The following is a 243,940-nucleotide window of genomic DNA, read 5'->3' on the forward strand; positions in this document are numbered from 1 at the left end:
ACTCACTCTATATTTTTATTTTATCTAAACCTATTATTATGTAGACATTAACAAAGGAATGTTAAAAAAGCAAATAAGTGGATGACCTAATTTCAATCAGTGGGGTCTTTTACATATACTCATAGGATTCGGGACAGTAAATTGCTCTCGAAACACATTTCTGTCCAATTCTGTCCTCTTAATGGAGAGCTTCAGTCAGCGAGGAAATTCAGTGAGAAGGAAATGACTGGCTGATAAATGAACCAAAATCTCTAAGGATTATGGATCATTATCCAAGGAACTCTGGAGAACAGGCCTTTCAAAATAAGGGAACAGTTGTTTAGTGCTCCTTACATACCCTCCAACATTTCTCTGATGAAAATAGGGGTGTCCCATTCCATAATGATAATTTTACTATTTATACCCCACACATCTTACTGGGTTGCCCCAGCCACTCTGGGCTGCTTCCAACATATATAAAAACATAATAAAACATTAAACATTTTTTAAAACAACCTTCCCCATATAGGATCGACTTCAGATGGCTCGGGGGTTGGATAACGCCACACCCTCCAACATTTCTCCAGTGAAAACAGAGACAACCTACCATACTTTCCATCATTTCTCTGATGAAAATAGGGGTGTCCTAAGGAAAAGCGGGACATTCCAGGATCAAATCAGAAACCAGGGTGACTTCTCTAAATCAGGGACATCCCTGGAAAATAGAGACACTTTGAGGGTCTGTCCTTATAACTTTTTTTTATTGCGAGTCTACTTAATCTCAACTGCACGGTCTTTCCAGAAGTGCTCTTAAATTTCATTAACTTGAAAGCAAGCATCAAAGTTCAGTAAGTCACTGCTAGTTGATCTCATCAGCACTTATGTGGTGTTAATTTCGAGTGTTAATATGCACATAGGGACCTGCTGATTTGGCCACGTAGGCCCCCATCTACACTGTACATTTAAAGCAATATTGTACTACTTTAAACATTCATGGCTTCCCCAGAGCATCCTAGGAACTAGTTTGTTGAGGGTGCTGAGATTTGTTAGGAGACTCCTCCCCTACTCCCAAGATCTAAAACAGGGGTCCTCAAACTTTTTCAGCAGGGGGCCGGTCCACTGTCCCTCAGACCTTGTGGGGGGCCAGAATATATTTTTGAAGAAAAAATAATGAACAAATTCCTGTGTCCCACAAATAACCCAGAGATGCATTTTAAATAAAAGGACACATTCTACTCATGCAAAAACACACTGATTCCCGGACCACCCACGGGCCGGATTGAGAAGGCAATTGGGCCGCATCCAGCCCCCTGGCCTTAGTTTGCCTACCCATGATCTAAAACGTCCAGTGTTATTCTGACTGCAGCTTCTCATACACTCATTTGGGTACTGCTGTTTGCAGTGCTGGAACTGTCCTGGGAAAAATAAACATGGAACAAATACGTAGTTACTATTCTTCTGTAACTAGCCAAGCTAGCTTTAGATAAAAAGGTAAAGGTACCCCTGCCCGTACGGGCCAGTCTTGACAGACTCTAGGGTTGTGCGCCCATCTCACTCAAGAGGCCGGGGGCCAGCGCTGTCCGAAGACACTTCCGGGTCACGTGGCCAGCGTGACATTGCTGCTCTGGCGAGCCAGAGCCGCACACGGAAACGCCGTTTACCTTCCTGCTAGTAAGCGGTCCCTATTTATCTACTTGCACCCAGGGGTGCTTTCGAACTGCTAGGTTGGCAGGCGCTGGGACCGAACAACGGGAGCGCACCCCGCCGCGGGGATTCGAACCGCCGACCTTTCGATCGGCAAGCCCTAGGCGCTGAGACTTTAACCCACAGCGCCACCCGCGTCCCATACCACAGTGAAATTGCTATTCTGTGGCCTATAGCATTTTGGACTGAGCTTTGCTAAATATTTGTTGCAGCTCTGATGGATGGTCATCTGTCGTGGATGCTTTATTTGAGATTATTGCATTTGCAGGGGTTAGACTAGATGTCCCTTGGGACCCCTTCCAGCTCTACAGTTCTATGACTCTGTGATCCAGAGCACATATGCAACACCTCTAGAGACCAAGGATGGGCAAATATGTGCATTTGGGTTTCTCTCGGTTTCTCAATTTTCCAGCCTTAAATTCAGTTCTCCACATTGAAAGGACCTATATTTCATTATTGCGCTTACAAAGTGGATGGCACAGTGAGTCACATGAAGATGCTTCTCATTAGTGTTGATTGAAGAGCAACTTAACAAGTCAAATGCAAGAGCTCTAGAGGAAAATAAACAGAAGCTTTACCCTACAATGCCAACCATTGTGCATTGTAGGTCATATAACCTTGCTGTTCGTGGTAAGACCAGTACCACAGGTAACACGACACTTTTGCAGCTTCATGTTGAGGCAGGAGATGAAATATTAAAACATTTAGAAACCGGGGAGTGCAATGCTAAGCACACATCTGCAAGAATGCAGAATGAGCTAATACAGTTGCATGGCCAGATTTTGAGGGGAAATGTTATGAAGGCTAATGCTTCCATAATATTCTCAGTTTTAGCAGATGCAACAGCAGATATCTCTGACACAGAACAATTGTCTCTAGGTGGAAGATTTCTGGAAGAAAGTGATGGGAAGGCCTCTGTACATGAGGGATTCCTTGGGTTCGTTTCAGTCTCAGACCAAATGGCCTACACAATCTCATCTGCTTGCTCTGATTCTGATTTAGATCTCAGTAAGTTAGAATACAGGTTGTTCCATCATGGCAGGAAAAGAAGGTAGCAATCAAGCACAAATAAGGGCAATTTCTCTTCAGGTAGCCTTTGTTCACTGTCCATCCCACTGCTAATCTCACTGTAAATGATCTGTAAGTGATGTGTATAATACAGCTGACACAATTAAAGCTATCATAAAAATTTTCCATGACAGCATCTGAAGCTAGTGAAGACGCTAGGCGCAGAGGAAACCTAACTCCCAAATAAGGCTGGCACACACCTGGAAGGTGATATATATTAAAGGTGGGATGTGCTGAACTTTGGAGCCGCCCAGAGTGGCTGGGGAAACTCAGTCAGATGGGCGGGGTAATAATTAATAATAATAATAATAATAATAATAATAATAATAATAATAATTAATAATATTCAGGTGCATAGCAAAGGCTTTCTTATTCCAGCGGGCATTTTCAAATGCTGTTGGGGTCCCTCTTCACTTTTATTATGAATTTTTGTTGTTTTATTCTGTGTGTGTGTTTTAATGTACACTGCTCAAAAATGCCAAACAGTCGAGCAGCATAAATGGCGCTTCCTTTTCCTAGAATCCAGCAACATTTCAGGAAAGATTTTTGCGGTCCTCTGAGGGAAGAAGACAGGCCGCTGCTGGCTCACTGGAGTGTCGGCTTATGCCAAGTCAAGTTGGTCATGCAGAACTGCTGAGTCCCAAATTGCTCTCTGACGGCTCTGCTGAGCTCCTGTCAGGCCGACTGGCGCTTCAGAGAATGACAGGCTCCAAAGATGTGGCCGGAGCAAAATGGAAGAACCGAAGTGACATTTCCCGATACAGAAGTGAAATGTGTGCGCGTGTGTGTTTATATGTGTGTATTTACAAATGTAGCCAGGCACGCGTACAAGATCTCTGCTCTGAGGTAAAGGCGGAATGTTCTAGAAAACAGAACTGTCCAAGTTGGTGGCCGTCACGAGGAACACAGAAATCTGCCATCCCTCTAGCTCAGTAGTGCCTGCGTTAAGTCGCCAACATTTCAGGCATGGGATATTCCCTGCCATCTCTGGAGATGCCAGAGGATTGAACCTGGTACATCGTGTAGGCCAGCCTTTCTCAACCTGTGGGTCCCCAGATGCTGAACTACAACTCCCATCACCCCTAGCTAGCAAGGCCAGAGCTCAGGGATGATGGGAGTTGCAGTCCAACAACATTTGGGGACCCACAGGTTGAGAACCGCTGCTGTAGGCCATGGGTAGGCAAACTAAGGCCCGGGGGCCGGATCCGGCCCAATCGCCTTCTAAATCCGGCCCGTGGACGGTCCAGGAATTAGCATGTTTTTACATGAGTAGAATGTGTCCTTTTATTTAAAATGCATCTCTGGGTTATTTGTGGGGCCTGCCTGGTGTTTTTACATGAGTAGAATGTGTGCTTTTATTTAAAATGCATCTCTGGGTTATTTGTGGGGCATAGGAATTCATTCATTCCCCCCCCCCCCAAAAAAAAATACAGCCCGGCCCTTCGCAAGGTCTGAGGGACAGCCCCCTGCTGAAAAAGTTTGCTGACCCCTGCAGTGTAATAAATAATCAATAAACACAAAAGACATAACTGGCTGTACGTTTGAAAAAATAATATATACTATTCATTGTATTGAATTCAATACAATGATTTCAATGAATGTATTGAATTCAATACAATGAATAGTATATATTATTTTTTCAAACGTACAGCCAGTTACGTCTTTTGTGTTTACTGAATATGTTTCATGTAACCAGAGGTCTGTTATTGTTTTGGCCCCTGCAGTGTAGGCAAAGAAGATGCTCTCTCGCTGAGCTGCAGCCCTTTCCTATTGTAGATGTGCTACACACTACTTGTGGTGAGTACTACGGCTGTCATCTTTTTGTTCTGGGTGTCAGAGAGTGGGCTGCTTAAGAAGATGTAATAATACAAAAGAAAATGCGGAGGGAATAATACCCCCTCCACACACCCTTTTCGGTTAGACAGCAATCATTAGCAATTTCCCAGTCATGGCAACATGCTTCTTTCTCTTGACAGTGTACTAGCGCTGGTTTTCCACATGATACAATATTCCTGTAGTCGTTTTGTGGGAGAGGCTAGGCTAGGGAAACTTATGCAACTGGGGGCACAGTTAGCTTTTTATAAAATGCATTTTCCTCTCTCTCTCTGCTTATCTTTTTATTCCTTGCCTATTAACACTGCAGCAGCACATTAGCATTTGTCTGTATGAACTCCTTTAATACCTTTATTTGTTTTTTTATGTGCTTTTCATAGAATCGTAGAGTTGGAAGGGTCCCCTAGGGTCATCTAGTCCAACCCCTGAAATGCAGGAATCTTTTGCCCAATGTGGTGCATGAACCCATAACTCAGGGATTTAAGAGTCTGACTGAGCAACTCCAGCTTATATACTGATGGTTTGTGTTGTATTTTAATGATTTTATTTACTGTTTTTACGTTGTGGATCCTTTGGTTTAAAAGAAAAATTAAGTAGTTTATGAATATTTTCAGCAAATTAGCAATTTTTAAAGTGTTATTTTTAACACAAACTTAAATATCATTTAAAGAATAAGAATAAGAATAATTTATTACATTTGTATAGCACCCTTCATCCATAGATCTCAGGGCAGCTCACAACATAAAAATGCAATATAAAAAAGACAAAATACATGATATAAATGAACTAAAGAAAACCAATTATCCCTCCTCCCACATAAAATAAATACAACAGTGCTATTCGGCCTGTGTGTGTTAATACAGACTGATTTTTTTTAGTAACTACATATTTCTTCATTTCTTTTAAATTTTTTCCTTTTTGTCAAACCCCTGTTGAAAAAGCACAGCAAAGTCCAGCTCCCACATTTCCAGTTTGACCAGTTCGGTGGGAGGAAACGCTCCCTTTTCCAGATTCTCTTAGGGGAGGGCAGTGGGGAAGATTTGATAGTGCAAAGAACAAGATGCAGAGGGGTCCTATCCTCCCCATTTGATTTCATTTGCTATCAAGGCTTTCCATGAACTACAAATGCTCAGCACTTTGCATGTTGCAAGAAAAAAGCAAATTTGCTGGCAGGCTCAAGCTCCTAGGAAGAGGTGCGTATTGGGCAGATGTGAGCCAAAGGTTTGTAGTAGCAACCGGAACAAATCTATTTATTGCGCGAGTGTAGGTTGCCAGGCACAGCCCTGCTGGATGATAAGGCTAATGAGAAATAAAGTGGGGTTTTTATTTTACTTTCTTTCACAATGCTGTGCAAACAATTGCACAGATGGAATGGCATTTGAGGAGAGAGCGAGAGAGCCGGAGCTTTTGTCTTAAAGCATGTCAGGATTCTTCCCTTGTGTACATTGCAAGTGTGTCAATATTTGCAACCCGAGGCATGGTGTATGCGGTATTTGTTGCATTCGTTCCAGACCAGCCGTCACTCGCCTGAAACTTCACACCCTGACCTGTACTCTGCAAATGTCTTTCGCAACACTTGCTGCTCTGCATTGCCTGGACAAGAGTAGAGGCCCCCAAAGGCATCCTTGAGTTGAGAAAGGTCAAGCTACATCATACCCAACACTTCCTATTGCTGGCACTAGTATTTTCACCCACTTTGCTTGCAAGCTGCAGACCCAACCCATTGCCACCTGCCATCATTTGGAAAGTGACAACAATTAATGGCTTTCCAAGGGGACGTGGGTGGCGCTGTGGGTTAAACCACAGAGACTAGGACTTGCTGATCAGAAGGTTGGCGGTTCGAATCCCCGCGATGGGGTGAGCGCCCGTTGCTCGGTCCCTGCTCCTGCCAACCTAGCAGCTCGAAAGCACGTCAAAGTGCAAGTAGATAAATAGGTACCGCTCCGGCGTGAAGGTAAACGTCATTTCCGTGCGCTGCTCTGGTTTCACCAGAAGCGGCTTAGTCATGCTGGCCACATGACCCAGAAGCTGTACGCCGGCTCCCTCGGCCAATAAAGCGAGATGAGCGCCGCAACCCCAGAGTCGGCCACGACGGGACCTAATGGTCAGGGGTCCCTTTACCTTTTTATACATACTGTATATACATACATATACCACTATTCATATGAAAATATCGGAGCAGTTTACAACAATGGTATATGAAAACATACCCCACCCCAAAAAAACCATATTAAAAGTTAACGCCAGAAATCAACCAACTATTGTGGAAAGGTGCATTCTTAATTGCCTGCATAAGTCTAACGGACTGGGGAAGTTTTCCAGAGACATTTAAAAGTTGGAACAGAAGACATCTGCTGAATCTCAGTTGGCAGATGACACTCTTGACCTGATGCCTTTGTCCCAGGCCCCTTGAAATACATCACCTAGAGATTTTATTTCATTATAAACACCACTGCTACTATTGCTACTACAACTATCCAGGTTAAAAAAAGCTTGGACTTGAAAGCATGGATGTGTGGCTGATGTAATGGCGATAGAATCACAGAATTGTAGAGATGAAAGTGACCACAAGGATCATCTAGCCCAACCCCCACAACGCAGGAATCTTTTGCCCAACGTGGGGCTCAAACCCACAACCCTGAGATTAAGAGTCTCATGTTCTGCCGACCGAGCTATCCTCATTAGTTTGGCCTGGCTAGGGTTGATGGGAGTTGAAGCCTGATAACATCTGGAGGTCCAGAGGTTTCTCCACCCGTGTTCTAAGTCATTAGTTGGTTTCCCTTATAATGAGCTGAAGATGGGAAAGGACTGTGATTTCTGTTAAGGTTTTTTAAAGGTTTTGGGATAAGTTGACTATGACTGTTATTTATTGTCTTTGCGAGATCCAGCAATGCTATTTTGTGTGTATGTACAGCATGTGTAAACATGCCTGAGCGATGACAGAGGTCTCTTGGGAACCAGCTGGCTAAAAAAAGAGAGAGGAAAAAGTTGCACATTCTTCACAAAACTTGGGCGGGGCTGGGAGTGGAGAAAAGCACACATGGACTTTCAGGGATGCTTTGATATAAGAACAGGGGGCAGTTAGATCAGGACTGGCAAAACGTTTACAGATGGAGGATCACAGTGATAATCTTTGGGCTGCAGGAGCATGTCAGTGGTGTATGGGGCCAGAGGCAAACGAATGAGTGGTATGATTCTTACTTCCAAATACTAGGCGACATTCCAGGAAGGAAAAAGTCTGAGGTTTCTACACATACTGCCTCCCCCATTCAGGAAAGTAAGAGGCATTATGGAGAGACCCATGCTACATGTTTAAAGCACATGGTTTGCCCCAAGGAATCCCAAGTTTCTTAAAGGTGCTGGGATTTGTAGCTGTGTGAGGGATAAACTACAGTGCCCAGAATTATTTGGGGTGGGGGAGCAATGTGCTCTAACTGATCTGTAAACATGCAGTGTGGATGGCAATTCAAGGATACATTCCAACTATGCAAAGGGTGTGGAGTGTGGTCAGTAATGGATCTGTGACCTGGGTGGAGGAGGTGAGCTTGGGTAGATTCCCTAGGGCTGGATAGAGAGATCTGGAGGGCTGCATTTGGCTCAGTTGTACTCAAACCTCTGAGTACCGCAAGAAGGGAGTGATACTGAAAGGAGAGGGGGTGTGAAGGAGCTGTTTTTCACAAAGGCAGAAGTTTGAGGAAACGAGGAGTGGAGAAACACTGAGAGGAAAATGGTGGGCTTTTTTAAACAACAGTGGCTTGAGGAAAGCAGGGATGGAGAGTAATGGGGAGAGTCCCAAGGGCCAGGCACAGAGTTTTGGAGGGGCTGTACTTGGCAACTCCCCAACTCTGCTTTTATGTAAGCAGTGGGTAGCTTTTTTCCAACTCAGCCACCAACCCTTCCCCACGCCATCCCTTTTCCTCTGTCCCCTGCCAAGGCCTCAATGGGTAGCAACCACAACACCCAGCCAAATTCTGGTCTTCCCTCTCTCTCCTTCCCTCCCTCTCCTATCCCTCTGGGATGATTCTGGAAGGTCCATGAAGCACCTTTCAGCACAGCATCCAACTGGCTCCTTGCCTTGCCTTCAAGATGGTCCTTGGACGTGTCTTGATTAGTTTTGAAACTGTCCTTCACACTATCCTGGATTCTTCCCCTAGCCAGAAATGCAATTTTCTGTCTATCACAGCTCTCAGCTTTGGAAATTACGCAGGGTCTGCCTCAGCCAGCAATGCCGCAAATTAAGTTACTGTCTTGCCCATCATAATGCATTAACATAATGCCTCCCTATCTGTCTCTGATCCTGAGTCCTTTTCTCCCTCATTATCAATAGCTGGCAAGATGCATTGCGCAGAATGTCTAACAGGTTATGTAAGGACAGCGAGGGAAGCTCTCTGCAGGCCATCAACTTTAATTGCTTTGAAAATCTGTATGTGTATAGATCCACCTGTGCCTTTAATTCTGTCAGTCAATCATAACAACAGCATGCCCATCACTCAAGACTGACACGTTTGGAATTCAAGCCATCGTCTTCTAGCAACAGATTTGACCAAAGGGTCATCGTGAATTACATCCTAGCCAAAAAACAACATCAAAACAAATGCACAGAGGTCCCAACACCCTAACCTTAGAAGAGTCTGGATTAGGGGTTGCCCTTAGTACGCACCTGACACCTTAGAGCTGGGATGGGGGGGGGGGCAGACAATCTACATTGTCTCTTTGCCTGATATCGTGGGGTTCTTAGTGCCCTCTAGTTCCCTGGATCTACCCACTGGGAATTTCCCCCCTCTTCTGCTTTGTGTGTGTTTAAGTATGTGACTAGGGATGAACGCATCTGTTAGTTTTGGTATGTCTGCTTCTCATTTTATCCAGTTCTAATTTCTGTTCTTTACATTTCTACAACAGTTTGATGTATATAACTAGATATCTATATCTATATCTAATGTTATAGGAAACTTTAGTGTGAATTTATTCTATTACAGTGGTACCTCGGGTTAAGAACTTAATTCATTCTGGAGGTCCGTTCTTAACCTGAAACTGTTCTTAACCTGAGGTACCACTTTAGCTAATGGGGCCTCCTGCTGCCGCCACACCGCCGCTTCCAGATTTCTGTTCTCATCCTGAAGCAAAGTTCTTAACCTGGGGTTCTATTTCTGGGTTAGCGGAGTCTGTAACTTGAAGCATATGTAACCTGAAGCGTATGTAACCCGAGGTACCACTGTACGCACATTTTGTATGCAACATTGCCTAACATAACCATTAACACGAAGCATTTTTGTATATTATTTCCCCCAAATATGCTTATTTTTGTACACATGACTTGGCCAGAGGAGCTGAATGACAAACTCTGAGAAAGTGCAAGCTTTGAAGGAGAGCTGCATTTCAGTATGCACATTGTTTTGGGAAGTGTGAGCTGTACATTGTTTGGGGAAGTGTCAACAAGCAAAATGAACCAATTGCCTCCCTGCCCTCACCTTATGTGTGAGACAAAGAAGGACTGGCGTGGTGCCCATTGTGCAAAAAGAGCTATACATTCACCTTGCAAACTACACCCATTTAGGACTTTGGTTGGGCCCATTTTGGTCTCTGGCTCCATCCATCAACTGCAACCCTGGATGACTTTTAACAGAATCATAGAATCGTAGAGTTGGAAAGGACCCTGAGGCTCACCTAGTCCAGGGGTCAGCAAACTTTTTCAGCAGGGGGCCGGTCCACTGTCCCTCAGTCCTTGTGGGGGGCCGGACTATATTTTGAAAAAAAATAATGAACGAATTCCTATGCCCCACAAATAACCCAGAGATGCATTTTAAATAAAAGCACACATTCTACTCATGTAAAAACATGCTGGTTCCTGGACCGTCCACAGGATGGGTTGAGGTGGTGATTGGGCCAGATCCAGCCCCTGGGCCTTACTTTGCCTACCCATGAATCCTAGTCCAACCCCCTGCAATGCAGGAATATGCAGCTGTCCTATATGGGGTTCGAACCTGGAGCTTTGGTGCTATCAGCACCACACTCTAACCAACTGAGCTATCCACTGACCCTTTGTAGGGAAAAAGTTCCCGAGCCCCCATTTTAGTAGGCCACATTTCCTGTGTTTGCAGCAGTCTCCATTCATTTCAATCCACTTCAGTTGAAATGAATGGGAGTTCCCCAAATGAGCAGGAATTCTGTGCATGCCTGGGACGCCTCTGTGTATCTGCACCCACAATATGCAGGCAGCAGTTCCTCCCTCCTCCTAATAGTGTCGAGATGCAGGCTCATCTCAGAGGATCAGAGATACGCCCCTTCCTGCGTATCACTTCTTCAATGCTCTGCTGTTTTGTTTTCCACCAAGCATGAAGAGTTGGCTTCTCTCCTTCTTCATTCTTAATGTTCTGAAATAACAGTCAATCTGGAAATTTTCTCTCTCCCCCCCCCCACCCGCCCCTTGTGGATATTATGACAAGACTTGCTGTAGCAAACAGCTCTATTTCTGGAGCGTCAAAACACTCAGGTGATAAGAAACAATGCTAAAAGATGATGTGCTGTGTGTTAACAATGATACATGATGCCTAGTAAGAATGGGGGGGGGGGGAATGTATCTTGCAGTATACACAAAGTTGAGTAAGACACCATTATACGCATCAGGGAAAGTAAAGTAGGAAATGCAAGAGAAGTAATTCAGGAAGTAGGTCATTGGCAAATCAGTACCCAGGTATCTTCAGGTCCACTATTGGACCACGAAAAGGATGCATCTCCTTAACCTCTGAAGAGGCTCGTGTAGCACAGGGCTCATGTAACTTTCTCTCACCTGCCAATTGAAAAGAGTACAGGTGGCGCTGTGGGTTAAACCACAAAGCCTAGGACTTGCCGATCAGAAGGTCGGCGGTTCAAATCCCCACAATGGGGCTCCCGTTGCTCAGTCCCTGCTCCTGTCAACCTAGCAGTTCAAAAGTATGTCAAAGTCAAGTAGATAAATAGGTACCGCTCTGGTGGGAAGGTAAACGGCATTTCCGTGCGCTGCTCTGGTTCGCCAGAAGCGGCTTAGTCATGCTGGCCACATGACCCGGAAACTGTACGCCGGCTCCCTCGGCTAATAAAGCGAGATGAGCGCCGCAACCCTAGAGTCGGTCACGACTGGACCTAATGGTCAGGGGTCCTTTACCTTTGCCTTTTACAAACTCTTTTGGCTCTGTAAGCAGGGCTGGCCCACCCATGAGGAAAGGTGTGGCAAGTGCCTCAGGTGGCAGGAACTACTGGGGCAGCAGATCCCAATGTAGCTCATTAGTCCCTCCTTGTTCCTGACATAGATATTCAGTCACCCCTTCTCCTCTGGTGGGAAGAGAGGAGCCATTTTGTTGTTCGCCTCAGGTGCCAAAATGTCTTGGGCTGGCCCTGGCTGTAGAATAGGATAAACTTCCTTCTGCTTTTAGGTGTTCTTCAGTTTCCTAGGAAAGACATCATCCAGATACAAAGGCTCAGGAACTGGATTTATTTGTAGTGTGGAACACTCTGAAAGAGTTATGGAAGCCAGAACAGCAAGTGTACACTCTGTAACATTCTGTTGCAGATTGCTGGATATTAAATTAAATTATTATATAAGGTACAACTTATGCCCAGAGGGCTCTTACTACTAGACAATCCCATTAGAACAGCTTCAGCACATTCTGATTCCTAGGTCCCACTAGGAGGCGAATGACTCTCCTATAACATTAGCCGTTTGCACAATTTTTGCATTTATGTTATTACACTGATGAATATATAGATGGTGAAAGATTTGGACATTGATTTTGAATCAATATGTAGAACTGAGCCAGTGTGAAATATGTAAAGAAAAAGAACCCTTGCGGTGTCCTGTGGCTATTGTGATGGGCACTTATTTTACTTTATTATTTAGCAAGATTTATATACCGCCTAACAACCACCACAACAAAAAACTAAGTTATTCACATGCATGTTTCCTGTTCAGCTCTGAATCTCAAAGGGTGGCCTTGAGAGAGCACTAACTCTTGCTACCGCTTGTTCCTCAAAAGCAGCTGCACAGATTCTCGACTCTCCAGGCAATCAGCTCTTACCTTTCAGCAGTTGGAATGTTTGCAAGCATCCCATGACATCGCATCAGCTTATCAGCGGCATGAGGTGGGGGCAGGGGGCTCACAGGTGACAGCACCTTATAAATCCTATTGGGTGAAAGGGAATCTTAGAGTCATCCTTCATGCCCTGGCTCAATGGCCTTATTCCTGCCATTGTGGGGGGCCTTGATAGCTCAATGGGAGGAATGACTTTCCATGAACTCGGCAACCCCGAGTAGACCTTTCTATTAAAGGCGGCGCGGTGCTGAATGTGGAAAAGGCGATTTCCGCAATATATACCTCTAATTAATTTTCCTATCCCTCCAGCACCCATTACGCTGCAAGCTGCCTAGAATAACAGCTGCCACCCGTGCCATGTAACTGAGAAGGGCCTGTGACACTATTGTATCTGGTTTCTTATCACTTACCGAGCGGATCCGAGTATCCACTGCACAGGCGTATCCATCAAATATGGATGAGGCGGTAGAATGACTGTTTACACACTGAAAATCTATTTCGGTTACACTGAAAACACACACGAGGCGAGGGGGCTGGTTCAGGCAGGTGGCGGATGCAGAAGAATGGAAAGGGCTTTTTTTCATTGTCTTGCTGAGGTGATGCAAGAGTTTGGTTGCTGTTCACGGCAGCGGCTGGCTTTTCGTCCCCACTTGGGGTGAACATCGGGGCCAACGGTGAGACCCCAATGTTTCAGACCCCAATGATGTCGCCAGCCCACTGGTTTTACACACAATGTGTCAGGGTGGGCATCAGGTAGAGGTCAGCGATAACTCACAAGGTGTCAGTGGACTCACTCAGGCCTAGTGGGCACAGCGACTCTTCCCAGCAGGTCTTGCCCCAACGAGGCAGTTGTGAGGAGTGAAGGCCGTGTGATCTTAGGCAGAACAACAGCCAGAGTCATGACATGTGCAAGCTGGAAGCTGGGAGACACAGAGACCTGTCTTGCTCTGTGCTGGAAGCCTAAAAGGGGAAGTTTAAGAGGATGTTTAATGCTGTGAGCTTCTTCATCCTATGCTCAAGTTGTGTATATGTATGGAAGCTAATAATAATAATAATAATAATAATAATAATAATAATAATAATAATAACAACAACAACAACAACAATAATCATAATAAATTTTTTTTATACCCTGCCCTTCCCGGTTCAGAAAACCGGGCTCAGGGCGGCTAACAACAAATTTTAAACACTTAATTGATGCAACAAAAAGCAGCTTAAAATACAGTATAAAACGTGAATAACAATAAATTCAGATTTCAAAAATCAATTTAGGGGGGAAATCCATCCAATAAACATTAGATGATCACCAGGGCTAGCTGGCTAAATTAGTCCTATTTGGGCCAGCGAGGAGACCAGGGGAGAATTAGCTGTGGGATCCCAGAGCGGGTAATCTTCATAAAAAGGGGAAGGGGAGGGAAGGAAGGAAGGAAGCGGAATAAAAGATCAGGCTAAGTTCAAATTGAAGGCCAGGCGGAATAGCTCTGTCTTACAGGCCCTGCAGAAGGAAGATAAATGCTGCAGGGCCCTGGTCTCATGGGACAGAGCATTCCACCAGGTCGGAACCATCACTGAAAGGGCCCTGGCCCTGGTAGAGGATAATCTGACTTCCTTAGGGCCCGGGACCTCTAAACTGTGATTATTCATGGACCTTAAGGTCCTTTGCGGGTCATACCAGGAGAGGCAGTCCCATAAATACGAGGGCCCTAAGCCACAAAGGGCTTTAAAGGTCAAAACCAGCACCTTAAACCTGACCAGAAACTCCACCGGGAGCCAGTATGAAAGTATTGTTTTATTTTATTACGATCAGTGCTGTTGTTCTAGAAAAAGAGGTGCTGAAACTCACCATGAACACCTTCCTTGTTCTCTTAGAATGGCAATGGTGCGCACCTGAGAGGTGCCAGAACTGAGATTTGGTGAGTTCTGGCTGGGGGGAAAAACCCTGCTTTGGCCTCCAGTTATATGGGAATGAGGTCTGACAGAATAGGAGGGCGAGTGAAATTTGCTGCTGACCAGTGCCAATTTTCACTGAGGTCAATCAATGGTTTTGGCAAATGAATGTCAGTTCGAGAATTGTGTGCAGTTACCTAGAAGGTGCAACCGATCCAGTTACATTATTTACAAAAGACACGTTTGAAAAGTCAGGAACAACCCAAACTTCTTATTTCCCATCAAAATCTGCTTTCAATCTTCTTTGCCCGCAAGTGTATTTCTGCTTTGAAGTAATCAGTAGATATTATTTCACTACACACACTAGATAAGAGAATTAATACACGATTTGCTGATTCTTCCTGAATACTAATAATGCAATTAGCAAGAGGGAATACCTTCTATCAATGAGATCATCCATATGCATTTTGATAAATATGAAAGAGAGAGATATTTTAATCTGGTCTGCTCTGTGTAACGGACTTCTCTCCTATGATAGCCACTTTTGTTTTCTTCCTTGTTGCCACATACAAAAGAAATGTTAGTGTTAGTTTATGTTTCAGTTTATGCCAGGGGTCAGCAAGCTTTTTCAGCAGGGGGCCGATCCGCTGTTCCTCAGACCTTCTGGGGGGCCGGACTATATTTTGGAAAAAAATAATGAACGAATAAATAAAAAGACACATTCTACTCATGTAAATACATGCTGATTCCTGGATCTGGCCCCTGGCCTTAATTTGCCTACCCATGGTTTATGCGATCATTTTTGCCTCCATTATCTACTTTGTCAGTTCAGTACTTAATTGAAAACCTTAATAAACAATTCTAAAAAATAAAAAAGAAAGAAAGAAAAGGAAGCAGCTGTTTAGAAGCTACTCATGGGGTATAGTCCTGGATCAACACGAGTCACATCCAGGCTGTGTAAACATTTTTGCTCATGGCTGGAGGTTACAGGAAGTTAAGGTTTCTCAGGACCAATTCAAAAGGGTTTGAACTGCTGAAATGTACAGTAAAAGAACAACAGCAGCAACCCCGCAAAATATATCTCCCCAATCCATCGGGGAATGCAAAAGGCATGATCTGAGTTCAAAGTCCCAGTCCAACCACAGAAAAACACTCCAAGAGGGTGTGATGCAGGGCAGGTGAGACTTGTGACCTGGGGTGTGGTGTGAGGAGAGTCCTGAGGGCCAGATGGAGAATTTGAGGGCTGCCTTTGGCCCCCATGGCTCAGGTTCTCCACTCTGCTCTAAAAGGTGAATCATGCCTTGTGGTAAAGTTGTGGTGTTCTTTTCTCCTTTTGGAAAAAAAACACAACTCCATCTCTTTTTCTTGGAGGTTATCCTTGGAGCAAGTTATTATCCTTTCACACGGATAATGAATTCCTAGCGGTCTGGTTTGAGCAGGTTTCTGCTCTGGAAACCGAAGCTTGTAATCTAAGGCAGTGTTTATGTTGTCAGCCCAGGACAAGGGATTTGCAGCCTTGGATCCTCTTCGGAGGCAACATTCATTTGCTAATTACCTCAGCCAGACAATGACTTGTAGGCTGATCAGCCAGCTACCTCTGACCCACAATGGCCAGACTGCCCTTAACCCCTTGAACTCACATTTCCCCTGAAATAAATACACGTCATTGTGAAGGCAGCTGCAGTTTCGCCTCTCATATGACGATGGAGTGCAGGCAGGGATGGGAACAGGACAAATTACTAAGCGCTTCCAAGTGCTTCTAAGGATGGCAGCACTCGTACTCCTCAAAGCGGCAAACTGCTCTTGCGCAGGGTTTCCATAGCATTCTGAAACGGAAAGGTTGTTTCAGCTGGTTGTTGTATTACATTATCATTTTATTTTGCTGTATATCTCTTTGCAAACTGCTTTGAGAAGAAAAAAGAGGTTTGTTTGAACTGCAGGAAAAAGTCGCAGGCCGTTCTGTGCAAATGTGAACACGTCTCCTGAAAGGTAAATGTAAAGGGACCCCTGACAGTTAAGTCCAGTCGCGTACGACTCTGGGGTTGCGGCGCTCATCTCGCTTTATTGGCCGAGGGAGCCGGCGTACAGCTTCCGGGTCATGTGGCCAGCATGACTAAACCGCTTCTGGTGAACCAGAGCAGCACACGGAAACACTGTTTACCTTCCCACTGGAGTGGTACCTATTTATCTACTTGCACTTTGACGTGCTTTTGAACTGCTAGGTGGACAGGAGCTGGGATCGAGCAACGGGAGCTCACCCCGTTGTGGGGATTCAAACCGCCAACCTTCTGATCTGCAAGCCCTAGGCTCTGTGGGTTATACCACAGCGCTACCTGCGTCCTATAGCCACCTGCATCTCCTTAGCATCCTGTAATTCTTTTGTCTTTTTGTCTGAGGCAGATCTTTCAAAACACACACCTTTGCTGGAAATGAGGGCTTGGGGTCTTAAAAAAACAACACCCTTCCTTTCTGGCACTGGAGGAGACACAGAAATCCTTGGCTTTTTCACGTCCTGGAGGGGCAGACAAGGGTGCTACCCACCCTAGCTTTTAAAACAACATTGATCCACTGCCTCAGGTGATGACGGAGCAGTAAACTTTGACCTTGTGGGTCTTGTCTACATAAGGAAGGTCTGCAGAATGTGTTTGAATTCAGGAGGTCCCACGTTCAATCCCCAGCATCTCCAGGTAGGCCTGAACTATACTCACCTGAAACCCTGGAAAACAGCTGCTCATCAGTGTTTAGCATTGAGCTGGAATGACTGGTGGTCTGAGCTGCACCAAGCAGCTTCCTATGATCTCCCACAATGCCTCTGTTTCAGTAATGGTGCACCCAGTGGCTTTGGGGAGGGGTGGGGTGGCGCAGATGGCAGTCCCCACCAGCTGAAAATCCATCTCTTCTTTTGTGGGCCTTGGAACCAGGTAGCCATTTTTGGTTCAGGGCTAGTTCTCACCATCTCTAACCTGGATTAGGATAATCCCTTTGGACTAACACAGATTAGGATAATCCCTGAGGGAGAGTTTGTACAATCACTCCCTGTGAATTGTAGTCTGCTTTAGCTCTGCTTAGGTCATGTAGTTTATTTCTATTTAGCACATCCTGTCAAACTCTCACCACTTTCCCATCAGGTCAGGGCCAGGGGGAATTAGATGATGTGACTTGAATTGGCAAATTGGGCTGATCCAATTTCAGCATTGAGTCATGGACACTGTGAGACAGCACCTCTCTCAAACCACCTTGAAGATTCACGATTCCATTGCACATGAATTGCTGGACATGTGTTAAATTGTCTTTTGCAACCAGGAGTTCACTGGAGGCTTTTCTCAGGATTGGATTCCCGAAAGCTTGTGATATTTGCAGCAATCATGAATTGCAAAGAACAACAAGCAGCAGGAAATGACTGCACACAACACAACACATCTTTCTCCATGGAATTTGTTTATTCATCTAGTGAGAGTCATTTGAGTGCATGTTTAGATGGCATTGATGGATCCAAACTACAAGAAAGAAGATTCCACCTAAACATTAAGAAGAACTTCCTGACAGTAAGAGCTGTTTGACAGTGGAATTTGCTGCCAAGGAGTGTGGTGGAGTCTCCTTCTTTGGAGGTCTTTAAGCAGAGGCTTGACAACCATATGTCAGGAGTGCTCTGATGGTGTTTCCTGCTTGGCAGGGGGTTGGACTCGATGACCCTTGTGGTCTCTTCCAACTCTATGATTCTATGATTCTATCTGGAAGAAAGGCAGCTGGTGCTGTGGAGCAGGGCCATATAGAATCCTAGAATTGTACAGCTGGAAGGTTGTTTAGACCAATCCTCCTCAATGCAGGAATATGGCCAGGTCATGTAAACTACAGTCTGACAAACATGAAGAGAAGAGGAAGCCCTTCCTTTCATGGTGCTGTTGATGGGGAAAGGCTTCCCATTTTAGTGTATCAGGAAAATTGCTATTAAAGCGAGAGGAGCAAAGCCATGAACAAGGCCGCAGTCCTAAACATTACTGAAACTACCACCCCCTCTATTCCCAATGTTCAGAGGTGGGGGCCATTGTTTGTATCAGGAATGAGAAACCTACGGAGGCTTGGCTGATCTTGTCCCACCAGCGTGGTAGGGAGGGGTCCATTTCTCCCTCCGAGGCCATTTCCCCCACCAAACCACACCTATATGTCAATTGGTGACATTCCCGGGGTTCAATCCTGCTGGGTGCTGCTTCTCCATAATGTTCCCTCTGGGGAAAAACACCAGCGAAGCAGACCCCTCCTCTCACCCTGCAGGTCAACTTTGACAGGCGGCGGGACTGCCCACTTGTCAGGCGAACGCCATTGTGACATCAGGTGATTGACAAGTGGGTGGCCCCGCCCAGCTGTCAAAGTTGGCTGGCGGGGTGGTAGGAGATAAAATATTTGGTCCAGCAGGCCATCTCTGGCTTATGTAGTGAAAACACCAGCATCCATCCATGCACAAGGAGGAGGTATCAGTCAGGTTGGGAAAACTCCAGGATTTGCAGAAGTACTTTCCCCTTTTCTGAGTAAAGCAACCCAGAAGTCTTATGCCAAGAGTGAACTGGCAAGGTTCCCTCACCCACACAAACCCTGAGTCTACATACTAGTTAGTTTTACAGCTCATGCAATTTTTCTTGCTTAGGGGTGGTGTAAAGATGACAGCATGATGCAGACTTGGGAAAGGCCTTGTATTGCTCATCAGCAATGTCACAGACACTATCCAATAGGTGCCAACAATATGCGCAGAACTGCATTATGTTAGGCTTGCAAAACCCACCAAGCTGATTCAGCCAAGGAAACTGTGACCTGCCAGGCGTGTGACATACACTCCCCAATCTGCCATCAAATGTTCCATTTTTGCAACCTGAAGAAAGAACAGGAAAGTATACTAGCGCCCTCTGCACTGCCATGCATTCTGGATGGCCCGTGTTTTTGGGTGAAGGGAAGTTCAAGGCAGTACTGCAAACTGCAGCAGCCCCAGCAGCCAGAAAAATAATCGCATTTCCCCACCAACAATAATATATCTTGCAATCTGCATGTTGGGAAAATGCATTATCCCTGAAATAGAGCCACTTCCCTGGGTAAAGGTTTCTGAATTCTAGGTTAACAAAAGGAGCCACGTATATATATATATTTATTGCACTGTAAACAAATTGCTTATTTGATTTGTGTGCTGTTGGAACTACCTCCACAGAACGCATGTGCATGGAAGAAATTCTACGCCATCACAGTTCCCTGGGGATGACCGTGAATGGCACGACGGGGCTGCTGGATTCGAGGTCCAGAGCTGTCAGGAAGCACTCGACAGCTGCTTCGTTTTTCCCCTGAGCATGAAGCACTTCTCCAAGGCTGTTCCAGGCTTTGTGGCTGGTGCTCTGTACCTGGACTGCGTCCTGCAGAACCTTCTGAGCCAAGTTTCTCCGCCCGAGCCTGTTCAGCACCAGCCCCTGTCAAGGAAAAGCAACCCGGTGTTAGCGCATAATAAAACCAAGCCGTTCAGTAGTGTGTCCGGCAAGGGAACCAGACAGGAAAATAGGAAGTTGCCTTCTGCAGAGTCATCATGCTCATCCTCCAACAGCATCCTGCTCCAACCATCCAGATGTTTTGGACCATCACACACACACACGCACACACACACACACACACACACACACACACACACTCTGGCCATTTATTGGACATGCTTTCTGGGGCTGTTGGGAGTTGCAGGATAAAACATTTGGAGAGCACCAGGTTGGGGACGTCTGATCCAATCCATCACACCTTACATCCTGATGGCAGGCCTGCTTCTTCAAACACAGTGGCAGGGCAGGATGTGCCACTTTAAAAAGGTGGTGCCATTTTAAACTATACCCCGTATTTTTATTATCTAGTACTCCAGGGTGGGTACCTTTTTTCCAGTTGCAGCTGGTAACAGCAGTATGGGATGTAGTGCAGCCATAATGTTTCGGTGTAATAAAGCACAAGAAAATGTAAATTTGTATAACTTTTTAGGTAAATAGATGGCAACAGGAGGACATATATGATACCTATGCTCAGTTTATCATTTATTTAGAAACTCCCTGCTATGTTTTTCTTCTCCCCACACTGAGAGCCAGTGTGGTGTAGTGGTTAAGAGCGGTGGACTTGGAATCTGGTGAACTGGGTTTGCTTCCCCACTCCTCCACATGCAGCTGCTGGGTAACCTTGGGCCAGTCACACTTCTTTGAAGTCTCTCAGCCCCACTCGACTCACAGAGTGTTTGTTGTGGGGGAGGAAGGGAAAGGAGAATGTTAGCGCTTTGAGACTCCTTCGGGCAGTGATAAAGCGGGATATCAAATCCAAACTCTTCTTCTTCTTCTCCCCCCGCCCCCCCGTCTGTCCCCTCCTCCTTTTTGAATCCAGGACTTAGTGAAACCAGCCTGACCTTCCTACCGACTGAAACTAGGAAAGAAACCACTGCTTGGAATAGTGGTGTGGCACTGGGGGACAAAATCCTTTCCCAGGGGGATAATGGCTGTGTACATACCGTACATTTAAAGTGCTCCCTCCCAAAAAATGCGACCAGGGAGCTATAGTTTATCCCTCACAGAACTACAATTGCCAGGAACCTCAAACTACAGTTCCCAGGTTTCGTGTGTGTGTGTGATCCTGCTCCCCCACAGCATTTTAAGGGGGGTGGGAGATAACAGAAAGGGGTATAAAGGCATGCAGTTTGGAAATGGAAAGGTTGTACAGATAAGAGCTGAAATGGCTAGATCAATTTAGGAAAAAGCTAGACCACAGCTGGACAGAATAGCTGCGCAAGAAGTCATCTACACCTGGGGAAATCATCCAGCTGTTCCATTGTGTGTGTGTTCTTATAAAATAAACCACTGGGTTTTCTGAGCTCACAACCTACCCACCTCAATGATGAATGGAAGAAAAAAACATGGGGTGTTTTGTTCATGGCGTTGTTCAGATGCCCTGTTATTCCACAGTAAATGCCCATTGTGGAAGCAGCCCAGGATATAAAAATGCTGATAGCTTCCTGGGTCTCAGGATTGGGCTGAAGGATTACAGTCTCAAGAACTCTTTTTTCCCCATTTTTTTTACAGCTCCGTATTTTTGACTCCCTAAAGCTGGTATGACATATAGCACTGAACACTTTGTTTCCCTGAAGAACCCACCCCTTGAGAGATGCTGAGCTCTGGCAGAATTTTACATATCCCCACAGAGTCTGGCAAGCGGTAAACAATGCCTTCATGTTGTTGCCATGTAAGAGTCCAGCTGGGATCTGCCCACGATGCAGAATGGAAAGGGGGTTGGGGAGAGAAAGAAGGATATTCATATATCCTCCCGCGAAAGGGCAATTTACATTTTTAGCTGGGCATATATTTTTTTGGTAGGTTTCCTAATGAAAGTTCAGTTTCTCGGTTTCCATAGAAACCCCTCTTGTTGAGGTGCATGAATAATTTTTATGAAATCAGCAGAGATCTAGGGAAGATTAGCAATTAGTACCCTGTTTTTATTTTTATTTTATTCTAAAGCAAATAATTAACAGCATCACCTCCTCGTTATTCTGAGCAAGGTGGAATGGCTTTTCTGTTTCATTTCTCTACATGAGTTTTATTTATTTCCCTTAGACCAAAATATAATCTTCTGGGAGGTAAAGCCTCAGGATGTCAATTATGAGTCCTGTGAATTCCTCAGGGGCTCTTAACTCCTGTTTGCATCCAGTCACGTCCCAAGTTGGAAAAGAATGTGACTATAAGGAAGAGGGCTGAAGGATCTGACTAAGGGTCAACTTGGTCCAACAACCTCTTTCCCACAGCAGCCGATCAGATGCTTCTGGAAGCTCACAAGCAGGCAGAAAGGAAATTGTCCTTCACCATTACTGCCCACCAGCCACCAGAATCTGGTGACACAATGCCTCTAAACTGGGAGCATCCATTAAGCCAGCAAGGAGGATAACTGTTGATAGACTTATTATCCATGAATGTGTCTAACCATCTTTTAAAGCAATTTAAGCCAGCAGGTCCCATCGTCACATTTTGGTTCCCTAAGTGAATTCTGCGTTGTGCGAAGAAGCCCTTTCCTTTTTTGTCTGTCCTGAATCACCAGCCTGCTGCTTGGTTTTGCAGGATGATCCGGTGTTTTGAGAGGGGAAGTAAAAGGCTTCCGCTATCCCGTTCCACCATGCATAATTTCAAAAACGCTGCTCGTGTCCTTTCTTCCATTACTCCCTACAACCTCTCTATTGGGCCGTCAGTCAAAACTCTCCCCATGCGACCTCCCTCATGACCCTTTTACTTGAGTGTTCTTGCCTGGCTGAAATGTGTCTTTGGAGATAAAGCTTCATGCTTACCTACATGGAAGATAAAACCATGGAAGTGTAGAGTGGGAAGGGACCCAAGGGTCATCTAGCCCAACCCTCTACAATGAATGAATGGCAGCTGAAGCATCCATGACCCATGCCCACCCAACCTCTACTTAAAAAATCTCCAAGGAAGGAGCATCCACCACCTTCCAAGGCAATGTCGAACAGCTCTTATGATCAGAAAGTTATTCTTGATGTTTAGCTGGGATCTTGTAACTTGAATCAATTTATCCAATTAAACCTACTGGAGAACCTGGCCTCTAGCAGCTGAAATATGAAATGATGCCCTGTCTGCGTTGGGCAAGGTTGTCTGTACTACTTTCTGATTACTTTCATTTTTATATTTTTTAGGTGTGAGAGTGCAAACACACACACACACACACACACACACAACACCAGCGAATTGACATGCAAGGATGAGGAATTCTAAAAGATGAAAAAACAGAATAAAAGCAGGCCCATCGGAGTTATAAGAACATGGAGAACATTGAATTTCCAAGGAGAACTGAAACATGAATGCTGTCAGAAGAGAGGCTACACCAGGTATAGGCAAACTCGGCCCTCTAGATGTTTTGGGACTACAACTCCCATCATCCCTGACCACTGGTCCTGTTAGCTAGGGATGGTGGGAGTTGTAGTCCCAAAACACCTGGAGGGCCGAGTTTGCCTATGCCTGGGCTACACAATGGGTCTTCATGTTACATAGGAACTATCCAAGATTCATACATAGGAACATAGAGTTGGAAGGGACCCTGAGGATCATCTAGTCCAACCCCCTGCAATGCAGGAATATACAGCTGTCCCATAAGGGGATCAAACCTGCAACCTTGGTGTTATCAGCACCATGCTCTAACCAACTAAGCTATCCAAGATTCATATGCCATGTAAAATGAGAAAGAGTGATGTCCATGCCCCTAGATTTTTAGAAACGTAAGGAGCTGTATTATACTGGCCATTGTGCCCAAATCTCAGAGTGGGCTGTGTGAAGAACACCAGTTGGCCATTTAGGGCCCCTTTTAGCTATCAAGGAATGCAAAACAAGGCATAAAAGAGAAATGCAGTAGCTCAGCTGTAGAGCACCTGCTTTGCATGCAGAAGGGCCGTGGTTCACTCCCTGGCATCTCCAGTTAGGGCTGGGATAGACCCCTGCTTGAAGACTTGGAGAGCTGCTGCCAGCCAGTGCAGACATTACTGAGCTAATGGACCAGTCGGCTGACTCAGTAGAAGGCAGTTTCCTTCCCATGTTCTTAACAAAGAGGAAAGGAGCGAAAGAAAGCCACCCTGCTCTTTCTGACATGATTTCGTAGGCAGAAGGAATAAAGCGGAAAAAACACTCAGATCTCCCCCCCCCCCGGGGGAGGAGCCCCCCTGACAATCAAAGGAAGCCTCCCATCCAGGGCACAAAGGCAGCCCACCGCTCCCCCCTCCCTCCGACTCCTGCTCTCTTTCATTTTGCCAAATGTTAACAGAACCCACTGCTAATGCCTTTGAAGCTTAACGATGATAAAACATTTATTGGCATAAAAGGCAGGCCCCTAGGCAGCCTTTCAGAAAAAGCCCAGCCTCTGATCCCTTCCCAGGGAGCCTCAGACAAACAGGAGAAGAGAAACGGGGAATTGGAGGCAGAGAGGAGAAAGAGAGGCCTTTTTATTTCTTCCAGTCCTGCTGAACATCCTCAGAGCTTAACAGTGGGCTGCGTGGAATGCTCTGCAAACAGTCCTGCTTTCTCCGAGACCTAAATGGAAGCGGAGCAGCGAGCGAAGGAACAGAAAGGTGTGCCTCGTCCACGCATTTAAAACAGACGCGGCACAATGCTCTGCTTGTCTCCCAGAGCCAGCCTGCAGCTCTGAGGGCCACCGGCTCTCAGGCGCAGAGGATGTTGCCACAGGGGCAGCTTTGCCAAGGAAGGCAGCGGGGCCTTTGTCAAGCACAAATAAGAATGCTTCCTGCTCCCTCCCAAGCCAAAGGGGTTTGTGTGTGTGTGTGTGTGTGTGTGTGTGTTTTAAGGCATGCTCAGGCTGTCCTCATGCTTATTCGGTGAGGCCAGCAGGATTCCACAAGGCTTCTTAGTTCTGGGACAGATGAGACTAAACATACTCCCGGCTGGCAGGCTGGCATGATGGGAGCATTGTTACGCCGTTTGCATTTACTTTCTGTATGCAGCGCCTGCCCCTTTCAATTCACTGATTACCCAAATAACATTTCTTTCTTCCTCCAGCCTGTTCTTTGCGCTACAGGACAGGCTTTGTATGTGTGTGCATACTAGGTGGAAACACTGTTTTGAGAGATGGCTTTATCCACCTGCCCCTTTTCTCCAAAGCACTTGACTTTCTTTTTGTCTTTTTCCACCTCCACCCCCATCGATCTGCCCGGACGCTGAGGTCGAGCGCTGAGGGCCTTCTGGCGGTTCCCTCATTGTGAGAAGCAAAGCTACAGGGAACCAGGTAGAGGGCCTTCTCGGTAGTGGCGCCTGCCCTGTGGAATGCCCTCCCATCAGATGTCAAAGAGATAAACAACTACCTGACATTTAGAAGACATTCAGGGAAGTTTTTAATGTGTGACATTTGAATGTATTTTTAATCTTTGTTGGAAGCCACCCAGAGTGGCTGGAGAAACCCAGCCAGATGGGTGGGGTACTACTACTACTACTAATAATAATAATTGGTGGGGAGGGGAGGTTGGGGTTGTGGGGTCCACTGATTCTACAAACTGCGGGGCAGGGGGAGAGGGGCATTGTTGCTGCCATCCATCTGTCTCAAGAGACAATGGAGTGCGCCTTCAGGGGTGAAGTCAAACCGCTGCATTGGCAGCACCAAAGTCACCTCTTCTGGGGTGCAACCCTGGGCAGTGTGTATGGAGGTCCTGGGCTGCCTGGACAACAAGACCTCCTTCTCGGCCTCGCTGATGTGGTCCAAAGGAAAGCAGAGCAATATGTTTGGCACCAGCTTGGCTGCAGGAGTTGCTGGAAGGAGGAGTTCAAGGAGCCATCCAACCGCCTTAGGGTGAGGACCAAAGGTGGACAAACTACCCCAGAAGGAGCACAACGTTTTCTCCACCCGATGTAATACCCCTCTTCTAACACCCCTGACAAGGGGGGAAGGGGAGCTTGTTGCAGCAGGAGGGGGAGACACCCATCCCTCTTCACTAGCCGGACTCATCTCTGCCTCTTGGCCTCCCTCCTCTTCTGCTTCAGCTTCTGCCTCTGATTCTGGGCTACTCTCTGTCATGGTCTCTCCCAGCTCACTAAGTCCTGTTACCTGTTCAGCTTCTGACCCTTCCTCCTCCCAGTCTTCTCCCTCTGACCACTCATTGTCGTCTTACTACCACTCCCTGAGCTCTGAGCCTTCTTCCCTTGGGGGTTCCCCAGCTGGTTCCTCCCACCATTCCTCTGCGTCCAACCAGTCCATGGCAGAAGGGCTGTACCACATGCTATTTTGGCACACCTGGATCGGATGCTTGCACAACAGGCTTCCACATCTCTGTTCTCAGCTCCACAGCTTCATAATAAGACAACTCCTCGTCCATGCTGATGTTTCATCAGCCAGCCGCATCTACACGGCACACAAACCTGCACATTTAATAAATCCCACAATAATCCTTGGTTTCAAACTCCACAGTGATGATGTGCCCTTTCTCTCCCTCTTGTCTCTCCATCTCCCTTTCCCTTTAAGAGCTCTCCCAATTCTTTGTCCTCCTCAGAGAAGCCTGTTCTGGCATCAGCTGAAAAGGGCATTCTAATGCGGGCTGAGCCAGCCCAGGGCAATTCAAGTACAGAAGGAAAAGCTGAATTAATGATTTAAAAAAAGAGATCACCCATGACAGGAGGAAAAAGAGACACAATGCATAATGTAGGGCTCATCCAGCACATACCTAGGTAAATCTGGGATGCAGAGCTGGGAATCTCCGCAGATAAAGCAAACTAGGCTATAGGACAGGCTTGGTGGGGTGGTGATGAATGGGTCCCCCCAGGTCTGTTTATGTGGCCCTGCAATTCTCCCTCGGCCAGGCCTCCCTCCTCAGGTTACACTACTCACTAGATGGACCCAGTTTGTTTTTAATCAAAGAGTCATTTAGTTTTGTTGTTGTTTAGTCGTTTAGTCGTGTCCGACTCTTCGTGACCCCATGGACCAGAGCACGCCAGGCACTTCTGTCTTCCACTGCCTCCCGCAGTTTAGTCAAACTCATGCTGGTAGCTTCGAGAACACTGTCCAACCATCTCCTCCTCTGTCCTCCCCTTCTCCTTGTGCCCTCCATCTTTCCCAACATCAGGGTCTTTTCCAGGGAGTCTCCTCTTCTCATGAGGTGGCCAAAGTATTGGAGCCTCAGCTTCACAATCTGTCCTTCCAGTGAGCACTCAGGGCTGATTTCCTTCAGAATGGATAGGTTTGATCTTCTTGCAGTCCATGGGACTCTCAAGAGTCTCCTGTCATTTAGTTTAGCCCCCTGCAATGCAGGGATCTCAGCTTCAAGCATCCATGACAGATGACCATCCAACTTCTGCTCAAAAACCTCCATTAAGTAGAGTCCCCCATTTCCTGAGGAAATCTGCCCCACTGCCAAACAGAAAGTTGGCAGAAAGTTCTTCCTGGTGTTTAACTTGGAATCGCCTTTCTTGTAACTTGACTCCATTGGTTTGAGCCCTACCCTCCAGAGCAGGAGAAAACAGGCTTGCTCCATCTTCCATGTGAAAGCCCTTGAGATATTTGAAGTTGGCTACCATATCTCTTCTCAGTCACCTCTTTCCCAGGCTAAACATACCCAGCTCCTTCAACCGTTCCTCATAAGGCTTGGCTTCTAGACCCTTGATCACCCTTGTTGCCTTCCTCTGCACAGGTTCCAGCTTGTCAATACCCTTCTTAAATTGTGGTGCTCAGAACTGGCCACAGTATTCCAGGTGGGGTCTGAGCAAGTCAGAACAGAGTGGTAATATTAATAATGGTACTATTTGTTAACAGGGCCTAGAACTATCCTATACTCTCCCTTCATAAAAAAGGGAGGGCACCAGGACCTGCCCTCTATCTTCTGCAGTCAAGACAGCTGCAAATAATTCCTATCACTTCTCCACAATCTTCCTGTTCTCCATTAGGAGAAACAGTGCAATTCTATATGACTGAATGAGAATGATACAGCCACGTGGATGGGACTCATCATACAAGTATTTCCCAATCAATGCATGACATTGCCACTGATCATGTGGCTGAACATGGGGAGAGGGACCTTAGCTTAGCGCTGAAGCACATGCGCTGCCCACAGAAGGTCCCAGGTGCAATCCTTGGTATCTCCAGCTAAAAAAGCTTAGGCAGCAGATGGTGCCATAGATCTCTCTCTAAGATCCCGGAGATCTGTTCCCAGTCTGAGCAGGCAATACTGGCCTAGATTGGCAAACAGCCTGATATGGTATAAGGCAACTTCCACTATACACCCAGCACATGTAGCATCCAGCCCGCAGTCCGTAGAGAATTGTCTCTTGCACCAACGAAGATGCACAGAAAGGCCTGGAGGAGGGGTGGGAAACCTTTTTCCGTCGAGGGCCACATTTCCCCAAGGGTAATCTGTTGAGGGCCACATACCAGTGGTGGGTGGAGCCAAAACCCAAAGTGGTCGGGGTTGAAACCCAAAGTGGGCACTTCTCTCCTTCTCCTGGGCAACCCCTTTTCTTTATTTCCCCCAAGAAGATCAAACCTCTCCATTCTGAAGGAAATCCAGCCCTGAGTGCTCACTGGAAGGACAGATCGTGAAGCTGAGACTCCAATACTTTGGCCACCTCACGAGAAGAGAAGACTCCCTGGAAAAGACCCTGATGTTGGGAAAGATGGAGGGCACAAGGAGAAGGGGACGACAAAGGACGAGATGGTTGGATAGTGTTCTCGAAGGTACCAGCATGAGTTTGACCAAACTGCGAGAGGCAGTGGAAGACAGGAGCGCCTGGCGTGCTCTGGTCCATGGGGTCACGAAGAGTCGGACATGACTAAACAACAACTTTCTCTCTCTTTCTGCCACCCCCTTCTACCCCTGGTTTCCCCTGCATAAAATTGGTTTGAAGGCCACAGGTTGCCCATGTTGGATGTTATTCTCTCTCTCTGTGTGTGAGAGAGAATCATTTGTTTGAGAAACAAGAGAAGAACGGAGGAGAAGTTTCAAGAAGCAGCTGGAGGCTGAGGTTCTTTTGTCTATGCAAGGACATTTTCCGTGGGAACTGTTCTTTGGACATGGGTCTTCAACCCTGAAGGAAGGAGCTGTGTTGAGATATAACTCTGCTATGTATGGATACTGGCACACACGCACAGCAAAAGGGATGCCAGACCCAATCCTTCTAAATAATCCATCAGAGGTTGAGGGATTGATCCAAGAGCCCATTCCTAGCCAAGGGACTGGATTTGATACTGTGGGGCATGTGTTCATTTTGCTCGAGAGTTTTCTGCTCTCTGCAACCTCATTTCTTTCGCCTATTATTAATGACATCATCCATATAATTTACAGCCAGTCAGCTCCTTCACACAGGCCGCCCTGCTGTAGCAGCTACTAGAAAATGCAGAAAGATGTAACCAAGAATGCATCAACCTTTGGGGGCCCTGGCTCTGCCGTGTCTCCTGTCCTTTGGGGAGCACTTCTTTATCTTTCCTTAACCTGAAATGATTCATAAATCATAACCCTTTATGCATCAAGAGCCATTCCTGAATTATATATAGCTCTGTATTTTCTATTACATGCCGAAAAGAGAAAGGATGAGAGAGGGCGTGTGTGTCAAGTCAAAGCGGAGATAAAGAATTAAAAACTTCCTATAAATATTGCATGCTCCTTGATGGGATGGAGGCCCCGCTACCTACAACATTATGATATTAGAGAGCTGTAACGTATTTCACTGTAAAGTTCACTGATGTGCATTAATCCTAGTAGCTCCTGAGCTCACCTCTACAAAATTGCAAGTGGTTAATGTCATAGCACATGCATGCTCATCGCTTGGAATCACAGAATTCTAGAGCTGGAAGGGACTCCAAGAGTCGTCTAGTCCAATGCCCTGCAATGCAGTTATCTCTAATAATAATAATAATAATAATAATAATAATAATAATAATAATAATAATTTATTTATACCCCGCCCATCTGGCTGGGTTTCCCCAGCCACTCTGGGTGGCTTCCAACAGAATATTAAAATACAAAAACCTATTAAACATTAAAAGCTTCCCTGAACAGGGCTGCCTTCAGATGTCTTCTAAAAGTGTGGTAGTTGTTGTTCTCTTTGACATTTGGTGGGAGGGCATTCCACAGGGCAGGTGCCACTACCAAGAAGGCCCCATGCCTGGTTCCCTGTAACTTGGCTTCTCGCAGCGAGGGAACTGCCAGAAGACCCTCAGCGCTGGATCTCAGTGTCCGGGTATCTATAGCTAGATTTTAGCTGTTGATCCTACTGAATAAGTGAATGGAGGAAAAGTACGACCTTGCCACATGCACACATTTCCTAAAGTCTGCCTAAATAACAACGGTCTTGACATCTGACCCATTATTATAATTTTACTGTGTGCAGCCAGGATACACCATTCTGCTGCTGGATCCAAATGACCTGGTTGCCCTGGAGCAAGAGGAGTTTTTCCCCTGACCCCAGTTTTAATTCCCTTGCATTTGGATTCTGTTCAAAGCCTGTCTGAAAGGTCACTGCTCCCTAAGGACTTGGATTTTATTTAAAATAAAAATAAAAATATTTTGAGATATTAGAAACACAGGAACATTCTTGGGATTCTTGTCCAGCCCTGTGAGCTAACTGAACAGAAGCCTGGTGGAGCCAGTGGGGAACTGAATGAAGCACCCAAACAATATTCTTGCAATTCCCATTTAGGACTGCCAGGGTACTGTCTACGGTGATGTGCATTTGCCTTGGATGCAGCAGGCAGTCGGGCCACTGCTCATTCCACTCCATTCCACCTGTAGTGGTTTCTAGGGGTTGCTCGTGCGTAAGTTGCCGCCACTCCTGGCTAGGTTAGCTGGTTGGACCCTTTCTGTCTGGACAGCCTCAAGTTCCGTGGCTGCCTCAGTCGCTGGCAGAATCCGTCAGTGGGCGTTTCTTGAACCTCTTCCACATAAAAGCTGTTTGACGCCCAGTCTTCTCCTACTCTCCCTGCATGGAAGTCTTCTGCGCAGGGAGGGTGTGGGCAGCGGAGTACCCGTACTCTCTCCACTGGTCTCCGGCGAGGAGTCCTGGAGCCACCTCTCTGATTCCCCCATCTGCCCCCCTTCTCCACTGGTGTTACGCTGATTTCCTTCCCCAGCGGATGGGCTACCTCTCTCCCTACTGGGTCCCTCTCCGGCATCCCTCTGGAGCCTTCTCTCTGCCTCCAGCTCCGATGGCAGTTCCCTGACACCACCCTATTATTTGTGCTGCCCCCTCTGCACCCCCAGCCCTGCTTCTAACCACACACAAGACAAAGGGACAGGTACCGTAGATGCTCGGTCTCTGCAGTGTAATAGAGAATTTCAGAGCAAATGTGCATTTTGAGTTCCAGTCTCAGTGGGAATGCAGAGAATGCCCTTCAGAAAGCAGAAGCTTCTCTCCAGCCCCTCGCTGCCCTGGACACTTCCAGTTAAACATGTTCCCTGAGTTGCCACCTGTTATGTACTGAGTTGAATAGGATCCAAAAGGCAGCAGTATGATTGGTCCTAGAACAATAAGATTCAGAATGCAGCAGTCTGATTGGTCCTAGAACAATAGGGTCCAGAATGCAGCAGTCTGATTGGTCCACAGGAGCCACCCAATCCAGCTCCAGGTGGAAGTGAATCCGCAACCAGATTGGCCTACAGGTGAATCCCGGAATTAGCCAATCACGTGGGGCCCATTGTGTAAATAATGTATATAAAGCAGACATTCTGGGGGAACTTCCATTCCTCCTCACCGCTATGAGCTGAATAAAGAGCCTGAAATCCACTCTCAACTCTGACTATATTTCACCACCCATTCCCGTTCCATGATTCATGTTAAATGAAGATAAACCAGACCGCAAATTTCAGCATGGGGTTTGCATAATAAGCAGAGGGGATAAAAGCACAAGAGCATTTACAGTCATGTTGAATCAGGGTGCTTTGGTGGGGCCTGTGTGTTAGTAGCTAAATACTGGTGGGTTTTGCAGTAAATTTAGTGTATGGCACACAGCTTTTCTTTTTATTCAAAGTTGCCTGCCAGCTCTCGAAGGGCGAGAAGGATCGGTTTGCCAATGGGCACAGAATGTCCATTTAAGTTTTAGGAACCAAAAAGGGGAGACTTGAGCAAAGCAAGAGCGATCGGTGTTCTCTGATTCTGTATCCTGACTCTTCCCCCTTCCCTGGCCTCTCTCGGTGGCCCCCCCCCGGGATTTTTGCTCTTACATATGCCATGTGCCTGCAGCACAATAGCATGAAGCAGGTGAACCGCCGAGAATTCGGCTAGGAAGCATCATCAGATGGCGCAGTGGCTCAAGGGAGAAATTTCATTGCTTAGAATGGCCTGATGAACATGCTGCGGCCATATGCTGTGGCCTATGGGGTCATGTGCAAATGAGTGAGGAAAGCATCCATGAAGACCTAGGCAGCCATGTGCCTATCCCTCCTCAAGTTTTACAATGAGAAGCACTGCAGGAAGAAGAAAAATGTCAATACTGAGATTGGGACTAATATCACACAACCCCTGATCCCTGAAACACACTGAAACTCCCCTCTTATTTTCTCTGTTCTGAAGGCACTCAGCAGCTATAGTTTGCTGTTAGAAGGAGTGGTTCCTATAAAATTCAGGTACAGTATGCGACTTCTTTGGGAAAGGCCCAGACACTACAGAACTGGATACAAGTCACCCACAGAGAGGTAGATTTATGCCGTGACCATAGTTCCAAGCAGTGGCGTAGCGTGGGTTGTCAGCACCTGGGGCAAGGCAAGTAATTTGCGCCCCCTAACCCCCAGATGTTGCGCCCGGTGCGGCCGGCCCCCCCTGCACCCCCCACGCTACGCCACTGGTTCCAAGATGGAACAAACTCAGATGTATCAAACTGTCTTGTCAACAACAACTGTATAACCTGTATTTTCATAGCGGAAAAGGTCTGCTATGCATTTGCATTTAATTCTGTGCATAGGCTCAAGATTTGTTACACCTTAAATTAATCGTTCAGTTGTATTTACAATCTGGGAAGTATAAATATGGGGTGGAATGCAGAGAATAAATGCCCAACCTCAAGTTCTCCTGTTTCTAGTTTCTTCAGTGAGGGGTCTTAAAAATATGTTTGTAGGCATGAGGAATTCAAATCTGCTATTATTTTTGTGATTGGACAACCGTTAGCTTGGTAAGTCTATGATTGATGAAGGAGAACATATACTGCTTTTGGAAAAATGAAAGAATTTTAATTTTACCTTCTGAATATGTCAGGTAATGCCATAACAACAACCACTGCTACAACTGCAAGTACTTGGCAATAATTTGTAATGATTTTTATGCAATTTTGCACATGTTTTACTTACCAAGCAAAACTAAATTACAGTGGTTACCTCAGGTTAAGTACTTAATTCGTTCCAGAGGTCCGTACTTAACCTGAAACTGTTCTTAACCTGAAGCACCACTTTAGCTAATGGGGCCTCCTGCTGCCGCCGGAGCACGATTTCTGTTCTCATCCTGAAGCACTATTTCTGGGTTAGCGGAGTCTGTAACCTGAAGTGTATGTAACCTGAAACGTAACCTGAGGTACCACTGTATATCTTTTGAATTCCCAAGTCATGTTACAACTTTTTAGCTCCCCTAATTTTTGGAATTTGGAAGTTGAAAATTCAACACACCCGAATCACCTGTGGCATAATCTGCTTGGCTAGCATTTGAAACAGGGATTTCATTCGCTGTGCAGTGGTAGGATGAGCTGGGTTTTAAATGTTTGCTTCTTGAATCAGCTAAGGGGTCAGAGCAGTTCTCTTGACCTCTCTCTTTATTTGAGCATCCTTGGGGGTGAGAAAGTTGCAGAGAAATGCCACGGAGGGATCATGCCTCTGGACACAAGTGAGTTCAACTACTGTAGTTTCTAATGTTATTGTTGGTGCAGTCTTGGGTGGCAGCGGGGGTGGGGGTGGGCACAGTTTAAATGAAATCAGGAAGAAAGTGTCAGTCAGAAAAGACACGGCTAGTACGATGAGGAAGCTGGAGTGCCAGAAAAATTTGGAAATAGCCCTAAATTATTTTAGCTCTCCAGTCCCTTTTGCACCTTATAAAAATGATTTTGACGTTACAACTAAAACTTCAATTCTATATACATAATTAGATATTTAGACAGGGATATATAGATGGATAGATATAGAGATATATACTGTATGTATTAAAAGAACAAAGGCACTTTTAGAAAATGCAATGGAAGAATAGATTCCTGCCAGAATTCAGACAGATAGATAGAAATGTTTCATGATCAGGATAAAATGAACCAAAGCCAATTAGTAAAGACAGACACTTCATCCTGCATTCAGATGCGGTGAGCCTGTCATTGTGCCTATTTCTGCAGGCACAACACCTCAAGCATACGGAAACTAATTTGCAGAACTGCTCTGCCATTGCTCCTGGGATTCCTTTGTTGTTTGCAGCTAGGATGTTGCCCAGCCATAAGCTTTGCTGTATTAATAGCCCGCTGAGAGTGAAGAGCAGATCTGGCTGCCAGTCTCACAAAGCAGCGCGTGCCTTGCCTCAATCCGGCGATGATACGTGCCCCTTGCCCAGCCCCTTCACACACAAAAAAACCCCCTCACCATGGTGAGAGGATCTTCCTCTCTTTCTGCAGCCATGGGCGGTTCCCAACCACCACCAATAATTATGCAAGGGAAGGAGACCAATCACTGAACAACAGGATCCACAGCCCAGATCTTTTGTAGGGACATTGCAAGGTCTGAAGCCTGTTCCGTTAGCATGACTTTTCATACAGCACTTTGGGAATTATACTCCTGTGGAAGTACTGACCACTTTTAGTTAAATGACTTCACAGTGCAATAGATTCAGGCAACTGTTGAATCTTGAGCAGCCTTGAAGCTGGCTTGAATCTCCTCTCCAGTATATTTTAAGCAGTACTTCAGAAAAATAAAATGAAATCAAATCAGAGTTTTTCTAAGAATCCACTCCACTAGCTGGATTCCGAAGCAGATTATGTGGCCTGATCAGTCATACAGATTTCCGGAGTGGCTCAGAAACACTGTTATTCTACATTCAATTTGTTACTCATTTCCCATCAAAACTGTTGTCAAGGAATTCCCAGCAAGGAACTTCTCTTTCTCTCTTTCTCTGTCAGTCTACATCTGATGATCCCCGGGGGAGACTGTAAGCCTTTGCTATTTAATGAGGCCTTTGATTAATTCGTTTAGTTACCTTCGCTACCACAGAGGCAGGGAAGCTGTCAGGCACATGGCACCGAGCACACCGCATTGATCTATGCATCAGGACATCTCAATCAGCTGCGCCTTTAATGGGAACAAGGCAGCTACGGCTTAATTCCATTGCGTGTCGAAGTCCCCAGGGCCACCCCAATAACTCACACAACACACAGAATTTTTTAAAGATTTTTGGCATAATTTTGGGCACAACTTTATTGAAATACAAATTTGTGAGTGGTTGCTTAGGCATTGGTTGCGACTATCTGCCCCCACCATGGGGGACAGACTGACATTTCGCACGATGCGAAAGTCAGAGTAGGGGAATACACTTGGGGGTAGCGACGGAGCAGGGAACCTGCCCTCACCCCAAATGCAACCAGGAGCTCATTGCTATGGCCCGAGCCCCCTTGACAGAGTGGGCAAGCAATAGTTAGCCCCCAATTCCTTTAATGGAATCCCTTGCAGCAGCAGCAGCATTAGAGGGGCAGGCACTCAACCTACCAAGGGCAGGCACTCAACCACTTCCCCTCAACTAACCAAACCATAAACCAATGCCTAACCGCAACCTTACAAGTTGTGACGATTTGCTACGCAGTAGGCAAAAACCAAATGGCCCCAGCCAATCAGCCAGATGGACAAAATTCCTACTGGGCCCCTTCCCCAAGAGCAGATGACCCCATGACAGGCATAGCAAGGTCAAAGCAGACAACCCTAATTCTAGGGAGGGGGGGACGGGCAATCCAATGCACGGGCGAAAAGAGGAAGCCCTAGCCTCATGCAAGGAGTTTTAGCATTTCTGGCTGTCAATCAACAAATGGCAACATTAACTTCTTCCCAACAACAAGGGAAGCCCCAATCGCATCAGTGGCCAACGAACAATTTGCCCGCCCCCCAACTTTGGAGTGTCCTGGCGGCCCCCACCGCAACACGTGCTCTCCATGAAGGAGAACACACTTTGCTGAACATTTGCAGGAGGGTTGATGCTAGCCTTCTAGCGAAGTGCAGCCGGGCCTTGAACTGCCACTGAGATGAGCGCACTTTCAGTTGACATAAGAAGAAAATAAGCACTGTGGAATGCAACCAATGACTTTTGCATTCTTGAGTAGCGGTAAGAAATGTCGCTACTTCTCAGTTGCTGAGCTGCTGTGCAGGGGAACCACTGCAGCACAGAGGAGAAGCGAAGTACAGTGGTACCTCTAGTTACGAACTTAATTTGTTCCGGAGGTCTGTTCTTAACCTGAAACCGTTTTTAACCTGAGGTACCACTTTAGCTAATGGGGCCTCCCGTTGCCGCTGCACCACTGGCCCACAATTTCTGTTTTCATTCTGAGGTAAAGTTCTTAACCCGAGGTACTACTTCCGGGTTACCGGAGTCTGTAACCCAAAGTGTTTGTAACCTGAGGTACCACTGTACGTTGAAGCACGGTGTGAGAGGTTCAACTTGTAATAATAAATGGTAGGATTTTGGTTATTTGGGGGTACTGAAGGGAAGATTGGAGGCCAGTGGAAAAGTACAGGCTAAGCTTTCTTTCCAAGCCAGCGGCTCACCTGGGATAGAGGCAATAACATGACAAAAGGCTGCCCTGCTGTGGGGGACAAAACCCTCTTGAAAGGACCTTGCTGTAAGATCTGGACTCCCTCCATGCAGACTGAAGGTGTACATAGGTGAATACACCATATTTCTTAAAGCTACAACAGTCTCCACCCTGTCTCAATTCTCCGAAGAAGCACAGACCCGGGGGGGAGCTCATGGAACCCCCTGCCATATTACTGCGGCTCAACAGAGAGTGGGGGGTGGCATACAACTTATTTTTCAGTATTATCCATCAAATACACATCCTCCAATATATCTCAGGCTAACTCCCTTTATCCTCACAAAAACAATATAAAATTGGTTAGGGAGAGGGAGAGGGAGACCAGCTGAAGGTCAGCTTCTAGGTTCAAATCCTTACTCCATTGTTGTTGTTGTTGTTTCTAAACCATGCTTCATTTGAAGATCACAGGGTAGTTTACAATATAAAAACACAAAAATGCATACCATAGTAACAACCAAAAACAACACCCTGCCACACACACAGCTTAAAAGGCCACAGATCGTTTAACTAGCCTAAATAATTTTTATTATTATTTGCAAGTAAGAGCCACTGTTGTCATAGTGCTTGGGGACATGAGCTTGACAGCTGTGTTGTGGCTCTTTCCCCCTGAAGCCATTTTCCTGAGAGGCACAGAGGGGTGGAGCCTACTGGTTTAGCGGTATGGGCAATATGTGTGAGTTTCCTCAAGGACCAATATTTTATCTTATCAGCCAGGCCTGAAAAGGGCGAACGTTTTTCAGCGGGTTTAATTTAAGTACGCCTTGCAGCTCATAGACATGGTTCTTTGAGGCTAGCGTTCTGTTTCCGTAAACAGATTTGGAAAAGCAGGATTAAAAGGAAAGGAAGCACGGAACTCAAAAAACAAATCACGGCAATCTGCCCCATGGCACCCAAAGATGCAGACACCTTCCAATTGCTTGTGACAGTTGCCACCAAACACTTCCATCATCTTTGATTCTAGGGAGGCAATGAAGACCAAAGCTTCCTCTCAAAACTAAAAGCAGGAATGCTCTCTGCTGCAACTGTTTCATGAGAAGCCTTTCCAAAATATTTGGCAGGGCGTGTGATATAGACACACGGTCTCAGAGTGCATGTTTTCCCCTGAGCGGGCAGCTCCCAAACCACACACACAGACCATAAGTTAATACCCTCTCAACAGTACAATGGTAAAATGCCATCAACAGGTCCTTTGAGAGATTATTTTTCTGGAGGATTCTCAGAAAATATAACCTCTGCTGTGCTCTCTTCATCAGGTCTGGGGCGCATTTTCCAATACCTTCAGTTTTAATGAAATAACTTACTTCCTAAAATTAACATATTGCTTCTTCAACCCGAGGTCTTCAGGGAAACAAACAATACACAGCCAGCTTGAGAATTTGGTGGGGTAGGAGAAGTCATTATTATTATTATTATTATTATTATTATTATTATTATTATTATTATCATCATTAAAAGCCTTCTCTGGGTCTATCAAGCGCTTCACAATTTATCTCCTATTCAGAGATCTGCACACTTATTTTAAAGGACAATTAAAAAAAAAATTCCTTTGTGTACAGCTACAGTCATCTGCACCACCCACAGGAGCTGTTATTTTGAATGCCCAGAGTTCCTTTCAGAAGGTACGTCATACATATAGGATTTTTCACTCCAGTACATTCTTTATGAATGAACCCCGGCTGCATCCCTGGCAGAGGGAGGAAGCTTATTTTTCTCAGAAGAAAGGTAAACAGCGAAGCACCTTTCCTGACACGTGCTCTCTCCCCCCAGCCCCCCAGCCACTGAACGGGCTCCTGCAAAAATGAGCTGTCGCTTCTGTGGAGCTATTGTTATACTGCCTAGTTCCTCTGCATAAATGAGGTCAGTGGCTCCAAGTCACAAGGCGGACCATACCTCTAAGGAATAAAAGATGCACAGGCCTTAGTTGTAATGACATGGGGATTCAAGCACTGATGTGCGCTGGGAGCATCTGCAGAAGCTGGGGCATGTTGTGAACGCATCTCAGGTGTTTCCTCTCTCTCTCTCTCTCTCTCTCTCTCTCTCTCTCTCTCTCTGCATTAATTCATGGGCTAAATAATTCCCTTCCTGACGACTTTCCTCCTGTTATGCGCAGTCAAATACTGATTCATTTCCAGGGGAGCTGGGGGGCAGGAATACACCCCACTGTGGTTCCTTTATGACATGGGTCAGCATACTTTTTCAGTAAGGGGCCGGTTTACTGTCCCTCAGACCTGGGGGGGGGGAGGGGCGGACTATATTTTGAAGAAAAAATAATGATCAAATTCCTGTGCGCCACAAATAACCCAGAGGTACACTTTAAATAAAAGGACACATTCTACTCATGTAAAAACACCAGGCAGGCCCCACAAATAACCCAGAGATGCATTTTAAATAAGAGCACACATTCTACTCATGTAAAAATACGCTGATTCCTGGATTGTCTGCAGGCCGGATTTAGAAGGCGATTGGGCCGGATCCGACCCCCGGGCCTTAGTTTGCCTACCCATGCTTTATGATTTATCCTTTAAGGCCGAGTTGGCCAACTTCCATGGGGTCCATCTATTCCACAGACAGTAGATTCCCTCACAGATGGCCAGGCTATAATAAGGTTGGCATCACCTAACAGCAGGGGCTTCGCATTGATGGAGCACATGGATTCAGATGGCAAGATGTCGTCGGTTTGAGCGGCAGAGGAACAAATGTGTTTCTTTGAAGCTCCTCTCAAGGAGCAGAGCAGCGGTGGTCTTTCGCCTTCCCGGAATGCGCGCGAGACAGCAAGACAAGACAGTTCATATACGAAATGCACTGGTACCTTTTGAGGTGCAACACCTCGCCGTTGACAGCTGTAATAGCCCTGCTATGCCAATCCATTACATATATGCTTATAATGAACCCAAAGAGCAGTGGCACTTTGCTGGTGGTGTCATGGTGCTGCACCAGATATTGTGGCACAGCAATGGATAAACAAAGTCATAGAATCTTAAGAGTTGGAAGGGACCCCAAGGGCCATCTTGTCTGATCCCCTGCAATGCAGAAATCTCAGCAAAGCATTGTGTTGACAACCACAACACAAACTGCAAACCAAGGCAAGAAGTTTCCACTCAGCTTTAGCCCCCGCCCCCCAATCTCTTTCTCACTTGGTTCTCCCAAATATTTTATTTCATTTATCTTGTATTCTCAAGGGTAAACTGATAATTGGATCTTCTTGTAACATAATGTATACACAGGAAAGGCATATTCCCCACTCCCAGACAAATTCATTGTCCTGTGCTGGCTGCCTATAGGAGTGTTCCACATTCTTGGGTCCCCATATGCTGTTGGACTACAACTCCCATTACCCTTGGCCATTGGCTAAGCTGACTGAGGATGATGGGAACTGCGGTCCAACTGTACCTGGAGACCTAAGTTTGAAGAACACTAGGCTGCTAGCTAGGTTGAATGGCCTCTTTTGAACTTCATATCCCCATCTGTGTTGTGATTCATAAGTGAAATAGCTCCTACTCTCCTCCTTTTGTGGTTTTGTCACAAAGAGAACAACAGGCAGCATTGTGGTTCACCACAGGCTGGCCAATAAAACCAGCCAACATTTTATATCCCTGGCCAAAATTCTGGCCAGAATACAATTCAGTGAAATTGCCTGGAACAGGCAACATAATTCTGAGGGAATGTCATGTTGAATATTGCTGGCATATCTGGCATAGTGAATGATATTCTGAAATTAGCTGGTGGTTTAAATCATGTGGAAAGGTAATGATTCAGAACCATTTGGCAATATGGGAACAGGTTGAATCATCAAACTGTGGGGTTACAAGATCAGCTGCTGCTACAAGATCACCATTCATTGGATTTCCAAAGGAATCCAATCAAGGCAGGCCCTATCATTAGGCAAAGTGAGGCAGCTGCCTCAGGCTGTGAAGAAGCAGATTCAGCTGCTGGTGAACAGAGCTTTGGCTGCTATGTGTCCTACCCTATGCCCCCAAATTAAGCCTGCTGCGCTCAGGGTCTGTGAAGAACGCTGACTTCTCAAAGGTGTTGAAGTAAGATTATATTGTCAGCCCACTGAACTTATGTACACAGGGGCGTGTGTGGCAATATTGTCCCTTGCCTCAGGCGGCAAAATGTCTTGGGCTGGCTCTGAATCCAGTTTATTACACGCAGCCATGGTTGTGATGTATTAATTTCCTGCATTAAGATGTCACCTTTCTACTAAGGCAGCCAAGGAGGTTTCTAATTTTTTTACAGTACTAAAACAAACTTTACATAATATAGAGCAGAATACTTTCAGGCCAAACTGATGGTCCCTTCAGGAGCTGATAGCATGAGCTCCCTGGCCTGGACTTCTTACTTTCTGCCTTTCCTCAGAGCACACAGGTCGTAAGACAAGGGTAGGCAACCTAAGGCCTGGGGGCCAGATGCGGCCCAATCGCCTTCTCAATCTGGCCCGTGGACAGTCTGGGAATCAGCGTGTTTTTACATGAGTAGAATGTGTCCTTTTATTTAAAATGCATCTCTGGGTTATTTGTGAGGCATAGGAATTCGTTCACCCCCCCCCCCAATATAGCCTGGCCCCCCACAAGGTCTGAGAGACGGTGGACCAGCCCACAGCTGAAAAAGATTGCTGACCTCTGTCTTAAGATGTCCCGGGGGATGAGGGAAGTGGTCTATTCAACACTTCTCTCAGGCAGATTGAAAACTGCAAATATCATGCAACGGCTTGATAATGGGAGAAGCCCATTGCTTTGCATGTTATATGGGGGTGAGGAAACAAACAGTGCAAGAGGCTTGTGTCTCTGTCCAATGTGTGTGAAGCAGCCTTTAACAACAGGGCCTGCTACCAATCTGCCCTTTTGTTGATGCACAACCAACTTCTCTGCAGTGGCATCTATTTGTTTGAAGAGAAATAAAGAGGTTCTTGGCAACCATATGCTGCTCCGATGTTCCCGAGACTGTGCAGATGCCCACACCAGAAATCACGCCTAATTCCATCAGGCCGCAGAGCAAAGGGAGAGAAGGAAAAAAGGACTAGTCCATCACCTCTGCTGAGAGGCTGGCTGCTTTTGGCCCTCGCTCAGGTGTAACCTAACAGCAGCCATTTCATCAGGCTTCCTGAACTGTCTCGATGCTAGTCATTTGCTATAATAATTCTTTAGCCTTAAGACCTGGTGGCTGAGCATGCTTTTTTCCTCCTCCCTCCCCATCTCTTTTTCCTTGTGTGACATGCCTTCTAGATTATAGGACTGAGGGCAGGGACTGTTTTAGGACTGATTTCTGCAAGCTGCTCTTTGAGCTTTGGGGGGATGGAAATGCTGGGAGTTGTTACAGTGGGCTCTTAAGTACTTTCATAATTCTAGCCCCCTCCACCTGTGACCCCAACTCGTTCTTCTGATTTTGCAGGCATCCTAATTCCCTTTCTTAGAAATCGAGTGGAGCCCTTACTACATGAGCCTACTCTGTGCAGGTGGGGGGGGTGGCATTTCAGCTCCTCTCCCTTAGACATTTTTCCACCAGGCAAATTGGCAGATTATCATAAGGGAGGCCAGCTGGGAGAAAAGTAAGTATGCATTTGAGTGATTGTGTGTGGAGGGGACAGAAAGGCAGGGTGGGTTCAGCCCCTTCTATCCATTTTAAATTTCACCACTACACAAACACTGTACATATGATTGGGGGTCGACTCTTATTTAAAGATATTCATCCACTGCCAACCCATGTGGTTTGAGTTTCAGGCATCGTGTTTCCTAGAATGTTAGGCAATTTTCCTGGTGATGGGGAAATTGGTACTGTCCATTTAACATTAAGAGGTAGCAAAGTTCGACGCCAACATCAAGTGAAGACAATCTGAAACCTTGCTCTTTCCAAGGCACTGGGGTGGAGGGACAAACAGCTAATCCTCTCCCCACCCACTGGCTTCTTGTGCCCTATTACCTAGGGTAACACAGCACTCCTGCAAGCACCTGAAAATTCACATCTGTTTATGCTTTCCCCTTCCTTCCACAGCACTGCAGAGACAACTGATCAGTATGATGGATGTCTGGAAAGGAGGGTGGACACTGCAGCTGGGCTCGCGCCAATTACTTTTGGGGGAAATATTCTGACAAAAGGAGAAGAATTTCATAAGGATCTCTTTTCAGTAACAGGCCAGACCCACTTTAGTTCCTTCTGCTTCACAGGTTAACCAATACAGTGGTACCTCGGGTTAAGTACTTAATTCGTTCCGGCGGTCTGTACTTAACCTGAAACTGTTCTTAACCTGAAGCACCACTTTAGCTAATGCCGCGCTGCCGGACCGCACGATTTCTGTTCTCATCCTGAAGCAAAGTTCTTAACCTGAAGCACTATTTCTGGGTTAGCGGAGTCTGTAACCTGAAGCGTATGTAACCTGAAGCGTATGTAACCCAAGGTACCACTGTAATAATGATTTGTTACCTCATCTCTCTCTCTCTCTCTCTCTCTCTCTCTCTCACACACACACACACACACACACACACAAACACGAATGCATGCACACACAGGGAAAACGCACAAACACACACTTTGGAGTCTCAGAGCAAAGAGGTGCAATTTTTGCTCCACCAGGCTGAATGCAGCCCACCTGCCACATCATATGTTTGGGTGGGTTCTAGGCAGCTGGAGTTGAAGGCAGGTGGCAAAATGAGGTTTGCCAAGTCCCTGATGGGCCACCATACATGGCAGGCAGCTTAGGGGATCTGGAGACCTGGCTTTGGAATGTATCATTTTAGTTGTGGTTCCTGCATTGCAGAGGGTTGGATTGGGTGACCCTCTGGCTCCCAGCTCTACAATTCTGCTTTTGAATCCCATCATAACCTTCAAAATAAATGATTCAGCACCGCCGGCAACACCCAGAATCATCAGGCAACTGCTGGGGTCCAAGAATACAGAGCCTCTGTATACATCACCTAGGAGTTGCTCTCTCTTCTCTCATAGAGTCATCTGAACTCTTATATTGCTGACTGCATATTTTTATGTTAGGTTAGTGGCATGATTGCACATTTCACATGGCTGCTTCCCTTTACTGCTCTGAAAATGCATGTAATGGAGGGAGGTGTTGGGGAAATATTGGGTATTCGGCTTGAAACCCCAATATTTCCCCAACAGAGACACATTATAATGATCTTTGACACAGCTCATGCCACATCTCATGGTACTGGCATGTGGAATAATTATGTCTGACATCTCTCTCACAGGTCTTCTTCTACACAGTGCCAGCACTGTTGGCAATGCTCAGGTAATCATCTCTCTAAGGTAGGTATCAGACCTTCCAGGTGTTGCTAGACTACAACTCCCATCACCCCTAACTATCAGCCAGGCTGGCTGGGTCTGATGGGAGATGGTACCCAACAGCATTGGGTTGGCATCATACTGATTTCCCCTGCTTGAAGGTTAAATAAGGCAGAATGATTCGCTGAAAATATATGCTTTCCTGAATTGGAACCTGTTTGTTAAAATAGCTTAGAGAAACATCTTCATGCCGCAGGATGGTTCTGGTGAGGGATTCTACAGCATAAAGGAACATGCCCTCCTATATTTTCATTAATTACATGAAGTTTTCCGGTCTCATGGACTGAGCTGGACAGCCTAGACGTGCCCTTTCTCCAACACTGTAAATCAATGAGCCAGAAATGGCTGCCAAGGTTTGAGACTAGTGACACCAGGCAAGGTTTATGCAAATGTTGAACCTGCCCTGCTGTTTGCAGAATAACTGCAGAACTCTTCCAAAGCACTTGGGAAAGAAATGTTGTTGTCTGAAACTCTCCCAGAAAACATTTTTTTTCTGAATCTCTTTCAGAAAAACCCACAGATATGATCAGATGGGGAATCCGAGTGATTCATCATGAGACAAGGGTGAAAACAAAACGTTAGGAGTAAGCTGTGGTTTTCAAAACCCCCAATAAATAAATTGAATTCCAACTTAAGAACATAATAGCCGTGGAAATCATTGCTCAAGGGTATTATTAAATAACAGCATTTTGCAAGGGATTCGTTTTGACAGAAAAGATCCATTTGTGTACTATTGCCGATCAAAACATTAATTATCTTTAAAGGCGAACCTTATTGCAAAATATGTGCTGATTATAATTTTTAACCCGGAGGTGAGAAGCCTTTGGCTCCTTAGATTCCATTGGACTCCAACTCTCATCAGCCCCGGTCTACATGGCCAGATGTGAGAGGACAATAACATCTAGAAGGCTGCGGGTTCTTCATCCCTGTCTCTTTTCACACATTGTAACTCGCACCATGTGAAAGGCTGGGGGCTGGATGACTCCCAAGCCGGAATTAAGATTGCCAGAAGAAATATCAACAACCTCAGATATGCAGATGACACAACCTTGATGGCAGAAAGTGAGGAGGAATTAAAGAACCTTTTAAGGAGGGTGAAAGAGGAGAGTGTAAAATATGGTCTGAAGCTCAACATAAAAAAACGAAGATCATGGCCACTGGTCCCATCACCTCCTGGCAAATAGAAGGGGAAGAAATGGAGGCAGTGAGAGATTTTACTTTCTTGGGCTCCATGATCATTGCAGATGGGTGACAGCAGTCATGAAATTAAAAGACGCCTGCTTCTTGGAAGAAAAGCAATGACAACCCTAGACAGCATCTTAAAAAGCAGAGACATCACCTTGCCAACAAAGGTCTGTATAGTTAAAGCTATGGTTTTCCCAGTAGTGATGTATGGAAGTGAGAGCTGGACCATAAAGAAGGCTGATCGACAAAGAATTGATGCTTTTGAATTATGGTGCTGGAGGAGACTCTTGATTGTCCCATGAACTGCAAGAAGATCAAACCTATCCGTTCTGAAGGAAATCAGCCCTGAGTGCTCACTGGAAGGACAGATCCTGAAGCTGAGACTCCAATACTTTGGCCACCTCATGAGAAGAGAAGACTCCCTGGGAAAGACCCTGATGTTGGGAAAGATGGAGGGCACAAGGAGAAGGGGACGACAGAGGACGAGATCGTTGGATAGTGTTCTCAAAGCCACCAGCATGAGTTTGACCAAACTGCGGGAGGCAGTGGAAGACAGGAGTGCCTGGCGTGCTCTGGTCCATGGGGTCACGAAGAGTCGGACACGACTAAATGACTAAACAACAACACACATGGCTGGGGTTTGTTTAAACAACCCAGACACATAGATGGGGCTGATTCTGTGGAAGAAATACCTACAGCTGTTTCCTACTGATGAGGCCGAATCATTTAAAAGTTCTTTCGGAAGGACAGGAGCTGTTCACGGAGACCCATTCTTATGCAGCTAAGGAAAAGGCTTTCTGAAAGAACAGCTAGCTATATGAATGCTGCTCTTAAAAGAAACCACAAATTTAAAAAACCTGACAAGAGTGCCTGGCATGCTCTGGTCCATGGGGTCACGAAGAGTCAAACACGGCTAAACAACAACAACAACTCGCACCAGAATTGTGGATGTTTGTGTGCAGAATTCACCAACCTGGTCTCTTCAGCTGTTTTGCACAACAGCTGCCTGGGGTATACAGAAGTTGTAGTCCAAAACAGCTGGCAGGCACCAGGTTGTGGGCAGGTTGTTCAAGTAATTGGTGCTTCCACTTTTTGCTTGCTGGTGCGTCATCAAAACAGAACTGGAACACCAGGAACTCTACATATGGGATGTGCAGCCACATTTAAGGAGAGCAGAAAGGGCAGTTTCAGGTTCCCCATGACTTGGGCATTTCAGAGTAGATGTAATTACTCCTCGAGTGCATTCGTATTTCTGAGAATTACAAGGTATAAAATAAGTAACCATAACAAATCTTATTAAAATATGCTTATTGCTTTAGCAATTTAATCCTCCATATTATTCAGCAACAAGGCTTTCAAGCTGGCTGCCAATCTTGCTCTCCTCAGTAAAACAGCTTGCCTCCTAACCTGAAATAATAATAATAATAATAATAATAATAATAATAATAATAATAATAATATGGTTGCAATCCAACAGCTGGGTTGCAGGGGCCTTAGGAGGCTGGTTAAGGGGTGTTAGAAAAATGTAAGCGCTATTGCACCAGCTGAAACAGATGTCTGTGAGTGGGTTGAGATACATCCTGTTGGACAAACCCTCAGTAAACCCACAGAAAGCTTCATAAGCATAGAGGAAGCTGAATGTTGGGAGATTTGTGGCAGTCCAACATAACTATGCACAACTGCTAGTTAGTGCATGAAGGGGCTAAGGGCCACAGAGCTGTATTGCTAGATAAGACTCAGCTAACTCACCCCCCCCCCATCCTCTGGAGAGAAAGTGAAGCCTTTCTACTCTCTTCCTCTCTGCATCATGCATGCAATGAGAAGGACATGTCTATGATTCCAAGCACAAACTGCATGCCTGAAGCTACTTTACTGTACTTTCTACTCAAGGCTATTTTGCCTGTGTTATCCTTGCTGCTGCATGGAACAATGCATAACTGAGACCTTGAATCTGTAAGTAAAGCATTTCAAACTTACTTTAACAGTGTGCGTGTGGTCTGCTAATTGCAAGAGTGGTAGAAAGAGGTCAGCTGCTGTGTGCAGCTGAACGGGATAAAAAGGTCCAATAACCTATATTCCTGGGGATTTACTGTGGTGCTTATTTTTGTGAGTTTAATCCTCTGCTATTGGGGCTCTCTGTGTGCACACCCTCCATGTTGAATCCAGGAACCCAGTCGTTCCTCTTTTTTTTTTTTGTTCACCCACATACACGGGTCCACAGGGATTCATATATTTAATTCGCAGCTAGATTCTGGACAGACAAAACAAAGCACTTCTTCACACAGGGCAGAATTAAATTGGAATTCGCTCCTGCAAGAGACAGTCACGGCCACCAGTTTGAATGGTTTTAGGTAGAGGATTAGACAAATTCATGGAGGATTAGGCTACTGATAGCTACTAGCCACGATGGCTGTCTATATTCTACCTCTACTGTCAGAGGCTGAATGCCCCTGAATCATAGCTGTCAATGTTTCCCATTTTTTAAGGGAAATTCCCTTACTCCGAATAGGATTCCTCGCAAGAAAAGGGAAAAGTTGACAGGTATGCCCTGAATTCCAGTTGCTGGGAATCACATATGGGGGAGAATGCTGTTGCACTCAGGTCCTGTTTTGGGGCTTCCCAGAGGCATCTGGAAAGGCCACGGCAGGAAGAGGATGTTGGACTAGATGGGCCTTTGGTCTAATCCAGCAGGATAGCTCTTATGTTCTCTTATGCCCTGCCAGCATCGCTAGATGGCAATGCATGGTGATTCCAGGGGTGGCAGTAGAATGGAACCTTATGATCCAAATCTCTATTCTTCCAACATGCGTACAAAATTGGCCGGAAACTATGGAAGCCTTGGGGCAAAGTCCAGCTGAATAGAGGACATCTGTAGGCCTTCCATCACGGTCACACTGAGAGGATGATTGCTCTACATGACTTTTTTTTATTCCACCTTTCCTCCAAGAATCTCCACATGGCATGCATCCATTTCTGTCCTCGCTTCCTTTCCCATTTGTTCCCAGCAACAACCTTGAGAGGTAGGCTAGTCCAAGAAAGAACAACTAGCCTGATATTATTCAGCAAGCTTTGGGGACGAAGGCAGGTTCAAATCTGGGTCTGTCCTGTCCACAACATTAACTCTCAGGGCACTTTTGAGAAGAGTTCCCTGTCTGGGCGAGATCCCCGGCAGCAAGTCATAAGCACATCTGCTTCCTTCCTGCCTTTTGTAACATGCAAAGGAGTTCACAGCATTTGAGGGAAAGCTGTGGTTTTAAAGGAACAAATTGAGATTTGCCCTGAAGTGATTATCCATAGCGCTGGAAAAGAATGCAACTCTCAATAGACACAGGCTCCCTCTGGACTGCGGATTGCTCCTATGACCTTTTGTCTTAGTGGTGCATGAAAAGAGTACAGAATGGAGACTTGCACTCTTCTGCTTCAAGGTAAACGAGCATTTAATTAGCGTTGGCATGATATTCTGTGCCATGGCTTTCTGTGTCATTCTCCAGGCCAGCGTGAAGCAAGCCTTCAAGGAAACAGATGTTAGGAGGTTTTTTAAAATGAAGGGATCCTTGCTTTGATTGTTGGACGTCTCTGAAAACAAAGATCTGTGCACAGGGACATGGGATGAAACCAGGTGCCAGTGTGGTGTAGTGGTTAAGAGCAGTAGATTAGTAATCTGGGGAACCGGGTTCGCGTCTCTGCTCCTCCACATGCAGCTGCTGGGTGACCTTGGGCCAGTCACACTTCTTTGAAGTCTCTCAGCCCCACTCACCTCACAGAGTGTTTGTTGTGGGGGAGGAAGGGAAAGGAGAATGTTAGCCGCTTTGAGACACCTTCGGGTAGTGATAAAGCGGGATATCAAATCCAAACTCTTCTTCTTCTAAACTGGAGCACTGCTTCCTGGCTCCACTCTAGTGCAGCTTCCTCCTGTCCTGAAAGACTTTTAAAGGGGATCATCTGCAGTCTTATTTATTCATTATGAACTTTCCACACGCAGGGGGAGCTTGGTGTCAGTATTTCTGAACAGCTGATTCCCCTCACAAGGTAGGTTGTACCTCTGTGTCAGAGGAACCATGTGTCAGGCTTCACATGGGATAGTTTTGGAAAATGGCCATCGAGTCTTTCCACACAATGTGTGGAATGGTTTAGTCCTACCCCTTATGACGGTGACATCACAAAGCGCAATGTGATGACATTATAATTTGGTTTTTGTTATTCTATGTGTAATGGGAGAGAGCTTGACGAGGGTGGGTGACGTGTGGTAGGCATTTGGGTAACATACTGTTCTACCCTGCATGCTTGAGTCAGCAAAGAGTACGAAAGGTTGAGCAAGTATAGTTTTATGGGGAAAGGGAAATTGTCGTGGAAAGGAATTAACCAAGCAGGGAAGAATTTTGGGGGACCCTCCGTTTTCATTACTGCTAGGCATAATGTCTTTAATAATAGTGTTTTCGTGGTCAAAGCACTTCACTCACCTGGAGTGCTAACTTGGCTGTGGGTGCCTGGGGCCATGAGTGCCATGTGGTGTCCATGGCTCTGGCACCGAAATTTGTGGGTGCCTGGACCCTTCATGGGGAATTTTGTGGGTGCTCGGGCACCCAGGGAGTTGGGACTTATGCCACACACAATCCTTACAACATCCCTATAGAGAAGGCTAGACGTTAGTATTTTAGGAGGATGGGATCTAGGAGTCTCGCCAAGGCCTACAGAGCGAGATCTCATGGGGGAAACGAGTGAGGATTTCCCAGCCCACAGTTCACACTCTAAGCACCGACTCTGACTAGCCTGACTCCCCTCTGACATTGTTACACCTACCCAGGACCAGAAGAGATTTTACGATGTCTACTCCATTTTGGGAATTAGCAAGAAACAGCTGAGACAAATGGATAATGGCTGCCTACATGAGTCTTGAGAAAAGCCATGGATTGCAGTCAAGGCTTCAATTGTTTGATCACACTGATTATCCCATTAGTTGATTTAGACCTCTTGTTAAGCATTTGAACTACAACTCGATTGGCCTTGACTGACGGCACAGATGTCTTCCTGTAGCTATTTTCCTGGAGGATGAAGACTTTCTCCTATTGTCGAGCATTGCCATTGGAAACTGGAGAGATTTGCGTCCTGAACCAAATAACTGCGAACTTTGGCAACACCTCTGTTTCTGGACTACCTCCTCCAGGCTCCACCCCGCTGTAGAGAAGAGAACTCCTCAAAAGGACAACGCTCTTGCCTGAAGACAGGCATTCCTCCTTTGTTCCAGTCTCCTTCCAGGTGCACTCGCTAAACCACTAGTCTGGTGATGAGCAGAGGGAGGCGACTGGCTCCTCAGGCTCAAGAAACCATGCAAATGAAGGTTTGGGTTCTGATCCTATTAAGTCTTAGTGGCCTGGGAGATTCCTCTGGAGATTCCAGTCTATCAACTTCAGGTGCAATGGCCTGGCTATCTGGCACCCCTGCAACCTCTGTCCAGATCATGGCTAGATTCAGGGCTCATGATGACAACAAACAACCCTTCGACTCTGAAGAGCAGCTGCCAGCCACAGCAAACAATGCTGTGTTGGAAGGGCCGAAGGTGTGACTCAGCACCAAGCAGCTTCCTGCATTTCCTAACCCCCTGTGCTCAAACCCATCTTCTTCAGGAGGTCCTCCTGAGCTTCCAGAGAAGTTTTGGTGGGTGGGTGGTAGTGAAGGTGGCTGCAAGAAGGTGAAAGAGAAAATGTTCCTCTCCGTTAATTCCTTAAACAACCTGTCAAAATCCACTATAGCAAGAAAACTAGCCCTTCTTTGGAACACAGGGAGTGGTTTCCAGCACTGTATGTTCCCTGTAGCACCGTGTTTTCAGGGACTTGATCATTAATAAGTTAATTCATGATTGAATAATAATAGGTTGTGTCCGCAGAGCAGGCAAGCTGGAAGTGTGCTTCATTGCCCATGAGGCAGGCCAGGTTCATTCAACGGCCAATGTGATGTTTCCACCCATTACCAGTGGGAAAAGAAGAAAGACACAAATGGGGAGCTGGTTTTTGGATCCTGACGATCTTATTTTCAAATTAGGTGAGTTGCTGCAATGGCTATGTTCGCCTTCCACTGCTAGAGACAGTATGCCTCTGGATACTGTTTTGCTTGGTACGGCAAGGGGGGAGGTAGCTGGTGCTTTCAGGTCCTGTTTACAGGCTTCCCATGGACACCTGGTTGTCCACTGTGAGAACACGATGCTGTACTAGATAGGCCTTCAGCCTAATGCAGCAGGGATCTTATGTTCTTACACCTGTGGGTGGCTAAACAGGGAAAAGCACAGATCCACATGGATCCTCAGGATTCTTGCATTGGGTCACCCCAAATTCACCATCAGATCACATAGCATGTCCATGGCTACAGCCTGCACCAAAAAAACCACACATCCACTGTTTTGTGGGGCCGCAAAGGAGCAAAAACGTAGTTACAAAGCACAGATCCACATGGATTCTCAGGATTTTTGAATTGGGCTACCCCAAACTCACCGTCAAATCACATGTCTGTGGCCACAGCATGAACCACAAAAATCATACATCCACTGTTTTGTTCAGAATATTTTTTTCCTTGTTTTCCTCCTCTAAAAAATAGATGCGTCTTATGGTCAGGTGTGTCTTATGGAGTGAAAAATACGGTAACCCTTTTGGAAAAGGAACGTACTAATGAGAAGAGGACCCCTAGTATGCAGAAAAAGAATTTTTTTTGGGGGGGACTGGCCTCTTTTCAACCTCCCTCCACTCACGGAGGCCAAGAGATGTGCTGTGCTGTGCATTGCCTGCATGATGACAGTGAACCAAGGAAAGGGACTTTTCGGTGGTGGTACCCCGACTTTGGAATACGCATTTCTGAGATGCCTACCTAGCATCCAGTTTGATGAGTTTTATGTGCCATGTTAAAAAGAAATTGCTTGCTCAGGTTTCAAACACTTAACTTGATTTATGCTGCTCTTTTTCACCCTTGTCTCATTGACTGCTTTTTGTGTTTGTTTTCTTCTTGTTGTTGTTTTAACTGTAGCAAGCCACTCTTAATTTTTCTCTCTCTCCCCCCCAAAAAAACTATAGAGCCTTTTCTTTTAAAAGTAATAAATAAATAACTTTGGCAACAGAGAGAGTAGTGCGCAGGCAAAATAGCTTCAGTTTAGCAAAATCTCCCAGGATGGGTAAAAAGGTAAAGGTGTGTGTGTGTGTGTGTGTGTGTGTGTGTGTGTGTAAACAGAGAGAGACAGAGAGAGAAGCTGTCTCTCTGCTTTGGCCCTGAGGCCAGTGAAGAAGAAGAGCAGAATTTGGATTTGATATCCCGCTTTATCACTACCTGAAGGAGTCTCAAAGCGGCTAACATTCTCCTTTCCCTTCCTCCCCCACAACAAACACTCTGTGAGGTGAGTGGGGCTGAGAGACTTCAGAAAAGTGTGACTAGCCCAAGGTCACCCAGCAGCTGCATGTGGAGGAGCGGAGACGCGAACCCGGTTCATCAGATTACGAGTTTACTGCTCTTAACCACTATACCACACTGGCTCAGAGGGGTTGAGCCCTCTGAACTCAGGGGATCCATGTTTGTTTCCTGGCTTGAGCAGTCAGGAAGCAGAAGGTGGTAGGCCTCTCCTTGGACCCAAGGCAGTCCATCATGGATCTGAGTGAGGGGAGACCTGACACCAACCCTCTGCTCATGCTGGGTGCTTCCTGGTTGGCACAGTGGAGTTGTATTGCCACCTTTCAGCCCTTTCTCTGCCCACCCTCTTTGCATGTCTGAGCAAAACACTTCTCCCAAAAAGGGAAGCATGTTTTGCTCATGTAGCATGTATACTTTGGCCACGCCCATGTTTACGGCTTGGCCATGCCACATTGCCACGTGGCTCCCACAGTACTGACATAGGGTCATTGTGGCCCTCAGCTGGAAGAAAGTTAGGCACCTCTGTTTTTAAGTGGCCGCTAGCTTTCGGTTAGAGGGACGCGGGTGGCGCTGTGGGTTAAACCGCAGAGCCTAGGACTTGCCGATCAGAAGGTCGGCGGTTTGAATCCCCACGACAGGGTGAGCTCCCATTGCTCGGTCCCTGCTCCTGCCAACCTAGCAGTTCGAAAGCACGTCAAAGTGCAAGTAGATAAATAGGTACCACTCTGGTGGGAAGGTAAACGGCGTTTCCGTGCGCTGCTCTGGTTCACCAGAAGCGGTTTAGTCATGCTGGCCACATGACCCGGAAGCTGTACACCGGCTCCCTCTGCCAATAAAGCGAGATGAGCGCCGCAACCCCAGAGTTGGTCACGACTGGACCTAACGGGCAGAGGTCCCTTTACCTTTACTTAGCTTTCGGTTCAAATGATCCCAAATTATGGTGGTGGTGGTGGGTATCAATTCCCTCCCCCCAAAGTGCGAACACGCTGTGGGTTATCTTCATGTGACCCCACTTGTTTATCATTAAACACAACTGAAAAGAATCCCAAATGTGCTTATGACTTCTCTGCTATTGCCCAGAGGAATAATTAAGCCGACGGGCTTGTTTATCGCCAGATTTGAGCCCTCTCCTAAAAACCAGCCACACTGTTTCCAAGCTAGATTTTTCTGAAGAAAGGTCTGACAGCCTGAGGGGAGATGGATGAGTTCTGCAACTAATTAGTGCTTGATGCACCAGGGACAAAGAGCCCAGCTCGCACAGGGAGTTTGCTTTGGAAGCAGATTGGATTGGTCAGGTGGCACCTAACGTTCCAAATCTGACAAGAGAGATCCGGTGACCGTGTAGAGATCATTATTTCTATTTCTCTCCAAGAAGGGCAGGGAGGACAACTTGTTTAACAAGCAAGAAAAACAACAACAACAACAACTCCTTGGTAGAAACAATGGATCCAAAGCAATAAAATTATGTGCTGGAGTGGAAGAATAGGAGATAGAGGATTCTATTTGCTAATGCTAGAAGTCAAGGTCACCCCATGAAACTGATTTGCAGTACATTTAGGACAAAGAACTGCAAGTTCTTCTCCACCCAAGACATCATGGAATTTGCTGCCACAGAATGTGGTGGCGGCCAAGACGCTTACATTGGATTTTAGCAGGGGATCAGGGAAATTCATGGAGGCCAAGTATATCAGCAGCAATTAGCCAGGATAATTCAATGGCACCTCTTTGTTCAAAGGAAGTACACCCTTTAGTATTGGTTGCTAGGAGACAAACAGGAAGGAAGAATGCTTGCCTTTGTGCCCTGCATTTGGGCTTCTGGCTGCTTTTAGTTGGAAACAGGATTCTAGGCTAGGTGGAGCTTTGGTCTGTGACAACAGGGTTCTTTTTACCTTCTTAACATAGTAGTGGTAGTAATGATCATAGTCAATTTCAATACAGTTTCCAATTCTAAAAAAAAATAGTTATAGCATTGTGGGCTCAAGCCACAATTGAAGGAAATACTACATCTACAAGAATTATAGCTGATGAACCACCAGGATACAGAGCTAAAAGCTTAACCTTAAAGATAACAACCCACAATTCTGCAAAAAATAAAAAATCCAGTTTCTCAGTCTGAGAATCTTCCCTGTTTCATTGCTCTGCTCCATGCAAAGTCTGAGCCACTACCTTGTTTTGAAACAATTTCAATCCAGCATCAATTTTAAAAGCTATCATTTGTACATTAAAACATGAATATGGCTCCAAATGTTCTAGGGACTGAAAGCTTTATGAGATTTCTGAGAATATGAGTCCTTAAAATGATTTCCTCTATTTAAATTCATGGCACTGGTCATCTGCTTGCTCATCACATGACCATCAGAGTTTCTGACGTTTCTTTCCAAAGACCATAACCTTGGTCTTTGAGTAGTTAATCTTTACAATAGTCACAAAGCCTAGATAATTGCCTTTTTAGACATACACAAGTAATAGATAGAAAAACTATAAGATATAAAAACAGAGGTAGAAAAATATTACAGGGATAAATTGAAGAGGGAGAGCATTCCAGGCCAGACATACTTGGCCTGATATTGTTAAGAAAAAGTTTGCATAGTGGAATAAGTTGTGTTTTGAATCTATTCAAAACTTGAATCGATTACTTTCTTTTCATGAGTATGACATTACAGCTGCTCTGGGAGTTTGAGTGTTGGCAGCAACCCTCCTAGGTGCGCACAGTCCATTTCTTCCAAAGCCCAAGGGCTGACTTTAAAAAGTTGAGGCCGCACCCCTGGGAGTCATTTTGGACTCTCAGCTGTCCATGGAGGTGCAGGTCAATTCTGTGTCCAGGGCAGCTGTTTACCAGCTCCATCTGGTACGCAGGCTGAGACCCTATCTGCCTGCAGACTGTCTCACCAGAGTGGTGCATGCTCTGGTTATCTCCCGCTTGGACTATGGCAATGTGCTCCATGTGGGGCTACCTTTGAAGGTGACCTGGAAAATACAACTAATCCAGAATGCGGCAGCTAGTAGTGATGTATGGAAGTGAGAGCTGGGCCACAAAGAAGGCTGATTGCCGAAGAATTGATGCTTTTGCATTATGGTGCTGGAGGAGACTCTAGAGAGTCCCATGGACTGCAAGAAGATCAAACCTTTCCGTTCTTAAGGAAATCAGCCCTGAGTGCTCACTGGAAGGACAGATCGTGAAGCTGAGGCTCCAATACTTTGGCCATCTCATGAGAAGAGAAGACCGCCTGGAAAAGACCCTAATGTTGGGAAAGATGGAGGGCACAAGGAGAAGGGGACAACAGAGGATGAGATGGTTGGATAGTGTTCTGGAAGCTACCAGCATGAGTTTGACCAAACTGCGGGAGGCAGGGGAAGACAGAAGTGTCTGGCGTGCTCTGGTCCATGGGGTCACGAAGAGTCGGACATGACTAAATGACTAAACAACAACACACATGGCCGGGGTTTGTTTAAACAACCAGACACATAGATGGGGCTGATTCTGTGGAAGAAATACGTACAGCTGTTCCCTACTGATGCGGCTAAATCACGGAGACACATTCCTATGCAGCTAAGGAAAAGGCTTTCTGAAAGAACAGCTAAGCTATATGAATGCTGTTCTTAAAAGAAACTACAAATTTAAAAAGCCTGCCATCCGGAAGCTCAGTGTCAGGATCTCCCGGGAGTAGAACCAGTAACCATCTGATTCATAGACTAGTACCTAACATGGTGAACTACCGGGGCTCCACAATGAATGGTTTCCTAGGGGCTTAAGTGTCCCTAGGTTCTGGAATTCTCTGCCTGCCCAGGCCAGCCATTGGCTCCCCTTGACCTGGAAGAACAATAAAAGCTTCCAGGTCAGGTTGGAACTTTGCCAAGGCAACAACAGACCTCCCTGTGCCCTCCCTTGGTGCCCAATTACATCCCAGCCATTACATGCAAATTTGGCCCCAGGAAAAGCTGTTCGGTGACCTGTATATATTGAGCGGGCATCTATTTTTGATTTTGACATCCAATGCCCTTTGAAAATGTGTTGGGGGAGGAGGGTATTATTAGGTTGTTCTTGTTTTTATTATTAATATGTACTGTATTTTGCCTATTTATATTGTGATTTTATGTTGTGACCCACCCTGAGACCCATGGGTATAGGGAGGTATATACACTTAATAAATAATAACAATAATTTTTGGGTATTCCATTGCTGTACGCGGGACTAGGCTCATCCCTTGGCTATTGGGAAGCCTCTTCAGGATTTTAAGTGTTCATGTATTGTGCTCACAATTCATTGATGTTTTTAGGGAGAGAGCATGCCTGCTGACACCTGGATCCCAAGCCTGCAGGGCTTTAAGGTAGGCACAAGACTTTGAACCGGGCCTGGAAGCAGACTGGGTACCACTGAAACTGCCTCAAAAGAAAAGAGGAATCATATGCCTCTTGCTGTGTTTCTACATGAATTGGATCTCAGGGCATCACCTGGCAGAAAGCAAGCAAGTCCAGAGCTATGACTTGTGCAGAGAGACTCGAGGGGCTGCCTCCTCTAAGCACATGCCATGCTGCCATACCTCTGAACTCCAGAATAAGGGAGTGCTCCAATGAAACCCAATGAAGAGGTCCATGGAAGTGCAGGTTAATTCTGCATTCAAGGCAGCTGTCCACCAGCTCCATCTGGTACACCGGCTGAAACCCTACCTGCCTGTACACTGTCTCGCCAGAGTGATACGTGCTCTGGTTATCCCCTACTTGGACTACTGCAATGCGCTCTACATGGGGCTATCTTTGAAGGTGACTCAGAAAATACAACTAATCCAGAATGAGGCAGCTAGACTGGTGACTAGGAGCAGCCGCCAAAACCATGTAACACTAGTCCAAAAAGATCTACACTGGTTCTCAGTATGTTTCCGAGAACAATTCAAAGTGCTTGTGCTGATCTTTAAAGCCCTAAACAGCCTTAGTCCTGTATACCTGAAGGAGTGTTTCCCTCGTCATTTAGCCCCAGATACTGAGGTCCAGCTCCAAGGGCCTTCTGTTGGTTCCCTCATTGGAAGAAGAGAAACTATAGGGAACCAGGCAGAGGGCATTCTTGGTAGTGGCGCCTGCTCTGTGGAACACCCACCTGCCAGGTGTCAAGGAAATAAGCAACTATTTGACTTTTATAAGACATCTGAAGGCAGCCCTGTTCAAGGAAGTTTTTTATGTTTGACAGACTATTGTATTTTAATATTTTGTTGGAAGCCGCCCAGAGTGGCTGGGGAGGCCCAGGCAGATGGGTGGGGTATAAATAATATATTATTATTATTATTATTATTATTATTATTATTATTATGTTCCCAGCGTCAAACATTTAGGGCAGCGTCAAACATTCAGCAACAGATACAGGAAGGGTGTTTGCTGTTGGTAACCATCTCACCTGGATCTCACCCTTCACAACACACTCCATTTGCACAGAGCATCTGTTGCAGTTGTGATAAGGATGCTGAGAATTCCAAATAAACATCGAATCACAGTTCAAGGACCCTTACTATAACTATTGCATTCCATTACCATAACTATTGTACTGTGTCTCCCCAGATCCCATTCCTCCACCCTGACGATGCCAGTAGGACACCCTCACTATATGACAAGAACACAAAGCTGCATGCTCACCAAGCAGTTCATGATTTCCACTCCGTTTGGGTTCACAGTCAGTGCCTCATCATACAGTTGCTTAGCCTCCTCCAAGCTGCTGTTCATCTCCGCCAGCCTCCCCCGCATGTACAGCACACTGTGAGATGTGGGGAAGAGACTGGCTGCCTCCTGGATACAGAAGCTTGCTTCTTTGAGGTGCTGCTGCTCCATGAAGAGTTCGGCTACAAAACAAAAACGAAACAAGGCAAAGCGGTGCATTTAAATAGGTGTCCCCTGGAATCCTCCTGGAGAGCTGAAACATTGACAATGCTGATTAAGGACAAGACATTAGCCTCGTGAGCAATGACCCCGCTTATGACGTGTCGATTTTGAAAATGTGTGCTTCCTGGCATTTGTGTATTTTACGGACTCATGAACCATAGGTTGCTCACCGGCCACACAATCAGTCTCCTGGGTTGGTTCATAAATGAGAAGAAAACTGGATATTTAAGAAGCATGTAATAAACCTGCTGGATTTGCTGCTTCTGGGTTTTTTTGTGTTTTTTTTTTTTTTTTTGCAGCTTTGTTGTGGTTTGGTGCAGCCCTTAGTTTATCTGCCCCCCCCCCATTAAGTGAGTATTAAAGGGAATCTCTTTTTCTTTTTCTTTTGTTCTCAGGCATGGGTCTTCCCCCAGTCACCTGGGAAATAACAGTAATTTCTTAAGTGCCTCAAAGAAAACAAAGCACCGTTAAAATGTAGAATTAGCACCAACAACATCCCGCCTGCAGATTTACAGCTTAAACAAACCGATATGTGAGGAAAAAGAAGGGAGTGGGTAACAGAAGAAGGTGGAAAAAGACAGGCAGTGCCTAAGAGCATAAGAAAAGCAGGTACCGGAGAAGACCAAAGACCAGGCATCCCCAAACTTTGGGACTACAACTCCCATCATCCCTAGCTACCAGGACCAGTGGTCAGGGATGATGGGAATTGTAGTCCCAAAACATCTGGGGGGCCGAGTTTGTTTATGCCTGCCTACTGTCTCCTATGGTGCAGATAGTACACAGTCATTGTGTAAAATACAGCAAATAAGAGGGAGAACCCTGTTTCATTGGAGATGGACTTAGGTGTCTAGGCCTGAAAAGCAAACGCTTTGCCACTGAGCTATAAGCCTTGCTCTAATGGTCGGGTTGAAGAAGCTACAGAACCTATTTTGCGAATGGAATGCAGCGTCAAGGTGAAAGCAAGTTCTCATGCACGTTGCTACAGAGCAAGGAAGTGCACAATTATCACAAAGTTTGAAAGAAGCAGGCTTTGCAAAATGGGTGGTATGCGCTATTAATACCGGGAACTTTTCACAGGCTCATAGTCCTGACAATTCAGTAAAATGGATCACTGTCAAATCTGGAGGCAGGCAGTTAAGCTGCCATCCCCAACAAGGAAATATCTGTAACATCAACACACTTGTGCACAAACACTTCCAAGGCACATCGGCTGAATTCTGACTGACATGCTTTGAAGCTTATTTTACATTCTGAGGTGGTGAAGAGCTTTTGGTTCCTTCTCCCCCTGAATTGTTTCCATTCAGTATGGCTATTATGGGAACCTTGTGATTTTAAGTAAACTAGTGTCTGAAGTTGCTTGCTTTCCTTTTCCCTCCTAGTCGGTTTAACCTTTTGTGCCATGCCTTTTAGACTGTAAGCCTGAGGTGGAGGGACTGCCTTGCCTTGTTTGTTATCAACCTCATATAAGCCATTCTGGGAGCCCTTTTATAGCTGAAGAACAGCTTTAAAATGCTTTAGATTAATAAACTTTCCCTGCACTTTGCTGAAAAAAGTTTTGTTTAGCTGGGTATCGAGAAAACCAGCACACCAGAGACGACAGTTATAAGTTATTTTAAAAGCATTAACAGAGTCTATTATTCATGACTATTTTAACTCACGTGCACACAGAACAGAGGGAGATCCATTTGAAAAAAGGAAAAAATGGATTAATAAAAATGAGGTCGTTCGACTGTTTACTTTGCTCAACAAGAAGTAATTGTTCTGTTACTTTTTCACAATGAGAAATATTGAACGAGAATACTAATGCAACCCACTGACATTATCAATCGATTTTTGTTAATGTAAACACTAAGATTTATTATGCCCTACGTGCAAATGTTATTAAGTCTTCACAAAACCTTCAGAAAAAATATGTTTTGTTTTTATTGAACCATCTCACTAAAATTGAAATATTTGACACTGAAAGAAATGCAGTAATTCTTGTTTATGGCTATGTGGAAACACATTTTTTTGAACAAAAATAATCATGATTATTCCATTGCCTGGCAGATCTACTTTTAGGTAGCGGATAGAATGCTAATGCATGAATTGGACACCATTTGTATTGCCGCTGTATTAGTAGCTAGAGACAGGACAAAAAAAGTATTTTACATTCTTAAGAATGCGATATGATACACATTTGTCTGGGAGTAAGTCCTATTGAACTCAGTGTGGCTGACTTTTGAGCAGGGCTGAACGGGATTGTGCTGAAGTGTTGCCTTAAACTAGGGGGAAAGTGCAGGCCTTTGACGAATTTCTTCATGTGCGGGGCAGCAAATTAAGAGGACACCCTTTTTCTCAGGCTATTCTGCACCTGTGATGTTTCTGCAATATGAAATGAAAGAAAGAAATTATTTAAATAAACAATGAGATAGATGGCTTTTCCTTCCATGTTCACCAGTAAGAAGAGCCAGGGCATGGGGACCTAAGGTTGCTTATTTTACAGTGGTGCCTCGCAAGACGAAACTAGACAAATTTCAGAGGTGCTTCACAGGACGATTTCCTATGGGCCGCAAGCGAGGGGGTTTTTCCCTTTTTCTAATTAGCGCTATTAGCGGTTTAGCGGCTATTAGCGGCTATTAAAGGCTTAAGGGATTAGCGGATTAGCTGCTAAAAGGCTATTAGCAGCTTAGCGCCTTAGAAAAAGGGGTTGGGGAGCGAAAAACCCCCTCAAGAATCGCAAGACATTTTCGTCTTGCGAAGCAAGCCCATAGAGAAATTCGTCCTGTGAAGCACCTCTGAAAACAGAAAACCCTTTTGTCTAGCGGGTTTTCCGTCTTGCGAGGCATTCGTCTTGCGAGGCACCACTGTAATTTGAAGGCTTATACCCCACCTCTCAATCAAATGGTTCCCAAGACAGTTTATAAGCAACTGAGAAGAACACCAACCCATACCCCAAACCCCCAAAGCCACCTCACCCCAAACCCCTTAGTTATTTGACGGATGGGTGGGAACATGAGTTTACTGACTTCTGACTCTAGTCCAAGGGCAACTGGTACTTGAAGTCTACTTTTTATGGCAGGGATGGGGAAGCAAACTCCGGGCAGCTGCTCCTTCTCTGGCCAGAGGATGGGGCTAGGCTGGTCTTCCCTTTGTCATGATGTTGTTCTGGGCAGGCAGGGGTTGAGGTCCCCAGTGGTCCTTGGTCGCCTAGCCAACGGCTATTGGCAGGCACCAGAGCTTGCTTTCAGTTCAACGGTCTTAAAGGACCCCTGACCATTAGGTCCAGTCGTGGCTGACTCTGGGGTTGGGGCGCCCATCTCACTTTATTGGCCGAGGGAGCCGGCGTACAGCTTCCAGGTCATGTGGCCAGCATGACTAAGCCGCTTCTGGTGAACCAGAGCAGCACACGGAAACACCATTTTCCTTCCCACCAGAGTGGTACCTATTTATCTACTTGCACTTTGACATGCTTTCGAACTGCTAGGTTGGCAGGAGCAGGGACCGAGCAATGGGAACTCACCAATGGGGATTCGAACCACTGACCTTCTGATCGGCAAGTCCTTGGCTCTGTGGTTTAACCCATAGCGCCACCCGCGTCCCTTATTTAGCGGTCTTAGGGAACAGGCAAAAGCTAAGAATCACCAGCCAGGGACCAGAGGCTCATAAAAGTCTGAAGTGCCAATAAGAATTACCATTCAGGTGACATCTCAGCCTAAACAAAAGATGCCTCTGGTTCTTTTTGGTGAATTCACTTATTGGGAGCCCACGGCTTATGTAAGTGGGCCCAGGATATTTTTGTTGGCTCTAAGGTGAGGTAACTTAGGTCTGAAGCTGAATGTGGCCCTCCAATCCTCTCTCTCTGGCCCTCAAAACTCTCCTCAGGCTGCACTGGCTCTTCTTTGCGCCCCAAGTGTTTTCGTCTGGCTGGAATGTGTTCCTTAACTTTTGATAACGCCTCTTGCTTCTCTGGGTAGAGCATAAAGAGAGATGTGGGCTTGAGAAAAAGCACCCAAAAGGGCACTGGGAAGTAACATTCGCACTTTCTCTGTTGCCTTTAGGGCAACTGGCCAGGCTTGAAATCCTCATTGCCCCCCCCCCTTTGCAAGCAACGCCACTGTTACCTTATTTTCAGCTCTAGCCCTCTGACTCTTTTCAGCTGTGCAATTCGTGAGCCAATCAGCCTCCCAAATGTTATTAAGTACTGTCAAAGAACACCAGGAGTCTTCGCATGGGGTGCACATCACAACAACCATTAGCGGCAGAATCTTTTTTTTTATTAAAGCCCTAAATCTTGGTGTACTTGCTCATGCTTGCCATGCTCTGAAAGGACGTAACATTACTTCTAGGTACAAGAAAACAACAGGCTGTGCTTCTTGTGGAATGAAGTAAGAGAGGAAACCCAAAACTATTTTGAGTAAACAATGTTACGTTTGCTAGTAATGCTAGGAAGTAACAGAAGGCTGATCCATACAGCTTTTGAAGGAGCGTCTCCACCCCCATCGTTCTACCCAGACACTGAGGTCCAGTGCCGAGGGCCTTCTTGTGGTTCCCTCACTGCGAGAAGCCAAGTTACAGGGAACCAGGCAGAGGGCCTTCTCGGTAGTGGCGCCCGCCCTGTGGAACACCCTCCCACCAGATGTCAAAGAGAACAACAACTACCAGACTTTTAGAAGACATCTGAAGGCAGCCCTGTTTAGGGAAGCTTTTAATGTTTGATGCATTACTATATTTTGATATTTTGTTGGAAGCTGCCCAGAGTGGCTGGGGAAGCCCAGCCAGATGGGCGAGGTATAAATAAATTATTATTATTTGCAATGCAGAAAAGAGACCACATGTTTTCACTTGGCGTCAACCATTTTGGAAGTATGGGAGTCATCAGCTGCAAGCTGGGCTTTTACTTGTCTTGGCTAGCAACATTCAGGTCCATTGCTGGCTGGGGTAGTTGGTGCTTTGCTTGGTGAACGCACAATGCCTGGTTATCTCAAATCTAATGCTTATTAAAATAACAATAATAATCAGGTATGTTTGAGTAGACCCACTGAAATGAACAGATCTTGTTTCCCCCTTCTCTGGAAGGTAGGACTCGAGCCAATGGGTTCAAGTCACAAGAAAGGAGATTCCGACTTAGAGCTCAGCAAACACCCACAGGATGGAATATTTAAGACTCCAAAGGAACCTCATCCCTTCCAAGGCCAAAATAAAGCATGGCCACAGCTCTGGACCAAAACATTCCTCTTGCCTCTTTTCAACAGGGGTGGAGAAAACCTCAGGCCCAGTAATCAAAAGTGACCCTCTGTGCATTTGTATCTGTCCCTTGGCCACCCCCCGTCACCAGTCCTGCTTTCTATCCTCGTTGAGTGCTTTAGCCAGACAAGGATCTGTCCTTGAATTGCAATCTTGCTTCTTGCTCACTGCAAATGGTGTGTGTGTATGAGTAGAGACCTGATTTTTGTGTGGATGGAATGTCGCTGTGGCGATCACACAGGGTCCCCGGACGTTTAACGGTCTTTTGATCCCTGTGCTACCACTGTGCTCACCTCCCCGCTGCCACCAAGCCATTACTCTCAGGTAAAACACTTAGTCCAGACAGTTGTTAAAATTGAACCAAATAAACAAGTTTATTTTATAAGCATTAACAAGTTTATGGTTTCTCAGATAATATTCCTGGCAGTTTCTTAACTTTAGTTTCTTTACTTTACCTTCCTAATACCTTCTGAAGAAGAAGAAGAAGAAGAAGAAGAAGAAGAAGAAGAGTTTGGATTTGATATCCCACCTTTCACTCCCTTTAAGGAGTCTCAAAGCGGCTAACATTCTCCTTTCCCTTCCTCCCCCACCACAAACACTCTGTGAGGTGAGTGGGGCTGAGAGACTTCAGAGAAGTGTGACTGGCCCAAGGTCACCCAGCAGCTGCATGTGGAGGAGCATGGAAGCGAACCTGGTTCACCAGATTACGAGACTACCGCTCTTAACCACTACACCACACCACAATGATTATCTCAACTGTTTGACTGACCCCTCTTAACAAATTCTCTCACTCTCTCACATCAGACTAGCCCAACCCACAGACCTATCCTCTCTGTCCTTTCTATAACTCCAGACTGACTTCTCAACCACCCTAACTCTAACTCTAACTCCTCCCCTTGGGTTCCCATTGGTTAGTCATTTTACAACTAGTTAACCCTTTCCTTATGAACCCAGTATGATGTCACACACCTAGGAGGGCAAACGCCACAGTCGCCTACTGTACAAAGCTAAGAGTCACATGCAGACACTTGGTGCGAGGGGTCAGTGCATCTGGTTGCGCACCAGAAGGTTGCTGGTTCGAACCCAACCAGGGATGGCTGTGGGCAGGATTCCTGCATTGCAGGAGGGCTTCTAGATGACCCTCAGGGTCCCTTCTGGTTGGTGGTAAAGCCTAGCTGCCTTCCAAGCATTTCCAACTCTGCAATTCTACAATACTATGCATTGCCCCACCCACTTTGGACTTTGGCTCCACCCACTGCACTGGCATGTGGCTCTGGAAGGTTGGGCGTGAGGGAATGTTGCCCTTGGCTGAAAAGGTTTCCCATCCCCTGCTTTCCAGAAACATGTTTAAACACCTGGAGAAGAAGAAGAAGAAGAAGAAGAAGAAGAAGAAGAAGAAGAAGAAGAGTAGAGTAGTAGTTTGGATTTGATATCCCACTTTATCTCTACCTGAAGGAGTCTCAAAGCGGCTAACATTCTCCTTTCCCTTCCTCCCCCACAACAAACACTCTGTGAGGTGAGTGGGGCTGAGAGACTTCAGAGAAGTGTGACTGGCCCAAGGTCACCCAGCAGCTGCATGTGGAGGAGCAGAGACGCGAACCCGGTTCCCCAGATTACGAGGCTACCACTCTTAACCACTACACCACACTGGCTGAGCATGAAACCCTGAGCATGAAAACCAGTGGGCTTAATTCACATGCATAAATGCTAGGCGCACACGCACTGAAGTATCTTGCAGAGTTGGGAGCTAAATGAGGATAGCAGGAGGAATATTGCATAAGGCATTACCATATTCGTCAATCTGTTAGCAACTAACAATATAATTCCACTTGCAAAAAAGAAAAAAAAATGATTGAGGGGAGGATGGGAAAAAGGGGGATGGAGAAAGAGCTAAGCAGCCCTTTCCAGCCTTTCGACTGCTATGAATTCGTGGGGGCCTTTCAAGCCTCTTCAGATGCAAATATTTAAAGACCAAAAAAATCAAAGTCAGAAGTATACCAAGAATGACAAGGCAGCAAGGCTAATTGAAGGCCCAGCCCATGTACTTGCTAGGGGAATGATAATCCTTAAAGGATGGCATGGAAGGCTTAATTTGCACAACGCTGATTTTGTGTGTGTGGAAAAGTAGATCTGCAACTTGGCTACTTTGAATTAAGAACAAAACAAGAGACAGAATCTTTCTGACAGAAGGAGAGGGAAAGGGGCAGCTGGGTTAGAGAGCTGAACAGAGGAAGGATGAACGTCTAGCCAACAAGGAAGAAAAATGGTATGACAAAGGGAGATTGTTTTGGCTTGCAATAAACCTGTGCTTCCAAGAAATTTAATTGTATGCTCCTATTAGTCATTCATTCTGCTTACTGCTGAACCAGAAGCACTTCTAATCTATGGAACTAATTTACAGAGCACTCAGCAGAAATCAGATTGGAAGAACGACGAACTGTTTGAATCAGGCTTGTAAATCTCTGCTGGTCGGATGACCTGGGATGAGAAAATGCCACCTCCAGGCCAACCATACAAGGAGACTGCATACATGATATATATTGGAAGGAGGGTTTGATTTCTTTTTCTTCCACGTGTCAGAAATATCATCAGTAGTTATGTGTGGGAAAGCAAGATTCATTGCAAAAAATTATTAGCTAGCTATCTATTTATTTTGTGGGGGCTTAATGCTGTTTTGAAGAAGGTGCCATACCCTATTAGGCCCCCACAGTCCTCCCGGATGGTAACACCTTAGATAATGATCTCAATCCAAGACAATTTGCCCTATAAGTCTCATGACCTCTTTCTGAGGAGAAGGAAGAGGAGGAGGAGGAGATGATCTCCATAGATCTCCTGGAGAAGCACTACGAGAATTGCAAAATCCCAAGCTTGGCAACATAGAAAGAGCCCTTTCCAAGTGACAAGAACATTCCTGGGTTCAGAAGTAGGTATCCTTAAAGCAGCCTCCCCCATCCGGGTGACCTCCATATATTTGGACTCCAACTCACACCAGCCGCAGCCAGCTTGGCCAATGGCCAGGGATGGTGGGAGTTGGAGTCCAACAACATCTGGAGGGTACCAGATTGGGGGAATAAAAGGTGTGATTGCTGCTTCACCTCCATTTCCTGAGAACAGTAGCAAATGCTCCATAGATTGCCTGCCCTCTGCAGAACACATGCAAACCTACTGCTTGACTTTTATTACTTCTGACAGCCTTTTGTTGCTGGACAAAGCATGTCAACTTGCCACTGATGCACAATAAAAAGGAGCACAGCTTAATGCTGGCTCATGTAAAATGCCAACTGCTCTGTACCTCTGGACGCTTTCCAAAGTTGATGTCAAGAATCATTCTCCCCAGCACTGCATAGGCAGAAGCAATTCTGATTTTTGTCTGGTTTTTTTAAAAAGTGGATTTCTGCAGAATGAACCACCTGAGACCCAAGGCCTCCAGTCCTTTAGTAGCCACTGCAGGTGGGGGGGGGGAGGAGGGATAGAGTTGATGTTGCTGAATTTATCCTGTTCCATTGGTACTTGAGTCTTGTGTGGGAAGCAGGTAGAATCTGGCAAAATAAAGGCTCATCAAGGTAGACAAAGCCAAACTGCAATAGCCAAGGCCAGATCAAGTAGGCAAAGTCCAGGCAAGGTAGGCAAAGTGAAGTCACACCAAAGCAGGGGACGTCCAGTCCGAAGCTTGCTTACATAGATGACAGACAAAAATAGGACTCTGGATAGCTCCAAGCAAGCTGGCTGAAGCTCTTTCCTTTTAAGGTAGCTATAAGAAGATGTTGTTCCAGTAGAAACGAAAGCCAACAGAGGCCTTATGGAGGCTGGCAAAAATGGCTGGTGGGGTAAGCTCTGCCTCCCTGGAAGAGCAGGCCAGGCTGTAGAGCTCCTCGCCTAATGTTGAAGTCCTGAACTTCTGTGAGTTTGGAGAGATGGGAGGTACTGAAGGACACTCATCCTCTTAGTCAAAGGATGGAGGCAGGGCCATGTCCTCTAACCAGGAAGTTCTCAAACAGGAGACCTCTGGTTTTCCTTTTCAGGAAACAGCCTGAGACTCATCATCATCAGAGACCCCCACAAGCCAGTGTAAAGTCTCAGAAATTCATGGCAAAGTTATGCAGAAAATGTACTTTTCTTCTCCCAGCTAGGTTGTGAAAGCAAGATTCAAACTTGCCAATGTTGAACCTTCGGAGATTCAAGGGCCTTCCGACACCCAGGAATGATTGGAAGCACTTCCTTCTCTCTAAGATGCTAAGTTTGCTTCTATTTTGTGTGTCCCCTTGCAGTTTGCATACAGATGTCTTTATTGGGTCTTTTCCTAGACACTTCCTCCCTCGACTTCAGTGCTTGAATTAGGAGGGGGCAGGGAAGGTAGGTGAGGACTAAATGGATTCCACAGTTCTCACCATTCATTCTTCCCAGTTTTTGCCACACTGTGTCCTTTCATAGACTTCTAAAATCAGATCCTTAGGAAGCCATATCAGCAAATGAGCAGACTAGGCATCATTTGCCCCCACCCCTGTAACCCAAGCTCTGAACACAGGCAGCTATGGATAGGTAGCCTAATTAAACAAGACAGTGCAAAGTTACAAAACAGACTGCCCTACTCAGGTGAATTAGCAGAGAGACATGGTGGAGTGGCCAAATTATGGAGGCCAAATTATGGTCCCTGTGGCCTTCTAAGACAACAGCTAAGGAGGTGACCCTAAAACATATTTCTCCCCCCGTTGTAATCTAAGATTTTAAGAAAAGCCCTGCCATATCAGACATAAGACCTATCTAATCTGGGATCCTATGGCCAGAATATTATAGGAAGAACCCAAGCAGGGCTTGAGTGCTGTTGTTTCACAGAAGCTGGCAGCATTCAGAGGCATGCTGCCTTTAACCCCGGAGGAAGAATTTAGCCATCATGACTAGAAGCTACAATAGCCATATCCTCCATGAATTTAGCTACCCCCATTGTAAACCATCTAAGGTGGCATCTGTAATCCCTGCGAACTGAAGAAGAAGAAGAAGAGTTTGGATTTGATATCCCGCTTTATCACTACCTGAAGGAGTCTCAAAGCGGCCAACATTCTCCTTTCCCTTCCTCCCCCACAACAAACACTCTGTGAGGTGAGTGGGGCTGAGAGACCTCAAAGAAGTGTGACTGGCCCAAGGTCACCCAGCAGCTGCAGGTGGAGGAGCGGGGAATCGAACCCAGTTCACCAGATTACGAGTCCACTGCTCTTAACCACTACACCACGCTGGCTCCCACCCGCAGCTCTAGAAGAAAGAAGGCTTATGTGATGCAGAAAGCCATCTGCTGTGTTTGTGCTCAGAGTTGGGTTACTGGCACCACGTTGGGCTCCTTGGTCATGGCAAAGCCATTTCATAGGGAAGGGAGCTGTAACTGTGAGCAAAGGTGATTGACTGGTTGTAGAGCAGCATGTCTGTCTGGAAGTGGGAAGGAGGCCCAGCAGCGACTGACCCACACGCTGACTGGTATTCCCTAGAGAAGCAGCAGAGCCTGCCAGTGCAGTTGTGGGAGACAAACATTCCAGCCCCTGACCTTGTAAAGTTCGCTGGCTGTTGATACAACCCCACCTTTCCTCCTAATCTGAAATCTAGCTTCCCACTAACCTGTCCATCACAAATAAAATAAATAAATACATTTAAAATGCTCCTACTGTACACACAACATGGGAGAACAGAAGTTTTTCGTCAGCTCGCTGTGCTATGACTACCCTCCATTCCAACTGATGGTGTATTCATGCCAATATTTCTTTAAGGGGAAATATCTAATTTTCTCCCAGGGGATCGGAAATGGTTTGCTCAGTTTTGCTGGAGAATTTGAAGGGAGAATGCAGAGGTATTTCAGTCCTCCCTTTGCCTCGGCGCTGTGAAAGACGGCGAAATGGTCTACCTGGCAAGGTCTGCAAGGCTCCACACGGAGGGCATTCGGCCAACCCAGGGATCGAATTACTGGAGCAAAGTCTTCTGCGAGTGGCCATATTTGGTAAAGCATGGGCTTAGCTCAGAGAGAACCAGCAGTGGAAGCGGACTGGGGCATTGCAGTCAAGTGAAAAGGCTTAAAATAATACAGTATTACAAGCAGAAGGAATAGGGGTCAGCTTAGGAAACGAGGCTTGTGGGCTGGGAAAAGAAAGTTTTGATATGCAAAGAGTTGCAGCAGCTCGCAACCAATGGGGAAAATAGTGCCAAATATTTCACGCTCCCCAAAGGTCCCTGTTTACTAGGAATGACCCTTGTTTTCTGGTACTTATCCCTGTAAATTGTCCCAATTCTGCCCTTTTGCATTGAGACTATTAGGTTGTAATGCCGGTGGGGAGGGACTGTGCGTTTTTCTTAATTTTTGTACAGTACCTAAAAAACAGAGGTGCTTTATAATAACTAATAACAGAATGGGGTGAACACCAGAATAGAAAGCATTCATAGAGTTGGAATGGAATGAACCAGAGTTGGAAAAGGTCTTAAGCTTAATCCATTCAGTGCAGGAAGTTCAAAGGTAAGATTACTTTCAAGAGATGGCAGCTTAGTCCCTGTTTGAAGATGTGAGGGAGAGCCCACTGTCCCACGGCTAGGCAATTGGTTTCATCCTTGAATTGGTCTTACTGTTAAGAAGCCTTTTAAATGGGATATGTGTGGAGGGGTATTATTTTTGCATGTTACTATGTTATGTACTTTTGTGTTTTTATATTGTAAACTGCCCTGTGATCCTCAGATGAAGGGTGGTATAGAAATCAATAATAATAATAATAGTAAAGGTAAAGGGACCCCTGACCATTAGGTCCAGCTGTGACTGACTCTGGGGTTGCGGCGCTCATCTCGCTTTATTGGCCGAGGGAGCCGGCGTACAGCTTCCGGGTCATGTGGCCAGTATGACTAAGCTGCTTCTGGTGAACCAGAGCAGCGCACGGAAACGCCGTTTACCTTCCCGCTGGAGCGGTACCTATTTATCTACTTGCACTTTGATGTGCTTTCGAACTGCTAGGTTGGCAAGAGCAGGGACCGAGCAACGGGAGCTCACCCCGTCGCGGGGATTTGAACTGCCGGCCTTCTGATCGGCAAGTCCTAGGTTCTGTGGCTTAACCCACAGCGCCACCCACATCCCGAAGAAGAAGAAGAAGAAGAAGAAGAAGAAGAACCATTTTTTTGCCATAAAGGACTGTCACCACCTAAAAACAAACCTGATACATGGAACCAGAGGGTTTTTTTCAGCTGGAACTCACCGGAACTCAGTTCCGGGACCTCTCAGGTGGGCGCCATTGCAATTATAAGAGAACAAGGGAGGTGTTCATGGTGAGTTTTGGCACCTCTTTATCTAGAAAAACAGCACTGTATGGAGCCGTCTTAAAAAGAATAAGCAGACTTACCAGCCTGCAACCAAATCTGTTCCAGAGTTGTCCACAGCTGCATAGGCCCTTGCTTCAAGGCTGTGCTGTGCATGGTGACTTCAGACATGGCCTGCTCCAGCCGCGAGGCTGCAATGGAAGACGCTCGCTGGGAGCCTGAAAACAAACAAATAAATACACTCACAAAACATTGATCTAGTTATCCAGTCAAAATATTGTTCTTGGAGGTGGGGGAGTGAGCTCCTTTCTCCATTCCTGATATAAACCAAGGGTGAAAATATGTATATTAGGCAGCTTTCCAGAAGAGTCCAGAGCTGTGTTTGTCTTAAAGCAGGCATAGCCAAACTTCACCCTCCAGATGTTTTGGGACTACAACTCCCATCATCCATAGCTAATGGGACCAGTGGTCAGGGATGATGGGAATTGTAGTCCCAAAAACATCTGGAGGGCCAGGTTTGGCCATGCCTGCCTTAGAGAAATTAAATCTGTGAACCAGAAGTTGGATTCTGCCGTTTGTATATATGATTTAAAACTTCTGTACATTTGCACAACACTCGGCATATTTTCTCCACTTTGTTCAGCTATTTTTTTCATATTTTATTTTGGCTTTGCTTGTTGTGAGGGAAAACATGGCACAATGCTCCCGAGCAGCCACAAATGTTATATAGCAGCTGAACAAGCTTTCGAGATTTCAAGATGGCATTGACCACACCTTTTCAAGCACAGCTTCACAACTCTGAGAACCGGAAACTAACTAGTTCAGCAGATTAGCATGCTGAATTCCTGGCATTTCCAGTAAAATGCCTGTTAATTTCCAGAGAAATGGGTAAGGGAGCATGGCTGGGAAAGAAAACAAGGCTGAGACCCAGGATGCTTACCAACCGTCAGAGGAGACAGTAGTAAGCTAGGACGAACAATGGTCAGCAACTCAGTCCAAAACTCATATATTTTTCAGAAGCTAGGTTGTGTGCCCGGTGCTGAAATGCTGTGTTCTGATGCAACTTCAGCATGCAAAGTAAATGGTATAAAATGATATAGAGAACTGGACCTTGTATTTGTTTGTGTGTGTTTTAAGGAAAAAATTATTATAACTGGACAGAACTTTAGATCTCACTGAGGGGCTACCGCTCACACAGATAACATTATGTTCTGCAGGCAGCCAAGAAAAGCTAACTCCACACAGTGATCAGAAAATAGATTTTATTTAAACATGTTTCCCACCATATACACAGGCAAAACTGTGGTGTCTTTTAGATGCTCCTACATGGCTGGGGTTTGTTTAAACAACCCAGACACATAGAGGGGGCTGATTCTATGGAAGAAATATCTACAGCTGGTCCCTACTGATGGGGCTGAATCATTTAAAAGTTCTTTTGGAAGGACAGGAGCTGTTCACGGAGACACATTCCTATGCAGCTAAGGAAAAGGCTTTCTGAAAGAACAGCTAAGCTATATGAATGCTGCTCTTAAAAGAAACTGCAAATTTAAAAAGCCTGCCATCCGGAAGCTCAGTGTCAGGATCTCCCGGGAGAAGAACCAGTAACCATCTGATTCATAGACTAGTACCTAACATGGTGAGCTACCAGGGCTCCACAATGAATGGTTTCCTAGGGGCTTAAGTGTCCCTAGGTTCTGGAATGTCTCTGCCTGCCCAGGCCAGCCATTGGCTCCCCTTGACCTGGAAGAACAATAAAAGCTTCCAGGTCAGGTTGGAACTTTGCCAAGGCAACAACAGACCTCCCTGTGCCTTCCCTTGGTGCCCAATTACATCCCAGCCATTACATGCAAATTTGGCCCCAGGAAAAGCTGATCTGTGTCCTGTATATATTAAGCGGGCATCTATTTTTGATTGACATCCAATGCCCTTATAAAATGTGTTGGGGAGTTGGGGATTATTAATTTGTTCTTGTTTTTATTTTTAATATGTATTTTGTCTTTTTATATTGGGATTTTATGTTGTGATCCACCCTGAGACCCATGGGTATAGGGAGGTATATACACTTAATAAATAATAACAATAATTTTTGGGTATTCCATTGCTGTACGCGGGACTAGGCTCATCCCTTGGCTATTGGGAAGCCTCTTCAGGATTTTAAGTGTTCATGTATTGTGCTCACAATTCATTGATGTTTTTAGGGAGAGAGCATGCCTGCTGACACCTGGATCCCAAGCCTGCAGGGCTTTAAGGTAGACACAAGCCTCGGTTGTGTATACCTGAAGGAGCGTCTCCATCCTCATCATTTAGCCCCAGATACTGAGGTCCAGCTCCAAGGGCCTTCTGGCAGTTCCCTCACTGCAAGAAGCGAAACTACAGGGAACCAGGCAGAGGGAGTTCTTGCTAGTGGCGCCTGATCTGTGGAACGCCCACCTGTCAGGTGTCAAGGAAATAAGCAACTATTTGACTTTTATAAGACATCTGAAGGCAGCCCTGTTCAAGGAAGTTTTTAATGGTTGATGTTTTATTGCGTTTTTAGTATTTTGTTGGGAGCCGCCCAGAGTGGCTGGGGCAACCAATCAGATAGGTAGCATATAAATATATATATAATAGTTGTTGTTGTTGTTGTTGTTGTTGTCATCACCCACCCCCAACAGAGTCAGATTGGAAATTCACCATGATGAGCATTGAAACCTATGTAGAGATGCAACAGGCAACCTCCTCTGTGGGCGGTTGCTTTGCTTGCTCACAGAAATCTTTGATTACCGTATTTTTTGCTCTATAAGACTCACTTTTTCCCTCCTAAAAAGTAACGGGAAATGTATCTGCATCTTATGGAGCGAATGCAGGCTGCGCAGCTATCCCAGAAGCTAGAACAGCAAGAGGGATCGCTGCTTTCACTGCGCAGCGATCCCTCTTGCTGTTCTGGCTTCTGGGATTCAGAATATTTTTTTCCTTGTTTTCCTCCTCCAAAAACTAGGTGCATCTTATGGTCTGGTGCGTCTTATAGAGCGAAAAATACGTTATTTAGTGAATGTATCCCTCACGTCACACTTATGGGAATAAACAGCCAACTGCCAGGAAGCCTCTTCACAAATCCTGGATAGGAAGTCTACCTTCATGCGAATATCTGCGCTGGGTTCAGGCTGCCAAACATTTTCTGCTTTGTTTCTCTTACCAGAATCGGTGTCGTGGGCATCAGGGAGAGTGAGATACATGCTGTTGTGTTTCTTGATTGGCGGCGCCTCTGCCAGGCTGCTTTCCTTCTCCAGATCGCTGCAAGGGAATGACAACGGCCACAAGGTGACGGATGGTTGTTTATGGGAAGCGCAGGAAGAACAGGCCTACCAAGTGAGCATCATATCTCATCCAATTGCCACCAGCTCTGAAAGCTGAAAACATCTGTGCGTATGTGATAGCAGCTGTCAGAATGCACCGTGTTCGGGGGGGGGGAGGAATTTCTGTCGAAGAGATGGGAATTGGTTGAGTCACACAAGCAACGCCCCTGCGAGGCATTCTGACAGAGCAAACTAGCAAGGCGATGTGGAGACGCTGCCACTGGTGATGGATGCAGCTCTGAGGAATTTGGCACATTTCAGTCAAGCATAGTTTAGCCCCTCCGGAAATCTGGCTTGCCTCTCCTTTTCCTCATTGTGTAAGAGTGGAGATCTCGTTTCCACCCACAGTCGGTCGGAAATCAAATTCTGTTTACCTGGCTCTAAATAATAATAATAATAATAATAATAATAATAATAATAATAATAAATAATGATAATATCTGGGGCACGGCTTATCTAACATAATTAACCTATTTTTGAAGAAGTTGTTTTAGGCAACACGTTGATAGGTTTAGAGAGAAATTAGCCACATTTATCTATTTCCGGAACAGTAATTTTCATGACGGCGTGCATCCATGTTTTTTCCCTTCGATGTTGCAGCTATCTTTTATATCTTGTTAATAACTTTTTTTCTGTGGCTTACATATTCTCATTTTGAGGACTGTTGTTGTTTTTATCACCCTCTTATTTCTGTAACACTATTCATAGGATAAAGAATTATCTTTTTTTTTAATAAAAAGAGACATCATTATTTATTTATTTATTTATTTATTTATTTCCCTCTTTTCTATGATCTTTCTGTTCCAAACAGCTTTCTGAAATAGATAAATGTGTTTTTGAGGCTGCCCATCATAGCGATAGATTGCCTCGCTTGAAATTTCCGTCTTCTCCATGAAGAAGAAGAAGAAGAAAAGGAAATTAATTTAAATGGGGAGGGAGAGAGGAACATACTGCCATCAAAGAAATGTCGAAATTGTTTCCCCCCCTTTTTTTTAAAGAAAAGGAAATCACCAAGAATTTGAAATCATCAACTGAAACAGTAACACACACACACACACACACACACACACACACACACAAAAACACACACACACGTGTCTATTTCAGGCTGCAATCCTGACCCCACTTACCTGTCGGCTTTTGGAAAGAGGCAAGATGGCTCCATCGACATGTCAGAGCCCTGGAACCTCCTTCACAAAGCCTTCTGGAAGTTTCTGCTCAGCTTAGGGAAGGAGGTGTGATGCTCATGTGCACAACGTCAGAATGTCACACACATGACATCGCCCCCCCCCCCACGCCTCTTGCAAGCTCGCGCCTCTGGCCCTAACTGTTCCCCTATAAAAAATATTTCACCGCGTGCCGGCCACCCCTGGGTGGGCTCAAACCACCAACCTTCTGGTTAACAGCCAGATGCATTATGCCTCTAAAGAGACAACAGAAAGAGAATCATATCTGCTTCCTACTGGAGAATATTCCAGAGCGCAGGAGCCTCCAACGGAAAAGGCCTTGATTTGTGTGGTCAACTGAACCTAAGCTTCTGTGAGGAACTTAAGTGTTGGTCAGAGGTTCAGAAGGGTTTTAAAGATCAAGACCAGCATCTTGAACTAGGCCTGGACATTTATTTGCCAGATTTATACCACACTTTTCCTCCAAGGAGCTCAAATGGTGTACGTGGTTCTTCTCCTCCCTATTTTATCCGTGTGACAACCCTGTGAGGTAGGATAGGCTGAGAGACAGTGGATGGCCCAAGGTCACCCAGTGGGGATTTGAACCATGGTCCATAGCTGCCAACTTTCAGATTTGAAAATAAGGGATCAGCAGCCTCACCTGTCCCGGGGACAGTCTACGGGATACCTAACAATCCGGGATAGCTGCGGGAAGCAGCGGGAAACGGCGCTGGAATAAGGGAATTTCCCGCAAAAAAAGGGAAGGTTGACAGCTATGCCCTGGTCTCCCAGGGCCTAGTTCAACCTGGCTTGTCTAGTAGTTGGCAGCCAGATAAGTGGCATGTATGAGAATGCCGGCTCAAACCTGTCAACAGCACGGGGGGCAGCCTTTTGCACTAATTGAAGTTTCTGCAGCATCTTCAAGGGCAGTTATGAACTTAAGAGTTCGTAACTGTAACCTGATCTGCAAATCACCAGGCAAGAACTAACGGCAGGGGCCAAGTGTCAATTTGCACAAGGATCAGAGAACTCGCTGCCTATGCGCAAGTTGGGCTGTGGAAACACTTTCAGGTGGTGTAAATATAGGACTGGAAATTCAAATTACAGCAGCAATCATGTTTTGCTTCATTTCTTAAAGAAAAATTCTGCATAGCAATAAATGACCACATAGAACACAGCTGAAGAGAAGCAGTTAGCAGTTGCTGCCTGGGCACCAAGGAAAACCTGTGGCGGAGCTGGTCTCTAGGCAGACTTGCAAGAAGTCCTAGCATCACTACCTGGCTACAGCTTACCTGGGGTATCATAGAACTATAGAGCTGAAAGGGATCAAAGGGGTCATCTAGTCCAACTCACTGCAATGCAGGAATCTTTCACCCAACATGAGGACTGAACCCATGACACTGAGATTAAGAGGATCATAATGCACCAACAGGGGTGGCTTCTTTTCCAGGGCCAATTTATATGGGTTTGTGTGATGGTGGTGGTAAGCAATCTGGCCCAGTTGGGAATGACTTCAGATTAGCTCTAATCCAGCCTTTCTCAACCTGTGGGTCCCCAGATGTTGTTGAGCTACAACTCCCATCACCCCTAGCTAGCAAGGCCAGAGCTCAGGGATGATGGGAGTTGTAGTCCAACAACATCTGGGGACCCACAGGTTGAGAACCGCTGCATAATAGTCTAATCTGTTATTTTGCCTGATTTGAAATCCAGCAACAGGTACAGTGTAGCCCTGGACAACAACTGTGGACAACAATTTGTGGGCTGAGCTGTAATACTGTGTGTGTGTGTGTGTGTGTGTGAGAGAGAGAGAGAGAGAGAGAGAGAGAGATGATGATGATGGAAGGACAGCCCCGCTTCCCAGTGGTGGGGCTGGTGATCCTGTTCAGATCTAGGATTCCATACTTGCCAGTCTACAAACAAGACATGGCTGCAACAACGGTTATTATTTAGGAGGCTCTGGTTCTTATAAACCCGACTGGTTACATGACCCTGCCTCCTCCTTTCCAAGTGGTATAAAGTAACACCAGTTCATGCACTTGCTGCCAGATGCTTAATAGTTTCTACAAATTTCAGGTCTCTTAGTCAGGCACATATATATAGAGTAATGCTGGACCCACTTACATGCTTGTAAGTCCTACTGCCCTCCATAGGATTTGCAAACATTTAAGTGCGTGCAGAATTGCAACCTCATGTGCTTAACTCTTGCCGCTGTTGTTCTTTATATCCTTTCTCATTTTTTGAGGAACGTGAAACACCAAAGACGAACTTCAAAAATCTAGAAGCATTGCTCTCCCGCAGGTAGCCTTGCAAATAAAAATTACTAGCCTACCGTAAAGTTTATTAGCCTGCTTGCCCACACATAGCTATGTTAATCATGCGAGGCCTTAAAAGGGTGGGCGCTGTAAGGATCCTCGCTGCAGGATAACAGTTGGAGTCAAGATCAACTCCAGGTTCTTAAGGTTCTCCAGGACAAGATCCACCCACTCTGTGACCTGCTTTGCATGTCATGATAAGCCAAACCATGGTTTAGTGCAAATGAGCAAATACGTGAGCTTTGGCGAAAAGATCACGACTGCTTTGCTCGTCCTCTGGCCCTGCTGTTGTTATGCTGCAGTCAGCTACGTTTGGCTTAGTGTTACATCCGAACTTATGGTTTATCTCCAGGTGAGCGGCATCCTATAGCCAAGGTTAGTTCCATGGTTTGACTGGGAGAGGTAAACCACGAACCCAGGTTCAGACATGATAGTAAGTCAAACCCTGGTTTAGCTTACAGCAGCATGGCAGTAGGAGGACTGGAAGAGGAGCAAAGCACCATCTTTTCTTCGGGAGCACGCACATTGGCTTGTTCATGCTTCAACATATCATTACAAAGACAGTTAATGCCTAGTTCTCTCTAAAGTGGGAAGCCTGGGTTATGGCTGTGCCACTTCAGACGGCAGGTGAGGGGGTTACATGATGTAATTGTCACGGCTAAAAATTGGCCGCTGTTTCTTTAATGCTTAAAAAGCTGGGTCAGCATGAGTCAGCGGCCTGACCGGGTTGTATATATACAGTGAGAAATGTTAGTTTGTTGTTGGCTTGGTTGGTTGGTTAGTGAAAGCTGGTAGTGTTGATTTGTGTACAGCTGGTCAGTCGCTTTTGCAGAAAGACTTTTAAGAATAAAAGCAGAAAGTTTGCAAGGATACTATTCTCATGGACTCTTTTATGCCGACAAGGGTCCAAGGACCAGGCTGAGGCGACAAAGGGAGGTCAGAACCTTTTTTCTTTCTTTTACAAACACTGACAGTCATGGTCCTCCACACAGTTAGTGCCCACAGAAAACCATCATATCAAGGAGAAGAGTGCAACCTAACCTTTCCAACATTATTGATTTTTTTTTAAAAAAATCATTCAACCATACATAAAGTGTTTTCTTCTAAGACAAACATATGCACAGGTCTTGTAGGTAGTCATCCACATGGCATCAAAATAAACTTGGAAAAACTTTTATGTTACAGGTTAAGCTCACACCCAGAGGGTATACTTCAATCTAAAAGCGATAAGATAATTTATCCACAGTAGTACAGATGAGGAGAGAGAGATCAAAAAGCAAGTCCAATTAGAGGCAAACTCTTACCTGAGCTGTGAAACATTATGAAGCATCTGCCACTGGTGCAACATTTGCCTACAGGTCACTAAAGCTTCTTCTGGGCCCTTGTGGACCAATTCCAGTTTCACTTTGGTGAAGAGCAAACTGCAAGAAGGGCAGGGAGAAAGGGAAGAAAATTATGGTTTCATTTTGCAGGCACGTCTTTTATCAAGGGAAGCATTTCCACTTATGAGCGGATGAAGCTTAGGGACTTGCTACCATGCCAGGTTTAGCAACGAATCTCCAGGTTTTCTGTTAGATCATATATGCTAATAGTGAACTCGGGTGAACGTTGCCAGGATTGTAGCCAAAATGGACCCACTGAGAAGCAAGAGGGATGGATCAGAACAAGGCAGGAGGGGAACTGTAACGCTCTGGGACAGTGACGGCCAAACTTGGCCCTCCAGCTGTTTTGGGACTACAATTCCCATCATCCCTGACCACTGGTCCTGTTAGCTAGGGATGATGGGAGATGTAGTCCCAAAACAGCTGGAGGGCCAAGTTGTTGGGATACTGCCAGGGAGACAAAGTCCATCGTGACTCCACGTCGTCTTCGGACGTCCATCGATCTCCCGCAGGCAAGAAGTATCAGCAATTAGCGACACGAGCTCCAGAAATAGCTTGCCACATTGCAGAGCCGATGCACGCTCTATCAGCAGATAATGCACAGCGAAAGATGCACTCAGGAGAGCATTATTTACAAGTTTATTTCTGCGTTGATCAGAACAAAGAAAAACATGACTGCCTGCTTCAGTGTTCCGGCACAGAGAGAGAAACGAAAACAAAGACACAACAGAAACATCCTGTGAAACAGGAAATATGCAGGCTGTGACACAAACATCCTGCTCCCTTTTAAGGTGGAACAGAAATATCCTAACACAAGTTTGGCCATCACTGCTCTAGGAGATACTAAATGTCTGAGAGGGATGGCAACAAAAAGCTGTTAGTGGTGGAATGGAATAGGACAAGGCATGGTCTACTAGGAGAACTCCCGCTGTAACATTATGTTGCTGGTCCTACTTGCTTTCTAGGTAATTCCACTGTCACCAAACCCTCTAATTTCTCTCTCTCTCTCTCTCTCTCTCTCTCTTTCTCTTTCTCTTTGCACTTTAGTACTGCAAACAAAACAGCTCCTCCAAATGGGTAGAAGAGTGTGAAGTTATACAGTGGACGCTCGGGTTGCGAACGTGATCCGTGCGGGATGCACGTTTGCAACCCGCAGCAGCGCGTCTGCGCACGCGCAGGTTGCAATTTGGCACTGCTGCGCATGCGCGGCTGCCGAAACCCGGAAGTAACCCGTTCCGGTACTTCCGTGTTTTGGCGGTCCGTAACCTGAAAAAAAGCAACCTGAAGCATCTGTAACCCAAGGTACGGCTGTACTTGAATGAAAAAGCCTCCAAGATTATCAGGAGCAAGTTTAAAGACAAAGTATTGGTGCAAACCAGACCCCTTGCTCCCTTAGGTTTGCCACCCATTCTTTAATTCAAAGAACAGTAATACAACATTTTAATATATTTTTTAAAAGCTACTCATTGAAATAAGCAATGGGCTGCAATCCAAAACCCATCAGGGACGGTGGTCCCAGCATCACTCCATTGGTGAAGACCACCAGCTGAATATGTGGCCAGATGGAACAGCTGCCGGCAGAATCCCTTCCAGCATCAGCCCGCAGAGAGCCCTGGAACACTCTGCCCCTGAAGTAGAGAACTTAAAAAGAATGTTTATCTCAGCTCCTCAAAGGTTAGTGGAATGTCACTATCATTGCTCAAAGATGCCAGAGTTTCCAGATGACTGTTTACTTTGCAAGCTGCAAATGAGGTTGCAGTTCAACCTGCCAAGCAGGAATGCCAAATGCACTACTCGGAAACAGATACACACATCCCTTCACCAGGCACACAGGATGAGTTGTGATTTGGAAAGTTCACACATAATATATCCGTATATGTATACGGTCAATTCCCACGTCTTTTTTGCCAGGTTTTTTCAAAGTAGAACCCTGGCATGGGTAACTTATTCAGTGCATTACAGTCCTCTTTAGGCATTATGAAAAGGGGACTGTAAACGCATGAGGAAGTGTGCTAGTCTCAACCCTCTCCATCATTGTTTCCATCGCCTTGCAACACATGGAAGGTGACTTTCCGCAGGAGGCAGCCTTCCTCATAATCTGTGCCACAATCCTATCAACATTACCATTCACTATCCTTTACAAAGTTCCATATAATATACACACACACACATATATTATTTATATATATATATATATATATATGCTTTCGTAGATTTTCACGGGTACAGGAATGCAGGTTTTGGTGTCCTCGGGTGTCTTCCCGTGTAAAAGTTAGACACCCCAACTTTTACACGGGAAGACACCCGAGGACACCAAAACCTGCATATATATATATATATATATATATATATATATATATATATATATATAATGTCATACATCAATTTACATAAACAATACATTACAATTCAAACAATACATACAATAAATACAATACATACTTTACCTGCACACATACCCAACATAGATACCCCATAAGTGTTGACTTCTAACTCCTCTTATTGTGTTATTTTACAATTTTAATAGTTTAAACAGATTTCATTTTGTTATTCTGATTTCCCATTTTTCCATGCTAGTTTTGCTTTACATTTCCTCTATTTTCTAGATTCATTCTATATCTGTCAGGAGATTTACCTTATCTATATATTTCTCGAGATATTCCTTAAAACTTAGCCATTCCTTATTAACTTTCTGAGTAGTGTTTCCTCTTATTCTCCCTGTTAACTTTGCACAGTGTATTCAATCATTTTTGCTAACCCGTCTGTTTTGGTGGGGATGTAGTTACTTTTCTAATTCTTGGCTATTAGAATCCTTGCCACTGTGGTTGCATACATAAATAACAGTCTAAAAGTTGGACTGGTCATGTTGTGCAGATGCCTTATGATTGCCTTCCAAAGCAACTACTCTATTCTGAACTTAAAAATGGAAAGTGTAATGCCAGTGGTCAACAAAAGAGGCAAATCTAAAAAAAATGTAGTATAAACACTGACAACTGGGAAACACTGGCCTGTGAGCGTTCCAGTTGGAGAACAGCCTTTACCAAAGGTGTCATGGGCTTTGAAGACACACAAACTCAGGACACAAGGGAGAAACGTGCTAAGAGGAAGGCACGCTTGGCAAATCCACACCGTGATCAACTCCCACCCAGAAACCAATGCCCCCACTGTGGAAGGACATGTGGATCCAGAATTGGCCTCCACAGTCACTTATGGACTCATTGTTAAAACCGTGTTTATGGAAGACAATCTTGGCTACGAGTGATCGCCAAAGAAGAAGATCCCTTGCCTCTTCCACTAGCACAATGCAACATCAACACAAAGCTTTAACAAGAGCGTTGCATTTTAAGTCAAGCAGCTGTTCTAGTTGCTGCGTTCCATATCCCTTTCGCTGTCCACAGTTGCAGCGGTTATAGCAAGAACTAGAGTTGAGCACTAAGCGCCACTGAAAAGGAAGACGACAGAGCTGTGCTTAAAATGTCATGCATTTGAAACATAGACAGCCCTGTCAGATTGCATTTGCTTACCTGAAAGATTGCTTCTTCCCACCCATGGCCTCCCATGACAGCACCATTCCATAGGAATAATGAAATTGTCACTCAGCAGTGGAAGATGGGTTGAATTTTAGAGACTGAACATTTGCGAGAAATGGATCTCTCCACCTAGCGACAAGGACTGTCACTGATCGTTCAGACATGCATGTACAATGTCGACACACGTTTTAATTTGGTTTTCAGATTATCGTCAATTCTAATTAGCTGGTGGATATTTTAAATAGTTGTTTTAACTGCTGTTTTTGGCAGATAATTTTATTTACCCTTTTTGCAAACCGCTTTGAGGTTGGATTACAATCAAGTGGCACATGCAATCTTGTGAAATGCAGAAATCATCTCTGAGCACCTTTACAAGGCTAGACATGCATGGACTCCCAAGGCATTTATTGATCAGAAAATACATTTTATTTAATAATGGTTCATTTCAAAGTTCACAAGTGACTCCATACACATATTTAAAATTAAGAGCTGCCATTTGATTGGAGTTTGCATTATCTGAGGGTTTTGAATGTCCCCTACCCTGCGTCCCACAAGTCCACTCTGTAGTACCGTGTGAATAATTCGGGTTGCCCTGAAGGAGATCTCAGTGTTATTTTATAGATATGGATTTGCAGAGCATATATTATAGAGAAGTGAAGCTGGAAGGTAGAATAATATTTCTCTGTTAGAGATTTCCCCAGTACCGCTCCAGGTTTCCTCTGTGCATTGCCTTGTATTTGTGTGAATAATAATACCCTCCCTCTGTGCCCGTCCTTCTGCTTCTTCCTTATCTGGCTTTATGCCACTAAAGAGAACTTCTGGGCAAAACGTTAACTCTGTCAACTGGCATGACTCAGTCTTAACGGCCGGTTTAATTTCCACATGACCTTTTAACTATGAGTGGTACCATTAAAGTGTTGAGGTGGATTTATCAAAGCTAAACACACACATGTATATTTAATAACTGTATATATATTATTGGTTTCATGGAGGGAAATAATTTGGAGGGATGGGGGTTGAGCGTCCATAAAGTATTGGTAGTTCTCGTGTCCATAAAAGTGCTGGTCGGGGAATATATTTTCTTGTTTGTTTTCTAGCATAAGGTAGTCACTATTAGGGCTGCCAAATGTCCAGGAATTGCTCAGAAAAATGGCGCCTGAGTGGATTTTTCCTGAATCGGCAAAATGTCTGAGAAAACCCAGACATATGGCAGCCCTAATAGTAAGTGCTATTGGGCTATTTTTACAAAATAAGAATAAAGAAAGCTGAACAGTTTCTGACCACAAAGAAAGAAAGAAAAAAGGTCAACACGTCCATCCGGATTTTCACTTTGGGGAATATGGCTACCCTACTTACTATGTTGTATTGTTTTCTAGATCAGCCTGGGAGCAACAAGTAACATTTAGGCTAGAAAAACTTAAAATGAATCCCTGGCTTCTTCTTTTTTACTGGCTCATTATTCAGTATAAAGACGAAAATGGTATTTGAGAGGATACTGGGCAAGATGATGGGAATGTGATGAGCATGTCACGAACATAAATGGCAGCCTTCCCTAACAATATGCTCTCCAAGTGTTTTGGATTCCAATTCAGCTGCAGTGAATATAGGTAATGGTCAGGGATGGTGGGAGATTGTAGCCCGAAATATCTAGAAGGGACCAGGTTGGAGGAGGCTGGTATGTGGTTTTATGAGTGAAAAAAGTCACGGAACCAAGAAATTACACAAAACAAAAGAATTGCCGTGAAAATCCCTGAAACAAGAAGTTATTGACTGTAGAATTAAATTAAATAACAAAAATAAAAAAATAAGGAAAAATTAACCTAGAATTAAACAAAGACTTAACGAGGTGCCGGCTACAAAACTTGTTTCACTGAACTAATCAGTTTCCTCAGAAGGAAATAAAGAAATTCTAAACCTTAAATGATTTTAAACAAACTCAAGAGCAGGGCTGAAAGGCTTTTTTGTTTTTTGTTAGTTAATTTAATTCTCTTAACTTGTTTCAGGGATTTTCATGGCAATTCTTTTGTTTTGGGTATCTGGTTATGAGCTGGTGTATGATCGAAAGACCCTGATGTTGGGAAAGACACAAGGAGAAGGGGACGACAGAGGACAAGATGGTTGGACAGTGTTCTCGAAGCTACGAACATGAGTTTGAACAAACTGCGGGAGGCAGTGGAAGACAGGAGTGCCTGGCGTGCTCTGGTCCATGGGGTCACGAAGAGTCGGACACGACTAAAGGACTAAACAACAACAAATGATTGAAAGGATGGAGAAGGACAGGGGAGGTCTGGATTCCAATCACCATCCAATCACAAAGTTCACTGAGTGATGCTGAGTCTCATTTTACCTCAGCATAGTCCACTTTGAAGGGCTGTTATGAGGACAAAATGGGTCATAGTCACCCTGTATACTGCCTAAGACCCAAGAGTAGAGGAAATAAAAACGCAGTAGGTACATTTAGCATAGATGAGTCTTAAGTGCTGAATGTGAATAGATGATTTTCCCCCTCACACTGCTGGCAACAGAACCGCTCCCTAAAATCCCATTATTTTATGCAAAAGGTATTCTAGTACCCTCTCATTATCTTCGCTAGCGCTTGCTTTTTATTAACCGTACTTTTGATTCCAATTGTTCCTTCAGTGTAGACGTTCCTCCTGCTGCCACTGTCTTCCCATCTGGGCCCAGAGTATTTGCATACCTTGAAATCCCATTAGACCATTTCAAAAGCTCATACATTTCTGCCCCTTGCTCTGGGCTGCATTCAGTTCCTTCTTTGTTTAAAATGACAGGGAACACAAAGTATTTATGTTCACAGTAAATCAAAACTACCTCTTTCGTTCTTCGTATTGCTTTGGTACAATGGGGGGTGGGGGGAGCAAATCAGTGGCCTTCTTCAGATTCCAGGAAGTATAATGCTTCTTTTGCAAAAGAGACAGAAGATATGAACTGCTTCACGTTCCCATGGAAGGTATCAAGAAAGCAGTATTTCCCTATTTCCCCCAAAAGACCCAATTCCCCATAGACCAAAGGCAGAGATCACAACTGTCTCCTGCTCCCTAGAATGCAGCTCTTTATACTAAAGGTAAAGGTAAAGGACCCCTGGACGGTTAAGTCCAGTCAAAGGCGACTATGGGGTTGCGGCACTCATCTCGCTTTCAGGCCAAGGGAGCTGGCGTTTGTCCACAGACAGCTTTCTGGGTCATGTGGCCAGTAGGCCTAAACCGCTTCTGGAGCAACAGAACACCGTGATGGAAACCAGAGCGCACGGAAACGCTGTTTACCTTCCCGCCGCAGTGGTATCTATTTATCTACTTGCACTGGCGTGCTTTTGAACTGCTAGGTTGGCAGGAGCTGGGACAGGGCAACAGGAGCTCACCCTGTCACGTGGATTCGGACTGCTGACATTCTGATAAGCAAGCCCAAGAGGCTCAGTGTGTTAGACCAGTGTTCCCCAACCTTGGGCCTCCAGCTGTTTTTGGACTACAATTCCCATCATCCTTGACCACTGGTCTTGCTAGCGACGGATGATGGGAGTTGTAGTCCAAAAACAGCTGAAGGCCCAAGGTTGGGGAACACTGGTTTAGACCACAGCGCCATCTGAGCATCAGACAATGTTCCCAAAATTTCTCATATTCATGAGAGTGGAGATGTGGGTGATTGGGAAGAACCACTCATGTAGCTCTCCCTTATGGAGGGCAAAAGTAGAAATGACGAAACTGTTGGGAAAGTGTCTTTTCACTCATTCGCCCCATTCACACATAGAACCATAGAGTTGGAAGGGACCCCAAGTGTCCAACCCCTTGCAATGCAGGAATCTCAACTAAAACATTCGCGACAGATGGCCCCCCAATCTCTGCTTTAAAACCTCCAAGGCAAAGAGTCCACGACCTCCCGAGGGAGATTGTTTCATGGTCAAACAGCTCTTACTGCCAGAAAGTTCTTCCTGATGTTTAGTTGGAATCTCCTTTTGTGCAACCATTGGTTTGAATCCTACCCTCCGGAGCAGGAGGAAACAAGCTTGCTCCCTTTCCCATGTGACAGCCCTTCAGATATTTGAAGATGGCCATCATATCACCTCTCAGTCTCCTCTTTTCCAGGCTAAAGAAACCTGGAAGCTGATGGCCGTGTTGTCTGACCATTGGCCATGGTGGTTGGGGCTGATGGGAGTTGCAATCCAACATCTGGTGGACACCAACAGTGGAAGGCTGGCCTGGACCAACTGCCTACAAGGAGGTATGGCGCTGGAGGAGCAGCTTTTCTCAGTCCAAAGTATGAGAAGCTAGACCTGTGGAAATTTCCTCCTTCCTAATGATTAAGGCTACAGAGGTCCTGTCTTGTCTTGCATAGGTAGAAACACAAAAGAGCTCTCTCCCTATTACACAAGACAAACTCAAGGGGGTGTGTGTGTAATTTAGCTCCATAGGTTGACTTTTGTTTTTCCCAGCTCATTCAGTAGTTTGTTGATTACCACAAGAGTCTTCTGCTATAGGAGTGTACCTCACGTGCTTTTCTGTAATTCATTTCACATGTTTTTCATCTATTACTGTGAGTATTGCTATTTTTTTCAATAGCACCTTCTACCTGTTATATTGTTTATGGGTCCCGTTGATTTTGCGGGGAGTTTTCCTACTGAATAGGATGGTCCTATGTAAATACCTCCTGAAACATATTCTCAATAAATATAGCTAAAAGTCACTTTGATGGGTTTCCTCAACCCTAACCGTGCATTAAAAGTAATGTTTACTCTCAAGTTTGAACACAGGTTTCTTTGAGGGCAACGGGTGAAGCTGAAACTGATTTTCAGCTTAATTAGAGTTTTCTGGAAGCTTCTCGTAGCCTTTTCAGACCCTCTTTAAACCTATACGTTAGACAGGATGTGACATAAACAAACCTGCTCTTTTCACCTTGCTTCCTGAAATAAGCCTGACTTTATAATGCCACACAAGAAACTGTTCATGTCAAGTTATGGCCCCGCCAAGGGAACAAGGGCAACTTTGTGGAGCTTTAGCCTGTGGCAACATGCAGCAAAATCGTTCGCTGAGAAAACGTGGAGCCTGGTTGTTTTCCTTTCCTTCCTTGATTATAAAGGCAGCCTGCCAGGAGCTTGAATGGAAACCTGAATCTGGTCTATCAAAAAGACCAGGTATGAAGCGTGATGCTCTTAGGGGAAGGCGTGGAATGGATTAATTGGGCAACTCCTGGCTGCACTAAACTCATCTCTCTCCCAATAAATGTCACCAACCCAGGTGACCAAAGCAGTCAGTGCTGTGACCAGGCCTGAAGCTGGACTGGAATACAGTGAAGCTAAGTATTTTAATCAATTGATTTAGATTTTTATCCTGCTCTTTATCCAGTGATCTCAGGGTAGTTCACAATATATTCTTTTTTTTAAATGAAGGCTAAGTATCGAATGCTACACTGTCGTGCTGCAGTCTGACACACAGTTTCACTTTTGTAAACACAAAAGGGAAGGAGACCTCAAAGGTGCAAAGAATACCATTTCTTCCCCAAAGAGTTTAGAGTATTAAAACTCAGAACAGTCTTACACAGTATCTCAAATTAAACTTGTTCTGAGACAGTATGGGGAATAGTTCCGGCTTCTCCTCAAAAGTACAGAGTCTGACTCAAGCCCTCAGACTTTTAACACTCAAAATGCATCAGGCAACTACTTGTCTTTCATGCCCCTTTGAGATTTTCTCCCCTTGTATTCCTGCATCCGATGATTCCCTTTCTTCCCGGCCTTACACATTGCCACAAATACTCCAGGGTCACAAGTCAAGTGTGGATGACAGACCTGCATCCTTAACAACTCAGGTACACACGCATGCATGCCCATCTGCCGTGTCTTTTTTATTCCAGAGCATCTCACAAAATGGAATCAGGAAGAAATATCCTTGCTACCAGGATATGAATGGATGCTTGGAAGAAAAATAATCACAGCCTCCAAGGAGAGAAAATAGAAAGAACGGTGGGGACAAACGCTTTAAAAAAAATAAAAATGGGTAGAAAATAAAAATGATAGGGGATGAATCATCTATAGGTGCCCAGAACACTGATGCAACTACCGTCCTTACAGCAAAATATCACATTTGGTGCAGGGAGGAGAAAACTCATAGGCTCTGTAACGGTTCCCTATCACTGGAATATTTCCTTCTGGGTAGCGTCAGTGACTGAGAGCCAAATTTTGATCTGCCACCAGAGCTTGAGATTATTAATCACCCAGTTCACTTGATTAATGTTTGCAGCTCCGCTGGTGCCCTTTGATGTCTCTTCTGGCCCTACCATTTGAAATTAACAATTATCCCCTTTGTCAGGCCGCGTACGAAGGAAGGAGTTATAGTTTCTTACAGCTGCTATCTTATGACTCATATGTATCTCGGCAGCAAAACCATGTCACAGATAAATGCGACATCATGTTCTGGGAGCCGCGGAAATCAGATAATGTATATAGGAGAATGCTGGAGGAGTAAAGATGGTATTAGTTCAGGACCAATGTCACCTCATATCTGTACACACACAGAGAGAGACAAATAAAGGAGGCTGACTGGAATCTTCAGGCACATGGCAAAAGCAGAGTTGAAGTGTGCTCAAATGATAAGCCACAGAATATTTATAGTATATCTGCATAAATTATGCAGGGAGAAGAAATACTAACTAGTAAACAATCCTTGCAGAGTAGCAATAGAGAATTCTCCTGCCTCTCTCCCCTCCTATCTTTTAGTAATAAAGAATTCTTAATAGTCAGCCAGGTATAAAGGTAAAGGGACCCCTGACCATTAGGTCCAGTCGTGGCCGACTCTGGGGTTGCGGCACTCATCTCGCTTTATTGGCCGAGGGAGCTGGAGTACAGCTTCCGGGTCATGTGGCCAGCATGACTAAGCTGCTTCTGGCGAACCAGAGCAGCGCACAGAAACACCGTTTACCTTCCCGCCAGAGTGGTACCTATTTATCTACTTGCACTTTGACATGCTTTCGAACTGCTAGGCTGGCAGGAGCAGGGACCGAGCAACGGGAGCTCACACCGTCATGGGGATTCGAACCGCCGACCTTCTGATCGGCAAATCCTAGGCTCTGTGGTTTAACCCACAGCGCCACCCGTGTTCAGTAATAAAGCATTCTTAATAGTCAGCCAGGTATAGTTATGTATAATTCTCCCATTGACCATATGATGTCACTTTAAGCAGTAATGGTTTCCCCTAAAGAATCCCGGGAACTGCCGTTTGTTGAGGTTGCTGAGAGTTGTTAGGAGACTCCTACTGCTCTCACAGAGCTACAATTCCCAGAGTTCCCTGGGAAGAGGGGACTGATAGTTAATGTCAGTGTTTTCCAAACTTGGGTCTCCAGTTGTTTTTGTTTTTTGGACTACAACTCCCATTATCCTTAGCTAGCAAGACCTGTGGTCAGGGATGATGGGGATTGTAGTCCAAAAGCAGCTGGAGACCCAAGTCTGGGAAACATTTCACTATGTGAATTGTAGCTCTGGAAGGGGTATAAGGGCATCCTAAGAACTCGCAGCATTCTTAACAAACTACAACTCCCAGGATTCTTTGGGTGAAGCAACAATTGTTAATGTGGTATGACAATGCTTTTTCAGTGCATAGTGAAGATGTGACCCAGTTGGCTTGATATGCTCTCTCCCCTTTCCCACTAGAAAAGTATATATTTTTAACCAAAAACCAAAAACCCAAGATATACCTTTGCCAAGCACAAAGAGGAAGATCAGCTTAACAAGTTCACGTCTACCTTTTAAAATACACAATGTGCTGCGTTCAGATCACGTGAATGACTCAAAGTCACCTCATGGTTACTATTTTTGGACTTTTCTTATTATGACAAGGGCATCATCTATGCACTAATATCTATTTGAAAGCCAAATCTTCACTCTCCATGCTCAAGAGAGAGTTAGCAGCAGATTCTGCAAAGTGCTCGCTTCGGCAGCACATATACTAAAAAAAAGCAGCAGATTCTGCAAAATCTCAAAGTCTGCAGGTATTTGGGGGCGGGGTGGGAAGTGAACCCGCAGGGTGTGTGAGCAAACCAGCCCATGATAATTTAATAGCATGTAATGTTGGGTTAAAGCCTCAGCGCCTAGGGCTTGCCGATCGAAAGGTCGGCAGTTCAAATCCCCGCGGCGGGGTGTGCTCCCGCTGTTCGGTCCCAGCGCCTGCCAACCTAGCAGTTCGAAAGCACCCCTGGGTGCAAGTAGATAAATAGGGACCGCTTACTAGCGGGAAGGTAAACGGCGTTTCCGTGTGCGGCGATGTCACTCTGGCCACGTGACCCGGAAGTGTCTTCAGACAGCGCTGGCCCTTGGCCTCTTTGAGTGAGATGGGCGCACAACCCTAGAGTCTGTCAAGACTGGCCCGTACGGGCAGGGTTACCTTTACCTTTACCTTAATGTTGGCCGAGTGGGTGAAAGACTATATTGATTTCTTCACCATGACTGGAAGGTTCTGGAGATCCAAGGCTATACCTGAAGGAGCATCTCCACCCCCATTGTTCAGTCCTGACACTGAGGTCTAGCTCCAAGGGTCTTCTGGTGGTTCCCTCACTGCGAGAAGTCAGGTTACAGGGAACCAGGCAGAGGGCCTTCTTGCAGCGGTGGAGAAAGCCGCTTGAGTGCCTGGGGTGGCACACCGGAGGTGAGGGGATCCGCCCATAGGGGTGGGGTGCACCGTGGGGCCTCCGGAGTCTGCCTGCCTCCTTCCACTCAGCTGCCCTACAGCTGGAGGGGAGGTATTGGGCAGACAGTTTGGGCAGCGCGGAGCCTGTGCATGCCCAAGCCACCATGTCTCTCCCAGGAGAGATGTGTGGCTTGGGCACACTACAGCCTCTGCTGTGAATGCCGCCTGGCATTTTGTCACCCCCATCAGTGGTGACACCCGGGGCAGCCCCATCCACCACACCCCTCTTCCTCCGCCCCTGCCTTCTCGGCAGCGGAACACCCTCCCATCAGTTGTCAAAGAAATAAACAACTAGTCATACCTCGGGTTACAGACGCTTCAGGTTATGTTTTTTTTCGGGTTATGGACCCGCCAAAACCCGGAAGTACCGGAACGGGTTACTTCTGGGTTTCGGCGGTTGCGCATGCGCAGAAGCGCCAAATTGCAATTCGTGCGCGTGCAGACACGCCGCTGCGGGTTGTGAACGCTGCAGGTTGCAAACGTGCATCCCACACGGATCACGTTCACAACCCGAGTGTCCACTGTATCTCACTTTTAGAAGACATCTGAAGTTTTTAGGGAAGTTTTTAGTGTCTGGTGTTTTATTGTATTTTTAACATTCTGTTGAGAGCTGCCCAGAGTGGCTGGGGAAACCCAGCCAGATGGTCAGGGTATAAATAAATTATTATTATTATTATTATTATTATTATTATTATTATTAGGCTATGGGAGCTAGCAGTAAATGGGAAGTTCTCCAACAGCAAAAAGGGTGTTGTTGTTTTAATATACCACTGATTTGAGTCAAACGAAAAGCATGGGTGCTAATTCTTTCAATAATACTTCATTCCCACTGAAGATGGGAAATGACCATCCAGCCGCTGCTTAAAAACCTCTGAGGAAGGAGAGTTCACAGCCTCCTGAGGGAGACCGTTCCACTGTTAAACAGCTCTTAGAGAGTTCTTCCTGATGTTTGTTCGGAATCTCCTTTCTTGTAACTTGATCCCATTGGCTCAAGTCTTGCCCTCCAGAGCAAGAGAAAAAAAGTTTGCTCCAAATAATAATAATAATAATAATAAAAACTACAAGGCAGTCGGGACATATTCCAACCAATCAGAACCCACTTCTGTTGTTCAAATATCTGCTCAGTGCAGCCTTTGATCTGTCAGTCATGCTCTGTCTACCTTGCTTCATAGGGTTAGGAGCACAGAAAGCTGGTCTATGCAGCTTGGCTGTCTACACTGAATGGCAGTGACTCCCAAGGGTGTCAACCAGGATTTATTCCGGCCCCTACCTGGCGATGTTGGGAAATGAACCTGTGACCTTCTGCACACAGGCCTGATGTTCCACCACTGAGCTGTGGCCCTTCCGCTCGAAGGGTTTGCCACTGAGAGGGTGCAATGAAATACGATTGCATCATCTCCCTCGAGAGGATTAGGAAAGAGATCTAAAACAGACGAACAGAGAAAAGAAGCAAGCTTCCCTGAAGAATGGGTGGTGGCGGGGAGTTTAGCACCAAGCCTTTCCCAGATACTAAATGGCTCTGCAGCTCTTTGTTGCCTTTGAGCATACAGGCGTCCAATGCGCAGCTGCCTTGTTGCAAAAGGGAATTTTGTTCTGACTGTCTCCAGAGCCCCTGCAGCAGATCTGCAAGGTGTCTGAGGTCACCGCCTGCAGCTCTAAATCTGAGCCAAGAAGGGAGATGGAATTAGGCTGGCCTGCGCTCCTCCGCACAACAGCTTCTGCTGATGTGACACCCTTGCCACCCTCGTCGTTATTCTATTTCCTATGTGCCATTAGTCACGTAGGGAGAGCACTCGGCCGATAATAGTGACTTGGAGCAGGCCACGCCAAAAGGCATTTCAAGCCCTTGTTTGTCAGCCATATTTTCCGCATTCCCAAGTAAGGGAAAGAGCAGACATGGCTGAAACCCTCTTGTTTGTGTTGGAGAAGGTAACCCTTTCTTTCAGAATTTAATTAATCAATGCAGCAATTGCCAGAGAGCTAAAAATGAAATCTTAGCAAGTCTACAGAGCTCTTCGCTGGCCTTATGGCATACCTAAGATGGATTCCCAACAGATGCAAAGAGATATTTCTCCCTCTTTCGGTTGCACAGAGGGAGCTACCTTGCATTGAGTGTAACTGTTGATCTGTCTACCCCTAGCGTGGAGAAAGATAGCTCCTTTAACCAAATGTGGCCCTAGAAGACTCTTATCTGGCCCCAAGGATTCTTCCCACCTGACATAATACATTCCAATTGCTACAATAGGCACAAAAATATTAAGTGGTCCTCCAAGAAATTTCCATGTGGGCAGGGTGGGAGAGTGGAGCTCAGGAGTCACTGCTATAAACAATCACTCAGAGCCTCATCATCAGTGCCGGATTTACGTATAAGCTAAGCAAGGTATAGCTTAGGGCCCCACTCTCTTGGCCCCCCCCCAAAAAAAAATTTAAAGGGGAAAAACCCTGGATGTACATTTTGAAAATATAAGATAAAAAACAAATAAAATAAAACCTACATACAAGCAACAGCGTTTTTCAGTTCAACAATTACTTTGATAAAATGCATATTTTGTTACGTGCAAATGGCTTTAGATACCTATTAGGTCCATAAACTAGCATATAGCATATATTCAACACAAAAAACAGCAACAATTTGTTGTTGACAGCTAGACAATATAAAGGGCCCCATTACCTTCAGTAGCTTAGGAGGGCCTCATCAAACCTAAATCCGGCCCTGCTCATCACATACTACATTTTCATAGTACACCTCTAAAATCATGAGGTGTTCGTTTGGAATTAAATATATTTCTCATATGATACAGTTGCATCTGCTAGGAAGCAGGAATTGGAAGGGGAAAACATGTGATTGCTTAAGATGTAACTTTTGCAAGCAGCCCTCAAGATGCTTCTACTCCTCTCTTCATCTCCCCGTAACAAGGGGCATAATAATATTGGTCTATCCCTGCTTGTAAGGATTATTTTAGATAATGTATATGAAGTCCTCTGATCACCCACGCACAAACAAATGCTAAGTGCTGCTACTGAATGCCAGAACAAAGCACTGCAGCAGCAAGAAGATTTGCTAGAAATCAGCTTGCAAAATTCAGTGGCATATATTCAAGCTGTAACATGAAGGCGACTGATAAGGATGAAGACTCCAGACACTGAAGCTATTCTCCTTGTTGGAAATATCTCTTCATTAGTCGGAAACTTTGTTTTGTTGCTATAGCTACTTTCATTGCAAGTGGCCTTGACTAAGGCGAGAGGTATTTGTTATTTATATATATATATAATTGTATGCAGTCTCAGCTGCAAAGAGCTGCACTTCAAGAACGGAGAGCTGTGCCTTCGGAGATGATTCATATGTACCTTACGTTTCCCATAAAAAGGGGGCGCAGAAGATGGGGTAAGCTTTTCATGCTGAATGCACTGCACCTCTCGACATTCCAAAAATATAAACAGGGAAACATTGTGTACTTATAGCATGGGTTGGAAAGCTTTTGCAGTCTGAAGGCCATATTGCATTGTAGACAGAGGCCGCACGGTGGACAGAGCCAGAGGAAAAGTTGGTGGAGTAACAAGTGTTGACTCTTACTTTTGTACAGTAGACTACATTCCAGCCATGCAAGTCATAGGTTTCCATACATTCACATTTCTACATCCTCCCCCAGGGATGTGAAGCTATGCTGGGGAGAGTCCCAGAGGGAGAGAACTGAAGGACCATATTTCCCTTCCAAACCTTTTATTTATAACAACATCATTTTTGCATCAACGCTACCTGTTCCAAATAGGTTCGGCACAACATAGTGCCTTAGCATTCATGCAGGTATGTTTGTGTTTTTATCTGCATATGCACCCGTTCACAATCATGATGCTTCTGCACAGAGGCTGAATCTCTGAGACAGAAAGCTGGAGCAAAGAATGTCAACTCTAGAAGAAGAAGAAGAAGAAGAAGAAGAAGAAGAGCTTGGATTTGATATCCCGCTTGATCACTACCCGAAGGAGTCTCAAAGCGGCTAACATTCTCCTTTCTCTTCCTCCCCCACAGCAAACACTCTGTGAGGTGAGTGGGGCTGAGAGACTTCAGAGAAGTGTGACTGGCCCAAGGTCACCCAGCAGCTGCATGTGGAGGAGCAGGGAAGCGAACCCGGTTCCCCAGATTACAAGTCCACCACTCTTAACCACTACACCACGCTGGCTCTTTCACCCAGGTGTGCAAACTCTCCAGGCGATTACTTCATTCATAGCACAATCCTATTCAAGCTGGCCTTACGGTGCTTTGTATAGTGGTTTCAAGTGTTGCATTATTTATTTATTTTTTTAAAAAATCTTATATTTTAGATAATGGAACAATACTGACCAACATTTTGTGATGCAAAACCAGGATGTGTGTCCCGGGCGAGTCGCGTGACCCACGTTTTGCTCTCACCCAGAAAAAAAAACAAAAACGATTTTGGGGGGCGCAAGAACACGCAAGGCCATGACACCCAAAATAGCTGCTGAGATGTGATGCAAAACAGGGATGTCCTACTTTTTCTGGGGCACTTGGAAGGTAGGTATTATATTATGATGTAACTATTCTAGTAGGGATGCGGGTGGCGCTGTGGCCTCTTGGGCTTGCCAATCAGAAGGTTGGCGGTTCAGATCCCCATGACGTGGTGAGCTCCTGTTGCTCTGTCCCAGCTCCTGCCAACCTAGCAGTTCGAAAGCACGTCAAAGTGCAAGTAGATAAATAGGTACCACTCCGGTGGGAAGGTAAATGGCGTTTCCGTGCGCTCTGATTTCCGTCACAGTGTTCTGTTGCGCCAGAAGCGGTTTAGTCATACTGGCCACATGACCCAGAAAGCTGTCTGACAGAAAGCTGTCCTCGGCCTGAAAGTGAGATGACCGCCATAACCCCATAGTCGCCTTTAACTGGACACAACCGTCCAGGGGTCCTTTACCTTCTTTTTAATTATTCTAGCATTACATTACTAGAAAAGGTCATAGCTTGGTGGTAGAGCATCTGCATTGCATGCAGAAGGTCCCTGGTTCCAACCCCAATGGCATCCCCTGGTAGGGCTGGGAATGTCCCCAGTCTGAAACCCTAGAAAGCTGCTGCCAGTCAGTGCGGACAGTATTGACCTAGATGAACCCTTGGGCTGTCTCAATATAAGGCTGTTTTGTATGTCTCTATGGTTCCCGCTTTTGAATTATGGTGCTGGAGGAGACTCTTGAGAGTCCCATGGACTGCAAGAAGATCAAACCTATCCATTCTTAAGGAAATCAGCCCTGAGTGCTCACTGGAAGGACAGATCCTGAAGCTGAGGCTCCAATACTTTGGCCACCTCATGAGAAGAGAAGACTCCCTGGAAAAGACCCTGATGTTAGGAAAGATGGAGGGCACAAGGAGAAGGGGACAACAGAGGACGAGATGGTTGGATAGTGTTCTCGAAGCTACAAACATGAGTCTGACCAAACTGCGGAAGGCAGTGGAAGACAGGAGTGCCTGGCATGCTCTGGTCCGTAGGGTCACGAAGAGTCGGGCACGAATAAACGACTAAACAACAACAACAACATGGTTCCCACTGCTCTGTGTTTTTGCTGTCTTGTGCAAAATGCCCTGCGAATTGTTTGAATATGTCAAATGAGGCTTCCTCCCTACTCAGTGTGTTCAGGATTGCAGTTTAAGTGCGTTCATGTGTCAAGCGGGTCGTGCATTTTAAGACAAAGCCTCCCAAACAGATGCGATGCTAAAAGTAAAACAAATCGTCAGAATGCAGGAAAAAGCAAATCACTGGTCCCCAGTAGCAACATCATTTAAAATACTGTCATTTGCCAAACTTATATCAGGGTAAATGAGAGCAGATCCTTTATATTCTTCCAAAAACCTAGGTGGGATAAATGACCGTATGCCCTTTCATACATCCACTTATTTATGTATTCTCTCCAATGTCTCGATGCTCCAAAGGAAGAACCATCAAGTGGAAAAAGCTTTGTAAACCATAATAAAGTAATGCAGGTGTTAACAGCTGACTCGGGACAAAGTGTTTCAGCTGGGATGCTGCCAGGGACTAGCGAGTTCTTTAATTCACCGCTGTAATGAAGCTATCGACCTCAGTGCCATATATCCAAACCTTACAACGGCAAAAGCCCATCAGAGGTTGAAAGGCTATTTTTTATGTTCACGTAGCTTTGGCTACTTTCGAACGTTTTCAAAAGTTCTGCCGAGCGATTAATGGGATTTATTGTTCTTTGGATAACATCCTTGCAAGAGCTGGCGTGGTGTAATGGGGAGAGAGGTTGTTCAGATTGTTGCTGAGCCATGCAGCTCACTCCCAGGATATGATTCGGAGGTACATGCATGCCTGGATGTTGGTTAGAGTGTGTGGCTGAGAACACCAAAGTTGCAGGTTTGATCCCCGTATGGGACAACTGCATATTCCTGCATTGCAGGGGGGCTGGACAAGATGAACTTCAGAGTCCCATCTCTACAATTCTATGATCCTATCTAGGATTCTATGACGTCACTGCCGCTGCAAGCTAGGCAGGTCTGAATCTGGTCAGTGCCTTGATGGGTGGCTACATGGCGGGTGGGGAAGAAAGCTGGAATACAAATGGAAGGGTGGGGGGAAATATTGAACCAGCCACTGTCTCTTGATTTAAACTTGCCACACAGAAGAAGAAGAAGAAGAGTTTGGATTTGATATCCCGCCTTTCACTCCCCTTCAGGAGTCTCAAAGCTGCTAACAATCTCCTTTTCCCTTCCTCCCCCACAACAAACACCCTGTGAGGTGAGTGGGGCTGAGAGACTTCAGAGAAGTGTGACTGGCCCAAGGTCACCCAGCAGCTGCATGTGGAGGAGCGGAGACGCGAACCCGGTTCCCCAGATTACGAGACTACCGCTCTTAACCACTACACCACACTGGCTCTCTCAGTGTTGTAACAAGGATTTAAGACCATAGGAAACAAATTGTGTCAAAATTAAACGGAGTGCAAAGAGATAGTGGGATTCTGGGAAAATATCTATAACGAACTGAAAAAGATGTTTAGATTTTCATTTGGGGGGAAAAACCCCAGAATCCTTTCTCCTAGGTATCATTTCAGAGGAAAGAAAAAGAACGGCCAGACCAATATTTATGTATGCAACTACGGCAGCAAGGTTATCGATTGCCAAAAATTGGAAAAGCAACAGCGTCCCAACTAAAACAGACTGGTTATCTAAAATGATGGAATACTTCCATATTGCCCAACTAACAGGGAAGATAAGAGGAGACATGGTACAAAAAGTGAATAAGGAATGGGCTATCTTTAAGGACTACATCAAAATTTATGTGGAAAAAGTAGAATTTCTGACAGCTATTGAGTGAGTGTAGCGACGCGGGTGGCGCTGTGGGTAAAAGCCTCAGTGTCTAGGGCTTGCCGATTGAAAGGTCAGCGGTTCGTATCCCCGCGGCGGGGTGCGCTCCCATTGTTCGGTCCCAGCGCCTGCCAACCTAGCAGTTCGAAAGCACTCTCGGGTGCAAGTAGATAAATAGGGACCGCTTACTAGCGGGAAGGTAAACGGCGTCTCCGTGTGCGGCTCTGGCTCGCCAGAGCAGTGATGTCACACTGGCCACGTGACCCGGAAGTGTCTCCGGACAGCGCTGGCCCTCGGCCTCTTTGAGTGAGATGGGCGCACAACCCTAGAGTCTGTCAAGACTGGCCTGTATGGGCAGGGGTACCTTTACCTTTACCTATTGAGTGAATCCAGAAAACGATTAGAGTGAAAGGAGAGTAAAGTCAAGATAGAAGAAGAGATTAAAGAAATAATGAAATGCGTTTAAGCTAGTTGGGAAAATAAGGTAGCGTAACAAGAACGGCTGGAAGTCAAGTCACTTGGTGGGTGTCCATATGGGGTAGGTGTGTAGGTATGTTAATATGTACAGTATAATTAGGTATTATATAGAATAATGTAGGTATGTTTTATGTTATGAAAATAAGGTAGTGTGTTGTGTACGTGTATTGTGTAAATGCATATGTATGTGCTTTATATGTTAATAAAATTTAAATTTTTTAAAAAAGAAATAATTAAACGTTAGTGGGTTTTTTTGTGAAGAACAGGCAAATAATTATGTTGATTTGAGGGTAAGATTTAGGAGAACCAATTATGATTGATATCTAAGAACAAGTATCCAAGCAAGTGGTAGGTCCTCTGCACGGAGAAGGCGGAGAAACGTGATTGGGTGACAGAGAGAAGGTGGAACTTCTCGACACCTGCTTTGCCCCTGACTTCTCCCAAAAGAAAAGCAGTGTCCAGCCAGGTGATAACAGAATAAACGATGCAAGGAGAGAGCTGCAGCCTAAGATAGGAAAACAGGTGGTATCTAGCTACTATAAAAGAATTCAAATCTCCAGAGTTGGAAGGGACCCCGAGGGCCATCTAGTCCAACCCCCTGCAATGCAGGAATCTGAAGTATCCATGGCAGATGGCCATCCAACCTCTGCTCAAAAACCTCCAAGGAAGGAGAGCCCACCACCTTCTGAGGGAGTCTGTTCCACTGTTGAACAGCTTTCACTGGTGGTGAACAATCTATGCTCACAAGAGTCTCTCTCAATAGCCACTTATTGTAACGGCCTTCCGAGACATTTTGAAAGCAGAGTATGCAATTTTAGCTGTTGTGTTTTGGGGTGTGCGGAGTCAAGACTAGCAATTTCTGGCACAAGGGGGTTAATTCTGACAGGGTATTGAGGAGATGAATGCACCTGGTTTCGCCAGGTCCACTTCTGAGGTCAAGGTGTCTTCAACTTCTGCTAGCTATTGCATGCATTTAGAAGTTGCCTTTCCATTAAGCCATGTAAGCTGACGGTGCGGCTTATCATATCTTTCCTGCTGCTTCTATCTAACCAATATTTACTGATTTTGAAAAACTATTCTGCTTACTCCGGCTGCTGTTCTTATCCATTTTACTTGTGTGTTTTTGTACTGGTTTGACTGGATTACTTTTATTGTAGGCTGCTACGGATGATATCCACAGGCACCATATACATTTCATTAACAAATCAAACAAGTTATCTCAATTAATTGTCAGCATTCACTGGTGTGCACCTGAAACACGTGTGTGAATTTATGCTCGCCAGCATTCACATACGAACACTGACGTTCAATGAATCTCCCCTGCAAAGCATAATTGTTTGGGACATTTATTTATATTACTAATTCAGCCACGGAAACACATATATCTAAGGGTTTGTTTTGTTTTTTCAAGGCAAGACTCCATGAGCCACATTATTAAGAAATTAAATCTTTAAAGTGTATGGATATGTGGTTAGGTAGGAGGAGGAAAATGTGCTATTCTGTAATATTTGAGAAGCAGCAGGTGCTTGTGTAATTAAAGGAAGGGTTGTAATGCACACTCGCATGGGAGATAGGCTCAGGTTGCCCAAGGCATAAGTGGTGCAGAGTCCAGTTCACTGACATCACCCTCTATAAAGGGGCAAGGGGAGCCAATGGCCAGTAGGATTCTCCTTTGGAAATTAACCTGGGGCTATAAAGCAACACCCATCTAAATCTTGTCTTCCGTGTCAACCTGACTAAGCCAAGACTGGTTATCAGGGTCTATCTATCTATCTATCTATCTGTCGGTGCATAAGTCTCCTCCCTCCTAGTTTTCATACAGTAACAGGGTCTTGTGAAATGCGCAGTGTGATCATAAGCTACCATGTTACTGAAATAACTAGAAAATTATCCTCCTGTTGAAAAGGTTACCCAGCTCTCCACAAGCAGCTGCTAATGTCTCTACTCTGTTCATCGTGCTGGATAAATCTTACTATTACTACTATTACTACTGTAACTATTATTACTATTTATACCCCACCCATCTGGTTGGGTTTCCCCAGCCACTCTGGGCGCCTACCAACAGAATATTAAAAACACGACAAAACATCGAACCGTTAAAACTTCCCTAAATAGGGCTACCTTTAGATGTCTTCTAAAAGTCAGATAGTTGTTTATATCTTTGACATCTGATGGGAGGGCGTTCCACAGGGCGGGCGCCACTACCAAGAAGGCCCTCTGCCTGGTTCCCTGGAATCTCACTTCTTGCAGTGAGGGAACCGCCAGAAGGCCCTCGGCGCTGGACCTCAGTGTCTGGGCTGAACGATGGGGGTGGAGACGCTCCTTCAGGTATAATGGGCCGAGGCCGTTTAGGGCTTAAAGGTCAGCACCAGCACTTCAAATTGTGTTCAGAAATGTACTAAGAGCCAATGTAGGTCTTTCAAGACCAGTGTTATATGGTCCCGGCAGCCGCTCTGTAAAAGCCAGAAGAGCTTTCGTTCTTGCTCAATACGCACTTAAACCCAATTGTCCAAAATAGGTTATCAGCAGTCAAAACTGCACTGCACATGCCTCAAGATGACATGTGTTTATATGCCTACGCGCTAGATGCCAAAATGTGTCAGCTCATCACTCTGATATTTAACTTCTAAGGGATCCTGGGAAAGGAGTTAAATGCAGAAGAACTTTAAACACTGTAATAAGGAATTCCCCAAAAGGTAAAATGAAGATGGTGCTTTGACAGGGATCTACCAACTCACCTAGTCAAGATGGCTTAAATTTTACCTTGGGGGTCAGTGGCAGGGTGCGTCTGAATAACAGCTCGTGAAGACCAAGAGCAGGAGAGGGTTATTGCACCCATGCCCCACTTGTGGGCTTACCAGGGGCATCTGCTTACCACTATGGGCAACACAATTTGCTCTTTGGTCTGATTGAGCAAGACTCTGCTTAGGGACAGGAACCATAAACTCGGGGCTGTCCTTGGTAAATATTTGGAGGATATACCAATGCTATGACTATCAGTATACCAATCTATCTCTTTCCGGACACAAATACACTCTGAAGGCTTCACTGCGGGTGCACGTAACATTGCTGACCTTAAAACACAGTAGGCACACTGAGTCCAGATTGTGAAGAGTGATGGGTCACAGACCTTCTTTGGAAATGCAACTCAGATTCACCATTACCACGAAATGTTCCATTTATGAATGAGAAATTCTCTTGTTCAACATCTGTACCCATCCATGCCACTGCCACTCAGGTGTAGGCAGTGCAGGATTTATGTATAAGCTAAGCAAGCTATAGCTTAGGGCCCCACTCTCTTGGGGGGCCCCAAAAAAATTAAAGGAAAAAACCACAGGATGTACATTTCCAAAATATAAGATAAAAAACAATTACTTTGATAAAATACATATTTTGTTATGTGCAAATGGCTTTAGATATCTGTTAGGTCCATAAATTACCATATAGCATATATTCAACACAAAAAACAGTGACAATTTGTTGCTGACAAAGGACAGCTGGACATATAAAGGGCCCCATTACCTTCAGTAGCTGAGGGCCTCATCAAACCTAAATCCGGACCTGGGTGTAGGCCCCATGATCCCCCCTCTCCCAAGTCGCAAACTGTGTTTTCGGTTGCAGTTCTCCTTAAATTGGCAGCTGAGACACAACCCAGGCCAAGTGAAGGAAAACTTTGAAACCTATTTCCCGACCTGTTTAAATACTGCTCCACAATCACCACATCAAACCTGCTTATCTTGTTGTGATAAATCATTCTGTGCCAATTTTGAGCTATTGTTTCCCTTCACGGCAGCCTGAGCAATAGGAGATTTAAATCTGGTTTGTAGCAAAGGCAAGGCTCAGTTTCAGGAAGTACGCATTTTTGTTTCGTAGCCAGAGACCTTGCAGCCTCTCTCCCCTGAATTTTCCTGTGCTGGTTTCTGGACCGCTGACTTTTCATTATTATGCACTATGCACATTTTAATTGGCTGCACTTTTGCAAAGCATTCACCCTTGATTTCTTCACACGGGCTCCTCAATCTCCCCGGCGTGACCACCGCTTTCAGGGGCTGAGCAAACATGCGATAAGAGGCGCTTTAACAACCCGTGTTCTCCTTCTTGGAGAGCACGTCTTGCGGTGGGGTCTAACAGGACACCCCCTCTTGGTTGCTGGGCGGGATTGTTTAAATGTCCAGGATTGTGATCGGCTATTCTGGGTTGTTGGGCAAATTATGATGTTGCCAATTTGTGGGATGGCTTGAGGGTTTTTATATACTTAGCACGCAGCATTTAACGTTTCCTTTTGCTGCGTGCATCGGATCACCTGCCCACCCTCCCTAAGTTAGGGCTTGTGTGTCTGACCTTGCTATGCCTGTCATGGGGTCGTCTGCTTTTAGGGCAGGGGCCTGGTAGGAATTTTGTCCATTTGGCTGATTGGCTGGTGCCATTTGGTTTTTGCCTACTGCATAGCAAATTGTCCTTGTCTTAAAAAGCAGAGACTTCACCTTGTCAACAAAGGTCCATATAGTTAAAGCTATGGTTTTCCCAGTAGTGATGTATGGAAGTGAAAGCTGGACTATAAAGAAGGCTGATTGCCGAAGAATTGATGTTTTTGAATTCTGGTGCTGGAGGAGACCCTTGAGAGTCCCATGGACTGAAAGAAGATCAAAACCTCTCCATTCTTAAGGAAATCAGCCCTGAGTGCTCACTGGAAGGACAGATCCTGAAGCTGAGACTCCAATACTTTGGCCACCTCATGAGAAGAGAAGACTCCCTGGAAAAGACCCTGATGTTGGGAAAGATGGAGGGCACAAGGAGAAGGGGACGACAGAGGATGAGATGGTTGGACAGTGTTCTTGAAGCTACCAGCATGAGTTTGACCATACTATGGGAGACAGTGGAAGACAAGAGTGCCCGGTGTGCTCTGGTCCATGGGGTCATGAAGAGTCGGACACGACTAAACAACAACAAATAGCAAATTGTCACAACTTGTAAGGTTGCAGTTAGACATTGGTTAAAACTGGTTGGTGGAGGGGTAAGGACTGGCTGTGCCTGCCCTTCCAATGCTGCTGCAGCAGGGGGATTCCATTAAAGGAATCCAGGGGCTCGCCATGCTTTTGTCCAAATCCCTAGTAAGGGGCATGGGCCACGCAAGCCTCTGGGAGCATGCGGGGAGAGGTGAGGTTCTGGCGCCCAGCTCCATCCTCTCCCCAAATGTTTTCCCTTACTGACTTTAGCAGGGTCGTGGAAGTCAGTTCTGTCCCTGGGTGGAGACAGATAGTCGTAACCAATGCCTAAGCAACCACTCACATTATGTATTTTAATAAAGTTGTGGCCAAAATTATGCCAAAAACCTTAAACAAAAATTCTGTGTGAATTGTGATTTATTTAGGGGGTGGCTTGGGGACCTCGACATGCAAATAGCTTTGAGAGGCGAAGTTCAGAACAGAGAATCACTATGGAAGAGGAGTGCTTGACCTTCTCATCACCCACACTTCCTCTGTTTTATTACCTGCTACCCTTGTATTCTGCATTGAACTGCCCTGTGCTCCACCGCACTGCACTTCTGTGCTTTCATTGCAAGCTCCCAGGAAAGAGTTTACTCTCCAAGGCACCATGTCAATGTTTTAGATATGCAGTAAACAGATATGCACCAAACACGTATGAACAGATATGTGGAGCCCAAGGAGTTGCCTAATACAGAATCAGCTCAGAAAAGCAGAGCACCTGGAAATTTAGCAGTTAGCTCTCTCCAAAATCTAACACAAAGGCTCTTCCTAGCTCTGCTATTTGAGGTCCTTTTACTGGAGTTGCTGAAGACAGAGTCTTGGATCCTGCAAGAAAAGTCCTGCTGGCTCAGACTGAAGCTTAGCATTCTGTTCCCACAGGGGCCAACCAGATACCTATGGGAAGTCTCAAAGGAGGACTAAGGGCAACGGCACCCTCCCCACTCATGTCCCCCAGCAACGGGCATCCAGAAAAATACTGCTGTAGAGCATGAAACTCTTAATCTCAAGGTCACGGGTTTGAGTCCCACGTTGGGCAAAAGATTCCAGGGGGTTGGATTAGATCAGGGATAGTCAACCTTTTTATACCTACCGCCCACTAATGCATCTTTCTTGATGGTAAAATTTCCTTACTGCCCACCAGTGCTCAATGGAAGGAGGATTCAGCTTGTGCCGTAGAACCCCCTACCGCCCACCTAGAATCCTGAAACACCCACTAGTGGGCTGTAGGGATCAGGTTGACAACCCCTGGTCTAGACGGTACTCCAGTTCAAGTGTTCTAGTGAATGAGAGAGAGAAATGTCTCTGTATCAACTCTAAGCACACAGTGCACAAGCATGTACACTTCTGTAATCTCTGCCCTTTCTCGACTTTCTTTTTCCAAAAGTCCCAAATGCTCCAGCCTTTCCCCGCCATACAAACAAAATATGCCCTACACCCAAACTTGTATCTTTGCCCAGATGTCCAAACTTATATATATTCTTAGTGCCAACAAAAGATGCATTCCCCTAGATGTACAAGTACTTTTGACCAGGGTTTCCCAAACTTGTGTCTCCAGCTGGTTTTGGACTACAAAGCCCATCATCCCTGACTTCTGGTCCTGCTAGCTAGGGATGATGGGAGTTGTAGTCCAACAACAGCTGGAGACCAATTTTGGGAAATCCCTGCTTTAGACTCCTTAATACTGTAAGACATTGCATACGTTCTCTTAGCATTGCTTACTTAAAACAGTCTGGATATTCTGCCAGGGCCATGTTGATGACATCCAGCGCATGTTGGTGGTGCTTTTGAGCTGAAAAAAGGAGGGCCAGCAAATGAAGGGAATTCATATCATCCTTGCACAGTTTCAGAGCTTCCTGGAGCTGTTCTATCGCATCACAAATCTGGAAAATAAAAAAAGGATTTCTCTCATTTAATCCTGCTTTCAGTTCATTTGTTTTGGTCCTTGAGCATAACAAAAGCAGAACACACAGACAAAAGACGCACTAGAGGCAATATTAATGAAACTCATCAGCATGAAATAAAACCAAGTCAATTGCAAGGCTAGAGTATAAAAGACATCTTACAGATGCATGTTACAAAAGAGCATGCCAACAATCCAGCTCATAATTAAATAATTCTCAGCCATCCATGTCCAGGCTATAATCTAGAATGCATGAAGGATAGAAAGGCAGCTGCTACCTTGGCCAAATTTAAAAGTGCTGGTAATGGCTTTTAAGCTCAAAATCAGAGCTAGGAAGCTGTATCTCTCCAGATGTTGCTGGACTCCAGCTCCCATCATTATTGACTGTTGGTGTTGGCTGGGGCTGGTGGGAGTTAAGAGCTCAACATCTGGGAGCCACACATCTGCCAGTCAATTGATGACTTTTAACCATATGAACCTGTTCAGCCAAAGAATACCTCTATCTCTCTCCCCACCCTCTCCTTTCTCCTAACTGCAAGATGTCTATGACAAAAGTGTCTCTCCCCAAATGTAAACGAACTGTGGAAAAAAAACCATGAATTGGAAATGGAGACTAAAGATGTACCTTCCCCTGTCTATCTGTTTGCTTTGTAACACAAAAAAACTTAATAAAAACTAATTAAAACAAACAAGAACAACACACCATATGAATTTGTTCAGGCCATAAGATTGGCTTTGAAGGTTTATAAATCTATCACCTGTCAGATACATGGGCACTGATGATGACAGCGCCTTTTTGGTAGTGGCCTCATGTTTTTGGAACTGCATCCCAAGGGATCCATCAGTACAGGATTTTAAGCAGGTGCTGAAACCCCTTCTCTTTCAGGCCACATTTCATTGAGACGGTGGATCGAATTATGAACAGCTGCCTTTAAATTGCTTCCATGAATTTCATACTGCCATTTTCCAAAAGGGTTTAAACTGCTGACTGGATCATAATGTGCCTTTTGAAGTTTTTCCTGTATGCGTGTGCTTTCTATACAAGTCACACAGTGTGAGGGCTTTGCCCTAGAGGAGGCAGCCAGAATGTCTTTAGAATTAAGTTTCCAGAGAGTGGAAGCCTTGACATCGGTAATGAATACAAAAGCCACTTTCAAGTCTATGTGGCCTGACATTTTATCTTTATGCCTCCTTACAGAAATTCTCCAAGGAAATCTTCCCCATTTGTTATTGATAGCAGATCTTGAGTCACCTTTAAGATGATCCTCTGGAAAGGGCACAAGGGTCTTTATGAGCTCAAAAGAGCATCTCAGCAGTAGAGCTATTTAGGTTTGAAAAACTTGTGGCTACAGATTGGACATTAATGGGTTCTGTTTCATTTTCCTACACAGAAGAGCTCTTCACATAGGAAAAGGTTAATGAGCAAAATGGCCCTTTAAAGTGAAAGAACAGAAATACCAAATGCAGCAAGGCACTTGTAGGCTGCACTGTCCAGGATTTTTCCTGCCCTCAAGAGGGCTATAGACTCTCTTAGAACTAAGGCCAATGGGGAAGCTGCATAGCTCAGTGGTAGAGCATCTGATTTGCATGCAGAAGGTCCCAGGTTCAAGCCCCAGCTTCTCCAGCATCCTGGCACATTAGACAGCGGCTGCCAGTACAGTGGACACTCGGGTTGCGAACGTGATCCGTGCGGGAAGCATGTTCACAACCCGCAGCATCCGCAACCCGCAGCTCCGCGTCTGCACACGCGCAGGTTGCGATTCGGTGATTCTGCGCATGCGCAAAGCGCGATTTAGCGATCTGTCGGAAAGTTGCTGCTCCAAAGATCTCAGAAGCCCACTGTGGTAATTTGCCTTGGGGCTTTGAGTGTGGCTGCTCCTGTTCTGTGGAACTGTTCCTGTTGAGATAACACAGGCACACACTATCTGCGCTTCCTGGAAACAACTGATTTTTATTTTTTTAAATTCTGACAGGCTTTACCAACTGGATAAACGAGTCTTTGCGACGAGGGTCTATTTTGTACTGTTTTAGTTTCGTTTTAAATCAGTAGTTTCCAAACTTTTGGGGGGCCACTGCTGCCCCCTTGGTTCCATAAACTTATCCCCAATGCCACTTACCCTATAAAAAGCATTTTTCAGATAGCGGTTTCCATGACCCACTAAGGAAGAATGGCATTCGAGGCAGTAATAATTATATTGCACATTTATTCAAAAGTCAATTAGAACCATGTAGTTGAATTAACTGCACAAAATGGATGAACTTGATCAAGGGATACCATCTTTTTATTGACACCCCCAGAAACCCCTGCCACCCCCTCACCTCTTGATGCCCCCCAAGATAATCCCACTGCCCCCTAAGGGGTAGTACCACCCATTGTTGGAACCTCTGTTTTAAATGTATCCAGCTGGTTGTTATTGTTTTACTAACTGTGGGTTGGTGGGGGGGTTTTGGGTTTGTTTTTTTTTGCTGTTTTATTGTAATTAATGAATTGATGATAATAACAGTAAAGAAGACAAAGAATATCAGCATCCCCCACACTGGCCTCATTTCACTTTTAATTGAGCACCAGCGGACAAACAAACACACGAGGAATCAAAAGAGCTTCACGTCAACAGACCCCAGCTTTCCGTTGGATTACTGGAAGTGCTAAAGAGAAGCATCTGAAAATAGACAAAGGGAGGTTTTTTGAGGTGCATTTCCAAAACAATAAAAATTAATCCGGTTGCTAGAGAAATGGACTCTGGGCTGCCAGACTGGGTTTCAACACAAGATTGCTTCTAAAGGCACAGGTGAACGGCTAGTAATGCAGCTTGTACCACCCTCATTTTCATCCCCCTATGTTATGTACTGAAGTTCTCACCCTGGGCCAGCAGGGGGATACTCTAGATAGTTTTCACTCAGGTCCACATATGCTAATAAGGGATTGAAAGTGACATTCAGTGATTGGATAGTTACATAAAATGGTTACTGTTGCGTTCTAGTGGAGCTCTATATAAGCAGGCTGGCTGAACCCTTCAGTCCAGTTCTGTCCTGGCCTGTGCATAAACAAGAGCTGTTTGAAGAATCGCTGTGTCGTCTGATATGTTCACCCACAACTTAACACCCTACATCATGGGTAGGCAAACTAAGGCCCGGGGGCCGGATCCTGCCCAATCGCCTTCTAAATCCGGCCCGTGGACAGTCCGGGAATCAGCGTGTTTTTACATGAGTAGAATGTGTCCTTTTATTTAAAATGCATCTCTGGGTTATTTGTGGGGCATAGGAATTTGTTCATTCCTCCCCCCCAAAAAAATATAGTCCGGCCCTCGACAAGGTCTGAGCGACAGTGGATTGGCCCCCTGCTGAAAAAGTTTGCTGACCCCTGCCCTACACTATGGAGACGCAATAGTGGGAAGTGCTGTTCCTGATGGATTTCTCCCATTTATGCAGCCATTAAAGGGATAAATGTAATGCCAGGAAAAGGGTGGCAGATCAAATCCCCACTAAACTCTCAGCCTCAGTTCCTTCTCTGTGAAATGGGGCTGGCACTGCCTTGCTGTGCAGGGCCTGGCGAAGGCTGCCAGGTTTGCAAAAGAGGCTGGATGCACTCGCCATGCAAATAACCAAGAGCTGCATGCAGAGTGCAATTTTGCAAGAACAGTCGCCTGACCAATATCCTTGGGAGCTTTAAGCCGCCGCATAAGCTGCGTGGGCGTAGAGGTGCTCCTGTTAATATTTATTGCTGCTTGTGCAAACTCCCTGAGATAAAAACCTTCGGCTCATTGCTTCAATATTTCAAGGCCTTTAGAAAAGCTGGCAAAGGAAACGTAGCAGTTTCTTTTGGCAGGGCACCTATCGGCCCCAGATATTGCCAAGTTTGTGGGGGCGGGGGGAGGCAGGGATGAGATGATGGAGCTCAGCAAGGCTAGCGGTGGGCAGTGGCGTAGCGTGGGGTTGCAGGGGGGGCCGGCCGCACCGGGCGCAACATCTGGGGGATAGGGTTAGGGGGTGCAAATCCACGGGTTAGGGGGCGCAAATTACTTGCCTTGCCCCGGGTGCTGACAACCCATGCTACGCCACTGGCGGTGGGGGAGCAGAAGCAGATCTATGAAAGGGAGCAACAAGAAGCAAAGTCCTTTTGCCACTAAACCAGGGAGTAATCCAGAACCAGAAGTTCTTCTAGAGGTGAGAACTGTTCGAGGAGTTTCGTTTGCTGCACTCCCCCACCCTTCCTTGCCTAGAACCTGGTGGGGGAATCGCTGCCTGATAACTCTTGGAACCCACAGCAGACCAGAGTCCCAACACCTCCATTTCTAGAAGGCTTAATGCATGGGTAGGCAAACTAAGGCCCAGGGGCCGGATCCGGCCCAATTGCCTTCTAAGTCCGGCCCGTGGAATCAGTGTGTTTTTACATGAGTAGAATGTGTCCTTTTATTTAAAATGCATCTCTGGGTTATTTGTGGGGCCTGCCTGGTGTTTTTACATGAGTAGAATGTGTGCTTTTATTTAAAATGCATCTCTGGGTTATTTGTGGGGCATAGGAATTCGTTCATTTCTTCAAAATATAGTCGGCCCCCCACAAGGTCTGAGGGACAGTGGACCAGCCCCCTGCTGAAAATGTTTGCTGACCCCTGGCTTAATGTGTGATAAACTTGCCACTCTTAGCAAGGCTCAGTGAATTGCTGGCTGTGGACTCACACAGCTTGCCCAGGAAATCAAAGTTGGCCTGATGAATCCAGGTGACCAACCACAACACTTTGGCATGTTGGAACTTAGAATTGTAGAGTTGGAAGTGACCACGAGGATCATCTAGTCCACCCCCTGCAATGCACGACTCTTTCGCCCAATGTGGGGCTCACAACCCTGACATTAAGAATCTCATGCTCCAAGGACTGAGCTATCCCTCTTTGGTGGTGGTTGTTCTGAACGTCTCTAGAGAGGCCTGGAAAACCTAACCACAGAAACATCATGCGACAAAAATGTCACCTTTCCCCCCAAATCCAGGTGGTGAATGCAGCCAGAGCACTGCCAGCTACTGGGTTAGGAAGTAAATAAGGCACAATTTGTGGGGTGCATATGGAGACAGATATATATATTATTATTATTTATTAAATTTGTATTGAGTTACTATGATAGGGGGCTTGTTCACATATGTTGCTTAGTCTCTCTTTACCCGAAGTTTGATCACTCTAGACCAGCCTATACATGATATAAAATGTGTCTTTGCATTTATATGTGTATATTGGATTTTTTAAAAAAAATATAGCAGCTGTTTTATGTTTTGTGGGCCAGTCTGGATCAGGACCATGGGATGGAGGGAGATGGGTTTAACCCTGTCTCCCTAGTGTTGCTTGCCCAAAAAAAGGTGTCCCCCATAAAAGCAGTTAATTACCCTAGGTGGGAAGCTGCTACTGATGATTTTCATTAGGGTGTGTGTGTCTGTCTGTGTGTGTGTGTGTGTGTGTGTGTGTGTGTGTAAGGTTAACACATACATCATGGTCCTAATCTAGATTGGGGAACCTGTGACCGCTATTTAAAAGCAGAGGGAGGAATTCAACATCACACTCTTTTGATCATTAAATCAGCGCAAGGACTTTAGCTTTCCAGACTCAGAAGTTTTCCTTCTACTCCCCCAATGTGCTGTTCCTGGGGTTTGCCTGGTCACCCCACCAAAAAAAAGAAGATTGTGGGTGCATGGAGGAGAAGGAGAAGGGATGAAAGCCAGGCTTCTGCTGAAGGGACTCGTTCGCATTTGTCAGGGGTTCAGGAGCAGAGGCACAGGAGAGTGAGGAAATAGAGAGCGAGGGGGAGGAGTCCGAAGGAAATGTCAGCGATGACAACGGTCCGAGGTCTCTGAGTCTTTCCAGTGAATCGGAAGATTCACAGAAAGAGGCCCCCATGGTCAGGGCAAGGGGGGTGCCGAGGGGGACACCCCAGAAAGAAGGGGCCAGGGGGGACTCAGAGAGCAGCAGTTGGAAATCCAGACCAGCGTCCACACCAGAGTGCAGTAGAGGGGAGGAGTCCCAGGCATCGGGATCAGGCAGCGCGCTGCCAGCGGGAGGACATGAGGCAGGAGTGGCCACGCCTCCATCGGAGAGCGAGGAAACGGTCGAGAGGAAGGTGGAAGGCTGCGCGCGCGCGCCAAGTTCAAATGTACAGGAGGGTGCAGCAGTTGGCAGCCCGGATAGGGAGCCAGGTCCTAAAGCCCGCCGAAGAGAGAGGGAGGAGTCAGGGGGGTCCACGTCTGCGTCGGAAGAATCCAGGAAGGAAGGGACCCCAGGGGGTAGCAGGACCCAGAGGAGAAAGGAGAGACGGAAGAGGTGGAGTAAGGCTAGAGTCTTAAACTGGTGTACAGGGGGCGGGGATTCAGATGGAGCTTCGCCGGTCTAGACCCTAGACGTAGAGCTGGGGCGCTGAGGCTTGGAAATGGAAACTATACTTCAATAAAGACTTTGATACATTACTACCGGCTAGCGTTGGTCCTCTGTGAGCTGGGACCAGGAGCCAGCTCTGACAGCATTATTAGACTCAATGTATAAATATGAAGATGCATTTAACAGAGCATGTCATTCGGCCCTCACAGATGAATGGACGCACTCACGGTTTGAGAAGTCACTGTGTGACGTGACAGCTCTATATGTGGCGGCTCATTCACACACACAATTTTCACTTGATGCCACAGCATGTGTGATCCAGCAGCAGAAGGCTGCTGTACAACAAGAAAATCCCTTGGGTGCAGAGGGAGGGAGGGGAGAATCATCTTTAATGGAATATATAGATCTAGAGTGTTGCTTTACTGCAGAGTTTGCTTTGATAATACCGTACATCTGCAGAACAAATGCAGCTGAACAGCATCTTCCCCCACCCCTTGCTATTCCTGTGCACAGAAATATGAACACTGAAAAGCCATTTCACAGTGGTTTTCCTACACTGGTTTGGTTGAGTTCATCAATATAGTTCTCCAACGTTGCCAATTTAAAAGAAATTGTGCCTGCCTTTTCCTCTGTGTGCGCTAAATGAGGATCCATGATTAGGAAATGCTGGCTTCCACATTACTAGTAATATCCAAAGGCAACATGATGACCAAGTCCAACAATGCGATGTCAATGGCACTGTGGGTTAAACCACAGAGCCTAGGACTTGCCGATCAGAAGGTCGGCGGTTCGAATCCCCGTGACGGGGTGAGCTCCCGTTGCTCGGTCCCTGCTCCTGCCAACCTAGCAGTTCAAAAGCACGTCAAAGTGCAAGTAAATAAATAGGTACCGCTCCTGCGGGAAGGTAAACGGCGTCTGCGTGCACTGCTCTGGTTCGCCAGAAGCGGCTTAGTCATGCTGGCCACATGACCCGGAAGCTGTACGCCGGCTCCTTCGGCCAATAAAGCGAGATGAGCGCCGCAACCCCAGAGTCGGCCACGACTGGACCTAATGGTCAGGGGCCCCTTTACCTTGCAGAACATTGAACAACATGAAATATATGAAATATGCACTCTACCAAACCAAATAAACAGAAATCTTCTAAATCTCTGAAAGTCACAAAATATGCACTCTAAATGGGTTCCCTTGAAAACATAGAACCAAATAAACATATTCCATATTACTACACATGGCTTGCTGAACTCTGGGTTAGACTACTGCAATGTGTTGTAAGCAGGGCTGCTCTTGAAGGCTAATCGGAGAGTAAAGTTGCTGCAAAATACAATGGAAAAGGTATTGACTCATATCTGCCATACAGACCTGTCCGTAGGTGCTTTTGTTTGCTCCCAACTGGTTTCCAAGCACAATCAAAAGTGTTGCACTTGCTCCCATATGAATCTGCCCAATTCTCCCCAGACCACACCTCCTTCCTAGACCAGGTTCCTCAAGGACTCAGCTCTGTGCTCTCCTCATCTGCTTTGGCAGACCCTCCAAGTGTCCCTATTTTTCAGGGAGAGTCTCGGATTTACAGAAGCTGTCCTGGTTTCTGATTTGATCCCAGAATGTCCCTACTTTCATGGGACAAATGTTGGGAGAGAAAGGAATAGGGTGTCTCTATTTTCATCAGAGAAATGCCGGAGGTCTTGTTTGATAACGCCTTTTCCTTGGAAAGAGGAAGATGCTTGCAGGAACCTCTACTTCTTGCAAGGCTGAAATGTAGCCCATTTCCCCACCACCACCATCACAGGCATGAGGCCCCAGAAGTTTGTCTACAAACTAATACGACCCTCAGATTGAAAAAGCAAAAGTTGCTGGCTAATGTCCTGAGTCTACCTGCTGTTTATTTTGATCTAAGAAATTGTGAAGTCAGGATGAACGAGAATCTTCTGAACTGCCTTACTGAGCAACAATGGCCAATGAGAAGCAAGAGCACAACAAGATGACTCAACGGACTCTGGACTCACAAGCCCAAAGCAAGGAATGGACTGAGCACTTGGCCCCGGTCTCATTCCATTCATTTTGGAACGCTGCCCTTATGTCAGTAGCCACCAAATTGGCTGACGAAAGCCTCGGCCGTGGCACTTGCCAGTTCATACAATCTGCCAGATGAATTAGTAAGTATCATTTAGGCTTCAGTTAATCAGAAAGAGAATACATTAAATAGTTTAAATTATTAAGGATATTAAAAATGCATTACGAAAATGTTTATCATGAGCTATGCTGGCAAAAGCAGAATCGGATATTTCAGAGGCCTAAAAATAAATATGTCTCGGGTGTCAGCAACACACTCCAAGCGTGCTTTAAAGATTTATACCGTGTTAAATGGAGGAAAACAAGGCAGCCTCAGAAGAGGCAGGATGGCACTAATCATGAGTGAATATTGTTTGCAGGGTCTTAGGTTGAACTACACTTAAGGCCTTCATGCCTCTCTGACCGATATGTAATTTCCTCGCTCTTTTGTTTGTGTTTGCAAAGACAGGCGGTAGCTCACGCACAAACAGGCACAATGCCTATATCCTATACTCAGAAGAGAGCTTTGAGCAGAAATGAGGCATTTTTGGCATGCCTCTGGAGGCTAGCATTCACCAGCCTGATGATTTGCTGATGCTTTGGACTACAAGTCCCATCATGCAATTCAAAACATCTAGAGGGGACCAGGCTTGTGAAGGCTATACAGTGGTGCCTCGCAAGACGAAAAGAATCCATTCCGCGAGTCTCTTCGTCTTGCGGTTTTTTTTCGTCTTGCGAAGCAAGCCCATTAGCGGATTAGTGCTATTAGCGGTTTAGCGGCTATTAGCGGCTATTAAAGGCATAAGGGATTAGCGGATTAGCTGCTAAAAGGCTATTAGCAGCTTAGCGCCTTAGAAAAAGGGGGTGGGGAGCGAAAAAACCCCTCAAGAATCGCAAGACATTTTCGTCTTGCGAAGCAAGCCCATAGAGAAATTCGTCCTGCGAAGCACCTCTGAAAACGGAAAACCCTTTCGTCTAGCGGGTTTTCCGTCTTGCGAGGCATTCGTCTTGCGGGGCACCACTGTAGTTGAACTGGCACAATACTTAACCTCAGTGATGAAAGGACAGGGGGAAATTCAAAATTTAGCTAAACCGAGTACTTTCTTTGAAAAGCATGGCTCCGCATTATGAAAACTATGTTGACTTTAAAACAAATCCATAACACAGATCTTGGAACCGTTTTGAGGGTTTTAGTCCTCAGGCCCCAAAACCTGCAATAATATTTAACTTGGTTCCCTAGAATTATTATTACCGTTACTATTACTATTATTTATATTTGTATACCACGCTTCATCCGTAGATCTCAAGGCAGTACACAATATAAAATTGCAATTTAAGAAACACAAAATACATAATAAAAATAAGAACAGAAACAAACTTTTTAAAGTGTTTTTAAGTCTTCCATTAATAGCAGAGTAAATTAAATTGTAATCTGCATCCCTCAAAAGATGGCAAAATATGTTATAAGGGTTCCCTTAAAACTACTGAAGCACCTTTGGCTTCCTAACAAGCAAGTCAATTTGGAAAGAACATACTGAAGGTAGAAAGTTTGGAAAGCACTATGGTAAGGGAAAGGCCTCTTTGAACTGCAACTACAGATATATGACAGAGCATCCCAAGAGTCCTTTCTGCTGCTTGTACCTACCTGTCTGACAAGAGCCAGCTGCAATGAGACGTAGAGGATGATTTGGTGGTCTTCAGGTGCCAATTGACGTGCTCTGTAAAACACAAACACAGAGAGCATGGCAATGGTTCATTTTATATGTGTTCCTATGCATTGCGCTTCTGGAAGCCTGGATATTTAAGGAACATGCCTAGAAAGCAGTGAAAGCGAGTAACAGTTTCAGGTTTAGCAGAATAAGAGATCAGCTTTGTGCGAAGATATTATTTATTGGGTGTCATTGCTCAGGGATTCCGAGAAACGCCTCCCAAAACCAGTGCTGTAGCAGAATATTGGCATTTAGGGAGGAAGAAAAGGATGCTAACACACATATTGCATGTGAAAGGTCCCAGGTTCAATTCTTGCCATCCCCCAAAGGGTCAGACAGCATAGTGTGAAAGGCATTGCTTGGACAGCAACACTGATCAGAACAGACAATGCTTGCTTTGACAGAGCAACAGTCTAACCTCAGTTTAAGGCACTCTCCCTATGTACATAGCCTCAGCACTGATGCCTGCTTCGTAGCACCTTCAGCTCTCTCAAACCACCCTGTCTCTAGCAAATATACAGTGGTACCTCGAGTTACAAACGCCTCAGGTTACAAACGCTTCAGGTTACAAACTCTGCGAACCTGGAAGAGTTACCTCGAGTTGAGAACTTTGCCTCAGGATGAGAACGGAAATCATGTGCTGGCAGCGCAACAGCAGCAAGAGGCCCCATTAGCAAAAGCACAGTTTCAGGTTAAGGACGGACCTCTGGAACGAATTAAGTTCCTAACTAGAGGTACCACTGTGATCATAAAAATACTGTACCTCTTCAAACTTTAGGAGTACAGCGGCACTTCGGATTTAAGACGCTTCAGGTTACATACGCTTCATGTTACAGACTCCGCTAGCCCAGAAATAGTACCTCGGGTTAAGAACTTTCCTTCAGGATGAGAACAGAAATCACACTGCGGCAGCGGGAGGCCCCATTAGCTAAAGTGGTACCTCAGGTTAAGAACAGTTTCAGGTTAAGAACGGACCTCCGGAATGAATCAAGTACTTAACCCGAGGTACCACTGTAGTTTTCTTAATGCTAGCAGGCTATTCTGCATCTGGTCAACAAGGATGTAGTTAAACTCTCCCGACAACACCCCCTGTTGGCTACAGGTGGGCATCTGTGATGTCCGATTAGCAATCTTGCCCGCGTCCAAGCCGGAGTTAAGATATCAAGGAAACAAGCCACAGCCGGTGGGGAAAGGTCAAAGGGCTAAAAATAAAGATGGTTTAAGAGTAATATAGGACAGCAATTACATCTAAATAGCACAGTAAGGGAGATGTTACATCTGAGTCTAGGAATGCCTGCCACGTAAAGCTAAATCCCCCACTGAGAGGGAGCTCTGTGCAAAGATGCCTTCTTACACTTCTGGTTAGTACACAGGGAATCAGCGAGCAGCAGGAGGACCTTTTCAGTTGTCTCTCGAGGCAGAAATATGCTTTTGCTGACATGCATTTATTCCCTCGTTAGCACTTAAAACGGGACGCGGGTGGCGCTGTGGGTTAAACCACAGAGCCTAGGACTTGCCGATCAGAAGATCGGTGGTTTGGCCACTGTCTGAAAATCATCCCTGGCCTCTTCCAGTGGCCTTGGGTGAGATAACGGTGCATAAAGCAAAGGGAGCATTAAGCTTATTGCCCATTAGCTCAACGTGTTGGGCAATGAAACCCATGCTCCTATATGTCCCACGAGCAGAAGGATCCATGCAATAGATGTTTTTTGTTGTATTGTGAAATTGCTTTGAGATTATTCATAGCATGTGATCCATAAATGAAACCAATAAAAATATGCTATGTGGAAGGAAGGCATACGGTACTACAAAACCAAAAGAAAAAAGAAAAAAAAGAAGATTGACGGGGTGAGCTCCCGTTGCTCAGTCCCTGCTCCTGCCAACCTAGCACTTCGAAAGCACGTCAAAGTGCAAGTAGATAAATAGGTACCGCTCCGGCAGGAAGGTAAATGGCGTTTCCGTGCGCTGCTCTGGTTTGCCAGAAGCGGCTTAGTCATGCTGGCCACATGACCCGGAAGCTGTCTGCGGACAAACGCCGGCTCCCTTGGCCAATAAAGTGAGATGAGCGCCGCAACCCCGGAGTCGGCCACGACTGGACCTAATGGTTAGGGGTCCCTTTACCTTTTTAGCACCTAAAACACGGATAAAGGAGGAAGAGCTCCAACACAAGTAGAAGCCTAGAGACTGCTTCAGGTTTTGGTGTAAAACAAACAAAACACCTGTCAGTTGGGAATCTTTCTTCCTCACCTTTCCAGAGTCTCAAGTGCTTTTCGGTGCAAGTCGTCTTGTGTGCTTTTCAGGGTAGCTGAAACACAAGCAAAAGAGCATGAGAAGTTTTGTAACCGTTGCAGCAAACACTAAGCTTGAATGGCTTTGTGCTCTTTTTTTTCTTCCCCCTTTCAAAGTTGGGAAAAACAGTCCGTATCGTTCCTCAAAATGAACATTCCCCTAAGGATTTTATGTTGTGGAGGGGGTAGGGAGGGAGGGAGAGAGAGAGAGAGAGAGAGAGAGAGAGAGAGAGAGAACACACAGTTCTCCCTAGATCTTGCTGGAGAAAGTATTCCCTGCCTTAATTCATGGAGCTCTACAAAGCGATCACTCCTGTAAGACCAGACGCCTGTACAGAATCTTTCCTTTTTGAGAACCTCCAGCTAAAACCGGGCCAGAAATAAAATGTCATGGCAAGTTAGAGAACAGCTCTCCCTAGATCAGGCATAGGCAAACTCGGCCCTCCAGATGTTTTGAGACTACAATTCCCATCATCCCTGACCACTGCTCCTGTTAGCTAGGGATGATGGGAGTTGTAGTCCCAAAACAGCTGGAGGGCCAAGTTCGCCTATGCCTGCCCTAGATCTTGGTATCTTGTTTGTTTCTTAAATCTTTGTGCTGCCCTGCATCAACAGAGTTTAGAATGACGCGCCTATTCTTCCCCATCTTTAGCCTCACAACAGCTCTGTAGGGCAGCGCTGGGAGATAACAATGGGCCCCAGTGAACACCCTGGCTTTAATGGGGATTTGAACCTGCATCTCCCCGGTCCTAGTCCACCACTCCAGCCACTACACTGCACTGATGGGGTTTAGTCCAGATCTCGCTCCATATCTTCAGATGGGGGTTTCTTCCAGAGATCATTGCCATTCCAGACATCATTGCCAACCAGCCTTCTCTGCTCTTCGCAGCTTTTGTGCAGAACGCTCTGCCGCGGAAAGTCCACAGAGCTAGTTTTTAGAAACCCAACCCAACCCCCTTTTCCTGTTTTCATAGGAGGCGCAAAACGTCCATTCTTTCCGACTAATTCCCGCAGCTGACTTTTGCTTTTCTTGTTGTCTCTTGCTTTTAAATAGCTTCATGGGTTTGCTTTTTTTTTTTTAAGTGATTTTTCTCGCAAAAAGAGTGAAAAAAGCACAATAAAAATGGAACGTGTACGAAGGACCCTTACATTTTAAAATATGTCCCTAGTTTATTTTGCCTGCTTTGGATACTTTCGGCTTGGAGAAGTTCTGCACAACCCCGGAAACTTGGCATTTTGTCCCTTAACGGAGCCCACGAAAATGGACATCACCTTGTTGCCTCTGTGTGTTATATCCCACTAGGTAGGAGAACATGACTACCTGAATTGAGTCTATTAATCTCCATGGGTCTTCTCCCGAGTATGACTTAGCCGGAAGCAACCCACCTGTTTCATACACATTTTTGGCTGCAACCCTGAAATGAAGCTGCTTTGTTCCTACAGGCTGGAATGGGATTCCAGCAGGACTGGCTGGATATGGGACAGCAGCCTTCGGTCTTCCTGAAACATTTGCATGTGGTGTCTCCCCCTCTACCTGTGTGGATGTTGATGGTTTCCCAGAGCCAGGTTTTTATGAGCTGTTTGCTGAGCCTTGGCACTTCTGCGTGGTCATCTGTGCAAAGCTGTTGGAAGGCTGCCTGAAAGAGAGAGCTTGGGTGCTGCACCTGCTGTCCCCTCGATGTAGGAGACGTGTCTGTCGGGACCCTGCTGGCTTGGGAAAGAGGGGACAGAACTTTGCCAGAGGCTCAGCCAGTGCAAATGTCCCTGTGTGTGTCTCTGTGTGTGTGTGACTGAAACTCTTCTGGGATAGACTTTGGCTCCTGACCAGAGCATAAATTAGCAATGACAGATGTTGGCCGGGCGGCACCTTCTCCTGCCCTCTGCTTTCCTGAGGACGCTATCCCAGGAGGCTCCAAGGCTTTAATGGAATACTTTGCACCACAGCAAAAAATAAAACTGAAAGAAGGGACTTGAGGAACTTGTATCCCTTAAGACAACAGGGAATGAATGGGTAGACTTCTGCAGGCGGTCTGAAGATGTAGAAGCTTGGAGGTGAAGCCACTAGTGAGGAAAGGGGTGAAATTTGTCGTTCTTATGTCAAACAGATAAGAAAAAGATGGGCCAATTCTGCCAGTTACTGGCAAGGAAGAAATTTAGCTGCTAGCAGTAATTTCCGGACCAGCTCATGATGTTTCCTGTACACGGTTCTTTCTAAATACCCTAATTCTATAATGAAAGGGTTCAGAGGGACTGAATAGCCAATAATTAAACCAATGGTTATAACCAATTTACCCTGCAAAACAGAGAGATTTTAGAACAGAACCATCAAATGTGCTAAAATTAGCACTGACTTGCATACATCTCCATCAGTTATCCATTCCCCTTGTACTGATTTATTCACATGGGCTGGAGTCACACACCAATGATTAAGAATTCCAATCTGGATTCCACCAACCCAACTCCACAAATGGCAGAAAAAACGACACTCGTTTATCTTCCAAGAATAAGTCCCAATGCCTGATGACATACCCAGAAGGAAATTTCTGCTCATATATCAGATACAGTAACTAATATCAGCTAGACTCAAGTAAGATATGCCCAACTTAAAAATGGAAAGCGTAATGCTGGTGGTCAACTAAAGAGCTTTCAAGACTCCTCTCAAGGCAAATCTTTTAAAATGTAGTATAAACACCGACAACTGGGAAACAATGGCCTGCAAGTGCTCCAGTTGGAGAACAGCCTTTACCAAAGGCGTCATGGGCTTTGAAGACGCTCAAACTCAGGACAAAAGGGAGAAACAAGCTAAGAGGAAGGCACGCTTGGCAAACCATGATTAACTCCACTGTGTCTCCACTGTGGAAGGACGTGTGGATCCAGAATTTGAATCCTCATCACTTATGGACTCACTGTTAAGACAATCTTAATCTGTTCATGGAAGACAATCTTAGTCAGCTAAGAGTAATTACCAAAGAAAAAGAAGCCCAAAAAGTGTTGTTCATCATAAAGCAGGTTCTCTGGGCTTGCAACAGTAAATTCTCTTTTTTATCAGCCAGAAACATGCTTGTTTTTTCCATCTCGGGCATATAAAGTCCTTGATTTCTCTCAAGTGGGTGGTTAGCTGAACCTTGTGGATGAGAAGTCTGATTATTCTCCATGATCGGCTGCATTTTAAACAGCTGCTCCAACATGTTTTTCAGCTTCGGTTATCACAAGATGTGGCTTTCTTCTTCTTCTTCTTCTTCTTTTTTCAAAAGGATTAGACATATCAGAAGAGGTTCAGAGGAGGGTCACAAAGGTTATGGAAAAGAAGTCCAGCAAGGAAATGATGGCCATTCCCTTACAGCAGACACTGCAACCATCCCTATTTCCCAGAGACACGCCACATTTTCTGGATCCCCTGTCAGGTAAATCCCTGTCCCTTTTTGTGAGGCTGGTCATTCATCAAGTTTCAGCTCTTACTGCATCATCTCTAGATGTCAAACCATAGTTTCCAGGTCATGGGAGGCAGTAGTTCTACTTTATTCTGCACTAGTCAGGCCTCATCTGGAGTACGGAATACTGGACACTGTCCCTCAAGAAGGATGCAGGTAGGAAAACAGGAAAACAGGAAAGGCTGCATGGGCTTAAGCTATAGAAGGGTACACTTTGGCTTAAACTAAGGAGGAACCAGTGGATGGGAAGAGCAGTCTAACAAGGGAAGCAATTAGTTAAAAGAGTGGGGTGGTGGGCTCTCTCCCACACTTGGAGATCTTCAAGCAGAGACTGGCAGGCTGTTGGGAATACTCAAGCCCTGGATTTCCTGCCTCGAGCTCCTTCCAGTTCTATGATTCTACAAACTCATAGAGGCTTATCAACAGCTATTACCCATGAAAAGCTCACATGAACCTCTCCTCCATGCATTGAGAAATGTACTCTGGAAAATCAGGCGCTTGCAAACAACAGGGTGAGTGGAAACATCCACTTCACGTATTGCTTGTTAACTTCCAGGTGCATCCTGTTTAACTGTCTTATGACATTATACTGAGAAATGTATGATGTTATGGCTGCAGATACTTGCATTTGTATGTAGGGGGGTCCTGCCTAGGAGATAGATAAATAGATAGATAGATAGATAGATAGATAGATAGATGATAGATAGATAGATAGATAGATAGATAGATAGATGATATAGATGATAGATAGATAGATGATAGATAGATAGATAGATAGATGATAGATAGATAGATAGATAGATATAGATATAGATAGATAGATAGATGAGAGATAGATGGATGTATGGATGGATGGATAGATAGATAGATAGATGATAGATAGATAGATAGATAGATAGATAGATGATAGATAGATTTTTGTTACTATCAAGCAATATATAAATTTTGTGGAATAAATTGCTGGCTGCTGTTGGCAACAGAATGGTGGACTAGGTGGACTTTGGTCTGCAAGGCAACTCCTGCATGCGCTTCTTCTTAAAATGCATAAGCTTCAGGCGCTTAAAACTGGCATCTCAGAAAGATTGCTGTGCGGACCACATTAGACAAGTCAAACACATTACCATCAGTTGCTTGCAGGCTGTACGTCAGGCCCAAGGCCAGGTAACCCTTGGCTAAGAACTCTCGGGCATCTTCTCCCAAGCCAATCACCATCTTGGCAAAACGCTCTCCTTCCTCCAGCTGTAAGGGTAAACCAATAAGAGAGACAGACATTACCGGAAGGGCCCCTTTGCAAGTAGAACACTCCTTTGGAGGGGGGGGAAATCAAAACAGAATACCATCCCTTTGGAATGAACAGTACATGCAAAAATCGGTTCCTTTGATTCTGGAGGTAATATAGCCATCATGAGTTGCAGCCACTGACAGCCTTATCCCTCCATAAATCTGCCTAGTCCAGGGTTTCCCAGACTTGGATCTCCAGCTGTTTTTGGACTACAAGTCCCATCATCTCTGACTACTGGCCCTGCTAGCTAGGGATGATGGGAGTTGTAGTCCAAAAATAGCTGGACACCCAAGATTGGGAAACGCTGGTCTATTCCCTTGTAAAAGCCACCTTAAACTGGTGGACAACCCAATGGCTGGTATCGTCAAGTTGTGTTCAGTGGGGTGCTGCCCACATTCTGCAGACCTGTAGCATCTCCACGCCTGCTAAGTTTCTTCTGCAGTTAAAGGCATAGGAGCAGAGCCATTAAAAGAAAGAAAAAACCTCTGGCACATGCATGCCTAGCTTAAAAATTTGAGCCTGTCATCGGCGTTAACTTACAAGCAGGAAGGACAAGGCCTGCACGGGGCCCGTTGGTGGATGTTCTAAAGTTAGAGGAGGTGCTGCAGATGGGAGACGAAGGACATGCTTGAGAGTCTCAAAGTGTATTCCTCATTAGCTCACAGGATAGGCTGCAGGCCTTGTCAGCAGTAATCGACAGTGTCAGCTCTGGGTTAAGAGCCAAGCAGCATAGCTTAGCACTATTGGACAGATCCTCCTTCTCGGAGGCTTTGATTAGAGGCTCAAGTTTTCTTTAATGGTTTGACTTGGAGCTAAACCAGGTTAGACACAAATATTTCAGGGTCCGATGGGAAAGCATTCTTGATACCCAGCCTTGTCAATAACTCAGCGGTTTGCTCACCTCCTTCGTCCCAGAAAGGTTAAACATAACTCGGCCTGCCAGAAATGCGCTTGCCACCCTGACCCTTCCAAAAAGATCCCCTTCTGCGGAGTCTGTTTTGCATTATGATTGTGAACGAAGAGTTTGTAGAATCACAGAACTGTAGAGTGGGAAGGGTCCGGGTTCTGGGACACTAAGCCGGAATAAAATTCCAGGGTGACCACAAAGCCTCAGGCTACATTAAAAGTTCTGCAACCTCTCAGGGTTCCTTAGCTGTCAGAGAGAGCGAGAAGAAGTTGTCATCCTCTCCTTAGCTGTAGGAGGTATGCACAAATAACACTCAGCAAGATTTGCCAACATACTGCATTCAGCCGCTGCAAAATATAATAATCTGAGCTCTCCACTGCCATCATCGTTGATAGAAACTGTGTGTTTTGTTAGCAGCAGCCTAACTCCTGAAAGCTGTTTTCACCGAAACAGGGGGAAGCAGTTTCCCACAAACCATGTCATTTGACGGAAGGTTTAGGAATGCCTATTTGAGCCATGCCCACAGGCACAATGACAAGGGAGAAGGAACAGCAGGTGCTATGCCCTGGCAAGCTGCCGCCCAGCTGATAGTCAGCTGGCACAACTTGTTTTGTGTTTTCCTTTTTCTTCTTCCTCAGGAGTCCAAGGCTTCATGCAATAAAATCCGTACTCTGTGTGTTTGTGCCGTGTGTGTGTGTGTGTGTGTGTGTGTATAAAAGAGCTTTCATCAGGAACAACTTGGCATTGCTGGGGACAAGAGCAGTGCTCCTGCCTTGCAGCAGAGGGGGAAATACTTCTATCAGCCTTTGCCAACCTGCTGCCTTCAAGATGTTCTGGAATACAACTCCTCTCAGCAGGCTCTGCTGACCGGGGGCGATGGGCATTGTCAGCCCTAAACATATGGAGGGCACCAGGCTGGTGACAAGGCAGATTTAGATTTTCAGAGGAAGGAGGTGTCGCTCAAAACTAAATAAATGAGAAGAAAAAATGGGGAAGGGTTTAAAATGAAACCCCAGCACCGAGGCAAGTGCTTGTGGAGGCATAGAGGTAGAAGATTTAGGGAGTCTTATGCAAGAAGGTTCATAGCTCAGTGGCAGAACAACTGCTTTGCATGCAGAAGGTTTTCCAGTTGGGCTTGGTGGCATCTCTATCTGCTCTATATGAACCTGATTCCATCATTAAAAAACAGCCATTCCAACCTCCAAGCATATAGCTGATATACAGTGGTACCTCTGGTTGCGAACGGGATCCGTTCCGGAGCCCCGTTCGCAACATGAGCAGAACGCAACCCATGTCTGCGCGTGTGTGGGTCACGATTCACTGCTTCTGCGCATGCGTGTGACATCATTTTGAGCGTCTGCGCATGCGCGAGCGGCAAAACACGGAAGTAACCCTTTCTGGTACTTCCGGGTCGCCGCAGGACGCAACCTGAGAAGATTTAACCTTAAGCAAACGTAACAAGAGGTATGACTGTATACCATGAAGTTTTATCTTACTACAATACAGTGGTACCTTGGGTTAAGTACTTAATTCGTTCCGGAGGTCCATTCTTAACCTGAAACTGTTCTTAACCTGAAGCACCACTTTAGCTAATGGGGCCTCCTGCTGCTGCTGCGGCGCCGGAGCACGATTTCTGTTCTCATCCTGAAGCAAAGTTCTTAAATAGAGGTACTATTTCTGGGTTAGCGGAGTCTGTAACCTGAAGCGTATGTAACCCGAGGTACCACTGTACAGAAAACTCTGTGAGATTTTTTTTAATGTCCCATTTAAATGAGCAAGGCCTGCTGTGAAGGCCTTGGGAATTACAGGGTGCACATTTCACAGCCTTTCCGTGGAGCTGCTGGGGTTTTTGTGAGATTTTTTTGCTATTGAAGCATCCGACTGACACTTCCGAGGCAATTTCCATGCTGCCATCAATTATTTTCTCTGGCTGCAATCCAGCTAACGAGACCTGCCCATTGTAAGCCAGCGTATGCATGCCTATCACTTGCTGGATCAAGAACCTCAGGCATAAATCGAATCTGCATCCAAATGTGCATCTGAACGTACTCCCAGGTGTGAATGACATTTATGCGTACTGCATTGTTTCCTGTGGAATATAAATGCTCATTGAAAGGCACATCCCCATCCACACAGTAATAGTAAAAGGAAGTGTTTATACAGTGCTTATACAGCATGTCCAAACTACTTTAGGTACATTACCATATTCATTTAATCCTAACACAACATACGGCACGTTTGAATTGTTCAACTTTCAAATTCCGAAAATAGGGGGTGCTAAAAAGTTGTAACATGACTTGGGAATTCAAAATATATTTTGGTTAAATTAATATAATGCAGTTTTGCTTGGTAAGTAAAATGTCTGTAAACTTGTATAGAAATCATTAAAAAATGATTGTCAAGTACTTGCAGTTATAGCATAATCATCAGGGCTTTTCTTCTAGAAAAAAGGTGCCGGTACCCTTGAGTACTCCCAGAAAAAAAGCACTTACTACTATTACTACTACTACTATTACTACTACTACTACTACTACTATTACTACTACTACTACTATTATTACTACTATTACTACTATTACTACTACTACTACTATTGCTATTTAGCATTACCTGACATTTTCAGACAGTAACATTAAAATTTGTTGGTTTTCCGAAAGCAGCCTGTGTACTTTTTCATCAAACGTAGACTTACCAAGCTAACTGTTGTCCAGTTGCAATAACAAAATAAGGCTTGAATTCCTCACATCCAAAAACATATTTTTTAGATCCCCTCACTGAAGAAATTTGAAAAAAAAAGTTCACCCCCTAAAAAGACATGCCCAATTACAACAACCTTGTAAAGCGGGTGGTTGTTACCACGCTCAAGTTTCAGAAGGAAGAGATGAGGCCAAGACGCCATTTGAATGGCAAAGCCCATCAACTTTGGGTTGGTCTGGTCACCTCAAATATTTTATTAAGGGCCCCTGATATGACCTCGGCTCCTAGGATTTGACTCCTATGCCACCAGCCCTGAGGTGCCCCGCCGCTGAGGTACAGAGTATTTTACTAACTGTACCCCCCTGGCGCATTGGGATTTCTGGATCTCTTTGCTGCTCCCAATTAATATTCATTTCTGCTTCTTAAGCATTCTGAGATTCCGAGCACAAGGGCAGGAAAGTAAATTAAATGGCAGCTTGATTAACTAGCGAGAGAAAGTGCTCTGTGCTTCTCCAAACGTGCTGTATTTATTAAAATGATGTTTATTCCAAGCAGTTAAAAAAAAGGGGGGGGGAGAAGATATTTCTAAGTACAGCTTTCTTGAGCACAATAAACAAAGCCCAGCAGCTATACCACCACACCGAAGAATAAACATTAGACAGGGAAAGAACACTGGGCTTCTCGCTTATACGCGGCGTTCTGGCTTCCTCTCTCTTTCTGTAGCTAACTGCCAATTACATTTCTAAATTTATTCCAAAACTAACAGCATATTTATAGCTTGCTGGAAATGCACAGAATAAGTCGCATTCACAAAGCTTCCTGAAAAATGAAGGGCCTTGATATTTCCTAGCTGAGAAGTTGTTAATTTCCCATTAAACGGCCGCAACCAGGTACCTAGGTACACCTAGCTATTCACACTGCTGCCAATAGTGGAGAAATTACCCTGCTGGACTTCCACTGACGGTGATCTCATTCTAATTTTATTACTCTGCAATTTGAACGCGCATAATGACTGCAATCATTGTATTTAGGAAAGAAGTCCTCCCAAGGCTGAAGTATTATACTTTGCTGATGGAAGGAGGCAGAGCTGCTGATAAACGATGGAAACCATGTAGAATTTACGAGGGTGTGCATGGTGTTTTAACCGTTTCTGCTAACTTGTGCCCTGCATCATTTTACCAGCCGATGGGTTTGGTCTCTCACGTTCCATTGCCAGCTACATTGGGACCTGCAATTAAATGTCACAGAGCATGCCAAGTCCCTTATAGGGCTCCAGCCAGGCTGGAACAGAAGCCTTATAGTGCTTATAAGACTTTTGGGCAACACCTGGCAGAAAGCAAGCAAGTCCAGAGCTATGACTTGTGCAGAGAGACTCGAGGGGCAGCCTTCTCTAAGCACATGCCATGCTGCCATACCTCTGAGCTCCAGAATAAAGGGGTGCTCCAATGAAACCCAATGAAGAGGTCCATGGAAGTGCAGGTTAATTCTGCATTCAAGGCAGCTGTCCACCAGCTCCATCTGGTACACCGGCTGAAACCCTACCTGCCTGTACACTGTCTCGCCAGAGTGATACGTGCTCTGGTTATCTCCTACTTGGACTACTGCAATGTGCTCTACATGGGGCTATCTTTGAAGGTGACTCAGAAAATACAACTAATCCAGAATGTGGCAGCTAGTAGTGATGTATGGAAGTGAGAGCTGGACCATAAAGAAGGCTGATCGCCGAAGAATTGATGCTTTTGAATTATGGTGCTGGAGGAGACTCTTGAGAGTCCCATGGACTGCAAAAAGATCAAACCTATCCATTCTTAAGGAAATCAGCCCTGAGTGCTCACTGGAAGGACAGATCATGAAGCTGAGGCTCCAATACTTTGGCCACCTCATGAGAAGAGAAGACTCCCTGGAAAAGACCCTGATGCTGGGAAAGATTGAGGGCACAAGGAGAAGGGGACAACAGAGGACGAGATGGTTGGACAGTGTTCTTGAAGCCACAAACATGAGTCTGACCAAACTGTGGGAGGCAGTGGAAGACAGGAGTGCCTGGCATGCTCTGGTCCATGGGGTCACAAAGAGTCGGACACGACTAAACGACTAAACAACAACAACAACTCACCGAAGCCAGTGAAACCAACTCATCATTCAAGTAAATGCAGTTCAGGCCTAGTGGTCTCAGCAACCCTTGCCAGTAGGTCTTGCCCCAATGACACAGTTGTGAGGACTGGAGGTCCCTGCCTTCCCACCTGTCCCTAAAGCTCTTCCTCTCCAGGGTTTTCCCCACTCAAAAGTCTCAAACTGTGTCTGCGCACAACCAATCTCTATTCTGCTCTTTTCATTTCTCAGAGACCAGAGGGAAGGGGAGCTGGTTGCAGCAGGAGGGGGAGACCCCCTGGATTCTCCAGTAGCCTCTTGGCCCTCCCCATCCTCTTCAGCCTCTGCTTCTGCCTCCGATTGTGGACTTCTCTCTGCCACAGACTCTTCCTGCTCACTAAACCCTGTTGCCCCTCCAGCTTCTGACATCTCCTCCTCCCAGTCTTCTCCTTCTGACCACTCATGGTCATCCCACCAACAATCCCCCGGCTCTGAGCCATCTTCTCCTGGGGGGTTCTGCAGCTGGTGCCTCCCACCACTCCTCTGCATCCAGCTCGTCCGTGACATCTGCACTGAAATTGTACCCCAAACTCTCTTATGTTTAAAAAGCAAAGTGGGTGAGGCTATAAACCAAGGAAAACTGGAGGGTGTGTGGGTGTCATCTGCTATAACAGGTGTCTCATTAAGCAAAGTCTATTCCTGCATGCTGCTTTTTGAAGACGCAGGTGCATGCATCCATTGCACTGAGGCCTGGAACTTGCAACTAGACCTTTTCAATGGCAGCATCGAGACACTGGAACTCATTGCGGGGGAAGCTGAACCAGCTGCCTCTTTGAGCACCTTCAGAAGGCAACTGAAAACAGTTTTATTTGAGCCTGCTTTTTACAGAGATGCTCACTGATTATTTACACATACAGTGGTGCCTCGCAAGACGAAAAGAATCCGTTCCGTGAGTCTCTTCGTCTAGCGGTTTTTTCATCTTGCGAAGCAAGCCCATTAGCGGATTAGCGCTATTAGCGGTTTAGCGGCTATTAAAGGCTTAAGGGATTAGCGGATTAGCTGCTAAAAGGCTATTAGCAGCTTAGTGCCTTAGAAAAAGGGGGTGAGGAGCGGAAAAAAACCCCCAGGAATCGCAAGACATTTTCTTCTTGCGAAGCAAGCCCATAGCAAATTCGTTTTGCGAAGCACCTCCAAAACGGAAAACCCTTTCATCTAGCGGGTTTTCCGTCTTGCGAGGCATTCGTCTTGCGGGGCACCACTGTATATCGCTGCTGCTGTTTAGTTACTGCATTCTTGCCCTTTTTGGTGTTTTGCCATCTTATATCCAATGCTGGCCCAATTTTGGGTGGAAAAGAAGGCTTTGAAATTATTCTATAAAAATAACCATGTAAATGCTTTGCGGAACACCACGAAGAGAAGAAACAGCCCCCCAAAAATAAAAGAACCCCCAGCCAAGAACTATAATAGCAAAATGATTCCAGAATTTTCTCCATGTTAACAGTTCAATCCTATGCAGGTTTACCTGGGAGCAATGTCTCCTGTGTTCAATAACCCCAGGGAAACATACACAATATTTGAACCTCAAGAACGAAAACTTTATTCTACTGTACACACGAGCATCCTTAAGTTCCTTAAGACTGCATCCATTAATCGAATTGTCAGTGCAACTACCTGAAGAACTTACTTAGTGCAATATTAAAATGTAGCAAGGCGCTGCCCCCTCGCAAAGGAGCACAATGCACTTCAACACCATAAAATATTAACAATAATACTTCTCCCTGGAAGTATTTATTTGACTGTGACAGTCGAGAAAAAGCGAGGCCTGCATGAGGCGTTTTATCACCCGCATTGTGATCCTGTAATATTTATTTCAACCCGTTAATTATTCAGTCAAATCAATTAAAAGCAAGGCAATTAATCAGCCCCCGAGCTCTTGGCAACCGTCTATTTCCCTTCCCTGCAGCCTGCCACTTCTTATTTTACTTGATATTTCCAATGATCATCATCCGCCGCTGACTGCAGGGCCACCTGGTGGAGATGACACTGGCGTAAACGGCAGGCTGAGAATTTATTAAAACCCGAGCAGCTAAACAACCGGCAGATGCTTCTGCTGCCGAAGATTATCAACGTTTTCCCGAGCCGCGGCTCCTCCCAGCCACCCCTATTGCGGTGACTGGAGGGTACATCTTAACAAGGGTGACATTTTGAACACACACACACAGAGACCCTGCTGTTGTGACACTGGGAGCAAGAGAAAGCGAACCAGCTGCCAGCTGGAGAAAACCAAGCGGATGAGCTCCTAGGTACATTCAGGCAGCAATCCTGAGCCTACCTAAGGGGTGCAATGTCTGACTGTAGCGGGGGGGGGGGGCTTATCCCCCTCCCCGTCAAAAAAAGAAGCAGCATGCATACTGGACTGGCTGCACAGGAGGAAAACAACAACCAAGCCTTCGTATTCTGTTTCGAGGGGAATTGGATAGAGCAGGCAGTTCCCCACGCTGAAGCAGCAGGCAACAGCACTGAGGGGACCCTCGCACCGCTTTTCAGTGCAGAGCTGTAATTTTGCAGCTGTTCAGGCTCACTCCCCCCCCCCCCCGCCTCTTGTCTCCTCCTCTCTTTGAGCCGCACTCAAACGCCGCTGCTGTCAATGCGGCACCTAATGCATTATGTAACAAGCACTGCGCCAGCTTGCTTACCCAGTGCAGAGGCCCGATGCAGACCTTGGCGGCCAAGAGCGGGACGGTGGGGTCCTCAGGACGCAGCTTCGCGCATTCTTTGAGCACCGAGACGGCGTGGGCGGACTGGGCAGGAGGAGGAAGAAAGAAGGGGAGAGGCGTTTGGTTAGGCAATGCAGCTCCCAAGTACAAGCAAACGTCACCTCTTCAATACTTAGTGCTGACTCCGCAGAGTTAAGACACCTGAAAGAGGAGAATCGGGGTTCCCTGGAAACTGCATCCTGTGGCTGATAAACCTGCCCCCCTCCACGGATCGGGGCCACTGATAGGTTGCAGTTACTGAGAAGCAAGGGGAAGGTGCTTTGCTTCTGCTCATGCTCCCACCCCAAGGAGCCTCTTATGTCTCCATTTCACTCGCTCCACACAGCTGCACCCTAACAATGAAATGGGTTCGTAGAGTTGGAAGGGTCATCTAGACCAACCCCGTGCACAAATCACAGCTAAAAGATCGCTGGCAGATGGCCACCCAAACTCTGATTTCCTTATGCTCCGCAGTGGTCTTCTGATGGGGCACTTTGGTGATTTCCCTATGCCGCTGAGCTTGGGTTGGCTTTTCACATGGCAGGCGCTGCTGCCCCGTGGAACTCCTTGCCAATAGAAGTTTGGCGAAAGATGTCCCTGCCTTTTTCAAGGCATCTTGGAAGAAGTGTGTTGTTCACACAGGCCTTTCAGACCTGAGATCCTTTACTGACCGGCTGTCAATGAGGCGCTTGACATTTTTAATTCTTCCTTACTGTAATACTGTCTCTTTAGTTTCACCAGTGCCCTGTGACATTTTCACATTAAAGTTTGGTTTAGAAATATTTAAATAAAGAGAGTGTTCTACTTGCCAATGAGCACGGAAACTGCTCCCCAGCAAGCACCCCACTCACCCCAGAAAACTGTCCTAATATTAAGCAGTCTCTATCTCACCCTCGGCAATCAGAATCCATTTCCGGTGCATACAGAAAGCTCTTTTCTGCCAAGATTTCAGGTGCTTCTCTCTTGCTCAGCATACTGCAAGGCTGCCAACACTCCTATGCACAGTTTAGGCATGATACGCAATTTCTGAATTTCTGTACTGGCCACATACTGCCTGCATTAAACAGAAGGAAGTACTATTCTGCATAGGGGCCATTGGATTGGGGGAGGGGAACGACAAATGGATTTGGTATAGGGGAAAAGGTAAGTAGAGATCTCATCATGAATGGTGGGAGATTCAGGGAAGATAAAAGCGAGTGATTCGTCACACTGGCCACATACTCCTCAACATTCCTCAGATGAAAATAGGCACATTTCTCACACACTCATACAACTGACCCTCCTCGTCCCCCCCATTTGTGTTCCTCCCCAGAAGAGCATTTCCACCACAACAATGCAACACGACACAACACACATATCCTCCACCATCCTGAAAAAAACCCGTAATCCTGCTTTTATTTAATTCTTTGATAGATTTACAAAAAGGAAAACACACACCAATAAATACATTTTAGAAAGAAGGAAGATTAGACACGGACACACAAAGCATTTTTTTAAAAAATCAAGGCTCCTTGTGCTCCAATCTGCTCCCCCTTTCTTTATTCCTGCCCAGGGAGGCCCTGCCCTCTGCCTGCCCCTCGGACCCAGCACGTCCCAAAGGGCTGACCCTTGGCAGCCGCAGTGTCTCCTCCTCCTTGCCGACTCTCCAACAACCGCTGTCCTTTATTTTGCCTGACCTGTCCCATATTTCGCCCAACCAAAGTTGGCAACCCTAGTCACTTTGCACACATTCCCACGAGAGGGCCCTGGCAAGCTCGGGCAAGCCAGCAGTGCAACAAGTCTCTCTCTCTCCAGGACTAAAAGAGGAGAGAGGAGGGGAGACGGGCGGAATCAATCCCTTCTCATTTATGCCCGCGAGTCTGTCAGCCCTGACTTTTCCAGCATTGATGAAATGATGGGTTCGTAATTGAAAAGCGGCACAGTTAATCAGCAAGGCAATCTTTAATCCCTCGACAGTGAAGTACAGTAAAGAGTACATAGCGGACGTTGCAATAAAAGACGACACGGTGGAAAGGGCCTGTTGCCAAATGGAGCTCAGCAAAGTGTTTGAAAAACAAGCCCCCTGGAAATTCTGACAACCTTTCCCATCAAATGTTAGCAGTGGCGTAGCGTGGGGGTGCAGGGGGGGCCGGCCGCACTGGGCGCAACATCTGGGGGTTAGGGTTAGGGGGCACAAATCCATGGGTTAGGGGGTGCAAATCCACGGGTTAGGGGGCGCAAATTACTTGTCTTGCCCCGGGTGCTGACAACCCACGCTACGCCACTGAATGTTAGAAACCTGCCAGCATGCCATGGAACAGGGCTGTCTTAACCATAGGTGCCAGGGGTGCAGGGCACCCGGGCGCCAGGCTCTCAGGGGCACCAGGTCAAGAGTCTGGGGCCCGAGAGTTGGAGACCGGGGAAGAGCCTGCCCATCGGTTGGAGCGCCGCGGCGGGCTCTTCTGCTGTGGGCTGCGAGTTTGGGGGAAAGCGAGACAGCGAGGCGCTGAGGTGGCCGGCCAGCTCCGCCTTCCTGCGTGCCTGGGATTGGTTTAGGGCCATGGAGAGGCCCGCCCAGTGCATGCTGCTTACACCATGAGGTGCCCAGCTTCGCTCAGTCGCCAACACCAACACCTCAGGCTGGTTTGTTGCGCTGGGCTCTTTATGTTTCCTCTTTTCTTCTCCTGTGCAGAGATAAGCATGGCGTCGGCTCCCTAAATAAAGGGTGACAACTGGGGAACCTTTCCTAAAAAAAGGTTGACAACTATGGACAACCTGGGGTGGATCTTTGCACCCCAGCGCTGCATATGCTTAAGACGGCCCTGGCATGGAAAAATGTTCACATAGTTCACAAACAAGCAAAACATTTATTATGTTGTTGTTGTTGTTGTTGTTGTTTGTGTGTGTCTACGTGTACACACACACTAGCAGAGATGGAAGATCCTATATACTGGGGAAGGAATTTGACAAAATGCATTCACACAGCCAGGCCTCATCTGCATCATCTCATTAAAAAAAATATTAAACAGCGATGGCTTCCTTCCAAAGAATCCTTGGAACTGCGGTTTGTTAAGGGTGCTGAGAGTTTTTAGGAGACCCCTGCTCTGCTCAGAAAGCTACAATTCTCAGAGTACTTTAACAGCCAGTTCCTCTTCCAGGGAATCCTTGGGAACTGGGATGGATAGACAGGCAGGAGATAAGTGATGATGCTTAAAGATATGTTCAGTGTTCCTGGAGCTTTGCCACTAAATGTCAGAACGTCCCGTCATTTCCCACAGGACGCCAGCAATTTATTACTGGACATTTTCAGCATTAATGAGTTCATAACACCTGCCAAATAAAACGAAAGGTCTATTAAAGATAAATAGTGTCCATTGACACCCTAACATCCTCACTGCGATGCTATGAGAGATCATCTTGGGTGTGACACCTGGAAGACCTGCTCCTTGTCTTGCAGGCCGTTCCATCTTGCCTGGAAGGGCAGGGCCCTGACTGACTCCAGCTGCAAAATCTGGGACTGCTGAACAGACTCTTGGGCTGGGCTATTATGAGGGGTGCTAAAAATTTTATAACATGATTTGGGAATTTTAAAATATATTTCAGTTAAATTAATATTATTAAAAATCATTAAAAATTATTGCCAAGTACTTGCACTTAGGGACGCGGGTGGCGCTGTGGGTTAAACCACAGAGCCTAGGACGTGCCAATCAGAAGGTCGGTGGTTCGAACCCCGTGACGGGGTGAGCTCCCGTTGCTTGGTCCCAGCTCCTGCCAACCTAACAGTTCGAAAGCACGTCAAAGTGCAAGTAGATAAATAGGTACTGCTCCGGCGGGAAGGTAAACGGAGTTTCTGTGCACTGCTCTGGTTTGCCAGAAGCGGCTTAGTCATGCTGGCCACATGACCCAGAAGCTGTACGCCGACTCCCTCGGCCAATAAAGCGAGATGAGTGTCACAACCCCAGAGTCAGGGGTCCCTTTACCTTTTACTTGCAGTTATACTATGCTGTTGTTGTTGCTGCTGTTGTTGTCAAGCATTACCTGACATTTTCAGAAGGTAAAATTGAAATTCTTTAGTTTCCAAAAGCAGTCTATGTGCTTCGTCATCAAATGAAGACTTACCAAGCTAAATGTCCAGTCGCAAAAATAATAGTGGACTTGAGTTCCTCACACCCAAAAACATATTTTTAGGACCCCTCCCTGAAGAAATTTGCAAAAAAATAGATTCATCCCCTAAAATGACATGCCCTACGGTGGGTTTTTGTTTAGAGGAAGTTGTTGGGTGGGGGTTGTTGCTGTTATTGATATAATTTGTGTGGAAATGGTTCAGTCTGGCTGTGCTTTATTTATTGTCTATCACTATTTTTGTTAGGTTTTAATTATGTACTGTTTTCATGTTGTAAGGCACTTTGAGCATAGTTTGAAGTGCGGAAAGGCAGCATGCAAATAAAATTATATATGCCTTTATGCATGTTTTTATTATTGCTTGTTAGCCGCCCTGAGCCCGGCCTTGGCTGGGGAAGGCAGGGTATAAATAAAAATTATTATTATTATTATTAGTACGCATGCTAGAGTTGAAATTTAGTGTGCCTGTTAAATCCAACTTTCAAAACATCAGAGAAGCCAAGCCACATATAGGATAAAATATAGTGGTGCAGGAGTTTGCCTTGATGCGCTTAAACCAGCCTTGAATTGGAAAAAAAAAAAAGCAATGCTAGCAAAAGTAGAAATTATGGGGTCTCCCCTTATCTGAAGGGCTGCCATGTAGAAGGTGGAGCAGACTTGTTCGCCGTTGCTCCAGAAGGCATGGCTAGATCCAATGGGAGAAGGGTAGGAGCTGTTAGACAGTGAAACAGACTGCCTCATGAGATTGTGAATTCTCTTTTGCTGGCGATACTTAAGCAGAGGCTGGGCGATCATCTGGGATGATTTAGCTGAGTGCTGAGAATTGAGTATTGAGCACTGAATATTGAGATGACCTAGATCCCTTCCAACCTCATGATATATATGATTTCAGAGAAATATATAGAGACAGGTGGATCTTGAGTACAAACTATACATCCCATAAGAGATGATATGGAGCTCTGGGTCTGCATCCTCAGATTGGGGGAGGGAGGAGATATTTAGCGGCAGTCGTGAGCATCTCTATGCTTAGCAAATTCCAGTTGTATTTACCAGTGCATGTGCCTGTGTAACACATGTGTGTAGTGTGCACAAGAATGAGAGAATGAATGATCACACATATTAGAGTAATAGTGGATTCCGCAGCGTCTGTGTAGGGTCTAAATAATCAGATAATTAAAATGTTAGTATTCCTCAGTCAGGCTGTGGGTGGAAAGTGCATTGTTTGCAAGATCCACTGCAAGATAGTAATAATTAGACTTATTAGTGATGCAACTTTAAACCGGGGAAGCATTTCAATACAAGTTCGAGGCCTGCATACAAAACTCCATATTTGGATGTCTCTGATCAATGCATTGGGTGGCCGTCCCAAGTCAAACGTGAAGCAGGCTTCAGTTTCTCAGTTCTGGACTGCAACACCCATTACAGTACAGCCAAGTTCTTCCTTGTACATCCATTTAAAAAGGGGAAAAAAATGCCTACATTTTGGCAAGCTACAGTGTGCAGCGAGCTGCCTCTTTCATGCTTCTGACAAGGGTCTTAAGAAAGCCCCCTGCTGGATCACCAGATCCAAGGCTTGTCCGGTCCAGCATCCTCTTTCTCAGAGTGACCAATCAGAAGCCTCTGGGAAGTCCACAAATCGGACATGAGGGCAGCAGTTTCCTCCTGCTCTTGTTGCCCAGCGAATGATATTCAGAAGCCTCTTAGTTACTCTGTAAACCATCAAGGTCAGTAATCATTGTTCTTAAGGCTTTGGAGGGCAGGACGAGAACTAATATCTGAAAATTGCAGGGAAGCAAATTTCAGCTAAGCATTAAGAGACATTTCCTAATGATAGAAGCTTTTTCGACAACAGAACAGACTGCCTTTGGAGACGGCTGGCTCTCCTTCGCTGGAGCTGTTTAAGCAGGAGGTGAATATGAGTTCTGCCAGGGATGTATGAGTTGCATTCTGCATTGCAGGTCCTTCACTGAGCAGTAGTTCGGATTTGATGGTCCCTTCCATCATTGATTAAAAAACCTGATATTTAAAATGATCTATTAATAATGTATTAGCTTAAAGAGTTAACTGAATTGCTAATGAAGCATACTGAAGTAATATAGGGATGACAAAATGACTGAAAATAAACCAATTTGATCAAGCAGGGATATTGAATTTATGATATGAATGACACAGAATAAATAGAAGTGAAATTATTAATGAATTTAAGAAATTGATGGCTTTCATTGCAGGGATTAATGATAACTTAATTCCTATAAATTAATTCCAATGTAATTCCACACACACACAATAGATGGAGTCACAGAAGAACCATCTAAGCTTTATCTGGGGGGAAACTGCACCCTGAAAAACAAAAACCACAAGGCAGAAGGATGAGGTGTGTTCCCTTCCTGACATGTTTGGGGAAATTTTAGCTACCAATGGAAAAAAAAATGAAAATGTGGTCAATATCTAGCATGTACAAACATAAAGTTGATTTCAAGTCAGTTTGGCACATACAGTGGTACCTCAGGTTACATACGCTTCAGGTTACATACGCTTCAGGTTACAGACTCTGCTAACCCAGAAATAGTACCTCGGGTTAAGAACTTTGCTTTAGTATGAGAACAGAAATTGTGCTCCGGCGGTGCGGCGGCAGCGGGAGACCCCATTAGCTAAAGTGGTGCTTCAGGTTAAGAACAGACCTCCAGGATGAATTAAGTACATAACCAGAGGTACCACTGTACAGAGAAATGAGCACTATAATGGGAAGGATTACCTAAACTGGTTTTAAAACATACAATTAAGCAGCTTCCAGAAGAACCCGTATAGAAATTGGATTGCAGCAACCGGGACAGTACTGATTTCAAAACGTTCTTCTTCTTTTTTACAAGCATACATACTGAGCAGAAGGCAAGCTGTCTTTCAAACAGAGCTAGTCTTTCAAAGCAGGGCAAGCTTCCCCCAGAGCAAACAATATAGCCTTCGGACTGCAGAGGCCACTGCAAAATGCAGGTTTCTCTGTCTCCCCTGGGCTATCTTCCAAATCCAAATGGAGTGAATACACATGATAAACGTGTTGTCATATATGCACCGCTCCTTGCAGTCTCAGATTCCAGTTCTCTTCATCTGGTGCAATTTGGTGCCTAGATTCGGCTGGTATTATACACTTGTCGCCCCATGTGGCAGCTGGGAGCTGGTGTTGCAAGGATGAGAGAGACTGCCAGCCAGTCTGTTTCCAATCCTTTTCATTAAAGCAATTGCCTAGGATTAGAGAGATTATATAATCTAGTGTAAACCCACTCCCCAGAGTTGATGACAGCGACCCAATATCCCACATTCGCCGTCCAAGCCGCTGGCTGCGATCCAAGCACAGCGGCGATATAGCTTTAGCCGACTCGTTCTGGTTTTGATGAATTTTCAGGAATCTTTGGAAATTTCCATGTGCTTAGAGGCACAAATCTCTCTCTTAGAGGCACAAATCTCTCCCTCTCCCCACTACACGCCCTCTCGCCCCTCCTCTCCCGGCAGAGAAATCGACCCACCAAGTGTCCTCTAGCTGGCTGACCTTTGTAACGAAATCTTGAACCGCTACAATCTTTTTAACTTCCTTTCCTTGCTTGTGCTATTTAAGGAGCCGGCGAAGGCCCCTGCATCTCCCAAGGCTCCCGGCTGCAAGGAAAGACAAATGTTCGGCTGCTGCCTTCTTTCTTTTTTAAAGTGCGTTACTTAGCAACAGGGCTAAGCTTTTGAAAGGAAAGCAGCCAGAAGAAGCATCCCTTTGCCGCTGCAGAATTTTATACACCGGATATATTTATACAGTTGCCCCTAACTTTCTAAAAGGCTTTTTGCCACCCTTGCAAGCTGCCAGGTCCAACTTTGAAACTGGTCTTTGGGAGAGTGGGGTTGTGGTCAGGGCTGACTTTTGGAGCATTTGCATATTGGACACAATGTCTATTTGTATTTCCATCTGAGAAATGTTGGAGGGTATGGAATAGGTAAAGGGAAAGGGACCCCTGACCATTAGGTGCAGCTGTGGCCGACTCTGGGGTTGCGGCGCTCATCTCGCTTTACTGGCCGAGGGAGCCAGCTTACAGCTTCCGGGTCATGTGGCCAGCATGACTAAGCTGCTTCTGGTGAACCAGAGCAGCGCACGGAAACATTGTTTACCTTCCCACTGGAGTGGTACCTATTTATGTACTTGCCCTTCGTGCTTTCGAATTGCTAGGTTGGCAGGAGCAGGGACTGAGCAATGGGAGCTCACCCCATTGCGGGGATTCGAACCGCCAACCTTCTGATCGGCAAGTCCTAGGCTCTGTGGTTTAACCCACAGCGCCACCTGCATCCCTTGGGTATGAAATAGGTTTTCACTATTTTCATCTGACAAATTTTGGCGGGCATGACATTGCCCTCCTTTTGTCCCAAAGAGCTCACAGAAGTGTGTTTATTCCTTTCTCTGTCCCTCACCTCACCTGCACCTGTGACAGAAGTTTGGTTTTTCCATTACGTTTACAAATCGCCCTTTCCCCACATGGAGCATGATAAAATAGAATGACGATAGAATGACAAAACGATAGAATGACAAAACGCAGCAGCGTTTGGCCAAGATACAGGGCTAAGCGGGGCTTGACGGGTCCCATCATCCAGACCTCGGCCTTATTCACATTGAATGAATTTTATTATTTCGGTCACAGACCAGTTCTAGCCTACATACAATATCAAGGAAGTCATAAAACACAACAGGGATACATTTGAATTTGCAGTTAGGTATAACCGGGACAATACAGATATAGCAACAGTTAAAAAATATATAATATTTATATATATATGTATATATATATATATATATATATATATAATATATAAATTAAAACTTAGTCACTAACATATAACCTAAAATTATCACCTAAGGCCTTAATCATGATAGCACAGCTTGTTCCCTAAGTTTTATGGCAATCAAACAGAATTTGGCTACCCTTAACGTGATCTCAGGATCCTTGTCATTGGAGCCCAGCGTGATTCCTGGGGGGCTGGAGTTGTAAAGGGTGGTGTAGGAATCACCCCACTTCTACAACTTGCCAAAACACTCTCTGACATCATGAAAATTGATGGGTACAATCCCCGCCCAGAGTATTGTATTTGCCAGTTTGAGTGCTGGAGCCTCATTCACATTTGTAGACTCATAGAGTTGTAGAGTTGGAAGGGACACCAAGGGTCATCAAGTCCAACCCCCCACAACACAGGAATCTTTTGCCCAACATGGAGCTCAAAACCCATGACTCCAAAATTAAGAGTCTCATGCTCTACCAACTGAGCTATCTTGCAGCGTCTTGAATTTAAAACAGGGGCACTGATCCTTATCCTCTCCCACGCACGACGTCCATCAGTTTCTTGCTCCAGGCACCAGTACTGCCCCTTTCTCCAAAACAGAAACAGAAACAAGTAGCTGGAACAACAGGCTGAAGTGAGGCAAGACACAAGGCAGTCCAGGACCTATCATGACATGGAGTAGTGGCTAGGACAGGAAGGCACGTGTCAGCCAGGAGTTTCACTGTGGTGTAGTGGTTAAGAGCGGTGGACTCGTAATCTGGTGAACCGGGTTCGCTTCCCTGCTCCTCCACATGTAGCTGCTGGGTGACCTTGGGCCAGTCACACTTCTTTGAAGTCTCTCAGCCTCACTCATCTCACAGAGTGTTTGTTGTGGGGGAGGAAGGGAAAGGAGAATGTTAGCCACTTTGAGACTCCTTAGGGTAGTGATAAAGCGGGATATCAAATCCAAACTACTACTACTACTACTACTACTACTCTTCTTCTTCTTCTTCTTCTTCTTCTTCTTCTTCTTCTTCTTCTTCTTCTTCCTCCTCCTCCTCCTCCTCCTCCTCCTCCTCCTTGTGCCAGAGACTCCAGAACACCCAGAGGCAAATTCTTCTGAGGGATTATCCCCTCCACAACAGGGACATCACATTCCCCAGCGCCTGCTTGGCCAGGGCAGGCCACACACAAGGCAGGAGAGGGGTCGAAACAGAGGAATACCCTGTTAAGGTCAGGGGACGTTAGCCCAAGAGGGACAGAAAGCCTCATATGCTCTCCAGACCTTCTACAGAAAGTCGACGACATATGTTGTGATCCAAAGGCCTGCAAGGTTGGCTGACCCTGCTTGCTACTTGACCAACGCCCCCCTGGCGTGTTTATTGTGGACAAGGAGGAGGCAGATGGAGACGTCTGGTCAGGGCGGCAGAGGACGCCAAGCAGTGGCAGCCCCGCAGCATGCTAGACTGGCAGGTGGCAGCTGAGGGGGACCACCAGCGAGATGGAATGAAGGAGAGAGCAGTGGAAGGAAAGGAGAGTTCGCTCCTTCTCCCTTTTTTCTATTGTCACTTGTGCCAGGCCAGGCTCTTCCTCAGCCACACCAACAGCGACACAACTACCATTTGGGGCCAAAACTGGACAGGGGACACTTTTGCTCAATAACAGGAAGATCCTGTTTTCCTAGGGACAGGTGTCAATCCTAGCCCTTCCCCACTTTACATGCAAACATGGCAGTCACATGAAAAGCAACACGTGTGTCACAGTGAACGTCCCACGGGCTTCTCACCTGAGTTGGGGACATAAACCCAGCGCTGGGCCTAGTGCTCTATATCACGACACCAGACTGGCATGAGAGCCACTTAAAATGTGAAACAGTCACCCAGGTTAACAACCATCTCTGAATACCAATGCGCTTGGCACACAGTTTATTAAACAGCAAGGGAGCACCTTGCCTCTGCACATCGCAGACCTTTTCCTTTTTAAAAGGGGAAAAAGGGAAGGAGATGAAAGCCGAACTAAAATGGTGATAACGGATTGCAGAGAAGCCTCGCTGTACTTTCCCTGCCCGACGCTCTGCCAAAATTTACAGCGGCACAGCAAACATCAGCTGGGAGCCGTTTGATTCTCTCGCCCACGCAAAGGCTCAGAGTAACCAAGGCATCGGCGAGAGCAGAGCAGCTCTTTGCAAAGCCTCCCCTTCGCTCCTTGCCGTGCCCAGAAAATATCTCAAGCATCAATTAAGGGAGGCAGAACGGCTGTCTCCTTTGCCCGTGGGCCTGCGTTCGCACACAGCCAAAGAGAATCAGAATTAGAGCCTCTTACAGAAGATCAGATCTTGTGTTCTCCCTGTCAGTTGCTCCAGAATAACTACACAGAGGGAGAGCCCTGGTGAATCACACCCCAGGTCCATTGCTTCCAGCATCCTGTTCCCCTCACTGGCCAACTAGATGCCACCAGCAGAACAACAGACCATTCCAGCTATTGTTCCCCAGAGGCTGGTAATTCAGAGACACAGTGTCCCTGGCCCTAGAGGAACCATGAAGGCATCGTAACTGGAAGCCATTAGTAGCCTCATCCTCCTAACATTTGACTTTTGAAGTCATCTAAGATGGTAGCCAGTCTTTTCCTCATTTCATTTAAAGCACACGGCTTTCCCCCAAAGAATCCTGGGAATTGTAGTTTGCTCAGGATGTTGAGAGTTGCCAGGGTACAACAGATGCTACAATCCCCAGAGCTAGGGATTTAACAATCAACCCCTTTTCCCAATGGAAGCATAGAAGGAGTGATTCATGCCACTAAGCTGCGAGTGATCCATCTTTATAGGCAGGCAAAAACAGCATAGCATGTATGCATCCCTATTAATCATACACGGCAACATATCCCCTTCAGACCCTGTTTACTGTCTCTGAGATCAACTGGCAGTTCTTCAGTGTGCGCTAGAGAAAAAGGCCTGCTTCTGATTGGCACCAGCGACCCTCACGTGGCCTTGCAAGAGAAACATCTTCACACAATTCTTACTCAGGAACCTTTGAGCCTGGTTTAAGTGCCCCCGCCACTTTTGTTCCCCATGTCTGGATCCTGTGTGGAAAGCTAAGTATAAGGGAGTTGGGGTTGGAGGAAAGCTAGCCACTCTCCATCCTTATTTCCCAACTACCCTTCTGCCTATAAACTTGACAGCCCTTATGGAGAGCTAGAATTTGGATGGATCTGATGCAGCTTACACTGGTGGAAGCTATCGGGTCTGGCTCTAGTATGTGCCAGGATGGGAAGCTGCTGAGGAGCCCCTGTGTGTGCCACCTGGACTTCCATCGCAACAATTAGAAAAGCCAAGAGATTTTTTGTTAAAGGTAAAGGTAAAGGGGACCCCTCACCATTAGGTCCAGTCACGAACAACTCTGGGGTTGCGGCACTCATCTCGTTTTATTGGCCGAGGGAGCCAGCGTACAGCTTCCGGGTCATGTGGCCAGCATGACTAAGCCGGTTCTGGTGAAACCAGAGCAGCGCACGGAAATGCCGTTTACCTTCCCACCAGAGTGGTACCTATTTATCTACTTGCACTTTGACATGCTTTCGAACTGCTAGGTTGGCAGGTGCTGGGACCAAGCAATGGGAGCTCACCCTGTCGCAGGGATTCAAACCACCGACCTTCTGATCGGCAAGCCCTAGGCTCAGTGGTTTAACCCACAGCGCCACCCGCGTCCCTTATATTTTTTGTTAGTAGTTATCAATTCACTAGCTCACCTGCAAACTATATTCAGCACATTTCATGATACGTGCTGTTCATAGTGGGGGGAAACTGTATACCTAGAACAGGGGGGCAACCCGTTTTCTGTCAAGGGCTACATTCCTTCAGGAGTAATGTGGGGGGATGGTGCACATGGTGTGCCCCCAAACCTTGTTTTCTCTCTCTTTCCAGCATCTCCTCCCTTCCCACCCAACAGGCTGCTGCAGGAAGAGGGACAGGCCACTCTTCCCAGAAATCCAAACTTTCAAAATGAGGCTGCAGGTTGAAGTTGATCGAGAAAGTACAGCCTTTGTTCAAGAAAGCCAAAATGCCATTATAAAGTATGAATACGGATAAACCTTTGCATCGCACTAATAGGTTGACCAGCAAAAGAAAATCAGTGTTGTTTTTCTCCTTTTAAAAGCTCTTACAAGGTTTTTACCAAGCTCAGCTTGGACAACCTACGCCTTTTTAAAATGTGCTTTTTTGGGGGGAGGGGTTATAGGGTTGTTGTTGTTATTTTGATTATGTATTTTGTGGTTTTGTATTTTGATTTTATTCTGCGAACCGCCCTGAGACCTGCTTGGTATAGGGCAGTATATAAACCCAATAAAGAAATAAGAAATAAACCACAGCAGAGTGAGGGTATCATGGACAGAGAGGGTCCAGGACACAAGATGAGAACAAGGGCTGATCCTCTGGTTACTCTTTTCAAGATACTAGGTTCAAAGATTTTGAAGATTTATGGGGCAATTGAAGCACTTGTCATGCTGTGTTTCCATCATGTCACATATTTATTCCCGGTGCTGCAAGTCTGAAAGTAAAACCTCGGGATGTGGGCTCATGTTTCTAATGAGGTCAGGAATTGGCTGTGGCAGAGAGACAGGTGAAAAGAGATCTTCTGCCTTGGAAAACCTCAAGTGCCTTTGGTGGTCTGGAGAGATAGCATCCTCTTTCCTCCCTGCCCCCATCCCTCTGGCTCTCTGCCATCAAGCTGCAGAGTATGATAAAAGCCCTAGTCCACACGTCCTGTCCCTGCCATTAGTGAGATGACAGCATTGCAGAGGATAGAGCAGGAATCCTTTGGGAAAGCTTCAGTGCTAGGGCTGAAATACTTCACAGATGGAGAAAGAAATTGCTTCTGCTCAAAGTATCAGACACAGAATATTTACAGATCTTGGATCAATTCACAGAGATCATGCCATTTAGCTTCCAGAATATTTAACAAGATTAGGTAGGAGACCAGGACATCCTTGCAGTATAAAAAGCTACCTTATATCGTAGCCAAGATTATTTAGTTCACAAATGTTTGTACTTCAGCACAGAAAGGCTATGCTCCAATTATATAAAGGTAAATGGACCCCTTACCATTAGGTCCAGTCGTTGTGGCGCTCATCTCGCTTTATTGGCCGAGGGAGCCGGCGTACAGCTTCCGTGTCATGTGGCCAGCATGACTAAGCCGCTTCTGGCGAATCAGAGCAGCGCACGGAAATGCCGTTTACCTTCCTGCTGGAGCGGTCCCTATTTATCTACTTGCACTTTGATGTGCTTTCGAACTGCTAGGTTGGCAGGAGCAGGGAGCGAGCAATGGGAGCTCACCCTGTCTCGGGGATTCGAACCACCAACCTTCTGATTGGCAAGTCCTAGGCTCTATGGTTTAACCCACATCGCCACCCTTTGGGCAACCCAATTTGGCTTTGAGAGTTAACGTACTCAAAATGCCACAGTCAAATGGAGTCAGGGAGCAGGATTCGAAGTACGAGCAGCAGAAACGAAACAGCAACGAATGTAATAGAGGATATGTATTGGATGAACGTATGGTGTACAATGCAGCAGAAGGGATGGGTGGGAAGTCAAAATGCCAAAGGGAAATAATATTAAAGTTGAAGTTAATACCTAATTGTTTTTGGAAATTCAATGAAAATCTAAATTAGAAAGGGGGAAAATAGAGTTAACACATTCGATCACCTGAGCTCAGCATTGGAAGAAACTGTGATTAGAATAATACTATATGCACCTATTAATCAATATAATATTACAATAATACTCATACTGGGCCTGTTTGGGGGAAAGGATAGGATGTAAACAACAACAACAGTAGTTCAAATTACCATTTGCTTTGGAGAATTGAGTACAGATAATGGAAATTTTTCCATGAATGTAAAAGTTCCTTGTGTTTGTGCCTTACCTTGCCACAAGCTGCCATGGAAAGGGCCAGCTGATACCATAGGTGAAATTCACCAAATGCAAGTTTCATTGCTCTCTCCAAACACTGGGGAGAAAAAGAAGAAAGCACAAATATTATCACTAGCAGATTCTCAACTTTTGTGGAACTCATTACCAAAAGGTGGGGGTGGGGGTGGTAGATTTTATTTTTTTCAGTGGGGATAAAAAAATGTCCATCTGGGATAGTTCAGGTTTTAGCTGCACAGGAGACAGCCTGATTCGGTGGGATCAAGTAAAGTCTCTTGGGTGCCTGCTGTTAGCCTTTCCCACTGTTTTGGAGAACACATTTTCATCAATATATTGGTTCCAATTCTGTTAAGCCCCCCCCCCCCCCATTTTTTTGTTTATATAATTTTTATTAAATTTTCTGTTTTACAATTTAGAATATTCATTTAAACAACTGGTAAAATCTCAATGACTTCCTTTCTTCTCTTTCCATGGTTCATTTTGCGTAACATGAATCCCTGCATATTTCACATAAACTAAACCATTCAGTATTCCATTGTTACATCCATCAAAACTTATTTACACTGTTGACTTTATCTTAATGCTGCCAGCATTTTCAAGTGTGCACAATTTCCCCCCACATATTCAGTAAACAATTTCCAATCTTCTTTAAATGTATCTTCTTCATGTTCTCTTATTCTATATGTTAGATCTGCAAGCTGGGCACAATTCCATCAGTTTAAGTTGCCATTCTTCTATGCTTGGGACCTCTCTCATTTTCCATACAGTGGTACCTCGGGTTAAGAACTTAATTCGTTCTGGAGGTCCGTTCTTAACCTGAAACTGTTCTTAACCTGAGGTACCACTTTAGCTAATGGGGCCTCTCGCTGCCGCTGCACGATTTCTGTTCTCATCCTGAAGCAAAGTTCTTAACCCGAGGTACTATTTCCGGGTTAGCGGAGTCCGTAACCTGAAGCGTCTATAATCCGAGGTACCACTGTAGTTGTATTTTTTCCCCCTCTAAAGAGAGAGTAGGAAAATGGGAGGGTGGAATGATGCGACCTGGAGGAACTCTCCTGCTAGGAGGTGAGGATACAGCGCAACGTTTTGTTGCAGGCCCCACTCATCTCAGCTGACAGCCATCCCCACATCCCATAACAGCAAAATTTCAGAAGTGAATTACGCTCCCCGTATCGCTTCTGCGTCGTGGGAAGAAGCCGCATTACAGCAGCTCCCACGCTGCCAACGTTAAGAAAGGTGGCCTTAGGAGTCTCCCTCCTCTGGAGTCGTGGGATGTATTGCACACGGCCCCAGGCAGAACATGTGTACACCCATAAATGTTTCAGTTAGATGTAGTGCCACTTGGATACACTTCAGCAAACGTTATAAGCAAGCTGGTGTGTGTTTGGAAGAACGTAGAGTGCTGCCTTGTTGTTTTGGGGGTGATAAAAAAAGAGAGAGAAGAAAACCTAGGAGTAGTTACCTCAGAAAGCATGACATACTGCCCTCTTCTGCCCAGCGTGATAGTTAGAAGATCGTAAACCGCCGACGCATCCCGGAGGCTGATGGCTCGGTCGTCTTTCTGCTCAGGGGCCCGGCTAATTACTGCGTCCTGGTTTGCCTGGGAGTGAATTCAGAATAAAAAGAGAGGTCAGGTCCAGCAGGAACGAGCGGAGACAGCCAAGCGCACCTCAGAAAAGTCGCCAGCCACGCACTGCATGTCCAAGCAAAAGTGCCCCTATCCAGCCCCCTGCCTTCATCCGCAGGAAGCTAATTTGGGAAGGCAGAATGCATTTACAGAAACGCTGGGAGAAGATTCCCTCAGATTATCTCTCGGAAACCTCTAGAACGAGAGATGACAAGAGCCCCACAGCGCCAGAATGCTTCAAGGCCCGGGGCCGCACTTAAAATGGTGCGCCCAATTACTTCAGCTGCCTGCAACTTTACGACGGCAACCTTTTAAAACGAGGCAAAACAAAAGAATACTCCTCCACTTTTCCCCACTTTTTAAAGATGTTTCGCACTGCAGCATGGCTGCAGAGAGTCCTCCTCAGGTTAATGTTGGCTTGCAAAGGAATATGTTGCTTAAAACATACCGCATTTTTCGCTCTATAAGACGCACCAGACCATAAGACGCACCTAGTTTTGGGAGGAGGAAAACAACAGAAAAAATATTCTGAATCCCAGAAGCCAGAACAGTAAGAGGGATCGCTGCGCAGCAAAAGCAGCAATCCCTCTTGCTGTTCTGGCATCTGGGATAGCTGTGCAGCCTGCATTCGCTCCATAAGACGCACACACATTTCCCCTTACTTTTTAGGAGGGAAAAAGTGAGTCTTACAGAGCAAAAAATACGGTACTTATTTGCCTGGTCATGTGCAAACCCTCGAGTGCAAACAGTTCCAAAAGATACAGGTAGGTAGCCATGTTGGTCTGCCATAGTCACAACAAAATAATAAAATTCCTTCCAGTAGCACCTTAGAGACCAACTAAGTTTGTCATTAGTATGAGCTTTTGTGTATCTGAAGAAGTGTGCATGCACACGAAAGCTCATACCAAACTTAGTTGGTCTCTAAGGTGCTACTGGAAGGAATTTTTTTATTTTGTTCCAAAAAGGGCAGCTATGAACACATAAGAGCACCATCCTGTTCCCAGAGTGGCCAACCAGATGCCTCTGGGAAGTCCAATACAGAATAAGATAGTGACAGCCCCCTCCCACATTTGTTTCCGGGCATTAAGAGACATGCTTGCTGTCATCCCAAGGGGTAGACTTCAGCCACTGAAACCTCCATGTATTTGTTTGTTCCCCTTTGTAAAGCCACCTAAGGCATGAGCAGGGAGAACATCGCTTGGGACTGTAGAGCCACATGAGGAAGTCCAGGCCAGGGAGCTTGATGCAAAAGTTAATAATAAATACAGCCTAATTGTTTTATCCGGCTCCTTCTCCCCAGGCCTCCTACAAGCTCCTCTTCTAGGTTTGGCTTAGAGTCTCCAGGAATTGACCTCACTCTCCAGCCATCTGCTGAAGCCAGTCTTGGGAGATTTGACAAGCCACTACTAGTTGGGCCCAAACATCATCATCATCATCATCATCATCATCATCATATATTATTTATACCCCACCCATCTGGCTGGGCTTCCCCAGCCACTCTGGGCAGCTTTCAACAAAATATTAAAATACAGTAATGCATCAGGAACCATGGGAGGTGGAGTCAAACAAAAATCAGATTTCTGATCCATTAACTATCCTGACTGGCAGCGGTTTGCCAGAGTTTCAGAGAGAAGTTTCTCTCAGACTTACTGTACCTAGAAATGCAAAGGACTGAACCCAGGGGCATGTAAAATAGATGCTCTATCACTGGTGGGTGGGCATGTCCCCCCCCAAAAAAAAGTCATTTGAATTTGTCAATTCACTCTGAGCAGAGAGAGATGAGCAGGAAATGGATTCAGAGCCAATTCATACGCTCACTCCTCAACTGTTCCCAGAGGTGTGGCTATTCTTTATGCCCTAATACAAGAGGAAAGTAAAATCTATTGAATGAAGGAAAGCTTTTTTTCCTGGGGGTTTGATATTCTGCGGGCCATAATCAACGGCACTTTGTCACAGGGCGTTCTTTGAAAAGGAAGATTTAAAAAGAGCACTGGGGAAGGGCAGAGGTTTGTGGAAGGATGTGCATAATCAACCTTGCTGTCAATTAAACCTTTCCACACATTGCATACCACGCTATTAAAAAGTTTCTGCATCAGTAGCTCTGCAGCCGCGTTTAGTTGTGAAAAATAGCTGCGCCGAACAAGCCCCCACATATTCTGAAAGCCAGTAATCAGCTTCGCATCAGAGTCAGCTATTTCGGGCATTTGTCAGTGGGCCAAACTAGGAATTTTAAAGTGATGCCTTAGCACAGATAGAATATTCACCCAAACTAGTACATTACCGCAAGCTTTGGGCTTACAAAAAACGGGGACAGGAATACATGTAACTACAAATATCTCCTGTTAGCGCTGCAATAAAAAGGAAGTGCTTCCTATTTGATCCAAGCACAGGCAATGGTGCCATACACCAAATGCAGAAGGGGCATGGCTTATTATTATTATTATTATTATTATTATTATTATTATATTAAATTTGTATACCACCCTTCATCCCTAGATCTCAGGGCGGTTCACAACATAAAAATACAATTTAAGTATCACTTGCACATATAGTGTTTCTTCTTTTGACTTTAATCACTTAAGAAGGTTGGAGGGTGGATGGATCTACACACAGGGGGAGAAACACTATAAATAAGTCAGAAATTAAATTGTTATAACAATACTTAAAAAAAACCAAAACCCTATATAAAAATGCTATAGAATGGTTTTGTGCTCTCTGACGTCATCCGGTGTTGCATGTTTATAACACATTCAAATCACTACATTTTGACTAATGTAGCTGAGTGTGACGTCTAATATTGTACAACTATGAGGTTTTCCTCATGGTTGTAGTTGTTTGAAACTTATTTATTTAGCGAAACTTCATAGTAACACCTTACCTATAAGGTCACATATCACTAGAGTGACATATGAATTTGCCAATTCTTAAATTTTGTACCCGGGACTATTTGAGATTCCTTTTCTGGTGCTTACAAGAACATAAGAAGACCCTGGGAGATCAGGCTGATGGCCTATCTAGTCCAGCCTCCTGTTCTTACAATGGTGCCAAACAGATGCCTGTGACAAATCCACAAGCAGGGCCCAAGCACAAGAGCCCTCTGCGAGCGTGGTGACCACGTAGCTCCGAGGCAAGGGCACATGCCTTAGATGCAGAAAGTCCCCCGTTCGGCCCCTGACATCTCCAGCTAAAAAAGGATCACTGGTGGGGAGACTTGTGTCTCTAGGACCCTGGAGAGCAGCTGCCCAGCAGAAGACACAATGCTAGGCTAGATGAACACACAGTCTGAGCTGCACGCAGGGACGCTCACAGGAGAACCCATTTAGAAAAAACACAAATATGCATATATTTCAGGAATACGTCACTGGACTGATTCCAAAATTATATTCCATACTCACAGGGTGACCTTTCAAAGCAATTATGCGAGTGCTCTACATACAGAAACGTTATGCAGAGATGGTAGCTTGGCAGAATCACCATATGGTGCCTCCAGCTTGGAGCCGAGTTGCAAATTCTAACCGACGGCAGACAAAAATTAAAAAATCCTTCCCGGGCCCCCCAAGGCGGATAAGAAGGAAGCCAGCAAGGCAGACCACCGAGCACCCTCTAGCACCTTCAAAATATGATTCTACGATCATCCTGTGATTCTATGACCGTCACCACATCCTGTGGTAGCACACTCTGTAGTTTAACCATGCGCTCGGCTGTCCGATTCAACACACGGAGGGGGGCGGTGACGTAAGCCGAATGAGCTCATTCAGAGCACAGAACTAAAGGGCACTGTGACATAAGAGTGAGTGAAGTGATGATTGACAGCGTGGAAGTGGGATGGGATGTTGGGTGGAGTGAGAAAGAGTGACAGGCAGAGAACCGCGGGTGGGAACGTGACATTTGGAGCTGTGAGGAGACGGGCTGTGAGGGGAACGGAGGGGAACAGATGAGAGAGGTAACGGGAGCAAACGTACAGGAGTTAAGTTATCTCAGGATAGCATCAGAATTATGACTGGCTCTGTATAAAACCTCTTTCATATTAGAGAGCTTTAAAGCTCAGCTCTGGAATAAATAACAATATTGAAGCTGTTAACATGCTTCACTGGAGATTACCCTCTGCTCTGAAATTATCAATTATAACCAAACACATAAGTTCTTGGAAGAGAGTGTTCTCACCAGGGCAGGCTCAGGCTATTTTATTGTCCCCTTCCTAGCCACCAACCTGTACCCTACATCTTGTTTGCACTAGGGATGTGTGACACAGGGTGGGGGTTGTTCCCTCCTCCAACATTTCCCTCCCCTGCCCAACAAAAACCAGCCTCCTTTCCCCTGTTCTACAGAAGTGACGTAAAAGCATTTGTTGTAGTTCCTTGGGTGGAATGAGGGAGCGGAGCTGCAGCTGAACTTTCTTAAAAATAGCATCTACTCCTTTTTTTAAAAAAATTATTTTTTACCAACCACCAAAACACCAACAGTGGAACCCCCCCCCCCCCCGGCGGCTGATACATTGGGTATACAATATTCAATAATATACATATTCAATAATATACATATTCAATAATATTCAATAACAACATAGCACCTACTCCTATTTTAAAAAAAACAAAGACCGGCAAATAGGGTCTGCAACAAAATTTTGCAGGGCAGATTGTGTCTGTTCGGGGTTTCGACCATTTTCTTCTCTTCCATGGCACTCTGTTCCACACACACACACACCCCCTAGTTTTAAACACTTATTCACATACCAAGTCAGTCAGCATTCAGTGCACACTGAGCGTGCTCAGTCCTCATAGGTGTGTCTCTGATTTAATGCACACCTTTAAGGTCTCCCCTCAACCTGATTTTTTTTGGGGGGGGGGGTATTTCTGCAAACCATAGAACTATAGAGTTGGAAGGGACCCCAACGGTCATCTAGTCCAAGCACAGGCAAACTCGGCCCTCCAGATGTTTTGGGACTACAACTCCCATCATCCCTAGCTAACAGGACCAGTGGTCAGGGATGATGGGAGTTGTAGTCCCAAAACATCTGGAGGGCCGAGTTTGCCTATGCCTGATCTAGCCCAACCCCCGCAATGCAGGAATCTTTTGCCCTTGAGTTTCCCAAAGCTTGTTGAGATCCATGCAGATTCCGGTCTTGTTTTGGCTGCGTAAGGATCCACAGCCAAAAAAGGGAAGACACTGTTAGTTTGTGGAATTCTACCCAACTAACCCAATAGAGCCAACAAAGAGAATGGAGCATTAAAAATTAAAAATAAAACTAAGAAGAATTGGGAGTGTGGAAGCTACAGGCCAGTTAGCTCGACACCTGTTCTACGAAAACTGGTGGGAAGCATTGTTAAAGATGGGATTCCATGCTAAGGACTGTTAGAAAGGAATAAAAAATAAAACTGCCGATATATCCTAATGCCTTTATACAAATCTCCGGTGCAAACGCTTGGAATACTGTGTACATCTCTGGAAGGCTATTGTGGGGCTGCAAGTGGTACAACAAAAGGGGGTGACCAAAATAATCAAGGGAGTGGAGCAATTCCACTATGGGGAGATGTTACAATATTTGGGACTTCCTAGTTTGGAGAAAAGTTAAGAGGAGACATGAGGTAAGATGGAGGGCTTTTTTCAGTCAGAACTTGCTGGAACTCAATTCTGGCACCTCTCAGGTGGGCGCCATTGCCTTTCTAAGAGAACAAGGGAGGCATTCATGATGAGCTCCGACACCTCTTTCTCTAAAAAAAAAAGCACTGGGGGGGAAGTACTTCTTCACACAGAATATAGTTAAACTACGGAATTTGTTCCCACAAGAAGTAGTGAGGGCTACCATCTTGGATGGCTTTAGAAGAGGAGTAGACAAATTTAGGGAGAATAAAACTATCAATGGCTGCTAGCCAAGATGGTGATGTTCTGCTTCTTTTGATGGAGGCAGTATGTATCTGTTGCTGGGGATTATATGTGGAGATTCCCGCCTGCACTAAATGGCCTTTGGCCTGATCCAGCAGGCCTCTTCTTCCTGTTCTTACTCAAGCAAAAGGCAACAGAATTATTTTTTGCAGTCCTGCTTCCACCACCTTCCTTCTTTCTCAGACTTTTTTCCAGGTCAAATCCCATCAGGCCATTTAACTCAATAATAAGACGGTGATAAATGATTCCCAAACTCTGTTACACTGGGCACACTGTTTATTAGTCTTGGCTACAGGCAGTCTGTTTTCCAATTCAGCTGAGGGGAGAGAGAGAGAGAGAGAGAGAGAGAGAGAGAGAGAGAGAGAGAGAAGGCAAGCCAAATTACTCTGCACCACTTGTGGTGTGTTTTGTTAATCTACAACATGACTGGGAGATGCCACACTGAGGGGAACACGTTCTCTTGCCATTAAAAAAAAACCAAACCAAATTACAGCGACAATGGCTTGGGTGACAGGCTTATGAACTGCATCAAAACTGAGGGACAGATCTTCATTGTGTAAATGAAAGAATTTCAAAATAAAAATGCTCAGGGATGAGGGTTCTGGGAGAAAAATGCTGACAGAAAAATATTCCTTTCCCAGCTTAGAGACAGCTCTGGCTTATATTCAGCAGCACTAGAAATCCTGTTGAAGAGGGAAGGTGACTAAAACAGGCCCAGGAAAGTTTTAAGGTCAGCTCTTAATCTACCTGCACTTGGGTTCATCAGGAATAGACACTGAACAGGCATCATGAATTATTGGTGGATTGTTAAACAGATGTTTTATAAAAACCCAGGCCAAGGCACACCTATAATTAGCTATCAGCTTTCCAACTTTTACCTTCAGATAATTATTCCCATACTTGAAGCACAGTGAAAGCTCCTTAGAACAATGTTTCCTAAACTTGAGCCTCCAGCTGTTTTTGGACTACAGTTCCCATCATTCCTGACCGCTGGTCCTGCTAGCTAGGGATGATGGGCCTGTAGTCCAAAAAACAGCCGGAGACTTAACTTTGGGAAACCCTGCCTTAGAGGAAAGGTGGGGTACAAACGCTATTTTCAAAAATCCACAGAGGAACCCCCTGCGCAGCTGTCTCAGAACTCCCGCACGTCACATAGGCTTCTAGGGGATGGACCAAAGCACAAAGGCCAGCCCAAGATGTATGCCATCTCAGACTGGTTAGGCTATTTTGGCACCTGAGCCATAAGAAACACAGGAAGGTGCCTCATACTGTGTTAGATCATTGGTCCATCGGACTGGAAGTGGTTCAGACAGAGGTCTTTCTCAGGCCTACCTAGAGATGCCCAAACCTGTTACTTCTTCACACAGTTCGTATTTAAATGATGAAATTCGCTGTCACAAGGTACAGTCTCAGCATTTGGTATTCAAAGGCATACGGCCTCCAACAGTGGAAAGAGAACATAGCCATTGTGGCTGGTAGCCATTAATAGCCCGATCCTCCTCTTTTAAGGCCATCGCTGCATCTTAGTGAAAGCAAATTCCACGGTTCAGCTTAGGCGCTGTGTGGAGAAGTACTTTATTTTGTCTGCTCTGAATCTCTCAACATTCCTCATGGGATGACCACAGGTTCTAGAATTCTCCACACTGTGCATAATCTATCATGCCCCTCACCCGTTACTCGCCCAAATGTTGTAAACTTCGGCGTTAGTGAAAAATCCTGTTAAATTTGCTTTGTAGGGCACTGTAGAGTCACTTGATTTCATTGAATATTCTGCTGTTCAAAACTGCTTGGTTTTTAAGATGTATTTCCTTCTTATTTTGTATTACATTGGTTTTAGGTAAGCCACCTTGTGTATTTGTTGTTAGAAAAAACAACCCCAAGGTATAAATCAATAAATCATCAGCACCATAGCTGTATCTCTGTAGCCCAGAGATCTGTTGTTTGTCACCTGGTCCACTCTGGGCGGTTTTAAAATAAGGTTCATATAACACAGTGAAGAAAACACTTTTTTTTAATTAAAAAAAAATTAAGCCTGTTTTGCAAAAGAAAGGAAGGGGGGAGGATGATATTGTTCCTATGCCACGTTAAGGGTGACTCACGGTTTTCTATTAAATTTCTCAGACTGCTCGCTGAACGTTTGCTTAATCTGTCATCATCGAGCGATGCTTCAAAAAACAAAAACAAGTGGCAGCTCTCTCTCTGCTGTATTAAAAGACAACTGCTGCTTTCTTCCGCACTGAACAGGCAAGATTTTGTGAACAGGAAGCCAGTTTGCAGATCGCAAAAGAAACCTGGAAATGCCATCCTGAAAATATCAAGTATTATCCTAATGATTATTGCATGCTTTCATTATTACCCTTCTTTATAAGTATTCCTGTCTGGCTTACCATGGATTCACTGATAAGGAGGAGGAGGAGCGCCTCTTCAACGTTGTCATGGGGGCTGTAGATGCTGAAAGACAAACAAACCTGTTGTTTTAATATAAGGAACACCAGCAGCTCGCTCATGGGACACTCTTGTTAACACCACCACAGGACTAGTAACTTGAACCGTCTCATGCATGATTCATACGTTATATAACCGCTTCTTCAGGCCAGGATGACTAAAAGCAACAGGGTGTATCCTAGGAGAAAACTCAGCCCTGAGCAAAGCTGTTTGGTTAGACACAACTTGTGCACATGAAGCAATTTCTCTCCTGGGCAAAAAAACAACAACTCCAGATGACAAGTTAAGTTTTCACAGATGGAATATTAAGAAAATGGTAATAAAACACAGATTGTACAGGGCCCACAGAGACCCACAACCAAAAACCTGTCTGTGGTTTTGAGATGTTATCTGAAATCCAGCACAAACCTCCTCAGCTCTTTGCCATTTCTCCGAGACCTTCTTTTCCTAATGCCCTTCTCCCAACCCTCCAACTTCAGACCCTGTGAGCTAACACATATCCTTTCCTGTTACTAGATTTTTTCCTCCTCTAGCCAAACTGATCTTCTGCTTCCCTCATGGTGCCAGGACCTCAATACCTCAAGAACCACTCTTTCCACATGAACCTACCAAGACCCTGACATAATCTTCTGAGGCCCTTCTTCGTGTGCCTCCTCCTCGAGGTCCAGAGGGTGGCAACACGAGAACGGGCCTTCTCTGCAGTGGCTCCCTGCCAGTGGAATGCTCTCTCCAGGGAAGTACGCCTGGCGCCTTCATTACACACCTTTAGGCACCAGGCAAAAATGTTCCTTTTTAACCAGGCCTTTGGTTGATCTGTTTGACAGCCTATACCTTTTTAAAATGTGGCTCTTTTGGGGGAGGGGTTGTTATTGGGTTGTTGTTTTAATCCTGATTATATATGTTGTGATCTTTTCTGTGAGCCTCCCTGAGACCTCCGGGTACAGAGGACGCTCAGGTTGCGAACGTGATCTGTGCGGAAGGCACGTTCGCAACTCGCAGCATTCGCAACCTGCAGCGTCGCGTCTGCGCACGTGCAGGTCACGATTCAGCGCTTCTGCGCACACACAAAGCATGATTTAGTGCTTCTGCATGTGAATGAGCGCAGAAACCTGGAAGTAACCCATTCCGGTACTTCCAGGTTCGGCACAGTGTGCAACCCGAAAACACACAACCTGAAGCGTCTGTAACCCAAGGTATGACTGTATAGGGCGGTAAAGGTAAAGGTAAAGGTAAAGAAGGTAAAGGGACCCCTGACCATTAGGTCCAGTCGTGGCCGACACTGGAGTTGCGGCGCTCAGCTCGCTTTATTGGCCGAGGGAGCCGGCGTACAGCTTCCAGGTCATGTGGCCAGCATGACTAAGCCACTTCTGGCGAACCAGAGCAGCGCACGGAAACACCATTTACCTTCCCGCCGGAGCGCTACCTATTTATCTACTTGCACTTTGACGTGCTTTCGAACTGCGAGCTTGGCAGGAGCAACTCAATAAATAATAATAACTCAATAAATAATAATAACACTAGAGTATCAGAAATCTGTGAGGGATTCTTGCCCACTTCGCCTGTTACTCCCATGGAGTGGTTAAGCAGGCTGTGGGGGCTGTGCATTGAGTCCAATTCCCACCATTGCTCCTCCTGTCTTTGCCATTAACATGTTCACCATAATGTCTGCAGCAGGGAGGGTATTCCTGCATGTATAGGCTTTTGGAACAATACAGAAACTGGGCCAAAAGGTTATCCATATGGCACAGGGAGCCTCCGTTCATAGAGAAATTCATACTGTAGCTCCCTCTCACCTCCTGTTATGACAGACATGCCCAAGTTATGACAGACATGGTGTTGGGACCGCTGACAGCTGAGGCAGGACACATGTGACTTGGGGGTGGAGCTAAGGGCCCGGCTCCACAGCTCTTGTCATCACATGACTCAGGTGTGAAGAGGGCTTCTTTCTCCTTTGGTAAGTGAACTGAACTCTCCAGGGCATTGCAACCAACCCAGCCAATGACTGGGAGGGTTTTACAAGCAGCATACAACCAAACAGTACTACCCAGCCGTTGCTAAGTGTCTTGACTGCCTGCCCTTTCATGTTATTTTATCTGGCCCTGGATGTAACAGCCCCAAAGAACTCTATACGCACTTATCTCCGGTGTGTAGCTGCAGTCTTCGGCGAAGGGTAGTGCAGATGTACAAATTATCCTCTTTGTTCATGAACTCGGGGAGAGGATCAGATAAGGGGCTCCAGTAACAATCTTCGCTCAGGGAGTGCAGGAGCAGCTCTGCCAACTGCTTGGCAGCCGTCTGGAGAAGAATGGACAGAAAATGAGGGAAACATGTGCTTTTTTAAAGCCCACAGTGACACCTATTTGCCTACCAGGTTGATGATTCAACTTGCTACGAGCCAGTACACATGATATGTCGGATCTGCATCGGGTTGCTTTTTTAACTTGGTCAGGACGGCCACACATGACTCACCTTTCCAGTTGTCTCAAGTACACAGAGAAATGCTTTGTTTTTGGATATGGCTTTCGTTCTTAGGATTCTCAGCTCCAGTAGTATATATGGGTAACATTTGTGAATGAGTTGTTCCGTCTGGCCTTTGGCTTGGAATCAACTTGATCCCCTCCCCCTCTTTCCTTTTTCCTTTCTCTTTCTGTGATGGAACTCCTATTTGGGGACTTCCCTGGCTTTTTTCTTGCCCACTTGGACCAGTCTGGACTTGGTGAAGACTTGACGTTCTCATCCCCAAAAAAGTTTTTGATTTGAGTTCCTACTGAAATGAGGCTGCATTTTTAATGTTCTAATGTTGTATTTTAATCTTGTTTTTAAGTTGTACAGTGGTGCCTCCAGATACGAATGAGATCCATTCCAGAGCCCCGTTCGCATCTAGAAGTAAATGTATCTAACGACGGCACGTCTGCGGGCATCGCTTTTCACTGCTTCTGCGCATGCACGTGACGTCATTTTGAGCGTCTGCGCATGCGCAAGCGGCGAAACCTGGAAGTAACGCGCTCTATTATTTCCGGGTTGCCGCGGAGCGCAACTCGAACGCGCTCAACTTGAAGCAAATTTAACCCGAGGTATGGCTGTATTTCAATCAATTGTTTTTATACCTGGTGTCAGCTACCCTGAGCCCAGTCTTGGCTGGGGAGGGCGGGATATAAATAAAATTTATTATTAATATTATTAATATTATTATTATTATAAATGATTTTCAGTGGGACCCATGACACAACTCACAATGTGGAACACCAGCTAGGAAACAGAGAGGACCGGGTTCAACTAGCTCAGGCTATTTTTCCATCCAGCACACAATTGTCTACTCCAACAGACAGAACCACTCCCGTGTCTCAACCAGGAGTCTTTCTCAACAACTGATGCCTTCTCCTTCTCCTTCTCTCTCCTCCTTTTCTTTTCCTTAAGCTGCAGTTTCTAGGGATTGAAGCTGGGGCTTTTGGGATGAAAAGCATGTGCTCTACACTGAACTGCAAACCCTTCCCCTATGCAGTCTCCATACCACAAGAGTCATCTAGTCCAACCCCCTCCCCGCCCCCGCAATGCAGGAATGTTTTTCCCAACATGGGGGCTCGAACCTGTTATGTACTGAAGTTCTCACCCTGAACCAGCAGGGGGATACTGTAGATAGTTTTCACTCAGGTCCACATATGCAAATAAGGGATTGAAAGTGATGTTCAGTGATTGGATAGTTACAGAAAACGGTTACTGTTGCGTTCTAGTGGAGCTCTATATAAGCAGGCTGGCTGAACCCTTCAGTTCAGTTCTGTCCTAGCCTGTGAATAAACAAAAGCTGTTTGAAGAATCGCTGTGTTGTCTGATATGTTCACCCACAACTTAACAGAACCCATGACCCTGAGATTAAGAGTCTCATGCTCCACCAACTGAGCTACCACCCTGTGATGGGTAAACTATGGTTTGCATCGTTCTTTGGGGGGAAGCATCAGTAAATAAAGCCCTACCTTCTTTGAGAGAGTATCTGTGTGAGTTTGTGGGTTTGTTTGCTTTACTGCACGTTTCACTGGCAGTTTCAATTACTTTCACTTTTGTTATGAATAAAACCAGACAAATTGGAATAGCCCAAGTCTTTGATTTATAACAGTCTTTGCCAAAAGAAAAAAGAAAAGGGGGGGAGCATTATTATTGCTTAGAATACAATGCAAGTAAAAGGCATTCACAGATTGCCATGTAGTATTCCAAATTAATTTAATTGTATGCTTTGTCATGTTAATCCTATCTAAAAAGTGTTTTTTGTCCTTGACGCTGTTAAAAATATTTTGAAACAGAATTAGCAATACAATATTAAAACCGAAGTCTTCACCCTTCGAAATAGCCCAATAATTTAGAAGCAATTACATCGCCAATAATTTGAGGAAGTGGCTATTCAAACATAATGATAAACCATGATTTTGAGATGTTGGGGACAAGCTGCACTCAGCACCTTTCCCTGATCTTCCTTCGTCATGGCTGGCAGGGAAGCTTTCATTCCTACTTTTGATTAACCACAGTTTAGCATTACATCCAAACCCTACACTGTGGTTAATCGTAGAACACTGAGTTGGAATCGACCTCCAACTTCATCTAACCCCCTGCATCAGCTTAAACCATGGAACGAATTATAGTTTCTTCCTATTCGTAGTTTGAAGTTAGCTTAGTTTTGGGGTTTTTTTTAAAGCTATAGTTAAGATCAACCACCATTTGTCAGGATTGGATGAAATGATAGGCTGTGGTTTATTTAAAAAGGCTTCTGAACATCTCTCAGAGGCACTGGAGGAAGACAGGGGAGACTAGAGTGTCTATGTGTGCATTGTAATTTCAGCTAAGATCTGGTAATGGGAATCTTTTGGTGGTCCTGCCATTCCTTAGACAGGGAGCAAGTGGTGGTAGAAACCCTTTAAGCTTCAGAATCAGCTTCCTAGTACTTTACTCGGGGTTTTAAAGATTATGTAGTTGGATAATGATAACACTCTCATACCTATATACTAGACAAGCATTTATGGAATTATGGTTGCTTGCATATATAGTGACATAATAAACCTTTCATTTTCATTCTATATTTCTTTATATTACTACATTATACTTTATATTTCTACACCTTATATTTCTGCATTACAGTGGTGCCTCACAAGACGAAAAGAATCCATTCCGTGAGTCTCTTCGTCTAGCGGTTTTTTCGTCTTGCGAAGCAAGCCCATTAGCGGATTAGCGGTTTAGCGGCTATTAGCGGCTATTAAAGGCTTAAGGGATTAGCAGATTAGCTGCTAAAAGCTATTAGCAGCTTAGTGCCTTAGAAAAAGGGGGTGGGGAGCGGAACCCCCCCCCCCAGGAATCGCAAGACATTTTCCTCTTGCGAAGCAAGCCCATAGAGAAATTCGTCCTGCGAAGCACCTCCAAAACAGAAAACCCTTTTGTCTAGCGGGTTTTCCGTCTTGCGAGGCATTCGTCTTGCGGGGCACCACTGTATTTCGTTCGGTTTAAATAGCCTCAATAATTTTTTTAAAAAGATTAGCTTTCTTTTATTATTACTGTTTATTGTTCTAATGCAGATTCTTGATTTTATCCAGTACCCCATAGTTTTATTGCAGCGTGATTTTCCTTGTGTTGTTAATTCTGTTTCTGTGCACCTCGCTTTTCAAGAGTAATAATAATAAAACAGGCTGCAGGTTTCATTACTTAAACTACTGTAGGCTGTTGTCAGGCTGATTTATAATGCAGAACAAATACCGCCTATTTGCAGTGCACTTGGATGTTGCTGAAAGTAGGTGAGGCCATCACCCTGAGAGACTAGGAACCACGGGGAATTAAATTCCCATGTTGCCCAACTTTCCTGGGCATCGCAACACATGTCCACAGCAGCATCCCAGCTTCTGCAAACCACGGCAACTACATTTTTCATGGCTCCTGGCATTGCTTAATGCTGACCCAAAGTACACGGGACCCTAGTGTGGTAGTTTCTTGGAGCGCTCCTATCTGTCCCCAACCCACCTCAATAAGTTTTAGGGGCAGTGGGAAAGGCTGGAGAATCCCCACAGCCAAAAGGGATCCATTTCAGAATCAAAGTCCATCCTCCCCTACCTTCCTCCCACATACCCACATACACCTTTCTGCCTATTACAGTGGTACCTCGGGTTACATACACTTCAGGTTACAGACGCTTCAGGTTACAGACTCCGCTAACCCAAAAATAGTACCTCAGATTAAGAACTTTGCTTCAGGATGAGAACAGAAATTGTGCTCCGGCGGCGCGGCAGCAGCGGGAGGCCCATGTTAAGTTGTGGGTGAACATATCAGATGACACAGCGATTCTTCAAACAGCTCTTGTTTATGCACAGGCCAGGACAGAACTGGACTGAAGGGTTCAGTCAGCCTGCTTATATAGAGCTCCAGTACAACGTAACTGTAACAACTTTCTAAAACTATCCAATCACTGAACGTCACTTTTGATCCCTTATTTGCATAACTATCTAGAGTATCCCCCTGCTGGCCCAGGGTGAGAACTTCAGTACATAACAGCCCCATTAGCTAAAGTGGTGCTTCAGGTTAAGAACAGTTTCAGGTTAAGAACAGACCTCCAGAACGAATTAAGTTCTTAACCCGAGGTACCACTGTACTGCGTTTTCTTTTCACAAAATTGCAACATACACAGAGCTCTTAGACAAAGCTGAAGGAAACAACTGAGCATTGGGCTGAGAAATGCCAATCATAAGCAACGTATTTTGTCACCGGATTCTGCAATTGCGCTCGTGTGGAAAAGAACCTAGTAAGCAAAACAGGCATGCAAAAGTCAGCCTAAAATCAGAACTTCTCTCTATGGGTGTTTTCCCAATTCCAATTCCATCCAACCTTGTTATCCCATTAAACGATACAAAATTGCAGGGCTGGACTCCCAGTCCATAGCAAGGAACAGTACTAAAGAACCCCAACTGTATTTTTTTTTTCTCTCCTTCTTTCCTCAAATTGCCATCTGCCAAAAGAAAGGTTCCCTCATCTCCTGATGAACTGGGCTTACCATTCTGAAGCTCTGGGTAGCCTTCGTTTCCATGGTCCGCAATAAGTCTCGGAGGTTTCGTATCCCTTTTACGATGTTGCTAAGAGGAAGGAAACGGCAAGTAATGTAAATTAGGGCTGATTTGATTATGAACTAACACGATGAAGAGAGAGAGGAAAAAACAGAACATCTCTGACATTTCAAAAAAAAATACCCAATCATGCTCAGGTTGGGCTAATCGTAATGAAAAACAAATGAGTGAGACCTTCGAAGGATAGCTCATCCCAGATGGTGGAATATGAGACGGTCTCTGATGAGTACAGGAGACATTTGGAAGCTTCTCCTGCATCCTGTTTTAAAGCTCTTTTGAAGGATAGCATCTTATCGCTTTGTCCTTGGCATATAAGGCGAGGTTCAGTGGTTCAAGCAGCAGTCTAGGAGTACAAACTTGGGCCCACACCTCCACTCACCCATAAAGGTCACTGGGTGATCTTGGTTGGGCCAAGCTCAACGGCTTAAGTCTGTTCTCCCTCAAAGTGTTGCCACGATGGTGAAATGATGACAAAATGATAATAACGGCTCTATTTCGAACTTAAAATTGGAAAGCATAATGCTGATGGTCAACAAAAGAGGTTTAAAGACTCTCTCAAGGCAAATCTAGGGGGAAAATGTAGCATGAACACCAACAACTGGGAAACACTGGCCTGCGAGCGCTCCAGTTGGAGAATAGCCTCTACCAAAGGTGCCATGGGCTTTGAAGACGCTCGAACTCAGGATGAAAGGGAGAAATGTTCTAAGAGGAAGGCACATTTGGCAAATCCACACCGTGATCAATTCCCACCTGGAAACCTATGTCCCCACTGTGGAAGGACGTGTGGATCCAGAATTGGCCTCCACAGTCACTTACGGACTCACTGTTTTAAAACCATGCTCATGGAAGACAATCTTACTCAGATATGAGTGATCGCCAAAGAAGAAGAAAATGGAATTGGGGGGAACTACGTATGCTGTAGACCAGGGCTTCTGAAACTTGGGTCTCCAGCTGCTTTTTTTTTTTTGGACTACAACTCCCATCATCCCTCGCTAGCAGGACCACTGATCTGGGATGATGGGAATTGTAGTCCAAAAACAGGTGGAGACCCAAGTTTCGGAAGCCATGCCATAGACATAACAAGAGCTCCACAACCGGGGGCCACTAGGGGCGCATTGGAAGATGGCCGACAATAACATCTCTCTGACCCACACGAGGTAATTAAGAGGCTGTTATGGGAGTATGCAGCCTCCCTGCCCCCCCAAGGGAATGGGGGGGACTGCCCTTGCCTGCTGTGCCCATAAATCACCCCCAGATTCGAGGAGGTGAGGGCACTAGGCAGAACGCCCTTGTGTGGACTTCGGCTCTCCTGGACGCTGTCTCTGATTGTGCCACTAGCTGCAGCAACTTGAAAATAAACAATTAGGAAGAAGCAAATGCACATATTTCAAGTGAAGAATGGGGAGTAAAGCCTGCTAATTGAAGGGACCTCTGTGAAAGAAGACGGGTCGGATAAACAGGAATATATCATGAGAAGACACATCAAGGCTCGGTATGTCGGCAGTGGGACTGGATGGGGGGGAGGAAACTTTTCTTTCTTTCTTCTGTGTGATTAACCAATAATCCCCCCTCACAAGTCAGAAATGCTGCTTAAATGACCTAAGCTGGATGATTTAAGACTGTGTCGAAATAAATTCTAACCAAAAGCATGTTTTAAGGAGATCAAGGAACGTACAAGAGCTTTGGGATGACGCAGTAAAAAACAGTGCCACCATTTTGGCAAGTTCTGTCGAAAGATTTATGTCTGGGAGGAGTAATGGATTTGTTTTCATACTGCGGGCGAACCTCCTCAGAGGACTAAAGAAGGCGACAGATTTGTGAAGATTAATGATGGAAAGAGTGCTTTTATTTATGGAAGGATGATATATGGAAACCATCTCGATATGGCTATTGGATGAACAGAAAAATTCACACAGGACTACAACTTGTTTTTACCTGCTTAAGGAGACTATCAGAAGAGGTCACAAAGAGAAAGGAAAAATAATTGAAAATAACAAGATGAGATGTGGGAAGCAGCAAGATAGGACTGGATAGAATTATGAACATTATTTGGACAGATTTGTGGACATGAATGCAGCAGCAAGAAGATGATTGGATCCCCTCGGAACTTGAAAAATGGGTACCCCCATCAAAAATTAAAAATTCGGCTTTGTAATTTGGAATTTATGTGATGTGATTTGATTTGATTTATATAAAAAATTATTTATATAAAAAAAGAGCTCCACAACCTCCAGTTGCTTAGAACTACAACTTCCATCATCCCTAACCATTGACTATGCTGGCTGGGGTTGATGGGAACTGTAGTCCAAAACATTTAAAGGGCACTGGGCTGGGACAGGCTTCTATAGGTTGTGTAAAGAAACCTATAGACTTCCTTCTTCTTGAATGAAGAGTACTTTGCAGGCCTATTTTATGAACAGAAGCCTGAATGGATCGTTGTTTATGTTACAACATACTAAAGAACATGTCCTCTGATGAAGCCCCTTCTTCCCAAATTTGATGGCTACTTAACATTTTATATTGCAGGACGTGTGCGTTCATTGCAGACCACCAGTCTGAAGCACCTACATGCACTGAAAACAAATATATGTAGGCACATCAGCTGGTGATAGTAATTCAGGCACCAGTATCTTCAAGATGGGGTTACAACAGCGCACTTTGTATGAGGATGCACTTGACCTGGAAAGTGCAGAATACTGCAGGGGCGGTTCTGACAGAAACGAGACCCTGCCGCCATATAACACCTCTGCTAACAGATCTGCACTGCCTGCCGATTTGCTGCCTTGCTATGTTCAAGGTGTTGCTGTTATTATATAAAGCCCTTATATAGGGACGCGGGTGGTGCTGTGGTCTAAACCACTGAGCCTCTTGGGATTGCTGATCAGAAGGTCAGCAATTTGAATCTCCATGACGGGGTCAGCTCCCGTTGTTTCATCCCAGCTCCTGCCAACCTAGCAGTTCGAAAGCACGCCAGTGCAAGTAGATAGACAGGTACCGCTGTGGCGGGAAGGTAAACGCCGTTTCTGTGTGCTCTGGCTTCTGTCACAGTGTCACGTTGCACCAGAAGTGGTTTATTATTTTTTATTATTATTATAGTCATGCTGGCCACATGACCCGGAAAGCGGTCTGCGGACAAACACCGGCTCCCTCAGCCTGAAAGCGTGGTGAGCGATGCAACCCCATAGTCGCCTTGGACTGGACTTAACCGTCCAGGGGTCCTTTAAAGGTAAAGGTAAAGGGACCCCTGACCATTTGCTGCAGTTGTGGCCGACTTTGGGGTTGCAGCGCTCATCTCGCTTTATTGGCCGAGGGAGCTGGCGTACAGCTTCCGGGTCATGTGGCCAGCATGACTAAGCTGCTTCTGGCGAACTAGAGCAGCACACGGAAATGCCGTTTACCTTCCCGCCGGAGCGGTAGCTATTTATCTACTTGCACTTTGACGTCCTTTCGATCTGCTAGGTTGGCAGGAGCAGGGACAGAGCAACAGGAGCTCACCCCGTCATGGGGATTCGAACCGCCAACCTTCCGACTGGCAAGTCCTAGGCTCTGTGGTTTAACCCACAGCGCCACCCGCGTCCCCCAGGGGTCCTTTACCTTTACATAAAGCCCATAAGAGCTGTGGGACAGTTGACTTGTGGGATCACCTTGCCAAAATATATGTCCCCTGGACCACTTCAATCTGTGGAACCAGCAGCTCCAGATGTTGCTGGACTAGCTCTCCCATTATCCCAGACCATTGGCTATTCTGGTAGGGCTGATGGGAGTTGGAGTCCACCAACACAGGTCCCTCCATCCCTAATATGGTTCCCCACTCATTCGTCTGATTAGATAATAGTTTCCCGAACTTGGGTTTCCAGCAGTTGTTGGAGACCCAAGTTTGGGAAACCCCGGATTAAATGTTTAAACTCTGTGTCCATTAATTTTTTTTTTAAGAATTGCTGTTGTTGTTTAATTAAATTTATATACTACCCTTCATCATAAGATCTCAGGGCAGTTCACAGAATAAAATACAAGACAAAAACACAAGCAAATGATCTAAACAAAACAAAGGCTGTAGAATATTAATCTGCCAAAGGCCTGGTTAAAGAGGAATGCTTTCGCCTGGTGCCTAAAATATATAATGAAGATACCAGGTAAATGTCCCTGGAATTCTATGTTCGTCCTTTGCATTACCTGGAATTTATGCCATGGACTGGAAATAAATGGTGGGAGCAGAGGGGAGAGAGATTGGTTTTCTGCTTCCCCCGATGGGTTAAACTAGATAGTTGATAAAGCTCCCTCTAATTTTTATGATTTTGTGCTTCATTGTACTATGTTGTTAACCACTCTGGTTCTTATGGGAGGACAGCGGGGGAAATAATAATGATACATTAGCAGCCTGTCTCCTTGTAAGAACTCTACATTATTTAGAGCATTTTCCCAAATAATTCCACTTCTGGAAATAGAAACCACTCCGCTCATATAATAATGACCACAATCAAGTGTCCCTCCCCTGTTCCAAAACGTCAAGAGTCTTGACTTATAAAGGGGTCTTCTTGTGCCCCCTTGCGGCAGAAAAATAAATGTGTGCCACTTAAGCTATGTGACTTGTCTTCTCCCTCCCTTTGTGTTGAAAACCGAATTTTAAGGGAAATGATTCACATTCCGAGAGAAGAAACACGGCTCAGCTTTCTTATAGTCCCGGGACGTAGGCTGCTGCTTCCGCTAATGGTTCACTCAGGCTTGTGATTAAATGTCACCTAGTTCTGCAGTCCTAGGAGCACTGACTTGGGAGTAAGTTTGCACAGAACACAGGGTTGACGTAGATTTTAGGGGTTCCCAGAGGAACACCCCCAATCAGGCACAAGAGCACTGTGCATGTATGTGCCTGGGGCTGTTTCTCACTAGGTAAGGTAAAGGTAAAGGACCCCTGGATGGTTAAGTCCAGTCAAAGGTATAAATAATAAATTATTATTATTATATCATTATTACATTTGTTATGTTTGCAAATTATGTATTTTTTCCATGTCATAACCTGCCTTGAGTGTGGTTTTAACTGAGATAATAGTGTGTGTGTGTGTGTGTGTGTGTGTGTGTGTATATATATATATATATATATTTGCTTTCGTAGATTTTCACGGGTACAGGAATGCAGGTTTTGGTGTCCTCGGGTGTCTTCCCGTGTAAAAGTTGGGGTGTCTAGGCGACGTTTCAGTAACAAGAAGCCGAAAGCACCAGCCTGAAGATGACGAGTGAGACCTCGTCGAAACGTCGCCTAGACACCCCAACTTTTACACGGGAAGACACCCGAGGACACCAAAACCTGCATATATATATATATATATATATATATATATATATTATTATTTATACCCCGCCCATCTGGCTGGGTTTCCCCAGCCACTCTGGGCGGTTCATAGCCAGAATAGTAAAAACACAATAAGGCAACATACAAATGAAATTACGTATGTATGTATTTTATGGAAGGAAAAGTGTGATACAAATGCAATAAACATATAATAAATAAACTAACACCGGTGTGGCCAGGGGGTGAGGTCCTTGTCCTCTTGCATTTTATTTCTGATTAATTCCTTAAAAATGGCTGTTGGTGTGTGTGCTTCTGTCTGTCTGAAAGGGAATTTAACAGAGCCCAGGTTTAATGGAGAAGCAGGCTCTTCATCTCCACCAAGGATCAAGGGAATGGGATGTTCCCTGCTCTCTGAATAGACTTGCTTCTGCTTGGGTTCGGAAGGAATATAAGCCAATGGGAGTTGCAGTCTACCTGAGAGTCTCTTGCATGACTGGCCTACCCTGCCTGGCAGTTGTGGCAGCAAGGGAGGCAAAACCCTCCTTCCATTTCAGGACTGTTCAAGGGGATTCGTTTGAACACTCCTTCCATTTCGCAGCAATGTGTTGCACTGGTTCAGCGGTCCTTTTTCTGTCTGTGCTTCGCCTAGGACAGCATCAGAAGCCTGTTACATGAAACCACGCTCAGCATCAGTCATTCAAAATGGCAGATAATCTGCAGCCACCTACCCTCTTTTCAAATGGGCCACATAAGCGCTCTGCAGGGCTGCTTCCAGGAAGTAAGGCAGCTCAAAGTCCAACGCCGACGCTTGAGTGCCCTTTATGCCTCTCGGATGCGTGTTGCCGAAGCTCTGAGAGCGGGGAAAAAAGAAGCGTCATTGTTTGCAGGTGAGAAGGAGCCACCCTTTGGCTAAAACTGTGTCTTTATTTTTCCTCCCGAAAGGACAGAGAAATTGGCTAACGTTTGGGAACTGAGACAAGGCATAGACAAACTGAAAATTGCACTAAATCATCTGTGTTGTTTCGCTCGGCTATTTTTGCACTGTTTTCACAGGCAAGATGCCTGCATTTCTCAGAAAACCTCCGTATACTTCTGGCAATTTGCTACAGAGCTTGGGACCCATCAAGCTAAACAGCAGACTCACAAAAGATGTTTCTCTAGGGGCTTGAGAACCCCAATTTTTGGTGCCTGACTAGAACAGGAGGATTGCCAAGAACTTTGTAGGCTCAACTGCACAGCTGGTGGGCTTGTTCAGCTGAGTGTGCCCAGGCCTGAATAAACCATGTAACATCTCTATGACTCATAGGAGGGAAGCATCTAACTAGTATGTACTATATAATTCCACACATGCACATAGAAATCATTAAAATGCATTAAAATAGATACTTTACAATGAACAAATATACAGTGGTGCCCCGCAAGACGAAATTAATTCATTCTGCGAGTTTTTTTGTTCTACGAGTTTTTTCGTCTTGCGAAGCACCACTGTGTATTGACAGTTTCCCATAGGAATGCATTGGCGGTTTTTTTTTAAAAAAAAAGGCGCAAGGCGTTACGTCTTGCGAAGCAAGCCCATAGGGAAATCCGTCTTGCGAAGCAGCTCAGAAAACGAAAAACTCTTTCGTCTTGCGAGTTTTTTGTCTTCCGAGGCATTCGTCTTGCAGGGCACCACTGTATGTAAAACAAGAAGGTATTTAAATGTAAATAACTCATTGCACACACAGGAAATGTATCACTGAAAAAAATGAAAATACTGATTTACGTAAATTTTGCATATGCAGATCTTCACGTGCAAGTGTAGGTACAAATTTAGTATATAATTTTTATTAATTTTCCAATAAAAACAAATTTATAGCACAATTAAACATTAAGAATTCATCACACATCTTTTTTCTTTTAGACTTCCATCAACATGTCTGATAATTTACAGTGGTACCTTGGTTCCTGAACGGCTTAGCTCCCGAACAAATCGGCTCCCAAACATCGCAATCCATAAGTAAGTGTTCCGCTTTGCAAACTTTTTTTGGAAGCCAAATGTCTGTTTTGGCTGTTGGCATTGTTTCTGGGGCGAATCAGCCAACCAGAAGCCGTGCCTCAGTTTGTGAACATTTTGGAAGTCGAACGGACTTCCAGAATGGATTGAGTTTGGGAACCAAGGTACCACTGTGCTACAATTCAAACAGAAATGCTACACATCTCACGATACAGAAAGGGGACTTCTGTGTCTCCTCAGGCTGCTGTTCAGGTCCTGCTGAATATCGAGGGAAAACTTAAAAGTCCAACTGTTCCTCCATATTATAATTCTTTGATTTTAAAGCAAATGGCCCTTCAAACACTCATTCAAAGGGAGGATTGTCCTCTCTATGAGACATATCATATTGATATCAGAGAGCCTTGGAGGCTTCCCATCCCCCAACATTCAGGAAGTGCTAAAAGGGTCTTTGAAGGAGGCTTCCACTTACCTTCTCGAGTTCCTGTAGAAACACTTGAGCCATCACACAGGCCCTTTCAAAGCAAACCATGACTTCTTCCTCACGTTCGGAGAGGCGGGCCCGGGAAGCGATGGAATTGGGCGAGCGCTCCAGCGCCAAGCCTGTAAGGAGAGCAACAACAAGTTCTTATTAAAGCCAAGATGGAAATTGCCCATGAACAGTTGTCACTTAATGTATCACGTCGTGTCACCTTCACTCCATCCACTCGCAGGCACACCTTGCAACTTCCTGTACAACCCACTCTTACACCTGCACAAGGTCTTGTTGATCCTCATCGCCACCAGTGGCCACCATTTCTGAAACTGCAGTGGTACCTCGGGATGAGAACGGGATCCATTCTGGAGCCCCGTTTGCATCCTGAACAGAAGGTAAGACGCGACTGCGCGTCTGCGTGGGTCACTTTTTGCCACTTCCGCGCATGCGCGTGACATCATTTTGACCATCTGCGCATGCGCGAGCGGCGAAACCCAGAAGTAACGTGTTCCGTTCCTTCCGGGTTGCCGCAGAGCACAACCCGAAAATACTTATCCTGAAGCGTATTTATCCCGAGGTATGACTATACAGCTCACGTATTTCCGCTCTAACTCCCTAGGTGTTTTTCATTGGGGAAATGACTCTATATTCCAAAAATCGCCTTACCTAATATATGCCCACTTGGGACACCTTGATCTGCAGAGGTTGGACTGTTCCAGATGCCACAGAATACTTATTTCACAGTCCCCCCCCCAAAGAAAATCAATCTTTTAGTGTGTCAGCAGCTACACTTCGGAACTCTCTGCCAATTGATCTCAAGCAGGTGTCTTTGCTGTAGTCTTTCTCCACCTCTCTTCCCCCCAACCTTATACCGTATATAACATTAATGTCTCACGTCAAACGTAACTGATCTGTAGAAAAGACTCTTTAACCTGAAAATAGAGACAATGCACGTACTTTTGTAACCCAAGAAAATCTTTAATAAAACCTACTTTTTTTCTTTAAAAAAAAAATCTTCTAGCAAGCCTATACAGGCTGCATGTGTTTTCATCTGATTTTAGCTTATTGTTTATTTTGACCAATGTTGAATATTTAATACCTGCTTTAACAGTATTTTACTGATACTTTCATCATCATCATCATCATTTACCACTTTGAGGTGGTGTGGTTTTTTTTACAGCTTAGTAGTATACAGTTACACCTTGGGTTACAGATGCTTCAGGTTGTGTGTTTTTTTGGGTTACGGACCGCCGAAACCCGGAAGTACTGGAACGAGTTACTTCTGGGTTTTGGTGGTTGCACATGCGCAGAAGCGCTAGATCGCGCTTTGCACATGCGCAGAAGAGCCGAATCGCAACCCGCGCGTGCGCAGATGCGCCGCTGTGGGTTGCGAACGCTGCAGGTTGCGAACGTTCGCAATCCGAGCATCCACTGTATAAAGTTTGTTAAATAAAATAAACAAATACATCCCTGAGCATTGACCATGCAGGCAAAGGATGATGGAAACTGGAGCAGACTTTACTGAGCAAAGTGGGACAATGGTCAGATTCAAAACAAGGCAGCACCTGCCCCTCGTTCTTGCCTCTTTCAACCACTCACACCTCTGCACTACACACAGGATTTCGTCCTCTGCCCTGCCTACGCGGAAACTGCACAGAATGTACAGAGGAGGTGTTGGGAAAGGGGAAAAGCCCTTCCCTTTATTCTTCCTGTTCCTGAAAAGGATGCTCTCTCCGCCACGCAAAGCTGCTGAGGGGCAAAGAACAAAGCATCACATGACTCAACACACACAAATAAAGAACAGGCAAACGTCCGCATGCATGCATGCAGCTCACGACAAATCATATATAAGACGAAAGATCTGAAGAGATGCTTCCTTGCCTCACTTCTGTGTGGCTTCAGGAGGAAGAAGAAGAAGAAGAAGAAGAGACAGAATGGAGGTGGGCAAAGCTGTGGTCCTCCAAATGTTGCTGGACTACAACTCCCATCATCCATGACCATTGGACATGCTGGTGGACCTGATGGGAGTTGGGAGTCCAACCCCAGCTTTAAACAGATTTAAAATCCATATGGTTTTAATTCTATCCTTGTTTAATTGTATTTTAATGATTTGATTTTTCTAGGTTTGGGGCCGTTCTTGTTTTCATCTGTAAGCTGCCTTTAGGGGAAACGGTGGGGCTACAACTAAATATATAATAAATGATAACACCTGGAAGGCTACAAGATCCTCATCTCTGAGATAGAGCATTCTGCCTCGCATTGAGCCAAAGGGGAGGTGAAGGTGCCACATCACCAATTAAACTGGCTGCAGGACTGCAGAAAAATATATATATGCACAGCTTTGCTGTCTTCCACATGCAGCTCCATATGCATTTTCTCATGTCCTCCCACATAGGCACAAACATGCAAAAGCATAAAGAGGCATGAAAAACAAGCTCCAATCAGAAACAGACAGGGTGCCGCTGGGAATAAAAGTAAGAACCTTCCTCTCTCTAAGCAGCTGCACATATTTCCAATCCTCCAAGTGGCTCTATTTTCCAGGGACAGTCCTGGATTTACAGAAGCCATCCCGGTTTCTGATTTGATACCGGAATGTCCCACTTTACTTTGGGACGCCCCTATTTTCATGGGGAAAATGTTGGAGGGTATGGAATAGGGTGTCCCTATTTTCATAGGAGAAATGTTGGAGGGTATGGAATAGGATGTCCCTATTTTCATGGGAGAAATGTTGGAGGGTATGGAATAGGGTGTCCCTATTTTGATGGTAGAAATGTTGGAGGGTATGGAATAGGGTGTCCCTATTTTGATGGTAGAAATGTTGGAGGGTATGGAATAGGATGTCCCTATTTTGATGGTAGAAATGTTGGAGGGTATGGAATAGGGTGTCCCTATTTTGATGGTAGAAATGTTGGAGGGTATGGAATAGGGTGTCCCTATTTTGATGGTAGAAATGTTGGAGGGTATGGAATAGGATGTCCCTATTTTCATGGGAGAAATGTTGGAGGGTATGGAATAGGATGTCCCTATTTTCATGGGAGAAATGTTGGAGGGTATGGAATAGGATGTCCCTATTTTCATGGGAGAAATGTTGGAGGGTATGGAATAGGATGTCCCTATTTTCATGGGAGAAATGTTGGAGTGTATGGAATAGGATGTCCCTATTTTCATGGGAGAAATGTTGGAGGGTATGGAATAGGATGTCCCTATTTTCATGGGAGAAATGTTGGAGGGTATGGAATAGGATGTCCCTATTTTCATGGGAGAAATGTTGGAGGGTATGGAATAGGATGTCCCTATTTTCATGGGAGAAATGTTGGAGGGTATGGAATAGGATGTCCCTATTTTCATAGGAGAAATGTTGGAGGGTATGGAATAGGATGTCCCTATTTTCATGGGAGAAATGTTGGAGGGTATGGAATAGGATGTCCCTATTTTCATGGGAGAAATGTTGGAGGGTATGGAATAGGGTGTCCCTATTTTGATGGTAGAAATGTTGGAGGGTATGGAATAGGGTGTCCCTATTTTGATGGTAGAAATGTTGGAGGGTATGGAATAGGATGTCCCTATTTTCATGGGAGAAATGTTGGAGGGTATGGAATAGGATGTCCCTATTTTCATGGGAGAAATGTTGGAGTGTATGGAATAGGATGTCCCTATTTTCATGGGAGAAATGTTGGAGGGTATGGAATAGGATGTCCCTATTTTCATGGGAGAAATGTTGGAGGGTATGGAATAGGATGTCCCTATTTTCATGGGAGAAATGTTGGAGGGTATGGAATAGGATGTCCCTATTTTCATGGGAGAAATGTTGGAGGGTATGGAATAGGATGTCCCTATTTTCATAGGAGAAATGTTGGAGGGTATGGAATAGGATGTCCCTATTTTCATGGGAGAAATGTTGGAGGGTATGGAATAGGATGTCCCTATTTTCATGGGAGAAATGTTGGAGTGTATGGAATAGGATGTCCCTATTTTCATGGGAGAAATGTTGGAGGGTATGGAATAGGATGTCCCTATTTTCATGGGAGAAATGTTGGAGGGTATGGAATAGGATGTCCCTATTTTCATGGGAGAAATGTTGGAGGGTATGGAATAGGATGTCCCTATTTTCATGGGAGAAATGTTGGAGGGTATGGAATAGGATGTCCCTATTTTCATAGGAGAAATGTTGGAGGGTATGGAATAGGATGTCCCTATTTTCATGGGAGAAATGTTGGAGGGTATGGAATAGGATGTCCCTATTTTCATGGGAGAAATGTTGGAGGGTATGGAATAGGATGTCCCTATTTTCATAGGAGAAATGTTGGAGGGTATGGAATAGGATGTCCCTATTTTCATGGGAGAAATGTTGGAGGATATGGAATAGGATGTCCCTATTTTCATGGGAGAAATGTTGGAGGGTATGGAATAGGATGTCCCTATTTTCATGGGAGAAATGTTGGAGGGTATGGAATAGGGTGTCCCTATTTTCATGGGAGAAATGTTGGAGGGTATGGAATAGGATGTCCCTATTTTCATGGGAGAAATGTTGGAGGGTATGGAATAGGATGTCCCTATTTTCATTGGAGAAATGATGGAGGGTATGATATTTAGGCCTTGGATGTCACTTGCAGCTTGGGCCATTTTAGTAAACCGAGGCTGTTTTAAGGAACTGAGCCTTCCACAACAACAACTAACACCTGTGTCCCTCCCTAGAGACCAGTTATTCTTTCCCCACACTGCTTTCGTGTTGTTCTGGTCAGGATGCAGCAGCTCCCCAGGGATGTTACAAGGTCTACTCAGGTCAGGCAACAACAAAAATAGTCCAAGAACTCCAGTGACTGCATATACTGCAAACCGCCCTTTGATCCTCAGATGAAGGATGACATCCTATATAAAAGGATGTCACATAGAGGAGGGAGAAAGGTTGTTTTCTGCTGCTCCAGAGAAGCGGACACGGAGCAATGGATCCAAACTACAAGAAAGAAGATTCCACCTAAACATTAGGAAGAACTTCCTGACAGTAAGAGCCGTTCGACAGTGGAATTTGCTGCCAAGGAGTGTGGTGGAGTCTCCTTCTTTGGAGGTCTTTAAGCAGAGGCTTGACAACCATATGTCAGGAGTGCTCTGATGGTGTTTCCTGCTTGGCAGAGGGTTGGACTGGATGGCCCTTGTGGTCTCTTCCAACTCTATGATTCTATGAAGGGCGGTACATAAATTGAATAAATAAATTTGCTACCATGGGTCAACGTCTGTCCATCCTAGATTACACTGACTGACCTGGTCTTAAGAGAAAACGTTAGGCCAGTGACTAGCAGTCTTAAGCATGTCTGTCTGCGCAGCAGGAAGCTCAGTTGTGCTCTTAGGGCCTTAATCCCCAACAGACTCTGTTTAAACAATTTATAAGCCGCCTAACTACAAGAGTGGTTCACAAGGATATAACCTCAAAAATAATAATAATAAATCAGTTATAAAATCAAACAATGATTAAATGCTTGCTGGAATAAGTCTTCAGCAGGTGCCTTTAGATCTGCAGGGAGGAGACCTGTCTGACCTCGCCTGGGAGGGAAATTAGGCCCACAATACTGAATGCACGGCTCCTAGTGGATGCAAGCTATGTGCCTGAGCCCTGAAGGGCCACTGACTCCTGCAAAAACCTCCTTGATCAGTCACAGATATAAGGAATTAGGTGGTCCTTGAGGTATCCTGGACACAAATTGTTAAGGGCCTTCTAAATGGATGCAAGAACTTCGGACCTGGTCTGATAGCGTATGGGCAGCCAGAGCAGACTTTTGAGCACTGGAATTATATGTGTTTTGCACCAACTGGAGCTTCTGAACCAGGCACGAGGGAAGCCCCACATAAAGTGCATTGCAATAACTGAGCCTTCAGGATACTCTGCTCCACAAAAAGTTTATGCCATAATAAATCTGTCGGCCCTTAAGGCGATCCAGCAGAGGTGGGGGACTTCTTTCAACCTGAGGGCCACTGTGATCCACGCGACGGTCATCTACAGACTGGATTATTGTAGCTCGCTCTACGTGGGGCTGCCCTTGAGACTGACCCAGAAACTCCAGCGGGTGCAGAATGCTGCGGTGAGACTCCTTACGGGGTCCTCGCTGCAAGATCACATTCACCCAGTGCTATACCAGCTGCACTGGCTCCCGGTGGAGTACAGGATCAGGTTTAAGATGCTGGTTTTAACCTTCAAAGCCCTATACGGCCTAGGACCCTCGTACCTACGGGACCGCCTCTCCTGGTATGCCCCACAGAGAAACCTACGGTCTGCAAATAAAAACATCCTGAAGGTCCCAGGCCTCAGAGAGGTTAGGCTGGCCTCAACTAGAGCCAGGGCTTTCTTGGCTGTGGCTCCAATCTGGTGGAACGCTCTGTCACAAGAGACTAGGGCCCTGCGGGACTTGACATCTTTCCGCAGGGCCTGCAAGACAGAGCTGTTCCACCAGGCACAGCCTGACTCCCTCCTTTGGCAATCCTCACAGAACTTCTAGCCCAATGGTTGCCATTAATTTGATTGGAATTAATTTTATAATGAAATGATTTTAGAATGTTTTATCATTTTACTCTTGTTAGCCGCTCTGAGCCTGGCTTCGGCTGGGGAGGGCGGGATATAAAAATATATATATATTATTATTATTATTCTACCAAATGGCTGTCTCCTACAAGCCTGAGCTCCATGGGGAACCCATGGTGCAAGAAATATTGTGGTACTTAAGCCCAGTGCTTTTTTTCTAAAAAAAAAAATGTTTAGGGGTACTCTCATTTTCCTACTCATATTGAATTAGTGCCCCTCAATGAGGCCAAACTTTGGTTCACAAAATGTTTAGGGGTATGCATCCCCCCAGAAAAAAAGCACTGGTTAAACTACAGTCATACCTCGGGTTAAATACCCTTCGAGTTGAGCACATTCGAGTTGCGCTGCTCGGCAACCCAGAAGTAACGGAGCGCATTACTTCCAGGTTTTGCCGCTTGTGCATGCGCAGACGCTCAAAATGATGTCACGTGCATGCGCAGAAGCGGCAAAAAGCGAGGCGGGCATGCGCAGACGTGCCATCGCTAGTTACATTTACCTTTAGATGCAAACGGGGCTCCGGAACGGATCCTGTTCGTATCTAGAGGTACCACTGTACTCTGGGAACTGTAGCTCTGTGAGAGGAATACAATGGTACCTCGGGTTACATACGTTTCAGGTTATATACGCTTCAGGTTACAGACTCTGCTAACCCAGAAATAGTACCTTGGGTTAAGAACTTTGCTTCAGGATGAGAACAGAAATTGTGCGGTGGCGGGAGGCCCCATTAGATGAAGTGGTACCTCAGGTTAAGAACAGTTTCAGCTTAAGAACGGACCTCCAAAACGAATTAAGTTCTTAACCTGAGGTACCACTGTAGGGGTCTCCTGACAACTCTCAGCACCCTTAACAAACTGTGGTTCCCAAAATTCTTTGCAGGAAGCGATGGCCGTTTAAAGTGGCATCATGGCGCTTGAAACGTCTGCTGTGGGTGTGGCCTCACTCACAAAGCTGTCCTTTCCAGATGTCATTAACCCCTTCTGCTAGATATACACAGAAGCCAGCAAAGCAGCGAAACCATCAAGACACATCAAGCGTGCAGAGAGATCAACATGCGCACATCAGACTGACCACCGGGGCACTCACTGCAAGGCTCATTCCAATGGTACATGTGGAGTTCAGTTTCAAGCTTTACATACCAGTCGGAGGTATCTGATCATCCCAGAGCTCCCATCCACCTAACAAGCTGGAAGGCATGCTGAAAAGGAGGAGAATAGGAAAGGTAGATCGACAGAGAGATAGATAGCAACTATTCCAGCAAGCAGTGATGGCAAACAGAAGATGAAGATTGCAAGAGGGTTTTTACAAAGTTCCTCCAGAAATATAACGCATTCCTGCGACACCCAACTCCCACCAAATGAAATAGGGTTAACAGGCATCAAGAGATATATTTTCCTCCACACAGAGACACACCCTGAAGCCTGAAAAAGCAGCAAGGACAAATGCAAAGTGTTACGCAGAAGGAAGAAGAGCCATATGATTCAGATAACTAGCTACGCTCTACTGAGAAAAGTGAGAGGTTAAGGCAAAGAGCCAACAGTGGGGTAATGCAGCAAAAAAAGCTAACGTCATTTTAAGGTAAAGGTAAAGGGACCCCTGACCATTAGGTCCAGTCGTGACCGACTCTGGGGTTGCGACGCTCATCTCGCTTTATTGGCCGAGGGAGCCGGTGTACAGCTTCCGGGTCATGTGGCCAGCATGACTAAGCCGCTTCTGGTGAATCAGAGCAGTGCACGGAAACGCCATTTACCTTCCCGCCAGAGCGGTACCTATTTATCTACTTGCACTTTGACATGCTTTTGAACTGCTAGGTTGGCAGGAGCTGGGACCGAGCAACGGGAGCTCACCCCATCGCAGGGATTCGAACCGCCGACCTTCTGATCGGCAAGTCCTAGGCTCTGTGGTTTAACCCACAGCGCCACCCGCATCCCGTCATTTTAGGCTGCATGAAAAAGAAGGATCCTGACTCCAAGAGGCAGGGGGTGGTGCCAGTCTGGACTGGTAAGGTATCAGCAGCAGCAGTTACCTTCGACCTTTTCAGATCTCATTCTTTCTTGCAGCCCTGACACACAAAATCATCACTATCACCAAATAGTTCCAGCGGACGTGGGCAACCCATTACCTTTGATTACAAAAGCTTCTGTCAGCAGCCGCAGCATATACAAAGGCTTCTTCTCTACCGCGATGTCATCAAGGCCAGCTCTTGCATACATGCTGAGAGCATCCCTGTAAGAGCCCTCGACATAATGGAGCTTCGCCAGGATCAGCATGGCTTCTGTCAAATCTTTTGGCTGGAGAAATGAAACAATTTCCATCAATAATCCATCAGACCCCCAACCGGAACAATGCAATGTTGACATTCAGCCCCAATCCTGAATTCAAGGAGAATCAAGTGCCTCGATGCACAAGCCTTGTGAGCTTTGATGTATACACTGAGCTGTGATAAGCAAAGGCATTTTCATTCATTTGAAAGAAATATCTCCATAGATCTGCCGGTGCACTGTCTCGCCAGAGTGGAACATGCTCCGGTTATCTCCCGCTTGGACTACTGCAATGTGCTCTACATGAGGCTACCTTTGAAGGTGACTCAGAAACTACAACCAATCCAGAATGCGGAAGCTAGACTGGTGACTGGGATCATATAACACCAGTCCAATGCATTCTACCTTGGCTCCTAGTATGTTTCTGAGCACAATTCGAAGTGTTGGTGCTGACCTTTAAAGCCCTAAACAGCCTCAGCCCTGTATACCTGAAGGAGTGTCTCCACCCCCATCGTTCAGCCTAGACACTGAGGTCCAGCACCGAGGGCCTTCTGGCAGTTCCCTCACTGAGCAGTGAGGTTACAGGGAACCAAGCAGAGGGCCTTCTTAGCAGTGGTAGCAGCTCCTCCCATCAGACGTCAAACAGATAAACAACTACTGTATTTGACTTTTAGAAGACATCTGAACGCAGCCCTGTTCAGGGAAGTTTTTCATGGTTGATGTTTTATTGTGTTTTTTATATTTTGTTTTATTGTGTTTTTTATGTTTTTTATATTTTTTACATTTTTTATATTTTGTTGGGAGCCGCCCAGACTGGCTGGGGCGACCCAGCCACCAATTGGAAATATAAAATAAGCAGCACATAAGCGGCACACAAAACGCTACCAAACCATTCTACGTTCTAAATCTTATATTAATAATCCAAAAATTGAGAGAGCTATGTACAAGATCTACTACAGAAGCCACAAACAGAAAACTCATTCAAACTCATTAGAACGTAGAATGGTTTGGTAGCGTTTTGTGTGCCGCTTATGTGCTGCTTACTTTAAACTGGTCTATTACGAGAATTGGCAGCATAGGTTCATTTCTTCACCAATTGGAGCGGTGGTGTAATGGTTCTAGGGGTTGCTTGTGCGTAAATCGGCGCCACACCTGGGTGGGTCGCCTGAGTGAACCCTTTCTGTCTGGACAGCCACTCGCCCGTGGCTGTCTCAATCGCTGGCAGAATCCGTCAGTGGGCGTTTCTTGAACTTCTTCCAGCATAAAGGTTCTTTGACACCTAGTCGCCGCCTACTCTCCCTGCCTGGAAGTCTTCTGCGCAGGGAGGGTGTGGGCATCGGAGGACCCGTGCTCTCCCCGCTGGTCCCCGGCAAAGAGTCTTGGAGCCACCTCGCCGCTTCCCCCATCTGCCCACCTCCTCCACTGGTGCTACGCTGATTTCCTTCCCCAGAAGATGTGCTGCTTCTCTCCCTCCCGGGATGCTCTCCGGAATCCCTCTGGAGCCCTCCCTCTCCTCCTGGCTCCGATAGCAGTTCCCTGACAGGTGGCAATGAAGCTTCCTGTGCCATCTCAGCTGAAATAATTGTATAGCCCCACCCAATGCAAATTGAACAGATTTTGGACAGCCTCCCCAAAGCTGCCAAATATCCCTCCCCAATTTGTGGGGCATGAATGGCCCTGTGGAAGAGCGGGATAGTCAGCCACTCAAGGTTAAGCCATGAGCCCTTGTTTAGATGTTGCAACAAGACAGACTCTGACTTGTTTCCTAGCGGCACAGCAGCAAAAAGTGCAGAGCAGGTGAGGAGCAGAGCAAAAACACTTCTCAGGATTATATACCAGCATATTTTGCATTCACATTAAAGCATAGTGTGTGTTTGTTTTCAATCGTTATTGAGTTTAATTGATAACAAAACATTCTTATATATGGTATTTCAAAAGTCTCATGTAGTTAAGCAGGAATGTATGGTGAAATGAACTGTATAGGAATGAACTGATTTTTATTTGTAGCTTTTGAAATAGTGTTTGTTTGTAACTATAGTTTAAATGAAATCTGGGTGGAAAGAAATAGGTTTCTTTCCTGAATACTTTAATTTCCCCTCAAAAGCATAACGGAATTTTGGGAAACACTGAAAACCCCCTCATTTGCACTATTTTGTTCCCTTTTAGAATGTGAAGATGTTCATATAAGATCTTTCAAACTGTGTGTCTGTGGAGGTTATTGTTATTGTTTGCTATGACGTTATGTTTCTGCGTTTTTACATTGTAAACTGCCCTGTGATCTTCAGATACAATATAGAAATTCAATAAATAACAATAAATAAATAACAATGTGATGTGTGAAGCAGATCACAGAATCCTGCAGCAAGGAAAATGGATTAGATCAGGCTTGCTCAACCTCGGCCCTCCAGATGTTTTTGGCCTACAACTCCCATGATCCCTAGCTAGCAGGACCAGTGGTCAGGGATGATGGGAATTGTAGTCTCAAAACATCTAGAGGGCAGAGGTTGAGGAAGCCTGGATTAGATTCTAGTGGAGGATTTTCTTCCCTCCTAAATGGAGCAAAAGGAAATGGAATTATTTACTGGAGTCTTTTATGAAACGCAGGACTGAGAGACAGATGGGTTCCAACATTTCGTATCTGAGCCTTGCAATTGTGCATCATTAACAGCACGTTAAATGCTCATGTTTTATGTCATCCGTGGACGCTTACCGGCAACTTCCCTCGGTTTAGAATGCCCGTCAAATACTTTTTGGCGTCGCTCATTTTGGGCTCCGATTTTTCCATTAATGGAACGGCGTCCTTGATTTTGGCAAGGTTCTCGTTCAAGCACAGCTCCAGCAGTGCCTCTGCAACTAAAAGGTTCCCATAGTCATCTGTAGGACAGAGTAGACAGAGTAAAGGAAAGTCACACACTCAATGTCATGTTCTCATCTATAGCAGGCCACAAAGATAAACACAGAAGTTATCCGCTATATAAACATTTTGTTACATAAGGAAGTTAAAATATTGAGAGCAAAAGTTATTTGCCTACAAAACAACAAGCTCAGACGATTCTCTGCTCATTTTTGGCACAGGCAACAACCATTTTGCACGTGTTCAAAGGGAATACAGAGATTTTTCAGCCCTGAAAAATCTGTACTGGAAATACATCGTATTTCAGCTACAAGGAATGGGCATAATTTTCTCGCCCTCCTAGGAAGCTGGCCGATGCCAAATTGTGTAGGTTGGTTTCAGACTTAAGGCAACGGTCCTAGGGAGTAAACCTTTGAACACCAAGGAACTTACTTCTAAATAAGCATACATAGGATCAACATTTTGCAATTAGGAAAACGAAAGGCTAACGCACTAAGAAGTGTGGGATGAAGGAATGCTTAATAGGGAAAAGGTGTAACCACCAGGCAAGCAAATTGCAATGAATACTCATAACCTTCTTGCAAACAAATCAGAAGGAATGTTCTAACTTCCAGCAAGAATAGCACCACCAAGCCAAAGAATATATTGCTCTAAAATGAGAGCAGAGATAGGGGAACCAGCGGCCATCCAGGCGTTGTTGGACTTCAACTCCCATCAGCCTCAGCCAGCATGCCCAATGGTCAGGACTGATGGGAACTATAGTCCAGCAACATATGGGGGGGCACTGTTTCTCCCATCCGTGCTTTAGAGACACGATAAGTCAGTGAGCTTACATGGGCAACCAGCCCTAGTTTGCCCTATTTTGCCAGCTGCCCAGCCACAGTCAAAATTAAGAAGGCTTCTGTTTGTATAAACATAAGTTGGAGGCAGGGAACAGCATACATTTTCTTACAGAAGTGCTTCTGCTCCAGTGGCGTTACCTGAGTAGATTCAAAGTGATTTCTTGCAGAGCACTCCAGCCTGCAAGAGGCACTCGTTTCAGCGGAAAGGAATGCAAAGCATACAAAAGGGAACGTAGGAGACGGCACCTCTTTTCAACCCAGCGGGGAAGCGCGCACACTCGAACAGCTGCTTCGCGCACAGCAGAGCACCTGCGGGGCTCTGGCTTATGGCAACAAGACACCATCCAGCGAAAGGCAAGTGTGCCGAGCTCCCAAAGCAATTAAACTGAACTTGAGCATGCAATGCACACAGAAAAGTCCTTCACTCTTCCCCGTTGTTTGAAGTGCATACCAATGGGTCAACAGCAGCCTCCCTCAACCTGCTGCCCTCCAGACAGAACAACAGAATTGTAGAGTTGAGGGTCAGCTGGTCGAATAACTACAAGGCCGGAATCTCAGCTGAAGCATCCATGACAGGTGGCCATCCAACCTCTGCTTAAAAACCTCCAAGGAAGGAGAGTCCACCGCATCTCACTGCCCAACAGCTTCCTGTCAGAAAGTTTCTTCCTGGCATTTAGTCAGAATCTCCTTTCTTGTAACTTGAATCCACTGGTACAGGTTCTACCAGGAGAAAACAAAGCTCCTCTTCCATGCGGCAGTCATTTAGATATTTAATGATGGCTATCATATCTCCTGGGGACGAGGGTGGCGCTGTGGGTAAAAGCCTCAGTGCCTAGGGCTTGCCGATCGAAGGGTCGGCGGTTCGAATCCCCGCGGTGGGGTGAGCTCCCGTCGTTCAGTCCCAGCGCCTGCCAACCTAGCAGTTCGAAAACACTCCCGGGTGCAAGTAGATAAATAGGGACCGCTTACCAGCGGGAAGGTAAACGGCGTTTCCGTGTGCGGCTCTGGCTCGCCAGAGCAGCGATGTCATGCTGGCCACGTGACCCGGAAGTGTCTCCGGACAGCGCTGGCCCCCGGCCTCTTGAGTGAGATGGGCGCACAACCCTAGAGTCTGTCAAGACTGGCCCGTACGGGCAGGGGTACCTTTACCTTTACCTTTATCATATCTCCTCTTAATCTACTCTTTCCCAGGCTAAACATACTTAACTCCCTTAACTCTTCCTCATAAAGCTTGGTTTCCAGACCCTTTTGCTATCCTGGTCGCCTTCTCCTGCGCACATTCTAGCTTGTCATTATCCTTCTTAAACTGTGGCACCCAGATGTTTTGGATTCCAATTCCTATTAACCCTGCCTAGCACATGCTGGTGGGAGTTGTAGTCCATCCAAAACATCTGGGAGGCACCAGGCTGGATAAGGCTGGTCTACCATGACGGTTTCAGCATTGGACCCCTTTCACAAAGGGCAGCTCCGGTTTCAACCTAAATTAAAATCCATATTCCCAGCCTGTACCTAACAGATTGCTTTGTTAAGCATACGGGTTCATCAGTTAATATTAGCGATCCTCGGTCTACAGTGGTACCTCCGGTTGCGAACAGGATCCGTTCCAGAGGCCCGTTCGCAACATGAAAAGTGGCGCGTCTGTGCACACGTGGGTTGCAATTCACCGCTTCTGTGCATGCGCGTTATGTCATTTTGCATGTCTGTACATGCGCGAGCCGCGAAACCCAGAAGTAACCCTTTCCGGTACTTCTGGGTTGCCATGGGACGTATCCTGAAAGAACGTAACATGAAGCGGACGTAACATGAGGTATGACTGTACATAGCTCCATGCTCCTCTGCGGGGGTTTGGGGATGTGCCAGGTTGCCCTGGCTTCTACACACACAGCAACATGTGTCTAGTCATAACTGTACACACAAAGGCTGCCTCTATATATGTTTGCACTGTGTTCGGGATACGGATGGTGCTGTGGTCTAAACCACTGAGCTGCTTGGGCTTGCTGATCGAAGGTCGACAGTTCAAATCCCCGCGACGGGATGAGCTCCCATTGCTCTGTCCCAGCTCCTGCCAACCTAGCAGTTCAAAAACACGCCAGTGCAAGTAGATAAATAGGTACTGCTATGGCAGGAAGGTAAACGGTGTTTCCGTGCACTCTGGTTTCCATCACGGTGTTCCGGAAAGCTGTCTGTGGACAAACGCCAGCTCCTTCGGCCTGAAAGCGAGATGAGCGGCACACCCTATAGTCGAATTTGACAGGACTTAACCGTCCAGGGGTCCTTTGCCTTTTTACCTTGCACTGTGTGCACAGATACTAGGAGATATGACTTCTCAACACATTCCTGCCCCTATGTAGAGGAACACAGAAGCTATAATTGTTCAGCCCGGACACTGAGATCCAGCGCCGAGGGCCTTCTGGCGGTTCCCTCATTGCGAGAAGTGAGTTTACAGGGAACCAGACAGAGGGCCTTCTCGGTAGTGGCGCCCCCCCTGTGGAACGCCCTCCCCTCAGATGTGAAGGAAATAAGTAGCTATCTTATCTTTAAAAGACATCTGAAGGCAGCCCTGTTTAGGGAAGTTTTTAATATTTAATGCTGTATTGTTTTTAACACTCAATTGGAAGCCACCCAGAGTGGCTGGGGAAACTCAGCCAGATGGGCGGGGTATAAATAAATTATGATGATGATGATGATGCGCAAACCATCTTCAAAGGCAGTCCCATGTACAGAGCACTGCAGTAGTCTAGGGCATTGCCCAATCATGGATAACAGCTCTCATGCTGTTAAATCTTGCTGGGCTTAATAACCTGAGGTATGATCCAGCCTTTTGTCCTCACATGCAGTCCCATTATTCCTCTTTTCACGGCTGAAGCAATCAAACCAGGAAGCTTGTAATTAGCCAGTCTCCCCATATAAACTACAGAAGTTGTCACCAACCAGATGCCTTCCAGATGTTTTGGACTACAGTTCCCATCAGCCCCAACCAGCACAAGTGTGTGGTTCAAAACGCCTGAAGGGTGCCAGGTTGCCAAAGGCTGCCACACAATGCCCTTCCCTGTGGCTGAACATCATAGAAAAGGTGGACAGGAACCTGCCTGATCGTCTCTGTGGACTCTTCTTCCTTGGAGGTTTTTAAACAGAGGTTGGGTAGCCATCTGACATGGATGCTTTAGCTGAGATTCCTGCATTGCTGGGGGTTGGACTAGATGACCCTTGGGGTCCCTTCCAACTCTGCAATTCTATGATCTAAGCCATCTTCATTTTGTTTCAGCAACTGCATTGAACAGTCATTTCAATGGGCATTAAGGACTCCCTTTATTTTGTACAAGACTATGGACTTTTTGCGAAAAAGTGTTTTCAGGAGTTTGTCCTCCACGGCTGTGTTTTCTCACTGTGAGACCTCTGGCAACCTTCCAAGGAATCCCGTGGAACACAGCTTGAAAACGACTGAAACGGTAGCGCTCTAAATTTCAACAGCAGTTTCCTAGCGAAGCAGAAAACCTCATTCGCAATGGAAGGAGACAAGTAGCAACGGAAAAGTGAATAAGTGCATAAAGGCTGCTTACAAGCTACTGGCCATTTGCAGAGAGTTGGACAGGGGTGGTCACAGTGGACAATAAGAGGATCTTAAAAACAGGAAATGCTCTTCCCTGAAAAGCTCAGAGTGACCTCTTTTACACAACAAAGGGAGTCCTCAGTGCCCATTGAAATAACTGCTCAACTTCGGGGGGGGGGGGGGGAGATGACTCGCAGACTGTTTGCCACCCCTCCAAGGGCCACACATCAGTGCTGGGTGCAGCCAAAGTAAAATTAATAATAATAATAATAATAATAATAATAATAATAATAATAATAATAATTTATTATTTATACCCCCACCCATCTGGCTGGGATTCCCCAGCCACTTTGGGCAGCTCCCAACAGAATATTAAAAACACGATAAAACATCCAACCTTAAAAACTTCCCTAAACAGGGCTACCTTCAGATGTCTTCTAAAACCCGAGACATACCTCGGGTTGAAGTAGCTTCAGGATGAGCATTTTCAGGTTGTACTCCGCAGTGACCCGGAAGTAATGGAGCCCGTTACTTCTGGGTTTCGCCGCTTGTGCATGTGCAGACGCTCAAAATGATGTCACACGCATGCGCGGAAGTGGCAAATCGCGACCCGCGCATGCGCAGATGCGGGTTGCGTTCCCTTCAGGATGCGAACGGGGCTCCGGAATGGATACCATTCACATCCAGAGGTACCACTGTAGTTGTTTATTTAATTGACATCTGATGGGAGGGCGGTCCACAGGGCGGGCGCCACTACCGAGAAGGCCCTCTGCCTGGTTCCCTGTAACCTCACTTCTTGCAGGGAGGGAACCGCCAGAAGGCCCTTGGAGCTGGAGCTCAGTGTCCCGGCAGAACGATGGGGGTGGAGACACTCCTTCAGGTATAGATGGGGACTATGGCCAACCTCCCCACAAACACACTCGCTTCTGTGCACATGAGCACACCCTGAGGTACATTCGTGCAGCATGTTTCGCCCTCGTTTCTGGGTCATCCCTGGCATTGCCAGGCAACAGGCCCGCTAAGGGTCTCTGAGGCAAGTGTGGCTGAGCGGCAGGACCTCACTCAGTCCAGGATGGGCTCCCTCTCTCACACACACTTCCCAGAGGTCTGCTGCCAACCGTAGAGGATGAGAGGAAAATGTGTGTCAGTATACTTCTGTCTGACGGATAAACACATATGTTCTTGGGCGGGGCTGCCTGGCCAATTTAAAATTTGGCAGGGCAGCCCCTCCAGAGAAATAAAACGGCTCTCCAGCCCAGATGTGAGGCAGAGATCTGAAAAGGGAATGCAAGAACCTGGCGAATAATTCACTCAACCTCTTTCTCCCTCCCCCACCATGTTTTTAAAACGAAAAAGTTTCGCTTTTAAGGTTTATTATGTCCAAGATGCAAGCGAGACACAAATGTTGCTTACGATGTTTCCTGGAGATACAGAAGAGACCACAGAATATTTTCTTTTCCCACCTCAACAAGGCTTAAAACAGGATGCAAGAACATGAATCATCGCCCGCTTGCTCCAATTTCCACCCCGCTGAGATGAACAGCCTACAGCACACAAGAGGAAGGCCTAAACTTTTAAAGAGGCACTTGTACTTCCGGAAATATTATTATTATTTCACGTTAGAGCATGCCCTACCTCCCAAAGGAGCCCAGGGTGGCAAACACCTTTAAAAAAATTAAATCTGGTAGCAGTTAGAAACAGTATCTCAACCGGTGATTTCAGGGTTGCCAAGAATAGTATTTCTCAGACTGTGTAATCAGAGCTGTTTTCAGATTCTGCTTGAAAGTCAATTATAAGTGAGACAGGTACACTTCAACATGGAGGGCATCCCACAGATGGGGAGCCGCCACTGAAAAAAACCCTGTCATGGGGCAACACCAACCAGGTTTCACCTGTGGATGGTAGAGTCCAAGATGGCTGATACTGGCAAAGGAAGGAGGTCTTTTAGCTAATTGTGTCCCAAGACATTTAGGGCTTTACATGCTAGTACTAACCCCTTGAACTGGGCCTGGTGGCTCAGTGGCAGCCAGTGCAGTACTTCAAGTAATTATTATTATTATTATTATTATTATTATTATTCATTTACTTTATTACTCATTCTCCACCCTAAGTTCTCAGGGTGAGGTACAACAATTTAAAATACAACATTCATTCATTCATCCATTCTTTGTTACTGATGCTACACTGGTCTGCACTGGGAGATTCACTGAGGATTCAGATATAATAAAAACTCATTTAAAAACAGTCATGGTTTATCCCAGGCATAGGCAAACTCAGCCCTCCAGATGTTTTGGGACGACAGTCATACCTTGAGTTACAGATGCTTCAGGTTATGCGTTTTCAGGTTACGGATGCACCGAAACCAGGAAGTACTGGAATGGGTTACTTCCGTGTTTCGGCGCTCGCGCATCTGCAAAAACACTAAATCACGCTTTGTGCATGCACAGAAGTGCCAAATCATGATCCGCGCGTGCGCAGACGCAGCACTGCGGGTTGCTTATGCTGCAGGTTGCGAACGTGCCTCCCACACGGATCACATTTGCAACCCAAGCATCCACTGTACAACTCCCATCATCCCTGACCACTAGTCCTGTTAGCTAGGGATGATGGGATTTGTAGGCCAAAAAATCTGGAGAGCCAAGTTTTCCTATGCCTGGTTTATCCCAAAGAGATCTGAGAAGTGGACTTCCTGAGAAAAGGTTTGTTGTTGTTGTTGTTGTTGTTGTTGTTGTTGTTGTTAATTTGTACCCCACCCATCTGACTGGGTTGCCACTCTGGGCAGCTTCCAAAATGAAACACAATAAGACATTCAACATTAAAAAGCTTCCCTACATAAGGCTGCCTTCGGATGTCTTCTAAGCTGGTTATATAGTTACCCATCTCCTTGACATTTGATGAGAGGGTGATCCAGTTTTGGCGCCACTACCGAGAAGGCACATTGCAGGGTGCCGAACCTTTATTTCTAATGGTTTGAGAAGTCAACAGCATCATCTGTCCTAGGAATCAGCTAAATGGAGTTAAAACCAATACAGTGGTACCTCTGGTTGCCAACGGGATCCGTTCCGGAGGCCCGTTCGCAACATGAAAAGAGCGCAACCTGAAGCGCCATATCTGTGCAGCTGCGCGGCGCGATTTGGCGCTTCAGCGCATGCGCAAGCGGCGAAACCTGGAAGTAACCCTTTCCGGTACTTCCGGGTCGCCGCGGGACGTAACCTGAAAGAACGTAACATGAAGCAAATGTAACATGAGGTATCACTGTAGTGCAATGGAGGGGAATCACACAAGGGGAGGGTAACTCAGCAGGCTCACTGATGTCATGTGCAGGATCCTCTTTGCTATGGCAGGTAAATGAGGAGCTATGGAAGCTTTCATAGAATCATGGAATCACAGAGTTGGAAAGGACCCCAAGGGCCATCAAGTCCAACCCCCTGCAATGCAGAAACTGCAGATAAAATGTTCCCGAGAAGATGGCCTTCCAACCTCTGTTGAAAACGTCCAGTGAAGGAGTATCCACCACCCTCCGAGGTAGACTACCCCACCATTGAACAGCTCTTGCCATCAGAAAGTTATTCCTAATGTTTAGTCGGAATCTCCTTTCTTGTAAATCGAACTCGTTGGTTTGAGTCCTACCCTCTGGAGCAGGAGGAAACAAGTTTGACCATCTTCCAAGCGACAACCACTCTGGAACTTGAAAATGGGTACCATATCACCTGTCAGTCTTCTCTTCTCCAGGCTAAACCAACTCCCTCAACTGTTCCTCATACAAAGCTAGGTTTCCAGGCCTTTTATCAACTTGGTCACCCTTCTCCACACCCGTTCCAGTTTGCCAACATCCTTCCCAAACTGTGACGCTCGCTTACGAGTTTTACCGACGTCCGTGACATATTGGCACGGAGGAAGTCAGAGAATTAGTCCAGTTTATTATTTGAGGATAGCTGACCCTCAGAAATTAGCTGAGCAATGTAATCTATGCTCATTCAGATCCAAGTCCCATTGTGTTTGATGGGGTCTACTTCCAGGTAACTGGGTCCCAGACAGCAGCTTTACTAGAGAGTAAGCCCCTTTCTGCATCACAGGGACTTACTTCTGTGTAAACCTGCACATTGTATAGCTGATTTCCTTTGAGACTGCCCTTTTGAACAAGACAGCATCCTCTGATTATTCCCAATGGCGGTAAAGTGTGAGAAAAATCATTGAGAGCAACACACAAGACACAAAAGGAGTGTTGGGGAACAAGCAGCTGTGGAGTGCAGATCCAACTACACCTCTGGGGATACACTGGGGTTGTACTGTGCGTTTAAAAAAGCACTTGGCTCTCATGAGGCAAAGCTCATGATGCGCCTGATAAAAACATTTTTTGCTGAGACAAGCCTACCTACCCAGGTATTTAGAGCGCTGGTGTGTTTTTACTTTATTTCTGGATTTTTAAAAAAGTGTTTCGATAGTTGTTACTAATAATCCCATCGCAGGCTTGCTCAGCCTCGGCTCTCCAGATGTTTTTGGCCTACAACTCCCATGATCCCTAGCTAGCAGGACCAGTGGTCAGGAATGCTGGGAATTGCAGTCTCAAAACATCTGGAGGGCCAAGGGTGAGGAAGCCTATCCTAATGTTTTCTTTTGTACACCGCATTGAGGTTTTCTACGTTCTATCAGCTCAGGATAAATTTAACGAAGTGATTAACAACAAAACGGGTGCTTAAACATCACGAAGAACTTTCTGACAGTTAAGAGCTGTTGGAGATTGTGGACTCTCCTTCCTTGGAGGTTTTCAAGCTGAGGTTGGATGTGGCCATCTGTAACCGGATGCTATGGCTGAGATTCCTGCATCGCAGGGGGTTGGACTAGATGACCCTGGGGCCCCCTTCCAACTCACCCTCAAGAATTGTTTGGGGTGCGGATGAATTAGCTGCTCTTGCAAAAGAGAGTATGGGTGGGTGGTTGGATCCGGACTAAGTTAGTTGCGCTTAGACTGAAATCAGTGCGTAAAGTTCACATGACTTGGGAGCTGAACCCTGCGGCTTTCTATGGGAGCTGGCTGCGCGCAACTAACTTAACGCAGCGGGGCACAGACTGTGCAACTCTCCCGTCGGGGAAGGTTTTGCTCCGGGAGACCAAAGGACGGCTCCTTGCTAAGGGAAGACAGGAGGGCGGGCGCCGCCGCTGCTGCTGCTGCTGCTTCCATTTCCTGGGGAAGAGAAGCTGCTGGCTGCGGGATCCCCGGCGGCGACTTACCGGACGGTTGGGCTCCTGCGCCGGCTGCTCCCCCCTTGGCCCACTTGTGCCGGGGACTGGCCGCCCGCGTCCTCATCTGCTCCACCACGGCCAGCTGCGTGTCCCACTGGCAATCGGCGCGGCACCTCTCCACCGCCTCTTCCATTTTCAGGTGGAAATGCGAGCCTTTCGCAGCCATCTTAGCGTGGGTGGGTGACTCGTGTACAACAGGGAAGTCCCGGGCAGCCGGGCGTGCGCCTGGGGAACAGCCGGGTTCCCCTCCCCTCGCCCAGCAGGGGCAGGATCGCGCGCTCCCGGGCGCCTGGTGGAAAGGCAGGCTCCAGCCGAGCTGCGGCGCCGGACAGATGTGGTGCCCCTTCCAAAAAACCCCCACAAAAACTACCACCTAAACGCCCCGATCATCCAGATGTGTGGCAGCTAAGAGGAAGCGCCCCGCGCAAAGCGTGACAGGCTGGTAAAGTTGCGCCGCAGAAGGGAACGGGTTAAAATGGGGGGCAGAAATGGAACAAGAAGGGTCTTTAAGGGCTTGTGAAGCGCGCAATGTTTTCCACCTATTGTTTTGTTTTATTTAATTGCGTTCATAGCTCACCCTTTTCTCCAAGGAACTCAACACATAGAATTGGAAGGGACCACGAGGATCATCTAGTCTAGCCCAACATGTGGGACTCGAACCCACGACCCTGTGATTAAGAGGCTCGTGCTCTACCGACTGAGGAACCCCTCCTCATTATCTACCCTGTGAGGTAGGTTAGACTGAGAGGTACTGACTGGCCCAAGATCACTCAGTGAGCTTGGTGGCCAAGCAGGGATTTGAACCCTGGTCTCCCAGGTCATAGTCCCAACACTCTTAACCATTACACTGCACTGGCCGGTCCCCCCAAAAAGAGGCTGTTAGGGACTTCTGCTTAAATGGGCAATGGGTGTTTTCTTTTCTCCTCCCCACTTTCCCCCAGGTTCTGGGGGTTCCAGGCTAGACCTGAAGTTTCAGGCTTGGATTTAAACCTCCTTCTGTGCAAAGAGAGTAAAGGGCCAAAAGTTAGGGGCGAAGATTTTTTTCTGCTTGGGAAGAGTTTTTGCTGTTTGCTCCACTCCACATCCATCAGGCTGCACCCTTAAAGTACAGAACAGTCTGGCTCTTCCTTTGTCCCCAAGAAAACCTGCAAGCGACTCTCACTTCCTGTTTCTTGACTGATTACTCCACCTGATGTGCCACACACCCCTTCAGGTTTCAGTTTGTCCTCTGCCACACAAGCCCCATGACAATATTACTCTCTTTTATGCTTTTGCATTTGCTGTTGCCTTTTGGGCAGGGCCTTTTTTGTTGTGTCACCCATCACGAGAAACTTCCCTGTCCCAGGAAGTGTGTTGTCTCCTCCTTTACTTTTGCAGCAAGGATTTGAATTTTCTCTTTAGATTTTTATTTTGTTTTTTGCTGTGAACTGGACAGCTCTCTGTTTCTTCTCCTTCATTTTGTCCCGTTTTGGGACTTCCAGTGTTTGTGTTATATACGTAGATAATGTGACGACATAATAAAAGGAATGTCTCCACTCCCATCGTTCTGCCCGGACACAAGTCCAGCTCCAAGGGCCTTCAGGTGGTTCCCTCACTATGAGAAGTGAAGTTACAGGGAACCAGGCAGAGGGCCTTCTCAGTAGTGGCACCCTCCCTGTGGAATGCCCTCCTATCAGATGTCAAGGAAAGAAACATCTGACTTTTAGAAGACATCTGAAGGCAGCCCTGTTTAGGGAAGTTTTTAATGTTTGATGTTTTTAACGTTTGATGTCTTATCATGTTTTTAATATTCTGTTGTGAGCCGCCCAGAGTGGCTGAGGAAACCCAACCAGATGGGTGGGGTATAAATTATTAATTATAATTATTAATTAGTATAAATATAAAATATATTGCCATTATCTCTGCATGTTCCAGAAGTCTGCACAGCTCTCCAACTGCTCGTTTTTACTCTGTCAGGAACAGAGACAGCGATGTGGTGGAAAACTTTGAATTGTGAAATTTTCCAATGCACTAACCACATTTGTACCAGGCACAAAGACTGCAAAAGAGGATCAAAGGAATGCTTCTGAGCTCATCTGTGAAAAATCCACACCAAAACCAAAGGGGAATCAAAATAAGGAACATCCAGGATATTCTAAAAACTGCAAAACTATGTTATTCAGCATTTAGACAGTTTGAGCATAAGAAGACCTTGTTGGCTCACGCCATTGGCCCATTTAGTCCAGCCTCCTGTTCTTGCCGTGGCCAACCAGATGCCTGTGGGAAACCCCACACGCAGGACTGAAGCACAAAAAAGGAGGGCCCAACTATAGGATGAGTTAGACTACAACTTTGCATTTAATGTACAGATTTTTAAAAAATACAAATATCAGCTTGAGTGGTGGGGATTATAATGACCAGGATGTTGCAGGGGTACAGTAATTTAATCCTTTCCTTTGAGGGAAACCCCTCCTTTGCTGGGGCTGTTTGCTTTGAGAAGAGGACATCATTCCACATTCCACAATGTGGAATGTGATTATTATTATTATTATTATTAAATTTGTGTACCACCCCTGATCCATAGATACTATGCTATTAACGTTTACTTATCTGCACGGTTCTTTTGCACCAGTCACTGCTAAGAGAAATCGAATTTCAAATGCTTTTTTTAAAGAAACAAGGTACAAATATCAACTCCAGAATGCAGTTTGCAAATTGTGTGTGTTTCTACAAAATAAGATGCATTTGCACAATTCAAAATTTATTCAGAATGTCAGTTTTCTGGGCTTCTTAATATGGCATTTGAGTTTCTCCCGGGAAGACAAACCCGCGGAAGATAATTCACTGTTGCAGACTGTGAGTAGTGAAACTGATTTTGTCCTAATTCTTCCTTCTAATGAGACAACGCTAGCAACATCTCCAGCCCTCTGTCGATTACTTATATGATGTCTGTCAGGATACAAATCCTACCAAAGCAGTTGATAAGTACAGTATCTTTAAATTAATGTCCCCAAACCCAACTCTTCTGGACATCAGTCATACAAGAAATATGCAAAATAACTAAGCAGGTATTAGAAGTCACCCCAGAACTGGCCCTACTGAACATCTTCCAAGATAATAATGCCCACTGACATTGTAAAGAGCTCATAACCCACCTACTCTCAGCAGCCAGAAGCATCATAGCCGGACACTGGAGAGACCTGTCAGGAGTAAGCATGAACCGATGGTATCGAATACAGTGGTACCTCTGGTTAAGTGGTACCTCGTTCCAGAGGTCCGTTCTTAACCTGAAACTGTTCTTAACCTGAAGCACCACTTTAGCTAATGGGGCCTCCCGCCGCTGCCGCGGGAGCACAATTTCTGTTCTCATCCTGAAGCAAAGTTCTTAACCTGAAGCACTATTTCTGGGTTAGTAGAGTCTAACCTGAAGCGTATGTATCCTGAAGCGTATGTAACCCAAGGTACCACTCTAGAATGGGAAACAGCCTTACTAGAAAAGCTAACCAATAAACTGAAATTGACAAGTTTATTTGAGTTTTCCCTGGGAAGCCTGCATTCCGGTATGGTTCCCCTTTATCACATACACAGTCCCAACAAGACAACAACATGAATCTGCTGACAGCATTCGAATCAATATGGCTAACCTGACACAAAAACCCACCCTCTCACACACATAGGAACGAATTCCTATGCCCCACAAATAACCCAGAGATGCATTTTAAATAAAAGCACACATTCTACCCATGTAAGAACACACTGATTCCTGGACCATCCGCGGGCCGGATTGGGAAGGCGATTGGGCTGGATCTGGCCCCTGGGCCTTAGGTTTGTGACCCCTGCCCTAGGCTATTGCCAACCTCTCTCACCACCATGGAAGTATAACAAGCGAACAGAAAGAGAACCCACACAAGTGAAACTGACACAAAACTCACACACATACGCTAAGTAGAAAAATAGAAGCATTGCCACCCCACCCCACCCCTCCCCTTCTTTTCCTCCCAACCTTATACTGCATGCAACACTAATGTCTCACAACAATTGAAACTGATCTGTAGAAAACGCACAAAAAAGACAATGCACATATTTTTGTAAACAAAGAAACCTTTAATAATTTTTTTAAGTGACATTAAATTACATATTTTAAATACATAATAAACAGCAGCAACATATTTAATACCCATCAAGAGCCTTCCCACAAGGCAGTTGATGGCAGGTTAGCCTGTGGAGTGGTGAGGCAGAAAGTCTAATTAGAACTGGATTTCGGCAGGGTATAAATGATGATTTTATTATTATTACTTAAGGTGGCCTGCATACCTTGCTACATTTGCCACGTACAAGGCAAATTGCATTCATCTCAGTTCTGTGTGATATGTGTGGGCTGAAGGCAGAGTAAGAAGAGTTATTATGAAACACATCAGAATTAATGTCAGGTAATTGGAGCCACACCTATATAGCCACTGCTTAGCATCCAGAGTCTGGATTCTAGGACGTAATGTTCAGAAGGAAGTTTCGCTGCCTTCATGGGGAGCTCACTTTTGATTGAAGTCACTGGGAGGAAACTAATAAAAATTATTTAGAAGAAGAAGAATTTACAGGGGGGAGGAAAGGAAGTCTTGTTTATTATTTATGTATTTATTGAATTTATATACCACCCTTCACCCGAGGATAGCAGGGCGGTATATTGTATAAAAACACAAAAATAAATACCATAATAAACAAAACAATAACCACATACACACAGTTTAAAAGACCATAGATTCTTGAATCAGAGCCAAAGGAATATAGAGAAACATTTTCGCCTGGCACCTAAAGATACGTAATGAAGGTGCCGGGCAAGCGTCCTCAGGAAGAGCATTCCACAAACGGAGCCACCACAGAAAAGGCCCGTTACTGTATTATTGCCCTATGGACCTCTCATGGAGGGGGAAAGCTATGGGATCTATTTATTTGTAACATTTATTCTGAGAAGCTCAAGAGGCAGGGCAACAGGTGATTCCACCACTACAAGTCAAGGCACATAGTACCCCAGGCCAGCTAAATTATTTTGCCACTTCATGCAGAAAGTCCCACAAGCACCTCCTCACTTACTTACAGTAAAAATGCAACCACAATCGGTTATATAACTAACATTTTTCTGCCCTTCCATGGTACCCAAAGACAGCTACTTGAGATGACTGTCTCTCTGTGCCTAATGACAGAGCAGGCAGCATCAAGGCACAATAACAGTTCTTCATTCCCTATTTTATCCTTATGGTGTAGGAAAGGCCCAAGCAACTGATTGGCCCAAATTCATGTGCCAGGTTTTATTGCTAAGGGTGGATTTGACTCTATACCTGCCAACTCATTGGCAATTTAACCACTTCACGACATTGTTTGTTATCTAGTATTACTATTATTAATTAGATTTCTCACCCACCCTTCACTACGTGGTCCCTGGGACAGGTTACAGAATTGTATAAATACAATATTGTACTGAAAACAGTTAAAACAATTTAATCAAAAGATGAGGGTGGGATCTAAGAACATCCACTTCTGATTAAACCCACAGAAATTTCAGGCTGCATGTTTTCCTAGAAACACTAAGGGACACAAAGTCCCAGAGCTAACCCAAGATGATGATGATGTTGCTAAATTTGTATACCACCCTTCATCCAAACATCACAACAGAAAAATGCATAATAAAAAAACCCAATAACCGCACTCCCACACATCATCACATCATTATGGCACCTGAGGCAAACCACAAAAATTGTCCATCCTAACCATGACAGGGAAAAAGGGGTGAGCAAAATTACTCAAAAGCCGCAGGATTCTTGTTCTTTTTAAATTTTATTTCTATATTTCACTAATTTTACAATCATTTTAACATTTCAAAACTTGACTTCCTTCCCCCTCTTTCTGTGGTTCCTTAAATTTATGTTTAATATCTTCTGCATATCCAAATTAACTTTATTTGCTCATTTATTCATCTGCTTTAAATATATACTGTTATAAAACTGCAGGTTATTATAAGAATCCTGCCAATGTTTTCGTTTTGGGAACCCCAGCCTCGTTCACACAACCAGCGAGAACCTCCGAGGGCTCGCTAGTCAAGCGAAAAGCGCTGGAAGCGACCAAACCAACCAGCCTAGGAGAGAAAAACGCGCACCGAGGTTAGTCAAATGAGGCAACATAGGGACAAAGTAGGCGGGTCTTCACGTAGTCTTTGCAGCGATTGGCTATCCGAGTCCACGCCGGCGACGATTGAAAGAACACCGGGCGTACCAGAGGAAAGTTGGGAGGAGCACCTGCTCATGTTAGCATAGGCAGAGGGAGGGCGTAAACGAATTCTTTGCGGCGATTGGGTACCTCAGACCCTCTGCCGGCAATGACTGAAAGAGCACCGGGCGTACCAGAGGAAAGCGGGGGGTGGGGTTTCCTTACTTCCCTTTCTTTCTTTTTTTAAAGACCCGCCCTTTGAGGCAACGTTGGAAAGGAGCGAAGCCACGTCATGAGATCGGAGGGAGGGGGCGTGGCCACGGAGCCGGGAGGGGGAGAGAAAGGGGCGTGGCATCTGGCCGCCGCACCTGGGCGTTCGACGTAAAACTCCGAGGCGGCCGAAGCCAATAGCCGGAGAGTTGGGCGGTGGCAGGACGCAAGCGCGGAGAGGAGGCGATGGTGGCCGGGTAGGTCCAAACTTCGTCCGGTGTCGCTTTAGGAGGAGCTGGCGGCGTTGGGAGCAGGTGAGGCGGTGGGGTCAGTCCCCATTGTCCTGGGCTTTCGCCACCTGAGGCATTAACAGGACACTCTTACCTAGAAGAAGCCATAGAGTTGAATGGGGCTTACTCCCGCGTACGTGGCTGCAGGACCAAGCCCTGTTGAGTTCTATGGGGCAGCATTCCCTGCCTTGAACAGCGTTGGAAAGCGGGGCGGGCAGCGTTTATTCAGAAAGGAAAGCAGACCGATCAACCACCAATATATATATATTTTTAAAAAGGTTGCCTCAGGTGTCGGCCCTGCTCAGAGTAGACCTGTTGAAACCAATGGGCATTTGTTTTGCCATAGAAGGGGGTGGATGGGTTTTAAGAAACCTATTCCCATCCCCACCCCCGCGCGCACAAAAAATAAGAATGCCCCAATTCCTCTAACATTAAAAATCTTTTTTAAAACACTAAAAAGAAAGAGGGAGAAAATGTGCTGTCGCTTTTCTGCGTTGCAGGCTGTCTTCAATATCTCTTCTCCTTTCCCCAGCCCAGAAAAGCAGAATAGGAAATAATGTTAATCATCTTACAGGTTAATAAATAGGAGTAAACCGCTCACAGGGGGGGGGGGACTCCAGTGAGAGAGCTGTTTCCAGTTATAAACCTCATCCCTGATCAAATAATGCCCAGACTTTTAGCCAAAATTTAATTGACGGAGTACAAGTTAAAAAAAAACAAAACACGGGGAAGAGGGGAGAGGATATGTGCTTTCCTTTTCATTTCTTCACATTACAGTTGTATTGTTCCAGCTGCTGCTGGAATTAGTGCCAGGTTTGCTTACCAAGCAGAACTGGAGAGCTGGGAGATGGCTTAAGTTGTGTATGTACTGCTTTATGTTTGATGAAAGGAAGGGGGGAATGAGTTAACAGGGGGCTCATAGTGGAAAGGCCAAGGGGTCAACGATTTCTAGAGGTTTGTCTTTGTACTTCAAAGTCTAAAGGTTTGTTGATAGTGCCTTGCAAAATCCCAAATCTGGGTTCAAACAAATAGAAACTACTAGTAGTACTTCTATTTGGTTTGTATTTAGCACCCACCATATGCTAGGAGATACTCAGTTACTATCACACCGCATTTCCTCCCCTATGGTATTAAAATGGTTAGAAATTCCAGATCCACTAAACAACTGGATTTTTATTTTTTTAAAGGGTTCAGGCATGACTGCATTAAAATGTATGGTTGGGAGATAGACTTATTTAGTGGGCACATGTAGCAAGTAACAGCTGTCGTACTCATAGTGAATAGATAAAGTTGGAGGGGAGGAGGAAATGCCACCTCTGCCATTAGCTTTTTAATCCAGCCTGATTCTAAGTCCTGTGGGTGCAATGCACATTGTTGTTAAACTCTTAATATTCACACTCTTGTCCCAGTAATTGACTGCCATGCATTGTGTGCTGAATTGCATTAAGTGCAATTGACAGTTCTTAGCTATTCAAAAGGTCTCTGTAGTTTAAAATGGGAAAAGAGGAGGTACGTAGAACCTTAAATGTGACACGTTACACATAGTGTCACAATAAATTAGGTAATTAGACTTTGGCATTTGAGTGAATATGCAGATTTTGCAATAAGCTTGATGTTATCTCAAGAAATGTAAAGGTTTCCTGGCAGACAGCTGTGTTCCTTGATTCCTTCATTTACATCCCAGACTGCCTATTCCACCTGTGTGAAAGTCTACTTTGAACTGTGCCAGGTGTTCAGCTAAAGGTTGAATACCAAACAAGTTCCTGGTTAACAGATGCTGGACTCCCTACTGAAAATGAGATTTAACAATATGTAAGCATGACACAGCCAGTCTTTTGAAGTAAGAAGGCATAGCTAGGCAGGTGGCCTTCTTACTGTGCATCTGTGAACTTTCGTCAATACCTAGAACATATTTTCATTGTGGCTTTTCATGGCAATTCAGTTTTGGTTGTGGAAACCCAAAATGCAGGTGGTAGGAGGAATAAGGAAATAGAGACTCTAAAAGGTATAAATGCCTGATTGTTACCCACAATTGTAATAGTTGTTGTTTTATTCTATGTATTTAATTAATCATAACATTTATTAGCAGCCTTTCCAACTAAATGGTCACTCTGTCTTTTTTTTTTTTTTGCTAGGACCATGGCTGTTACACAACCAAGGATTTCTACGCTATATTTCCTCTGTTGCCTAGTCCTTGCGTCTTCTATGTCCTCTTTTGCAGAGGACCACGCAGATGGGAGTCATCAGGCAAACGTGCGTCTTGATAAGAACATGGTACAAGATAAGGAGTATGTATTCTCTGCAGTCACACTCAATATAAATAAGTGGGGGAAAGGAGGGTCTGATATGGCATTTGATATAATAGCAGAATTGAATTCAACAAAATGTTCCAGTGCAGAGTGCCAGCCAGCCAGCCTTTTTCCTACTCCAGTTCCCCTCCCACCTGACTTTCTGTCTCATCCCCCGCACACACAAACAAACACACCAGTCAGTCAGCATGCTGTGGTTACTGAGCACACTCAGTTCCCATTGGGCTCTGTTTAGGTAAGTTTGGGAAGCCTTTGTCCCTTCAAAAGTGGCTGAACTACAACTCCCATCAGCCTCTGCAAGCATAGCCAACGGCTATATTGCCTGTGAAATCTCTCATAAGCTCTGTTTCATGCAGTCCACCTGGCATGACTGCAACTAACATGTTTTGTTGTTGTTGTTATATACAGTAAATAGTCTCAGGGGAAGCTCAAGCAGTCTTGGGACTGTGTGGAGGAGAAGATTACTTCTCTTTCCTCTCTGCTGTGGTCCCATCTCTCTGAAGATAGTATCCACATTTCAATCAAAGTCTGGCTTTTAAATGCATATTGCATTACCTATATGCACACATCTGCATGTTCGTTGCATTCAGTGGGTGTGTGGTTGTATCGGTGCGCACTAAGATCCGTTGTATTCTTACTCTGCAGTCACATCATGGAACATTTAGAAGGCGTCATTGACAAACCAGAATCTGAGATGTCGCCACAAGAGCTGCAGCTTCATTACTTCAAAATGCATGACTACGATGGCAACAATCTGCTTGATGGACTTGAACTTGCCACTGCCATCTCACATGTTCACAAAGAGGTGAGCGCTAATTTCCTGAAACAGAAAATCTGATAGGCTGGTGAACAGTGTCTGTGAGCAAGCTTATCTTTTAATATATATGGGTTGGAAATGTCTATAACATTTTGCACACACACACACACATACACATATATATATAGTGGCAGTTTAATCCAAAGACTTATCCCTTGGGGATCAGCTCTCTCAAAGATTCCACGCTATACCAAATTTTAAATAACCCGTAGATTACAAAACTTGCCAATAGTTTTTAAGTGTGACCTGGTTTGAGGGGTGGGTGAGCGGAGGAGCTGCAGTACTGCTTTGATAGACAGTCAAATTGAAAATCTTGTTTTGTACCTTTCTGAGTCTAAGACCTGCCAGGCCCACTCAACTTTTTTCTAGCCTTCATGAGCTAATTTCTAGGAAACCCAAGTGCAGCCCTCAAAGGGCAAAATACAGAGTGGGACCGTTCTGATTTCCTTATGGGGTCTTCGCTGCGAGATCACATTCATCCGGTACTATACCAGCTGCACTGGCTCCCGGTGGAGTACAGGATCAGGTTTAAGGTGCTGGTTTTAACCTTTAAAGCTCTATACGGCCTAGGACCCTCGTACCTGCGGGACCGCCTCTCCTGGTATGCCCCACAGAGGAACCTACGGTGTGCAAATAAAAACATCCTGAAGGTCCCAGGCCTCAGGGAGGTTAGGCTGGCCTCAACTAGAGCCAGGGCTTTTTCGGCTGTGGCTCCAGTCTGGTGGAACGCTCTGTCACAAGAGACTAGGGCCCTGCGGGACCTGACATCTTTCCGCAAGGCCTGCAAGACAGAGTTGTTCCACCAGGCCTTTGGTCAGGGCCCAGCCTGACTCCCTCCTCTGGTAACCTGCACAGAATTTTGCTTAACGGTTGCCATTAATTTGATTTTAATTAATTTTTATAATGAAATGTTTTTAGAATGTTGGATTATTTGATTGTTGGATTATTTGATTGTTGTTAGCCGCCTTGAGCCCGGCTTCAGCTGGGGAGGGCGGGATATAAATAAAATTTATTATTATTATTATTATTATTATTATTATTATTATTATTATGTGCTCGTCTGCTAAAACCAATCTATCCCCCCCCCTTTTCCTGTAGGAAGGTGGAGAACACACCCAGACAATGAAAGATGAGGAGTTAATTAGTTTGATAGACGGTGTCTTGCGTGATGATGATAAAAATAATGATGGCTACATTGACTATGCTGAGTTTGCAAAGTCACTGGAATGATGATTTCTTTAAAAATCTTTTAGTTCATGTGACCCAGTACAATGTGATTCCTTACTGTATGTTGGTTTGTGTGTTCTCTACCCTTTGGGCTGCAAAATTAATGGTAGAAAAGTGAGATGGCTACACTTTCGTTTCTTATACTTTGGAGAGCAAAAAGATTACGATGGGAACTATTATTGGATACAGTCTTATTAGTTAACAATGGAACAATACAACCCATCTGTGTTAGCAAATTATTTGGCAGTTGTCTTAAAAACTTGCTTCAATGAGCTATCATCTAAGTTACTGTACTCCAGAATAACTTCTGGAGGACTCAAAAAGGCATTAATTATAAAGGTCATAGCACTACAGAGTCTTAAATGCCATAATTATATCCTAAAACCAACAGTATGATTTTGTGTTTGTGCTTTGAGTTCACCATTATTATTATTATTATTATTTTGCAAAAATTGGGAGTATAGGCACGATGCAAGTTTAAACTCTTTCAAGATCAGCAGGAGAGTTAAGTAGCTAATTAAATCTCCATTAAAATGGATGAGTTTAAAAGTGCTTAGTCTTTGCACTGTACCCTAAATCTCTAAATAGATGTTTGTCATTGTAGACATATGTCTGTCTTTCAGTTGTCTCATCTTTTGTCTTTCAGTTGTCTCATGTTCTGTCACTACCTTACTGGGTTTTGCTGTTCCTTAAATTATAACCTTATAAGAAAACTGGTTGTTGAATTTTAAATTAAGTATATATATATATATTATATACTTAATATATTTAGTGTTATGTGTATTATACACCATCAATACAGTATTTTACTTCGGAGTTCGTTTTCAGAAAGTGTAGGTTAAATACTTTCATTCAATGAGGTCTTAATGCCAAGAACTATGTTAGCTAATGAAAGTTTATAATCACACTGAAATGCTGCCATGTTAAGGTTCTTGCCAGTGTACCTTGACACAAATTCATGGTGTGAGCTATGAAAAGACTTTCTCATTTTTTTCCTAAAAGAAACTCTGTAACGAGTGTTTAAATACTTGAATGGTCTGCTTATTCTAAAGGGTTCTAAAACTATATACATCTATGTTGTCTTAACAGCCTTGTGCAGATCTACAGTGATAATCTAAACTTCCCTCTTGTTTGTCCTGTTGTATAAAACAGAAGCATACATTTAATCAAGCGAACTATATTCAGAAACAGAAAGCCAAAATGCTCCTCTGTAAATTGCACAAGAGACCTATTTTCTGTATAAAAAATATTCTTATATGAAGTGCATTTGTAAAAATTGCTTCCTTTGTTAACTGTGTAATAAAAATGTGGATTGTACTATGTTCGTCTAATGTCAAAATTGTTAGGTTTTTAGCATAGTTCATGCGATAAATACAAAAGCAATAAAATCCGATGTGCTGGAAGCTTTTACCCCCTCGAACATGGGAAATATGCATAAATTCTGCAAATGTACTTACTTCCTATACCGGTCTTCCTTCTCACTCATCTTTTCGTCCTAATACCGTTTGAACGAGACCACGCTGGAAAGTTTGCAGAGCTCTAACTATTGTTTCTAACTGTTTTCTTTAAAATGGGGGGGGGGGGGCAACCTGTGTCTTCAGACTTTGTTGGGCTCCCACTTTTGACCATCCCAAGGTTGCTGCGGTTGATGAGAGAGTTCAGCAGCATTCAGAAAGCCGCAAGTACCCGCTTGGCTCTTCAGGTCCCAGAAGTAAAAAGATGAGTGCTAAATCATTTTCTCCCTACCAAGCTATTCCTCCATTTACTCTCTTGGGCATTTGGTACCTGTCTCTCGAAAGACGGTGGAGTGTTCCTCTGGGGATGAAGCCAAACGGCTGCAGAATCACTGTGGCTGCAGAGACCAGTAACACATACAGGTGAAACTCGAAAAATTAGAATATCATGGAAAAGTTCATTTATTTCAGTAATTCAACTTAAAAGGTGAAACTAATATATGAGATAGACTCATGGCATGCAAAGCGAGATATGTCAAGCCTTTATTTGTTATAATTGTGATGATCAGGGCATACAGCTGATGAAAACCCCAAATTAACAGTCTCAGAAAATTAGAATATTAAATGAAATCAGCAAAACAAGGATTGCAAATAGAGCAATATTGGACCTCTGAGAAGTAGAAGCATGCATATGTACTCAGTACTTGGTTTGGGCCCCTTTTGCATCAATTACTGCCTCTATGCGGCAGTAAAGGCTTGACATATCTCGCTTTGCATGTCATGAGTCTATCTCATATATTAGTTTCACCTTTTAAGTTGAATTACTGAAATAAATGAACTTTTCCATGATATTCTAATTTTTCGAGTTTCATCTGTAACTGCAGCCTCCCACATCATTTTTCCCCCCTGCCTTAGCAGCACCAAAGTGCAGAGCCCTGGGCAGTGTGTATGAAGGTCCTGAGCTGCCCAGACAAGACTCGGCTCTTGGCCTCGCTGATGTGGAAAGCAGAGCAATGATTTGGGCACCAGCTTGGCTGCAGGGGTTGCCAGAATGAGGCCTACAAGGCGTCATCCATCTTACAGACCCCACTCTGGATTTGTGTAGGGTTTTCTCCCTTGCCGTTTCTTTTCCCCAAGATGTCCTGCGAGATTTAGCAGAGATTTAGGATCAGAGTTTTCCTTCTCGTGAGAGGATTCAGTGCTAAGGGAATGCATGCAGTAGCCACTAGATGGCACGGCAGATTACATTTGCTGCTTTTAGGGTTTGTAAATTGGAATTGTTGAAAGGAAGAGAACACAAAAACTCTGTTTTTTATTGGCCTTAAGAAGGCCCCAGGTTCATCACCTGTTACTATTGTAACAAGGCAAGGTTACCCCGGTCTACGCGCTCTCAACAATTACTGTATTATGAAAACGCAGCTGAAGCCAACAAAAGGCATTCAGAACATTGCATCGAAATCACTGCACCACACACCCCTCTCTCAGTAATTCTGTCATTAAACAGGCCAAGGCTCTTCAAAATCACCTGTCCTTGCCAAGACCAATAGATGAAGCCAAAAGTTTTGCATGGAGTCCAAAGCGCTTGAGCTATGACAAGCCAAATACGCTTTTTTGAAAAAATGCACGAGGTGACCTCATTTTTTCCTTCTTCCCTTGCATCTCTTAAACACCTTGTCCAAGTTTCTGCGCCTCATCTCCCTCTCTGCCCCCTACTCCATTTTCTGGAATACGGTCCTATTAGCAACATTTCCAAGGTGACATTTTACAAGCTTATGAATGAGGCTTGCTTCAACGAAGCCAGTCGGATGTGAGTGTGCGGAATCTTTCACTTCTCCATAAAATGCATTGCACTTTGAGGATGTTCAGGACTCCGAACATTAATTACCATAATAATTTTATTTTTAAACAACTTTCAAAAAATGTTTTCATATATATCAAGAACATGTAATAAAAAAATACAATGCATTAAAGTGATGTTTGGTTTGGTTTGGTTGGTATACAACACATACCTTACAGTGGTACCTCGGGTTACATACGCTTCAGGTTACATACGCTTCAGGTTACAGACTCCGCTAACCCAGAAATAGTGCTTCAGGTTAAGAACTTTGCTTCAGGATGAGAACATAAATCGTACTCTGGCGGCGCGGCAGCAGCAGGAGGCCTCATTAGCTGAAGTGGTGCTTCAGGTTAAGAACCGTTTCAGGTTAAGAACAGACCTCTGGAACGAATTAAGTACTTAACCCAAGGTACCACTGTATTTCATAATATGTAGGGAGAAAGAACAGGGAAGAGCAAAGCATTGTTTCATCTCAGCCTATCAAGCCCCTACAGGGAAGTTCTGACCTGAAGCGAGTGTTGAGGTCCCAGTTTTACTAGCTGCCCACAGAATGACCCCACCCCACGGTCATATGACATCATCTCCCATGTTTGTTTGTCTCTTTGTACTTGCTTTGTCAGTCTTTCCATTAAGGCCTGTTGCCATATTCACATTTTCCATTCTTGAAATGTTCCTCCTCAAAGGGAAAAAAAGAAGGATCCATTTCAGCAGAAACAAGTGAAGGTACCTTTAAACTTACACACCAATGGTCTCTCACAGGGACGTGCGGTCAGTGGACTAGGGGGATTAGGCTTGTTGTTTAGTCGTTTAGTCGTGCCCGACTCTTCGTGACCCCATGGACCAGAGCACGCCAGGCACTTCTGTTTTCCACTGCCTCCCGCAGTTTGGTCAAACTCAAGCTGGTAGCTTCGAAGACACTATCCAACCATCTCGTCCTCTGTCGTCCCCTTCTCCTTGTGCCCTCCATCTTTCCCAACATCAGGGTCTTTTCCAGGGAGCCTTCTCTTCTCATGAGGTAAGCAAAGTATTGGAGCCTCAGCTTCACGATCTGTCCTTCCAGTGAGCACTCAGGGGATTAGGCTAGTAGTCCTTAAAATATTACTGGTAAATTAAAAGTATGAAAGCCTTGCGCTTCCTTCCCAAAGCCCAGGAAGCTTCTGCCCAGCTATGCACACAACAGGGAGGCCCCCAATTGCCCTTGCAAGCTGACACCTCTGTCCTTAACTGTTCCCCTACACTCACACAATTCACCACGTTGCTACTGGCCTTTCACTACAAGTAATGCATGCACCAGTGAGTGGTGTGCTGGGATATTTTCATATTTGATGTGGGCCACAAATTAAAAGGACGGATGGAATGAGGATCGGATGCAATAACCGTACAAAACGACAAGTGAGACCTTCAGCAAAATGTTGCATTGTGTAGTTCAGGGTTCCCACGGCACTCAGAAAGTAGACCGGAAGGGAATTTGGCCCCCACACTAGTGGGGGGGAAAGCCCCCAACCCCTGGGGGAAATAAGCAAAGACTGCAACCCAGAGTGAAATATAGTACATCCAAATAATATTGAAATCAACAGGCTTAAATCTTCTTAATGTTGGATTGTGACCAACGTCTTTATCCAGGACTCCTGCTTTGATGTGATTGTGGCAATCCACCTTTGTTTTAAAACGAAACAACACCTTGATCATACCAATGGAGATGATAATAATAATAATAATAATAATAATAATAATAATAATAATAATAATAATAAATAATTTATACCCCGCCCATCTGGCTGGGTTTCCCCAGCCACTCTGGGCGGCTTCCAAAAGAATATTAAAATACTGTGATACATCAAACATTAAAAGCTTCCCTAAACAGGGCTGCCTTCAGATGTCTTCTAAAAGTCTGGTAGTTGTTGTTCTCTTTGACATCTGGTGGGAGGGTGTTCCACAGGGAGGGCGCCACTACTGAGAAGGCCCTCTGCCTGGTTCCCTGTAACTTGGCTTCTCGCAGTGAGGGAACCGCCAGAAGGCCCTCAGTGCTGGACCTCAGTGTCCGGGTAGAACGATGGGGGTGGAGACCCTCCTTCAGGTATCCTGGACCGAGGCCGTTTAGGGCTTTAAAGGTCAGCACCAACACTTTGAATTGTGCTCAGAAACGTACTGGGAGCCAATGTAGGTCTTTCAAGACCAGTGTTATATGGTCTTGGCGGCCGCTCCCAGTCACCAGTCTGGCTACCGCATTCTGGATTAGTTGTAGTTTCCGGGTCACCTTCAAAGGTAGCCCCACGTAGAGCGCATTGCAGTAGTCCAAGCGGGAGATAACCAGAGCATGCACCACTCTGGCGAAGCAGTCCGCAGGTAGATAGGGTCTCAGCCTACGTACCAGATGGAGCTGGTACACAGCTGCCCTGGACACGGATTTAACCTGTCTTATCTTATCCATGCCTCCGTTAGAGTCTGACTTCAAGCTGGACTTTAGAGGAAGACATTTAGCTACCTTTGGAAGATTGTCAAGAAGGGCTCAGCCAGGGGTTGACACCTGACTGGTCATATTTATTATCTTGGCTGTTTTCTCCTACTGGAAGCCAGTGTCTGTTGAGAACTGAAGCCAATTTCAGAGGTTTTTTTTTTTTTTTTACTGCCATTAATAAGAAAACATACTGCACAGACAAGCAAGTAAAATACACAGGCCAGATGACTGCGCGACTCTCAAGGTGAGTCGTTGCCAGAAATAGACAGGCCTTTTTAATGATAAGTAATAATCAATGAGCAAGCCTTTTAAGTTGAGATCTTTCACAGCCTGCATCTCTATTGGAATTGTTTTAAAGTGGTTTTTAAAAATTGTTTAATGATTGGTTTGCTGCCCTGGGCTCCTTCGGGAGGAAGGGAGGGATGTAAAACAAATAAATAAGTCTGCCGAAATTTCCATCGGGGTGGTGGAAAAAAATATGTTCAGTTTCAGAGATGTGTGCAGGAAACTGAATTCATGCTCACTCCTGAGCCATATTAAAGGTCCTTTCTCATGTCATTCCTGTGTATGTATGTATGTATGTATGTACTGGTATGTATGTATGTACTGGTATGTATGTATGTACTGGTATGTATGTATGTATGTATGTATGTATATCTGCTGCCAAAGGAGAAGCGGGTATAGGTGCAGCTGCAGACCTCTCTCTGCCCCTGAAAATCTTTGGCAGTACAGAGTTATTATTTTTGCTTCCTCTCTTCTTCGTTTTGGCAGGACGGCCAGCAGTTGTGCTAAATCTCTCTGCATCTGGAAACTGGAACGGCTGCTCCTCCCTGTCTGTCTTGTAATGAGAGAAAAGACATGATGTTCTCGGCTGCAGGAATGCTTAAAAAGAGTCTTGTGCGAAGGGCGGGAGGAGTTCTCACCCCTCGCAACCCAACAACAATAAGAGGAGTTGGGTCCATTAGGCACTGCCCCACCAACCTCAGCCTTCCCTCGGCTGCTCTGCCTTCTTACTAACCATGAATCCGGGGGTGGTAGTGCCTCTTGCCTTCATGAAGGGACCCTGTGGGTCATCTAGTCCAACCCCCTGCAATGCAGGAAGCTCAGCTAAAGCACCCATGGAGCAGGGGGATCAAAACTAGACTTAGCTATCTCAGCCTGGCACTGGCTCTGGTTCCACCTAGTGTTGGACTCCTAGTCTTCTGCCCTACCAGTCCCAATGTGCCGAAAAGGCAAAAGCAGAGATTTCTTTCCTGTGCATTGTAAGGGTTAATTCTGTTAAAGTCAACTAGCCAAGTGGGTGATGGGTGTAGGTGTCGCTAAGCAACCAGGCAGAGTTGCACAATGTTTGCTGAGGTAGCATGTCCTCTGAATGACTGTGTAGTTCCGAGGGAGTTTTCCTCTGCGCATTTGTTTGGATGCTTTCCTGCTGTGTACAAGGCCTGATGTAAAAGAAGGACAAAACCTCTCTATTTCTTTCTCCTCAAATTATACACTGCTTTTGTCCAGTTTTCCTCAGTAAAGTGTTTTCTGGATTTATTTTCTCTGTCCGCATTATTTAAGTGACTTTGCTAACACAATAGATGCTGGGCACCACTGACAACAATGCCAGGCTATAGAACTGGTGGCTACTGGTGTAGAGATAGAGCAATGGCATTATCTGTCTTGAGAAGCAGGGTTACCAACTGGCCCTCGTTGGTCTGGAAAGTGAGTAATGAGGCCTTCAAGTTTAAAAATAGTTTACAACAGATTAGCTCAGAGGAAGGAAAATACTCACATAGAGGCTGGACAGAGACTTCTTCCATTTTCTTTAACAGACATTCTTCTTCAGGCTAGTAGTCTAACTTTTCTTTGTGAGATTGATTGCGTTTCTAATTAAAAGCCAAATGTTGCATTTCAGCTGGCTGAGGTTCTGGCTGAAAGGAGGTCTCAATCTCAGGGACTTAATACAGCTTTCCAGGCGTCTCCATCTGTCCCTTGGGATTTTCCCTAGGCTGCTATCTCTCTCCCCAAGCCGCAGCCCTCACTGATCCTGTTCTGAAACGTCCTCATGTCGGCTTTGCCCGGCTGGAATGTGTCCTTGAACTCTGATCCTCTTTCCTGTTTATCTGGCTATGTATCGAAAGCCCTGATCTTCCATGAAGTCCAATGGGTGAACTTCGGCTAAAAGATGGCGAGTCACTGGCCCAAGATACCATGCGATTCCTGCACAGAATTTGATCGATAATGAACAAAAGATGACTGGTTACAACTGTGAGCCCGGGAGACGTCAAGGTCTTTCCAAAACACAATGCTTCCAGCATTGCTTACCACTCCCATCAGTTATAACCTCAGGCCTCTGCATGCAAAATTCCCACCTGAATCTTTGTAGGTAGATGCTAGCATAGCCCAAAGGTTAAAGGTAAAGGACCCCTGGGTGGTTAAGTCCAGTCCAAGGCGATGACGGGCTTGCAGCACTCATCTCACCTTCAGGCCGAGGGAGCTGGTGTTTGTCCACAGGCAGCTTTCCGGGTCATGTGGCCAGCATGACTTAACCGCTTCTGGCGCAACGGGACACCAAGATGGAAACCAGAGCACACAAAAACACCATTTCCCTTCCTGCCGCAGTGGTACCTATTTATCTACTTGCACTGGCATGCTTTCAAACTGCTAGGTTGGCAGGAGCTGGGAAGGAGCAACGGGAGCTCACTGTGTTGTGTGGATTCAAACCGCTGAGCTTCCAATCGGCAAGCCCAAGAGACTCAGTGGTTTAGACCACAGCGCCACCCGCGTTACCACCAAGGAAGAATTGGGTGCTCTTTTTCCAATAAGGCACGACAAGGAGCTGCAAGAGTTCATCATTCACCCACCTTTTCCCTGGGATTTCATGCATAAGGAACACATCATTTTCTAGGCTTTGTTCTGGCACGGCCTGTTGCACATCATGAGCCTGGCTTCCAAGTGTTTCCTCCATCCGTCATGTCAGTGGCCTGCCTGGAAATAGCTGTTCAATCCAACACATACCCATCTGCTTGTAAAATGTGAACTCCTGCATTTAAAGGGCTTACAGTGCAAGCTCACTTGATTTAGTGGCTCTGAGTCATTCTTGGTGATCATTTCTTCTTTACTGAATTAACAGGGCTGAGAAATATTTGGCCCTCGGCCTGCTAGAAAACTTCCCAAGTGGAGACCACCAAGGCTAGGATCTGGTGCAACTACCTTTGTGCTATTTATAAGACTTGAACTAATGCTGACCTGCCAGTCTATCGGAAGCGTTTGGATCGAAATTGTGAAATCTAATCTTCTGACATTTACCTCCTTCTTCTCCTCCCAAAAAAAAAGGAAAAAAAAGAGAGTTGCACCCTCATCCCATCCATCAGAACTGTACAATCCTGAGATTGCCTATGTTTACTTTAAAATTACTTAAAATTGTGTAGCACTTTATAGGCTGGTAAAGTCTCTTTATATGCCCCCCCCCCACCTTCCAATAACGCCTTCCAAAAAGGGAGCTGCAAAAAAGACAATCAAATTCTATGCATTGTGCAGAGGTGAACTCAAGCACTGGGGCTGGTTTTGTCCAAAGACAAGACTTTCAGAAGACCCGTTTATCAAGGATTCATCCTGTTCTGTTTGCAGGGAGTTTAGATGGTGTTGTGTCAAAGCAAGCATTGTCTCAGAACTTCCCAGTGTATTTTCCCTGACACTTTCCTTGTTGATTTTCATTGTCTGTGAAGGTGACGGTTAAGTCTCCTGGGAAATAAATAGATTAAAAGAATCGTAGAATTGTAGAGTTGGAAGGGACCGTGAGGGTCATCTAGTTCAACCCCCTGCAATTTAGGAATCTTTTGCCCAACGTGGAGCTCACAACCCTGAGATTAAGGTCATATGTGTTGGCATACAACCAAGGAAACGGGGGCAATTGGCAGGCCCCCAGCTGGCTCCAGCCCACCGGCCGGTGTGCCGGGCGATCTCCAGTCCTTGTTGCAGCATCTGCGACCCACAGCTTCAGAAGCCGGGGCACGCAACTCAGCAGAGATAACGCACAAACAGAAGGGGCAGGAGAGGTTGTGTAAGCATATTTAAAGGTAAAGGGACCCCTGACCATTAGTCCAGTCATGGCCGACTCTGGGGTTGCGGCGCTCATCTCGCTTTACTGGCCGAGGGAGCCGGCGTACAGCTTCCGGGTCATGTGGCCAGCATGACGAAGCCGCTTCTGGTGAACCAGAGCAGCGCACGGAAACGCCGTTTACCTTCCCCCTGGAGCGGTACCTATTTATCTACTTGCACTTTGACGTGCTTTCGAACTGCTAGGTTGGCAGGAGCAGGGACTGAGCAACGGGAGCTCACCCCATCGTGGGGATTCGAACCGCAGACCTTCTGATCGGCAAGTTTGTAGTTTAACGTACAGCACCACCCACGTCAGCATACATCAGGACAAAAGGAAACATGTCTGATCCCTTCCGTGTCCAAAGCAAGACAGCATAAGCAAAAGCTATACACAAAGGGAAGTTCCCAGCAAGCTGTGCTGGAGTGTAAACAGACATGTGACATACAACAGTCTCATGCCTGTCCCTTAAGGTGGAATGGAATATTCTAACATTGTGCTGATCTGCTCTGTAACTTTAAGGGTCATGGTGCTTACTTATGCTTTCCAGGTCATAGAATCTTAGAGGTAGAAGGGACCCAAAGTTCATCTAGTCCAACCCCCTACAATGCAGGAATCTTGGCTAAGGCATCCATGTCAGGCCATAGGACTTAGCAACTTCTCCGTCACATTGTGAATCTTTGCACTTGGAAAATAGCACACCTTCCAGAACACCCTGTTACCACCACCACACGTTTCTTCCTCCTCTGAGGAGTGACAGGAATCTTTTTGTACCCTGTACCTTCCACAGCCAACCTCGGTTTGTTCTTGTGGGGCTTTAAAATGTACGGTCTGTTCGTGTGTCAGAGCTTGCTCACTAACTCTTGCTCCGAAGCGCAGACCCGGGGCATGGAAAGCAAACCAGCCTCGTCCTCTGAATAGTATTGGTTGTGGAATGGCAGCTGGGAAGGGGCCAGACCATGATCGTCACCACTTCAGCCAAATGAAGTCTGATGCTTGGAACCGGCAATCCACTGAGCTGTTGCACCCACATCCCTTTGGGCCTTGTCTGAGGAGAGTCAAGAATCTCTATGACACAGAAAGGAGATATTTTCTTGGCAGGTTATTTCCCAATCTCTGGTTTTGATTTGCTTTGAACTCCTTTCAGCACTTACGAAATGGCTTGGGCTACAGAAAATGTCACGACTGACTGTGGTGTTGTTGTTGTTTTTTAAATGAAGAGACCTTGCTTGGGAGATAGATAGATAGATAGATAGATAGATAGATAGATAGATAGGAAAAAATTAAGGAAGGAAAAACAAGCTATGCCTATTGCCAGTGAGTTTCCAGGCCCAGTTCAAAGTGCTGGTTTTGACCTATAAAACATTATGCAGCTTAGAATCACAATGCACTGTGGAACACCTCCCCCCACATGAACCAACCCAGACACTGTGTTCTTCACCTGAGGCCCATCTCTGTCTGCCCCTTTGATTCCCCCCCCCCGATTCCCCCCCCCCAGAAAAATTTATAACAAAAGACATTGAAAACAAACAAACATACATACAAACATTTATCCTGACTGTAAAAATTCCAATTTTGTAACATTGTGGGGTGACTTTCTCGAATCCCCCTGGCTGAGTTTCCATATAAATCTTTGTAGCAGTTTTCCAAAACTAGTTGCACATAAAATTTACTTAGTCTATTAACATCTTTCTTTCTTTTCATTTTAACTTTTAACATAGTATTCTAAAATATCATATAGTTAAATCCTAGCCCTGTCTGGTACTCACAAGTAATTCCATTTAAGTTATCTTAAGATATTTGGCTAAATATTCTTTGAAATTCATGCACTCATCTTGGTACTCCTCCTCTTTCTGGTCACGGACTCTTCCGGTCAGGGCAGCTAGCTCCCAAAAGTCCATCATCTTCATCGGTCATTCCTCCACTGTTGGTACTTCTTATGATTTCCAATTTTTGGCCAACAATATTCTAGCTGCAGTTGTGGCATGCAAAAACAATCTAACATCTTTCTTGGGCAATTCCAGACCTGTTAGTCCAAGTAGAAAGGCTTCTGGTTTCTTAATAAATGTATATTTCAACATTTTTTTTCAATTCATTATAAATCTTTTCCCAGAAGTCTTTCACCTTGGGACGTTTCCACCACATATGGTAAAAGGTACCTTCTTTTTCTTTACATTTCCAACACAGATTATCACTTGTGGTAAATCTTTGCTAGTTTTACAAGGGTTAAGTACCATCTATACATCATTTTCATAACATTTTCCTTTAACACTGTACATGCAGTGAACTTGACCCCTTCCCTCCACAACCTTTCCCAGTCTTCAAACATTATGTTATGTCCAACACCTCTTGCCCAATCTATCATCACAGATTTAACTTGTTCATCCTTTGTATGCCACTCCAGCACTCTGTGTGCCCCTTTGAAGGGATGTGTGGAGGGTGGCAACACAAAAACAGGCCTTCTGAGTGGTGGCTCCCCATTTATGGAATACTGTTCCCCAGGAGGCACCAGGCAGAACCATTATAGTTCCTAGGTTTTTGTATTGTAATTTTCTGCTTATCTTCCAGTGAGGTGGGGTTAAGTTGTATCTACTCTTTCATATATATTATTGGTGTATTTTCAATTATTTTATTTTTGCTTTTAAAGCTTTGGCACTCGTTGCTTTGAGTTTACCTTTCGGGGGGGGGCACAACTAAATAATACTGTTGTTGTTGTTGCTGCTGCTGCTGTTCCAGCCATAAAGGACTGTAAAGGTAATGCTAGGCCAGACTCTCATGAACATGGGAAATTCTATTTAAAAATTGGTCCTGAATAGATTTATAGCTTAAATGAACTTACTTGTAAACATTCTCTTCAAAATTCTCCTTTGCAGTATTAGGTGCTGAATATCGCCCAGACTTTCCATGCATTTCCTCATTATTTGACACGGTGTGATGTTTCATTTCAATAGTGGATATTTTACAGTATTTGCCGAAGACACTGAATAGCATTTAGTATTCCATGACAGTATTTAATAGCTGCCACTAAATGACATTGCAGGACAAACACATTCGTTGCGTGCCTTAGCCTGTGTGACACCATACATTTAAAGCGAATGGCTTCCCCCGCAAAGAATCCTGGGAATTGTAGTTGTTCTCACCCTGGGCCAGCAGGGGGATACTGTAAATAGTTTTCACTCAGGTCCGCATATGCAAATAAGGAATTGAAAGTGACATTCAGTGATTGGATAGTTACAGAAAGTTGTTACTGTTGCTTTGTAGTTGAGCTCTATATAAACAGGCTGGCTGAGCTCTTCGGTTCAGTTCTGTTCTGGCCTGTGAATAAACAAGAGCTGTCTGAAGAATCGCTGTGTCGTCTGATATGTTCACCCACAACTTAACAGTTGAGGTGTATAAAATTATGCATGATATTTAGAAAGTGACCAGAGAGACATTTTCCTCCCTCTCTCGTAATACTACAGCCTGGGGACATCCAATGAAGTTGGCAGATTCAGGGGAGATGAAAGGAAGCATGTTTCTTTTCACACAGGGCAGTTATACTCTGGAAGAAGCAGCAGTGCCCACCAACTTGGACAACGTTAAATTCGAGCTCTGTGAGGGAATCAACCAACAGCTCTCAGCACACTTAACAAACTACAGTTCCCAGGGTTGCCAGCTTCTGGGGGCCACACAGAGGAGGGTGGGAGAGAGGGGAATGGACAGAGCACACATGTGCATTCAGTTGCCTAATGGCATCCACATCACCCAGGAAATCACAGCCACAGAGATAAGAAAAGAAGAGTCACCCTGGAGTGTCTGAAGAGGTCACTCCCTGGTTCGCATGGAGAAGGCATTTTTGGCAGAGCTCAGCAACGGAAGTGTGCAGCTGTATTGAGGCAGCACCGGGTGCTGACATTTTGTGCCCCCTAACAAAGTTGTGCCCAGGGCAACCACCCCTGTGACCCCCCAAACACTACGCCACTGGGGGAAGCTATGATGACTGTTCTGTTCAGGCCTGTGAATAATCAAGAGCTGTCTGAAGAATCGCTGTGTCATCTGATATATTCACCCACAACTTAACAATAGTTTACCCCTCACAGAGCTGCAATCCCCCGCAACCTTAACAAGCTGCAGCCACCAACTTTGACGGCTTTAAAGGAGAATTAGATAAATTTGTGGAGGAAAAAGGATGAATAGAAGCATTACAGTCCACACCATCCAGGTTCTAAACAGAAATGGGAGTGTCACGGCCTCGCCATATATCTAAAGCACATTCAAAAGAGTGTGGGACTCTTGAACCTTCAGTAGTTGCAGAAAAGAGGGGCTTTCAGCAGGTGTAACTACCTATTTCTTCTGCATTTGACCACTCTATTCCCACCACAGAACTGCAAAACATGGCTTGGCTGCTATCCAGTACTGGATTTACGTATAAGCTAAAGAAGCTATAGCTTAGGGCCCCATTCTCTTGGGGGCCCCCAAAAAATTTAAAGGAAAAAAACTGGATGTACATTTCCAAAATATAAGATAAAAAACAAATAAAATAAAACCTACATACAGCAACAGCGTTTTGTGTTGTGTAGGCTCCTATGGTGAAAGAAATGGGCCCCGCCTGCTAGCCTGCTCCCTAAAATATCACTGGTTTGCTCATTTCTAACAGCGACAATATGTTGTTGACAAAGGACAGCTGGGCATATAAAGGGCCCTATTACCTTCAGTAGCTTAGGGAAGTGAGAGCTGGACCATAAAGAAGGCTGATCGCCGAAGAATTGACGCTTTTGAATTATGGTGCTGGAGGAGACTCTTGAGAATCCCATGGACTGCAAGAAGATCAAACGCATCCATTCTTAAGGAAATCAGCCCTGAGTGCACACTGGAAGGACAGATCGTGAAGCTGAAGCTCCAATACTTTGGCCACCTCATGAGAAGAGAAGACTCCCTGGAAAAGACCCTGATGTTGGGAAAGATGGAGGGCACAAGGAGAAGGGGATGACAGAGGACGAGATGGTTAGACAGTGTTCTCGAAGCTACAAACATGAATCTGACCAAACTGCGGGTGGCAGTGGAAGACAGGAGCCTGGTGTGCTCTGGTCCATGGGGTCACGAAGAGTCGGACACGACTGAACGACTAAACAACAACAACAACATTACCTTCAGTAGCTTAGGGCCTCATCAGACCTAAATCTGGCCCTGCTGCTATCCACAGTAAGTCATTTGTGTTTAAGTCTGCAACGATTTTTGAGTTATTCCAAAGGAAGGCACCCATTAGGGCAATCAAGATATGGGTCAATATGAAAGCCATAGCCTCAAAGCAATGAGATGTGCATTCTGCGCTGCCTTTTAAAAGATCCTTCTTTGAATCCCGCTGCAGGATCCCAGCCAGCCTCTTTAATTAGAAAGATGTCAGGAGAGCGGATCTCGCATCAAAGGCGCCATTTCTGAGAGAATGGACCAAACAAGAGCAGTCACGGCAGATTGTAATGTTTGACCTGACAAACTGCTCTGCCAGGGGATATTCGGTGTAGTCAACCGGCCCTTCCTTACACTAATACTGTTAACAAATAACAGGATTTGTGTGCGAAGCTGCCTAGGGGCCCCCTATGAGTGGGGTGAGCCTTGGTCTGCTGCAGAAATGAAGCTGAAGGAGGAGATGTTAAGTAGGCAACTCTGCATGCACCAATGCAAGAAGCCATGGGATATGCACCCTAAATGCCTTGACCCCCTCCAAAAAACATCTCTACAACACAGGTCAGGTACTCTGGAGCTCCCTCTAACATACCCTCCAAGTGTCACTGTTTTCCAGGGGCAGTCCCGGAAATCAGTGGCGTAGCGTGGGTTGTCAGCACCCGGGGCAAGGCAAGTAATTTGCGCCCCCCCCCCCCGCTGCACAGTCCCTCCCCCAGATAGTCCCTCGCTCTCTCTCCGCACCGCACCGCATGCCTGGCACCCTCCCCTCCACAGTGGGCGGCGACCAGGCGGCTCGGATCGGATTCGCACAGCCAGCACTGCAGTGAGAGAGAGTGAGTGAGCCAGGTAGGGGCAGAGAGCTGCGAGTGCGAGCGCCCCCCCCCCAGATATTGCGCCCGGTGCGGCCGGCCCCCCTTGCACCCCCCACGCTACGCCACTGCCAGAAATACGAAAGCCATCCTAGAATGTCCCTATTTCCTCCTCCAGTGCTGCCACCGCTGAGCTCGACTTGTAGGGTGGGAGTGGGTGGCCGGAGGAACCGGTGCTTTTTCTGAGTGGCAGCAATGGCAGCTGTGAAGGAGTATCCTGTTGTAATAATAAAATTTAAGGTCTTAGATATATAATAGGTAAAGGTAAAGGGACCCCTGACCATTGGGTCCAGTCATGGCCGACTCTGGGGTTGCGGCGCTCATCTCGCTTTATTGGCCGAGGGAGCAGGCATACAGCTTCTGGGTCATGTGGCCAGCATGACTAAGCCCCTTCTGGTAAACCAGAGCAGCACACGGAAACGCCATTTACCTTACTGCCGGAGTGGTACCTATTTATCTACTTGCACTTTGGCGTGCTTTCGAACTGCTAGGTTGGCAGGAGCAGGGACCGAGCAACGGGAGCTTGCCCCGTCACAGGGATTTGAACCGCTGACCTGCTGATTGGCAAGTCCTAGGCTCAGTGGTTTAACCCACAGCGCCACCCGTGTCCCTCTAGATATATAATACAGTGGTGCCCCGCAAGACGAATGCCTCGCAAGACGGAAAACCCGCTAGACGAAAGGGTTTTCCGTTTTGGAGGTGCTTCGCAAAACAAATTTCCTATGGGCTTGCTTCGCAAGACGAAAATGTCTTGCGAGTTCCTGCGATTTTTTTTCGCTCCCCACCCCCTTTTTCTAAGGCACTAAGCTGCTAATAGCCTTTAGCAGCTCATCCGCTAATCCCTTAAGCCTTTAATAGCCGCTAATAGCCGCTAAACCGCTAATAGTGCTAATCCGCTAATAGGGTTGCTTCGCAAGACGAAAAAACCGCTAGACGAAGAGACTCGCGGAACGGATTCTTTTCGTCTTGCGAGGCACCACTGTAAATGTTCATAAATGTACCAGCCAAGCACGTACAGCACAGGAAGACCGACCTGAAACCATTTTGACTCCCAGACTGACCAAATGTTTTCTCTGCAAGGAGGGAAGGGGGTAAGGGAACCTTCCCATTGTCTCAGGAATTGGGAAATCACCATCTCAAAGGGTGACAAACTACCAGGAAAGTCAATCAGATAAGGCATTATCAGATAACCTGGCATACAGGAAAAACAACAACACCTTTTCTGTGATGTAGGTATGATGTTTGTGGGGGGTGGCCTTGGGTTACACCCCTTCTGTGATGTACGTATGATATATGAAGGGGTGGTCTTGAGCTCCAGGGCAGGGAATTTAAAATGTTTATATAAGCCCTTGTGCGCCACTGTTCGATGTCCTCCTCCTTTCTGCGTATGAGGGGAGCACCCTGTTGCAACAGATCAATAAAGATCAGGCTTACTAGCTGCTTTGCAATATTCTCTGGTTGGCCTCTGTTATTTTCTCCTACCAATAGGGAGCCCACGTAAGGACTCTATATAGGCTCTTGGATACCTCATAAGGGGAAAAGGGCAGATTTTGTTTACAACAGATGGCGACACACGAAGGGACTTTTGGTACTGTTTCCTCTTCATGGCTGCCACAGCGCTGAGGGACTCCTGCCTTGGGCAGCTCATAGTGGTTGCTGGAGAGCAGGCGAAGAAGGGGAGAGGTGTAGTGGTCCCTATTTTCATATGAGGAACGTTGGAGGGCATGGTCCATTTTTAAATGAAGTTTCAGTACCGGATAATACTTCTTCAGGGGCTTTCCAACCTGCAGTTGGAAGTCTCTGGGTTTCTTTCATTCCTTTTGATTTAAAAATTTATTTTTAGTGAAATAAGATTGTGGGTTGTTTTTTTAAAAAACTTCATGCTGTTAAGTCACCTTGAGATTTCTTCCAAATGGGAACCAAGGGGCATAAATATTTCAATAAGTAAATACCTGAGTAGAACTTGGTATAATGGGATCTACTCTTAGGTGTCGGTGCGCCTAGGACTGCAGCCTTTACGTGCTGCTGCTGTGCTTCCAAGCTGCTCTCCTTTCTCAGCTCAGCTGGAAGGTATAAATACTTCATGCAAGCGTCTGTGCTTGATTTTACTGCCTGAGTCTAATAAACAAAGATAAGCCGAATTCACGGGGTCTTGCTGTGCAATCTGCGATGGCTGCTCTTCATCAACAAAAATTTACTTCTGTGCTTTCGGACTTAACGGCGACAGGGACAGAACAGAAATCAGGAGAAAGTGGAGCAGCGGTACCCAATGTGGTGCTCTCTAAATATCATTGCACTTTGACTCCCATTATTGCCAACAGTTGGGGTGACAATGCAGCTGCTCCTGAGCTATGACTCTTCTCTGCCTTGTGCTTTTTTAAAAAGAGAGAGAAAGAAAGAAAGAAAGAAAGAAAGAGAGAGAGAGAGAGAGAAATGGTTTTCAGAGTTTGGGGAAGCCTGTGATTTCAAAATGGCAACATACCGTATTTTTTGCTCTATAAGACTCACTTTTTCCCTCCTAAAAAGTAAGGCGAAATGTGTGTGCATCTTATGGAGTGAATGCAGGCTGCGCAGCTATCCCAGAAGCCAGAACAGCAAGAGGGATTGCTGCTTTCACTGCACAGCGATCCCTCTTGCTGTTCTGGCTCCTGAGATTCAGAATATTTTTTTTCTTGTTTTCCTCCTCCAAAAACTAGGTGCGTCTTGTGGTCTGGTGCGTCTTATAGAGCGAAAAATACGGTAATTGTTCTGTTCCAATCTTTTGTGAATCTGAAATAATTTCAAAGTTACAAAGCATAGCATTTTAAGATCTCCCCTGATTTCACAGAGGAGGATTCAAGCACATTATTATTATTATTATTATTATTATTATTAGCAGCAGCCTGCGGGCCTTTTTCACAAGAACATTTCATCATGGAAACACTGAATGGAAAAGTTACCTTTGGGGTGACTCTTCTAGCTCAAAGATGGCTATGCAAATGGATCCCACTGCCAGCGAAATAGCAGAGGGTTTGGCTGTTAATCTTCAAATCTCCTTCAGTGACTCCCCTCGAAATGGGAAGCATGTTGTAGGCTTGACCATAAGTTTATATGAATTACAAACTTTGAAAAACAGTTCCTTGACACAGGAAAATATAATATGCCATGTTGAGTTTTTCAGCTTTCAAATTCCATAAATAAGGGGTGCTAAAAAGTTGTATCAGGGCTTGGGAATTCAAAAGATAGTTTGGTTAAATTAATATAATTTAGTTTTGCTTGGCAAGTAACATGTGTGTAAAATGGCATCCTTAAAAATGATTGCCAAGGACTTGCAGTTATATATTATATTTTGATATTTTCAGAAGGTAAAATCAAAATTATTTGGTTTTCAAAAACAAAAAACAAAAAAACAGTTTATATGCTTCTTCATCAAATGTCGACTTACTGAGATAAATGTCCGATCACAAAAATAATAGATTTGAATTCCTCATACCCCAAAAAGAAATTTGCAAAAAAGTAAGTTTCACCCCCTAAAATGGCATGGCTTAAATTGCTCTGCAGCGCCCATGAATTTTGCTTTTGTGAATATTAAGCAAGACACCAGTCGTGAATCCACTGCTATACATGACTAATTTGTAAAAGACACATTCTGTCCCTCTCTCTCTCTCTCTCTCTCTCTCTCTCTCTCTCTCTCGTCTGCTCTTTCAGGCAGCAAAATGTCTTGGTCTGACCGAACGCCCTGCCTTTTCCACATGACGATTGCTGCCATCTGGCTTTCCCCTGCAGTGAGACTGAGGCACCGGGGTCAAGGCTACAGTTCTAAGTGTTGTGTCTCATTCAAGGTCATGGAGCAATTGAGGAGGAGACATTCCTGACATGGAACAGAAACTGGGACACAGGCCTCAGAACCTCCACCCAAGGGATATCCCTGTGGTCAAAAACCACAAGGTTTTCTTGATGTGTGATAGTTGACTCATAGCAACTATAGGAAACTGGGCTGTAGCTTAGCAGCGCAACATCTACTCAGTTCGGGACACAGCATCTCCCAGTAGGGCTGGGAATGTCCTGTGTCTCAAATCCTGCCAGTTTGTGTAGGCAAGTACTGAGCTTCCTATGACTGTATAGCATAGCCTTTCTCAACCTGTGGGTCCCCAGATGTTGTTGAACTACAACTCCCATCACCCCTAGCTAGCAAGGCCAGAGCTCAGGGATGGTGGGAGTTGTAGTCCAACAGCATCTGGGGACCCAAGGTTGACAACCACTGAAAAGGCATGACGGCATAGATTGCCGCAGTTTGGAATTTTGGAACCTAAGTTTGAACTGTCAGCTTCCCAGGCAGGGTGGATAAAAACAAATTATTAAAAAATAAAAAACCGGATTTTTTTTATTTAAATCAGATTTTTTTAAAAATTTAAATTGGATTTTTAAAATTAAATGCTTTGGGAGGAAAAATCTTTCTAAAGATAGTTTTCTATTTAAGTTGAATTATAGTCCAAAGGCTATTCATCAGGAAATAAGGATTTGATTTAAGTTTTTCATGTGTGCTAAAACTCAGTCTAAGTTGTTGGTTTTTTTTAAAAAAACCATTTAACCACATCAGTTAACAAACATAGATACATATGCTATAATGTTATTGCTTTAGTTAAATAATTTTAAAAAAATGTTATTAAGGAAATGATTATTTTTCTCCTTCCAATAAAGTACAGCAGAAAAGTTGTCCATATATAAACAGTTAACTTATTAAACCTCACAATAATTTCATAATTATCAGTCTATGTATTTTTTAACAGTATAACCAAATCAGTAATTTTTGATATAACTGTAAAAACTACTCTGAAAATTTATTCTTCCAAAAATCAAACCTTCATCTGGTTGTAAATATTAGGATTATACCAGCAAGAATCTTTCTGTAAAAAAAATGATTTAAATCAAGTGTTACTGACTAGTGATTTAAAACAAGTGTTACTGACTAGTGATTCAAATTGTGATTCAAATCGATTTGATTTAAATCAAATCTAACCTGTTCCCAGACCTCATCCAATCGCTTTTCAAACAGTGCAGGATGTTCTTATTAGTGTGAGATCACAGAAGTGTGCTTTTCAGAACCCATGACGCTGCTGGGGTTTAAGCTCTCAAGGAAACCATTGTTTCCCCCTTTCCTTTTCAGCACTTTGCATAACACCCATCTGTGTAACTTTCTGACCTACCTGCTTACGCAATACGTTTTCCTGCTTGAATGGCTTGGCCGTTTAAAATATAAGGGCACCCTTATCTCTCATCTTAGCTCCAAGAGAGAGAGGAGCCACATTCATGCCACAAAGTTAAAGAAGTAGCACTTTAAACCATGGGTGGGCAAACTAAGGCCTGGGGGCCGGATCCGGCCCAATCACCTTCTAAATCCAGCCCACAGATGGACTGGGAATCAGCGTGTTTTTACATGAGTAGAATGTGTGCTTTTATTTAAAATGCATCTCTGTGTTATTTGTGGGGCATAGGAATTTGTTCATATTTTTTTCTTCAAAATATAGCCCGGCCCCTCACAAGGTCTGAGGGACAGTGGACCAGCCCCCTGCTGAAAAAGTTCGCTGACCCCTGCTTAAACTGTCATGGCTTCCCCCTGGGAGCTATGGTTTGTTAAAGGGTGCTGAGAGTTTTAACAGCTCCCAGGACTCTTTGGGGGAAGCCACGACTGTTTAAAGGCCCCTGTTCCCTGCCCAGAGGTACAATTCTCAGAGGTACAATTTAACTGCCAATCCCTCTTCACAGGGAACTCTGGGTATTGTACGACAAAAGCTCAGAACCTTTAACAAACTACAACTCCCAGAATTCTTTGGAGGAAGCCATGAAGGTTTAAAGCGGCATGGTACTGCTTTAAATGGAAGGTGTGGATGTGGCCAAAGAGAGAGAGAACAAGAAGACCTTAAAAAGATGCCTCACCTCCCCATAAATTTCAGTTGCGAAGGGTGGATAGAGATGGGGATTTCCCCACACTTCTCCTCATAATGGGGTGAGGAACCCTATTCTTTTAGACTGTAATTTGTCTTTCAAATTGATGTTTTTACTTAATGTTCATAACACAGAATGGAAAGCTCAACTTTTTGGGGGGTCATCTGAAAGAAAAGCTCAACAATTTTGGGGTGTCCTGGTTTTTACTTTTTGAAATATGGCAACCCTACAGTGTCGCACTGTGTGTGGTGTTGTTGCTGTTGTTGCTTTATGTCCATCTCTCAGGCTTCCCTGGCATCTGTGAGAACAGGAAGCGGGACTAGATGCGCCATGGGCCTGATCCGACAGGCTTGTCTCATGTTCTTAGGAGTGAGAGAGCAAGGAGAGGGAGGGAGACATGTTCTGCGATGCTAAAAAAAGTGTCTTTGAAGATTAATCAGAAGGGCTTTGCTGCCAAAGCAGGTTTTCCATTTGCATTAGAGTGATTGAAAACAAAGGCCGTTTCTGCCTCACACATGTGACAACACCTAGAAAGTATGAGCGTGCCGGCATGTGTAGGAGTGCATTCCTTTGTGAGTGATAAAGACAGTCGCCCATGTGTGGGGGTTTTTTTGATGCCGGACACTGGCTAATTTAAATGTTGGCAACATGGACCTCAAATAGCAACAACAAAAAAGAGAGATTTACCACATCCGGCTTCAAGGAGTGAATGGGACTGCAGAGTGCTAGAACAGCAAACAACAGAATGAGGGAGACCGTGGCCATGGCAGAAGTTTGTGTTGTATATTCCACCGTTTCCAGAAATGGTGGGATAGTTTAGGCCAGCCTTCACCAACAGCTGCCGGGATCTCTTGTCCAAAATATCTGGAGGGCACTGGGTTGGCGAAGGTTGGTTGAGACCTTTCACACAGAAGACTGCGAGATATATAAATCTGTGCTTCGGGTCACAGGAAATGGTGACACAGCATTCCGATACAAAGCAAAACAAAAAAAGCTTTCTATTCACTTAGCCTCTCTGTGTGGTTCCCACTGCAGTAGCCAAGATTTCTGAAGGAAAAAGAAGTTCAGCAGACAGAAAGAAAATGAAAACTATGCAGCGTGCCGCCGCCAAGCAAAAGCCGGAGCAATCTCTTCCTGTCAGTCAATCTGAGGTGGCCACTTGGTTGAACTGGCAGTACTCTGCCCTCAACAGCAGCTGGGCTTTCGGAAACAAAGCGGGTGGAAGATTCTTCGCTGTTTTAGCTGCATGTCAGGAAAAGCTTCCCGGGCTCATTTTATGAGGGCCTTAGAGGCTTAAGGCCCAGGAGTAGGACAACCCTGGTGTAGTGGTTAGGGTGTCAGAATAGGACCTGGAAGACCAGGGTTCAAATCCCCACTTGACGATGAAGCTCATTGGGTGACCGTGGGCCACTCACTGTCTGTCAGCCAAACCTACCTCACAAGGTTGTTGTGGAGATGTTGAGGGGAGATGCTGTGGAGATGTTGAGGGGGGGAGCCATGCACGCCCCCTTCAGCTCCTTTGAGAAAAGTAAGTACAGTGGTGCCTCGCAAGATGAAAAGAATCCGTTCCGCGAGTCTCTTCGTCTAGCAGTTTTTTCGTCTTGCGAAGCAACCCTATTAGTGGATTAGCGGATTAGCACTATTAGCAGTTTAGCGGCTATTAGCGGCTATTAAAGGCTTAAGGGATTAGCGGATTAGCTGCTAAAAGGCTATTAGCAGCTTAGTGCCTTAGAAAAAGGGGGTGGGGAGCGAAAAAGAATCGCAAGACATTTTCGTCTTGCGAAGCAAGCCCATAGCAAATTCGTCCTGCGAAGCACCTCCAAAATGGAAAACCCTTTCGTCTAGCGGGTTTTCCGTCTTGCGAGGCATTCGTCTTGCGGGGCACCACTGTACCGTAAGTTAGAAAGTTATGAGAAATTGATGGAGGATAAGGTTATCAATCGCTTCCACCCCAAATCCATTCCTAATAACATAACCTGCAAGCTGGACCTGAGGACAAGAACACTGTCCCCTTCTGTGGTTTCCACTGACTGGTATTCAGAAGCATTGCTGCCTGCAGTCCTGGAGGCAAAGCATAGCCGTCATGGCTAGTAGCCATTGACAGCCTTCTCCTCCATGAATTGGTCCAATCCTCTTTGAAACCGTCTCAGTTGGTGGCCATCTCTGCCTCCCGTAGAGTTTCCCATTTAACTATGTGCCGTGTACTTTCTTTTATCCCTCCTGAGTCTTCCAACATTCCACTTCATTGGCTGTCCACGAGTTCTAGTGTAACGAAAGAGGGAGAAAACGTTTTCTCCATCCACTTTCCTCATGCTGTGTATCATTTTATAAACCTCTTATCATGCCAGCTCTTGCTCGCCTCTTCTCTAAACCAGAATGTCCCAAAATGCTATAACCTTTCTTCCTTGGAGAGTCGTTCCATCCCCTCAATCATCTTGGAGGCCATTTTCTCAACCTTTGCCAACTCTACAATATCCTTTTTGAGGTGCATCTCAGAGAGAAAGTCCAACCTCTGTGTCTTCCCATCCTTGGACGATACTGGCACTGGCTCTATTCTCTTTAGACTTCCCAATTACCTCCCCAAGTGGTGGGGAGGCCTGCCCCCTTTGGGAAGCATCTCCAGCTTAGTAGTTTCCATGGCAACCAGTCAGCTGATTGGACATGCAATGAGACTTGGCTAGAGTCATTACCTTTAAACAGAGAGACTGGTTTGACCTCCTTATATTCCATAATTCATCATGGAGGCTTGGAGGAGACCCAAAAGGTGACATCCAGTCCCACCGATCCTCTATCCTATAGTTGCAACAACACAAACCATATTTGTGCTCCTGACTATGGTTTTGTGTGTCTGTTTTCATCTTCTGAGTAACAGGGCACTGCGAATTGATGGTAACTAATGCAGCTTGAGGTCCCATCCATGCATGTTTTGATTACTTATGCAATCCTGAGTCACTCCGGAGCTTATGTTTTTGGAAGGGAAGCAATATAGAAGGCAGTGAATGTGCCTCTCCACATTGTTGTGCCCCGTTGTGTTGCTCTGCAGCACCCCATAGCCTGCGCTTCTGGGGAAAACTTCTTGTGTTGTGCAGAAAGAAGGAAAACAACCATGCCTAATTATGGCAACCTTCTGGGAGTAAGTGGGTGATGCACTGGAGGTGGGCGGGACCAGAGTCAAAAGCAGGTGGAGCAGTTAATGTAATTTTTACCTCTCTACAGTAGGTAAGCTTCTAGTTAAACACCCCTCCCTCTCCTCTATCCAGGGTAGCAAGAGTCAGAGTTTAAGGACATGTTCCAGAAGTGCAAAATCATTCAAGGAGAGTGCGAAGCAGGGTGAATAGCAAGGGGGTCTGGTGAGGTGGGGTGGCCAGGGGAAAGCTTGGAGGGCCAAGACAGAGAGATCTGGAGGGCCAGATTTAGAGTCTTGCACAGCCCTACTTGGAAATGGCTGGGTTTGAGAGTTTTTGTTGTTCTTCCACAATCCAGCCATATAGAAATTTTATGAATGAATGAATCAAATAAATCAGGCATGTCCAAAGTCCGTTCTGGGGGCCTAATCCAGCCCGCCGGTCAGTTTATTTCCTGGGGTAAAATCCTCAACAACTTCAATCCTAAAAGAAGCTCAACAACTCCAATCCTAAAATCCTAAAAAAAAGTAAACAACTTTGGTTCGTCCCCACTGCCCTTCACTTCATCAAATCTGGCCCTCCTTGAAAAAAGTTTGGAAACCACTGAAATAAATGAAACCTAGGATCTTTTCTGCATGCAATGTAGGTGCTCATTCTTAGAACACATTTGGAAGGTTAGGGACCGGATTTTTATCTCCATAGATGCACAAATGGAAAACCTCAAATCCCCATCGCTCTCACTTACAGTTCTCCTGCATCTCTTGGGTGAGGATTTAATCCAGGGCATTGCAGCCATTTTGCACCAGCATCATTTTTTTTGTTTTGTTTTGTTTTTAAGGATGTCCTGAATTTTACTGCCAAAGTCAAAAGGGCGTATTTAGCTCTAAGGATCAGAAGAAAGCGCACATATTTCTCCCCAGACAAAACTAATCCTTTTGTTTGTATTGGTGACACTGGGTGAAACTTCTCAGCGTTCGACTGGATCGCGGGGGCTGCCAAACGGAAAGGCCAGAATGTCACTCTGACAAATTATGATAAGCGCCAGGTTTGTTAATGCATATGGAAAATTACCAAGGGTGCAGCAAATTCTTGAGTTTGGATAACTTTCCGGTGGGGAGGGAGGCAAAGGAAGGGGAAGGGCACTGGAAAACAGATCAGTAAAATAATACTGATTGCACCGTGTACGGCTGCTGGCTCCGCGTTTGGAAATGGACCTGGTTCCGGCTTTACTTTTGTTTGCACTGCTTATTCTGTGACATCCTCACTCCAACGCTGAAACAGAAAACTGCTGTGTGACGTAGCTGCACATCCACACACCCACACAGCGGCTGAGTGCACACACCACACACTTAAATCACGTGACTTTCCACCCAAAGTATCCTGGGAACTGTAGTTTGTTAGGAGTCCTAGGCACTGTAGTTCTGTGTTCCTAATATGTACAGTTTCCTTTGGAAATACCAGAAGAGTTAAGGTGCCTTTGCAATAATGTATATTTACAAATATACAAGCGGAGCATAATGGAAGCCAGTAAACACCTTGCAGAAGCAGTTAAAACCACAGGTCCTGCATCAGGAACAGTGGCGTAGCGTGGGGGGTGCAGGGGGGCCCGGGCGCACCGGGCGCAACATCGGGGGGGGGGCGCTCGCACTCGCAGCTCTCTGAGTGCTAAAATCCACGGGTTAGGGGGCGCAAATTACTTGCCTTGCCCCGGGTGCTGACAATCCACGCTACGCCACTGATCAGGATTATGAAGAAAGCAACTGATTCAATCCCTGCAGCCCTTCACGTTGCTTCCCGACCATCTAAACTCACAGTCCTCTAAAAATTTAAACTATAATGCAAACACATTGCTTCTCATTTTCTCTCTGTCCCTTCCTCACCTCTGATGGATATTACATTCCAAAGGCGGAAGAGAGCCAGCTGCACGACAGTAAGGGTATGCACGGAAATGACAGGGCCTGAATTTGACAACATTCATTCATTTATATTTGTTAAATGTATATCCTGCCATTTCTCCCAAAGAAGCCCAGGGCAGCAATAGCAAATGCTGAAACAACAACAAAACTATTTAAAACATCTTAAAACAATTCCAGTGCAGATGCAGATTGGGAAAGAGCTCAACTTTTTTAAAAAAAATTGTTGGGAAATGAAGGTCTTCAGTAGGTGCCAAAAGGATAGCAGAGACGGAGCCTGTTTAATATACAATTCTGCTTCTACTGATGAAGTGCCTCTTGTCTCCTTCGTTCCATCACTTATTGCCTGATGGCTGCCCAACTTCCTGTGATGTGTTTCTGTTTACAGTGTGCTCCTCTTTCTTATTTACTCATTTATTACATTTCTTTCTACCTTTTGTCCAAGAAACTCAAGACGGTGTATATGGTTCTTACCCTTTTCAATTGTCCTCACAACAGTCCTGCAAAGTAGGCTTGGGTGGGAGACAGTTGCTGGCCTAAGGTTCACCCAGTGAACTTCATGGATGAGTAGGGATATGAACTGTGGTCTCCCAGGTCCTAGTCTGCCTCTCCGGCCAGCACACCACACTGGGTCTCTTTTCACTGGTGTAGAGAGCCTGAGATGGCAAGGAGCGTCAACCAGCTCACAGCTATATTCCATGTCTTTAGCAAAGGCTGCTGGGAGTCTTTGCTGACAAACAGCTACCTCTCCAGGCCAAGAGCCATGATGAAAGAAGCGTGCTCTTTCCACGGTCTAAAACGTTGCTGTATCATCCTTGTTGAACTTGGAGCAGTGCCACGAAATGAGACAACTTTTCCAGTGGCTAATTGACTTCATGAGGACTCCTGGAATAACACAAGCCGGCTGCAGTTGCCGAGAGTGACTTTACACTCGCAAAGTAATTACTCGGGTCACATGTTTTCCTTATGAATATAGGCATTGTTCTTTCGGATTGCCCCCTGCCTCCTGCATATATGACAGCTAGCTCTGTAACGGAGCTGCAGGTTTGTGCCAGACAAGGCACAGCATGGGCTTAATGCCTCTCTGTGCAATTTCTGATCATTTGATCTCAAAGAAATAGTGAATGAAAAGGAGGAAACCAGAGCAGCTGCAGATGTGATGGCTTAGTTGGGCTGGGTTGTGGCCCAATGACTGGCCATGTGCTATCCAGCCAAAGTGAAGCATGTTAACCCTCCCATTGGAACAAATAATACTTAAATGTACCTGCCTTTTTGCTGGATTATGCCCACTGAACTACATGTTGTATCAAGCATGGTGAACCTGTGGCCTTCCAGATATTAGACTCCAGCCTCCGTTCCCCCTGTCTGTTGATCATCGTGACAGGGGGCAGTGTTGTCAGTGTCATACCCAGACTGAAGTCACACAAATGCCACCCTTTCTTGAAAACTGGATCTCTTTCCCTTTGCCCAGTTGGATGGGATGTAGTACTAAATGAGTGATGTATGGAAGTGAGAGCTGGACCATAAAAAAAGGCTGATCGCTGAAGAATTGATGCTTTTGAATTATGGTGCTGGAGGAGACTCTTGAGAGTCCCATGGACTGCAGGAAAATCAAACCTATCCATTCTGAAGGAAATCAGCCCTGAGTGCTCACTGGAAGGACAGATTCTGAAGCTGAGGCTCCAATACTTTGGCCACCTCATGAGAAGAGAAGACTCCCTGGGAAAGACCCTGATGTTGCGAAAGATGGAGGGCACAAGGAGAAGGGGACAGCAGAGGACGAGATGGTTGGACAGTGTTCTCGAAGCTACCAGCATGAGTTTGACCAAACTGCGGGAGGCAGTGGAAGACAGGAGTGCCTGGCGTGTTCTGGTCCATGGGGTCACAAAGAGTCGGACACGACTAAACGACTAAACAATTATTATTATTATTATTATAAAACTCTCTCCTGAGCCCCTTTGTGCAGAGGAAAGTCAGTAGTGTGTGTCTGTGCATATAAGCTACCTGTCTGTTATTGTTTTGAGCATCTGCTGATGTTCTTCTGTTCTGTACCAGACTGGAGCCCATGCGGGTTTACCAGCTAAGGATGGCAGCTGTCCAGGATCGACTGGAGACATTCAGGACCATGGACAGATCACTATGACACCTGGTTTCAAGGTCAAGTTGAGGGGAAGGCCAGACACAGAGCTTTGAAGTGGTGCTCCAGCAATTGTCTGGAGTCAGCCGTGAGCTTGCGTAGTGGTACAGAGAAGCAAGTAATTTATCTCTTTCCTCCTCAAAGGGAAAGCGCTGGTGCTTAATTTTTCAGGAGCATGTTTCAGTGGAGTTGGAAAGCTTCCTGCTGCCTCTGGGCACATTAGTTCAGGTGATAAGACCTATGGGTCAGAGTAGCAGGGCAGAGTTACTTCCTCAAGCAGAGAGTATGGAGGCAACACTGGCTGCAGCACATTCCCTTCTGTGAGAGGCACTTGCCAGAGCATTTGCTGCAGGGATGGTCTCCAGGGATGGATCCTGAATGTAGCTTTCCCCATTCTCTGTATCATCAGACACTCTCCTCTGAAAGCAGAGTGTCCTGGATCATGAGAGCTTACTGGGAGCCAGTGTGGTGCAGTGGTTAAGAGCTGTAGATTCGTAATCTGGTGAACCGGGTTCGCGTCTCCGCTCCTCCACATGCAGCTGCTGGGTGACCGTGGGCTAGTCACACTTCTCTGAAGTCTCTCAGCCTCACTCACCTCACAGAGTGCTTGTTGTGGGGGAGGAAGGGAAAGGAGAATGTTAGCTGCTTTGAGACTCCTTAGGGTAGTGATAAAGCAGGATATCAAATCCAAACTACTCTTCTTCTTCTTCTTCTTCTTCTTCTTCTTCTTCTTCTTCTTCTTCTTCATCCTGGAGAACCTTTCCAGTGTACCTCAGAGTCTTTTAGAACACTCTGAAAACTATAGCAAAAGAATGGAAAATTAACAACCTTAGAATGTGTGGCAGTTGCCCACAGGAATATGACAAGGAATGCCCACAGAATGATCCCAAACAATGCTGGCTTCAAGGTTTTGACCTCCTTGACCAAGGCAACATCACTTGTCCCTCTTAATCTGGATACGGTCGGGTGTGTGAACTGAAAGTTATCTCACATCACTTTGCTCAGTGCAAAGTGAGCTCCATTGGTGGAATGGGTCCTTGGAGCCTGGGCAAATGCCCAAATTTACCTTCCTCTTGAGGTAGCTCTGATTCAATCTAGACAGCAACATAAAACATACGGTTGTAGCCTTACCCTTCAGGGCCTTCTCTGTGGTGGTTCCTAGGTTATAGAATGTTCTCCTCTCTGTGGTACATCTTGGGCAATTATCGAAAAGCATGTGATGATAGCGCAAGACACACTATTTTTGGATGAGTGGCTGTTTTCCATCCTCCTGCTCTGTGTTACTATTCTGTAAGTTTTATTTTGGCTGGTTCTGCGGTTTTTAATTGTCTGATTCCAATGATACTTTATCTTGCTTTTAATAGTGATGTTTTTCTAACCTGCCCTGGGACTATTCAGTGCAGGCTACCCATATAAATAAAGGAATAATATCCACAAAACCTGTAAAAAGTGTTGGTCAGGGTGGTTTTCTTCACATCCTTTGTTTGCACACCAGAGGCCTGAAATGCAGCCCAGATTTCTTGAGATTGTTAACAGTGAGATTCTTAACAGGCAGAGCACTGCCCGAAGACAAACCAACCTTTGCTCTTACACCCACCAATTCAGCACATCCTCATTCCGTTCGCCTTTCCCGTTTGCAAAAATTCTTAAAATGCATCTTCAAGCTCCATCTCTGTCTCCTTTTTACTGAGAAACCATACCAGATATGGAAACAGCTCATCCACTTGCTCAGCTCTAATCAGAGGTTAGATGGTCATCTGTCATGGATGCTTTAGCTGAGATTCCTGCATTGCAGGGGGTTGGACTAGATGACCCGTGGGGTCCCTTCAAACTCTACAATTCTATGGTTCTATGAGGCATGGGGGGATGTGGGTGGCGCTGTGGGTTAAACCACAGAGCCTAGGACTTGCCGATCAGAAGGTTGGTGGTTCAAATCCCTGCGACAGGGTGCTCGGTCCCTGCTCCTGACAACCTAGCAGTTCAAAAGCATGTCAAAGTGCAAGTAGATAAATAGGTACCACTCTGGCGGGAAGGTAAACGGCGTTTCCGTGCGCTGCTCTGGTTTGCCAGAAGCGGCTTAGTCATGCTGGCCACATGACCCGGAAGCTGTACGCCGGCTCCCTCAGCCAATAAAGCGAGATGAGCACCACAACCCCAGAGTCGGTCATGACTGGACCTAATAGTCAGGGGTCCCCTTACCTTATGAGGCATGGGGCCTGTTTTTTCAGAACAGGTGGAGTGCAGAAGGGTGAGTGTGATAAAATCCTTCCCCTGCCTGTTGCTCACCTCCTTACAGGCCATCTGTGGTCCCTTCCCCATACACTTTTCTCCTCTGCTAGGCTCCACTGCCAGACGTTGACTCAACTGAGAGAAAAGGAGTTTGGGGAAGAGGCTACAGGACCCTTCCTCAACCTGGTGCCCTCAGATGCTTCAGACTGCAACTCCCATCAGCTGCAGCCAGCCTGGTCAATGGCCAGGGGTGATGGGAGCACAGGGCAGGATTAACCATTAAGCAAAATAAGCACATCAAGGGAAGGAGGGCACCACAGAAAATTTCCATTGTCAGATTTTTAACATTCATGGTCACAAATTGCTCAGCTGAGCATTCATCTTCTCAGCTGAAGCATATTAAAAATCCCAACAGAACAAATGTGCAACAAAGCAGGGCTGGGTGGCTTATTTCTGCTAAGTACAGAAGCAGATACGTTACGTAAGATTCATTTTGAGGACCTTGCAATTAGAAAAAGTAGGAGAAAATTCTTCAAATTTAGTGGAAGCATACAAAAATAGATATTATTTTTCTATCTTACTGTAGGTTTTGTTTCATTTCGAAAAATTAAATTTTATTTTACGATTTATTATTGTTTATACAGTGGTACCTCAGTTTTCGAGCGTCTCGGAAGCCGAATGTTTCAGTTTTCGAATGCTGAAAACCCGGAAGTATTTGCTTTCATTTTTGGACACTTTTCAGAAGTCAAATGGCTTCTGCTGCAGGTTTTTTTCCCCATTTTCCCTATTGACTTTGCTGACCACCCTTTGCTCCTTGGTTGTTGAACCATTCGGAAGCCACATGGTCTTCCAGAATGGATTACTTTTGATAACCGAGGTACCACTGTATTTTGAATTACAGTGGTACCTTGGTTTGCAACTGTTTGGATTACAACCATTTTGCATTACAACCACATCAAACCCTGAAGTGTGTGTCCCTTTTTTTGGATTACAACCAATTATTATTTTTTATTACAACCCAATTTTGGGGGGAGTCCCCAATGGTGAAAGTGCGCCTTGGGTTACAACCTGTTTTGGTTTACAACCAGACCTCCGGAACAGATTATGGTTGTAAACCAAGGTATCATTGTGTGTGTGTGTGTGTGTGTATGTGTGTGTGTGTGTGTGTATATATATATATATATATGCAGGTTTTGGTGTCCTCGGGTGTCTTCCCGTGTAAAAGTTGGGGTGTCTAGGCGACGTTTCGACGAGGTCTCACTCGTCATCTTCAGGCTGGTGCTTTCGGCTTCTTGTTACTGGAACAGAGCAGGATCTCAGTGTTTGAGTTCCTATAAATACTGTTGAGGAGGTGTGGTGTATAGCCTCCAATGTTCTGGGCAGAGAGGAGGTTCCCAGGCTAGTGTGCCTTTTCTTCTTTTGTTCCTTAATTACTTGAGGGATATCTTGAGTGATTTCTTGAGTGATTTCCTGAATCCCACTTAGGTGGGTCATTAGGTGTGGATTAGTTGCTAATGACCCACCTAAGTGGGATTCAGGAAATCACTCAAGAAATCACTCAAGATATCCCTCAAGTAATTAAGGAACAAAAGAAGAAAAGGCACACTAGCCTGGGAACCTCCTCTCTGCCCAGAACATTGGAGGCTATACACCACACCTCCTCAACAGTATTTATAGGAACTCAAACACTGAGATCCTGCTCTGTTCCAGTAACAAGAAGCCGAAAGCACCAGCCTGAAGATGACGAGTGAGACCTCGTCGAAACGTCGCCTAGACACCCCAACTTTTACACGGGAAGACACCCGAGGACACCAAAACCTGCATTCCTGTACCCGTGAAAATCTACGAAAGCATATATATATATATATATATATATATATCGTATTTTTCGCTCTATAAGATGCACTAGACCACAAGACGCACCTAGTTTTTGGAGCAGAAAAACAAGAAAAAAATATTCTGAATCTCAAGCCAGAACAGCAAGAGGGATCGCTGCGCAGTGAAAGCAGCAATCCCTCTTGCTGTTCTGGGTTCTGGGATAGCTGCGCAGCCTGCATTCGCTCCATAAGACGTACACACATTTCCCATTACATTTTAGGAGGGAAAAAGTGAGTCTTATAGAGCAAAAAATACGGTATATATATATATGGGGGGCACCAAATGGGGGGCATGTGGGGAGGTTGCAGCTGCCCTCACCTTTGTGCTTCTGGTCTTTTGCTCCAAAAATCATATTCATACATCTCTTCTTCTTATGCTCTTGGAGCATACCCAGTTTTAAACCAATGGGTTTGCTGCTGTCATGCCTAGTTTGGAAAAGAGCTTGAAATCTGGCTTGCAGCCAACCACAGTCGGTTGATTGCCATCCTGGCCAGCATACAGCCCTGGTCTGCCTGCCCCATCTGCTCCTCATAAGCTTCCTGAATCCTCTTTGCAGCAAAGACAGCTCTGCACCTGAAGTTCTGGACGGACTTCAGTCGCATAGCTGTTCCAAGCGTCCAGTATTTTATTAGCCTTATTAAAGCCTGAATGTCAATTAGGTTTGTCTTTTCTTTTCACTTTCTCCCATCCATCGGGAAACTATCACGAGAGAAGGAGAGGGATGAAGTAGTCAAAGGACTTCAAATACATGGGTCCTAGTTAAGCAAGACTTCCACTGTGATCTAATCAACAGCTCCAAAATGAAAATCATTTTTTAAAAAAAGTGCCAAGTTGCTAAAAGCCAGCTAAGTGTGGTAGCTAAGAAGGAAGGTAGAATTGAAAACAAACAAACAAACAAAAATAAGTTCCATTTCTGAGTTTGGCCAAGGCTTTTGAACTTTTTAGAAGACATTGAAAATATTTTTTGTATTTGCTTGTGTTTTCTCTTAACAACATTGAAAAGCAGTCTGCCAGACAGAATGCTAGAAAACTGTAATTAAAGCCATGAATAAATATGAGCTTGTGTTCCCTTCTTCCCCCACATTATTATTTCCAAGAATGTGAGCACAATTTGACTTAATAATTCAGAAGTACAATCTTCCATGTACATAGAATGTGGCATGTATGTGACTGAAAGGTGAAGACAGACCAACTTCTTAAATGAGATGGAAGTAGTTTGAGCACATTCATTTTCTGCCCTGAACAAAACTCTTTGAAGTTTTGAACTCAGAACCACATCCACAACCCTGTAGAATGTCTGCCGGTCTTCACTCATAAGCCTGATATATATTAATAGGGACATACCCAATCAGAGGAAGGTTCTTGTTTTTCCAGTTTTACAAAGAACACTGAGATGGCCCTCAACAGGTGGACAATTTTTAAAGAAACATTTCGGTCCAAGCACACCTTAGAACAAAGTAACATGATTGGCAATCACCAATCCTTAATCACACATTTGTGAGAATCGTGAGCTGTAGGTTCTGCACATGTTTGCTGATGTTCTTTTAATGTAAAGGTGACAAGCAGAAAGTTCACATTTGCAGGGAAACCTAACTGCTTGTTTGTACTACCAACCTTACTCTATGCTTGTGAAACATGGACCACTTATAAACACCATTTCCAACTCCTCAAAAGATTCCTTCAACCGTGTCTCCAAATTTTTTTACACATCACTTGGGAAGGCAGGCAAACTAATGTCAGTGTACTGGAAGAAGCAAAGACCACCAGTGTCGAAGCAATGATTCTTCAACATCTACTTCGTTGGACTGGTCATGTTGTTTGGATGCCTGATTACCGTATTCCAAAGCATCTACTCTATTCCCAACTTAAGAACAGAAAGCAAAATACCGGTGGACAACAAAAGAAGTTTACAGATGTTCTCAAGGCAAATCTTTTAAAAATGTAGTTTATGCACTGGGAAACATTAGCCTGTGAGCGCTCCAATTGGAGAACAGCCCTTACCAAAGGTGTCATGGACTTTGAAGAAGCAGGAACTCAGGGCGAAAAGAAGAAATAAGCTAAGAGGAAGGTGCATTTGGCTAAACCTCACCGTGATCAACTCCCGCCCGGAAACCTATGTCCCCACTGTAGAAGGACGTGTGGATCCAGAATGGCCTCCACAGTCAGTTACGGACTCACTGTTAAGACCGCATTCATGGAAGACAAACTTACTTGGCTATGAGTGATCTCCAAAGAAGAAGGAGGCAAGCAGAAAGTTCTCCAGATGTTATTGGAGTCCAACTCCTACTAGGCAGAGCCAGCATAACAAATGGTGTTATGACTCTGGACCAGGACTTGTCAGAGACAGAGTCTTTCAGCAACTGCAGCCCAAGAAAGAGATGGATCTGCTCCCTGGTCTGTGGGTCTGCAGACCCCTGAGTCTCCCTTACTCCCTTGATCTCTGACTCATGGAAGCTGTCTTACATGTTGAGGCTACATACCCATCTTCCCCAGTGTTGTCATCTCGGACTGGCAGTGGCTGTCCAGGGTCTCAGGCAGAATCTACTCCATCACTTCCTACCTGTTCCTTTAACCAAAGGTGCCTACATGCAATCTTCTGCATTCAAGGTATGCACTCTACCATTGAAATGTGGCCGCTCACCGTGGAAGGCCTTTACTCAAATGAAGCTCCAGGACATAGTCCTTGCAGGTGACTTCTGTGAAACCACTCATGTGGCTGAAAACTACATCATGAGATGTTGCACAATGGATGAACAGGCTGCCAGCCCAGCCACCCTTCTAAATTATTATTATTATATACTGTTTTATCTAATTAGGTAGATTTCTTTCCCCTGGGAATGGATCACATCCAATTTTGTTCCTGATTTAAGTAACTCACAGGGATGGGGGGTTGGGTTGTAAGATATCAGTGCTGTCCAGTTAAAAACGGGATATATGAACTGTCTCCCTCATTTTTTAAAAGAAAGTTCATCTGTAGTTTCAAAGGCATATTCATCTTCTGTAACTAAGACTCGGCTCCCATTGGAAGTGATGCAGTCCTAAAATAGACGTGGAGCAAAAGTTTTGCCATTTGAGATTTTTGCAAGGATAATATGCCTTCTGGAACATCTTCTGGCAGAAAGCCTCTCACAGCAAGGCCTTCACTAGCACAGAGGGGGGGGGGAGCATGTGCGCATTTCCTGAGGAGAAAATGTCATCTTTTCCCTGGAGGGACCGGTGCCATTTTTCATTGCGAAAAACAACTCTTGCCTTTTTTCGTTTTGTAAAAAATGTTAAGTTTTAACTCGCAGGTGTCTGCAAAAATGGAGTCTCACATTCATGTGCGTCAGGCAGGATGTGAAGGGCTCTGTGTTAGTGGAGAGTTTTTAAATACAGTGGTACCTTGGGTTACATACGCTTCAGGTTACATACACTTCAGGTCACAGACTCCGCTAACCCAGAAATATTACCTCGGGTTAAGAACTTTGCTTCAGGATGAGAACAGAAATCGCGCAGCAGCAGTGCGGCGGCAGCGGGAGGCCCCATTAGCTAAAGTGGTGCTTCAGGTTAAGAACAGATTCAGGTTAAGAACGGACCTCCGGAACGAATTAAGTTCTTCATCCGAGGTACCACTGTATATAGATGCAACCACAACCAGATTTTTTTTTAAAAAATGTAAACCTTGTTGAAGGTTCGACAGAATGAAGAATGAGGACAGAGGGTGGAGTGGCAGGAATTGGTTGCCGACGCAGGCGTTGGTTTGGCTACGGGAGCAACCTGAAGAGGTACAAAATCGTGGCAGGAAGCCTGTTGTGAAAAGGCACTCGCTGTGGCTCCATCTGCACTAAACATTGAAAGCAGTATCACCCCACTTTAAACAGACATGGCTCGCCCCAAAGGAACATGGGAGCTCTATTTTGTTAAGGGTGATGAGAATTGTTTGGAGACACCCCTATTCCCTTCCCACAGCTGCAATTCTCAGTGGTTTAACAGTCAACACCTATTCCCAGGGAACACTGAGAATTGTAGCTCTAAGTGGAATAGAAACTTCCTAAGAACTCTCAGCTTACATAGAATTGTAGCAGTTGGATGGGATACCCAGGGTCATCTAGCCTAGTCCCTGCAATGCAGGAATCACAGCTAAAGAATCCCCGACAGATGGCCACCCAACCTCTGCTGAGAAACCTCCATCACTTCCCAAGGGAGTCTGTTCCATTATCAAACAGCTCTTACCGTCAGAAAGGTCTTACTGATGTTTAGTCAGAATCTCCTTTCTTGTGATTTAAATGCAGTGGTTCAGGTCCTACCCTCTGGAGCAGCTATAAACAAGCTTACTGCATCTTCCCTGTTACAGCCCTTTAGATATTTGAAGATGGCATCGTATCTTCTCTCAGTCTTCTCTTTCCCAGATTAAACATACCCAGCTCCCTCAACCATTCCTCATAAGGCTTGGTTTCCAGACCCTTTATCATCTCCAGCTTATCAATATCCTTCTTAAACTATGGCACCCAGAACTGGACACAGTAGTCCATGTGGGATCTGACCAAGGCAGAATAGAACAGTACTATTACTTTCCTTGAACTGGATACTACACTTCTGTTGATGTAGCCTAGAATTGCATTACCTTCCTGCTCCCCCTGTTGCATCACACTGTTGACTCATGTGTGGCGCTGTGGGTAAAAGCCTCAGCGCCTAGGGCTTGCCGATCGAAAGGTCGACGGTTCGAATCCCCGCGGCGGGGTGAGCTCCCGTTGTTTGGTCCCAGCGCCTGCCAACCTAGCAGTTCGAAAGCACTCCCGGGTGCAAGTAGATAAATAGGGACCGCTTACTAGCGGGAAGGTAAACGGCGTTTCCGTGTGCGGCTCTGGCTCGCCAGAGCAGTGATGTCACGCTGGCCACGTGACCCGGAAGTGTCTCCGGACAGCGCTGGCCCCTGGCCTCTTGAGTGAGATGGGCGCACAACCCTAGAGTCTGTCAAGACTGGCCCATACGGGCAGGGGTACCTTTACCTTTTTAAGACACCTAGATCCTTTTCAGATGTACTGCTGTTAAGCCCATGTGTTTCCCATCCTATATTTGTGCATCTCATTATTCCTACCCAAGTGCAGAAGCTTACATTTGTCCCGATTGAAATTCATTTTGTTAGTTTGGGCCCAGTTCTCTAATCTATTGAGGTCATTTTGAATCCCGATTCTATCTTCTGCATTACTAGCTACTCCTTGCAATTTGGTGTCATCTGCAAATTTGATCATTTGCAAATTTCCTTCATCCAAGTAATTTATAAAGATGTTGAATAGCACCAGGCTCAGGACAGGACCCTGTGGTGCCTCACTTGCCACTTTCCCCCAGAGCGATGAGAAACCACTGGTGAGCACTCATTCAGTTTGGTCAGTTGACCAGTTTCAAACCCACTTAAAAATAACATTATTTAGCCTACAGTTTACCAGCTTCTCCTCAAAAATATTATGGAGACTTCGCCAAAAGCCTTACTGAAATCAAGATTCACTATGCCCACAGCATCCCCCTGATCCACCAAGCTTGTCACTAACCAAAAAAGAAATGAGGTTCGTCTGACATTTCTTGTTTTTGGGAAACCCATCCTGGGTATTTGTAATCTCAGCATCCTTTTCTAAGTGCTCACAGACAGACTGTTTCATTATCTGTTCTAGGACCTTTCCTAGAGAAGAGTGGAGAAGAGTGACTAGTGGGGTGCCACAGGGTTCTGTCTTGGGTCCGGTCTTATTCAACATCTTTATCAACGACTTGGATGATGGACTCAAGGGCATCCTGATCAAATTTGCAGATGACACCAAACTGGGAGGGGTGGCTAACACCCCAGAGGACAGGATCACACTTCAAAACGACCTTGACAGATTAGAGAACTGGGCCAAAACAAACAAGATGAACTTTAACAGGGAGAAATGTAAAGTATTGCACTTGGGCAAAAAAAAATGAGAGGCATAAATACAAGATGGGTGACACCTGGCTTGAGAGCAGTGCATGTGAAAAGGATCTAGGAGTCTTGGTTGACCACAAACTTGACATGAGCCAACAGTGTGACGCGGCAGCTAAAAAAGCCAATGCAATTCTGGGCTGCATCAATAGGAGTATAGCATCTATATCAAAGGAACTATTAGCGCCACTGTATTCTGCTCTGGTCAGACCTCACCTGGAGTACTGTGTCCAGTTCTGGGCACCACAGTTCAAGAAGGACACTGACAAACTGGAACGTGTACAGAGAAGGGCAACCAAAATGGTCAAAGGCCTGGAAACGATGCCTTATGAGGAACGGCTAAGGGAGCTGGGCATGTTTAGCCTGGAGAAGAGGAGGTTAAGGGGTGATATGATAGCCATGTTCAAATATATAAAAGGATGTCACATAGAGGAGGGAGAAAGGTTGTTTTCTGCTGCTCCAGAGAAGCGGACATGGAGCAATGGATCCAAACTACAAGAAAGAAGATTCCACCTAAACATTAGGAAGAACTTCCTGACAGTAAAAGCTGTTCGACAGTGGAATTTGCTGCCAAGGAGTGTGGTGGAGTCTCCTTCTTTGGAGGTCTTTAAGCAGAGACTTGACAACCCTATGTCAGGAGTGCTCTGATGGTGTTTCCTGCTTGGCAGGGGGTTGGACTCGATGGCCCTTGTGGTCTCTTCCAACTCTATGATTCTATGATTCTATGAGGTGTAACTCCTCCTGCCCTGCACATTGTGTTAACTTCGCCAAAATAGACATGTGAACAAATTAGTTCAGAGGCATTAGTGATTGCTGGGGAATAAGTTGTTGTTGCTGTTGTTGTTGTTGCTGTTGTTGTTCCACTTATATCCAGCCTTCCCCCTACCCAGGAGCTCATTGTGGTATGCCTGGTTCTGTTCCTCCCCATTTTATCCTCACAACAACCCTGTGAAGTAGACTGAGAGACAATGGCTGACTCTGGGTCAACCCAGTGAGCTTCGTGGCTGAGTTCACATTTGAACCCAGGTCTCACAGATTCAAGTCAAGCACTCTAAACACTGCGCCACACTGGCTGAAATATACTCGGAGTCGAGAGTGGATTTCATGCTCTTTATTCAGCTCATAGTGGTGAGGAGGAATGGAAGTTCCCCCAGAATGTCTGCTTTATATACATTATTTACACAATGGACCCCACGTGATTGGCTAATTCTGGGATTCACCTGTAGGCCAATCAGGTTGCGGATTCACTTCCACCTGAAGCTGGATTGGGTGGCTCCTGTGGACCAATC

General features: G+C 45.4%; 2 protein-coding genes and 5 long non-coding RNA genes across 10 annotated transcripts; 5 read left to right on the plus strand and 2 right to left on the minus strand.

Annotated features, from left to right (window-relative positions):
- Positions 1-18,571: 18,571 nt before the first annotated feature.
- Positions 18,572-192,783, minus strand: TTC7A (tetratricopeptide repeat domain 7A; the record flags this gene model as incomplete). Its single annotated transcript, XM_083433024.1, has 20 exons — positions 18,572-19,984; positions 58,305-58,507; positions 71,132-71,266; positions 74,224-74,321; positions 79,166-79,282; positions 105,960-106,120; positions 116,188-116,260; positions 118,499-118,556; positions 123,092-123,209; positions 131,641-131,745; positions 146,499-146,582; positions 147,966-148,103; positions 156,401-156,464; positions 158,593-158,753; positions 163,477-163,555; positions 169,562-169,683; positions 171,296-171,426; positions 179,989-180,157; positions 182,838-183,001; positions 192,606-192,783. 20 exons carry the CDS (start codon positions 192,781-192,783, stop codon positions 19,763-19,765), a joined length of 2,580 nt encoding a protein of 859 aa, XP_083289150.1. The 3' UTR covers positions 18,572-19,762.
- On the plus strand, positions 47,260-58,351 carry LOC310674246. The gene is made up of 3 exons (XR_014509475.1): positions 47,260-48,934; positions 49,173-51,335; positions 58,230-58,351. It is a non-coding gene; the product is annotated as an uncharacterized lncRNA (long non-coding RNA).
- LOC310674234 lies at positions 73,109-75,462 on the plus strand. 2 transcript variants are annotated; one of them, XR_014509460.1, is made up of 3 exons: positions 73,109-73,297; positions 74,227-74,396; positions 75,195-75,462. It is a non-coding gene; the product is annotated as an uncharacterized lncRNA (long non-coding RNA). The 2 variants fall into 2 exon arrangements; XR_014509461.1 differs by lacking the exon at positions 75,195-75,462 and adding an exon at positions 74,878-75,069.
- Positions 94,738-111,843, plus strand: LOC310674254. The gene is made up of 3 exons (XR_014509483.1): positions 94,738-94,842; positions 95,778-95,988; positions 111,705-111,843. It is a non-coding gene; the product is annotated as an uncharacterized lncRNA (long non-coding RNA).
- On the minus strand, positions 96,642-101,215 carry LOC310674229. Its single transcript, XR_014509454.1, has 3 exons — positions 99,152-101,215; positions 98,342-98,774; positions 96,642-98,082 (listed from the first exon to the last, which is right to left on the minus strand). It is a non-coding gene; the product is annotated as an uncharacterized lncRNA (long non-coding RNA).
- Positions 192,784-192,957: 174 nt separating the features above from the next.
- Positions 192,958-196,516, plus strand: LOC310674223. Its single transcript, XR_014509447.1, has 3 exons — positions 192,958-193,059; positions 193,208-193,348; positions 194,574-196,516. It is a non-coding gene; the product is annotated as an uncharacterized lncRNA (long non-coding RNA).
- Positions 196,517-199,239: 2,723 nt separating this feature from the next.
- On the plus strand, positions 199,240-204,964 carry MCFD2 (multiple coagulation factor deficiency 2, ER cargo receptor complex subunit). 3 transcript variants are annotated; one of them, XM_083433239.1, is made up of 4 exons: positions 199,240-199,318; positions 201,430-201,582; positions 202,249-202,408; positions 203,519-204,964. In XM_083433239.1, exons 2-4 carry the CDS (start codon positions 201,434-201,436, stop codon positions 203,648-203,650), a joined length of 441 nt encoding a protein of 146 aa, XP_083289365.1. In that variant the 5' UTR covers positions 199,240-199,318; positions 201,430-201,433; the 3' UTR covers positions 203,651-204,964. The 3 variants fall into 3 exon arrangements, with proteins under 3 accessions (XP_083289365.1, XP_083289364.1, XP_083289363.1); XM_083433238.1 differs by having other exon boundaries at positions 199,241-199,261; XM_083433237.1 differs by lacking the exon at positions 199,240-199,318 and adding an exon at positions 199,396-199,427.
- Positions 204,965-243,940: the final 38,976 nt, after the last annotated feature.

The sequence above is a fragment of the Podarcis tiliguerta genome (genome assembly GCF_965153285.1).
Source record: "Podarcis tiliguerta genome assembly, chromosome: 3".
Taxonomy (NCBI): domain Eukaryota; kingdom Metazoa; phylum Chordata; class Lepidosauria; order Squamata; family Lacertidae; genus Podarcis; species Podarcis tiliguerta.

Coding starts and splice junctions, on each gene's coding strand:
- MCFD2 (XM_083433237.1), top strand. Junction 201,583..202,248: donor AACATGGTACAAGATAAGGA/GTATGTATTCTC, acceptor CTTACTCTGCAG/TCACATCATGGAACATTTAG. Junction 202,409..203,518: donor TCTCACATGTTCACAAAGAG/GTGAGCGCTAAT, acceptor CTTTTCCTGTAG/GAAGGTGGAGAACACACCCA.